Source organism: Myxocyprinus asiaticus, chromosome 1 (genome assembly GCF_019703515.2).
Source record: "Myxocyprinus asiaticus isolate MX2 ecotype Aquarium Trade chromosome 1, UBuf_Myxa_2, whole genome shotgun sequence".
Classification (NCBI taxonomy): Eukaryota; Metazoa; Chordata; class Actinopteri; order Cypriniformes; family Catostomidae; genus Myxocyprinus; species Myxocyprinus asiaticus.
In genome coordinates, this window is record NC_059344.1 from 27017563 (window position 1) to 27240172 (window position 222610).

The 222610-nt window shown below is 39.6% G+C and overlaps 15 protein-coding genes and 1 pseudogene across 36 annotated transcripts; 10 read left to right on the top strand and 6 right to left on the bottom strand.

Annotated features, from left to right (window-relative positions):
- Positions 1 to 12976: 12976 nt before the first annotated feature.
- LOC127439799 (uncharacterized) lies at positions 12977 to 17122 on the bottom strand. Its single transcript, XM_051696013.1, has 3 exons — positions 17101 to 17122; positions 16584 to 16672; positions 12977 to 14429 (listed from the first exon to the last, which is right to left on the bottom strand). The coding sequence occupies exons 1-3, from the start codon at positions 17120 to 17122 to the stop codon at positions 13872 to 13874; spliced, it is 669 nt and encodes a 222-aa protein (XP_051551973.1). The 3' UTR covers positions 12977 to 13871.
- On the top strand, positions 16493 to 22903 carry LOC127413861 (glucose-fructose oxidoreductase domain-containing protein 2-like). The gene is made up of 4 exons (XM_051651401.1): positions 16493 to 16795; positions 18437 to 18810; positions 21197 to 21375; positions 21674 to 22903. Exons 2-4 carry the CDS (start codon positions 18543 to 18545, stop codon positions 22352 to 22354), a joined length of 1128 nt encoding a protein of 375 aa, XP_051507361.1. The 5' UTR covers positions 16493 to 16795; positions 18437 to 18542; the 3' UTR covers positions 22355 to 22903.
- Positions 22904 to 23900: 997 nt separating this feature from the next.
- LOC127413683 (golgin subfamily A member 6-like protein 7) lies at positions 23901 to 32627 on the top strand. 4 transcript variants are annotated; one of them, XM_051651122.1, is made up of 3 exons: positions 23901 to 24158; positions 30084 to 30608; positions 30910 to 32627. In XM_051651122.1, exons 1-3 carry the CDS (start codon positions 23936 to 23938, stop codon positions 31287 to 31289), a joined length of 1128 nt encoding a protein of 375 aa, XP_051507082.1. In that variant the 5' UTR covers positions 23901 to 23935; the 3' UTR covers positions 31290 to 32627. The 4 variants fall into 4 exon arrangements, with proteins under 4 accessions (XP_051507082.1, XP_051507007.1, XP_051507164.1 ...); XM_051651047.1 differs by having other exon boundaries at positions 30078 to 30608; positions 30910 to 32626; XM_051651204.1 differs by lacking the exon at positions 23901 to 24158 and adding an exon at positions 25991 to 26416.
- Positions 32628 to 37168: 4541 nt separating this feature from the next.
- LOC127412597 (inactive serine/threonine-protein kinase VRK3-like) lies at positions 37169 to 46280 on the top strand. Of its 3 annotated transcripts, none has more exons than XM_051649117.1 (16): positions 37169 to 37534; positions 38056 to 38169; positions 38264 to 38365; positions 38869 to 38970; positions 39079 to 39177; positions 39280 to 39414; positions 39628 to 39683; positions 39758 to 39824; positions 42930 to 43011; positions 43791 to 43893; positions 44011 to 44103; positions 44192 to 44324; positions 44428 to 44548; positions 44963 to 45021; positions 45154 to 45290; positions 45915 to 46280. In XM_051649117.1, exons 1-16 carry the CDS (start codon positions 37369 to 37371, stop codon positions 45924 to 45926), a joined length of 1581 nt encoding a protein of 526 aa, XP_051505077.1. In that variant the 5' UTR covers positions 37169 to 37368; the 3' UTR covers positions 45927 to 46280. The 3 variants fall into 3 exon arrangements, with proteins under 3 accessions (XP_051505077.1, XP_051505154.1, XP_051505237.1); XM_051649194.1 differs by having other exon boundaries at positions 37170 to 37534; positions 38059 to 38169; XM_051649277.1 differs by lacking the exons at positions 38056 to 38169; positions 38264 to 38365 and having other exon boundaries at positions 37170 to 37534.
- A 108-nt stretch (positions 46281 to 46388) lies between these two features.
- Positions 46389 to 53419, top strand: LOC127412123 (uncharacterized). 4 transcript variants are annotated; one of them, XM_051648439.1, is made up of 13 exons: positions 46393 to 46691; positions 46765 to 46886; positions 47192 to 47282; positions 48186 to 48265; positions 48360 to 48404; positions 48521 to 48564; positions 49969 to 50114; positions 50200 to 50278; positions 50402 to 50563; positions 50643 to 50750; positions 50865 to 51190; positions 51866 to 51942; positions 52370 to 53407. In XM_051648439.1, exons 1-13 carry the CDS (start codon positions 46413 to 46415, stop codon positions 52452 to 52454), a joined length of 1644 nt encoding a protein of 547 aa, XP_051504399.1. In that variant the 5' UTR covers positions 46393 to 46412; the 3' UTR covers positions 52455 to 53407. The 4 variants fall into 4 exon arrangements, with proteins under 4 accessions (XP_051504315.1, XP_051504476.1, XP_051504235.1 ...); XM_051648355.1 differs by having other exon boundaries at positions 46389 to 46691; positions 50200 to 50563; positions 50931 to 51190; positions 52370 to 53419; XM_051648516.1 differs by having other exon boundaries at positions 46391 to 46691; positions 46750 to 46886; positions 50200 to 50563; positions 52370 to 53414.
- Positions 53420 to 54406: 987 nt separating this feature from the next.
- LOC127412911 (prolyl 3-hydroxylase OGFOD1-like) lies at positions 54407 to 62155 on the top strand. The gene is made up of 13 exons (XM_051649665.1): positions 54407 to 54664; positions 54860 to 55005; positions 55081 to 55127; positions 55201 to 55301; positions 55437 to 55553; positions 57054 to 57145; positions 57230 to 57358; positions 57472 to 57585; positions 58164 to 58243; positions 58414 to 58670; positions 61322 to 61438; positions 61623 to 61681; positions 61807 to 62155. The coding sequence occupies exons 1-13, from the start codon at positions 54508 to 54510 to the stop codon at positions 61963 to 61965; spliced, it is 1575 nt and encodes a 524-aa protein (XP_051505625.1). The 5' UTR covers positions 54407 to 54507; the 3' UTR covers positions 61966 to 62155.
- A 152-nt stretch (positions 62156 to 62307) lies between these two features.
- Positions 62308 to 64575, bottom strand: LOC127414031 (F-box/LRR-repeat protein 8-like). 3 transcript variants are annotated; one of them, XM_051651816.1, is made up of 3 exons: positions 64488 to 64549; positions 64231 to 64313; positions 62308 to 63262 (listed from the first exon to the last, which is right to left on the bottom strand). In XM_051651816.1, the coding sequence occupies exons 2-3, from the start codon at positions 64266 to 64268 to the stop codon at positions 62308 to 62310; spliced, it is 993 nt and encodes a 330-aa protein (XP_051507776.1). In that variant the 5' UTR covers positions 64269 to 64313; positions 64488 to 64549. The 3 variants fall into 3 exon arrangements, with proteins under 3 accessions (XP_051507776.1, XP_051507862.1, XP_051507690.1); XM_051651902.1 differs by having other exon boundaries at positions 64457 to 64531; XM_051651730.1 differs by having other exon boundaries at positions 64231 to 64575.
- Positions 64576 to 64682: 107 nt separating this feature from the next.
- Positions 64683 to 83571, top strand: tradd (tnfrsf1a-associated via death domain). The gene is made up of 6 exons (XM_051652691.1): positions 64683 to 64815; positions 65283 to 65329; positions 65417 to 65570; positions 76379 to 76656; positions 82854 to 82980; positions 83081 to 83571. The coding sequence occupies exons 2-6, from the start codon at positions 65309 to 65311 to the stop codon at positions 83377 to 83379; spliced, it is 879 nt and encodes a 292-aa protein (XP_051508651.1). The 5' UTR covers positions 64683 to 64815; positions 65283 to 65308; the 3' UTR covers positions 83380 to 83571.
- Positions 83572 to 88265: 4694 nt separating this feature from the next.
- Positions 88266 to 94001, top strand: gnao1b (guanine nucleotide binding protein (G protein), alpha activating activity polypeptide O, b). The gene is made up of 8 exons (XM_051652223.1): positions 88266 to 88610; positions 88725 to 88767; positions 90153 to 90294; positions 90911 to 91071; positions 91267 to 91395; positions 91938 to 92067; positions 92359 to 92512; positions 92596 to 94001. The coding sequence occupies exons 1-8, from the start codon at positions 88493 to 88495 to the stop codon at positions 92781 to 92783; spliced, it is 1065 nt and encodes a 354-aa protein (XP_051508183.1). The 5' UTR covers positions 88266 to 88492; the 3' UTR covers positions 92784 to 94001.
- An 8421-nt stretch (positions 94002 to 102422) lies between these two features.
- Positions 102423 to 110475, top strand: LOC127413508 (transmembrane protein with metallophosphoesterase domain-like). Of its 2 annotated transcripts, XM_051650825.1 has the most exons (8): positions 102423 to 103225; positions 103481 to 103542; positions 103626 to 103806; positions 106202 to 106479; positions 106564 to 106674; positions 108431 to 108596; positions 108730 to 108869; positions 109097 to 110475. In XM_051650825.1, exons 3-8 carry the CDS (start codon positions 103739 to 103741, stop codon positions 109285 to 109287), a joined length of 954 nt encoding a protein of 317 aa, XP_051506785.1. In that variant the 5' UTR covers positions 102423 to 103225; positions 103481 to 103542; positions 103626 to 103738; the 3' UTR covers positions 109288 to 110475. The 2 variants fall into 2 exon arrangements, with proteins under 2 accessions (XP_051506785.1, XP_051506708.1); XM_051650748.1 differs by lacking the exons at positions 102423 to 103225; positions 103481 to 103542; positions 103626 to 103806 and having other exon boundaries at positions 105762 to 106479.
- Positions 104422 to 106076, bottom strand: LOC127415187 (putative nuclease HARBI1). Of its 2 annotated transcripts, none has more exons than XR_007892918.1 (3): positions 106010 to 106076; positions 104891 to 104997; positions 104422 to 104547 (listed from the first exon to the last, which is right to left on the bottom strand). XR_007892918.1 is itself a non-coding variant. In XM_051653861.1 (3 exons), the coding sequence occupies exons 1-3, from the start codon at positions 105474 to 105476 to the stop codon at positions 104488 to 104490; spliced, it is 576 nt and encodes a 191-aa protein (XP_051509821.1). In that variant the 3' UTR covers positions 104422 to 104487. The 2 variants fall into 2 exon arrangements, 1 of the variants encoding a protein (XP_051509821.1); XM_051653861.1 differs by lacking the exon at positions 106010 to 106076 and adding an exon at positions 105068 to 105476.
- A 2195-nt stretch (positions 110476 to 112670) lies between the features above and the next one.
- On the bottom strand, positions 112671 to 113443 carry LOC127414756 (exosome complex component MTR3-like; annotated as a pseudogene).
- An 8811-nt stretch (positions 113444 to 122254) lies between these two features.
- On the top strand, positions 122255 to 128026 carry slc38a8b (solute carrier family 38 member 8b). The gene is made up of 10 exons (XM_051650937.1): positions 122255 to 122452; positions 123970 to 124168; positions 125243 to 125396; positions 125614 to 125718; positions 126628 to 126685; positions 126892 to 127006; positions 127145 to 127292; positions 127402 to 127601; positions 127707 to 127758; positions 127924 to 128026. Exons 1-10 carry the CDS (start codon positions 122255 to 122257, stop codon positions 128024 to 128026), a joined length of 1332 nt encoding a protein of 443 aa, XP_051506897.1.
- A 1311-nt stretch (positions 128027 to 129337) lies between these two features.
- On the top strand, positions 129338 to 132919 carry LOC127414693 (gamma-secretase subunit Aph-1b). Its single transcript, XM_051652922.1, has 6 exons — positions 129338 to 129691; positions 130869 to 131039; positions 131206 to 131279; positions 131369 to 131491; positions 131589 to 131716; positions 131940 to 132919. Exons 1-6 carry the CDS (start codon positions 129579 to 129581, stop codon positions 132105 to 132107), a joined length of 777 nt encoding a protein of 258 aa, XP_051508882.1. The 5' UTR covers positions 129338 to 129578; the 3' UTR covers positions 132108 to 132919.
- A 148-nt stretch (positions 132920 to 133067) lies between these two features.
- LOC127456337 (probable E3 ubiquitin-protein ligase HERC1) lies at positions 133068 to 200745 on the bottom strand. 9 transcript variants are annotated; one of them, XM_051725081.1, is made up of 78 exons: positions 200526 to 200745; positions 197824 to 198770; positions 197513 to 197608; positions 196305 to 196499; positions 193342 to 193653; positions 193152 to 193248; positions 191837 to 191980; positions 191512 to 191639; positions 191276 to 191420; positions 189866 to 190037; positions 189466 to 189600; positions 188866 to 189031; positions 188647 to 188772; positions 188339 to 188551; positions 187655 to 187807; positions 187417 to 187549; positions 187096 to 187287; positions 185447 to 185662; positions 185159 to 185332; positions 184177 to 184291; positions 183954 to 184074; positions 183691 to 183859; positions 182303 to 182561; positions 181115 to 181235; positions 180948 to 180999; positions 179923 to 180191; positions 179533 to 179757; positions 178912 to 179032; positions 178585 to 178822; positions 178240 to 178409; positions 177960 to 178115; positions 177784 to 177890; positions 177564 to 177677; positions 177049 to 177219; positions 176704 to 176943; positions 176488 to 176571; positions 169714 to 170243; positions 167085 to 167866; positions 165294 to 165510; positions 164743 to 164903; positions 162328 to 162444; positions 162039 to 162246; positions 161592 to 161713; positions 161273 to 161502; positions 159117 to 159385; positions 158965 to 159017; positions 158603 to 158803; positions 157890 to 158064; positions 155143 to 155410; positions 154736 to 154949; positions 154149 to 154405; positions 153180 to 153307; positions 152933 to 153069; positions 152612 to 152812; positions 151101 to 151231; positions 150734 to 150945; positions 150533 to 150653; positions 150250 to 150396; positions 150020 to 150121; positions 149744 to 149917; positions 144421 to 144738; positions 144226 to 144291; positions 143987 to 144112; positions 143758 to 143896; positions 143462 to 143643; positions 142766 to 142921; positions 142541 to 142663; positions 140735 to 140837; positions 140410 to 140579; positions 140186 to 140324; positions 139891 to 140060; positions 139611 to 139780; positions 139314 to 139479; positions 139080 to 139156; positions 136942 to 137194; positions 134566 to 134718; positions 134125 to 134430; positions 133068 to 134042 (listed from the first exon to the last, which is right to left on the bottom strand). In XM_051725081.1, exons 2-78 carry the CDS (start codon positions 198739 to 198741, stop codon positions 133857 to 133859), a joined length of 14607 nt encoding a protein of 4868 aa, XP_051581041.1. In that variant the 5' UTR covers positions 198742 to 198770; positions 200526 to 200745; the 3' UTR covers positions 133068 to 133856. The 9 variants fall into 9 exon arrangements, with proteins under 9 accessions (XP_051581041.1, XP_051581181.1, XP_051581096.1 ...); XM_051725221.1 differs by having other exon boundaries at positions 177564 to 177674; positions 177784 to 177851; positions 182303 to 182585; XM_051725136.1 differs by having other exon boundaries at positions 177784 to 177851; positions 182303 to 182585.
- A 6452-nt stretch (positions 200746 to 207197) lies between these two features.
- Positions 207198 to 214220, bottom strand: dapk2a (death-associated protein kinase 2a). Of its 2 annotated transcripts, none has more exons than XR_007892583.1 (11): positions 213985 to 214217; positions 212738 to 212805; positions 212130 to 212351; positions 211853 to 211991; positions 211559 to 211688; positions 211389 to 211437; positions 211252 to 211278; positions 210192 to 210344; positions 210071 to 210116; positions 209189 to 209936; positions 207198 to 208421 (listed from the first exon to the last, which is right to left on the bottom strand). XR_007892583.1 is itself a non-coding variant. In XM_051650475.1 (11 exons), exons 2-11 carry the CDS (start codon positions 212803 to 212805, stop codon positions 208348 to 208350), a joined length of 1509 nt encoding a protein of 502 aa, XP_051506435.1. In that variant the 5' UTR covers positions 213985 to 214220; the 3' UTR covers positions 207198 to 208347. The 2 variants fall into 2 exon arrangements, 1 of the variants encoding a protein (XP_051506435.1); XM_051650475.1 differs by having other exon boundaries at positions 209336 to 209936; positions 213985 to 214220.
- Between the last annotated feature and the right edge of the window lie 8390 nt (positions 214221 to 222610).

Genomic DNA, 222610 nt, shown 5'->3' on the forward strand with positions numbered 1-222610 from the left:
CAATTTTAAAAAAAATACTCCCAAAAATGTATATCGACAAAATACAGAAAACAAAAGGCTATGAATTATACAATATAAAATGCATATAACATTAAGATTCAAAAGGGGATATTCAAGGCTTTATAAAAGTTAATACTCTTTAGTGCTTTACTCCTTTTTTTACTCCTGTTAACATATTAAAGTTATACTTATATTTTGAAGTGTGTGAAATTTGGTTTCTGTGACGACTATTTACATTTATGAATAAACACAAATCCATAAATCAACAATAAATGTATAATATACCGTGCTTTATGTTCAATTTTACTATCAAAATTAAACAAAACATCCTCTTTCCTTAAATGCATATTAATACCCGTATTCATCTTAATAAAATATCCTAAATCACACCAGAACATTTTTTTTATAGATACAGTCAAAAAAGAGGTGTACAATGCTTTTCATTTCAATGTTACAAAAAGCACATTTTAAATCAATGCCTTTCCTAAATCTTGCAATAACTTGTTTAACAGGGTAAATCCTGTGAGTAAGCGGAGTGAAATAAGAGTTGTCACTTCTCGTAGTGGATCAGACACCTTCCAGATCAAAGGCAGATATCACATTCATGCGCTGTTGCTGACAAAGTGGTTATAATTTAAATTTTGTTGCTTTAAAATGAAAATAAATATGATGAAAAAGACACTCAATGTACATGTTATTTCATTTCTACCATAGACGTGTATTTTCATCAAATTATTATTTATTTTTTAATAAAGACATGTATTTTAGATACTTCAGAAATATGATAATCACATACAGAGTTTACACTGTCAGAGTGTTACATTCACATATAATTTATACACAAAAACATGATATGACAGTTAAAAAGATCAAACATTAAAAAAAGAGCATCATGGTTGTTTAAGCCAATCTGCATTAAGCTATGTTGTTGTTTCCCATTGTGTGCCCAGTTGGGGAAGAGCAACTGAAGCAGAGCACAGAGTCAGCCATGATACAGCACCACTGGAGCAGATAGGGTCAAGGGCCTGACAGTGTTATCTTGGTGGTGCTGAGGCTTGAACCCCTGACCTTCTAGTCAGTAACCCAGAGCCTTAACCACTGAGCCACCACAAACACAATTTCTCATTTCAGATATTATATACAGGTGCATCTCAATAAATTAGAATGTCGTGGAAAAGTTCATTTATTTCAGTAATTCAACTCAAATTGTGAAACTCGTGTATTAAATAAATTCAGTGCACACAGACTGAAGTAGTTTAAGTCTTTGGTTCTTTTAATTGTGATGATTTTGGCTCACATTTAACAAAAACCCACCAATTCACTATCTCAAAAAATTAGAATACATCATAAGACCAATAAAAAAACATTTTTAGTGAACTGTTAGCCTTCTGGAAAGTATGTTCATTTACTGTATATGTACTCAATACTTGGTAGGGGCTCCTTTTGCTTTAATTACTGCCTCAGTTCGGCGTGGGATGGAGGTGATCAGTTTGTGGCACTGCTGAGGTGGTATGGAAGCCCAGGTTTCTTTGACAGTGGCCTTCAGCTCCTCTGCATTTTTGGGTCTCTTGTTTCTCATTTTCCTCTTGACAATACCCCATAGATTCTTTATGGGGTTCAGGTCTGGTGAGTTTGCTGGCCAGTCAAGCACACCAACACCATGGTCATTTAACCAACTTTTGGTGCTTTTGGCAGTGTGGGCAGGTGCCAAATCCTGCTGGAAAATGAAATCAGCATCTTTAAAAAGCTGGTCAGCAGAAGGAAGCATGAAGTGCTCCAAAATTTCTTGGTAAATGAGTGCAGTGACTTTGGTTTTCAAAAAACACAATGGACCAACACCAGCAGATGACATTGCACCCCAAATCATCACAGACTGTGGAAACTTAACACTGGACTTCAAGCAACTTGGGCTATGAGCTTCTCCACCCTTCCTCCAGACTCTTGGACCTTGGTTTCCAAATGAAATACAAAACTTGCTCTCATCTGAAAAGAGGACTTTGGACCACTGGGCAACAGTCCAGTTCTTCTTCTCCTTAGCCCAGGTAAGACGCCTCTGACATTGTCTGTGGTTCAGGAGTGGCTTAACAAGAGGAATACGACAACTGTAGCCAAATTCCTTGACACGTCTGTGTGTGGTGGCTCTTGATGCCTTGACCCCAGCCTCAGTCCATTCCTTGTGAAGTTCACCCAAATTCTTGAATCAATTTTGCTTGACAATCCTCATTAGGCTGCGGTTCTCTCAGTTGGTTGTGCATCTTTTTCTTCCACACTTTTTCCTTCCACTCAACTTTCTGTTAACATGCTTGGATACAGCACTCTGTGAACAGCCAGCTTCTTTGGCAATGAATGTTTGTGGCTTACCCTCCTTGTGAAGGGTGTCAGTGATTGTCTTCTGGACAACTGTCAGATCAGCAGTCTTCCCCATGATTGTGTAGCCTAGTGAACCAAACTGAGAGACCATTTTGAAGGCTCAGGAAACCTTTGCAGGTATTTTGAGTTGATTAGCTGATTGGCATGTCACCATATTCTAATTTTTTGAGATAGTGAATTGGTGGGTTTTTGTTAAATGTGAGCCAAAATCATCACAATTAAAAGAACCAAAGACTTAAACTACTTCAGTCTGTGTGCACTGAATTTATTTAATACATGAGTTTCACAATTTGAGTTGAATTACGGAAATAAATGAACTTTTCCACGACATTCTAATTTATTGAGATGCACCTGTATATGGAATAATAAGGACATCTTATATATTCTATATATATTTTTTAGATATTGGTTTGATAATGGCATTATATTGGTAGATCAATTATTTAATTTAAGTGGCCTTCTTTTCACTTATGAAGAGTTTTTGGCTCACTAAACACCAGGGGATTATGCAAACGTTTTTGGTGCAATTTCTCTGGCAGTATGTATGTTGTTTAGACAGCAGTCAAGATTTATTCTTCATCATTGGTATTTGCCCAATATAGTAAATTCATATATAGTGAAAATTTGTCTTTCCTCTCCATCTAAAAATAGATCAATAAGAGCTCTGTTTCAAAGAGATGCTGTGACTAGATCATATTCAGGGTTAGGAGGGTTACTTTTGAAATGTATTCCACTACAGATTACAGAATACATGCTGTAAAATGTAATTTGTAACGTATTCCATTAGATTACTCAAGGTCAGTAACGTATTCTAAATACTTTGGATTACTTCTTCAGCACTGGTAGATTTTTTCACTTGTTTTGATTATAAAAACTCTGCCAGTACAGTAAGACAAAATACACATATTAAAAATACATTCTCTGAAAAACCTAAATATCTTATGCAGTGTTGTTTCTAAAACAAGATCAATCAAACTGATCTTGTTTTAAGGATTTTTAGATATTTTTACAGGAAAACAATACAAAAATTTTTGCCCTAATATCAAAGGTCTTACTAGAAAAAAAGAAATTATGATCTAACGTGAATTTTCTTGATAAAAGAATATGATTGTGCCTGGTAACGTGCATGTAAAATGGCTAGAAATAGTATTTTAGCTTAATGTAAAGCTGACAATTTACACAAGGTTTATTTCAGTTTCTTCTTCTCCAAACTTACTTCAAACTTACTTCTCTGTCTGCTCGTATTAATGTAACACATCATAAGAAAGTGTTTCACCGCTGTTCAAATGCACTTTGCATCATTTATATGTATAAATGTTTTCCATCTGAAAGGACTAAATATTAAATGAAACAAATGACAATAAAATGCAAAGTAATCTCTTCAGTAATCAAAATTCTTTTTGAATGTAACTGTATTCTAATTACCAATGATTTAAACTGTAACTGTAGTGGAATACAGTTACTTATATTTTGTATTTTAAATACGTAATCCAGTAACATGTATTCCATTACTCCCCAACCCTGATAATATGTGTGTTCATACTGGAATCAACTTACGGATAATATTGTTTGGAAAATAATATTGTTTATAATTTAAACTCATACATAGGATTTACCCAGCAAAATATTTTCTTGTCAAATTTAAAAATAATATTAATATAAGCTGTGCTTTTTGTGACAGCTGCACTGAAATTGTGATTCATTTATTTTGGCACTGCCCATTTGTAAAGGGTTTTTGGCAAAATGTATGTGACTTTATTGTCAAGTGTATTGATGCTCAGTTCGTTTTGTTATGGAGACATGTATTGTTTGGTCTTTTAGAGACACCAAAAGACAAAGATAGTCATGTATATATTATAAATCTTTTAATGGCAAAATTTCATATTCACAAATGTAAGTTTTCTTCTAAAAAAAATACTGTTTTATAGCTTTCAGAAAGGAAATGGAACATTATATTTATTCAATCCGTTATTCCTTGAAACAAAAGGCAATCAAAACTGTTAAAAGTTGTAACCTCCTTAACATTTTTATGTAGATTGGTATTAAGCTCCCCCTAGTGTTTAAATACTGTATTGTATTCTTTTTTTGGTAAAAATGAATATATTTGTTTAAAAAGTGGATTTAATAAAAATTCTAACCATCATGCACCTCGCGGTGATCACCGGTGATCGGTGCTGCGCAGATTTAGCTTATCCTGAACGAGCCTCATGTCTTCTTCTTCTTCTTCTTCTTCTTCTGCTTCTTCTTCTTCTTCTTAAGAGGTTTATTGGCGGTTGACAAACAACGAATTGGTGCATTACCGTCACCAACTGGTATGGAGTGTGGATCAGAACGTCTAGTATTTCAGTATCCATTTAAAAAAACGAGATTCCCCCTCTTCCTTCTTTTCCCCTCTTCCATCTTTACTTCCTTTTTTCCTTCCTCCTTTCCTTTCCCTTTTCCTCCTTTTCTTTTCCTTAATTATATCTTCTCAATCAAATTATTTATTCCGAGACACTGAAAAAGCATTCGATAACACTCATTTTCCGGGGTTTTTGTAGAATATCTATCATATCAAAGTGTACTTTTATCTTTCTAAGGTTTTGAATCAAATTCCTTCTTTCTGCTTCATATTTCTGACAATGGATCATAACATGCCCTATTGTTTCTTCTTGCCCACAGTAGTCGCATCTGCCTGTATTATGTTTACCTATTTTGAATATTGTAGTCTACTGTTTAGACCAGTGTGTCCAAATCTAAGTCTTGATATTAAAATCTCCTCTCCCCTGTTCTTTCCTGCACACCTCATCTCTCCCACTTTCCTTTGAATTATATAGAACCATCGTCCTTTCCTTTCTTCCTCCCATTGCTTTTACCACCTTTCCTTCAGTCTTTGCTTAATAATGCTCTTGATTTCTGTCCTGCTGAGACTAACTATCAAATCAATATGCTAGTTTTTTGTGGCTTCCTTTGCCACCTTATCTGCCATTTCATTTCCTTTGATACCAATATGTGCCGGTACCCATAAAATATTACTGTAAGTCCCATCATTTGAATTCTGTATAATGTTTGTTGTATTTCTATCAAAATGTCTGGTCTGCTGGCTGAATGACTGTACTGTAAACTGGCTCGTGATGAGCTTGAGTCTGAACAAATGATTGCTCTCAGTGGTCTTGCATCCTCTGTCCACTGTACTGCTAACAATATTGCAAGCATTTCTCTTGTAAAAACTGATAATCCTTCATTGATCCTTTTCCCTACTGAGATGTGAAACTCTGGAACAATAAATGCTACTCCTATTTTATTAACTATACTCTTTGATGCATCTGTGTAGATCTGGACGTAACTGTGGTAATTATCAATATGTTTTTGTGTAGTATGTGAATTAAACTCCCTATCCTTGTTCTTCTTTTATATTGTAATATCTACTGTGGCGTCAGGAAGTATCCAAGGTTGTATTGTTGGCAGTGGCACTGTTAGACTAATGTTTAATTGATTTTTCTGTTGCTTTCTGTGTCACTGTCCATCTAATGCTTTTTGCTTCCCTCCTCTCCTTTTCCCAACAAGGTTTTAAAGTATCTTGTGTTGGATGATCTTGACTATAACCCTGTAAATTAACCCAGTAATTCAGTGATAGCTGTATCCTTCTCATTTCTAGTGGCATTTCTACCTGTAATGCTGCTGTTGGGGTTGTTTTAAATGCACCTGTACATAACCTCAAAGCCTGAAATTGTATATTATCTAACTTTTTGAGAGATGTGTCTGCTGCTGATCCATACACCATACAACCTACAATAATCTAATACTGATCTAATTGATCCACTGTATATGGCCCTCAAAGTAGTCCTGTCTGCCCTCCATTCACTTCCGACTAAACACCTCATTACATTTAGTACTTTCTTACACTTGTCCAATATTTGCTGAATATGTACTACCCATGTAATTCTTTCATCATACCATAACCCTAGAAACTTAAAGTGCTTCACTCTTTCCAATTCTTGATTATATCATTTTAGTTTTACCTCACTACCAGTTCTTTTCCTTGTGAAGATCATTGTCTTGTCAACTGAAAATGTAAAACCCCAGTTATATGACCATTCCTCTGTTTTCGTGATAGCCCCCTGCAGTTTCTTTACAATGAATTCCATATTTCTTCCCCTCTTCTAAATTGCCCCGTTATCCACAAAAAGCAAAACCCCCTCCCATTCTCTATTTCCATAAATACATCATTTATCATTATGGAGAATAATAAAGGGCTTACTATGCTCCATTTTCAACAACAAATTTTCCTGAATAGCTCTCTCCCTAATAAAAGGTCCTTGATCCATCTATATATCTGACCTTTGATACCTAATTTACAAAGTCTGATTAATAATCCTTCTTTCCACATTATATCGTATGCCTTCTCTATATCAAAGAAGACAGCCACTACACTTTATCTGTTTATTGGTGCTCTTCTCATTTCATGTTCTAGACATAAAGCTGGGTACATGGTATTTCTTCCTCTCGTAAAGCCACTCTGGTATTTGGATATATATCCTTTATTTTCTATATAATATGTTAACATTTCATTTATAATTTTCTCATTTATTTTGCAGATGTTGGATATTAAAGGAATTCATCTATAATTCCGAGGGTTTAAGCAATCTCTTCCTGGTTTGCGTATTGGAATTACAACAGCCTCCTTCCAGCTTTGTGATAATTTCCCTTCCTCCCAAACTTTATTATATAGTTCTAGTAAAATGTTTTTGCATGATTCACTGAGATGGTTTATCATTATGTGACAAATCTGATCCTTGTCTGGTGCTGACATCTTAGTTTTCTTGAGAGAGCGATTCAGTTCTGCCTTTGTAAATGGCACATTTAGTAAGTCATTATTATTTTCTTCATGCTGTAATAACTCTTCGTTCTCCGCTATTGTAGATTCCCTTCCTCTTTTCCCCTCTTCACTAATATTGTCTGAAATGTGAATTTTGACAAAAGTTTTTGCCAGAATCTCTGCTTTCTCCTCATCTCTCACTGCTGTTGTTTCACCATCTTTTAGGACTGGGTACCCATACTCTCCTTATTAATTATTTTTATCATTCTCCAAATTGTAACAATTCCTGTCTCCCTTCCCACTGAGTCACAGCATTTCTCCAGAAGTCCTTCTTTGCATTCTCCTTCCATTTGCTCGCATCCTTTTATATTCAATAAGATTCTGAGAACTGTGATTCTTTTTCAACATTTTAAAAGCTTTATTTCAAGACTTAATTGCTTTATCACATTCCTTTGTCCACCATGGTACAGTCTACTTTTTGTGCTTACCTCCCTTCTTCTGCATAGACTGCTTTGCAGCCTCTAGAATAGCTTTAATAACATTTCCATTAATATAATTTTTTTGCATTTCTTGGTCACTAAATTTCTAGTTTCATTTAAATTTCTCCCAATCAGTACAGCTGAAAATCAATTTCTGTAATCCTCCTACATTTACATTTATGCATTTGGCAGATGCTTTTATCCAAAGCAATTTACAGTGCTCTGATTACAGGGACAATCCCCCTGGAGCAACCTGGAGTTAAGTGCCTTGCTCAAGGACACAATGGTGGTGGCTGTGGGGATTGAACCAACAACCTTCCACTTATCAGTTCAGTGCTGTAGTCCACTACGCCACCATCACTCCTGTATCATATTCTTCTAAACTCAGGCCTACTTCAATCACAGTCAGATTGTGGTCACTTCCTACAGTTGTTCCTCTAACTAGTTCTCATGAGCAAACACCTGCCAATGAGTCTGACACTAGTGTGAGATCAATGGCCGATTCTGTACCTGTTCTGATATTAATTCTTGAACTACTTCTGTCATTTAGGCATACTAGATTTTTAATCTCCATTAATTCTTCAATCACCATTCCATTGTCGTCATTACAGTTACCCCATAAAGTGCTATGGGCATTAAAATCCCCACAATATATCACTTTCCCTCCTAAATGTACATCGAGTTCATCCATTAGTTCTATTGAAAGCTTATTACAGGGATTGTAAAAGTTAACCATTTTGATATTTCCTCCTTTTGTTCAAACTTCTCGACTCAGTTTCTTTCCCCAGAACTCTATATTGTATTCCTTCCTTTACAAATATTATACACCCTCCTCCACTTCCCTCTCCTCTATCTCTGTGGTTACTATCACAGCCTTTAATATTAAAATCTAATGCTGGCTTAAGCCAGGTTTCTTGAACACATATGATTTCTAGTTTCTTTTTAAACTCTTTAATGAATTCTTTAAACTCTTGGCCATTTGCTAATAAACGTCTTGCATTGCATTGTAGAATATTCGGATTGTCTTATCACTTTGGTCTCCCAGCTTCCCATCTGCTAGTGTTTTATTGATATGCTCCCAGGATACATCTTTTATACCCAAAAACTTCTCAGCTCTCATCAAAATTATTTTAATTTTCTCTGTTTTGTGTTTGACTTGATCGGTACAATTGATTATGTAAGCAATGAACAGCATCAGCTTATCCACTGTCAGTGCTGTATTAGTTTTCTCTGTTAGACCTACCTCTGATCTCGAAATGTGATTAACTTTGTCTGTTTCATCTCTTCTCCTTTGTCCTTGTATGCTCTTCACTGCCTCTGCATAGCTTATGTTGTTAACTGCTTTCACTTGTTCAATTTCTTCCTGACATCATAACCACCATATGTTACCCTATGTTGCCCACCACAGTTAAAACATTTATCCTGCACGTTACCTCCACAGTCTTCAATTCTATGTTCACCTCCACATTTGAGATGCATCTGCTTTCCTTTGCACACCGCTGCTATATGAACATACCTCTGGCATTTGTGACAGTGAAGCACACAGTAACTGGGATGCTCATACATCCAATTCTAACTTTTTCTGGGAGTAAGGAATCAAAACTCCAGAAGAACAGACAAACTATCAATGCTTTTGCCATTAATTGTTTTTAGCAAACTCTTTATTCTATTCAGCTCGCCCCCAAAAATACTCTGTTTGAGTTTTTCCAAGTCTTAATTTACAGAAATACCTCTTATAACTCCTCGCATCACTCTACTCTCACCCAGAATCCTTCTTTCACTCACTATTTTCTTGCAAATATTTTCAATATGCAAAGCTTTATTTTTCTGTTCTTCCATTTTACATGTTACCAACAAGTTTCCATCTCTCAAAACCTTGGCCATTTCCACCTCTCCTAGCTTTTTTTTCAATTCCCTAGATAATGCTATCAGACTTGGAATAACATGTTCTTCTTCCTTTCTAAATGTGAGGATTATTTTAAATTCCTCTTTCACAACCTTTTTCCGAATAACTCTACTGCCTTCATCTGAACTGTTCTCTTCTAAACTAATTTTACTGCATTGATTGTGAACAAACTTCCTTCATCTCGATCTTGATACATTTTGTGACCAGAAAAAGCTAATTGTCCTTAAAATGTGCCTTTAGCCCTGTTGTACTACATATGATCCCATTACATATTACATGTGTAAAAAAGAGGAAAAAGGGAATCTATATAAATAATTTTCATATCCGTTCCGGAGCGGAACTTCAATAAATTGCCCTTGAAGGTCTCTGCGTTGTTCTGTCTTTTCTGAACGCTGAAGTAAATCAATTATTGTTAATTCACACATTTAATTCCATTATTCATTTTATCTGACTCCGATTTTATATTAATCTGACTCCAATTTTAAGTTGACCTCTAATTTATATTTAAGCTCTAATTAATTTCTGATCATTCTTTTAATTTAACATTTTTAGGTTATTGATTACTCTAAATCCTCTTCTATTCATTGTCCTTTTGATCTTTGGAGACTTACACCGGCCGTTATTAAATTACGTAAACCTCCCGAAAATGGATAGCCAGTTCCGTTCTTAGTCAGCGGTTGTAGGGTTAACTAATATCATCTGGTTTGGCTTTTCTCATAACCAGACGATATTGCTGCTTAGTCACGTACATACAACTTGCAAAGACGGGCGGTGAGCAGTGACTGAGAGTCTTTAAATGGCTTTCTCCTACCCGGTTGTCCTGAGTGATTTCTCCTATATTAAAGCTCCAGTATGGTCTACCCTGGTCTATTGAAATTCAAATCCTAGGCTGTCCTAGGTGGTTGTCCTACCTGGTTGTCCTAGGTGGTTGTCCTACCTGGTTGTCCTGAGTGGTTTAAATTCAAACTGAGAGTCTTTAAATGGCTTCCTCCTATATTAAAGCTCCAGTAATGATTTCAGAGGAATTCAGAATAAATCAAATAATTACAATTTGTTTGTCAGGTGGGATATAAAACATTGTTGCAGAAATTCAAATCAAAGCCAATTTCACATGATCAGAATAAACAAGCATTACTAAAAATAAAAGACAAGTCAAAGAAACATACCTGACAAAACTACATGCAGCGGTACAGCATGGGAGATCTGCATACAGATTCCCAGAACTTCATGCCAACTTTCCTTAAATATCTAGACAGAATAAACATTGTGTACCAAATGGTACTATCCTATGGACAATGAGGATTTGGGGGTGAATGGGTTCTTGACTTCCTGGGGTTTAACCTTGTTAACATACAGGAGATAATTTCGATTGTAGGTCAAGGAGGGGGAGACACCTCCAGAATTATGCAGTATTTGGCAAAGACCTTATAAGTTTGTTACCATTAGTTTTATCAACATGGGAAAGAGACCACTATACCAGTCGCACAGAGACCTCTTAAATGATATCAAACACATACAGTTGCATTCTTTGTTTTCATGGTATTTGTTATATTTTTACATATAAATCTTGTGTCTTTGTGTTGGTCCAGAGCTGTTGAAGGAGAGAAGGGGGGGCAGCAAGGTGATTTGCAATTTATCACACTGTGGTGATATTCAGGTGTAGATTTCAGCTTTTGTGAGAGAGTTCTATGACGTTGATTCTCGCAGAGTTCTTTGACTTTTACCGGAAATGGCACCTTTTGGTTGTAGACATTCTGGTGCCAGCCTTACACATGACATACATTATTTATAGTAAAGAAAGAGTATGCAAATTTGTTAAGATTAAATGTTGATTCACCAAACCCTGCAAACAAACAATTGACAAACACATTTGAATTTTGTTCCTAAATATTGTGTTTTAATTTTTCTGATGTAGATTAGAGACTGGCTTAATCTTAATCTCATCACAATTATGTAATCATTTATGCACTGCAAGGGGATCCTTCTCACCCTAGTGTGCAAGCCGGACCAAACCCTACTTGGAATGTACACTGTGTCCTGTTCATGTTCATTGCTATAATACTTTGGCCCCAAATAATGCCTATGTTCACGTATGAATAAACATTTTAATATTGTTGTACACATTAATAGACATTAAATAAACATTTCATTGTAAACATAGTATTGGGGTGTATGTGTCTAGACCCCTTACCTTTTGAGACTCACGTACATGTGTGTGGGGAAAAAAAAAGTGGATGAAAGGGACTAAAATTTGTTTTCTATTTATGTAATTTACAGATGTCTCAAATACACCCAAATATGCAAATGCATCACAATTTGAAACAGACATTACAGAATGAAGAGTGCCAGCCTCAGGCTAATCTGAAATGTGTAATGGTCACACTTTCTGTAACATATCATTCATATCTATAATGCATGTAATATTATTTTTCTGTTAATATATGCACACATATAAGCAAAACCATCTGTGAACCTAGTGATGAAGCCTGGTGTCTGAGACCCCCCAGAAAGAATCGGAGACCCCCTGCACAGCTATTTTGCGAATAAACTGACTGGAATCTTAGTCGATGCAGATGTGAGCAGATCCCTTCCTGTTCGTAGTAACTCCGCCTCGGCACATGCTTCAGGCACCGAATGTCGCCATGTAATTCGAACTATGGTGTTGTCTAAATTAAGAATGTTTAGTAAATGCTGAGTGACTCCAGCCAGGTCTCCAAAGCAACCAAATTGGCCCGGATGCTAGGGAGTGTAGAGTCACATGGGTTAACCTCCTTGTGGTCACTATCATGTGGTTCGCGTTCATGGGCGCATGGTGAGTTGTGCATGGATACCGCAGAGAATAGGGTGAAGCCTCCACACACGTTATGTCTCTGCGGTAACGCACTCAATAATCCATGTGATAAAATGCATGGATTGTTGGTCTCAGACACAGAGGCAACTGAGATTTGTCCTCTGCCATCCAGATTGAGGTGAGTCACTATGCCACCATGAGGACCTAGAGCACTTTGGGCATTCCAAATTGAGGAGAAAAAAAAAGTTTTAAAGAATGTTTAGTAAAAACTTTTAATCATTCAAAATAATCGAATCGGGACCAAATTTGAGATGTCACGGATGCATTGTAATCGGTAGGTAAAGAATCGTATAATTGAATCGAATATTGTCTGAGCAAATATTAATATAAATATTAATTAATACCCCTATTCTGAAAATGCTTGTATTTTAATGTTTATGGACTGACATCTTCACTTCAGTTGTAAGTGCATTACTGTAACTGCAAATTTAGCTTTTTGTTAAATAAATGAGGAATGAGTCAAAACTTGCATTAAACCTGCAACATTCCTTTAAATACATAGTTGGATAATGGCCTATAATAATGCATAAACACCTGAGGTCACAATTTTCTTTTCTTTATTTTTTGTCATGTTACCACTTCAAGGTTTATATTTTCTTCACATGTCTTTAATTTTCTCTGTTGAGTTTTGAGGCACAAGAAACAAATTTTATTTTTTACACATTTAAACAATTAATAATCTCTAATGCACAAAACAGTAATTATAATTAATAATTTTCTTTATTTATCACACATTATACATTTTGCACATATACGGTGAAATTCTTCTTTTTCACATATCCCAGCTAGGCTGGGGTCAGAGTGCAGGGTCAGCCATGATACAGCACCCCTGGAGCAGATAGGGTCAAGGGCTTGAACACCCGACCTTCTGATCAGTAACCCAGAGCCTTAACCGCTGAGCTACCACTGCCCTATGTTACACAGATGTATTAAGCCAAGTTATTTATTTATTTAGTTAGTTAGTTAGTTAGTTAGTTAGTTAGTTAGTTAGTTAGTTAGTTAGTAAGTAAGTAAGTAAGTAAGTAAGTAAGTAAGTAAGTAAGTAAGTAAGTAAGTAAGTAAGTAGCCTAATGCAGACACAGGCTGAGGTCAGAATTGCATACCTATACTACATATTTGTCTATGGCAGAAATAGTAAGAGTAGTATGGTATATTGCAATTTCGAACTCAGCCCCACTCATATATCAGACATGTAAGCTAATAATGTATACAATATCATTTAAAGGCGCATTTGAAAGGTTTTTTTAATGTCACCTTGGACTTACAATGACACCTAGGGGCGTGGATGCAGCATTAATTAAACACAATAGTTTTTAGTAACCGACATTCACAGAAGGCCATGATTAATTTAATCCATGAGTGAAAGTGTCAATAACAGGATGGTAAACCTTTTAAAGTAGTTTTAAAAGTAAAACTTTTTAACTTTTTTTTTTTTTGTAGAAAAAACTGAGTGCACCTTTAAGGCATTTAGCAGACACTCTTTTCCAGCATCTGAGGTTGTGTGATTATGACAGATAGTGTGACCATTACAACACTATAGAGCAGGTTGAATTTCCTCAGCTGGTGAAGGAAGTACAACCTCTGCTGGGCCTTTTTCACAATGGAGTCAATGTGGGTCTCCCACTTCAGGTCCTGTGAGATGGTAGTGCCCAGGAACCCGAATGACTCCACTGTTGCCACAGTGCTGTTTAGAATGGTGAGGGGGGTCAGTGTTGGGGTGTTCCTCCTAATGTCCACAATGATCTCCACCATTTTGAGTGTGTTGAGCTCCAGGTTGTTTTGACTACACCAGTGAGCCAGCCTTTCAACCTCCCTTCTCATCATCATCTTGACAGTGGTGTCGTCTGCAAACTTCAGGAGCTTGACAGAGGGGTCCTTGGTGATGTAGTCATTGGTGTAGAGGGAGAAGAGTAGTGGGGAGAGCACACATCCCTGGAGGGCACCAGTGCTGATTGTACAGGTGCTGGAAGTGAGTTTCCCCTGTCTCACAAGCTGCTGCCTGTCCGTCAGAAAGCTGGTAATCCACTGACAGATAGACATGGAAACAGAGAGTTGGTGTAATTTAGTCTGAATAAAGAGGTATTTGAATCGTTTTCAAACGTTGCTTTTTCATTTATTGTTAGCAATGTCCTAGAGAAATTAATTATATTTTTTTCTATCAATGTCTGAGAAAGGTCATTTTAAAAAGTGCATTGAAGGGCAGATGAAACGGGCATCTGAATGTTTTATGTAATCCTTTCATATAAAAATAAAAAATACAAAATTACAAAGCCAGTGGGCGAATCCAAACGGCGTTTTTGCGACCCTGAAGGGCACTGCGGGATGGGGACACCACACGAAGGAATGTTCCAAAGGAAAGTGAGCAACTCAAGCCTTCCACGAAGGGCTCTTCCACAAGGCCGTTAGCGAAGGGTACAAGTGATGATCACTTCGAGGAAGCGACTGTTTATGATCACGTGACCCTGAGTGTTGTGTCCTTGGGATATATTTTAAAGCAAGGTTGTCGATCAAAACATATTACATGTTCAAACACTCAAGCGCTATAGCCCTTTTATAACAGTTATTTCTCCTCCACAGTTTACATTCGTCCTCATACATAAGATAATAGACAGCCATAAGCAGAAAGATTCTCCAAAAATAGGGTCCATTTTATTTTATTTTTTTATTTTTTAACTGTAGGCTAGTCTAAACCTTATTATTATTTATTTATTATTAAGACCTCTCTTCCACCAAATAACTTTCGTTGGGAAATGTTCATTCATGTATTTTTATATACATTTATGTACAGATATATTATTATTATTATTATTATTATTATTATTATTATTATTATTATTATTAAAACAGCACCAGTAAGCAATTTTAAATAAGACACAAAAGGCAATGTTTAAAAAAAAAAAAAAAAAAAAAAAACTATTACAAAAAGTATATTTATTTGCAATAACAAATTAACAGCGATAAATAAGAGATTCCTGTTTTCAGAACGGCTGCGCTGCGTCGTCATGGTAACGTTTCAGGACGATAAAGTAGAAGTGACGTATGTGTTTCATCACTCCCTTCATCAAGGGTGTTCCAAACGACCACACTTGATTGGTGCAATTCCTGATTGTGTCAAACTTTTAGAAAAGACTGGCCCTAAAGGTTTTTACGCTCTTCTCCTATTTTTGACAACACTAATTTATTTGTTGATCAGTGTCTTTTCAGTAGAGTATCAAACAAAAAATTCGTTTAATTCTTAACAGATCTCAGATTTCTCTACCTGCTTGTGTAAGTTTTTGGAATAACAAGTTTAGTGATATACAATGGGAATATTTCTGGCTTCTACGACAAATTATTATTATTATTATTATTATTATTATTATTATTTAATCTAATAAAGTTGTTGAAGACCCTGTTAAAATTATACATAATTGTTACCCAGTAAATTATAAACTTGCTAAATTTAATAATAGTATTTCCCTCATGTGCTCCTTCTGTCATCAGTTTGAAGAAACAATTATTCATTTGTTTTGGGACTGAACTTATTGCAAAATATTTTGGGTTGAATTTTCAAATTTTGTTCAAAAGTATTTATCTTCAAACTTCTGTATAAGCCAAATAATTGTGTTTTTTTGGTGAATCTCTGAAATTAGACCCTTCTCATTGTAATTGTATAATTAATGTATTACTTTTTCTTGCCAAATTTTACTTTCATAAGTGTAAATTTTCAAAGTAAACTCCTTCCTTTTTTATTTTCAAGAAAGATATTCTTTAAGGACTTCTAATAATTCTGTTGCATGTAAGACTCTTTTATGGTGTAATGCACATAAGCTAGTATAACAAGCTTTGTCATAATCTTATGTAACCCTCATTGTTCGTTGTTTTGTCTTTGTAATGTAACTGTTATTTTTATCTTGCAAAAAAACACATGAGATGCGAGTGCCCTGCTCCCTCCAGAGTTCCCACTTCAAGGGCTCAGCCCTTCGGATGGAGCAGGGCATAGGGATGTCACTGTCCTCTTATGTGTTGTCTTCCTCTCTCTGATATGGGCGTGGCAGAAAAACACGACAGTACGAGTCGCGCATGCACACATTACTGCGAGTATTTGCCTGTTTGGTTTTAGTGATCAACCCACACAGCAATGAGTAGTAAGCAGCACAGCAGCAGAGTCACGGATGAATCACACATGAAACAACTTACTTTGATTTCAAGGCAGACGAAGAATGCCCAAAACGTCGTGAGGGTGGGTGGTGTGACGGGTTTGTCCTGTTTTCCCCCTGTTCCTCTTGCTGTTTAGATGGTATGAGAGCTCAGAGCATTGCCTAGGGTTGATAAGAGAAGAGAGGGAGGGAAGTGGCCATCATCTGTCTCAACAGCACCGGCGCCATCGCATCACAAGGCTGTGTGTTACAGTAAGTAACATCCATGGAGCTAATAACAGAGGCACTACATCGACACGAGCGCAAACATATAAGCAAGAAATGATTTGGTTTGTCTTTGTGTATCGCTGGACTACAGTCACGGCTTAGTTTAGCGCTGCGAACTTTAGGAATGGGGAATCGTTGTTTTCTTTTAAAGTGTCAAGCTTGATAGTGACCTCGCGTGTTCTTAGATATAAAACAAATCATAACACCTCTTTGAAGGCTGTGATGGAACTCTGAGACGTTTTTTCGAGGGAGTGATTCTATTAATAGTGTGCCGCTTAGATGGGTCACACCTTTCTTAGTTGAAAATGGCATGATTGGTCAACTGCTTTTCATATCAGTATATTTGGGATGCTCAGTGTGGCCGTTTACCTTCTCGCTCAAACCTTAGTCAAGGGCGTTTTAAAAACCTATGGGCTACATCACTTTCTTGATGTAGTCTATTTATTCAGATGTTTGCAAATCAGGGGTTTCTTTGAGCCTTTTTGAACCATCAGGAACTACCTCGCATTTAGTTAAGAGAGGAAATACTGCCATGCTTCTCATTTGCCTTTGTTGGGCAGGTGCACAGCCTTTGGGATGGAAATGAATTTGCATGCCAGCTGGTAGGCCTGCAAAGCACAGGCTTGAACCTGACAGTTGTCACTCGAGTCACTGATAACAGTGGGGTGAAACAGCTCCTTGTCTGTATTGTTTATTGATCATGATAGGATGAAGTGTCCCTGAGGTTAATTTTAACATGGTGCTTAGTGTTGGCATGATTGCTACACTGTACAGACAGTTTAGATAGCTTAGCTCCATGATATTTTTTCAATGCTAGACAGACAGACATACATTCAGGCACTCTTTGTTCAAGTGTTTGCCTATTATTTGCATCATTAACTATCAGTATTATTATTATTATTAATAATAATAATCCAATAATATTAACAATATTATTATTGGAGTGTGCATTAAGTACATATTAATTAATAATAATAAAAATAATATTTTTTGGTCCGTTATAAATGATGGCGCCAGTCAATCGCAGATCAAGTTCATCCTCTTTATTGAGCTGGCAGATCGTTTTTTTTTTTTTTTTTTTTTTTTGATCTGCGATCTGTGAGATCAAAAATTTGGTAAACAAACAAAGTGTCAGACACAATTTCTCCGTTCAAAAACTCATCTGTCTCTCTCACAGCCAAACTCAGGCTAACAATATATATATATATATATATATAAAAAAAAATTAAACTCTTCAGAATCATTTGGCATCACATGGGTTAATGGGAACAGGTCCATTTTTCCTCTCACAATAAATCTGGGAACTCAAAAGATTTTATACATAGGAAAAACGAACAAAACAGAATATCTGTGAGATCAACAAATGGGGAACAAACAACATGTCAGACACAATTTCTCCACTCCAAAGCTCATCCTAAAGTGCAAAAATCAAGTGTTTTCTATCATGCACTCTCCAACCACATCAGCGCTAGCAAAGCTAGCCTTCACCTTTCTCAAATTAACTGATAGAGAAAGCACTGATAACTTTAAATACAACAGCATTATTTTATTATTATATCATTATATCATTATTTGCATCCCAGTGCAACTTTCAATATTAATTTTTATTTTTCTCTCTTTTCACAGGTTGGGCATCTGTTCGTTTCACACAAGACTGATATTTGCAGTGTGGAATGAGCATTTTGGGTGAGGGAGACAGAAACCGGTTCACGAGTAAGTGTCTTCATTGCTCATGTGTATTAGCATAATGTTGCCGGGCGTGGGTGTATTTGGAACAGGGCAGACAGTGCGCACCCTGGTGCCATTACTCCAAAAAGAGGGCTTCCCTGTTCCGGCTGTTTGGGGTCATATGCAAGAAGAGGCAGAGTCACTGGCCAATGAGTTGGACATTCCCTTCTCCACCAGCCAGACTGATGATGTACTGCTACATCCAGAGGTCCATCTTGTTTGCATATTGACACCTCCACCACATACACGTCAGATTGCGGTAAAAGCTCTAGGTGAGACTTATCCATTCTTCAATGAATACATTAAATCTTTCCCTTCCTCTTCTGATCTTAATTGTCCATGTTGACTCAGGGGAATGGGTTGGGTTCCTTCCTGGATTCGACCAGAGTGTTTACTGGTCTGCTGTTTATTTTGGCACAAGCTAAAGTGAATGCTTTTCCTGCATGCTGATCAAATGTTTCCCAGTGCAATCTCAGATCACAGTAAAGCCCCATTAGTGTAAGATTGTGATTATAAAGCAGTTGCTTCAAGCAGAATTTTTCTAGGAATAAGGGCATTTTTATGTTCGTGTTCTAAAATGAAAAAATATGATTTTCTATGAAGGTACACACACCGGCATCACCGCTCGGTGTCTGTCGGCGGCACCACATTGCACAACTCACATAGTTTCCCATTAAATTTGACCCAAATCATTATCAATAGAATAGATTACAAATAGATTATTTACTTTGGCCATCACTACATGGTACATTGTGTATATTGGTGCATTCGAGTCCTCCTGCGAAGTACATAATTACGAGGTCAGAGATTGTGAATACGATGTGATGTGCGTTCAAGTGATTTTAGTTGGAAAGAACAGACATGTTGTGCAATTTCATTTTTTTTTTTTTCTCATACTGCTGAAGACTGGAAGCTTTTTTTTAGCGTCATTGCAACAAAATGATGTGAAAGCTGCACATTAGGTGTATAATTAATGGTTTATCTATCTAGTTTATCATTCTTGTGCGGCTACATATAATGATGGGAAATGTAGTTTTATTGCACAAGTCTGTCGCTTCATAAATCAGCTAAAATTAGTTTCTGGCAAGCTTTATTGTTATTCTTCATTAACAGTAGAGCATACAGACTGAACTGCACAGTCAAAATCTGCAAGCAAAACGGAATTATTACCAATAACAATTTGCTTCCACCATGACTCTTAAATCGACACACCCCCAACTCGGAAAGTCGGGGCTTGCAATTACGAATTTGTAGTAGCGTTCATGCACGCTCAACTCATAAATGCGATCATTCCGACTAGACTTGAACACACCAGTGCATCTTTCATATAGCACAATGTATTTTTAGTTTTGAGTACCGGTATGTCTTTTTTGTGGTTTGAAAGCTTGAATGAAACCAATTCAAGGCTACATACAGAGAAATTGCCTAATAAACGTCACTATTTCTAATCGTTCAGTTTGCACAGTTACACTAGTTTCAAACACTAACCTAACAAACTCATCAATATCATTTTGTTCATTCTTGAAGAAGTACAAAAAACTTTTTTGTGTATGGTGACTAATTCACAATTTTGGACTGCCACCTGCACCGCATCGATGCATCAATCAGTATTAAAGGTGCACTCAGTCATTTTCTTTCCCCATAAAAAAATTTGATTCCTAAAGAAATTAATTGTAATTTTGAAACATATTTATAAAATCAAGACCAGTCACATGAGATGAGGACTCTAGTCATTTGAGAAACCTTACAGTATAAATGCTGTTTTATTCTACATGGGGCAGGGTTGCCCTCATGTGGGCTGCCATGTTAGAATCACATGACCAAATGAATACTACTTGCTTAATCTCAGTAACCGTCTTGTTATTGGACACTTTCACTCTTGGATTAAATTGATCATGGCTGATTGTGAATAGTGAATTTCTACAGTGGCATCTGTAACTGAAAACTACTGATTTTGAATGATGATGCATCCACACCACTAGGTGTCACTGTAAGACCAAGATGACACAAACAAAAAGTTACTGAGTTCCAGCCAGGTCTCCTAAGCAACCAAATTGTCCCGGTTGCTAGGGAGGGTAGAGTCACATGGGGTAACCTCCTCGTGATCGCTATAATGTGGTTCGTTCTCGGGGGGGCACGTGGTGAGTTGAGCGTGGTTGCCACGGTGGATGGCGTGAAGCCTCCACATGCGCTATTTCTCCGTGGCAACGCGCTCAACAAGCCACGTGATAAGATGCACGGATTGACGATCTCAGACACGGAGGCAACTGGGATTCGTCCTCCGCCACCCGGACTGAGGCGAATCACTACGCGACCACGAGGACTTAAAAGCACATTGGGAATTGGGCATTCCAAATTGGGAGAAAAAAAAAAAGTTACTGAGTGCCCCTTTAAGTAAAGTAATTGTTATATCACCCCCATGCGGTCTCACAAAGCTATTACGCCAGACTACATGAAATGGAAGGCTAACTGACAGTGAATTATAAAGCACACAAAATAGGCATTAAATTTAAATGTCGGCTAATGGTAATATATTAATGCCTCAAAAACATATCTAGAAAATAACGCGCTGATCAATAATCGATGTTAATTAAAATTTTATGACATTCCTATTGTTTTATATTTCCACTGTATACTGATTTCTTTCTTTCTTTGTAGGTATAGGTAAAAATGTGATCAGTGATCAGGCTGCTACATTGACAGATGCCTGTAAGATGGTGACAGCGGCAAGATATTACCCACAGCTTATGAGTATCATGGGAAATTCTCTGCGTTTCTTGCCCGCCTTTGTCCATATGAAACACCTGCTGGGGGAGGGTTATTGTGGGACTTTACAGGTAATTTCATTTTGAATTTCCCCCAAAATTAATCACTGATATTATTTTGTTTCATAGTTAGCCCATTCAAAAAAATTTGAGCAACAATTATTGCATCAAAATAATAAAAAAGATTAATTCTTTCAAAAGACATTTGATTATAGAAAACTAGACTGATTCTATCTGAGAAGACTGCTTCACTGTGTAAAGAAACTACCGGTACCTGTAATTATTGATGAGAGAGAAATTTATCGTATGCCTTATTTTAGACTAGCCACAATAATAAATTCATTCACTTCTTTTTTTTTTCTTTGGCAAGGTTTGTGAAGCACGTGTATATGGAGGCTCACTTCTCAGCCAGTCATATGGTTGGGCATGGGAGGAGCTTATGGGGGGAGGTGGACTGCACAAAGTTGGCTCTTGTATAATTGACCTCCTGAGCCACCTCACTGGGCGTCGGGCTATGCAAGTGCATGGAATTCTCCGGACGTTTGTACGTCAAGGTGGCCCAGGGGGAGGAATTCGTTCTGTAACTGCAGATGACTACGCTTGCTTTCAGCTGCAGATGAGTGGAGGTGTGGTCTGCAGCGTGACGTTAAACTTTAATTTGCCTGGCACAGATCTGCATGAGGTCATGCTTGTGGGGTCATCAGGGCGACTCATTGCTCGAGGAACAGAGCTTTATGGCCAACGGATAAACATGCAAGTAGAGGAGCTTCTACTGAATGATGATGGTGGGACTAGAGGAGGAGTAGGGCCATCTGTCAGTGGGCTGAACGCCATGGTGACTCAGCTCCGACTTTCCTTTCAGGCACAAGAGGACAGGCGCTCTTGGGCACGGCATCCTGTTTCCATGGCAGCCACCTTTGAGGATGGGCTCTATGTACAGACCGTTGTGGATGCCATCAAACGATCAAATCGCACTGGGGAGTGGGAGTCAGTGGAGGTCAAGATTCAGGATATAGACCCAAACCACAACCACAGAACCCTGCTAAACTAACATCACACACTGTTACATTCAACATATACAATTCTTTATCCCTAAAAAGACCAAGACCTGCTAACATCATTCAGCTGCCTTTAAAATGACATATCAGTACTTGCATTTTAAACAGAAATGTAATGCATTAATTTCATAGGCCTTACTAACTGAAATTTTTGCAGTTATCAAGGAACTTGATAACCAAGTTCAAGTTCACCTGTACTTGCGCCAATACTTACACTGGACAAAAATTGTAGTTTGAGGGTTGTTTTTGTTGCTAATTTACTGTAACACAAAGCCTAGCTGTGAAATACTCTTTCTGTGCTTTCCTTTTTTTTATTGGATATTTTGAATTTGAGTTTGAGCCCCTGACGTTTTTATATTTTATGTCAATACTAAATATGCTCTGCTGAGTTTTTTTTATTCTGTATTCTGTATATGTGTGTGTGCAGGAGAGAGATAGAGAGGGCACGCTACATTTAAAGGGATAGTCCACCCAAAAATTTAAATTCTCATCATTTATCCACCCTCATGCCATCCCAGATGTCTGTGACTTTCTTTCTTCTGCAGAACACAAACAGAGATTTTTAGAAGAATGTCTCAGCTCTGTAGGGCCAAACAATGCAAGAGAATGGTGACCAGAACTTTAAAGCTCCAAAAACCACATAAAGGAATCATAAAAGTAATCCAGTGGTTTAATCCATGTCTTCTGAAGCAATCCAATCGGTTTAGGTGAGAACAGTGTTACTCCTTTTTCACTATAAATGATATCAGAAGTCTTCTTGGCAATCATGATTTCAAGTTTGATTACACTTCCTATAGCACCTTCTAGCGCTCTGTGCATGTGTTAAGCACTAGGAAGTGTAATCGAGCTTGCAATCACGATTGTACCTAGAGACTGCAATGGCAAGATGTACAATGGAAAAGCAGTTGCATTTTGGTGTGTTTTCACCCAAAACAGATTAGATCACTTCATTGTTTATTTTTATGCTGACTTTATGTGCTTTTTGGAGCTTCAAAGTTTTGGTCACCATTCACTTGCATTGAATGGACCAACAGAGCTGAAATATTCTTCTAAAAATCTTCATTTGTGTTCTGCAGAAGAAAGAAAGTCATACACATCTGGGATGATATGAGGGTGGGTAAATGAGAGAATTTTCATTTTTGGGCAAACTGTCCCTTTAAAGCACTGATTTATTTCCTAAGCCGGACACACTAGATATCAGTTATTGTAATATACCTATTGTGACTTAGAGCCTGACGTCCAATTTGTTGGACCCATTTTAGTTTTGATAAGCTGCACAAAGTTTCTTGAATTATATTTTTATTGCAGAATGCATCTGTGCACTGTTTAAGCGTGAGTTACAGGTTGGTGTATTTTTCATTTTGTTTAATAATAAATATTTACCTAATTTTATTTTTGTAATATGGTTTTGACACTGATACAATGTGCAAAAAAATAAAAATAAAATACCTGTGAATAAATTGCATGTTTTTTAAACCTGCTGGTCGGCAAACGGTACAGGCAGCGCCTATCCTAAAGGGGGCGGTCAAATAGTGCCATCAGTCATTCAGCATTCAAAGCCTTGTCGTTCGAAAATGGCGGCACGAAAGCGAAGTATAGTCTGGTCGTTTTTCCAAGCTGAGGATGACAGGAGAGTATTATGTCTTCTCTGTATGAAGACGGTTTTGTATTTTGGTCACACGACGAACATGCTTCGCCATTTACGAACAAAACACCCATCTGATTTTTCTTCCTTGGACAAAAGGAAACCCGCGACAGATGCAGCATCCAAGCGAAACGACAGCGGCTGTGTGGAAGGTATGAAGGGTTAAATCATGTTCTGGTGTCAAACATCGTGCACACTTCTGAAACAGACTCTTATATGCTTATTGGAAGACTGGCTTGTTGGGGAACTTAAAAGCTACATCCTTTAATGTTAAATAATTCGGAGTATATTTTCCGTATTCTGGCCTACTTTGCACGTGATTTTTTTCTTGTTAGATCTGAGTCTAGGAGCTAATGCCGTTTTTTATTTTTTAAGATCCTTCACAAAAGCGGCTGTTGTGATTGTGCGATTCAGGGTCGTCGACTCTGAAAGAAACGGTTCATTTTACAGAGTCTTTTCGGATCGTGATAACAATAACGTCAGGGCTGTAGATCGATGTCGCAAAGCCGCCATGTTGTTATGAAACGATCGTATGTTACACCGCCCACTGTTTGAACGCTTTTACGCGTATTTCAGGGGATACCCTATCACTATTTGGCTGTTTTCACCAACTCGAGTCAATTCGATTCGACTGGGCTTGTTCAGTCGAATGAACGAATCTTTTGAGTCGTCTCGCTGATTTGGATCAGGAAAACACGGTGCTCTCAGCCCCCGCCCATCGAGATAAACGAGGGGGAAATCCGCCAAATGGGAACGAAACCTTTCGTTTTAACGTAATCGTATCACGCACTGGTCATTTATATGGTAAATTAGTCGTTTTTATGAAAGCTGGAGTGAATAGTATTTGAGGCGAATATGTCACGTGATGTGCGATTGGGCACATCCCGGTATGGATGCCGTTTAACAAAAAAAAAAAAAAAAACAACTACTATTTGTACCAAGCAGACCTCCTCCGCCTTTATTTGAATTTATATATAATTAAAACTGATAATAAAGAGAGAAAAACATAAGTGCAGTTACATGAATTTAAAAAGCTTTAGAAGTTTCGCAGTTTTCACAAGTCTAAGGTTTCAATGTAAACCTTAAAGGGACAGTTCACCATTCACTCACCCTCATGCCGTCCCAGATAAGTGTGACTTACTTTCTTCTTCTGAACACAAACAATGATTTTTAGAAAAAAAATATTTCAGCACTGTAGGTTCATACAATGCAAGTAAATGGTGGCCAGAACTTTGAAGCTCCAAAAAGCAAATAAAGGCAGCCTAAAAGTAATCTATTGCTGTTATTATCAACCTTTTTGACTCCAAGGCCCCCCACTGACCAAGACAACATTCAAAGCCCCCATTTAAAAAAAAAAAAAAAATAGTTGTTTAAGGGAGTTGTTGAATTAAAATAGAGTTTACATGTTATATCTAGATTTTTAGCCCTTTTTTTTTTTTTTTTTTTTTTAGAATTTTAAATGTAGTGTAGCAAATTCCTCTTGAGGCCCTCTTGGAAGTGGGCTGAGGCCCCCTAGCGGGTCCCGGACCCCTTATCTATATCCAGTGGTTAAATCCATATTTTCAGAAGTGATATGATAAGTGTGTAGTTAAAAGTTCAATATTTAAGCAGTTTTTTTGTTTCACTATAAATTCTCCTCTCTGCCCAGGCCAGTAGATGGCGATATGCATAAATAATGCAAATTGCCAAAAACAGAAGAATGTGAAAGTGGAGATTTATAGTAAAAAAGGACTCAAGTATTGTTCAGTTTCTCACCTACACTTTTCATAACGCTCCTGAAGACTTGGAATACTCTATTGGAGTCGTCTGAACTACTTTTATGCTGCCTTTATGTGCTTTTTGGAGCATTGACATTTTGTTACCCATTCACTTGCACTGAATGGACCAATAGCACTGAGATACTGTTCTAAAAATCTTTATTTGTGTTCAGCAGAAGAAAGAAAGTCATACACATCTGGGATGGCATGAGGGTGAGTAAATGATGAGAGAATTTCCATTTTTGGGTGAACTATCCCTTTAAGATCAGTATTAAAAAATGTAATATGCTGAGGCCTTTTCTGTCTCAGCAGGTCATTAGTTGAAACCAAGTTTTTTTCTGTTATTTGGCTAGGTACCCTACGTAGTGTGATCTGGTTGTATACTGCAAGTTTTTGTGAATTTATAACACGAATAATGTCTGTTTATAGTTAATAGCAGCCCAAGTTTTAATATAAAACACAATAAATGACAATATTTGAATAATCTGAACCCCTGAAAGTTATCATGCGCTTTTCCACTGCAGGAACTTTTCCTCGATACTGGCCATTTTTAAAAGACCGGTTAGTAAGCTTCGCTAAAACTGAAATGGATAGATGGACAGATGCTGCTGTGCAGGCTCTGCTGAGTATTTATGGAGAAGAAGAAATTCAACGTGAGTTTGAAACATCGACCAGAACAGACATGAGAAGGTGTACAAAAAATAATCTGACTGTCTCGTCAAGTTAGGCTTTGATGACCTCAACATTATACAATGTAGATTTAAAAAAAAAAAAAAAAATGTTTAAACTGGACTACAAGAAAATAAGTATATAACATCATTTATATTCCATGCTTATCGTGTATATCGTTTGTACATTGTATACTGTATATTTCGCTGTATATTATAAGTCCAAGATGACACAAACAAAAAGTTACTGAGTGCACCTTTAAGGCCTTCTCTTCTTCTGTTGTTTTCCTTCTCCTCTGCATCTGAGTGCATCTTGTCAAAATTAAGTTTTGGTACAATAAAACAGGACATTGGAAGAACACGATCTATAATGGAGACTTCCATTGTTTTTGTTATGAAGTGAGTCAGCTCTGCTGTTGTTGTTGCGTGTTGTCAGGTGTCACTGAGTGCGTTTACATGGACACGAGAAAGCAGCATATTGAGAGTGCTGCGTTCCTGTTTACATGTACTGTATAAGCAGCGTACTCTTAACTAGTGTATACATGCGGCTTGGTGAGAAGGCAGCGTTCTCCATAGCAACATAATATCCCCGCAACACTTGTGTAAATAACAAACACGGCATCTGAGAAAGACTTTGCTATTTTACTCTCTGTTGCTTCTCTTTATTTACATATATTCCACAGTTGTTGCTGTGCTTGTTTCCTTAACTTTCTGTTGCGACCTGCAGTGGAATTGCGCAGCAATAGTGGGGTTTTCTCTATTACGTAAAACACCGGTATTCCCCCAATGTTCGAGCGCTTAGGTAAGGGACAGTCGATAATTTACACTGCTGTTTATAAATGAGTATAGTTTATTGAGTATGTTCTTTCCCTACTGTACACCCGGAAATGTTTAAGTCTTTCTGCTTGGTTTACTTTTTCGGCTCCATCCGATGTGTTACCCCGGTCTGTTCACGCACATGCGCACAATTCAAAAACCTGTGAGAACGTTGCTTATGTGTTTACATGGCCAGGTTAGCTTTGTTCTCCGGCAGAAATGTAGGTGTGTTAACCCGCTTTCTCTTAATCCCTTAAGTGGCGTAAGGAAACCCGTGTTCTCGTTTACATGCCGTTTCAGAACGCCGCTTTCTGCAAAAACCCTGAAATCGTTTTCTTAAGTGCTTGTAAACGGGGTCATTGTTATAACAGCGTCACATGTCAAATCTTAATTAAATACATTTTTAATGAAAAATCAACGTACAGCTTTTAACAGAATAGGTGTAGTCTAGGGATTGGCATTATCGAGTAGTTGAGTACACTAACCCATAAAAAAAAAAACATACTTAAAATGTATATTTAATTTTATTCACAAACATTACCAAGAATGGATACAGAATAAGCGAGCATTGACAAACTTTGCATTTCTTTGGGGGGGTATGAAATGAACAATATGCATACATTTTGTTCTCATTAGATGTAATTACAACTATCTTTGCATTAATGACTCAGTTGTAACTGTGAGATTTGTTGAGAGATTCAGAAGGAAAGTACAGTTTAATTCAGCATTGCTGAAATGTGCAAAGGAAAATCAATGCGTGATATTCGGGTAGTATTTTTAATAGTCGATTACTCGTGCACATCCCTAGTGTAGTCACAAAACAAACTGATTTTTTAGGTACTAGTTCCACAATTGTGTAGAAAAACAACTGTTTGTCAGGTTGACTTCCCAGTTGAAAAGAAGACGTAGATTATGTAATATTCAATAAATCTTAGAAGGAAATGTGTATTTTTTTTATTCTCCTGAGACCACACATTTTCTTCCAAATGATTGTGTATTTCTGTTTTTCTTTAACTTTGCAGAACTAGTCTAAAACATTTATTTGTTGCCAAAAACCATCTTGTAGCACTTAGTAATTCAGGGGCCGGTTGCATAAAACTAAAAGTTAGTTTTGGTCTTAACTTTTTCAGTCAGTCACATAAAAATTTGAGGCGCCTTTACACAGCAGAGGTAAGCCTGCTCTGATGCTGCTTAAATTCTGTGTAAATGAAATGCAGCATCAGAGCAGCCTTAAATTTTGTTGTTGTTATGATAGAGCTTATATTTCATAATTTTATATTTAAAATAGGGATGTTAATGATTAATCGAAAATCGATTAATAGTTGTTAATAATTAGATCGATCAAGCTTATCGGTCGTCGATTAATAAATTTCAGGACAAATGTGCAGTAATCATGACAGCAGACATTGATAAGGCTGTCTATAGTCACCCACTGCTAGAGAGCGCTTGAACATTATCCAGTTCATAGAAGAAGCCACAGCCACAAAGGTCAGTGAAATGAAGCGGGATCAATGTAAACAATGTTGGAGCATTTCTCTATAAATGAACATTAATCTTTTCTGCGCACACCATAATAGTGTGTTAAAGTACAACATGACAACAAGCACTGTTGATCTCCTTGATTCATCCCAACCTACCATTACGTCAGCGATCACCAGGAAAGCACGAAGGTACATTCAGCTGACATCTCACCATCACCAAAGAAGCGGTAGCCTATGTTATGTACTGTTTACGCAGCGTGTTATTATTTTACTTCATTTCTATTAAAAAAATAAGTCCAAAGATGTGAAATATCCCACGATCCACAAGCTTTAATGAACTCAAATATGTATACAAATTATAGCTATAGCTTAAATATTTTGAGATAGAAGTTACTACTAACAGTATCTCATTAACAGTAATTAAACATAGCCTAATGTATTTAAATACACTGAACTAAGAATATTTTAAGAGGAAAATGCCAATACTTGCATTTCTTAAGTGTATTCATTTAAATTATATTTAAACAGTGGGCTACATGCACATATCATTTGGAGTCCTCCACGTGCATTTTGCGATATTAACGATTAATCGATTTATTGATTGTTAATTTCCACATCGATCGATTATGAAATGTCTGAAAATTGACATCCCTGGCTAATTTAATATGTTAACCTCATGACATTATTCATGCAGATATTATTGCTATGTAAATTCATTTTTGCATGCTCTGAGCAGCATTAAACGATCTGTGTAAATGCACCGAAATGCCACTTTAGATGCAGCTTCTGTGCCACCTTTGCAGTGTAAAGATGGCTTTAGATGGTCTACCTTTGTTTACATTCCATGTTGTTTCTATGGCGTCTTTAGCTAGTCAGACTGATTGTTAGACAAAGTCTTAAAAGGGTTAGTTCACCCAAAAATAAAAATTCTCTCATCATTTACTCATCCTCCTGGCATCCCAGATGTGTTTGACTTTCTTTCTTCTGCAAAACACAAATCAAGATTGTTCAACTCTGTAGGTCCTCACAATGCAAGTGAATGGGTGCCAAAATTTTGAAGCTCCAAAATCCACTTAAAGGGAGCATAAAAGTAATCCATATTGCTCCAGTAGAAAAATCCATGTGTTCAGACACGATATGAAAGGTGTGGGTGAGAAACAAAACAGTATTTTAGTCGGTTTTTTCCATAAATTCTCCTCACCTTTTGTGTTCCACCAAATAAATTAATATGGGTTTTTAGTGGCATTAGGGGGAGCAAATAAAGTCAATTTAAATTTTTTGGTTGAACTATTCCTTTTCAGTGAAAAAAAACATCTCATCTATTTATTTCTCCTTTTCTCTGTGCCAAGTTACAGTGTTGATGGACGAGCAGCAGGTAGAGGTGGGGTCTGTTGGAGAAGATGGTGACATGGATGGTGCCATCAGAGGGATCCTCCGTGCTGCAGCAGGGGAAGGGGCTACTGAAGGGGAGGGCCCTGAAGATGAAGGAGAGGGGCCTGTTGATGGAGGCAACGGGAAAGACGCCCAAGAGGATGATTCCTCGCAAATTGCGACTGGTGTTCGCAAGTGGAGCTCAGTGTGGGTGCACTATCGGAAGCTTGACCAGGAGTCGAAAGCCATGTGCTTGCTGTGCACGGAGAAGATCCAGCACCAGAGCAGTACAAGTAACCTAATCAGACATCTACAGCACAGGCATCCCACTGAGTTTGCACAGCTTGAGGTTCACCCACAAAAGCGGCCAAGCAAACGGAAATCTACAGATCCAGTCCACCGCCCCCCTTCTCCCACATTATCTAGCGGTACCCCAGCCAGGTCTCTCTTTGTGTCACCAAAGCGTGATGTCCGTGCACCCAGCAGTACCATCTTAGACAAATATCCAGGTATACTTTTCTTTAACGTACATGTTTACATTTTGTGTTAAAATTATGTTTCTTTGAGCGTAGACTCAATAGCATAGTAATCAAGTGATTACTTACTTTGCTTCACTGCTTGAAATAGTTAAGGCAAAAAGATTGAACCCATTGTTAGTTTTGAGATTTGTACCTCTATACAAATTTTAAGCATTTCTGCAAGTTCTTCAGTCTGTATGGTACATCAGTTATTTTGTTTCTGTGCCTATATTACAAGGTTTAATTAAGGCTTTCAGTTCATTACACAAGTTATATAATCCTTTTCCATTAGGTACTAAGTGGTCTGAAGGGTTGCGTTTATTGGAGCGAGAACGGGAGCTGACAGAGGCGTTAAGGCGTGTCCAGCAGGAGGAGGGGCGGAGCATTCAGCTGCAGCGGGAGTTACTGCAGCAGTTCCGTGAAATGGATGCTGAGCGCCGGGTACTTCAAAATCAGAAAAGTGAACAAGAGCAGGAACATGCAAGACTACGGAAGGAAAAGGAAGAACTTCAGGAGGAGAAGAATGAACTCCAGAGGGAAAGAGAGGAAATGCAGAAGGAGAGGGAGGAGTTTCAGAGGGAGAAGGAGGAGCTGGAGAAGCAGAAACAGGAACTGGATTCCTGGAAAAATTCCCATGGACAAGGACAAACCTCTGGATTTTACAATTGTTGAGACACCACAGTATATCCATGTCTCAAGGAAACAAGATTTCCTTTTTAAGGAAACTGTTCTTTCTTTACCTTTTTTGTTTTAAGCAGATTGATGTAGATTGGGGTAATGGGATTGTGGGAGTGGAGGTCATGGCAGGGAAGTTGTATTTTGATTAGCAGAATGAAAGTGTACCTAACCCTCTTGGATTTTCAACACATGCATGCAAATTATAGATTACCTACTGGTAAATTACAGGTTTGCCATGAGAAGGCCTTTAATGTTAAATAACTAGAAAACAGTCTTAAAATCTATCCACATACTGTATTTATGAGTGTTAACCCAAACAAGGTTCATTGTTCCAAAATGGACTAGTGTGTGAATGTATTAACATGTTTTTGTACATTTCTCCACAGGGAATAAAAAGAAAAACATTCAGTAAGTCATTTTCTACAGTCATTTGGGCAATGAACCTAGTTATTCCTGACTAGAATTAAACAAACTGCACAAACACCTCGTCACTGTGTTATCACATAACTTTGAATTCACAAATATAGTAAACATCAAGGTTGCAGAGAGAATATGCGTGAAGAGAAATGTCCTTGTTTAAGAAGTTTTACCCCTAAAGGAATGAACTGTAATTTTGAAACATTTGTATAAAATCAAGACCACTCACATGAGATGATGACTCATATCAGTAACCTCATAAAAGCTGTTTTAATATGCATGGAGAGGATCCCCTCATGAGGGCTGCCATGTTAGGATCACATGACCAGCAGAATACTACTTGCAACCACCCTGTTATTGGACACTTTCACTCACGAATTAAGTTAAAGGTGCACTTCAGTAACTTTTGTCTTTGTGTCATCTTGGAGTTACACTGACACCTAGCGGCTTGGATGCAGCATCTTTTAAAATCAGCAGTTTTCAGTTTCAGATGACATTGTAGAAATTTAGGGTGCGTTCTATTCTGAAATGATCATTCCCATGCCATGTTCCCTTGGAAGACTTCATCATCCACTGTGAAAGATTTGAAATGCTAAAAGGTTTGGGTTTTAATGGAAATTCTGTTTTAAGCAATCTTACAGCATGACTATCATGATTGTTCTCCCTTCAAAGTGCCCTTCAGAGGGTGATTTATGCCGTTTGGAACGCAGTCTCTGCATTCACAGTCAGCCATGATTACTTTAATCAATGAGTGAAAGTGTCAAATAAGCCCATTGTTCAAAGGTGCCTCAGTTTGTTCCTGGCAGGCAGTAGATGCCCTAATCCTAACCATATGGAGTAGGGATGCACTGATGAGTCATGTTCGTTACTGTCAAGCTCCATTGTCATAAAATAACCATTAAAACAATTAAAGTAGTTCATATGACTCGTGCGTATTATTCAAAGACACTCGAAGACGTGTGATAGCTCTGCGAGTCACAAAAGGCTGTGTTTAATAAGTAAATATATAATTATTGAATGGAGCTGCTCTGTTTATACACACCCGCGGCTATATTTAGCCTTCTCAGCGGTGCACAATATTTGAGCACTACTCACGAACAGATGCGCAATAGTTTGGTTCACTTATCATATGCATTTTTTTTTTACTAGAATTTGAATAAGTTAATTAACCTACTTGCCTACAAACAGACACATACAGGACTTCCTGGAGAGTTCAGAATGTCAAAATAAAAGCGTGAGGGTTTAAAAGTTAAAGGTGTCACACAGAGACACACGTAGGCAGAGATATGAACTCAGTAGCAGGGTTTATTGAACAGATGACTGAAACAGTGATGTAAACATTGTAAAGTAATCCAGTTGAGCAGAGTGGCAAACAGCAGGTGAGTAATATCCAGACAGCGTATAGACAGGATGAACAGATAACTCACAACAGTCTTGCGGGCAATAACGAAGACACAAGTATGTCTGACATAGTAGAAATGTCTGGAGTCTCAGAGATACTACCGATGAGAACAAACGAAGAGTGTGTGTCAAAGCAGGGTATATATGCAGTCCTCGATTAGCCACTAATGATATGCAGGTGTGTGTATTCAGAACTCAGGGGAGAGTGAGAGCAGTGAGGAAGAAAGAGAAAGAGAGACCAGTGGATCCGTGACAAAAGGTGTACGATTGAGATATATTTCTATTATAATACATTATTATCATTTGTTTACAAATTATAATAATATTTAAGTTGAATGGGTTCCAAAAAAATAACTGTGAATGAAAAGTAAACTGATATCTTACAACTAAATTGAACAAAAAGGAGATCTGAATCCTTAAAAGTCCAGATACAAGTTGAAAAAAAATGGCTAAAAATAAATAAAATAAAAAATAAATTTTTTCTTAATAAGCTATACATCTGTATTGAAATAATGTGTAGTTAGAGGTTTGTGTTTCTTTGCATATAAAAGAGCACACCCAATTAGTTCCACACAATAATGTAAAGATATTCTAAACTGATTATGCAAAAAAAAAAAAAAAAAAAAAAAGCAACACTGGTATCGGATCGTATCGGCCGATACTGAGATTTCCAATATCGGATCGGAAGAGAAAAAGTGGTATCGCTGCATCCCTAATATGGAGCCTGTAAGGCTTTGCGCCCTGCCAGGAACAACGTATGTCACCTTTCATCCATCGCGGTCAAATACAGGATGGTTACTGAGATTAAATTAGTATACAGGTGGTCATGTGATTCTAACATGGCAGCCCCCATGTGCGGACTCTCTCCACGTACAATAAAACAGCTTTTATAAGGTTACTGATATGACGGGAGTCTTCATTTTATTGTGAGTGCTCATAATTTCCTACATATACAGTTGTGCTCAAAAGTTTGCATACCCTGGCAGAAATTGTGGAATTTTGGCATTGATTTTGAAAATATGACTGATCATGCAAAAAAAATTATTTAAGGATAGTGATCATATGAAGCCATTTATCATCACATAGTTGTTTGGCTCCTTTTAAATCATAATGGTAACAGAAATCACCCAAATGGCCCTGATCAAAAGTTTACATACCCTTGAATGTTTGGCCTTGTTACAGACACACAAGGTGACACACACAGGTTTAAATGGCAATTAAAGGTTAATTTCCCACACCTGTGGCTTTCTAAATTGCAATTAGTGTCTGTGTATAAATAGTCAGTGAGTTTGTTAGCTCTCACATGGATGCACTGAGCAGGCTAGATACTGAGCCATGGGGAGCAGAAAAGAACTGTCAAAAGACCTGCGTAACAAGGTAATGGAACTTTATAAAGATGGAAAAGGATATAAAAAGATATCCAAAGCCTTGAAACTGCCAGTCAGTACTGTTCAATCAATTATTAAGAAGTGGAAAATTCGGGGATCTCTTGATACCAAGCCAAGGTTAGGTAGACCAAGAAAGATTTCAGCCACAACTGCCAGAAGAATTGTTCGGGATACAAAGAAAAACCCACAGGTAACCTCAGGAGAAATACAGGCTGCTCTGGAAAAAGACGGTGTGGTTGTTTCAAGGAGCACAATACGACGATACTTGAAAAAATGAGCTGCTTGGTCGAGTTGCCAGAAAGAAGCCTTTACTGCACCAATGCCACAAAAAAGCCCGGTTACAATATGCCCGACAACACCTTGACATGCCTCACAGCTTCTGGCACACTGTAATTTGGAGTGACGAGACCAAAATAGAGCTTAATGGTCACAACCATAAGCGCTATGTTTGGAGAGGGGTCAACAAGGCCTATAGTGAAAAGAATACCATCTCCACTGTGAAGCATGGTGGTGGCTCACTGATGTTTTGGGGCTGTGTGAGCTCTAAAGGCACGGGGAATCTTGTGAAAATTGATGGCAAGATGAATGCAGCATGTTATCAGAAAATACTGGCAGACAATTTGCATTCTTCTGCACGAAAGTTGCGCATGGGGCGCTCTTGGACTGTCCAGCACGACAGTGACCCTAAGCACAAGGCCAAGTTGACCCTCCAGTGGTTACAGCAGAAAAAGTTGAAGGTTCTGGAGTGGCCATCACAGTCTCCTGACCTTAATATCATCAAGCCACTCTGGGGAGATTCATGCAAGACGACCAGAGACTTTGCATGACCTGGAGGCATTTTGCCAAGACGAATGGGCAGCTATACCACCTGCAAGAATTTGGGGCCTCATAGACAACTATTACAAAAGACTGCATGCTGTCATTGATGCTAAAGGGGGCAATACACAGTATTAAGAACTAAGGGTATGCAGACTTTTGAACAGGGGTAATTTAATTTTTTTCTTTGTTGCCATGTTTTGTTTTATGATTGTGCAATTCTGTTATAACCTACAGTTGAATATGAATCCCATAAGAAATAAAAGAAATGTGTTTTGCCTGCTCACTCATGTTTTCTTTAAAAATGGTTCATATATTACCAATTCTCCAAGGGTATGCAAACTTTTGAGCACAACTGTTTTGCAAAATTGCAGTTCATGTCTTTAGGAGTTACATTTTTTTAATGAGGAAAAATTACTGAGTGCACCTTTATTATTGCTGACTGAGTATTGAATTTCTACAATGGCATTGGTAACTGAAAACTATTGTGTTTGAATGTTACTGCATCCGCACCAAAAGGTGTCCAAGTTTAAGTCCAAGATGGCATAAATGCATGCACCTTGCATTTTGGCTGTAAACTAAAGTACATTGTGTAGAAACCTTTTCTAAGTCTTATCTGACATGTCTAATGGCATAGCATTTTTCACCCCAGCTCGGTACATTTGTTAATTTGAATTTACAAAAGTGTAGGGTTCGGTGTAATCTGATTACTAGGCCAAAAAGTAGTGTAACAAATTAAAAATTCTAGTAATCAGATTTGTTACTGACTTTCAATTAAGTTAATTACTTTTAAGTATATTACTTGGGTTACACATTTCAAAAATAGTATTATTTATATAAAATTTGAAACATGTTCTTATGTATGTCTTTTTGTGTTTCTGGGACAGCTGAAGGTGAGAAAGGTGTGTTGCTGAGGGTATGACTTCTGTGCGACAATGAACAAGGAGGAAATATAATCTAGACATAATTTGAATACGTTGAGCAAAAAAAAAAAAAAAAAAAAATGTAAAAAATTAACGCAACTAAAGAAATTAGCCCTGTGAAATGGAAAACAATTTGAAGGATTAGTTCACCCAAAAATTTAAATTATCTCATCATTTACTCACCCTCATGCCATCCCAGATGTGTATGACTTCCTTCTGCAGAACGCAAATTATGATTTTTTAAGATTTTTGAATTTTGAAGCTCTAAAATCCACATAAGGGCAACATAAAAGTAATCCATATGACTCCAGTGATTAAATCCATGTCTTCAGAAGAGATATGATAGGTGTGGGTGAGAAACAGATCAATATTTAAGTCCTTTTGCCTTCACTTTCTCTTGTTTGGTGATTCATATTCTTCATGCATATCGCCACCTACTAGGCAGGGAAGAGAATTTATGATAAAAAAATTAAAAAAACTTAAATATTGATCTTTTTCTCACTCACACTTATCATATCGTGTTTGAACACATGGATTTATCCACTGAAGTCTTATGGATTACTTTTATGCTGCTTTTATGTCCTTTTTGAGCTTCAAAGTTCTGGCCACCATTCACTTGCATTGAAAGAACCAACAGAGCTGAGATATTCTTCTAAAAATCTTCAATTATGTTCTGCAGAAGAAAGAAAGTCATACACATCTAGGATGGCATGAGGGTGAGTAAATGAGGAGAGAATTTTCATTTTTGGGTGAACTAACCCTTTAAATGTGTAAAAATCCTAAGTGAACAAGCTAAGCGACTGTGGCAAGGGGAACAAAAATCATTTATAACAATTACAGTTTGCACTGCCTTTTAATTATTTACATTAATTGATGTACAAGTTATTGTTTCCTGTAATGCCCTCTTTTTTTGTAGAGAAGGGAGCTGATTGCTGATTTTTGGTCCCTGCCCCGTGCCGTAATACGTAAGGCTCTAAGATCACGTGATTTGTGAGAGTCACTCAACATAACAAACAGGTTGTACCTGCAGTCAAAACACGTGGAAATATCTCCATTAGAGTCTCTGTCTGACAGGTGATCTACTGCACATCTTACTGGGAGACCCACGAGGTCTAAGTCGCCGTCAGAATGTTGAATTTCTGTCCGCAGTGTGGCACAAAGGTGCAGCCTGGTTTCAAGTTTTGTCCATCTTGTGGGGATAAACTCCCGACAAACGATCCAACAGAACCTGAAACTTCACAACCTCCCGAACCGCTTCAAAACTCTGTACTTCGGCCTGCGAGCGGTAGAGGAGGTAAATACAGGTTCCTGTTTAACCTTATTTCACTTGCATTTATCCAAAATGTGCCATATACTGTTGATTTTACATGGAAGAGCTGGTCAAAGAAATATATAACAGCCAACAAAACAAAAGTACAAAAGATTATATTAAAACACAAAAACAGTTAAATGCATATGTAAAATACCCATATGACTGTCAAACTCTTGTTGATCATGACGTATAGTAACATTATTCAAATGTTTTAGCAGATAATTTGCTTGCTGGTTTTGTAGCTACACTGATAAGATAACACTATATTGCTGAAGTGGTTCGAGGAGGGCAGTTCAGGTTAATTGAGGGCAAGGATTGCTTGCTTATTTTTATAGTTATTGTAAATACAATAACGTCTGTTTTTACTGGCCTAAGTAAGTAATTAGGGCAGAGGTGTTTAAGATGCATAAAATGTGAGAATCTAAAGTGTGACCGAGCCTCTTTTTTAACCTTAATGCTTCTTTTAGAATTCAGAAGGCTACAAAATATGTTTTATATCCAAGTAGACACTTCTGATGACTCCTCCCCCTCTGCACTGATTCGCCCACCTTTGCGTACATCTCGGCGAAAGACCTTGAGTGGCATAGGCACACCCACAGAAACTGTTGAATCTACAGGTGTGTATGAGGGCATTGTGTGGTTTCATAGTAGAGACAAAAGCTTTGTAAACCTGCTAGAACCTGTGTGAAAAAAACTCTTGTTTTCTTTCAGATAAGAAGTCTTTAACATCTTCTCAAAAGAGAAAGGCATCCCCCCAGGTTAAAGAGGAGGAAGTGTCAAAGAGAACATCTTCAGTTATAACTCAAACCCCAGGTTAGACACACTACTGTAAACTGTGAAACACAGGACATTATCTTTACATTAGGAGTGGCTTGTTTTATTATAGCCACATGCAGGGTCATTTCTAGCTATAAGCGGTATAAGCAGGCGCTTACGGCCCCCAAGCCACCAGGGGGCCCCGCAAAGTAAGGTCGTTTTTTATTTTTTATTATTTTTATTTTTTTTATATATGCTAAAAGCTGCATTTAATACTCAGACATCTGTTATGGCTCAATTAGACAGGTATATACCCCTTGTGGGGGTTTGCGGAGGGCCTCCAAGTAGGATTTCGCTTAGGGCACCCATATGCTCAGAAGCAGCCTTGGCCATATGCAGTAGAGCATATTTTCCTACTTTTTCACACAGGAAATGACAAAAATTGGCATTATTGGTGGCGTTATTATAAACAGGCTATGTATTCTTCTAAATGCAAAATCAACAGTGTTTTAAGGGTGTGCGCTGGAAGATTTGTGTGAAAGCCTTCTGTTTTATTGCAGATAAGAAGTCTTTGACATCTCCTCGAAAAGGAAAAGGATCCCCTCTGGTTAAAGAACAAGAGGCGGCAAATCAAAAGTCTTCAGTTACACTTCAAACTCCAGGTTCACATAGTAAATTGCAAAAATAACCACATTTACAAATCTGCTACATTCAAAATCAATAGTTGTAAGGATGCACATTGGTATATTTTGTGTGCTGCTTTATTTTAGATAAGAAGTCTTTGACATCGCCTCGAAAACATAAAGCTTCCCCCCAGGTTAAGGATGAGGAGGCAAAGCAAACATCTTCCGTTCTGTTGAAAAGCCCAGGTAAGATGCACTGTATAGAGAAAAACTGCCCAAAAAGTGATTAGGTCAGGTTTCTTTCTTGTGTTTCATACTAAATGTAGCATGCTATCATGTGGTTTTTAGCTAAGGGCAAATCCAAGAAGCGGGTGTGTGCTGTTGAGCCTGTCCAGGAAGGCACAGTGGTTTGTGACCAGTCAAGCAAAAAGTGGAAGCTGGTTGAACTTCTGTGGCAAACAGAAATAGACCTTACTTATGCAGGTAAGCCATTTGAATATCAAATGCCACTGCATGCAACTAATTAATGTTATGTATTAATGGAATGTGGGTGAATCCATTTCCCATCCATTTTTTTTGGGAGTGGTGGGATAAGCATTCTTCCTAAGATTTTGAAAACAAAGATAACAGTAATGCAATAATTGAACTCCCAGTGCCTTATAAATCTGCACATTTTTTGTCTCAATTCTAACCTAGTGTGCCAGGCAAATCAGCACTCAGACTCAAATGTATGCAAGCACATCTTGAGACTGGTATGTGTCATTTTCACATAACATAGTGAATTTATATAAGCATGTTTCTGATGTTTACGGCTCTTCTTCCTCAGGGTGCTAAAGAAGGACAACTGTTCAATGAGCAGAATTTCCATCTGAGAGCAGCAAAACCTGATGCAGGTTAGTCATTTTACCATTTAAATGGGGGATATACTTTAACAGACCCAGTTTGGATATGGGCCCATTTCCAAAGTTTCCTCTTTGTTATGCACTTATAATCTGCTTTTGCTCTCAGGCAGACAGAAAGGTGCAGATTGCAGTTTAAAAAAACATGTCAAGTCATTTTTATTTGTATACCGCTTTTCACAAGACACATCATTTCAAAGCAGCTTTAACAGAAAATGAAACTGGAATATCTATAAAGTCTTAGTCATCATTGTGTAGTTTGATAAAATATGATTGTAAAATGTGTATAAAAATAAGTAAATAATAATTGTACAATGCTAATTCAGAAAAAGTTGGAACAGTATGAAAGTATGAAAAATGCTAATAAAAACAAAAATTTGTAATTTGTAAATTATATTCACCCTTTGCTATATTGAAAGCACTACAACTAAACATTATATGATGTTTTACCTTGTGAATTTAATTGTTTGTACAGTAATTTCAAATCAGATGATTGCAACACACTCCAAAAAAGTTGAGAAGGGCAATGACAACAACAATTTGACGAGTTAAAATAACAAGGCGATGTGAAACAGGAGATGTTAAACAGGTGAGGCAATTGTGTCATATAAGGAGCCTCCAAAAATAGTCTAGTCCTTCAAGAGCAAGGATCATTCGAGACTTGTCAATTTGCCAACAGATGTTTCAGCAAATAATCCAGCACTTTGAGAACAATGTTCCCCAAAGACAAATTGGAAGGATTTTTGCCATTTCACCCTCTACATTGCACAATATTATTAAAAGATTCAATGAATCTGGTCAAATCTCAGTGAGTAAAGGGCAAGACAAAAAAACACTTCTGAATGCACGTGATCTCTGATTCCTCAGACATCACTGTCTTAAAAAACATAATTTATCTGTAATGGATATCATGAACATGGGCTTGGGATAACTTTAGTAAACCTTTGTTAGTCAACACCACTCGCCGCTGCATCCACAGATGCAAGTTAAGACTTAACTATGCAAAGCAGAAGCCCTTCATCTACACTGTCCAGAAGCGCTGATGACTTCTCTGGGCTCAGTCTCATCTTAGATGGAAAGTAGAACAGTGGAACGGTGTTTTTTGGTCTGAAGATTCAACATTTCAAATAGTTTTTGAAAAACACAGCTGTCGTGTTATCTGGGTCAAAGAGGAAAAGGACCATCCAAGCTGTTATCAGCGTCAGGTCCAAAAGCCAGTGTCTGTATGTGCCAGAGGTGTGTCAGTGCCCATGGCATGGGTAACTCACACATCTGTGAGAACACCATGAATGCAGAAAGATATGATACAATTTTGGTGCAGCATATACTGCCTTCCAGCACCGTCTTTTCCAGGGACATCCCTGCATTTTCCAGCCGGACAACTTCAAACCACATACTGGCCGAATAAGCAGAGAGTGTGGGAGCTAGATTGGCCGGCCTGCAGTCCTGACCATCTCCAATTGAGAATGTGTGGCGCATTATGAAGCGCACAATACAGCAACGAAGACCCCATACAATTGTGCAGCTAAAGACCTGCATAATGGATGAAAGGGGGAAAATTCCGCTTTTTAAATTTAACAAACTTGTGTCTTCAGTGCCCAAATGCTTAAGTGTTTTTAGAAGAAATGGTGATGTTTCACAGTGGTAAACACTCGACTGTCCCAACTTTTTTGGAGCGTGTTGCAATCAACTGATTTGAAATTACATTTAAAAAAAAAAAAAAAAAAAAAATGAAATTCACAGGTTAAAACATCATATAATGTTTAGTTGTAGTGTTTTCAATATAGCAAAGGGTGATTATAATTTACAAATCACTCATTTTTGTTTTAATTAGCATTTTTCATACTGTCCCAACTTTTTTAGTATTGGGGTTGTATTTAGAACCCCTGTGAGCAAGCCGAAGGCGACTGTGGCAAGGAACACAAAACTCCATAAGATGTTGGTTAATGGAGAAAAATAACCTTGGGAGAAACCAGGCTCACTGTGGGGGCCAGTTCCCCTCTAGCTAAACAACATAAATATAATGCCAATATTAGTTATCTATATGCAGTGCAGGTCATGGTTTAAAATGAGTAAACTAGTGGGGCCTGGGTAGCTCAGTGGTAAAATACGCTGGCTACCACCCCTGGAGATCGCTAGTTCGAATCCCAGGGCATGCTGAGTGACTCCAGCCAGGTCTCCTAAGCAACCAAATTGGCCCAGTTGCTAGGGAGGGTAGAGTCACATGGGGTAACCTCCTCGTGGTCGCTATAATGTGGTTTGTTCTCGGTGGGGCGCATGGTGAATTGAGCGTGGTTGCCGCGGTGGATGGCGTGAAGCCTCCACACGCGCTATGTCTCCGTGGCAACGCGTTCAACAAGCCACGTGATAAGATGCGCGGGTTGACTGCCTCAGACGCGGAGGCAACTGGGATTCGTCCTCCGCCACCCGGACTAAGGCGAATCACTACGCCACCACGAGGACTTAGAGCGCATTGGGAATTGGGCATTCCAAATTGGGAGAAAAAGGGGAAAAATCCCCCAAAAAAAAAAATGAGTAAACTAGTAAGTGTTAAGGGCCGGTGTTTAAACAGATTTTGTATGAACTGTAAGATGTAATGACTAATGTCTTCCTGGATTAACTGCAGAAAAATTAGCGTTAGATGAACGGACAGTGTTTTTAGCTGCAGTCCATCCTCATGTACTGTACATTGATTTTCATTATGAACCTGAAGCTGTGAGAAAACAGCAACTGGAACAGTGCAGAGATTTCAAGTTCATAGCAGCAACAAATGGAACTTCAAAACATACAGAAGTCCACAGGGGCCATGTGTTATTATATATATATATGTGTATAATGTATAAAACGATTAAGTGCATAAACATACTGTATAAAATGTACTTTAAAACGAGGGGGCTTACTAAAATGTGTCATATAGCCCAATAAAGAAACAAACTGTTCCTTTGTAAAGAATGACTCTGTGAACACTGCACAGGTTGGTACATGGGGTGTTTCAGCTCTGGTAACGAAGGGTCTGTCCAAAATATATGTTGCTCAGCCAGAACAAAATTTAAGGGAACATAGCTCCTTAACAAAATGCATGTTTTTCTGTGTCAATAGTGGAAAAATGGTTGAAATTACACAAAATGGACTTTCTTGGGATCCCATCCTGTGTGGGATTTGGACTTCATGAATCATACAGGTGTGTGAATTTGTATTCATCTCTTCCCAACTTTTAGATAAAAATGATATTATCCATAGTGACCTACAGTGAATTAATTGCAAGGACATTAACCCTGATGAAGTGCTCAAGAGCACAATGGTTATCAGGCTCATGTCATTCACAACTGTTTGTAGAAAATGCCCACAAAAATCAAATCCAGGGGAAAAATATTGCCCCATATTGTAAAAGTTATTTCTGACACTGCTCTTGATACAACATCTGTATTAGTGATAGACCGATATATCGGTCAGGCCGATTCATTTTCTGATATTTGTCCTTTTTAAGAGTCGGTATCGGCTGGTAACCGTGTTCACTTGGCCGATAAAAAGTGTTAACTCCCTTGTGACGGATCTAACATCTACCAATAGATTTGTTAATGAATAGAAAACAATTTCTGTTTTCAAGTTGTGTTTTCTTCAAGATAAAGCGAATTTGAGAAAATTAATTTGTGTTCGTTTCACTTTTAAAAAAAATGTGTGTACAGGTAAATCTTTGCTGTTGTTATTTGTTTTATATAGATCAGCATTTATATCGGCCATCCTGCTCACTAAGATATCAGTTTTGGCATCAGCCATTGAAAAATCCATGTCGGTCAACCACTAATAAGTATCGAAATTATTAATACTTCCAAGATCGATCCGCCCATCCCTGCTCAAGAAATAACCCTGGGTAAAAATGTGAAAATTAAGCTTTGTGTCTGAAAGAAAATCAGGTCATTATTGAACATTGTGAGTCTTACAATATACACTTCCATGTAGGTTTTTAGTTTTTCCAAGCATGGGTGAAACTCTACAGTCAGTCATGGAGGAAGGGACTGGTTCTCTGTCTGAGAAAGCTGTTCTCCAGCTGGCACTGCGACTAGTGAGTTTGTAATTTATAGACTTTACTCTTAGATGTTTTGCAATTTCCCTAGTGATACTGACAGTGAGAAGGCTGTAAATTGTGCTTCTTGTATAAGTGTGTTTGTATGTGTTGCAGCTGGATTCACTTGAATTCATCCACGAGAAGGAGTACGCACATGCAGACATACATGCAGGAAACATCTACATAAACGCTGACAGTCACTCAGAGGTCAGTAAACATGCCCCTGATGAACTGAACATAAGTCTGCTTTACTTATTCAACTATAAGTATTCAGGTTTGTGTTTGTGTCTTTTAGGTTTTCTTATCTGGCTTTGGGCACGCATTTAGGTTTTGCCCAGGTGGAAATCATGTGGAGTACCGGCAGTGTAGCCGCACTGCTGACCAGGGTAACATCAACTTCATCAGCCTGGATTCTCACAAGGGGGCTGGTAAGTTTTTCCTACAGACTTCAGTCATTACATTATTTACATGATCAATTTAAGAGAGCAAAATTAGTGTGTGTGTGTGTGTGTGTGTTTGTTTGTTTTGTAGGTCCTTCTCGTCGGAGTGACCTGCAATCCCTAGGTTACTGCATGCTGTCTTGGATGACGGGCACTCTACCCTGGAGTCACCTCACTCACACAAGCTCTACTATTGCTACAGAAAAGGAGAGGTAACTAACCAAAACCACAAACATAACAGGCTTATATTTGCTTGGAAATGATTTGGTGTACTGGTTGGAAACCGGAAAGTTTCTGGTTTGATTCCTGTGAAGAATGAGCCATAAGCAATGGCACAATGCGATTGGGCAAAGCACTTCAGGTTTTTTTTTCCCGGTGGTCTGTCCTTATAATAAGTTTACTGTAGCTCCCTTTGGATAAAAGCATCTGCTTAATGCCTACTTGACTTACAGTAATTTGCTCTACATGCCTTTATGGTCATAAAGAAATACCACTACTGAATGTTTTAATGTATGAAAACGCTGCACAGAGACCGTTAATTATGTGTCTAAGTTTTCAAAGAAATAATGTACAGGAAAACTGCATTTGTTTTATTTTTTATTTGAGTTGAATGTGTTGTTCTACAGGTATATTTCTGATATCGCTGGACTTGTGAGTTTCTGTTCTAAAAAGAAGAAAGATTCAAGTGAGCATTCATGTTTTTATGCTGCATATATTTACACTGATTTACAGCAACACTGAAGATATGCTTTATGTTTTTATTAATTATTGTGTGTAAGTGTGGTAAAGTAGACTGTGGTATTTCTGTGTAATTTAGGTGCATTACTAGATTACTTGTCTAATGTGATGACCCTGCAGTACACTGAGAAGCCAAATTACTCCCTTCTGAAAGCTGGGCTTCATAAGAGCTTGCTGAAGATGGGCGGGAGTCTGGAGGAACCATTGGATCTGCAGGTAACACTCATTCCAAATTATATACAGTACATAGAAGGGTGAATCTCACAAAACCACTCAAGAAAATGTCCTGGTCCTATTTTACTTCAACATCAAAAGAAACAAACAAGAAATTATATTTTGCATATAGAAACTAAAGCCTATTTTTTTGGGCTAGTAAATTTTATTTTTTTTACATTGTGACATTATTTTCATGAGTGTTATACACATTTTACCCCCCAATTTTCATTACCACAGTCAGGATAACAGATGGTCATTATGATACTCTCAAAAATTATTAATTAAATTGTTCACATTTATACCTCCATAGTAATACTCCCTTGCTACTGCCTTTCATTTTCACTGATTTTAGTTAAAAAAAAAAAAAAAAACAGCATATTTTTTACTGTAATAGAAAATCGTAAAACGTCCGGACGTGTTGCTGTAATTAGAATTGGGGGGTAAAATATGCTGTCCTGGAGATGATGTCATAATACAAAAAATCTTAATGGTCCTAAATGGAGGCATCATTACCTTGATGCAAAAAACATTATCTTGACAGTTTTTGTGAGAATCATCCACAAATATTCCTATTTATTGTCTGAATATTAATCTCAGTCTGTCTTGGCTTTTCTTTATTCACAGGTGAAACCATAATGGGAAGAGTAAACAAACATTTGAATGTAACTGCATTTAGCAGATGTTTAAGGGAGATTTTATGTTTTTAATAGCAACTTTTATTGCTGTTTTACAATGATATTTTAATGCAGACTTTGCCGGTTTCATTTCACTTAGTGGCGTATATGTGCCGCATACTCTCATAGGTTCATTTTAATTGCTGTGATTTGTTTTTACTTGGAAATAAAAAAAAAAAAACAATTAAAAAATTTGAGTTGCAAGTGTAACCTTGTTGCTTTTTTTTTTTTTTTTTTTATCATTCATGTACATTTTGAATGTTTTAAGTTTTTTTTGTTGCAGATTTAGGAAATAAAATGTTGATGTTATAAAGGGGATTGTGTATATTATTTCTCTGGTTTCCATAAAATGCATGGTATTTTTCTAATAAACGTGCACCCAAATCTGGTCTTGTTATATCATTGCCTACAACTACCACAAAGGGGCACCAACGTGATTGTGGTTTAGATGAAACGAGTTCACGCGGAACTCAAACCATCCGGTCCCTTTTTCTGTACGGAACGAAAACATTGCATCAAATTTCAATATGAGAGGCGCGAAGAGAATAGCAGGTTGATTAGCTGTCATTATATGCTGGAGAACAGCATCAGATACACCAGTTTATCAATGAGTCCACCAAAGATGAAACGCCGCCGAATGGCCGAGCTGGAGCCGTGGATCGAGAGACTCGTCCAAAACTACGGCCAAAGCCAAAGTGAAACAACTGTAAAAGCACAAGTCGTCGGCGTAAGTAGTTTTTAACTAGTAGTTTTTAGAGTAAAAAAGTGTCTATCCAGTTTTAAAGTGTGCTGTGTTTTAGGTGTGTGATCTATCAGACTCGCAGCGGATGGAGCACACCGATGTCTGTTTGATGTTTCTGTCCGATGGGAGTGCGTTGATTCCCGCGGCGCTGAGCGGAGCCGCATGGGAGCGTCTGCAGGAGTGAGGGACTTATTAAACCTCTGTTATGACACCACTCACTACACACCTGAGCCCTTGTTTTTATCTTACTCATCTGGATAATCAGGCCCTGCCTCGAACAATGAAACCCGTGTAGAAATAAGCATAATCTAGCTGTTAAATGCATACATTTGTGGTCTGGCCCTCTCCCTTTCAGCAGTGTAACCTTGCATCTGTTGTCCTGGGTTTAATAGTTATGGGTGAACAGCAGGCACTAGTTTTAGTTCACTCACTGATTGTAATTAAATCAAGCCCTCTAGTGTCAGCTCTGTTGTCTCTCTCTTCAGTTTGGAGGACAGGGAGTCCTTCTCAGGCCTGGTCAATGCTGTTGTGTATGTACGCAACTTCAGCCTGGATTTCCACATGAACTCTGACCTGGTATGTTTAATGTCCAGTTTTGATTCTGACTTTAAACAATTCATTATCATTGATCACTTTTCCATTTGACTGATATTACCAAGAAAAAATATGGGTTGTATGTTGTTGTATTCAGGTAGATTACTTCTAAAATATAATCTGGTACTGATTACAAACTACACAAGTAATTTATCAGTAACGTAATCATTTAGATGAGACTTTTCAGGAAATCTAATCTGATAACTTTTATGATTAATTTTACTTATTGCAAGTTTTGATGTAAATCTATTTTTAAGTGTAAGAAGTACCAATTTACTCTCCATTCATTAAACATTAAAATGTATTAAACCACAGTAAAAAAGTAACTAATCTGATTACGCACATGTAATTTAATTACAAGTTCTTGGGATATTGCCGAGAATTGTTACTATTTTTTTTTATCGTTTTTTTTAAAATTCCTCAATAAGTCTTAAGTCATGAAATATATGTACACACAACTCTTCATCTGGTGAATATAGAGGCTATTAAAATCTCAATTTGGTAATACATAAAGCATTGTAATGGAGCCTCTGTCATTTTAAAATAAGAGTCCCTTGTGTGTTTTGGGCTTGTATATACTTAAATCCTTCATTATGCACCAAATATTAAGTTTTCTGGTTGTTATTGGGATTTTGGTTGCACAAACTGCTTTTTGGGATTTTATTAATTTTGGCAAGGCTAAGAATTTGTTTTATCATTCTCTAAATCAATTTTAAAAACTTTTTAAACCAATTTAGTTATCAGTATCGGCAAAATCCATCTATCCAATCTATCAGTCGACCTCTAGTTTATTACCACACAACACTTGTCTTGTTGATTCCAAATGAAATGATCAAATATGCTTTATGCACTAATTGCATTCTTGTTTTTGTTTGTGTTTTTAAGGCCTCTTGCCAGTTTTGCTTGAAAGTCAATCAAATGAGCACCATATGTATCGCCTCCAAATGGGACCATCCGCCCAGCTGGTAAGACATATCTCCATACACATGCATAAAGATGTGTCCTAATCATGCTCAATCATTCTTAATTAACCTCTGAATTTCCCTCTTTATATTTTAGCACAACACTTCCATCAGTCAGAGAACAAATAGTAAAGACGTGGAGGTGTGTGTTTATTGACCATTTATAGTATTTTTTAACTGAACACTTACCAACAGCTCACACTGAACTTTAAGACTGTTTATATAACAGTTAGTGGTAATTCTATTCTTTTCTGTCAGTTCCCTCAGGGAGAGTTCAGTCAACTCTGTGAGTTCAGCGTCTGGTACGTGTCACTTCTATTACACATACACACACTTTCTCTTTTCCTCTGTCTTTCTTGTTCAGAATAACTTGCATATACACTGGCGGCCAAAAGTTTGGAATAATGTACAGATTTTGCTGTTTCGGAAGGAAATTTGTACTTTAATTCACCAAAGTGGCATTCAGCTGATCACAAAGTATAGTCAGCACATTACTAATGTAAAAAACAGCACCATCACTATTTGAAAAAAGTCATTTCTAGACAGGCCCCATTTCCAGCAGCCATCACTCCAACATCTTATCCTTGAGTAATCATGGTAAATTGCTAATTTAGTACTAGAAAATCACTTGCCATTATATCAAACACTGCTGAAAGATATATGGTTTCTTAAATGAAGCTTAACATTGTCTTTGTGTTTGTTTTTGAGTTGCCACAGTGTGCAATAGACCGGCATGTCTTAAGGTCAATATTAGGTCAAAAATGGCAAAAAAGAAACGGCTTTCTCTAGAAACTCGTCAGTCAATCATTGTTTTGAGGAATGAAGGCTATACAATGCTTGAAACAGAAAAGAACTGAAGATTTCATACAAAGGTGTACACTACAGTCTTCAAAGACAAAGGACAACTGGCTCTAACAAGGACAGAAAGAGATGTGGAAGGCCAGATGTACAACTAAACAAGAGGATAAGTACATCAGAGTCTCTAGTTTGAGAAATAGACGACTCACATGTCCTCAGCTGACAGCTTCATTGAATTCTACACGCTCAACACCAGTTTCATGTACAACAGTAAAGAGAAGACTCAGGGGTGCAGGCCTTATGGGAAGAATTGCAAAGAAAAAGCCACTTTTGAAACAGAAAAAAAAAAGGTTAGAGTGGGCAAAGAAACACAGACATTGGACAACAGATAATTGGAAAAGAGTGTTATGGATCTTAACCCCATTGAACTTTTGTGGGATCAGCTAGACTGTAAGGTGCGTGAGAAGTGCCCGATGAGACAACCACATCTATGGCAAGTGCTACAGGAAGTGTGGGGTAAAATGTCACCTGAGTATCTGGACAAACTGACAGCTAGAATGCCAAGGATCTGCAAAGCTGTCATTGCTGCATGTGGAGGATTTTTTGATGAGTAGTTTCATTTTTTTCCAATTGTAATGGTAATTTTTCACATTATTAATGTTCTGACTATACATTGTGATCAGTTGAATGCCACTTTGGTGAATAAAAGTACCAATTTCTTTCCATAAGAGCAAAATCTGTACATTATTCCAAACTTTTGGCCGCCAGTGTACACAAAAACATTCTTGCACAGCTCTGTAAATACCTGTTGTTGGGTTCTTAATGTTTTGAGTGATTTATACCATAAATACACAGCTGCTACACAGAAATGATAAAAACGTGCATTCATCATATACCTAATTTCCCAGGGGTCTCTCTCTCCTCTCTATTGGGGGCTTGGCACAATGACATTATAATAAATATTCTGAATGATGCAATGGAGAAAATGTCTGCAACATATTGTCCAAGTGTGGCAACACCTACACACTGGCACCGAGAGAGGCTTCACTGGAGGGTAAGGTGGCTTCCTTGACAACTTAATGGCACCAGCTGTTGGCCAGATAAATTATCATTGTCTATGAGTGTGTGTGTTTTTCCAGGGACAGGAGCAGTTCATTGTCCCCATGCCTTTCCTTCTCATCCCAGAGGAGCAGAGGAAGCTGATGACAGCTGATCCCAGTACTGTCTGCTGTCTAATTAATTGCTTTTTTCAAGACAATCCTTTGAGAATTCAGCCAGATTTTTCCATGCATGTGGCGCACTGTGTAAATGTGTTGTTGTCTCATATGTGGATGTGCGCAGGTGCAGATTGTGAGAGTGAAACTCCAAATGGCTTGGCTCCGCCCCATGAATATTCATATCCCATCAGCACATCAAGAACAAACCAAACACTGGCTGCTCAGGACGGAAATAGTGGCTCATGTCCAGATGAAGGACAGCCCACGCTGGAACACACAAGACTAGGTGATTTTCCAAAGGACAGAGTCAATGCTGCTCCAGGATGGTGATTTGTTTATTAAACTCATCCCCCCTTGTCTCCCAGAGATTTTGTGTGGAACAGGAGAGTTGTCTGGGGATGGAGAAAGCCCGTGGGATATGTTCACTCCAGCGCCAGATCTATTAGGGACACATTCCACCTCTGACTCAAGTGGTAATGTCCTTTTTTCACAAATATTTAATGCACTTAAACGGTCGCACAGTTACAGGACATAAAGACGACCATGTTTCTAATTTGCCTTTCAATCAATTGTTCATTCTGACACAGGCCAAGAGCCCTGTTCTCAGACGGAAAGCCAATCACTTTTAAAAGAAGTTCACCTGTTGTCTATAGCAACAAGCACCCAAGCCCAAGTGGTGTCGGCTGATGGCATTACACTAGGTCAGAGACCTCAGCCATCCCAGATCAGTCCGTCCCACTCGAGTGGCAAGTTTAGAGGAGACACTAGTCAAGAGGAAGATAAAGAGCTGAATAAATTGAGTCCTCCCTCATGGATTGTCCAGAATACAGCCCAACCCACTATACCGAGCTCCTCAGTGTCTCCAGCCACCAAGACAAATTCGTCAGCATCTCCACCCACCAAACCCAGCAAAGTGAGTGTGAACGGTAGATATTTTGCAGTGTTATAGCAGGACAATGTTGAAGCTCACTTGCACAATATCTTGTGTGACCTGCACCATCATTTTGAGTCACTTTGTCCCAGGAACACATTTTTTGAGTTTTGTTCACTAAAGTAAAAAGGAAAGCGTATTAAAATATTTTCACTGTTGTATTAAGTATTGGAGTATAAACATAATTATATCTTTATAAAGCTGAAACTTTTCTTTTTGCTTTAGTGCATATAACTCAATGTGTTTCTGGGTCCAAGTGACTCAAAATGATGGTGCAGGTCACATGTGTTAAACATGGAGTGTGTAATTTTACCGATGTTAAAATATTTACTTTCCCAGCTTAATATTCAGAGGCAACTATTTGAAAGTCACTGAAAAGTGTAAACTGTGTGACACGGTGGTGCCATCGAAACATTGCTCTGTTTGTTTGAGCGTCCAGACCAGCCCAACAAAGCAACATTGGCTCAACCAATGGCAGCCTGGGGGATTGTTCAGGAAACCTGTTTAAAAACAGACATTATTTTTGCAATTCCATCTGGTGATGCTAGTGATGCTGAAATTCCACACTCCATTTTCAAAAGTCAGTTTCAAAACATCATATTCTACTAGTGTATTGCTTTAAAAATTTTCTTGATTTTCCCACTTTTCCTCTTCCAGGTGCATTCAGATGGAAAGTCTTTTTCCTATTTGTATCATCCTGACCCTCAGGTTGCCGCAGCCCTCAGCAAATTCCAGTGAGTGTAATCTGTTCCCTTTTGAGACATGCAGATTATAATACATTTTTAATGTGATGGACTGATCTCTTATCCTACCTTTATAAAAAAAACTTTGTTTCATACTGAATTACCCAATCTAGAAGGAATGTATTTGTTTTTCATTACACAGTACACAGTGTGTACATGTGCAGTGTGCTCAGATACACTGCCGAAATGTAAATGCAGGCACACAATCAGTAAGAAAAGTAAAGGGTATTTTGCTCAAGTGTGCAGAATTGAAATCAAACTACATAGTCAAGTAATTGCCTTTTAAACAAGCTAACTTTTCCAAACTACTGTTATCGCCACACCCTGAAGGTCTGTTTCTACCTGTGTGTGTGTGTGTGTGTGTGTGTGTGTGTGTGTGTGTGTGTGTGTGTGTGTGTGTGTGTGTGTGTGTGTGTAGAATCCCAGGGCAGTTTATACAGTGGGCGGTGCATTATCTGGGGACCTCTGACTGTGCGGATGTCAACGCTGGAGCTGGTCCTTGAGGCATTACCTGTTACCTCAAATGACATGATGTTAGATTTTCTTTTTTATTATTATTTTGTAGTACAAATCTTTTTTGTGTGTGTGTGTGTGTTTAAAACTTTGTATATTATCCAAAAACAATTGTAAAGTTGTTATATAAAATTAATTTTTACTGGATGCTGTTGTTTAACTGTAAGTAAATTCAGTGGTGGGTCAGTTGTAATAAATGTTAATATTTAAATGCAATGACCTGTTTTATAATTTGTAATATTTAATCACAATATGACTTATGTAAGCATGTTTATCTCTTTTAAGCCATGATCTTGATGGTTTGTACCAAGCAGAAACCTGTGTTAGGACAATTTGCTTATCTATTGTTAGACATCACATAATTGGGAAAGTGTCATAATCAGAGTTCAGAATTATTTATAAAAAAGGCATTTCATACATACAGTGACTTGAATACACATCTTCTGTGATGGACATGTTTTACATTTCTGAATTAAAATCCTTTTTATCATTCTGGTTAAATGTCAAGATGGTGTAGTCGCCCTGAGCTCGTAACGAAGTGAACAGCTCATTAAAGGCTGACATTACATGTCACTTCATGAATGAAGCTGGGCACATGGGCACAATTATGGTTAAATCTGATTCTAGGCAATGCAGGATGCAAAGATTAAATTCACCCTCGCTTCCAGCTGGCATATTTTTTTTCCCACTGTAAGCTCAAAAATGTTCATAATCCGTTCATCATGTGTTTATATAAGAAATATTATGAAATACAAATTTTCAGTGAACATGAACAGCCTGCGATGCATCAGTCAATCTGTGTAACTGAATAATAGTAACTAAAAATTCTGAATATCACTTGACCTTTGTTGTTTTAATGAAATTTTCATGCCTTGAATTCTTATTTTTTACCCCAAGTATCAACTATTTGAAACAGATTTCAGTGCAGAAAAAGTTTGCAGATTTTAAGTGGGCCTATGACTTTACTGTAGTAATAATAATATTGTCATGGAGCATAAAGCAATAATTACTCAGTTGTAATACTTGGGGTGAAAAAATTATATATGCAACATTAAGAGGGTAGTAATATCTGTAGAATTTTTTAGGGTTTGTTTTCCATTTTTATTTAAATTGGCCACTGATTTTATGCATAAGAGGAAACAGAATTTGTGTTGCCAGTGGAATCACTGTTGTTTTTTTTCTCCCTGATATGTAATTCTCAATGTGCTCTAAGTCCTCATGGTGTTGTAGTGACTTGCCTCAATCTGGTTGTTAGAGGATGAATCTCAGTTGCCTCTGCATCTGAGACCGCCAATCCATGCATCTAATCATGTGACTTGTTGAGCATGTTACCATGGAGACGTAGTGCGTGTGGAGACTTCATGCTATTCTCTGTGGCATCGATACACAACTTGCCATGTGCCCCACTGAGAGTGAGGAGGTTACCCCATGTGACTCTACCCTCCCTAGCAACTGGGCCAATTTAGTAGCTTAGGAGACCTGGCTGGAGTCACTCAGCACGCCCTGGATTTGAACTTGTGTCTCCAGAGGTGGTAGTCAGTGTCTTTACCTGCTGAGCTACCCAGGCCCCCATTTTTTTTCACATTTTAATGGTTGATGTGAACATTAACTGAAGCTCCTGACCTATATCTGCATGATGTTATGCACTGCTACCACACAATTGGCTAATTAGATAATCACATGGATGATTGTTGGTGCCAGACGGGCTGGTTTGAGTATTTCTGTAACTGCTGATCTCCTGGGATTTTCACACACAACAGTCTCTAGAATCACTGTTTTAAAAGATTTGACAATCAGAAAACGGCAGAATCATGTTTAAAATTTTTTAATGTTCTTCAGCCGTCGAAATTATTTCTACATTATACTGTGAATCATTCCGGTGCGAGACAGTGCGCTTGTTCCATGGCTGACCTGCAGGGGCAGTAATGAGCCCAAAGAACCTCTTACTAAATGCAAACGAAGAGGCGAAAAATAGGAAACGCTGCTGGTCGTCGCTGAGAAAACAAAAGTCTCCCCGGGTTTTAATTGCCACATGCTCTCGACATGTCACCCAAAAAACGGCAGAATGACTCTGAAACGGGTGGAAAGAATAAGAAAGAGAAACGAGGTGAACTCGCCGTGATAAATTCGGATTTGAGGGATGAATCTCTCCAGAAAGGCATGAGAGACGCATGGCAGAGGAAAGAGAGTTATTCTAATGGTGTGTATACCCACACACGTAACGGAATGAGCTTACGTAACTTGTACTGTCTTTTTTTAATTTTTTTTTTTTACAGTAATTATGGACAAGAGAACATAGATGTGTATGGTCCAGTTGCTAGTGAGAGATAAATCAAGCTAGTTTTAAGAGGTGCATTTATTGATTTGTGTGTGACCCTCTCCTCTCTCTGTTCAGGCAGTGTGCAGCTTGACTGTGAGCCCTTTCCTCACTGTCAGATCACTCATTTCCTGCAGAGTGAGAGCTTTGTGGAGAGCCTACAAGCAGAGCTATTTCAGCTTAATTTCAACAGCAAGTCAAATGACTTGTACAAGTTTCAACAGGTATCACTGAGGCTTCTTAAACAATTATTTTTAGTGGGATTGGATGCTGTTGCCTGAATTCTGTTTCTTCTGCAGTCAGATGATCTGAGAGAGAGAAGAGAGCACCATATATCACAGATAAGGTCTGTAAAATGTCAAGTTATTTGACCTTTTTCACAAGTTGATTTGCTGACAGACGTGTTTGTTTGAGGTCAGGTCAGTGATTTTTGGGGAGTTCCGTCTGTGGTTGTCGGAAGTGTTGCAAGTGGATTTGGAGGCAATTGTCGATATATCCTGTGCCAAATATGAGCATACAGGTAAGCCATCTGGCAGCTTCTCAACCAATCAGAGGGTCACTGGAGTGTAGGTGGGGTGACGAAGTGCAGCTGGTGTACTCTCAAAAGGTTTCTAGATGTCTCTTTCCCTCCCTACGTTTATTTCTCTTTGTGCAGATGTGTTACTCTGTCATGATGATGAGCTGGAGGGGCGAAGAGTTGCATTCATTCTCTACCTGGTGCCTCCTTGGGAGCTGACGGATGGAGGAACACTGGACCTGTTCAGCACTGATGGTGTGTGATCAAACATATTTCATAGAACATTTTACTTTGCCTTTGATAAAAAAAAATTTTGTGGGTGGATTGATGTTATCCATTAAGTCAACATGAAATCAAAATTGACCCTATTTACTTAACCTTTAAGTTCTTTTGAGTGATTATTAACCGGTTAAATGTTTTACTTCTGTAAACACTTGTATAGTTCGTGGTCATTGTCCATTAAAATGAATAGGTGAGACTATAACACAGAGTCAAAATGCAGAACACACACATTCAGAAATAAATTGATGAGACCATAACACTCCCACAGTGCAGAACATCTCACCTATCCCCCTCCCACATACACACACAAAGAAAGAAAGACATACAGAAATGAATGGGTGGGACTGTGACCCAGCCATACTTGCAGAAATACTTGTTTACCCTTCCAGAAAAAAAACATGGCATTTGTTTATTTTTTTATAAACAGTTCCCATGCAAAAGAAAATAAAAACAATTAACTAACTTTGAGAAATAATAATCTTTTATCACATTAAATATATCCAAATGCATAAGTAAGGGTTAATGTACAGTCAGCCAATTGTTATCGCAAAATAAACCTTGACAGTGTGATCAGGTCTTGCATTAACCTGTTTCATGTGACGTCACTGAATGATCGCGCTGCTATGTTTGTGACCAAAATTCCATATGCCGTCATTGTGCTGCACTGTGGGACGTGACAAAAGCCGCCTTCAGAAGTTAAAAGAAGCTCTTACATTCATACAGACGGGATCATCAAAGATGTTTTTTAATACTATGACTAAATCAGACCAGAAAACAACACAAAAACTTTGTAACATCTGAATGAGTGATGTTTATGGTGATGTGCGGTGGGCATGTGTACTCGCTGGTCACACATCAGACTCGCCTGCATACTGAGATGAATCGTGGATAAGATATCTTTAAATGTCCGTGAAAGAACAATTTGGCAATATTTGTGCTGTCTTCGGACCTGTATGAACTTTTCCTGGGACTGGGCATGGACCAAAAGCAATTTTTGATGTTTTTCTTTATATTGATTCTCGGGTGTTTTTCCATTCACCACCATTGTTTTCTCCCGCTGATGGTCACAAATATGGTGGCTGCGGGGAAAAGTGACATCATTCAAATTCTTGACAGTAGTTTAGGAAGTAATTTAATACTGGTTTATGCTGAAATGGAAATGTGACTGATTTGACAAAGAACCAATTCCATGTCCTGGTCAAAATGCCTATTCAAAACTGGGTGCCAGCTGTGTTTCAGTAATGGAATTGTCCAACACAGTCATCTGCAATTTAGCTTTTAGGTTTGGCTCCATTTTGGTATGGAACGGCAACTTTGGACAATACAATAAATTCCTGATGGATACAGTCAAGTGCTGCCTAATATTTTTTCTTTCATTCAGTATCCTGTCGGAAATAAGTCTTAGTACAGATGTGAAATGGGTTGCGCATACCATTTCATGTTGACTTTTTGATAATTCTGTGTGCACCCTAGAACACTGTCAGCCGGTGAACATTGCCAAGTCTCTGCTTCCTCGCTGGAACTCTCTGGTGTTTTTTGAAGTGTCCCCGGTCTCCTTCCATCAGGTAGTGACAACAAGCATAGATTGTCCATTCATTAATGAGTTATGGCTGTTTTAATCAACTGAACTGTAAGCCCGCCTCTCTCAGGTGGCAGAGGTTCTTACTGAGGGGAAGTGCCGTTTATCTCTGAGTGGTTGGTTTCATGGCCACTCACTGCCAAGACCCCCACGCTACATGGAACCCCCTGTTCCCCGTCACACACACATCCCCAGAGATGTAAGTCAAATTCTCTTAAGAGTGTATAGGTTTAGATTGTTTCATGACCTTCTGACGACGTCCTATCTGAAGTATAATGTGTATGTATTTGTGGGTGGGTGGGTTTGTTACAGGAGAGTGTGATATTTGATTGGGTGAACGAGATGTACCTGGATCCTCGCTATCAGGCTCGGGTGCAGCAAGAATTCGAAGATAGTTCAGAGATCTGCTTGCCTAGTTTCTTACAGGTGAGTCATCAGCATTGTCAATATTATTAGTAGTAGTACACTAAGGTGTTCACTAATAAATAATCTAGTACACATACACAAATGTGTACACTAATATATGGTCTTGCCCTGTATAAGCATAACAAGTAAAGTACATGTTCAGCGTTTGTAGTATTTTAAATATATATTGTAAAAAAAAAAACAACATGAAGAGGCATTTATAAGGTCCTCTTTGTCTGTGCTGTTGTGGAGGCTTATATATTATTGATGTAAAGGAGAATTTTTAGTGACATGTCCCATGCCCACAGTAGAGGCATGTAGCCAGTACAAGTTTTAAATAATTAAATATCCAAGTGATTTATTTTTCATTTTGCACATGTAAGATTTACTCGGGAGACTCTGCATGCAAGAATGTGTGCTTATATTGGGCCATATAGACCTGAATCAGAATATGCCATAAACAACGTTGTTCTTCTGTTTAGACAACAAACAAGTATCAATGAATTTCTGCATTTATCAGAAACTATTACATATTTCCACATGCTTAAATATCTCTATAATGCTGATGTGCCGAATTCTGCCCTTTTAACCTTTATCAGGAGGAAAAATTTAGGCAGGTGCGTAGTGCTCTGCAGTCTTCTGAAATCCAGTGGGAGAGAAGGGGTCCACCCAATAAGAGGTGAGATCCAACCACCCATCTCTTGTTTAATGATGATTACAGGCACTATCTATCCATTCCTGTCAAAAGCAGACAATAATTTGCTGAAGTATGCTTATTTTATTGTAATGAGTATCAAGTGATTGTTGATGTGGCGCTCATGAATATCACTGTTTAACACGTTTGTCTAGGTGTTATAGCTGTGCAGATATGCAGAACGTCCCATCTTGTTTAAAGGAGTGCTGGGAACTCCTTTCCTCTGAGCCGTTCTTCATCCTCTTGTCCAACTTGACTGGCCTCCGTCTCCACTATCTGGCTCAATGTGATGACGAGGATGAGAGCGATGATGAAAAGAGTGACACAGAGAATGAAGACGAAGAGAGGAGCACACAAGCAGAAGGCTCCAGTTGTGCTGCTGATGCTTCATCAGCTGAGAAGAAAGCCAAAGGTGATCAGTGTGTGTTGGGATGGGAATCATAAGGAACTTAACAATTCTGTTTCCAATTCAGATTCGTCTGAACAATTCTGTTTTTTTGTTAGTTTTTTTCTCACTTTTTCTCCCCAATTTGGAATGCCCAGTTCCCAATGCGCTCAAAGTCTTTGTGGTGGCGTAGTGATTCGCCTCAATCTGGGTGGCGGAGGACGAATCTCAGTTGCCTCCACGTCTGAGACCGTCAATCCGTGCATCTTATCATGTGGCTTGTTGAGCGCGTTACCACGGAGACATAGCACATGTGGAGGCTTCATGCTATTCTCCGTGGTGTCCACGCACAACTCGCCACGCGCTCCGCCAAGAGCGAACCACATTATAGTGACCACGAGGAGGTTACCCCATGTGACTTTACCCTTCCTAGCAACCGGGCCAATTTGGTTGCTTAGGAGACATGGCTGGAGTCACTCAGCATGCCCTGGATTTGAACTCGCAACTCCAGGTGTGGTAGTCGGCGTCTTTACTTGCTGAGCTACCCAGGCCCCCCGCAGTTCTGGTTATTTAACGATCCCATTAAGAATTCTTTCAGTACTTTTAAGGAAGAAATATCTGGAAATAAGAAATGCAATTCTTGTTGCATTTAATGGCTTCATTCAATCATTTCTAGGGGTGGGTAAAAATATAGATTTTCTGATGCATCAGGATCTTCATTTGAACAATCTCGATGTTGATTCTTAAATCCCAAGATCGATCTTTTACTCTATGCTCAACTACAATCCACTACAATGAGAGGATTTGCAACCAAATTTCGCGCTATGCAACTAAAATGCATATACAGTATTTCAGCAACTGTGAGGTAAATGTTCATATTTCACTCACAAGTAATTGTGTAGTTTAGTGGTGGAGTATTCAGCAGCAAGATTTCACTGCATGTTGAATGTAAAAGTTGTTCTGTGTAATGTGTGTCCAAACGAGATCCACGTGACCCATTTGTCATTGAATGTCTCTTTTAAAACACTTTGTTCTCTACAGTCAGTTTTTGATCACAAACAATAAAAAATAAACATTTAATTTTATTCAAGCATAGCACAGATGAAATAAAGCCATTGGAGTTTCTCTTGTTGATATGCGCTCATTTACAGACGCTCTTAACAGAAATGCTGGTTTCGTTAAAGAGACTGTATTGGTTTTAGCACGTGTTCAACAAATCAATGTAAATAGTACAACTTATGCAATTAAACAATAAATATGCAACAAAAAATAATATTTGAAAATATAATATCTTATTTATTGATTGAATACATGGATTTGTTATATTTTTATTTTTACTATATGTGACCAGAAGGTTGAAAAACGAATAAAATGTAATTAGTAAAATTAATATTTTTCATAATGTACCTAGTTGGAAGGTCACATTTATAATTAACAAAAGTAGCTGGGAAAGAATTTCTTTCATATGCAGGCAAAAGGGACATCATAGCTGAAATACACCAAAGTCTTTCTAGCAAGTCAGTCCACTGCCGGCCATCTTTGGAACTCACTAGGGAGGCTTTTTCCAGTCATGACAGTGCAGTTCCTATCTACTTGAATGGGGAAAGACCGAAATCTAAAAAACGGTTGGTCAAGATTATGATCAAAGAACATATTTCAAATCAGCAATCAAATTTGACAATACTGGAATCATAAATTTTGCTGCTTTACCTCATATTTCACACACAAAAAAAAAAATTCCTGGCTTGTATAGCTAATGCGCATGCACGTTCTCAAGTTGATTGACAGGCGATGTCTGTATCTAAAAGGTGATTGGCTCTTTTACCTGTAAGGTGGGACTTCCTTTCTACATCCATTGACCGTTGGATACTAGAGCTTCTTGGTTGGGCGTTCCACTTTCTCCCATTAATTTTAATAGAAGTGGCCCATCTCTGTTAAATAGTCTCTGAATATACCCACATGAATCGATATTGAATTGAATCAAAATCGGAATCGAAAGCTTGTGAATTGGAATCGAATGTGGAAAATTGTATCAATACGCAGCAACAGTCATTTCATGATGAGATCAGTTTTAGAGTGTTTACTCATCTGCAATACGTCTGTAAGACTTTTCCTCTGAGATGTCAAAAGGACATTTAGCAGATGTCTTTGAGATGTTTATGATTTAGAATCACTATTTGAAAATCTGCTCTCTGTAAGATGTTTATCAAATGTTTTTACATCTGATAAACAAGGATTAGAATGCGATGCTTTCCAGATGAAAATCTAAGACATTTCAGAGATGTGCGTATGCTATTTGGGGATATAGCAAATCAAAAGTAAATGTATTAAAATTCTTAAAGTCTTTTTAATGCAGTACATCCCCAAGATGTCTGTTTAAGAGTGTTTCATCTGGAGAGCATGTATGTTGTTCCACATTGTAAATTCAGCTACTGAATAGCACTGCAGGAAGAACTACTCAAGTATTTTAGAACGTTCCATTCGCATCGGCTGAAGAATGCATGTTCGAGAACTGTTGATGGAACCGAAATTCATCAAATTCTTTCGGTTCTAGTATTTTTTTTAAATTGAACTGGTTCTGAATAAGAACTTGTTCTCGGTTCCCAACTCTAAACGTGTGCATGTGTAGTTTTTGGTACATTGATTTGTACAATATATTGTTGTTTGCATTTTTGCAGGACCTCCTACTTATGTAGGAAAACTGCGTCGTTGGGCACGTGGTGACTACACATTATTACATGACTCTGTGAAACGAGAGTATGGTTTAGATCTTCAGCTTCACATGGGCTGTGCAGGTATGTGTGCTCTGCGACATCCAATGTGAATGAGAAACTTTTCCATTCATTCAAAATATCTTTACTATTAGTTAATGAGGGTGTTCAGTATGACCAAATGTGATTGAGCAGATTAGAAGAATCATACAAAAAAAGAAGAGGCTAGACCATATCAGTCAAAAATCTGTTCCAATTTCTCTCGCAGGGTGGAAGGCAGAGTTTGGGGGATTTACGTCCTATATTGCACATGATGAAGACGAGGAGGTAAGTGATGTCACAAAATGTCAGTTTGGTTTTACTTAATTTTATTCTACTGTTATTACAGTATACATGCAAACACAGCAGACTACTGCACATGTTGTGTGTTAACATGTTTTTGTGTTCTGTAGCTCTTGACAGTGTATCCAGAGGATAACTCCCTCGCTCTGGTCTACAGAGACAAAGACACACTCAAGTTCATCAAACATATTAATAACAGCAGCTCTGCCCATCTTTCTGCCCCAAATACCACCGCATTCTATGACTTCTGTTTTAACTACTATGAATGATGTGAGAAACAGTGCGAATGATTGACTGTAAAATTTAAGAGGCACTTTCATCTTGGACTGAAGAATGTATAAGAGTTTTGCAAAAATTCAGTGCTAAATTTGATGCTATACATTAAATGTAATCATTGGATTGTAAATCACAATGAGAGCATTTTGTGCTCTAATGTCAGTAAATGTATTCTAATTAACACCCAGGTAATGTCATTGTTTTTTATTTGATCATCACCACAGAACTGTACCAAGCCATTAAAAATAGTGCAAATATATGAAACATATGGTTTATATTATCAAAGCATGTGCAAACACTGTTTGAGAGCCTGTATCCCAAGTATTACTTTAGTTTTATGCAGGTCTGTGATGAGGCTCTTTATGTATTTTGAGTGTGTATTTGCAGAGGTTTGGACAGTGTGTGATGAACGCTGTTATCACGTCATGCGAGACCACACAATAACAGTGAACCTCCCGAAGTTTGACACACTGCTTTGCTAAGGATATCAGAGCAGAGTTTAGTTCAGGAGAGGAGGGTGTCTGCAGCTCCAGAACCTCCAGTGTGTTTGCATAACTCTTCCCTACTAGATGAACCTCATCCAACAGCAATGTCCAAGTGAGCAAGCGTAGACATCGGACTGGGATGCTGGGCTGCAGAACCCCAGGAACATGCAATTCAGGGAGGGTGTGGTCCAGCTCAAGCTCCACCCAGAGATGTGGGTGTCTCAGTTTTAACTCTGACCATATTTGGTCACAGAGAGGCGGTGCGTATTTGAGGCTGCGTTCACAACGAAGCTCTAGTTTCTTCAGTGCTGATTGCTCTGGTAACATAAGATCTTTCAAAACATCTTGTGACAGACTGGTCTGAAAAACTCCAAGAACACTGAGTGACCGGCAGTACTTTAGCACTTGCCTCAGTGTCTCACCATTGACGCCACACACCAGAGAATGATTGTTGATGTAAAGACTTCGTAGAGCAGGACAAAGCATGGCTACACTCCTGACAAAGGAGTCGCTGAGAGTGAAGGTAACACCCCTTAAGTCGAGCACAGTAAGTGATGACCCATTCGTCAGTATGTCCACTAAGCCTTGTTGCAGGTCCTGACCAGTGTAAAAGAGGGGTGTATTCCCCACACAGCAGATCGAAAGTCCCTCCAGCCACCCATCACCCTTGGCAACTGCCTGCCGCAGCACCCACAGTCCTGTTCTACGATTGGCTGGATCAGTCAGACTCATGCTCAGCTTCAAATTTCTGACCAGTGGCAGAAGAGCAGTAAATCTTTCAGGAACACTAGTCCCTGACTCACACCTAAAACAGAGATAACATGTGAGAAACCAATTCTCCCATCATTTACTTACCCTAATGTCATCCCAGATGTGTATGACTTTCTTTCTTCTGCAGAACACAAACAAAGATGCTGGAAGAATATTTCAGCTCTGCAGGTCCGTACAATGCAAGTGAAGGGTGGCCAGCACTTTGAAAGTCCAAAAATCACAAAGGCATCTACATTTATGCATTTGGCAGACGCTTTTATCCAAAGCGACTTACAGTGCACTTATTACAGGGACAATCCCCCTGAAGCAACCTGGAGTTAAGTGCCTTGCTCAAGGACACAATGGTGATGTCTGTGGGGATTGAACCAGCAACCTTCTGATTACCAGTTATGTGCTTTAGTCCACTACGCCACCACCAGCATAAAAGTAATCCATACAACTCCAATGGCTAAATCAATTTCTTCAGAAGTGATATGATTTGTTGTGGGTGAAAAACAGATCAATACTTGAGTCCTTTTTTACTGTAAATCTTCATTTTCACTTCCACATTTTTCTTCAATAGTTTTTTGCAATTTGCATTATTCGTGCATGTCGCCACCTACTGGGCAGGAAGAAGAATTTATGGCAAAAAAAGGACTTACATATCAATCTGTTGCTCACCCACACCAATCATATCACTTCAGAAGGCATGGATTTACCCATCTGAGTCTTCTGTGGTTATATTTATGCCACCTTTATGTGCTTTTTGGAGATTCAAAGGTCTGGTCACCATTCAGTTACATTGAATAGACCAACAGTGCTGACTTTCTTTGTGAAATCTTTGTGTTCAGCAGAAGAAAATCAAACGCATTGTATTGCTTACACAACATTATTGCTTTTATCAGTGAACCATGAACAGAACATTTGATCAAGTTTGAGGCCACGGATTTTTTTTTATTTATTGTTTTTATTATTTTTTTTATTTTTTATCTAATTGATACAATAGTATTCCACAGTTCTTACCTGACTTCGGTGTCTTTCCATGAGCTTGGATGTGCCATGATATCAGACCATGCCTTACAAACAGTAAACGCATTGCATTTGTCCTGTAAAGGTAGGAAAGAAAAAATATGTGCAAGGACCTCCTCTGGCAGATCCATTTTATTATTTCAAAAACAATCCATTATCTTCAGAATATCTTATGTCAGCCGCAGCCACTTTAAATATATCAAAACGCTTTAAAACAGACCGGTTATGCATTTGATATCACAACCAAAAACCTTTTAATCCAGCACACGGGCGTTTGTGAGGACTGTCATGTCAGTGTCTTCAGAAAGGAAATGTGCGCTCTGAAACTGCAGTTCTGCACTTCCTCTTGCGTCGCGAGTTTTGTAGTTAAATGCATCAATTGAAAAAGACGCTGAGCCGTCGGCCAATCGTCGTAGAACGCGCTGTTCTTTAAGCCAATCAGATCAATCATTGAGCATTGCAGTGGTCGCGTCTTTAAAAGCAGGCACTACATCGATTTCTGAAAAGTTTTCTTCGCATGAAGTTTTAGGCCTGTTTAAGTCTTCCGTGCCATTCGGACAAAGTCCACCAAATCGCCGCGTAAGTAGTGTGTCAGTATATCAGACAAAACGCAAGTTTCATATTCGCTATTATATTGAATCGAAGGCAAAGTTTGTGTGATGTGAAACTTTTAAGACGGGAAAATCTCTCTAGTGGTCAAGTAGAATGTAACAATCTATGAAAAGCACAAACAAAAAAGTCGCGTGTGGACTTTTGTAGATGTTTGATCCATTTGACATTTTAATCTCCTCTTTTTACAACTCAAATGCATTAAATAAAAAGTTAAAAGTAAATGTTTTGTCATGTGACGCGTGTCGGGCCGCCTTGCATTACCTGTAGACATGATGTGCATTTTATATCTGTAAGACCTCATTTATATCGCCAAACTCACAACCATGGTTGCATGCTGGAAAGAATAAGACAAAATAAAGTGTGTTTGGTTATAGTCAGAGTAGATTTGTGTTCTTTGTTTCTGTGTGGAGTAATTGTGTTTTTCACACTCCCAGGACTTGAGACGGAGTTTGAGCAGAAGATGGACAGTATTGACACAAAGGTACACGATTGCCTTGTGTTTACATTCGTGTTTGTGCTGGTGCTTTTGATTTGACATTCTGTGTGTCTGATTGTATCTGTGTTGCAGAGGTTAAATGAAAGCAACTCCAGTGATCGAGTGTGGTCCGGGTGTGCTGTGCTCTTCTTGGGGTGTAGCACACCAGCACACAACTTTCTGTCGGTTTACAAAGACGAGCAAGGGAAATTCAGTTTGTTCAAGGTCATTAAGCTCACCCTTACAGGTAAGTGTTGTCACGCTTAGTGCTTATTGATTTATTGGAGTTTTACAACATGTATTTAGAGAATAGCTTATACCCACAGTGGACTATCCTGAAAAATGTCATAGACTCACATTGAAGGGATGTTCAAATGAGCCAAGACTATTCAAACTCCATCTGTCAAAATTCAAATCTGTCTGTCTGCCTGTCTGTCTGTCTATCTTTTTTCTTTTTATCACTCTTGTATCTATCTGTCTGTCTGTCACTCTTCTATGTATACATTTCTTTTGTGTCTGTCTGTCAGTCACTCTTCTATTTATCACTATTTTGTATCTATCACTCTTGATCTGTCTATCTGTCTGTTTGTCTGTCTGCCACTCTTCTATTTATCACTATTTTGTGTCTTATCTATCTATCCGTCTATCTGTCTGTCACTCTTCTATTTATCACTCTTTCTTTTGTGTCTATCTGTCTGTCTGTCTTTCATTGTCTGTCTGTCACACTTCTATTTATCACTTTCTTTTGTCTATCTGTCTATCTACAGTTGAAATCAGAAGTTTACATACACCTTAGCCAAATACATTTAAACTCAGTTTTTCACAATTCCTGACATTTAATCGCAGAAAAAAATTCCCTGTCTTTTAAGAATGTAAAATGTCAGAATAATAATAGAGAGAATGATTTATTTCAGTTTTTATACAGTGCATCTGGAAAGTATTCACAGCGCTTCACTTTTTCCACATTTTGTTATGTTACAGCCTTATTCCAAAATGGATTAAATTAATTATTTTCCCCATAATAACAACGTGAAAGAAGTTTGTTTGAAATCTTTGCAAATTTATTAAAAATAAAAAACGAAAAAAAAAAAAAAAATCACAAGTACATAAGTATTCACAGCCTTTGCTCAATACTTTGTTGAAGCACCTTTGGCACCAATTAGAGCCTCAAGTCTTTTTGAGTATGATGCTACAAGCTTGGCACACCTATTTTTGGGCAGTTTCTCCCATTCTTCTTTGCAGGACTGCTCAAGCTCCATCAGGTTGGATGGGGAGCGTCGGTCCACAGCCATTTTCAGATCTCTCCAGAGACGTTCAATCGGTTTTAAGTCTGGGCTCTGGCTGGGCCACTCAAGGACATTCATGGAGTTGTCCCGTAGCCACTCCTTTGTTATTTTGGCTGTGTGCTTAGGGTCGTTGTTCTGTTGGAAGATGAACCTTCGCCCCAGTCTGAGGTCCAGAGCGCTCTGGAGCACGTTTTTATCAAGGATGTCTCTGTACATTGCTGCATTCATCTTTCCCTCGATCCTGACTAGTCTCCCAGTTCCTGCCGCTGAAAAACATCCCCACAGCATGATGCTGCCACCACCATGCTTCACTGTAGGGATTGTATTGGCCAGGTGATGAGCGGTGCCTGGTTTCCTTCAGACATGACGCTTGCCATTCAGGCCAAAGAGTTCAATCTTTGTTTCTCATGGTCTGAGAGTCCTTCAGGTGCCTTTTGGCAAACTCCAGGCGGGCTGTCATGTGCCTTTTACTGAGGAGTGGCTTCCGTCTGGCCACTCTACCATACAGGCCTGATTGGTGGAGTGCTGCAGAGATGGTTGTTCTTCTGGAAGGTTCTCCTCTCTCCACAGAGAAACGCTGGAGCTCTGTCAGAGTGACCATCGGGTTCTTGGTCACCTCCCTGACTAAGGCCCTTCTCCCCCAATCGCTCAGTTTGGCCAGGCGGCCAGCTCTAGGAAGAGTCCTGGTGGTTCCAAACTTCTTCCATTTACGGATGATGGAGGCCACTGTGCTCATTGGGACCTTCAATGTGGCAGAAATGTTTCTATACCCTTCCCCAGATCTGTGCTTCGATACAATCCTGTCTCGGAGGTCTACATCCTTGGACTTCATGGCTTGGTTTGTGCTCTGACATGCACGGTTAACTGTGGGACCTTATACAGACAGGTGTGTGCCTTTCCAAATCATGTCCAATCAACTGAATTTACCACAGGTGGACCCCAATCAAGTTGTAGAAACATCTCAAGGATGATCAGTGGAAACAGGATGCACCTGAGCTCAGTTTTGAGTGTCATGGCAAAGGCTGTGAATACTTATGTACATGTGATTTTTTTCGTTTTTTATTTTTAATAAATTTGCAAAGATTTCAAACAAACTTCTTTCACGTTGTCATTATGGGGTATTGTTTGTAGAATTTTGAGGAAAATAATGAATTTAATCCATTTTGGAATAAGGCTGTAACATAACAAAATGCAGAAAAAGTGAAGCGCTGTGAATACTTTCCGGATGCACTGTAACTTTCATCACATTCCCAGTGGGTCAAAAGTTTACGTACACTTTGTTAGTATTTAGTAGCATTGCCTTTAAATTGTTTAACTTGGGTAAAACATTTTGGGTAGCCTTCCACAAGCTTCTCACAATAAGTTGCTGGAATTCTGGCCCATTCCTCCAGACAGGACTGGTGTAACTGAGTCACGTTTGTAGACCTTCCTCGCACATGCTTTTTCAGTTCTGCCCACAAATTTTCTATCGGATTAAGGTCAGGGCTTTGTGATGACCACTCCAATACCTTGACTTTGTTGTCCTATGTAATTAACATTTTTATTGATTCATGAGCATATGACAGTAAAAAAAACTCAACACATATATAATGAATCAACATTTTACATTTAAACCCTACTAATACAATCCCACCCTGACCCCTAACGAACACCCCTGTGGTCCCATATAACACACACACAATCCAAAAAAATATGTGTGTGTGTGTGTGTGTGTGTGTGTGTGATATATATAATATATACATACACACACATACATACATATATATACACATACATATATATACACATATATACATACACAGATACACATACATACACTTACATAAAATAAAAAAAAAATATATATATATATATATATATATATATATATATATATATACACACATACACAAATAAATAAAAGAATAAACATACATGATTAAACTACACTCTCCACATCCCCTCCCTGAGATTCCCCCCAAAAAACTAAATATTTGCCCCATTTTTTTTTAGCAAATAAGTCCCTCAACCCCAGCCTTCTACTTACCGCCTCTCCGAAAAAGAGGGTGCTCTATTTGACTTCCAACCCCTTAAAATTACTTGCCTGCCGATCATGAGACTGGTCATAACCCAGTTTTTTATATGATTGTCCCCTAAATGCATGACCGCTCCATCACCCAAAATACAGAGTCTGGGACAAAGCAAAACCTGAGTGTTCAAAACGTCGCACAAATACCTCTGAACCCTCAATCAAAACTCCTGGATCTTAACACACCCCCAAAAGACATGGGCAGTGTCTCCAACTTCTGACTGGCATCACCAGCAAGTGGGTGTGTCTTTAAGACCAAGCCTATATAATCTAGAGGGGGTCCAATAAAATCTAGGTAAAATCTTAAATTGCATAAGGTGAACCCTTGCATCTCTAGATACAGACTTGACATTTTTAAGAATCTTAGTCCACACTCCATCCTCCAATACCAAATTCAAATCTTTTTCCCATACACTCTTGAGAGAAGTCAAGGCTCCATCCTCCAGACTCTGAGTTAGTAGGGAGTAATACACTGATGCATCATGGCCTTTTCCAAAAGCAGCAATCAACTCTCCCAAAGCACCTGCCGCTTTAGGGGGGTGCGTGCCACTCCCAAAAATAGCGCAGAGAAGGTGGCGAAGCTGTAAATACTTATAAAACTGAGATCTGGGAATGCCAAAATATTGAACCAAATTTTCAAAAGGTCTCAATACTCCACCCTCATATAGGTCACCAAGTGCATTAACCCCCCTCACAATCCAATCTGACCAACAAAAAGGGGACTTATTAATACATAGTTTAGGGTTCTGCCATATGCTTGAGGCAACATTTAAATAAATATCAGAATTAAACACTCTGGACACTTTTGTCCATATCGAGTGCAAATGCAAAATAACGGGATGCGACTTAACCTCTCCGGCTCGTTTAATTGAAAGGCTATGCAGTGGCGAGATAGGGGCAAGAACTTCCTTTTCAATACAAAACCAGGGACAGGCCCTCTCAGGTGGAAGCGACCAATGAGCCAAATGTCTAAGACCGAACGCATAATAATAATACTAAATCTTGGGTAGGCCTAGCCCTCCTCTGTCAATTGGCCTATGTAACTTATTGAAATTTAACCTGGGGCGCTTACCATTCCAAATAAAGGACTTCGCTATGCTATCAAATTGCTTGAAATAAGAGAGGGGGACATCTACAGGGAGAGACTGAAGCAGGTAGTTGAATTTTGGAATACAATTCATTTTAATAACATTAACCTTCCCAATCATCGATAAATGTAATGAAGCTCATCTGTCCACATCGCTCGAAAACCTTTTTATTAAAGGGTCAAAATTAACTCGAACTAAATCAGACAAATTTGCTTGGAGTAAATTCCCCAAATACTTAATGCCCTGTTTGGGCCACTGGAAGGCGCCCGGCTGGAAAGCCGTTTCTGGGCAGTACGCTGTCAGCGCCAAAGCTTCGGATTTAGACTAATTGCCTTTGTATCCTGAGAACTTGGAAAAGGAATTAATAATTCTGTGGAGGCAAGGCATAGATCTAGTAGGTTCAGAGACGAATAATAAAATATCATCTGCGTAAAGCAGAAGCTTATGCGCCGCACCTCCCGCTGTCACCCCTGGAAAATCATCCTCCTTTCTTATCGCAGCTGCTAATGGTTCCAGGGCAAGACAGAACAATAATGGGGAAAGAGGGCAACCCTGTCGAGTGCTCCTATCCAGAGTAAAATAATCTGAAATTAATCTATTTGTTTGTACCGCTGCTACAGGGTGTTTATAAAGTAACTTAATCCAACCAATAAATGTACTCCCGAACCCATACATTTCCAAAATCTTAAAAAGATAATCTCATTCTACCATATCAAACGCCTTTTCGGTGTCAAGTGAGATGGCAGCAACCGGAGATTGTTCATTCGCCACTGACAACATGATATTGATGAGATGCCTGATGTTATCAGAAGAGCTACGACCCCGAATAAACCCCACCTGATCTGTATGTATAAGAGATGTCATAACTTAATCGGTTAGCCAAAATTTTTGACAATATTTTTACATCTAGTTGGATCAGGGAGATTGGACGGTACTTTTACACTCGCTTGGATCTTTGTCCTTTTTAAGAATCAGACTGATCTGGGCTTGTGTCATGGTTGGAGGAAGTTTTCCCTTCTTTAATGATTCAGTATAAACTTCTAATAAAAGTGGGGCCAGTTCTGTAGCATAGGATCTAAAAAATTCTGCGGCAAAACCATCTGGCCCCGGAGCCTTGCCAGTAGGTAGGGACTTAATTACCTCGTTAAGCTCCTCCAAGGTTATCTCAGAATCAAGAGTTTTTTTGCTCAGTCGTCAGTTTAGGAAGATCTAATGGTTCCACAAAGTTTCTAATCTCCACGCCTTCGCCTACTGATGAAGAACTATAAAGATTAATATAGAATTCTTTAAAAGCATTAATAATATCAATGGCTGAGGTAAATATTTCACCACCAGCAGATTTCACTGAGGGAATGGTAGAAAAAGACTCTCTCTGCTTTATATATCTAGCCAAAAGTTTTCCTGCTTTGTCCCCTGACTCAAAGTATGACTGTCTTGCCCTGAATAACCAAAACTCCACTTTCCGTGACAAAATAGTATTATATCTATATTTCAATCGGGTCAATTCTCTGAGGCCATCAGCTGACATACGGCGCTTCAGCTCTGCCTCGGCACTTTTAATATTTCCTTCCAACTCCACAAGTTCTCGTACTTTGGATTTTTTGATGAATGAGGCATACTGTATGATCCGGCCCCTAAGAACCACCTTAAGTGCCTCCCAAGCCACGCCCACAGAGGATACTGAGGACCAGTTGGTCTCCATATAAACATTGATTTCAGTCTTTAACATTTGTTGGAAATCAGGATTTTGTAAAAGGGATACATAAGGCGCCAACTATATGATTTCTTTTTCTCTATATGTGGCATCACCTCTAAACTCACCAGGGTGTGATCTGAGACTAAAATGTTTCCAATTGAGCAATCAACAACAGATGAAATGAGGGATTTGGATATCAAAAAAAAAATCTATTCTAGAATAAATCTTATGGACTGATGAAAAAAATGTATAGTCCCTACCAGATGGGTTCAAAAGTGTCCAAATATCTGTAAGACCAAGATTTTTACACATCCTGTGAAGCGTCAATGTTGCTCGAGGGGGTTTACACACTTTTGCTTCACTGTGATCAAGGACTGAATCCATCAAAAGATTAAAGTCTCCTCCCAATATTATATCATGAGGGGTGCCAGCAGTTTGCAACACCCCTTCAAGATCTATAAAAAAGCCTTGATCATCAACGTTAGGTGCGTAAATATTAGCCAAAATCAGACTTTGCCCTTGAATTTCAGCTAAAACAATAATTACTCTTCCTAATTTATCTTTAATCTGTTTGAGAAATTTGAATTGTAAATGTTTATTTATCAATTTAATGACTCCCTTGCTCTTACTTGAGCCAACACTAAAGAAAACATGTCCACCCCATATCTTCCCAAATTTTTCAGCTTCCTGCGGGGAGAGATGTGTTTCTTGAAGAAACACTATATCATATTTCTTACGTTTAAGAAAAGTAATAACCTTCCTTCTTTTTATGGGGTGCCCCAACCCATTCACATTCCATGTGGAGAGAGACAACATATTCATATTAACATTTGACATATTGATATAATAAAAATAAAAAATTGTGTGTGAAAAACAAAATTATGAAGACCACATTCCCCATTAGTGAAACAATCAACCCCCGAACATCCCCTGGATCAAAACAAACAGAAAAAAGAAAAACGTGCGCATTAACCCCGCACACAACAGCGCCAACCGGCAACAATCCCTCTAAACTCAAAAGGTCCATGAACGCACACGAGTCCCCACGACAACTTTGCCATCGGATTGCTCAATTTGTGAGGCAAAATTACATAACAGAAAATACTTTGTGAAATAAACCCAGTTAATAGGAAGAATGAACACAAAAAACATGTAGATTCATTCACAGAACTGTCTCAAAGGTGTGATCTTCCACAAAACAAATTCCAGCCGATATAAAACCGTTCAGATTCCTCGGACGGACAAACGAATGTTCCGTGAGCCGGCTGTTATGAGTTCAGCGAATGACATAATTATTCAAATGTCCCGTTAAAAAAAAAAAAAAAAAACTCAAAACAAACTCCAGCCAGCAGGAGGAATAAGCACGAAGAACAAACAGATTAATCCACAGCTGTTCCAAAGGAATGTTATTCAACAGAACAAGCTCCAGCCACTAGGCGGAACCAATACAAAAAGAAACAAAACCGGCATCCTGGTTCCCCGGATGATAGAGTCAGTTCACTCGGAGGCCGCATAAAAGTATATACCATGACTTACACAATCTGTCAGCTTTATAAAAGACATCCTTTGAGTGAGCATGTAAATATTTTGCGGTCATCCGTAGTGTCCATTCTCAAACTGTCCGGGAACTTCAATGCAAATGTAATCTTCCATCAGTGCAAAAGTTTATTTAAGGAAAAGTGTTATTCACAAAACAAGCTCCAGCCGCACGGCGGAGCCAACGCAAAAAAAACCAAAATTTCACCCAGCTTCCTCAAGAGTTAGGCACAGCGAGACAGGCCCACTCACATGAGAAACATCCAACGGTTTACTCAGCCATTGATTCTATAAAAGACATTGCCAGATTTGGACATGTGAATACTTTGCGACCGTTTTTCGTTTCTATTCTCAGTTTGGCAGGAAACATCAGAGCAAACGAGATCTTTTTCTGATGTAAGAGTTTCTTACATTCCTTGAACCGATCGCGTTTCTCTCTTGTCGAACTCGCAAAGTCTGGGAACAAGAAAATATTATGGTTCTTCCAAGAAAGCTTCCCTTTGCTCCTTGCCTGGCGCAACACAAGATCTTTATCGGATGATCTCAGAAATCTGTCCAGAATCGATCGGGGCCTATCTCCCTCAGCAGATCTGTGAGCTGGGACTCTGTGAGCTCGCTCGATTTCCAGCTTGTGGCCTGTTATGTCGAGCAGACTCGGGAAGAGCTCGTCCAGGAATTTCACCATATCTCTGCCCTCTTCATGCTCAGGAATTCCAACGATTCGAATGTTATTCCTGCGGTTTCTATTTTCAAGATCTTCAAGCTTTTCAAGGAGATGTTCCAAATCAACTTTGGTCGCGGGCGGATTAGCGGATAATTCCCTCTCCGAAGATTCCAGAAAATCGATTCGTTTTTCAACATCAGACACTCTTGTACCTAACTCAGAGAATTTTATTTCCATCGCCACGATCGATCGACGTATTACAGCGAGATCCTCCAAGTCAGCAAGAATCTTCGTCAACATCATCGACATGTTGGACAACTGACGCTGGATCTCCTCTCTCGCCGTGCCATCCAAATCGAGTCTGTAGGCCTCTCGGGGCTTTCATCCTGAACAAGTAAGTGTCTTTTAATATCTCCAGAGCCCGAGGATTTTGACTTCTTTGCCATGTTTTGCAACAAAGGACAAATGTGTAACTGGGTGTAACAAATTTCACCAGATTATAACATGAGAATAATCGAAAATTCAGCAAAGTGCGCAGAGCTCGTCGCTCACACGTCTGCTCCTTGCATGGCGTCCATTTTCCTCCGACTTTGTTGTCCTTAAGCCATTTTGCCACAACTTTGGAGGTATGCTTGGGATCATTGTCCATTTGGAAGACCCATTTGCGACCGAGCTTTAACTTGATGTCTTGAGATGCTGCTTCATTATATCCACATCATTTTCCTACCTCATGATGCCATCTATTTTGTGAAGCGCACTAGTCCCTCCTTCAGCAAAGCACCCCCACAACATGATGCTGCCACCCCCATGCTTCACAGTTGGAATGGTGTTCTTCAGCTTGCAAGCCTAACCCTTTATCCTCCAAACATAACGATAGTCATTATGGCCAAACAGTTCAATATTTTTTTCATCAGACCAGAGGATATTTCTCCAAAAAGTAAGATCTTTGTCCCCATGTGCACTTGCAAACTGTAGTCTGGCTTTTTTATGGTGGTTTTGGAGCAGTGGCTTCTTCCTTGCTGAGCAGCCTTTCAGGTTATGTCGATATAGGACTCGTTTTACTGTGGATATAGATACTTGTCTACCTGTTTCCTCCAGCATCTTCAGAAGGTCCTTTGCTGTTGTTCTTGGAGTGATTTGCACTTTTCGCATCAAACTACGTTCATCTCTAGGAGACAGAAGGCATCTCCTTCCTGAGCGGTATGATGGCTGTGTGGCCCCATGGTGTTTATACTTGCGTACTATTGTTTGTACAGATGAACATGGTATCTTCAGGCAAATGGAAATTGCTCTCAAGGATGAACCAAACTTGTGGAGGTCCACAGTTTTTTTTCTGAGGTCTTGGTTGAATTCTTTTAATTTTCCCACGATGTCAAGCAAAGAACCACTGAGTTTGAAGGTAGGCCTTAAAATACATCCACAGTAGTGATGGGCAATCCGGCTCTTTTCAGTGTGCCGGCTCGTTCGGCTCAGCTCACCAAAAAGAGTCGGCTCTTTTGGCTCCCAAACGGCTCTTTAAAAAAAGTTTGGTTTTTTTTCCAAGTCAAACAGTTTGCGATAGTTTGACTATGATTGGTGTTAAAACAATTCTAATTAAATTACTAAATGAAATCATACTCTACCTTAACCACAATGTATTTAAAAATGCATTGGTTTGCATTTGCGTTTAAAGTATAACTTTTTAATGTATATAAACAAAGTGCATATAAATGTAACAATTCAAAACGAATACAATCTGAACAACATAATAAGTTGGCTCTGCCCTCCCTTACACATCTTTGGTTCATTGGTTGACACTGCGTGTCTGATTGACAGGAACAACAGGTGAGGCTGTTAGTCTGAGCAGACAGTCAGAAGGAATGTGTGCGCTTGAGTATTTAGGCCTATATTATTTTTATTTATTTTTTGTTCTTTGAATTCGTTAATTCTATTCATTTAAATCTTTTGATTATTCATATCTTAATTTTTTTTATATTTTTATAAATAGATTCGGCTCTTCTGATATGCGAGCCGGCTCCCAAAGTTCACCTACAAGAGCCAGCTCTTGGAGCCGACTCGTTCGCGAACGACCCATCACTAATCCACAGGTACACCTCCAATTCAGTACACCTCCTATCAGAAGCTTACTGTCTAAAGGCTTGGCATCATTTTCTGGAATTTTCCAAGCTGCTTAAAGGCACAATTAACTTAGTGTATGTACACTTCTGAACCACTGGAATTGTGATATAGTCAATTAAATGTGAAACAATCTGTCTGTAATCAATTGTTGGAAAAATTACTTGTGTCATGCACAAAGTAGATGTCCTAAACGACTTGCCAAAACTATAGTTTGCTAATATTAAATGTGGAGTGGTTAAAAAAGCGTTTTAATGATTTCAACCTAAGTGTATGTAAACTTCTGACTTCAACTGTATCTGTCTGTCTCTCACTCTTCTATTTATCACTTTCTTTTGTGTCTGTATGTCTGTCAGTCTTTTTTCTTTTAATCTCTCTTTCCCATTCATCCATCCAAAGCTTTTCAACTTTTTTTTTTTTTTTTTTTAACTTTCAGACAAGGCTTTGGCAAGCCAGCATCAAAGTTTGTCTGCAAACTTTATTTATCTTGTTGCTTCATGTTGTGGTGCACGTTGAGTCAGTTCTATTTATAGATTTATAATTGGCCTCTTCAGTTTACTTTGGGGTGCGGTTGATACACCTCTAATTGCCCTTTCAATCAGATTCAGTTGGCGGACTGGAAGGGTATGAAATCCTAAAACTGCACGATGCTGATCCCTTACTTGGGGTGGAACTGAAATTCATGGCCATGCCTCCTTGTCGGCGATTCCTGGAGAGCTATGCCTGCGGTTCACTCGCACAGTTTCTGTCCCAGCATGCTTTGCGTCTTCTCGCGCTTCCCAATGAGGTTGTGGTAACACAGCTGAAAGCAGGAATACACACACTGGACCAAAGCTTACCAGACCTAGAAATGTGCTTAGAGCATATACGCCAATCACAGGTAAGTGTGTCTGTTTATGCTTGCACAATGGCTTTGTTGTTTTAGTGTCACTTGAATATTCTAATTCCAGTCCCTTTGCATTCCACTTATTTAGAGTATGTTTAACCCTAAAAAAGTTTTTGTGTCCTGGAGGATACAAACATGTAAGAGTCTGGGGAGAGGAGCAATGAGTGAGTCAGTCAAATATTTGTGAAAAATATTGAAAAGGGGGTCCCTGCAAATACATGCAACTTTGTGTGTAAAGTCTGGCATGAACTCACAATCTTTATCTAAAAGTAAAAAGGCAAAATTCTTTGAGAAGGCAGCTGACCTTGAGGCATCTTTTCAATGTTATTTTTATGAATTCTACAAGCTATAAAATTACAAATAAAAGCAATATTTTAGAAAAAACATGGATATGTATTATGTGAGTCCCAATGTGTTAAAAAAATAGCAATCTGTACAGTTTTAGAGTTACCTTTACATGCTTGCCCTTTTTAGGGTTAATATACTTTCACTGTGATATAATATGGATTTTCCTGCAGTTCTTTTATAGTTGATGAATTCTGTATATGAGCTGACAGGCAAGATGTCTGAGGTAAAGGGTTTAAATATGACTGCCATTAAAGCTATTTACAAAGTACTTAATTTTTTGAGCAACAAATTGCACTGCAAAACTTTACATAGGCAGAAATAAATCATATTTGACTGCTGCTTTTTTAACCATTTTGATTCTTAATCTTCTGAAGTTTTAGGATGGACAGATAGATGGGTATATTAATAATGTAAACAATCATAAGTACCAATCAAAATACTTGTCTGTTTATTTAATGGTAATACAAGCAATCCATTCCAAATCTGTTATATATATATATGCATGCAGAACTGCAGGTATACGCTTAGCACCACACAGGACTTGTTCAGATATCACCCTCGTAAGACGTGTATGCAGATCAGACACATTTAGGCCAAAAGGTCATTGGTGTTAAATGTGCTGTGTGTGTGCCCCTGAAATTTATTGAAAATTCAAAGCTTAAATAAGGATAAGAAATGGGAAAGGTAAAAATCACCATGTTTACAATAATCATTTAGTCCCCTTCTTAAATGCTGGATAAAATCACCAATTGTTTCTTATAAATAGGCAGTTGATTTGGTCATATGTTTATCAATTGAGTTAGCAGCTTCCATGAAAAATAAAACATGAGAATGCAGAAATGTATGTGCTGTCCTGCCTTGATCTGGTGTGGTCACTTTTGGGTGATTGAAACTTGTACAGTCATCTGTCCTACCTGGACACAGTGGGGTGCTGACATGAGATTTCTGCCTGTGCTCGGAATTAAGGCCTTAATGCAGGTGACCTGATCAGAGATTATTCTACCTGAATCTTGTTAAATGTGTACTGAACCAGCACTTTTCAGTCAGTTTGACGAGATGGTACTGATTGGTCATCCAATAGACATAATAGCTGAAGATGGTGTAGATTAGAAGGTGCAGGAAAATCCCCAAAAAAACAGGGGCTATATGTGGATATTATATATATATATATATATATATATATATATATATATATATATATATATATATATATATATATATATATATATATATATATTTAGCTTAAATAGGTATTAGAAATAAGTGAAAATCACCACATTCTTGATAGATTTTTTTTAGAGAAGAAATTGAAGGTTCATAATCCGAATTGAACAGGTGTATAAATGCTAGATCGAATTCAAAGGTCCCAACTGTGTCTTAGAAATAGCCATTTAATTTGGTCATAAGCATGTTCATTATTTTGGGAGAGGGATGTCATATTTTCTATGCAAGTTTAAGGGATAGTTCACCCAAAAATGAAAATTCTCCCATTATTTACTCACCCTCATGTCATCCCAGATGTGTATGCAGGGGCTCTACACTTATATATATTTTTTTAGGAGCACAGTCAAAAATGTAGGAGCACAGTTGTAGTCCAGTTTTTTTTTTTTTTTTTTTAAAGAGATGGTAACGCAAATGTGCCACAATATAACATGCACAAAAAGGCATGAGAAAACTGAGCTCATCAATTATGACAAAATTGACAAAGACAAAGGAGTTTAAATTCTTATAAACCAAATTTATAAAAGTTAAATTGACAGGCTGTCTGCAAAAAACAACAGCAGCTCATGTTAACCCGTTTCACCTTGTGAACAAAATATACAAAAACACAATGTTCAGTCTATGAAGTATGGTCCTCTTAAATGTATTTAAGAACTCTAAATTGACATTTGCACTGCTGAACACAATTAATGTTCCTGTCACACAATGTACAACAATCAGATGTTGCATATTTCAGTTGGCCAGGCTTTGTAAACTTTTAACTTTTTAAAGTAAAATTTGATGCTTTTCATTTCACTCAAGCTGACTAAAACGCCTCACACAAATTTTTTGCGCTTGCTCGGTTGACTGAAGGGATGAAAAGCAGTCAATGGCAGTGTGAAACATAATTGCGCAGTGTAGATGCATTTGGGAGTTGTACTCTTTATTCCGGTTGTACTATACAACACTTCATGATCTTCATTCTAGGGTCGGGAATCTTTAGGCACCTCACGATTCGATCCGATTCTAGGAGTCACGATCCGATTTCAAAACGATTCCTGATACATCTAAAAAAAAGATTTTATTGATTATTCTGCTGAACAAAGGCAAAACACAGTAACTTCACATTTTGACCAAAATTGGCCCTGTGACAGACAGGTCTCGCTCAGCTATAACCACTTTTTGAGAAAATTGCAGTAACTACAAAATCCACACTGAAATGAAGTAACAGTTGTGTTGTACAATGTATTTACAGCCTTTGTATGGCAATATTGTCATCATAAAAAGTGATAAACACTGACCTCCTTAAATATAAAACACAATGCTATTAAATAAATTCAACTGATTATGTTAAGTTTAAAGCATTGTTAATAATTTATTTAATAGTATTACATTTTTAAATGGAATAAATCTATCTGAGGCCTTTTGATTTTTTTATTTTAACTATAATTACACATTGGAGCTCCAGGTTGATTACATCTGTGAGAGTGCAGATGTTAGCTTCTCCTTTCCTCACCACTGGTGATAAAGCAGCACAAATAGGATTATTATTTCTAAAATCTATCAAGCATCTCGTATGCGCTGTTCCATCTGTTTGCTCTGCGGTATATGTCTCACCTGCTTAACATTTATCTAATGAGCCGTTAGGTGTGTGCGCACTTCCCGACAAGTGAGGGACCGGTGTTCTGTCGAAGTCTGTTCCCCCTATGTTTTCCCTTAGGTTAGTGTTCCCTGTAGCACCATTAAACACAGGGGGAACAGACTTTGACACTAAACTAAGGGGAAACGGGGGGAACAGACTTCGACTCTATGGGGAAACGGGGGGGAACAGACTTCGACTCTATGGGGAAACTGGGGGGAACAGACTTCGACACTAACCTAAGGGGGAACATAGGGGGAACAGACTTCGACACTAACTAAGGGGGAACATAGGGGGAACAGACTTCGACACTAAACTAAGGGGAAACATAGGGGGAACAGACTTCGACACTAACCTAAGGGGGAACATAGGGGGAACAGACTTCGACACTAACTAAGGGGGAACATAGGGGGAACAGACTTCGACACTAAACTAAGGGGAAACGGGGGGAACAGACTTCGACACTAACCTAAGGGGGAACATAGGGGGAACAGACTTCGACACTAAACTAAGGGGAAACATAGGGGGAACAGACTTCGACTCTATGGGGAAATGGGGGGAACAGACTTCGACACTAACCTAAGGGGGAACATGGGGGAACAGACTTCGACACAAATAAGGGGAAACATAGGGGGAACAGACTTCGACACTAAACTAAGGGGAAACATAGGGGGAACAGACTTCGACACTAAACTAAGGGGGAACATAGGGGGAACAGACTTCGACACTAACCTAAGGGGGAACATAGGGGGAACAGACTTCGACACAAATAAGGGGAAACATAGGGGGAACAGACTTCGACTCTATGGGGAAACGGGGGGAACAGACTTCGACACTAAACTAAGGGGAAACATAGGGGGAACAGACTTCGACACTAACCTAAGGGGAAACATAGGGGGAACAGACTTCGACACTAAACTAAGGGGGAACATAGGGGGAACGGACTTCAACACTAACCTAAGGGGGAACATAGGGGGAACAGACTTCGACACTAACCATAGGGGGAACAGACTCCGACACTAAACTAAGGGGAAACGGGGGGAACAGACTTCGACACTAACCTAAGGGGAAACATAGGGGGAACAGACTTCGACACTAACCTTAGGGGGAACAGACTTCGACACTAAACTAAGGGGAAACATAGGGGGAACAGACTCCGACACTAAACTAAGGGGAAACGGGGGGAACAGACTTCGACACTAACCTAAGGGGAAACATAGGGGGAACAGACTTCGACACTAACCTTAGGGGGAACAGACTTCGACACTAAACTAAGGGGAAACATAGGGGGAACAGACTCCGACACTAAACTAAGGGGAAACGGGGGGAACAGACTTCGACACTAACCTAAGGAGAAACATAGGGGGAACAGACTTCGACACTAACCTAAGGGGAAACATAGGGGGAACAGACTTCGACTCTATGGGGGAAACGGGGGGAACAGACTTCGACACTAACCTAAGGGGAAACATAGGGGGAACAGACTTCGACACTAACCTAAGGGGAAACATAGGGGGAACAGACTTAGACAGAACTCCGGCAATGTGCAACAGCAAACGAAAGAGCGCAAGAGGAGTAAAAGACATTGGGAAGCAGCAGACAAAAAAATAATTAGAAAATAAAAAAACATCACCCACATCTCCCGACCTGCTGTCTCATCATTATTTTCAGGTGTTTTTTTCCGTGTTGTGCAAATTAGTGCAATAACAGGTGCAAGCTCGTATTTCATGTTCTTTGTTGACATGTAATCACGAAATCAACTTTCCCGTTGCCATGTGAGTTTGTGAATTAATTTCGGGATCGTAGTTTCATTAGGAGACAAACGGTGTGTGGTTGAACATCCAGTCTGTGATCAGTTTTGTAGGATGTGCTTGGCTTTAAGATATGCGCATTTCTAACATCTGTCTCTGCCGTGTGTATAAGCACCGCTGCGCTGCCGCGTTCTCAGAATTGATTCTGAATGTTTGAGAATTGATAAAGAATCGCAATGCATCGGAGAATCTATTTATTTATTTATCCCCCCCCCCCCACTTCAATCAGGTCACTCGCACCAGTGCGCCTACATATTCTTTCACAGTCGCACACAGTAATTTTCATGGTCGCACTGTAGAGCCCTGGTATGACTTTTTTTTTCTTCTGCAGAACACAAATTAAGATTTTTAGAAGAATATTTCAGCTCTCTGTGTCCATACAATACAAGTGAATGGGTGCCAACATTTTTACACTCCAAAAATCACATAATGGCAGCATAAAAGTAATCCATATGACTCCAATGCTGATATAAGTGAAATGTGTGGATGAGAAACAGATCAAGTCCTTTTTTGACAGAAATTCTTCTTCCTGCCCAGTAGGAGGTGTATGCATGAAGAATGTGAATCACCAAAAACACAAGAAGAATGTTGAAGAGGAGATTAACTGAGCAGGGAGGAGAATTTAGAGTTAAAATTGAATTAATGTATCTGTTTTTCACCCACACCAATCAAATTGCTTCTGGATACATTGATTTATCCACTGGAGTCATATGGATTACTTTAATTTAATTTTTATTTATCACATATTTGCACATATATAGTGAAATTCTTTTTTTTTTTTTTTTTTTTTTTCTAAACTGGGGTCAGAGTGCAGGGTCAGCCATGAAACAGTGCCCCTGGAACAGATGGGGTCAAGGGCCTTGCTCAAGGGCCCAATAGTGGCATCTGTAAATTGAGAGAATTTCCATTTTTGGGTGAACTATTCCTTTAAGGGACTGTATTTAAGGAAGTGGAAAAGAACATTTTTAAATGAAACCACTTCAAAACAATTTAAACAGTTGGAATTTTAACATCTTTGGGAGAGAAATAAAATTGTTTAAATACAGTATGTTTTCTTTGTACTAAACCTGAAGCCTAACCTTCTATAGATGTACAAATAAGGTTAAAATATAATATTAAAATAATATGATTTTAATTTACAGCTGTTTTGAATATGGTGCAGTTTGTTGAATTGATGTATGGCTGTTTTGTAGCCTGTGCGTTTGCGAGATGATGAGGTCACACGGTTGGAGCAGCAGCTGCAGAACAGCTACGGTCCTCACAGACAGCCACCACAGGAACTGCCTAGGAACTGCTTTCTGTTTCAGAAAAGAGTGTTTGGTGAGTCTCAAGATACACACACAATTTCTAATAAAAAGGTTTCATATGTATTTGCAATATCAGCAAACTGATTTTTTTAAATATTTTTGTTTCATCCTAGATGATAGGCCATTGACATCGGCAGACCAGCAACGATTCGCTGCTCATGTGGGACGGGATTGGAAGCAAGTGGGAAGAGCTTTACAAAAGAACTGCCGTGCCCTGAAAGGCCCTGTTATCGACAATCTTGCCTATGAGTATGAGAGGGAAGGGCTTTATGAACAGGCCTATCAACTGCTTGGACGTTTCATCCAATCAGAGGGCAGGAGTGCCAAGCTGAGCCGTCTTATCAGCGCACTGGAGGAGACAAAACTGACCAGCATGGCAGAGATCATGTTGGGCATTCAGCCACGGGATTGAGACTAACAGAATGAGTGATGTGTTTGTGTTTTTTTACGTATGTGACTGTTTCCAAGATATACAGCTAAATTTGAAGTGTGACCACTCATTTTTGTGATATCTTTTTATCATGACTTTATGATTTCTGTCTGTCTTCACTTTGCAATGTTTCACAATCACCAGACAGCCCAAAATTAAATAAATTTTAAGTAATCACGTTTTTCATACATATTTTGTAGAACTCCAGATTCTTGTCACCATATGCATCTTATCACAGATTGGAAAGATACTAGGAATAGGTACAGTATGTCACTTCACTTGAACTTCCAGAACTCGTATTTGTTTTAAACATGAAAATACTATTAGCATTGATGGGAGCAGTGTTATTGTACAAAGGCATTTAGTGTAGTATACCTACTACGACTAATGTGGATTGACTTAATGGGCCCTGTACATGAATTCACTCACTGAGGACAGCTGGAAATATAGTCCTTGATAACATTAAAAAAATTAAATTGTGAAGGGCAAATTTCTATAATGCATAGCAAGGATTTTGCTTAACTATAGATTACTTTCTGGATTATAATACTGATCTGTTTAATTTAATTAATGTGAACATTCCTGGAATCGATATTGCTTCAGGAAAAACATTTTTGATCCTAAACCAGTATTCCCTATATGTTACAGTTCAGATTAAAATCCAGTTTTCCTCTTCATAAATTTTCTGATCTGAGAAAAGGGTGTAGGTGTAATAAAGTCGCCAATAGTCAAACAATCAGTTGGAGCAAAAAAATAAATGGAAAATGAAAAAAGTCAACATCTGGATCTGACTGTGTTCTAATACGGTATGAGATGCCATTATTCTAAGAAATTAATTTTAGCTAAATGGTATCTAGTGAGGGCAGTCAGATTAATGAAATGGATGAGGCCTTTCTCCATTAAAGCATTACGCAGACCTGCCATTAAAGTATTAGATGGTTAAGAGATCACATTCATTTTAGTTATGGGGATTTAGAAGCTTCTAGTTGTTTTCTAGAGTGAAATCTAATATTTTCATTTATGAAAAACCTGGTGATTAAAATACCAGAAAAAAATGTTACTCAACAGTTCCATTACAACCTGTCCAGAGAAATGTTTTAAGAAATTTTGACATTTCCTCATAGTTCATTCTATATATATATATATATATATATATATATGCTACTTGCATATTATTATGCAATGATATTTCAACATACTTGTGACGTTGCAGCTTATGGAGGAGGGTCCATGATGTTTCCCCACCCTGGTAATAAAGATAAAAGCATGTTAAGCAGGATATGTGGCTCGATGTTGCTCTTATCTTAGGAAAGTAATCCATCAGAGTGACCTGTATGTGTGTGTGCCACTGGTGTGTTTGGAAAGAGAAGTTATTTGCAGTGAGGGCCAGGCTTGGCATGAAATCAAAACTGATGTTATATATTATATTCTCCCCTTCCCATGGTCACTTTTCATAGAATCAGTCAGATATTCATCTTCATACAGAGGCCTATGCATCGTTCTGTTTGTACATGTGTTCACTTTTGTGCATGCTGTTAAAATGCACAATGGCTTACTGAAGGCTGTGCAAAGATCTGTGGATTGACAGTCTGCTTGATAAGCTCAACAAACAGAACCATTTCTAAGATTATTTTTTAAATGTGTGAAATGATGCATGTGTATGAATACATTTTAAGGCATTAGAATGAACGAGAGAATATCCTAAAACCAGCATCTTCAGAGATTTGCACTAGAAGACATTAAAATGCTCTTAAGTAGTTGATAAATCACAAACACTTAAAGCGATATTATATGTTGGTATCTAAAATCCAGCACCAGAACATCTGGTTTATATACCAGGGGTTAAGCATTAGAGAAATCCACAGGAATCTTTCAGAGCTGTAAGTGTGTGTGTGTGTGTGTGTGTGTGTGTATGTGTGTGTGCTCCCACGTTGTATGGATGTATTATTTCCTGAAAGTCCCATGTTTATGTGTCAAAATACCAGCCCTGAAACGATAGTTATTGGGGGAAAAAAGTGATCAAAAAATATTGTTTTATTACCGAAAAGCCACAAACAGATGTTCTCGCAGCGCTGCTCCGTCTGTGACGTCAGCGCGATGAGAGGGATTTGAGACAGCATGAGAGAGAAGGACCTGGCTGCAGCCTGCAGAATGAGGCGGGCTACATATGGGGAGGAGCTACACGTGTCGCCCCGCCCATAACATAGCCTCATTGGCTCGTTCATCTTTCATAGACATACATGGCGTAGATTTGGTTTGAACATGGAGGGTGGGGGGAATAAGATCAAGTAATAAGATAAATAAAGTATAATCAATGTATATTTAAGTCGTTTTTTTATGTATATGAATCTGGTATATCGAATTCCCTGTTATATTTTGGAATTCGTGCGTTTAAGCTTCAGTTTCACGTGAATTGAAAGATCATGTTCAGTTCGCGACACCTGGCCATTAAAGCACTGCGCGGCCACTGTCCGTAACCATAGCAACAGCTCCAGTACCCACACAAGCACAAGAGTTTTCCCATTTAGGCTTACAAAATCTTATGAAAAACTCTTTTAAATGATATATGATATATGATATATTTATACATTATATATTATATTTTTGCCACGTGTAAATAAAGCATTTCACAGTTTTTAACCGTGGATTGTAAATTATTATAGTAAATTAACCGTATAATTGTGTCATCCCTAATTCAATGCATACTCTTAAATATTTATACACTGTATCATATCAAACATTCAGAAAAAGCATTAGGGTGAATGTTTCATAAAAAATTAACCCTTTCAGAAAATTACAATTCTTTCCTGCTCATCTGAAATGCCTGTCTGCTTTCCTCACCATGAAAAACAACTGATCATTTCTATGGACGCCTTTAACATCTTCACTGACTCCACATATGACTCATGTGATGTATTTCATGTTTTCTAAATTCATACAAAAGTTTTGTGTGGGTAACAGACCTACAGACCGAAATTGCATGTTGTCAGCCACTGACTGTCTTATGAGTTTTATTCCTGCAGGGGGCGCTTGACGCTCTGAACACCTAATCCTCCATGCAGCCACATTTAAATCTAAGAATACTTTATATCCATTTGGAGACATTTTACACTGGATAGTTTTTTTTTTTTTTGGGGGGGGGGGGGATTTTTCCCCTTTTTCTCCCAATTTGGAATGCCCAATTCCCATTGCGCTCTAAGTCCTCATGGTCGCATAGTGATTCGCCTCAGTCCAGGTGGCAGAGGACGAATCCCAGTTGCCTCCGCGTCTGAGACCGTCAACCCGCGCATCTTATCACGTGGCTTGTTGAGCGCGTTGCCACGGAGACATAGCGCGTGTGGAGGCTTCACGCCATCCACCGCGGCAACCACGCTCAATTCACCACGCGCCCCACCGAGAACAAACCACATTATAGCGACCACGAGGAGGTTACCCCATGTGACTCTACCCTCCCTAGCAACCGGGCCAATTTGGTTGCTTAGGAGACCTGGCTGGAGTCACTCAGCATGCCCTGGGATTCGAACTAGCGAACTCCAGGGGTGGTAGCCAGCGTATTTTACCACTGAGCTACCCAGGCCCTGGATAGTTATTTTTAATAAAAACTGATAATTGCAAGGATTCATACCTGTGAATGAAAATCTGCCTCAGCATTATCTATAAAAGCATTTTTAAAAATCATCATCCAGTATTAATAAACGACTGTGAGTTCAAGCATCCTGGCCAGTGCTGAGAAAAGTAGCAGGTACCACGTGACTCCTCCATCTAGTTGGGCAAAACCAACTCGTTCAACGGAGGGGGGACTTCGCACTTTTTTAAGTAAAGTCAACATTTTACATTTTACAATGTATGCCTCATGCAATATTCCTTATTTTCCGCTGTAACGGACTATTTATTGACTGGCGTTGGTTTCTGTGTGCATGTCAATAAAAAAGTACTTTTTAGGCCGACGAGATAACGGAGCACACATTTTTGGAGCGAGGAGGAGAGATAATCGTTTACAATCCTTCAAAGAAATTAATATGAATCAATATAGAATACGAGTGAAAGCACTCAAGAATGGCATAACAATTTTCATCAGTTCATCAGCCTCTTAATTGTTTACTGTTGTTGACGGCATAAATTAAAATGACTAAATTCCTAAAATGCAGAGTAATCAGTAGATAGAGCAGATACAGATGGCGTGCATAAAGCAAACTTGGTCAATGAAAGAATCTATTATTAATCATGCACAATCACTCACGATGATGAGCTGTGATGGCAGAAACCGGGAGACTAAAACTCGTTTTTTTTTTTTTTTTTTTTTGAGAATTGCCTGTTGCATACAAGCACATGCCTTATGAACGAATGATTGAACAAACGACATGGGTTTTTGTATTCTGTCCCCCAATATTAGGATATTTGAAAATACATTTATAGTACATCTTTATAACTTTTGTGAGAACTGGAGTGTAATTTACAATTAATTTACAGTTGGTTTTTATAACCCATTTGTTGGGTTATAAATTAAAATGCTTATATTACAACAACACTGATACGCTTGTTTTATTTTCATTCTATGGTGATATTAAAAATATTAACATATTTTATAATTCATTTAATTCATTTCTCTAACCATGCGTTATAATGAAGGCTTTGTTAAACTGCACAACTTTTTGATTTACAGATTTGAATGACAGCAGACACATAAACACAATTTGTTCATTAGTCAATGCAATGATCTAGCATGTACACAGATAAAATGATGACCGAGCCAATGAGCGGGGCCCCGCGGAGTTATGGGCGAGGCGACACGTATAGCCACGCCCCAATGTGTTGCACCGCCCCGTTCTGCAAGCTGCAGCCAGGGATACTTGGGATCAGACGAGAGCTCGGGCTGGCTGTCATTGCCACCGCCCAATAGACACCCGCGATCCGAAGCGCGAGCAGGACGACCTCCTCCCAATCAAGAGGCCGGAGTGCGAGCCTGTCCCTGACCTCAATTCGGCTCGGATGCTTTAGCGACGGCTGGCAGACTGAGCGAGAAAGAGAGGAGAGTGTGGGACAGCGACGGATATTTGGGATACAGCTCTCGCGCGTCCCGACTCTCGGTCTTGCAATGGGATGCACGTTAAGTGCAGAGGAGCGCGCGGCTCTGGACCGGAGCAAGGCGATCGAGAAAAACCTCAAAGAAGACGGACTAAGCGCAGCCAGAGAAGTCAAATTACTGCTGCTAGGTAAGTCACGCCGGATAAGAGGCAGAAAATGTCTAATATCTCTAAGAGCTCAGATTGTGCAGGTGTGTGCGCGTGAGGTGTGTGTGAGAGCACTGACAGCCTGTGTCTTCGCAGGCGGAGGGGAGTCGGGGAAGAGCACCATCGTTAAACAGATGAAGTAAGTGCGTTTTTAAGACATTCAGTGATTGTGTGCTGTTACACAGGGTCTTGTCTTGTCGGTTCCGCCATGTTCCACTGGCGTTACCGGTGAAGCGAGCAGTAGGCGCCGCAGAGATGTGTCTGGCTTGCGCTGTTCAGTGTGGTAGTGCTGAAACACAAGCTATCCAGAGAGACAGCGCTTATGTTGGTCCGTCCCGCTGTGCATAAGTGTGCATGTTAGTCGCATGTGTGTATGTGTGTGTGCACCTTGTTGTTGTTCTTCCTGCTGGGCTATTTTCCAAGGTTCCTTAACGTTTCACGTTTTTGGCATGCGCATTTAATCTACTTGTGTGTTTCGCCTTGTTCTGCATGATGGCTCATCTGTGTGTGCTGGAGGCATTAGAATCTTTCTCTGTATTAATCTTAATGGGTGGCTTTTAGTGCCTGATCCCTGCAGTCTTGTTTAGCGTTATCCGCCCATTAAACGGATTTACCGGTACTATGCCAACTAACATTTTCATAACAACGGAAAAGCATTCATTGCACTATTAAACACTCGGTTAATGTTTATTAAGGATCATACTCTTTTTACTGGTCCACCATAACTGTACACACAACAGATATAAGATATATTTTGAGTTTTTAAATACACTCTTACTAGTTACAGTTGACCTTTTTATTACAGTTATACAGTTATTACATAGTTACAGTTTAACTTATTGCTTTAAATATTAAAAATGACCAACAGCTTGAGCTATAATGCAACCTGTGCAGAAGCACAAGAAAGATTATTGCATGATCCCTAATGGTAACACTTTATAATTAGGTTGTATTTGTTAACTACATTCGTTAACATGAACTAACTGTGAACAATACTTTTCCAGAACTTATTAAACTTGATTAATGTTGATTTAAGCATATACCAATACAATTTTAAAATTGAAAGTTGCATACGTAAGCAGGTACTAACAATGAACAATTGTATTTTCATAAATAAACACTAATTTTTATTAAATGCTGTAAAATATATATATATTGTTCATTGTTAGCTAATGATACCTAATGCATTTACTAATGTTAACAAATAGAACCTTATTGTAAAGTGTTACATTTACGTTAAGTCAACGACTTAAAAGCAACTTACAAATGAGGAACATAGCAAGCAATTTGTCGTACATATGTCAACAATATCTGCAGTATCGCACTGCCAAGTACAAAGTGTTATGTTACATTCCTAATCATACTACTTTGCCATTTCATATCCTGGCAGTGCACATACAGTATAAGTGCATTATTGCATCAGTTATGTTGGTCTGTATAGTGTGTGTGTGTGTGTGTGTGTGTGTGTGTGTGTGTGTGTGTGTGTGTGTACGTAATGGCAGTTCTCTGTTGTGTCTGTGTCAGGATTATCCATGAAGATGGGTTCTCTGGAGATGATGTAAAGCAGTTTAAACCTGTGGTCTATAGCAACACCCTTCAGAGCCTCGCTACCATCTTGCGAGCCATGGAGACTCTTGGTATAGAGTACGCAGACAAGGACAGAGCTGTATGTATACACGTCATGCACACACTCATGTATGCATGCAGTGAGATAAGTATGAAGAGAACTGACGAGACTGACATAAAAAAGCAATGCACTACAGAAAGTGGTGTGGTAGTTGTTTTAAGTATTATTTTAATATCATATATTTAATTATTTAATATTCTGAGGTACTAGTGTTAAAATCCTTTTTGTTGTTAAATCAATTATTAAAAGTTTTTAAAATGACTTAATAACTATTAATGTAATTCGATTAATGACTGGTTCAGTATTGTAGTGAGGCAAGAATGTTTCTCTATGGTTAATACCTGTGCACACCTGTTTTGATTTTCAGTGTTCTGTAATCATTCACGTTATATTTTTCTGATGGTTTAGCTAGCATACCTGGCATTACCTAAGCCTTGATCAAGAGACTTTTCAGAGGATGCAGAGCTACAGTGACATCTAGTGAATGAAATTATAAAACATCATTGGATTTGTCAGTGTAATACACTTTAGAGAATTCTCCTCTGCACACCTACAGTATATGCATTGAAAAAGATACAGTTATAACCTTTTATATATATATATATATATATAAAGGCTATAACCTTATATAATATATATTTGCACATGTTTATAGGCAGACGGTAAGTTGGTATTTGATGTGGTCACACGTATGGAGGACACAGAGCCATTTTCAACAGAACTGCTAGCTGCCATGATGCGTGTGTGGACTGATGCTGGAACTCAAGCTTGCTTCAGCCGCTCACGAGAGTACCAGCTTAACGACTCCGCCCAGTAGTGAGTCTCTCTGTTATACCCGCCCTAATGCAATGATTATGCAACGAGTATGTCACAGTCAGGTCTATTGTTAAAAGTTAATTTGCTTGAGAACACAGATCTCATGCTCTCTCTCTTATGCACACAGCACATGGTGTTATACTTATGAACATTTAAAAATAAGTGTGAGGTTTGTGCTTTCTGTTGTGTTTTTAGTTATCTAGACAGTTTGCAGCGCATTGGATCTCCAGATTACCTTCCCACTGAACAGGATATCCTCAGAACCCGAGTCAAAACTACTGGCATTGTTGAAACACATTTTTGCTTCAAGAACCTCAACTTTAGGTATAGAGTTTTTTTCTCCACTGTTTTAGCACATAAACAAATTGACCTGGTTATCTGAACTTTTAATACATTTCTTCATATATTCACAAAAAATGAATGGAAATCTCAGCTTTATTCTAGCTTGAATTATAAAAGCCAGAAAGGTCATTTAGTTGTATGCAAAGTTTAAGATGTTTTTGATTCCCGTGCAGCTGTTTTAAGTTTCCTCTTTACTTGTAGCATATTGCAGAGCATATTTTGTTCAATGAAATACTACATAAATGTTATTAAGTAGTAGGAATTGACAGAAAACTGTCAGAAGATCCACAATATGTTTGTGTTTAAATAACATAAGAAATTGGAAAATATTTATTTCCTTAAATTCACTCCTCAATGGGTTTGACTTAAAAACCGAAGCTTCGTTTGACCTATTTTGTCTCTTAATGTACATTGTGAGTTTGGCTTGTATGATCTGACCAAGTGTCTTGTGTGTGTGTGTGTGTGCACACATGCATGCACATGGCTTTACATGTGTCCTGAAAGTGTGTGATGTGTCCCCCCAGGCTGTTTGATGTGGGGGGACAAAGATCAGAGAGGAAAAAATGGATTCACTGCTTTGAGGATGTGACAGCCATTATCTTCTGTGTGGCACTGAGTGGATACGACCAAATGCTCCATGAAGATGAGACCACGGTGAACTAATTCTCTCAGACTAAAGATTTCACTTGATCATTTATACAGCTTGTATACTCACACTATAGTCTCATATATAAACTACACTGAGTGGTAAATTATTCACTTAAACCTTGTCTTTGTATTTTTTGTTTAACTCTTTGAAGGTATATCTGAAATTGTTATCACCAATTACAGAGGATTCCTACCTCTACTTTAGACACCCACCACAAGCTACTCATAAGTAAACTTAAAAGTGCATAAAATATAGCTTGTGTTTTACTCAGTATCTTCTCTTGTTCTCCCCTGCAGAACCGTATGCACGAGTCTCTTATGCTTTTCGACTCTATATGTAATAACAAGTTCTTTGTCGACACTTCCATCATCCTTTTCCTCAACAAGAAGGATCTTTTTGGAGAAAAGATTGCGAAATCTCCACTGTCTATCTGCTTCCCAGAATACACAGGTACAAAAACCATGCACAAATGTCTTAAAGAAATTACAGATACGAAAAGACAACGGTGTTTAACTCCTGAATCTTTCCTACAGGCCCAAATACATTTGAAGCCGCAGCTGCATATGTCCAGACTCAGTTTGAGAGTAAGAATCGCTCTCCTAATAAAGAGATCTACTGTCATCTAACCTGTGCTACCGACACAGGAAACATCCAGGTGGTCTTTGATGCTGTCACTGACATCATCATTGCCAATAACCTGCGTGGGTGTGGCCTCTACTGAGCTCAAAATCCTGTTGTTGCCCCTCGATATGGTAACAAGTGACTGAACTGACACCCCTATGACATTGGCCAAGGCACCCCCTTATTTCATTTCACTCTGTCAGTTTTGTCTTTTGTTCAGAATATTTATCCCTTGATTTCTTTTGTAGTTTGTCAGTATGTTGCTGGAGTTAATAATGTACAGGTGTGCATGTATAGTGTAAAATGTGTGTGGTCGGGCATAGATGCTTTAAGCACGAGTGCATGTATGTGAGTGTTAGTCACAATGAGTGAGAGTGTTTGTCAGGTGATAACATACAAATTTCTCTGCCGTGCAAGTTGGCCTGGCAGAGCCTTTTAAGTGCTGACACGATCCTGAACTAAAACAATCTCAAAAACCCAGAAGGATCGGTGTCTCTTGCAGGCTTTTTTCATCTAATAATATCTGTGAAATGTCGAATTACTGAGAGTCATTGTCATTGATTGACTAATCATTTGGCAGAGCTGAATGTCATTGTAGAAACTGAATGTTGTCCAGGGGCAGCCAAAGTTGTTTGGGAACTGAGCATTGCTCCTTATTGGGTCTCTGCCCACAGGCTTCAGGCTGTGACATAATATGCCTTTCAGCTAATGAAGCCTCTTACAAAGTGTGATGTTGACAACATTCTCACTCTACATGAGCACAAATAGATCAAAACCTGTTCACTTCTGTACAAATGATTCTGTAGTTTATTTATTTATATAAATATAAGCGCATGTATTTACAAATTTTGTATCGCCCACACTTTATGCACTCTAGCAATGTCGGGCTATGAATACAAACGAACTAGCTTACAGACTTTAGATGGAGAAAAGCATTACTATCAAGAAAGTAATTCAGAGTCATATATAACTGAATTACTGAACGAATGAGCTGTCGTTTCTTTTTATCTCACTCTCTATATCTGATGGTTTAATGTTTGAGAGTGTGTACAGATTGTGTACAGAGTGTGCGTGTGTGATGCATGCACACTTTCTATTCATCCATGACCTGTTACTTAACCCAGATTTCTTTTCCCATCCCTCTTTTCTTTTTCTTTGCTCTGGATGGATTTTTAGTTTTTTGTTTGGTGCACTGAATGTTCTCTTTCCTCCCTTGGGGTATACTGCACTGTACTGCTGGTTTTAATCTTATGACCGACCAATGAAATGTTTACATTAAAAAAGAAAACACTTTAGCACCAACTACTGGTTGTGTACTGGTTTGTCCCTTCATTTAAATTGGTAATAGTGTATTAAATAGTGTATAGTACAATAACAATTAGCTTGGCATGCTCAAATGTCATAAATATCAATTATAATAAAATCATATTTACTGTTTCATGGCACAGTACGATTGACAGCAACAAGACTATGAATAGTGAAAAATAAGTTTTATAAATAGATCAAATCATCAGTTAGAAAGATTAAGACAATATTATGCTTCCTCATTTGTTTTTTCCTTGGAGGACCCCAGTTCAGTGTCTTGAAAGTAACTCCTGCAGCCAAAGTCCCGTGTGATTCCCATTTGCTGTTACTAAGGTTAGGTTACCCTATCACTTAATCTATTCACTAAAATCAATAAATCTCCACTTTCAAATTCTTCTTTTGTTTTTGCTGATTTTGCTAGGTCCTTGTGGTGGTGTAGTGGCTCGCCTTAATCCAAGTGGTGGAGGACGAATCTCAGTTGCCTCCACTTCTGAGACCGTCAAGCCACGCATCTTATCACGTGGCTTATCACGTAGACCTAGCTATTCATGCTATTCTCTGTGGCATCCACGCACATCTCACCATGTGCCCCACCATGAGTGAGTACCACATTATGTCGACCACGAGGAGGTTACCCCATGTGACTCTACCCACCCTAGCAACCGGGCCAATTGGTTGCTTAGGAAGCCTGACTGGAGTCACTCAGCACACCCTGGATTTGAACTCGCGACTCCAGGTGTGGTAGTTAGCGTCAATACTTGCTGAGTTACCCAGGCCCCTGCTGATTTGCATTCTTTATGCATATTGCCAACTACTGGTCGGGGCTGGTCAAAGGTGGAGATATATCATAAACAATATTGACTTAAATATGAATCTGTTTCTCATCAACACTTATCATATCGCTTCATAAGGTACAGATTTAACCACTGGAGTCTTCTGGGTTACTTTTATGCTGCCATTATGGAGCTTCAAAGTTCTGGCCACCATTCACTTGCATTGACTGGACCAACAGAGCTGAGATATTCTTCTGGTGAACACAAAGATTTTTAGAAGAAGGAAAGTCATACACACCTGGGATGGCATGAGGGTGAGTAAATGAGAGAAGTTTTATTTTTGGGTGAACTATCCCTTTAAGGGTTTGTGTAGGCTTACTGTGGGACTCCAAGTGTATATTCCATTCAGAAGTGATCATCCCTAAGCTCAATTCCCTTCGAAGACTTTACCATCCACTGTGAGAGCTTTGGAATGCTGAAAAGAGTGGGGCTCAAAAATAACGGTAAATTGGTACTCACTTTTAGAGTATTTTACATGAGAAATTCTGTTTGGAATAACCTTAAATCTTGGCGATAATGATTGTAATCCCTAGAAAGTGCCCTCCGAAGGCATCATTGGCCGTTTGGTACGCAGGGCTAGTATGTGAACGTTGCATGCGACTCTCGCGAGACTTTGGGCAAACGGGGTACCAGCAGTTCATCCATCAAGGCGCTCCGCTCACACACAGTCATAACGTTTGCGTGTGATACGAATGTGACGCACATACGAGCGATTCCATTTATATCCACAGACCAGATTCATATATTTGTTGGAATTGAGGTGGGAAATAATGGACCAGTGTGACTGTTCTAAAAGTAAGTATAATATCTAAATTTAAAATCAGGTGTAGTCGAAGAAATTCTAGCAATAAATTGCAGTAGTTTAAGAAGAAAATGCGGTGACACAGGCGTGCCTCTCCGGGAATGTTGTGAGACCTCTCTGTATGTTGCAGCTGGATCATGTAACTGCGGGAAAAACTGCAAATGCACGAATTGCACAAGCTCGCAATGCAAGAAAAGTGAGTCAAATAAATGACATACCGGATTTTTAAATGTCACTTCACCCAAGGTTCTGTCGAATTGCATAAATTTCCCTTTTTGTTCCCGGTAGGTTGCTGCGCTGCATCTGGATGCAACAAGGACACCAAGGACTGCGAGAGCGCGTGCAAGGACAAGGAGAAATCGTGCGAAACGCGCTGCTGCAAATGAAAGCATCATTGATAAAAGCGTGTGATATGCGCAGTGAAATAGTGATCCTTCAATAAAAGCAAATCCTATCACGTACTTCGCTATTTCTATTGATTTGTAGTGCTAATTATTTGCCAACTCTATTCACATTTGATTGAAAGTGAATAATATAACGTATTTGTCATCCGGGATAAATGGGACAGAGGGAAAAGAACTTCCATTTTGTGCAGAAGGTTATGAAATCCGGGTTTACCACAAGATTCAAAATATCAGTAGGCCTAAATGACTAGAAGAAACGGTGCCTTAAAGAATCTGTAATTCTGACAAAGGTACAGGACTAAATGAGATAAGGTGTATATCAGGGAAACAATGAAAGTAGCCTAGGGCCGTAGCTAGGGGTGTAGAAACGATCTGAAAACTGGTGGGGACACACACATTCTAACACCCTGTCTACAGTGGACGTGAGTGGCGTATGGCGTCAAAAGCAATAGAACCCATTATAATCAATGATGCTGTCTACACTGGAAGCATCTGTTGCGGCACGTTGTGTCGCACCATTAGAATAAAAAATTTTGCGCTGCACGCGCTGGCGCTACTACTGCCAACAGCACAAATAAACGGTTTAGAACATTCATTTCAATGCGTCCATTGAAGACAGCCTCAAGCTGTTGCGTCGCGTCAACAGACACGCCCATTGTAGACAGGGTGTTCTCATCAGCCTCTCTCCACAAAAGACAGTTTTAAAGAGTTTTTTTTTATTTTTATGTTTTGTTTTTAAGAATGTGATATCATTTGAAAGAAATCATATCAACTGAACATTTAAGAAACATCAGCATTTTTTATGATATAACTTCAATAATTAGAACTAAAATGTAGAAATCATGTATGAATGAAAATGTTCATATTAAACAAATGAATTATGATATAATTTAATGACTGCTGTCAAACATTTCAAATACTGGTCCAGTCTGCCAGATATGCCACAAACATCACCACTAACCACTAATCTAAATTCAATATAACAGCCAAACAAAAAACATGGAAAAGTCAAAGAACAATATATTGTTTAGAAGTATACTATGACATTAGACCAATGTTGTCACACACATGACTCTGTGAAAGAAATCCCAAATGTCTGTCCCCTTTTTTTTTTTGGCTGGTGGTTGTACATGAAACATTATTGGTCATTCAGTGTTTCAGTGAAAAAGACTAACAATAAAGAGATCAGGGATTTAAAACTTGCTGAAAGTTACCAAAATGTAAAAATGTTTCATCTTTTCAAGAACATTAACTTACAATAGTCAAAGATGACCTCTCTGTTTGCTCAAGTCCTTCCTCGTGTACATTGCAGCTCTGTCTGCTGGCAGGGGTCATGTCTAGAAGGGATCCCTCTTCCGTCAACTTCTCGCGCATGCGCATTCTGTTTAGATGCTTTCGCCTGTGCTTTTTTTGTTCGAATCTCAGCGCTTAAATGATGGAAAGCATTAAAAACTTCAATAATATCAATAATATAACATTATTATTATTATTATTACCATTATCATAGAGTGACTATTTGCACTAGGTGAAAATAGCTGCCACATAGTGTGAGTATTTGCACTGAAATAGTCTGATGGAAACAAAGAAATTAAAGACAAACTGTTCCTTGCGTGTCTCTATAATGGTTTAGTGTGATAAGATGGTGTCACTGTGCTTTTTCTATGCGGATGATCTGGGTTTTAATCCTCCTTTTGACCCAGTTTTACCCATCCTGTTTCCTGTCTCCACTCTAAATATTCTTATTTAATACTACTTATAATAATGAATCAAATGAATATAAAGGTTGATTTCCTCGCAGTGATAGGTTGGTGTAGGGTGTCTGTGGGACTCTAAATAAACACAATGCAGTGATGCCCTGTTAGTATTTAATTAGGGGTGCAAATAGCCTCTGCCTTATTATTATTGTTATTAATAAGAAATTCTGTTGTCTTCTTGAAATCTCATATAGCATCCCATGTTTCTTGGATACAGTAATATTTTGACAAAAGTTCATGTTAAGGCACATATTGCTTTAAATCTTAGATTCTGTTATTGTGACTTGATTGACACTAATATCTCATGACCGAAAGCAGCAGACATAGAGCTAAAGTTATCAAATTTATTATGTGAAATATTTATTTTAGAGATTGAACTGATCATCAAAACAGACAATTTGATCTTTACGAGCACTTCTCGTTGCTGTGCGACTTCAAATGAACGCTGTGTAAGAATCTCGCGAGATTGACGAGAGAGGGATCCCTTCTAGACACGACCGCTGGCAAGCTGTTGGGCTAACAATAGGCTTGTTTGAGATGCAAAACTCCTCGCTTTGAAAGTAGACGGGAGCAGGCTGGTGGAGTCAGGGGACGAGTGAATTAAGAGCTGACAAGTGCTTTATTGTTAATAAAGTGCAATTTAAATTCTGTTGCTTTTAAATTAAAATAAATATGATTAACAAGACACTCAATGAACCTGTTATTTAATTCCCCCCCATAAGACATGTCTTTCCATACATCTTTAGTTGAATAAAGACACGTATTTTAGATATTTCAGAAATATGATAACAATCACATATACTATACAGAGATCGCACTGTCAGAGTGTTGGGAATATTCACATATAATTTATACACATAAAAACATGAAATTAGTGATAAAAAAAATTAAACATTTTAAAAGAGCACGAAACATCACAGTTGTTTAAGCCAATGAGCATTAAACTGTGTCGTCAGCAAGTCATTTCGCATCATGTTTGCAGTTCGCGCAGCTCAGAAAAAGCAACTGCACCACCTGGCAGCTACAAATGCTGTAGCATTTGAAATTTGTTGTGGGCCCCCCTGGATCTGTGGGCCCCTAGAATCGTTCCCACCTTTCACCCCATTTGCTATGGCCCCACACATGGGGTAACCTCCTCATGGTCGCGATGAGTGGTTCTCGCTCTCAATGGGGCACGTGGTAAGCTGTGTGTGGATCGCGGAGAGTAGCATGAGCCTCCACATGCGGAGAGTCTCCGCGGTGTCTTGCACATCGAGCCACGTGATGAGATGCGCGGATTGACGGTCTCATACGCGGAGGCAACTGAGACTTGTCCTCCGCCACCCAGATTGAGGTGAGTAACCTCACGCACCACCACGTGGACCTACTAAGTAGTGGGAATTGGGCATTCCAAATTGGGGAGAAAAAGGAATAAAATTGAAAAGAATAAAAAAGACATGACGATGACTAAAATTGGTAAGCTCTATTGATTTGTTATAAAGTCATGTCATTCTCATTCTCAGAGGGCAATTTTTAATTCCATCTGTGTCAATGAGCAAGGCATAGAAAATACAGAGAGTTATTACACCCACCCTTACTAAAACTGACCATGGTAACCAAAGTTTTGGGCAAAATACCAAAGTTACTAGGATTACTGTTAATAAAGTAAAACCATCATACATTAATATGGGATCTCCTGAAAACAGTGTAAAATACTTTCAGAATGTTTACGCTGTTTTGATTGTTTATCTATTTTATGGTTATAACTAGTAACAATATTTAATTGTATTTAATTGTAGGATAGTAACAATAGCTGTAACTATGGCATTTTGACGGAAATTATGAATACATTGCTAGGTTTTTTTAACTGTTATATGGTATTCAAAATGGAACATTTGATTATTTTACATAATATATATGGTTCAATGATGTGTTTTTTTCCCATATCGATCAAATTATTCATAAATACATAAAAATGCAATTTACACAATCTGATTACTTGACTGCACCTTTTCTACGATGAGCATATTTTCTATTTCTGAGTTTAAGTCATTTTGATATTTTTTCTGGGGCTTAAAGTAAAAAATGTCATGTGTTGTAATGGTCCACAGACTGGGGGGAAAAAAATGTGGACTCCTTAAAAGCTGAAATTCTTGAAAAAAGAAATGCTAGCATGAGTAGTGCAGAATCATCTATTTATATATATATATTTAAATTAGCAGTGAAACAATTGTTTATATATATATATATATATATATATATATATAATTAATATTTAAAAATACTTAAATCAAATCACTTTTATTGTTACACAAACATATACACAAGTGCAATGGTGTGTGAAATTCTTGGGTGCAGTTCTGATCAACATAGCAGTCGTGACAGTGATGAGACATATACCAATTTACAACAAACATCATATTTATACAACACAATTTAAAATCTAATATACACATAATTACACACAACACAATGTACAAATAATAACATACAATGTACATTATACAATACACACAATATAGAATACACATTATACAATAAAAAATAGTATATAATGTATATATAAAATGTACAGTAGGTTGTATTGTACTGTATTGACATTCAGGCTGTCGGTTGATAGTCAGTTGCCAGTGTGTTGTTAAGAAAGACAGTGTGACAGTCCAGTGTGAGATAATAAGATTAATAAAGTGCAGTGCTGATGTATATTGATCGTGAGAGATCAAGAGTTCAGAAGTCTGATTGCTTGGGGTAAGAAGCTGTCATGAAGTTGGCTGGTGCGGTTCCTGATGCTGCGATACCGCCTACCTGATGGTAGCAGTGAGAGCAGCCCATGGCTCGGGTGGCTGGAGTCTTTGATGATCCTCCAAGCTTTTTTCACACACCGCCTGGTATATATGTCCTGGAGGGAGGGAAGCTCACCTCCGATGATGTGTCTGGCAGTTCGCACCACCCTTTGCAGTGCTTTGCGGTTGTGGGCGGTGCTATTGCTGTACCAGGTGGAGATGCAGCCAGTCAGGATGCTCTCTACAGTGCAGGTGTAGAACCGTGTGAGGATGTGGCGGTTCATTCCAAACTTCCTCAGCCGTCTCAGGAAGAAGAGGCGCTGATGAGCCTTCTTCACAATGGCCTGTGTGGATGGACCATGTGAGCTCCTCAGTGATGTGGACACCCAGGAACTTGAAGCTGCTGACTCTCTCCACCGGTGCTCCATTGATGGTGATTGAGACTATGTTCTCTGTCTTTTCTCCTGAAGTCCACCACAAGCTCCTTTGTCTTTCTGACTTGAAGGAGAGGTTGTGCTCCTGACACCAGCGTGTCAGAGTATGCACCTTCTCTCTGTAGGCTGTTTCATCATTGTCAGTGATCAGATCTACCACCATCGTATCATCAGCAAACTTAATGATGGCATTGGAGCTATGTGTTGCCACACAGTCATGTGTGTACAAGGAATACAAGAGTGGGCTGAGAACACAGCCCTGCGGGGCTCCAGTGTTGAGGGTCAGTGATGAGGAGATGTTACTGACCATTCTAACCACCAGGCGTCTGCTTGACAGGAAGTCCAGGATCCAGCTGCACAGCGAGCTGTTTAAGCCCAGAGCCCGGAGTTTCTCATCAAGCTTGGAGGGCACTATGGTGTTGAATGCTGAGCTGTAGTCTACAAACAGCATTCTCACATAAGTGTTCTTTTTTTCCAGGTGGGAGAGAGCAGTGTGTATTGTAGATTCTGTTCACCAAATCAAAATCATGTGGTGTAACTAACATGTAGGTAGCTATTTTGTTGTGTATTAAAATAAATAAATAAATAAATAAAATAAAAAAAAAACCCCACACACACAGAGAAGACCCCTTTAGATCCTCAAGACTGTGTGAAGTCCCCCCCCTAGTATTTGTCAGTTTTTTGTGAAAAGGCACATTTTGTAAAGGACATGTGGTGTAACCCTGAGAAAAGTGCTTGATATTTACTAAAATATTTTTTTTACTAAAAATCATGATATATTACGTTGAAAAGTGTGTTTGAAAACTTTGTTAAGATTAATGATTAAGTTGTTTATACTATCATGTATTCAAGGTGCCGGGAAGGTATTTAATAGCCTACTTTTTACTTGATGGTTACACCACACATGACAGTTTTAGTCATTATTTATTTATTTGTTTGTTTATTTTGTAGAAAATACTAAAGGTTATTAAAAAAATTAAACCAAATTTGACACTACATTTCTAAGAACTTAACAAGTGTTTTAACGACCCTGGAATTTCATACAAATACTAAAACGCTGTCACAGAAGAAAAAAACCTGTCATACTGGATACGTGTTTGAAAGTTATGTCGCCTACATGCACAGCCGTGAAAACATGAACATAAACGTTATGTATGTCCATCCATACAAATGAGAAAAGCTGGTAGTATGAACACTGTTTTGAATATTTTTTTCATATTGAGTCCCTACACCATTCGGATGAATAACATCACATTAGCCACGCCTCTTTAATGTAATGAATCAATTATATTACTGCTCACACTTGCCTGGTGAACATCGTGAAAGACTCCGGTCAAGCCAGCTGCCGTTCAGAATCTCACTGTCAAGCCGCGATTAAAATCTGTGTGTACGCCTATTGCTATAATTACGGTAATCTGCGGGAGGAACAGAAAGACGCGCTTTCTGACTCCTGGGGTCCGTTCTTCGTACCTCGCTTATTACATCCGAGATCAAATAACACATCCAAGATGACATCATCGTGCTAATCATGATCTGGCTAATTAGGTTCTTCGAACACACCTGTTGTTTATGATTAGTATCGCTGGATTGAGTTGTCTGGGATAATTTCGCGTTCATGCGTTGGTTTAAAAGGGGATATGTTTGGATAGTAGAAACCTTGATCAGCAACGCTGCTATTGGCTGCTCATCATGGCCAAAGAGCACGCCCAGTTTATCTCCGTAACAAAGCAAGAGCTATTGCTCGAAGGTTATGCGGAATTTGAAGGTTTAATTAAAACGCCAGGGAACACCTCAAAGTCAGCAAAAGCCAGGAGAGAGGGCTGGCAAAAAGTAGCAGACAAATTAAATGCGTTAGTGGTGACCATGTTATGTTTTTATCACTTATTACAGTATATATTTTTGTATTTTAATAATTTCATAATTACTTTGTTTATCATCTTTAATGTCAGAGCCACCATGGGACCCACTAGAACATGGGAACTAGTAAAAGTGAAATACAAGAATATTCTACAAAATGGTAATCTTTACTACTTATACTTTTCTTAGTCTTTTAGCAACCAAGAAAAAGGCTGAAAAAACAAAACAAAACAAAAAACAGGTGGTGGTCCTGCACCCCCACGTTATACCCCGGCAGAAGAGCTGGCCCTTGGGTTGAATGTGAACCGACCCATTGTGGAGGGCATCCCTGGGGGCAGCTCTTCTTTAGACCCACAACCAGGGACCAGTAGCAGCAACACCTTCATTACTGGTAAATGAGATTTCAATTCTCTTAGTACACTGTAAAATAATTTGTTGCTGCATTAAATTAAGTATAATCCAAATGGCTGTTACAGTCATTTCAACTATGTTAAATCTTGATTAGTGATGAATTGCTTTAACTTAAAGTGAACTATTAACTCTAACTTATTTAAGAGTTAATGTAAAAATATGTTGCCATGAGTTATTGATCACATTTTTTACAGTGGTTCATTGTAATGACATTGTGTTTTCCCCTTTTGTGCAGTTTTACATAGTACACCAACACTTTTACCTGTTCCCAAGCAAGTGCTGGCTGAAGCATGTGCAGTAAGTGGACTTTTTCTAACTTTTTACATCAAAAGGGAAGAAAGCGCAACACTTTGTAATGCCCATTTGTTTCCGTTGCACAGGACAGTGAAGAAACCCTCTCAGATGACTGTCCTTTGGAGGAAGTACCTGTAAGTGCATAAATAACTTGACTTCATTTATATATACTCATGTACCTATTATTTCTGACTGCAGTATGAGTTACAGGAGTCCACATCCACAGAAAGGCCCACAGAAGAGTCTGCACAGAGAATTGATACAGAGGTGGGAGGTATTGTACTTCTCCTTTTTATTGTTGTTGCATGAGGCATGTATTGTTCATTGTTTTGTCCACAAATGGCACAGGGTGACATCCGTTCCCTATATAAACGGAGTCTTCAACACAAAATGGAGTATTTTTCCCTGAAAAAACTAAAATTAAGGGGAGAAATAGAACTTGACCATTTAAAGAAGAAACTGGCATTAGAGATAGAGCTGCTTCAAAAGGAACTTCAGAGTAAGTGCTAAGACACCATTTCACACCGTACTATTGTTGACCTTGCATAACAATATCTCTTATTGCAGGCAAAAGATTACTGATTACTTTTCTTTACAAAGAATAATTGAAATAAAGCTCTGAAGGGACTAAGCATATTTGTCTTGTCTTTTTATTAAACTTATCAAAAATGGTGTTCCACAATTCTGTCTCGTGCAGCTCTGCCACTAGGTTGGGCCAAGTGCACTGGCTGGAGGTGATCATCAGGCTGCACCTCCACCACAGGGGTCCTCTCCTTTCTGATGGTGGCAATGTTGTGTAATATGGCACATGCAACAATAATGTCGCAGGCCCTGTCAGGTGCAGCCCTCCCTTTAGTTGCCCAAAGGTCATTTCAATGCATGCCCTTGTCCTGGCTAGAGCTGCATTGTAACGGGTTTGTGGTCCAGGGTTTGGGTCAGGGAATGGCATCATAAAATACTGCCTGCAGGCATAGCCCCTGTCTCCAAGCAGGATCCCGTCATAATCACCTGTATAATGGAAAAATGCAGTTCTGTTAGGTCCAGCATAAGTGTATGTAATACAGTGACCATAACATCTATATTTTCCCTTACCACGTTCAAATAATGTGCATAAATGTGACTCTCTGATAATTCTTGAGTCATGCATAGATCCAGGCCATTTGGCTTCCACATTTGTGATATGACACATAGTCACACACCATCTAAGAGATTTTAGTCAGTCAAGTGTGTGTGTGTGTGTGTGTGTGTGTGTGTGTGTGTGCGTGTATGTATGTGTATATATAACATTACTTTTTTTAATTTGATATAATATTACTAATCTGTAATATTAAGAATCCTAATAGTAACTTACCTGCAAATTTACACCCTTTCGGTTCACAAAATCCCCTTCATTGGGGCCTGGTGGGGCCTTGATGGGGATGTGCGTGCAGTCTATGGCACCAATCACATTAGGAAAGCCTGGGGGACACAAGTCATACTTATTGGCATGGTCATGATTGCATGATCTTCATTAACAATTTTAATATACCTGCAATGGCGAAAAAATTCTGTTTTACAACCTGGGGCGTTAAGTGTCTTGGAAATACCACAAAAACCCCTAAAAACTGCTTGAGCGCCAGGCAAACTTTGCGAATGGCACCACAGACAGCACTTTTCACCAAGTTCTCCGCATCTCCAATAGTGTAAAGGAAAATGCCACTCGCAAAGAATCTCAGGGCAATGGTGAAAGCCCTACTCCGACGAGACGAACATTTAATATGTGGTTCTAGCAAATTAATGATGTAAATGACGTCTTTCTGTTCCGCCCGCAAATTACCGTAATTATCACAATAGGCGCACACACAGATTTTAATCGTTGCTTGCTTGACCGGAGACGGAGACTGGCAAACGACAGTCGATGATATATTTAGGTCTTTAAAGAATTCTTTAGAGAACATTTTTGTTCCTCGGATATGTAGCCATTTATTTTTACCATGACGGGAACTATGACGGTACTCCTTTTGTCAGCATAGGCAGATCTTTGTCTACGGAAGTACTTCTGTGTTGTATATATGCTCCCACTTGACCCAGTTAAGAGAATAACGTATATTTTCTAGTCTAAATGTACCTCGAATGGAGAGGTATGCCAAACTATTATCATTCTTACAGGGTATAGTGCGCTGCATGTCATAAGAATGAATACGTTTTTGCTATAGACTGTGCCGGGGTCAGTGACCGAGCACATGCCGGCCAGTATGTTTGGGTTCAGTCGCCTCTCCGCCGAGGGCAAAGTCGGAATCGCCTCGCTGGTCGTTTTTTTCTCCATGCTAATTTCCAGAACCATCATCTCGGAGCGGGTTGACAAAGACACGCGCGCTCTGTTGTTTCGCATCCAGTTTCTCCTGTTGCTCAACACGCTGCTGCTGCTCGGCTCTCTCTACATCTGGAAGCGTGTGGTGAGGCGCCTGTGCGGGACCAGAGGTGCACTTACATCCCCGCAGAAATGCTGGCGGCTCGTTGTTCTGCTGTTTCTCACTCTCGCTCATGGCAGTTACCTAAGCATGTTCTTCCTTGTGGACACAGAGCCACACTGGTTGTCATTGCTGAGCTTCTCTTGTTTGGGCATTTATGTAATCCTGCTGTTCTTTCTGATGGTTTTTGGCTGCTTAAACCGACTTCGCAGGCTTCTCTCCCCCAGCCGAGGTGATGAGGATGTGGTTGCAAGTGGCTCAGCCAGACAGCCGGTGTTGGCACTGATAGTAACAGCAATATTGGCAGTGTATGGTTTAGTAAATGCTGCACAGCCTCCGCAGGTAATAGAGGTGGAGATCCCACTGGAGAAGCTCCCAGAGTCTTTGAGTGGACTCAAGTTGGTGCTTCTGTCTGACATACATCTGGGACCCACAATAGGCCGCTCCAAACTGCAGCGCATTGTTACTATGGTGAATGAGCTGGACCCAGGTGACTACATCTCAGCATTTAAAAACATATACATCATAATGCTAATATCTTGACCTTCAGTGTTTCTGTGTGTTTGTGTTGTAGATGTGGTGGTGATTGTCGGTGATTTGACCGACTCTCAGGTGACTCGGTTGAGGAGTGCTGCAGAACCACTGGGACAGATGAAGGCTCGACTGGGCGCCTATTTCGCTACAGGTCCGATTTAGTGGTAGTACAACATAAGTATAAAATAGGGATTAAAAACTAGGGGTTGACGGTGGTGATAGTTGGTTTTTGGAACTATCGGTTATCTGCAAAAATCAAAGCTGATAGTTACAGATATTTTTTTTTATTATTATTGCTTTTTATAAGGTTATTTAAAAAAATGAGTGTTACATTACAGTTTTTTTCAATTTATTTTATACATTTCTCCAAACTTTAGTCAATGCTCTCAGAACGATCACACGGCCAACTCTTAATTTTGCAGAACATTTCACTGCATAATAAAGCACTGTATTCTTTTCTTATGCATTTATTAAAACTAAATACTAACATCAAAACTATAGATGTGTCCTCTATTGAATTCATAACATTTTCAGTTATAGACACACAACTCTACTATTGAAAGAACACATTTATCATAAAAATCCACAATAAAGACCCTTTCCATGTTTTTGTAACAAGTGTCTTAATTTTAACTTCTTCCTCCTATTTCCTCTTCCTTTACACACTCTACCTCTTCTTTGTCTTGTTCTTCCTCTTCTCCTTTCTCATTGCTTGTTTGCTCTGAATGTTCATGTTTGACCCTATTTATAGATAATAAATTCATCAAAGATGTGTGAAATTTAGTAAATTGCATTTTCTTTGCTGTGTGCAATGCATTACTAATGCAGCAGACATCAATATGAAGGGATATGACAACCTGATGGGCATTTGAGAATATGACTTTAATGTAGTTGTCTGTGTTAACTGTTTAAACTGTTAACTGAAAATCAAGAAAACTGCACAGTCTGTTTAGGACAACTAAAAGGTGTTCAGATGGCTGTGTTAATTGTTTTGAGAGCAGTGACCTCTGTTTGGAGAAATGTGTAAAATCGATTGAGGAAAAACTGTAATCATAAGTTCTATACTTCTCCTGCCACTTTGAGAACTTGGCAGTGCGATACTGCAGATATTGTTGACCTTTTTATTACAAAATGTTTGCTATGTGCCTCAATAGTAAGTCGCTTTGGATAAAAGGGTCTGCCAAATGACTAAATGTAAAATAATCATCCTCTTTGGATTTCAGGCTTGTTTACAGTTAAAAGTCCTGTATTATGGACCAAATATTTGTTGCTTTATGGTTATATTTAGGATTTTAATTGCAAAATAAACTGCATCTGCTTGGGATTCTATTCATGTCTGTGCCTGTCAAAGTAAAGATGAAGATTTCTTTTTAATATTAAAAAGAAATTTGGGTTAATTTCTTTCACCCAAAAATGAAAATTCTCTCATCATTTACTCACCCTCATGATCCCAGTTGTGCATGACTTTCTTTCTTCACCAGAACACATTTGAAGAAAATTAGAAAAATATCTTGGCTCTCCTCTCTTAAAATGCAAGTGTATGGTGATCCGACTTTTGAAGCTCCAAAAACAACAGATAGTCAGCATAAACTTCATCATACGACTCCAGCGGTTAAATGAATGTCTTCTAAAGCAACACGGTCGCTTTTGGTGTGGAAAAGATCAGTATTTAAGTCCTTTATTAACTATAAAACATCGCTTCAGGTCAGCAGCAGTATGCGTGTGTGACGTAATCATGTTGGCATGTTCATGTGAGAACAACCGGAAGAGCAGCGCTGTTTACAACTGAGTAGGAGGAATGTATCAGCCTTTTCCACTGGCTTGGTTATCAGTATCTGCAAAGTTTATTACCTCTATTAAAAACATGTACTAAAGCTGTATGCATAATATTTTGCTGTGTTTTTCAGGCAATCATGACTACTACACTGCTGATGTTGAAAACTGGTTTGAACTACTGCGCTCAATGGGAATTGAGCCACTTCACAACAGCCACGCGAAAGTGTTCAGCCCTGAACAGACTCAAGACTGGATTTGCCTTGCAGGCATTGATGACTTAGAGGCTCGCTTGCTACGGTTAGTCCACAGTGAGGTTATAACTCTCAGCTAAGCTTCACCTCTCCAAGAGGCTCCTTTGAATACATACAAGTCTAATCATATAGTATGCTTTGCCTTTGGGCTCACATCTGTGGTGTTGCTTTGGTTAAAGATACCCCGGCCATGGCATGGATGTTGAGAAAGCTCTTAGTGGTTGCAGTGCTCAGAGGCCCATTATTCTTCTAGCACATCAACCTCATGCTGCCAAACAGGCCCTCCAGCAAAGGCCAGACATCAACCTGGTTCTCTCAGGTATTGTGCATAGGCTTTATGTCAATTCGATTTTCGTTAATAGTGGTGTTACTGAGAAAGTACACTTTTTGTAAATTGTAGCACTGGTAGTATATATTTGGTTTTATTCAAACAAGTTTACTAGAACTACATTAAGAACATACTGCTGCAACAAAGAAAATGTTATCTATTTTGACTAATGACTTGTACATGATTGGGCTCAAAATGCATTTTTTGTGTTTGTGTAGGTCATACACATGCTGGTCAGCTGTTCCCCCTCACCATCCTGGCATTCCTGGCAAATCCATTTTTCTGTGGACTCTACCGTGTCTCTGAACACACTATGGTCTATGTTACCCCTGGAACTGGTTATTATGGCATCCCAATGAGAATTGCAAGCCGTTCAGAAATCACTAAAATTATACTGTCGCGTGCCTGAGTCAACAGTGCAGGGATCAAACACACATTTTTCCCCATATTACCTTATTACCCTGATTGGTGTGTCACACAGTGAGTTACATTGTAATTATTTTGTAATGTATGCATAATTATTTTTTCTCTTATCAAATCTCTATTAGGCATACAATCTTTTCAAAATTGAAAGTGTTTGCACTATGAATTGCTATAATACTGTATATGCACAATCTTGTCCAAGCCAGTTTTGCTATGCACAGAATGGGTCAGTGTAGTATCTTGATCAGAGACACATTCAGAAGTTCTAATTGTCTGTAAGCTAATAGTTTATTTTTAATCAGTGTGGTAACGAACTGAAATTTGCTTGGCAAAACATTTTTGCAATCCAAGCAGAATTGGGGGTAATCGTGTTCGAACTCATGTCCGAATCTCGAGTCCAGTTTTAATGGACTTGGACTTGTCATGGACTCTGATGCATTTTTACTTGGACTTGACTCGGATTTGACCCTTTAGGACACAGGATTTTTTTTTTCAAACAAACAAGCAAACAAATAACGTAACACAGGGTGACCATACATCCTCTTTTCCCCAGACACGTTCTCTTTTTCAGACCTGAAAAAAGCATCCGGTCTGGATTTCAAAATTGCCTCTAAATGTCTGGGATTGGCTTTGTCATCATAATGATGTGCTCTCTACAGTTAGTACCATCATACATTCTGTGTATTTGATATACTGTGCATCATTTTTTTACGCGTATACACTACCGTTCAAAGGTTTGGGGGTCACTTGCCTGAAATGTTTCTCATGATCTTAAAACTCTTTTGATCTGAAGGCGTATGCTTAAATGTTTGAAATGAGTTTTGTAGACAAAAATATAATTGTGCCACCATATTAATTTATTTCATTATAAAACTAAAATTGTATTTAAAAACAAAAAAAGTTTTTGAAATTGATACCCAATATAGATGGGAACTCCTTCAATACTGTTTAAAAAGCATCCCAGGGTGATACCTCAAGAAGTTGGTTGAGAAAATATCAAGAGTAAATATCTGCAAATTCTAGGCGAAGGGTGACTACTTTGAAGATGCTAAAATATAACACAGTTTTGATTTATTTTGGATTTTTTTAGTCACAACATAATTCCCATATTTCTATTATTCCATAGTTGTGATGACTTTACTATTATTCTAAAATGTGAAAAAATAAATAAAAATAAAGAATGAGTAAGTGACCCTAAACTTTTGAACGGTAGTGTATGTCCTTACGTGTGATTATTCTGGCTGAGACCAGCAGCGCGCACTCAAAGTACTTTCTCTCTCTCCCTACTTAACTTTAGGGAAGTAGGCTACATCTAGACACAGCAGGAGGACTGAAAAGCGTGAAGTGTAGTAGAATAAAAATACATTTCTAATGGTATCTGATCTTTTTTGTTTTTATTTTGTTTAATTTTATGGGCATTATTAAATGTTTTAATATTACCATTTATTAAATGTATTAAACACATTCAATGCATTTAATTAATTGCATTAAATGTATTTCACCCATAATTTTAGATAAAAAGAAACAATTTAATGGACAAATTGAAAATGAAGTAGAAATAAAAACTCAATTAAAATTCGAAATAATAACTCTGTTGTAATGATTAACGCAGTTTTCACTTTCTTTGGTGTATGTTTGAGTGGAGGAGAAAAGCAACAAATAATTGAAATGTCAACAGAACACAATAAGTAGTGTGTTGAAGGACAGTTTTGTCTTCATACACCTAAAGCATTTGCTTTCATTCTGAAACCGCTTTGAAATTTGTTCAGCAGGATACTAATCATAAAATGTGAATATGAAATGCAACAGAGGTGTTTTTGTTGCATTTCTATTGACAAATTGCTTTTCTTAGTTGTGAAGGTTAAAATAAGTGTAAAATATTGATGTTGAATTTACGGTTACAATTTTAATCCAGATTCTTGACTCGGCCTGTTATGGACTCAGTCTCGAGTCTGACTCGGCCCCTTTTGGACTCGACTCGGACTTGACTAAGGTGGACTCGAACCCAACAATAAATCCAAGCACTTTAATATGATAATATTCCAAAAGGTGCCAGTTTTTAATCATTCAATAGATGTTTGGAATGTTAAACCCAGGCCTCTTTATTTTAATTACAAATTGTGTCATGTAATCAAACTTGAATTCAGTGCACTGTGAGTCAGTCAGGGATTTCATTAATCACCTGCTGTTGCCATTACAAGTTTTGCTTATTAAAAGTTGTTTCTAGAACAGTGCATCATTAATCCAATAGGAAAAGGGCCTCAGTATTCTAAACAGCATTTTTTATAAAGGGGTGATCAGGGCTGCTTGTCACAAAGGGAAGTCATCAGAAGGGCTATACAGTATGTCAGCTATAAGATTTTGAGTCCAATTTCTATAATGCTTGCTTTCTTTAGCAGTGGTTTTGAATGATTGCTTCAAACACCCAGTCTTCAAATAGAAAAGTTTTTGTAAATTTATTCATCCAAACTAAAATTCCAGTATGATCATACAGTATTTTTAATAGCTTTTGGGCCCCGCTAATGGGTCATGTTCTCACAAAAGGTTAATGTAAGAACTGTATTTTTTCCTGGGAAAAAAACAGCAAAAATGTTTAACACCTGTTTTTTGGCCAAAACTTTACTTAGTGTGCTTACAGATATTGACTTTTTTCAGCTTTATTGGTCCATACAATGCAAGTGAATGGTGACCATAACTTAGAAGCTACAAAAGCACATAAAGGCAGCATAAAAGTACTCCATAAGACTCCAGTAGTTAAATTCATGTTTTCAGAAGCAATATAAGTCTGGGTAAAACACTGATCAATATTTAAGTCCTTTTTTTTTTTTTTTTTGTACTATAAATCTCCACTTGCACTTCCACTTTCTTCTTTGGTTTTAGTGATTCCCCTTCTTCATGCATATCGCCACCTACTTTATATGCTTTTTGGTGCTTCAAAGTTCTGGCCACCATTCACTTGCATTGTATAAACCTACAGCTGAAATATTCTTCTAAAAATCTTAATTTGTGTTGTGCAGAAGAAAGGCATACACATCTGGGATAGCATGAGGGTGAGTAAATGAAAGAACTTTCCATGTTGGGTGAACTATTCCTTTCATGGGGTATAAAGTGTGACAAGTGGCCCCAGTCTCCCCAGTCTGTAACTGCACATTTATTTGATCATTAGTGCCATATAATTAAGCTTGCTACAGACTGAAAGTGCAAATGAGCAATTCACTGCATTGCATGACGATAAAAATGTATTAACTTCTGTGTCAAAGTTTTTATATTATTATTTACATGAACAAATAAATAGTAAAAAAAAAAGTTATATTTATATATATATATATATATATATATATATATATATATATATATATATATAATTTATTATTTCTCAGGTGGTGGAGCTTTTCTCTTCACGGCTCGTATCAGAGCTTGCTGCACCACCGGGTAGAGTTTGAGACAGCCGTCTATGCATGTTCTCACAGCATCTCCCCGTCCGCATTCAGACCAGACACTTGGTTCAGATTGGGAAGAAGGGCCACAGTGACACATTCCTGATTCTCCCCGTGTTTCGCTCCTGCCAGTTCCCACACTCCTCTGTGTATGATGGGTCAATGAGGCAAGAGTCTCCATTCTGCCGCAGCACACAACACAACACCACATCCACATCGTACATTTCGATACCAGCATTCGCAAGCGCCAGAGAGGCGCATGTGCCTGCATGTGCGAGAATCGAGCCGTCATTCTCCAAAACCATGACGTTAACCTCAATATGAGAGCGTGGATATCTGTGCAGGCACACTCCTGGCTGCAGGCTCTCGAGCTGAGTGGCGGACAGGTCTCTCTCTCCTCGCTGCCCTGGATCCAGGCGCCCCGTTTCATGCAGGATAACGGCGCGAGCCTGAAGTCGCAAAGAAGGCGACCGGTTTTCATGTCGGTTTTGTCTTTGCGTTCAGTTTCTCGTGGGCCGACACAGAACATATGATATTGGTGTTGCCAGCCTCGAGGTAAGCCGAGCCCTTCGCCTAATTGATGAGCCCACAGCGCGCGCACACTGGCCGGACATCCCCATTCCCTCGGAATTTGTTTGGGGAAAAAAAGAGCAGCGGGAACTGAGATTCCTCAGGTCCACGGATACGTTTAGTGTCAACCGGCATTTTCAGTAAACCCACGTGTTTATGAGCAGATAACTTTCTCAGGAGCGATCATGTTCAAGGAAGGTACTGCGACAGGATACTGCTAGTTGTAAACTACCGCCATCTGTCGGACAGGTGTGACAAGACGCAAAGCTAGACATGATGGATTGCGAGGGAACTTTTTTTATCGATGAAGAAAGACCATTGATGAAACGTGTAACCTATAGTTATAGTATAAGGATATAAACAATGCAAAACCTGAACTTTATTCATACATTAAATACAGGTGCATCTCAATAAATTAGAATGTCGTGGAAAAGTTCATTTATTTCAGTAATTCAACTCAAATTGTGAAACTCGTGTATTAAATAAATTCAATGCACACAGACTGAAGTAGTTTAAGTCTTTGGTTCTTTTAATTGTGATGATTTTGGCTCACATTTAACAAAAACCCACCAATTCACTATCTCAAAAAATTAGAATACATCATAAGACCAATAAAAAAAACATTTTTAGTGAATTGTTAGCCTTCTGGAAAGTATGTTCATTTACTGTATATGTACTCAATACTTGGTAGGGGCTCCTTTTGCTTTAATTACTGCCTCAATTCGGCGTGGGATGGAGGTGATCAGTTTGTGGCACTGCTGAGGTGGTATGGATGCCCAGGTTTCTTTGACAGTGGCCTTCAGCTCCTCTGCATTTTTTGGTCTCTTGTTTCTCATTTTCCTCTTGACAATACCCCATAGATTCTCTATGGGGTTCAGGTCTGGTGAGTTTGCTGGCCAGTCAAGCACACCAACACCATGGTCATTTAACCAACTTTTGGTGCTTTTGGCAGTGTGGGCAGGTGCCAAATCCTGCTGGAAAATGAAATCAGCATCTTTAAAAAGCTGGTCAGCAGAAGGAAGCATGAAGTGCTCCAAAAGTTCTTGGTAAACGGGTGCAGTGACTTTGGTTTTCAAAAAACACAATGGACCAACACCAGCAGATGACATTGCACCCCAAATCATCACAGACTGTGGAAACTTAACACTGGACTTCAAGCAACTTGGGCTATGAGCTTCTCCACCCTTCCTCCAGACTCTAGGACCTTGGTTTCCAAATGAAATACAAAACTTGCTCTCATCTGAAAAGAGGACTTTGGACCACTGGGCAACAGTCCAGTTCTTCTTCTCCTTAGCCCAGGTAAGACGCCTCTGACGTTGTCTGTGGTTCAGGAGTGGCTTAACAAGAGGAATACAACAACTGTAGCCAAATTCCTTGACATGTCTGTGTGTGGTGGCTCTTGATGCCTTGACCCCAGCCGCAGTCCATTCCTTGTGAAGTTCACCCAAATTCTTGAATCGATTTTGCTTGACAATCATAAGGCTGCGGTTTTCTCAGTTGGTTGTGCATCTTTTTCTTCCACACTTTTTCCTTCCACTCAACTTTCTGTTAACATGCTTGGTTACAGCACTCTGTGAACAGCCAGCTTCTTTGGCAATGAATGTTTGTGGCTTACCCTCCTTGTGAAGGGTGTTAATGATTGTCTTCTGGACAACTGTCAGATCAGCAGTCTTCCCCATGATTGTGTAGCCTAGTGAACCAAACTGAGAGACCATTTTGAAGGCTCAGGAAACCTTTGCAGGTGTTTTGAGTTGATTAGCTGATTGGCATGTCACCATATTCTAATTTTTTGAGATAGTGAATTGGTGGGTTTTTGTTAAATGTGAGCCAAAATCATCACAATTAAAAGAACCAAAGACTTAAACTACTTCAGTCTGTGTGCATTGAATTTATTTAATACACGAATTTCACAATTTGAGTTCAATTACTGAAATAAATGAACTTTTCCACGACATTCTAATTTATTGAGATGCACCTGTAAGTGCGCATGACATAGGCCCATTTTTGCATTGGCTACACTTGAATTCAAGGAATAGTTCACCCAAAAATGAAAATTCTCTCATTTACTCACCCTCATGCCATCCCAGATATGTATGACTTTCTTTATTCTACAGAACACAAACACTGATTTTTAAAAAATATCTCAGCTCTGTAGGACCATACAATGAAAGTGAATGATGACCAGAACTTGTAATCACCAAAAATAACATAAAGCAGCATAAGAGTAATCCATATGACTCCAGAGTAGAGGTCTGCACGATTAGATTTCTTGCGGCGCTGGGATTCAATTTCCGAGTTGAAGGCGGGAGCAGATGGTACTTCCATGAGATGTGGACGGGAGTGGGCGGTCAGAGAAGAGCCAGAAAAATCCGATGTGGATCTCTTTTTTTTATTTTTAGTAATTAAAAAACGTGTAACAGTTCAAGGATGGGCAAGGAGGAGGCGGGAACCGGCTGAACAGTAAACAAAGTTTTAATGTCAAACTTAACTTAAAACAAACATAATCAAACATAGTCACACATGCAACATGAAGTGTGTCTCTCTCCCAAACTGGCGCCTCCGGCTCCCCTTTATCTCACTCTCCCGCTGATCAGCTGATTCAGTGCCAGCTGTACACCATCACGGCGCGGCCATGCCCTCCTCCTCATCACACTCCTTCCCCGGGGCCGGGGCGCCACCGGTCTCATATCCAATATTTAGAGCTGGCAGGTAGTCAACGGCTTTAGAAGAATGGCAGATCAAAGCGCACACACTGTTATCAAAGGATGTGAAACTCGGACTACAAAATGGTCAATTTAGTGTCAAGAAACCAACATCAGGCAAGTCAAATTGCCGTAATTTTCACGTCGTCTGATAAGAGCAATAACAGAAAAAAATGTTCTTTGTGTACACTTGTCGTCTATTTGTATGGATTTTGCTCTATATGTAAATCAAATGTGGGTTTGCGGGAGTGGGAGGGAAGAAAATCACTGCGGGCAGAGAGCGGGTGAACATGGAGTATTCGGGTGCGGGATAGAAACTTGCAGGCTGGAGCGGGATGGAAAAACCAGTCCCATACAGACCTCTATTCCAATGGTTAAATCCATGTCTTCAGAAGCAATATGATAAGTGTGGGTGAGAAACAGAAATAAGCCGCTTATTCACTGCACCATGCAACACTATTTGTGCCATGTGCCAGACCGGAAGTGATGTATTCATGCAAAATTATCTGCACAAAATGAGAAATATCAATGGATTTTGTCCTTAACTCTATTCTAAACGCCTGCTACTTCTGTATTTTCGACAGTTTGTAGAAGTCGGAAATGATTGTTTACATTACAAATATATCACAAAAGTTTCTGTAATTACAGTAAATGTGATTAAATGTGTGGATTTGTCATTTATTTCTGCACACACAAAACCTACATATTTAAAATCAGATCTATGAATTTATTCTATTATTCATTTCTTTTCATAAAATCCTTCATAAATGAGTTGTCAGTCATGAACCAAACCAACCAGCTTCGAGGTGAATCTCAACATAACAAACTTTCCAACATTCCAAAAAAGTGCATCATCTGGGTACTCGTAGTTCACTAGTTTTTGCTGCATTTTCAGTGTAAACATACTACTCGCACTACTTATACTTCAAAACGACGTAAAATAGTGCAGAAGTGTGCGGTTTGGGATGCACCTTTTCACTGTCAAATTCATCTTCTTTTGGCGATTCGCATTCTTTGTGCATATCAGAGAATTTATAGTAAAAAAGAACTGTCGATTAAGCTCAATCGACAGCATTTGTGTCGTAATGTTGATTACCACAAAATTTTATTTAGACTCGTACGTCCTTTTCGAGGTTGCAGTGAGACACTTACAATGGAAGTGTATGTGGCCAATTTTTGGAGGGTTTAAACAGAAATGTGAAGCTTATAATTTTATAAAAGCACTTGCATTAATTCTTCTGTTAAAACTTGTGTATTATTTGAGCTGTAAAGTTGTTTAAATGGTCATTTTTACAGTCGTTTTGGGGTTTTAGTGTTTGATGACATTACATTGTCATGGTAACAAAGTTGTAAAATTGGCAATAACTTTACACAGAAAAGGTTAGTAAGCAATTTTGTCACTCTGAAATCATGGTAACACGCATATTCTTTATGTTTTGTGGCTATATTTTTGAAACTTGAGTATTTAACGTTTGCTGATTAGCCCCCATTCACTTCCATTGTAAGTGCCACACTGGAACCAAGATTTTTGCAAGTCAAAATACATTTTTGTAGTAATCAACATTATGCCACAAATGCTGTCGATTGAGCTTAACTTTTGAATTGAACCCGGAATATTCCTTTAAAGGAATAGTTCACCCAAAAATTTGAATTCTCTCATCATTTACTCACCCTCATCCCATCCCAGATGTGTATGACTTTCTTTTTCTGCAGAACACAAACAAAGATTTTTAACAGAACATCTCAGCTCTGAAGGTCCAAAAAGCACATAAAGGCAGCATAAAAATAATCCAAAAATCTCCAGTGGTTAAATCTACAGTATATCTTCACAAGCGATATGATAGGTGTGCGTGAGAAACAGATCAATAAGTCCTTTTTTACTATAAATTCTTCTCCCTGGTGGCGATATGCACAAAGAATGCGAATTGCAAAAAAACAAAAGAATGTGAAATTGAAAGTGGAGATTTATTGTCACCAAGAAGGTCACTGGTTCGAGTCCTGGCTCAGCCTGGGCCTTTCTGTGTGTGGAGTTTCCCCGTCGGTCCAAGGATAGGTCTCGTGTATTGGAGACTCTAAATTTCCCGTAGGTATGAGAGAGAGTGTGAATGTGTTGGACTGTGTATTTAGTACTGTGATGGACTGGCCACCTGTCCAGGGTGTTTCCATGCCTTTGGCCTGAGACAGCTGGTATAGGCTCAAACACTCCCCTTACCCTACATAGGACAAGCAAGAAAATGGCTGGATGGATTTAGTCAGATTAAATAACATTATTGTCTTGAATAAATGTTACCACATTAAGCACATTTGTTTAGGTTACCCGACAAATTTTTTTTTTTTAGTGTACACTACCTAACTTTGATCTCTTCATCGTCTGTTACAGGGAACATTGATTTAATGGCAAAATGACAGATAATGCTGTACTATAAGTGGTTTGCATGGCAGGAATGTCAAAGCTCTACAATGCAGGCTTGTTAGATTTGATTTGAATAATTGGTATTGGTATATCTTCATTAAATAAATACACAGTGTAAACATTAGCAGTATATTATCTTTAATTCTCTCCAGAAAATCGAAATGTAAAATGCTGATATAGGCTGACACAAACGGCATTATAATAACTTGTCAGTGCTGGGTAGATTGCTTCTGAATTATAATCTGGTGCTGATTACAAATACATGACTGAAACTAGTCTGTAACGTAATCTCTAGGATTACATTTTTAAGGTAATATAATCAGATTGTTTTCAGATTACTTTGGATTTCTTCTGACCTAATTCTTGGTTATTTTATGTCACTTTAAGTAGAATAAACTGATACTGTTAGATTCACACCAGCTGATACGCTCATTCACCACAAGAGTTCCTCATTGTCCCAATACTAACCAAGACTCACCACACCTGTGCCCAATCTAATACTTGTTTCCCTGAGAGTATAAATGCCCTATTCCTTCAGTTACTTTCTGTGAAGTATAGTTTGTCTCTCATAGCTGCAATTCTGAGAGTTACTCGTGTACATTGCCTGTCCATTTATCTAGACTACTTACTCTCTTTGGACCTTGATATCTGCCTTGCCCATTGGATTTGTTCTGCCTAGAGTACATTTGCCTCCTGTGGTTTTGACCCTTCCCTGTCTTGACTGTGAGTTTGCTCCTTCAAATAAAATTCTCTGCACATGGATCCTACCTGATCTCCAGTGTCTTCTGAGCTGCAGATACCATTCTGACAATGTTGCTTAAATGCATCAAATAAATTTACTTAATGAATCAAAATATAACCAGTGTCATGATTGGCAGACAAATTGTTTTAAGGGGATGGAAGGCTGCTAGAGCACCCTCATTTCAAGAATGGTGCACAGGAAATGGGGAGGGTGGCAGCTTTTGGGGAAGTGGGATTCCTTTGATGGGAAATGGGGAAGCTATTTGGCATTTTTGGAGGGCTCTCGGGGAGGGGCAGTGGAGAGAGAAGTTTAGTTTTAAATCTGTGTGATTATATATATTGTTTTTTTTTTTGTGTGTGTCTATAATAATTTGTGACCACAGGGATGTTGTTGAGGGTCAGGTTGGGGATTGGGTGGGGTAATAGTGGGGTTAAAGATTGATTCTGTATATAAACTCGGCAAAAAAAGAAACATCCCTTTTTCAGGACACTGTATTTTAAAGATAATTTTGTAAAATCCAAATAACTCTACAGCTCTTTATTGTAAAGAGTTTAAACAATGTTTTCCATGCTTGTTCAATGAACCATAAACAATTAATGAATATGCACCTGTGGAACGGTGATTAAGACACTAACAGCTTACAGACGGTAGACAATTAAGGTCACAGTTACAAAAACTTAGGACACTAAAGAGACCTTTCTACTGACTCTGAAATACACCAAGAGAAAGATGCCCAGGGTCCCAGCTCAACTGCGTGAACGTGCCTTAGGCATGCTGCATGGAGGCATGAGGACTGCAGATGTGGCCAGGGCAATAAATTGCAATGTCCGTACTGTGAGATGCCTAAGACAGCGTTACAGGGAGACAGGAAGGACAGCTGATCGTCCTCGCAGTGGCAGACCACGTGTAACAAAACCTGCACAGGATCGGTACATCCGAATATCACACCTGCGGGACAGGTACAGGATGGCAACAACAACTGCCCGAGTTACACCAGGAACGCACAATCCCTCCATCAGTGCTCAGACTGTCCGCAATAGGCTGAGAGAGGCTGGACTGAGGGCTTGTAAGCCTGTTGTAAGGCAGGTCCTTACCAGACATCACCAGCAACAACGTCGCCTATGGGCACAAACCCACCTTCGCTGGACCAGACAGGACTGGCAAAAAGTGCTCTTCACTGATGAGTCATGGTTTTGTCTCACCAGGGGTGATGGTCGGACTCGCGTTTATCATCGAAGGAATGAGCATTACACCGAGGCTTGTACTCTGGAGCGGGATCGATTTGGAGGTGGAGTGTCCGTCATGGTCTGGGGCGGTGTGTCACAGCATCATCGGACTGAGCTTGTTGTCATTGCAGGAAATCTCAACGCTGTGCATTACAGGGAAGACATCCTCCTCCCTCATGTGGTACCCTTCCTGCAGGCTCATCATGATATGACCCTCCAGCATGACAATGCCACCAGCCATACTGCTCGTTCTGTGTGTGATTTCCTGCAAGACAGGAATGTCAGTGTTCTGCTCATGGCCAGTGAAGAGCCTGGATCTCAATCCCATTGAGCACGTCTGGGACCTGTTGGATCGGAGGGTGAGGGCTAGGGCCATTCCCCCCAGAAATGTCCGGGAGCTTGCAAATGCCTTGGTGGAAGAGTGGGTAACATCTCACAGCATGAACTGGCAAATCTGGTGCAGTCCATGAGGAGGAGATGCACTGCAGTACTTAATGCAGCTGGTGGCCACACCAGATACTGTCTGTTACTTTTGACTTTGTTCAGGGACACATTATTCCATTTCTGTTAGTCACATGTCTGTGAAACTTGTTCAGTTTATGTCTTAGTTTTTGAATGTTTTTATGTTCATACAAATATTTACACATGTTAAGTTTGCTTGAAAATAAAAGCATTTGAAAGTGAGAGGATGTTTCTTTTTTTGCTGAGTTTATATGTTTTGCTTTTCTTTGTTTTATATATATATGAATCAAAAAATGTTAATCAGAAAAAATTAATCAAGATATTAGAACTGATTTTTGTGTTTGTGTTTTACTCAATATTTCCCTGTATCTGAGTAAAATAAAAAATGCACTCAAAATGATCTTACGCCAGCAATTTTGGCATTACAAATGCCATCCATATGTGGTACAGATCAGACCAGTTATATTTGTGAATCAATGTAAAAAATGGGTTGTCACAAGCACAGTCATGTACATTTTTGTAGCTGAGTTCAGAAGCAATTTGCAATACTAAAAGTAACTTACCACACTAATGCAATTAGAAAACACTCAAATATGGACGTATATCAGCAATAGGCTGATTTAAAAATTAAAAAGAATTAGAGGGATCAATTAATTATGGGGTAAAAGGCCCCCAGGGAGTTTATAGTGATATTGTGTACATATAAGAGTAATAGTTATAATATAAATTTGTCAGCTAATGAAAATAATTATTAAAACAGCAAGCCCCGTTGTACCCTACTTGATTTCTGTAATCTGATTACGTAATCCAGACTACATGTAATACGTTATACTGAGCACTGACAACTAAAAATGGCCATATTCACGTCTTCATTTCCTTCAAAATGTAATCAAAGCAAAGCAATAGGAGTTCATAAACTGGCACGTGCCTCAAGTGAGAGCTTTAAATGAATGTTTACTCAAGTGGTTCAAGCAGGGTCGCAAGACGAGCACTAATTAAATGTACACAGCCTTTCACTTTTGAAAATAACACCATGAATGCTCACTGTTCAACAGATAACGAGGGTCTAATTTAAGAGGACAGTTGCAGTGCCTAAATCGTTCTTGTGTGAAATCACCAGCAGATTCCTCCTAATGTGCATCTTTAGAGAAGCAATCATTTAAGCTCGAAACCCACTATTACAAACGCTAACAAGTCTTTACAATATTTCTCACCCTGGGATGACATTTTTAAGGGGGCTTACTTGAGGCAGCTGCTTCACTCGCCAAACTAAATTGAACCACGAGTTTAGAGCAGTCAAGTGCGGATGCATTGGGAAAACGCTCCATAGCTTTTTGCTACATTGTTTTTATCTCCGAATCAAATTTTCTTGATACATCCTCGTGCCGCTTGAGGAAGTCCATGGAGGAGCTAGCCCGGGAGAGCATCCGCAGCATCAGTCTCCTATCCAAACCTGCGCGGGGTTCGGAAGTCCCACGCCTCGGCTCATTTGGAGCTATTTTCATCATGCTTAAATCCGCCCTCGGCGCGGGTCTGCTTAACTTTCCCTGGGCTTTTGAGAAGGCTGGCGGCGTGAATACCGCCATCAGTGTGGAGATGGTGTGTTACATTTCTAACAAATGTCGATAAGTCGTTTTTTTACGCTAGAGCTTTACACAGGTAATGGAGTGTTTTGCTCCCTTGCTCTCAATATTCAGCTTCATTTTGGAAAGATTACATCATAATATCCTTGAAGTACTTATAATGCTAGCGCTACATTTGTTTCTGATATTGATCTGATCTACAAGCATTTGGGAGTGTGAAAAACCCTCACTCAAAAAATAAATACTTTAATTTGAATAATAATTTAAAAATCCTCAATTTTATTACATCAAAGGGTTAGTTAACCCAAAAAATAAAATTCTCTCATCATTTACTCACCCACAAGCTATCCCAGATGTGTATGACTGTCTTTCTTCTGCAGAACACAAACAAAGATTTTTAGAAGAATATCTCAGCTCTGTAAGTCCATTCAATGCAAGTGAATGGTGGCCAGAACTTTGGAGCTCTAAAAAAGCACATAAAGGCAGTATAAAAGTAATTTAAAAATTTTTAAACACTGCAGTGGTTAAATACATGTCATCAGAAGTGATATGATAAGTGTGGATGAGTAACAGATTAATTGTTAAATCCTTTTTGACTATGAATTCTCCTCCCTGTCCAATAGGTGGCGATATGCACGAAGAATGTGAATTGCCAAAAACAAAAGAAGAAGAAAATAAAAGTGGAGATTTATAGTAAAAAAAGGACTTACATTTTTATCTGTTTCTCATCCAAACTTATATCACTTCTGAAGATATGGATTTAACCACTGGAGTCGTATGGATTATTTTTATGCTGTCTATGTGCTTTTTGGACCTTAAAAGTTCTGGGAATGATTCACTTGCACTGATTGGACCTACAGATCTAGAGATATTCTTCTAAAATATTTATGTTTCGCAGAAAAAAGAAAGTCATACACATCTGGAATGACATGAGGGTGAAGAAATGATGTGAGAATTTAAATTTTTGTATGAACTATTCCTTTAAAGATGACTCAATTGAATTTGATGGAATTTTGTATTAAATAGAAATATGTAAATCTTATTATTATTTTATTATTATTAGTTTTTTTTGAATGCTCATTAATTTTTTAAGATGTGCTTGTTTATATTATGTTTGCTGTGTTCAGCTTACTCATGCGAATGCGATGCAGTTACTCACAGTGAGTCACAAATTAAATGAAAGGTGGTAGGTGTTTCAGAGAAAGCTACTGTCTTTAAAGTGTGTGTGGGTGACTGAGGGTCCATTTCTCTTTCCAGAGTAGCAGATCTTTAGCAAAGTTACCTCAAACTGACAGTGACCATTCTCAGTATATTACTAGATAGCATCTGCACTTGTGGTTTGTGCCTGTGTGTCAGGTTCCTCATGGGGTTTTGGAGTGCTCCTGAAAACTAGAAGTTCCTTGCCAGCCAGCTCACATAAAGCCTTACACAGTGGTGCTATTGTTAATGTAGCTGAATAGAGTAGCCTACATACAGTACATACATACATAGTGGGGTTTAAAGCAAATCAGCATCTTTCCTTCTGTTTCTCAGGTTTCTCTGGTATTTCTGATCAGCGGGTTGGTCATTCTCGGCTATGCCTCATCAATCAGTCGGCAGAACACGTATCATGATGTGGTGCGAGAAGTGTGTGGACAGAGGATCGGCCATCTGTGTGAGATCTGCTTTGTTTTCAACCTCTTCATGATCTCTGTCGCCTTTTTGGTGGTTGTGCAGGATCAACTGGATAAACGTAAGTATGGTGTTTGTGCCACTTTTTAATTCCATAACAGTCATTCTGTGTGTGCATGTGCCTGTCAAGCTGAACACAAATGAAGATTTTTAGAAGAATGTTTCAGCTCTGTAGGTCCTCACAATGGAAGTGGATGGGTGCCAAAATTTTGAAGCTCCAAAATCAACACAAAGGGAGCATAAAATGAATCCATAAGACTCCAGTGGTTAAATCCATGTGTTCAGACACGATATGATAGGTGTGGGTGAGAAACAGATCAATATTTAAGTCATTTTTATCATAAATTCTCCTCTCTGCCCAGTAGGGGGTGATATGCATTAAGACTGTGAATCACCAAAAACAGAAGAAGAAGAATGTGAAAGGGAGCGGGGGAGGATAATTTAAAGTAAAGAAAGGACTTAAATATTTATCTGTTGCTCACCCACACCTATCATATCGCTTCAGAAGACATAGATTTAACCACTGGAGTCATATGGATTACTTTTATGCTGACTTTATGTGGATTTTGGAGCTTCAAAAATGTGTTACCCATTCACTTGCATTGTATGGACCTACAGAGCTGAAATATTCTTCTAAAATTCTTTGTTTGTGTCCTGCTGAAGAAAGTCAAACACATCTGTGATGGCATGAGGGTGAGTAAATAATGAGATAATTGTAATTTTTGAGTGTCCCTTTTAGTGTGAGCAACTCTAACATCTATTACTTTGTATATGTTGTACATATGAGAGAGAGAGAGAGACATAATAAAGGGGTATCAAGGCGTATAAAAAGGGGTATCTATGCACATATGTTTCAGCATTTTTTTTCTTCATAATATCTTGTAAAAAAAAATTATTTTATATTGTATAGTGTATATTGTTACTATTATTTTTTTTTCAATCTTATTCACTATTTGGCACCTTATTTTAAATGTAATTTTAAATTAAATTAAATTAAATTATTTATTTTTTTCTTGTCAGTATTTGTTTGGCAATATTGTAAGTAAACACAATCATGCTCAATAAAGACAGAGAGAGAGAAAGAGAGAGGGAGAGAGATCCTGTCCTCTTAAATGTAATTGTTTGTGTGTTGCAGTGTGTCTGTCTCTGTATGAGACTGTGACAGGCACTACAGGAGACATGCCATATCATTGGTACACAGATCACCGTTTTGCACTCTTTGTCATGTGCCTTGTTATCATCCTCCCACTCTCAGTACCCAAAGAGATCGGCATCCAGAAATACACAAGGTATGTGTTAAAAAACGGATATAGTTTTCATTTAGTGCCTAGTGAATTAGTGAAGGATTTATATAACATTTAATACTATCATCATTTTAGGGTCTGGTTAAAAGTACTGCAGTACATAGTGCTTAGTTCCTTTTCCCCCACCTCGTTTCCTACATTTACTTGCCTTATCTATTACTATCTCTGATCACTTAAAGTTTGTTTGTGTTTATGTTGCTAGTGTGCTGGGAACTCTGGCTGCTACATACCTGAGCGTGGCTGTAATTGTGAAGTATTACCTGAAAGATGAGCATACAGCAGATATTACACCAGAGCACAGTGAAGGGTGAGTTTAGAGTTGATCTGAATAGAAATGTGTTATAAGTAGGGATGTCAATCAATTTTAATCAAATTAATTACATGATATGCAGATTAGTAAACCAAATTAATCACAATTAATTGCATAAATTAATATTTGCTCAATAAGGCCCCCAAATGAAAATAATTCAATACATAATTATAATTATAATAATTATGTATTTATTATAGAATAATATAATAAATATAGGTATATATGCATAACAAAATAATAATGTAAATATAACAATTACATTATTGTGGCAGACAAGCATTGATTTAAGTCTAATCATTAGACAATAAAAAATGTGTCTTTAAAGTCAATATATTATTTGCTTTATCTCCATATCATTGAACATAAGCCTGACACAAGCCTACTGTCAACAGCAATCTATCCAAGGTTTACTTGGGCTGTTCTCATAAGACAAGTTTTTGTGTATTCCGTCTGTACATGCATCAGATGGATGCTTTTGGAGCGTCTCACTGTGATTGCATTTGCCATTATCATTTTTAGGAGTGTCAAGTTAAATGTAGTTTGCAGCTTTGCAAAACGTGTCTAGGGACACTTGCACTCTAATCCATCTAGCTGTCTTTGAACAGCTGTCCGTTTGTTCCCTGTACAGCTGAAGCTGCGCTGACTGCCCATACTGACAGCGAATCACAAAAACAAGAAAGTGGTACCTCAAGCTTGAATTGTTCTGTTAGTGGAAAAATTCCTTATTACGGAATTTACATATGGCCAGGGGCATGATTAATTATTTAAAAAAAATGTTTTTTATTTTTTTACATTAACACACTGAATTAACACATTAAATCAACAGCCTTAGTTATAATGTGTTATATTTGATTTTCCATATGAGTGTACATCATTTTTACTTATGTTTTGTGTTTGTAACAGGTTGGACTCATTGGCCTCCATGTTCAGTGTGGTTCCTACTATCTGTTTTGGTTTCCAGGTCCGATTGTACAATCACTAGTACATTTTTGCATGAGCGGTTAAAACAATTTCCTTTGAATCTTTGACTATTTTGATTTTTCAAGGCTTATATGCTGAACTGTTTACTGTACTGTTTATTTATAATTTTATATTTTTGTTCAGATCAAAATATATATATTATTATATATGTATTATATATTATATTATATATTATTTATATTACAGTGTCACGAAGCATGTATTGCAATATACAGCAGCATGGAGAACAAAAAGATTACACATTGGGTCTTCATCTCGGTTACTTCTATGGTTTTCTGCCTGCTTATTTATACTCTTACAGGTGAGTTAATTGGCCAAATCCTCTGTGATATGCCCATATTTAAAGAGATCATTATTATCTTACTATGTGGAAATTAAGATATTGTGTAGACACTTTTATCTTACACTGAAAGACTGACACATTGTTGCAATACTGCAGGTGTGTTTGGCTTTCTTACATTTGGACGGGCAGTAGCCTCAGATATTCTGATGTCATATCCTGGAAATGATGTTGTGATGATTATTGCTAGGCTGCTGTTTGGGATTTCGATTATCACCATCTATCCTATAATATTGCTGTTGGGCAGGTACTGTTAACCATAAATACAGTTATTTGTATAGCTCACTGTGCTCACTGCACACATATACATACTGTATACACACACTCATGTGCCAATGGTTGTGTCTAATTCACAGGTCTGTGATTCTAACACAAATATTGCGCTTCTGGGAAAAACGGGCCTTAATTACATCTGTGATTGAGAGTCGGTGCCGTTTGATTCTAACAATTCTCTGGATCACTGTGACTCTCCTCATCGCCATCTATGTACCAGACATGAGTGAAGTCATCAGCGTAATTGGAGGAATTAGTGCCTTCTTTATCTTCATCTTTCCTGGTAAGACACTCAGTGATACAATACAATTTCATCCCACTTAGGGGTCAGCACACAAACATTCATGCACTTTCAGTCACAGAAACTTATCAAGCTGATTTTCTGCAGGGCTGTGCCTCATTTTCGCCATGCAGACAGAACCTATTAGTCACAGGAAGAGGTCAGTAATGTCTGTGTTTCTACTTTTCTATAATTTACCACCTTTTACTCATCATTTTCTGTACTTATTGTGCTGCAACTTCCAATTTTTTTAATTTTATTATTCTCTCTCTCTCTCTCTCTCTTACACACAATTTATTTAAATCATTTTGTCTTTCTCTTTCAGAACCCTCTTTACAGGCTGGGGTGTGGTTACTGTCATTACTGGAGCTTTTATCTTTGGCCAGAGCACCACTATAGCTGCTATGGAGTTGTTTCACAAATTCTAATCTTCATAATGACCATCCTCATCATTTGCAATATCATAGCCTCAGTAGAGTGTGTTGATTAATACGATTTATAAATGTCAAAGTTGATAAATTTCAATTTCAAGATGGTATAATATGATTGAACAGAATACTTTTAAATAAAAAAGTGCCTTGTGTTTATATTACTGTTCAGTTTTAGATCTGTTTGCCTTTGCTAATGAAATAGACAGAACGTATATTTTGTCTTATATAACTGTGTTTAGACAAGTATGGGCTTAGATAAATGTGTTGCATTTAATAACGGTCACTATTTATGTGGTATATGAGAGAATATACATATGAATATAAAGAATGATTTGTTTAAACATTAAATTTTAAGATTTTGCCTAAATGTGAGTTTGAAGTCTGAATTGAAATCTCAATTAAAGGGATAGTTCACCCAAAAATGAAAATGATCTCATAATTTACTCACCCTCATGCCATCCCAGATCTGTATGACTTTCTTTCTTCTGCAAAACACAGCAAAGGTTTTTTGAAGAATATTTCAGCTCTGTAGGTCCTCACAATGCAAGTGAATGGTGACCAAAACTTTGAAGATCCAAAAAGAACATAAAAGTAATCCATAAGACTCCAATGAAATACATATCTTCATATCTGTCTATCAAATACATATATTCAGAAGAGATATTATAGGTGTGGGTGAGAAACAGATCAATATTTAAATCAGTTTTTACTATAAATTCTCCTCCCTACCCAGTAGGTGGCGATATGCATGAAGAATGTGAATCGCCAAAAACAAAAGAAGAACAATGTGAAAGTGGAGATTTATAGTAAAAAAGGACTTAAATATTGATCTGCTTCTCACCCACACCTATCATTTTTCTTCTGAAGACATGGATTTAACCACTGGAATCTACTGGATTAATTATATGCTACCTTTATGTGCTTTTTGGTGCTTCAAAGTTCTGGCCACCATCCATTTGCATTGTGAGGACCTACAGAGCTGAGATATTCTTTTAAAAATCTTCGTTTGTGTTCTGCAGAAGAAAAAATCAGACACATCTGGGATAGCATGAGTGTGAGTAAATGATGAGAGAATTTTCATTTTTGGGTGTACTGTCCTTTATAAGCTCCATGGTTCTGTATTGAAACTTCAACTAAATAAAACAAAAAAGCATATTTTTCCACATGAACTAAGTGCTACAAGAAGATACAAATAAAACCCATTTATTGTTGACTGTAAACGTAAGTAATTACTTAGATTATCTGGTAAGTGGAAAACATAAAATTTAAAATATGCTTCCTAAACATGGTCACCTGACTAGGAACCGGAAGTACCCTCAGCCATTGTGCTGTGAAGCTTCAAGCTCACCGCTGAACCCTCTCGACCTATTTTGAAGAAGAAAAAAGGCACAAACGCCTCGGTAACTCTTCATCCATGTTCCTTATACGAACCGACTGACAACCGCATGGACTCTCTCTCATGGGTGAAAGGTGCTGATTTCCTCTGTGGACTCTTGTCTGAGTGAAGTGGCCGGAATAGAGTGAATTAGCAGGTTAGCCGAGCTCAATCATGACAGTGGCGGTGTTTTTCGGCTGTACGTTCATCGCTTTCGGCCCGGCCATCGCTTTGTTCGTCTTTACAATCGCCCGGGATCCGCTCCGTGTGATCTTCCTCATTGCAGGGTATGTACCGGTGCTGACTTCCTCTCCCGTGTGGGGGTTCACTGCGGGTTTGAAGTCCCGTGATACAGCAAGTAATCTGGGCAGAACTGCCTCACATCTGGTGCTTCGGTGAAATCACTGGATTTTCAGGTCTTTAAATATAATTACAGATCATAACAGGGCAAACTTTACCACACGACTGTGAATGCAACTGTAGAGAAGTTTTAAGAATTGAAGAAACAAACAAGTCAAGGAGTGAGGAAACTCCTTTAGTAGTAAATCAAAGAGGGAGCGCGACCTGCTCTCAAGTGCCTTACACTTGTTCAGTTTTGTGGTTTGAAATATTTTCACCAAAGGGGATTGATTTTTCATTTTATTACTACTGTTAACACTGACGCTTAAGCCAGAGCTCAGTTCTCAGCTGTTCACGTTTTACATCTAGATAACTTCAGTGAGAAAAGTGCTTGATATGGAGGGAATAAAGATGTGAGTTTTGAATGAACTGATTTAGTTATAGGCTAATTAATGTGTTATGTGACTGGAAACTCTCTAAACAAGCATCTGACCAGTGTTATTTTTTCAAACTACTTATGCCAAAAAATCCCCCCATCTTTAAATCTCTGTACGGTTATACCACTTAGAGGTAGCCCCAGGAAAATTTTGAGTAAAGTTGTATTAAAGTCATTGTTTTGTGTGAATTGTATTTTTGAAAACCTTAAAGGGTTAGTTCACCCAAAACATTTAAATTCTCTCATGGTTTACTCACCCTCATATCATACCAGATGTGTATGACTTACTTTCTTCTGCAGAACACAAATGAAGATTTTTAGAAGAATATTTCAGCTCTGTTGGTCCATTCAATGCAAGTGAATGCTGGCCAGAACTTTGAAGCTCCAAAAAGCACATAAAGGCAGCATACAAGTCAAATTAAACCCATATGACTCAAGTGGCCAAATCCATTTCATTGCATGGACCTACAGTGCTGAGATATTCTTCTAAACATCTTCCTTTGTGTTCTGCACAAGACAGAAAATCATACACATCTGGGATGGCATGAGGGTGAGTAAATGATGAGAGAATTTTCATTTTTGGGTGAACTATTCCTGTAATAGATCCAGACAAATAAATAAAATAAAAAAATGAGCGTCATGTCATTGACCCATTTGCAATATTTGTAACATGGTTGTGTTTGTTCTAGGGCATTTTTCTGGCTGGTGTCTTTGCTGATGTCCTCTCTTGTGTGGTTCATCACAGTTCAGATCAGCAACAAGAACAGTGCCACTCAGCAGAGAGGACTGCTTATTTTTGGAGTGGTGCTCTCTGTGTTGCTTCAAGAGGTTTTCAGATTTGGTTACTACAAACTGCTGAAGTAAGAATTAACGTCCTATCTCTGTGTTTGCATCAACATAACATAAAACTCCCAGAATTGTGCTTTAAATAAGCCAAAAATTGCGAATCACATTGATATTTTGAAGGAAAGCTTTCTGCAGTGTCACACAGAGAGTTGTTCATTTCTTTCATGGCATCTCTCACAGGAAAGCAAATGATGGCCTATTAACACTCAGTCAAGAGGACACCATGCCCATCTCCATGCGGCAGCTAGCCTATGGTATACGTCGCGCATTTGTCCTGGTAGTAAGGTGAACAGCTAATGTTTGTTTGACTGTATATGAATTTCTGTTTGTGACTTATTTGCAGTATCTGGTCTGGGCTTTGGCTTTATGAGTGGAGCGTTCTCTGTGGTCAACATACTGTCTGACTCTTTGGGCCCAGGAACTGTTGGTATCCATGGCGACTCTCAACATTATTTCTTATCCTCAGGTAATGAGATGGCAATTTGTGTTTCAACCCAGAGAATAAAGTTCAGAATGGCTACAAAGTGTTAATCCCTGCTCTGTGTGAATGTGTGTCTCCACAGCGTTTATGACACTGGCCATTATTTTGCTGCATATGTTCTGGGGTGTTGTTTTCTTTGAGGCATGTGAGAAACAGAGATGGTGGGCTCTTGGAGCTGTGGTCTTCAGTCATCTACTAGTATCATGCCTGGTGAGTAAAAACACATTGTACATTTATGTTTTACTCATAGAAGAGAAACATTGACACTAACATCTGACTAACACTGATCACAAGTGCATCATGTGATCATGCACTCAACACACTGCATTCAGCTATACACTTGGTTGTTACATATCCACTCAGCCTTTTTTATTAATTCAATTGACTGCAAGTACCAAGTTCCTTTGATCTGATTCCTTTTTATGTGTTTTAGACATTTGTGAACCCACACTATCAGGGCAGTTTGATCCCAACCTATATCATACTGTGTGTCATGGCAGCCTGGGCATACTTATGTGCTGGAGGATCTTTGAGGAACCTTAATCTCTGTCTCACCTGTAAAGATAAAGACTTCCTGCTGGCCAATCACCGGCCTAGATAACCCATCGGCTCCAAACAGGACTTTCTCCAATGAGCGAATAGTTCAACAACATGACAAGCAGCCCTGGACTCTCTTAACTGAGGGGCTTACGTTCTGGGTAGTTTGCATATGAATAGTTGCCGAACAACATGCGTATTTATGTCTGCAGATCTGGCACTTTCTGTAATTACCTCCTCTTCTGTTTTCTGTTCTGTACCTCATGTTCTGCGTGTGAGACAGAGAAAGCGTCAATGTGTGTGTTTTATACTGAAGGATTCTGTAAACATGGCTAGAGATGCTTTCCTGTGATTCTTACCTCTGTAGCAGGTTTTGAACGAGGCCTTGTATAGGGTTGGCTTTTAAATGGTTTATTCTCCTTGTGTCTCCAGTCAGGTTTCTTTTTCTTCTTTATTTTGTTTTAACTGACAAATGAGTCTCAGAATAACCCTTTCTGTCCTTATCAGCCTTGCAATGAATCTTACAAAGCATTATTCACCTTTTAATTCTTTGGTGATCAAACCCTGGAGCATTGTATTTCCTATTTAATTAATTTTATTTCATGTGTCTGGATTTTTGTCTCTTTTTTTTTTGCACATTTGTCTTTTAAGACAGTTTTCACCTCTTCTTAGGGCAGCAGTGTTATTTTGCCTTTTATGTCCAGCTAAGGCTTGAATGATTAAAGCAGAGAAACCACATTGTACAGGAATGTCTGAATGATATTAATTACATAAGTGGGTCAGTGGCATCTTTTCAGATGTCACATTCATTGGTTAACTTTGGCTGTAAGGTGTATGAAATTTCAATTCTTAATAAAGTAGCTTGAGATTAAATCATCCCAATCTCCATAATCTTTCTTGCATGGATATATTAATTCCTGTTCTTTTTGTGAAACAAGGAAATAATTTGGCTTGTTTTAGAGAAAGCTTGATAACACTTCCTAGTGCTTGACTCAAGCGCAGAGCACTAGTTGGTACTCGGAAGTGTAATCAAGCTTGAAATCATGATCGCTAAGGAGACTGCTGATGTCGAGATTTAACGTGAGAAAGGAGTTATATTTTGGTCTGTTCTCACCCAAAACAGGTTGGATTGCTTCAGAAGACATGGATTCAACCACTAGAGTCTTATGTGCTTTTTGGAGCTTCAAAGTTCTGGCCACCATTCACTTGCATTGTATGGACCCACAGAACTGAGATATTCTTCTAAAAATCTTCATCTGTGTTCTGCAGAAGAAAGAAAGTTATACACATCTGGGATGATATGAGGGTGGGTAAATGAGAGAATTTTCATTTTTTGGTTTACTAACCCTTTAACTCCCTACCCCCCTCTCTTTTGATTTTTGCATTTGTTTGACCCTGATGATTCAGAGGGCAGTTTTAGATTGAAACATTTATTGCATCTCTGCCATAAGAAACCTGGTGTATGCAGTTCAAAAAATTCAAATAAATACAGATACTCATGTAAAACAATTTCCTAATGAAGGATTATACACAATGTGCAATATTGTTTCTTTTAAACAACATAATTTCATGCAGAATATCCTGAAAAAAAAGAGGCAAAGCCAAAAAATTGATAGTGGAAAAAGACTGAGCTTCAGAGAATAGAGAAGGAATATACATATGTGTGTGAACAGATTGTGTGGCCCATCCATTTTCAGTTTAACTGCTAAGAAACAAAAGGTGAAAATAAAAACACTGGATTATGTGTTTAATCATAAAAATCATAAAAGCCTGTAACGAATCCTAAACAGTCCAACACAGCACATACACTGTGTTAATAATCTGTGTCCGACCCCTCTGCATTGTCCACATTGCGGGACAGCATGTAGTTGTCCATATCAATAGAACGGCAGTTATTAATAGCATAACGCAGCCGCTCTGCCATTACTGATTGGCTAGAGTAAGGTGGGAGGCGGAGCTGGAAGAAGCACGTCTGAGAGGTGGGAAGACTGTCATATGGCTGTGAGAGACAAGAGAGTGACACACATTAGTACATATACACAAACACTTATGTCCATATATACAAATACACACATGCTTACCCGGTCCACCTTCATGATCTGGAACCGCTGGGAGATGTCTGCAGTGTTGGCCGGCAGACGAGAGCGTCCAGAGACGAAGCGCATGAAGAGCACTCTCTCCTCATTGGAGAACTCCTCTAGCGTTTGCCAGAACCACTGCACCAGCTGCTGCTGCTCGTCCACCTCCCTGTAGCGAACCACCTTCTTCAGAACCTCCACGCTGATCTCCGGCAGCCCGCACACCATCTGCTCCAGCTGTCGAGCTGTAAGTAAAGAGAGCAACGGAACAGGCACTATCCAGGACATGCCCTCTCGTACTGCTGCCACCTAACCCACACATACAGAGGAGACCATAATGGAAAGGATGTGTTACAATTGGATCCGATGACAAGTAGTAACAATAGCAGGAGTGGGAAAATTGAGCGCGAGGATGCACTCAAAATGACTGGCTCAAACACAAACCTGCCGATCCATTTCATGGAGGCGATACTCAATGGCACGCTCTACATACTCCTTCCTATTGGAAAAGGTCAATGGTATGCTGTTTCCTCCTGGGATGATGGGAACCATTTTTCCATCAGCACTTTGACCGACAAATGAATCAAGGGGAATCATCTGTTAAAAAAAAAAAAAAAAAAGAGAATACTTGTCAACTGAAAATGGTAAAACAAACCGACCAATTGGGAGAGGTTTCCATCCGCCGCATCTCAGTTACACTAGATAAGTAGTCCATGAATTAAGTAGACAAATTTGATTGAAAACAATGCTGATCAAGTCTGTTCCCTGTAACTGAAGTCAACATAATGTAATTCTACAAACTTTTAGTTTTTTTTTTAAAATTTTATTCATTACCTGGCACCTTATATTAATTCTATTTTTATTGTTATTTGTCTTGTCATTATAACCAAGACCAAAATTTCTAAAACTAACTTCTAAAGCTTTCAATCTACATCCATCTAACTTGGCAGAGACCTTCAGACAGTTCTGGAAAAGTGTGGTATATTTTTTCTAACTGACTGGATTTAAGGTTTTCGCACATCAGACGACCCCCCCCCCCACCCCCAAAATCGCATGGAGTTACACTGACGGAATGGAGTGGGGCCTGGGTAGCTCAGTGGTAAAATACGCTGGCTACCACCCCTGGAGTTCACTAGTTCGAATCCCAGGGCATGCTGAGTGACTCCAGCCAGGTCTCCTAAGCAACCAAATTGGCCCGGTTGCTAGGGAGGGTAGAGGTCACATGGGGTAACCTCCTCATGGTTGCTATAATGTGGTTTGTTCTCGGTGGGGCGCATGGTGAATTGAGCGCGGATGCCGCGGTGGATGGCGTGAAGCCTCCACACATGCTATGTCTCCGTGGCAACGCGCTCAACAAGCCATGTGATAAAATGCACGGGTTGACTGTCTTAGACGCGGAGGCAACTGGGATTCGTCCTCCGCCACCCAGACTGAGGCAAATCACTATGCAACCACGAGGACTTAGAGTGCATTGGGAATTGGACATTCCAAATTGGGAGAAAAAGGGGAAAAAATCCCCAAAACAAAATTTTTTTATAAAAAATGGTCAAACGGAGTGCTAGTTAATTCAAATTCCTACTGTCAAAAATGTGAATGTAAACAAACCCACAAAAGGCCTTTAATCTGCTTAAAGGTGCTGTAAGCAGTTTTAGCATTCTGAAGCTTTCAAGTGACTGAGTTGAATTAGCCACACCCCCTCATTCCATAACCCCACCCTCCAAAAATAATTTTGAGACCAAAACCAAGCAAAAGAGCAGCATTGTTTGTTCCTGTGGCTGTCAAATTCAACAGTGGAACAATAGTGCCCTCAACTGACAAACATTATGGATCATAGCCTCAATGATCCGCTTCAAATGAGAACGAGCAAAATGATTGACAGGTGAAAAGCGTCAATGTCTGCGGACACATTTTTGTTTGCTGTTTTCAAAGTCTACAGCTGTCACAGAGAACAGTGAGATATCTCAGGACACTTATTTAATTAATATCTAAGGGAGCAGGAACATTTTTGCATACTTTTCCATGAAAAAAGTGCTCACAGGACCTTTAAAATTTCTCTCTCTCTTCTCACTCTATGTATCTATCTATCTATCTATCCACCTGTCTGTCTATTTAGCTAGATGGCTGTTGTTCTTACTGTAATGTCTGTATACCCACCAAACTTAAAACTTTTAAAAATGACCAAATGACCTGTTAGCCAATTGGCTTGCTCACATGTGACATGTTAAGCCAAATGGCTTGCATGGTGTAAACTGATAGGTCCTTTGACATGTAATTGGGTAGCCAATCAACTAGCGTCTTTCTCAGTTTTGCAGATAAGGTGGTTTCACTGTAGCATTCTGCAAGAGTTTCTCTCTGAAACCCACCTCCACCTGGCTGTTCCAATGGGATTGTTTGTAATGTCTATTTGTGCAACAGCATGTCCTACATGCTCAATGCAACATGTCTTGTGTTTTGTCTAATTGTGCAGCATCAGCAAGTCCACAATTCAGTATATCTGTGTATTTTTTAGCAGTAGCAAGTCTCCATACTTGCTCTGTAGTCGCAGCAGCAGCAGCATAGCAGATCTAGTTGACCAAGACCAATATTCTATCAATATGTCATACCCACATTAACAAGCAAAATCTTTCAGAGAATCATGACTGAACTAGTTAAAAGACAAGGCTTTGACAAGCCAACACTGAAGTTTGTCTTGACAAAACTTTACCCATCCAGTTAATTATGGTGTCATATGAGAGTAAAACATCTATTTATATACTAAGCTTAGAAACGTTTGTGCAACACAGTGTGAGTGAGTATTCTGTGGGTCTCCACTCCCTCCACCTCATAAAAGTTCTGTTCGGTGATGCCGCTATCCTCCAGGTGCAGGATGCTGTTGAGGGTCTGCACATAGAGCAGGTCCACCTCCTCCAGGTCCTCAAGGTTGAGAGGAATACAGCACAGCTGCTTCCACACCATTGGAGCCAGGTGCAGATCTAGAGGCTTCTTAGTGCGGATGGCCACTCCCATCAGAATACCCAAAAACTTAAACTGCAGCAAGTGCTCTTCCAGACAGGCTGAGGGGTTCAGCAAGAACCTGAGGATACACATAAAGATAATAACTTATACATAGATAAATGCATACATGAATCCATGATGATCTGTTCATAAGACATTGGTTTGTGTGGAATAAAATATGCTAAGTACTTGTGATTACTGGATATAGTTTTTGAAAAATCATTTTGATTCAGATTGATTTGCTAATGAATCATCTAGATTTGTGAACCATTTCAACTCTCTTAAAGCTACACTATGTAAAACTTTTGGCCCTCTAGCCTTCTGGTTGAAGCATAGAACTGCAAGTTACTTGCAGAGGAACAATGTTTTGGTAATTACGTCAGTTGGGCTTTGGCTCTGCTCTTCTGCGTGGATGAATCTGATGGTTTTAAATCACTTCTTAAAATACACTTGTTTGTTTTAGCATTTGATACTTTGCAATTGTAACAGTATTACTTTTACTGTTTTGTGTATTGTTTTTATCTCCTTTTGTGAATGTTATTCAGGTATTCTTTTAATATATCCCTTTCTTTTTAACTAGTTTAATTGTACAGCACTTTGGCCAACAGTTGTTGTTTTTAAATGTGCTATAAATAAATGTGACTGACTGAATCTGATGGTTTGAATACCACCTGTGTAATCATGGTTACATGTGATCAACTTATCAGAGCGAATGAGACAAACAACAAAACTCGCCCTTACCCTTAAAACGAAAAGGAAGAAAAAGCCGGATATCCAAAAATATGTCTTAAAAGCAGGTAAGTAGCATATCTTCCGCTGATGTTTTGACTTGTTGAAAACAACTGTTTTAAAATAAATAACGTTACAAAAGTTAGGCAACAATGACATTAGACATAACGACTACTAGTCATATCAGATAAAGTAAAACGGTGGAAATTATAACTTGGCGAGCAGGCAAATAGACCAAAGGTAGTATCTGGTTTAAAGATTGGCATTGTTACCAGCATTAAGTAATTTTTCGCCCATTGTCCTTCCTCGAAAATGAAATCGAGCACTGCAGTACCACAATCCATAATAATATGCCACATTAGAATGGCTAACACTATCTAACGAACTACCGTGCTAAGAGAGCTTCCTGGCTAACTATCGGTCCAATAAAATATCTTACCTGTTGAGCAAAAAAAAGCCATCTCTGGGTCGGTTTTAAATCCTTTCTCAGAGTTGTCACCATCTATGAGAAGCCAAGCCGATATTTTTTCGTGTTTTATTATTACGGGCTCTGTTGCTTTCCCTTTTTTCTTGCAGACTCTTCATTTTTTTATTTTAAAAACAGGTGAGTCTCCAGAGGGTTGCCTTTTTGAATAATTCATGGTCAGTGTTGCTCATGTGTTGTGGCTACAAGCTGTCAGCTTTAAACTACCACCACGCCTATCACTGCACATATACAAGTGCTGTAGTAGCCCCGTACCTTTTTTCTTTATTTACAGATGTGACGTAAACACGCACGGATGAATGAAGGAAGAATGCAATTTCATGCCAAATCCATCCCGACAGCTCTAAAATATAAATAATTATTATAGGCTTACCATATTGAATTGGGGTAAGGCAAAAACATGGTTTGGAAGATGGGAGTGTTGGTGTATATGATCATTAATGGAATTTTGTTCATTTCTAACCAAAAAAAAATCTCACATAGTGTAGCTTTAAAAGAATGATTCACAGACAAACCAGACTACTGGATCACTGTGGCTTGCAAGCAAGTTTCAGCTCTACAAAATAAAACATGAATTATATTCACTTTCCATGAATTAGACCTTTCTATGACTTCTGAGATTTTATTAGTTTCCATTATTTTCCAGGCCTGGAAAACAATTTCTGGGTTTTCCATGACTGTATAAGCCTATTATATAAAAACACCAATACACAGCAATAAAAAGAGTGGACAAGGTTCAACTAGCTCTTACCTGTCTCTGTTGTAGCCCACCTCAGCAGCAGCATTGGGGGAAGGGATAAGAAGATCCACCACTCCTGTCTCTAACTCCTACAGACAGTTACATGTTTCAATCAGACACTTCAGTTCAAGAACATTTCTCCCAAATACCCTCCTCATTCTCCTCGAGTTCCATGACTTGCATGTAATTTTGCACTAATGCTTTAATATGAGCTGAGCTGTGCATCACTGTTAGGATTCATCCTACCTGGCACATCTCTGTGATTGTGTCGTCAAACACCCCTCCAGCATCATCTGCTCCCTCACCCACCAGCTTGACTTTCCAGGCTCTCGATGGCAGCCTCAAGTCAGATGCATTCAATTTTACAACCTGTCTGGCGATCTGCACAAAGATGGGTTTACACTTCCTCCCCCTGAAAGAAAAGCATCACCAGCAATTAAGATGTTCTTACAGTATATGCTACCTGTAATCTTAAAAAACAGCAACAAAAGCAGGTAAAATTACATTTGCAGTGTTCTGGCAATAATTTTGTAAATGACTGACCGTGTGGAGATTCTTTTGACTGTGATTTGTGGGCCGTAGTTCTTCCCTTGCACCATGGTTTTACCGATGGAGCGCACCATGGGCAATGTGTAAACTCTAGGGGCCAGCAGGTGCCTCAGCTGACCTTGGACAATACCCCATGTTCCAGCATTATAGTGTGACGTGCAGCTCTGAAACAGAAAATGCATCTTAATTGCATTATCACAAACAATGTTCATGGGGCTGTAGGATTTAACAGAGCAAACCTAACAATGCAAACTTCAAATGTTTGTGTGCATACCTGGTTGTTGGGGCTGAGGTTGAGCAGTCTCCATGAAGAGTACATGAGGTCAGAGAAGTGGTAGAGTAGGCGTAGTCTGGCTCTCAGAGCCTCCATACTGACCTCTCTTAGGGCACTGTACTGAGGAGGCACACACACGGGCAAGCCCAGCTGCAGAGGCACTGACGAACCTGAAGACATGAACACATCCAGTCTCAGTGACACTAATGACTGGAATCCGGCTTGCAGCTTGAGTTATCAGTGAGACCAGGGTGTAACAATTAGTATAAGCAATGAAGTGTGTATGTGTTTGTACCTGGAGCACGTGGTGGAACAGGTGGTGCAGTCCATGCGGCACTGTGGCAGCGACCTGCAGAGATCTGCTTGATGTTTTTGCCTTGTAAAGCGCTGATGAGGGTCGGCTCTCTGACATGGTTGGTGTGGCCCAAGCCCAACTACAAACACACAAACGGTTTAATTCTCCATGGTATTGCTCATTATCTATAAAAAACGAAATCCTCTTTCCCTTAACACACACACCTGACCCTCTGAGTTGCTCCCCCAGGTGTAAACATCTCCATTTGATGAGAGTGCAAGTGTATGCTCTGCCCCAACAGCCACATCCTCCATGAACATGCCCATAAGAGCAGGGACCTGCTGAGGCCGGTTATGATTTCGTGCTCGGCCCTCTGGCAGACCAATTAAACGATCTATCAAATGAGTACAGAAATCAGCAAAATGACTTTTTTCTTACAATTATTAGAAATGTTGGACTAGCGTTAACATTCTAAGAGCAAATTTGTTTCATAAGTGTAAAGTTTCTCTCTGAGAAGGGAGTCTGTGTCCACATGTGTGCATGGTTTACCCTGGCCAAACGTATAGACGTTTCCATCTTTAGTTAAAGCAACGGAGAACTGGGTCCCACACGCCACCTTCTTTATTCCAATTCCACACAAAACATCCACTTTCTGTAAAACAAGCATTTTACATTTACATTTATTCATTTGGCAGACGCTTTTATACAAAGCGACTTACAAAAGAGGAAAACATAAGCGAATCATCTTAAGGAGACAGTGGTACGAAAAGTGCCATATTACAAAGTTTCACTAGCATCAGAATAGTAGAATTCAAAACAGATTAAAGTGCAACAAGAATTTTTTGGGGGGATTTCCCCCCCCCTTTTTTTCCACCCAATTTGGAATGATCAATTACCAATGCCCTTTTAAGTCCTCGTGGTTGCGTAGTGATTCGCCTCAATCCGGGTGGCGGAGGACGAATCCACGGACAGTCAACCCATGAATCTTATCACGTGGCTTGTTGAGCACGTTGCCACGGAGACATAGCGCGGAGGCTTCACGCCGTCCACGCTCAACTCACCACGTGCCCCACCGAGAACGAACCACATTATAGTGACCACGAGGAGGTTACCCCATGTGACTCTACCCTCCCTAGCAACCGGGCCAATTTGGTAGCTTAGGAGACCTGGCTGGAGTCACTCAGCACGCCCAGGGATTTGAACTAGCGAACTCCAGGGGTGGTAGCCAGCGTCTTTTACCACTGAGCTAACCAGGCCCCCTAGAAATTATTAGTATTTTTTATTTTTTAATGACTGGTTAATTGCTCATGGAAAAGATGTGTTTTTAGCCATTTTTTGAAGACAGAAAGTGAGTCAGCTTCACGGATGGAGTTGGGAAGGTCATTCCACCAACAAGCACACAAATACTTTTTGCAAAGATCAAGAGTGGTTTTGTTGAGTGTGTTATGATGTAATTGGACTTTTGTGGCTTTCAGTCCATGTGTTAACTTTGAGGTCATTAATATGGCCAGTGTACTTCTAAAAGTTGACAAAATAAACTTGTAGCAGATACTGTGCAAAGGTTTTAGGCAGTTATGAAAAATGTTGTATAGTGAGGATATTTTCAAAAATAATGCAATTAATAATTTTTATCAATTAACTTCATACAAAGTGCAGTAAAAAAATAAAATAAATAAAAATAAATCAGTATCTGATGTGAAGATCTTGGTTGTTCTTGGTTGCTTCTTGGAGAACTTGCCACAGTTCTTCCATCTATTTTAGCCATCTCAGTTGCTTCCGTTTCTTCAAGTATTTCCAAATTGACTCAATGTTGAGATTTGTTTCTATTTGCAAAACGGTATGCTTGTGAATCTTAAATTGCTATTTCCTATTGACACACTAAAGCAGAAGATATGAAATAACCATAGTAAGACAAATGTTTATGTGAAAAATCTTTTGTGCCTAAGACCTTTGCACAGTACTGTAGATGTTAAAAAATTACAGTCTTTCTCTTCTGGGAAAACTAACCAAAAATACTGATGACTCACACTGAAGACAAAAATTTTGTGCAAACAAATGCTGTATTCAGAATGAGAATGTTCCTCTCCCTAATAAGACCTGCCTCTGACTAGCAATAGCATGTAATAAATCATGTTCATGAATATGACAAACTAAAGACTAATGGTTATTTAAAAAAAAAAAAAAAAAGAAAAAGGATAAGTCCTTTGATATTTCCCTCCCCCGCATGCTGTTTTAATAGGAAATACATCAACACAGGAAAGAAAAATGTGCTTATCAAGCCATTGCATGTGATCTTGAAGTATTATGTATCTTGCGCTACAGTGTGTCCTCACAGAGATGTCCCAGTTCTTGTACCTGTGGAGATGATTTGGCTGTAGAGTTTCCCAGTCCCAGTTTGCCATAGTCTCCATCTCCAAATGCCCAAACCGTCATTCCATCGGACGATACTGCCAGAGTGTGATTCAGCCCACATGCAACCTACAAACATACATACACAGACATGTTAAACTGAACATAAACATTGGATTCATGTATATGTGTACATGTATATTTGTGAAGTGTGACTGTATTCTGTTTTACCTGGCCAACATGGTGACCCTCAAGAGCACTGACTCTCTCTGGCAGCTTTTTGTTAGAGGTGTTTCCAAGCCCCAGTCTGCCATAGTCTCCATTACCAAAGGAGAAGAGCTTTCCATCTGCAGTCACCACCGCTGAGTGCTTAAAGCCACATGACATCTGCACACAATTATACACCATTTGACAAACATTATCACACACACACCTTAGATCAGTCACTTTGCTTCAGGATCCAGACTGTAAATTGGACAAGAAGTGGAATTTATTCCAATTACCATGAACTGCATAAGCCTAACAAGGTGAAAACTTGTTAACAGACATAAGCTGTTAAATCACACTTTTGCTGTTGTTTATGCATATTCAGCCTAATACATGGAACAAACACTGGGCTAAATACTTTATTAGTAGTATTAGTCATATGTGAACAATGAATTAGTGACAAAGGAGTTGATTATACACACAGCCTTTGACACCAAAAACAAAAGATGTTGAAAGTGTTTTCTCCTTCCTTTACAAGAAAATAGGCCTATTTGTTTTGCCACTCTAAATATGTGATTATATGGTTGTGCTTTTTATTGTTTGTATTTGGCATTGTTTTTTCCTGCAGTCCACAGCCCTACCTACAGACCCATTTTTAGGTGTATGAGAAGTGGAAGAATAAGCATTAAAGAGAATATGTTAAAGGAGTGTGCTTCTGACCTGCACCACCTCCTCCCCCTGCAATGCCTCTATCTGCCGTGGTCTGCGTTGTCGGTCACTGTTGCCGTGTCCCAGTTTTCCATAATCTCCATCTCCCCAGCTGAACACCTCTCCACTTTCAGTCAGAGCCATCGAATGGCCATCAGACCCACATGATGTTACAAGCTGGGTCACCACAAATCCTACAAAAAAACAAAAACACACACACACCACATTGTTAACACTTTCAGCATATAATGAAAATCTTTTTGAATTTTGAAGTCATTTATAGTTAAAGTGTGTGACTTGTTGCATGCCTTGCAGAGCAGATATGACAGTGAGGACATGCAGATCATCTGAATTTCCTTGTCCGAGGCGGCCATAACTGCCCTCTCCACATGCAGACACCGTTCCATTTGCCTGGATCACAAACGTGCAGTTCTGCCCACAATCAACCTGACAATAAAAAAAAGAATAATCAATTACATAAAATGCAAATGCATGGGATAATAAAGTATTGGTGTGTGTGTTTTTTTAGATGCATACGTGTTGGGCCTGAGAAAATGAGGGAGCAAGAGTTGGCACCAGAATATTGCGTCCGGCCTCAGCGAGCTGCCCGTGCCTGCCAGCACCCCATAAAAACACATCACACTTCCCTCCTAGGTGCCAGTCCTTTAACATACAAAGATAATTCAAATATGTTAAACATATCTCATGGGTATAATGCAGTTTGAATAGTGACCATGTATTTGTATGTGTTTTCTAATGTTAGTCTTTGCTCTCACCTCTGGTCTGGATGTGGCCCAAGACATGATCTGTTCATCCATCCCAGACATCCACTTGCTGTTATCCTGTGTTTACCACAAAAACAAACAGGACACTCTGTTACATGTAAGCATCAGATATACATGGTTATGGTGGTCACAGTATTTTTAAACCTGTCATTTTGTCCCTAACAAATCTCAGTTTCTCTCCCTCACCATAATCAGTGCCAGTTTGTCCTTGGCTACGGGCTCCAGGTCCGGAACGATGAAAGACTCGGGGAAGGTATGCCCTCGTGCGAGAGCCTCGGCTGTTTTGACAGTGGTGGTGAAGCAGTGGAGCCACGCCCACTCACTGCTGGCCCAGGAGCTGGGGGAGGGGGAAGAGGAGGAGCCAGGCTCAGGTGGGCAGTGGGCCAGGTGAGGTGGGACAGGAGGGTGACACAGCAGAGCATCCAGCTGCAGACCCACCGCCAAAGATGCAAGACACTGCATGTAAGGACTGTGGATGAGCTGCTCTCCGCAAACCACGTGAGGCTGAAACACAGTTAAAGAAATTGGAAAATTACCTCAGTACACATCAACATGCTCCTATATAGTCAGGGCTCTTGTTGAGGGGGGATGCGAGGGGATGCCATCCCCATGGTGCAAGAAATACCAAATACCATCCTCTTTGTAAAATCACCGTTACCATTCCCTTTAGATCAACTGTGTCATGTATTACATAGAACTAATCATGCAAGTAAAATATTTAATTCTCTACGTTTGATAAATAACAGACTTAGAATTAGACTGACATGTTTGGGGTTGCCAGATTTCAAGAGGTTAAATACCCCAATCAGATCTTTACACTTACACAGTTTGGAAATATTCTGCCAGTGTGACACTTTAGTCACACAATCTGGCAACCATGAGCACGCAAGCTCTCTATTCACAGCAAAAAGGCACCGGTTTTCTGAAAACACTGGCAAACAGGTATGTCGGAGTTTAGCAACGATGGGCTGACTTGTCTTTCTCAGTGTTCACATGAAACTTACGCCACTGAAGGTAATGCAAGTTTTCAAAAGTTTCGCGGACTTGCAGAAATGGCAAAAAGTTAGTCATTCTTTAAAAAAAGAGAACAGAAGATAAGATATTGCTATGACAAATGTACAGTTAACAAGTACATGTTTTTAATTTAAACAATTTTCAGGGTTTTGCCCACAAAACACTTGTGTGTAGAACAACTTTTTGCACCACTGTTTAAGCATCCTTCAAATAAACAGCCCAAACTTCCCTTATAGTTCGGTTATTGGAGTAGAAACAAATGTGTGTGTGTCTGTTTCTTTCATGATCATGACATGGATTTTATTCACAAAATTAATCATAAAATACAATAACAGAGGGTAACAGTATTATATTATGGTAATATAATTAGGGTAATAAATATTATGACCATGTTTAAGGGTCAATGATGTGACGCTCTTTTTTTTTTTTTCTCCTCCAGATCTATTAAACTAAAAATAAATTCACACTAAATGTTTACTTGAATACTCCTCTTGAGCATATTTAAAATTTTTGCATTTGAAGTCATGCTGATATTTTTTCTGAGGTTTAAAGTAAAATGTCATGTGGTGTCCAGAAACAGAAAAAAGGTTCATTAAAAGCTGAAATTTTTGAAATAATAAATAATCTTTTATTGTTATTTCTTTAAAAAAAAATAAGCAGTGAAACAATTGTTTTAAAATATGATTCATTTAAAAAAACGCTTTTGCCACAAAATCAAAGTCATGTAGTGTAACCAACAAATGTAGTGTTGTTTGAGTGGACACCTTGAGACCCTCAAGACAGCGTGAAGTTTTTTTATTTTTATGAAAAGGCACATTTTGTTCTGGTCATGTGGTGTAACCCTGAGAAAATGTAGTGATATTTTTGACCAAAAAAAAAAAAAAAAAAATGTATATAAAAAAAATATATTTTTCCTACAAAAATGTGTTTCAAAACTTTTTGTAAATTAAAGATTAAGTTGTTTATCCTCTCATGCATTCAAGGTGCAAAGAAAGTATTACATTACCTTTTACCCTTTGGTTAGACCACATGACATTTTTAAAATTATTATTATTATTTTTTTATAGAAAATGCTGTAAAGGTTTTTTCAAACTAAATGAGACCAGACTGAACACAAAGATTACATTTCTAAGAACTTGACACAAGTGTTTTAATTTAAACTAGATTTTTTTATAAAGATTTCTTATTTTTAACTCCTCAGACAACCTTATTTGTCAATGACCCATAAGAATAAGCGCCCCCCCTCCCCCCCAAAAAAAGTTTGACACCACCATCTCCTTTGAAATTGTTTTACATGTATGTAGTATTTGCTAAACAGAAAACTTAAAAGGAACGTTCCGGGTTCAACACAAGTTAAGCTCAGTCGACAGCATATGTAGCATAATGTTAATTACCACAGAAAATTACTTTGACTCGTTCCTCCTTTTCTTTAAAAAAAGCAAAAATCGAGGTTACAGTGAGGCACTTACAATGGAAGTTGGGGGCCAATTTTTGAACGTTAAAATACTATTTTAAAAGTACAGACACAAGACAAACAATGTGTTAACATGATTTTAGTGTGATTAAATCACTCACTAACCTTTTCTATATACAGGTGCATCTCAATAAATTAGAATGTCGTGGAAAAGTTCATTTATTTCAGTAATTCAACTCAAATTGTGAAACTCGTGTATTAAATAAATTCAATGCACACAGACTGAAGTAGTTTAAGTCTTTGGTTCTTTTAATTGTGATGATTTTGGCTCACATTTAACAAAAACTCACCAATTCACTATCTCAAAAAATTAGAATATGGTGACATGCCAATCAGCTAATCAACTCAAAACACCTGCAAAGGTTTCCTGAGCCTTCAAAATGGTCTCTCAGTTTGGTTCACTAGGCTACACAATCATGGGGAAGACTGCTGATCTGACAGTTATCCAGAAGACAATCATTGACACCCTTCACAAGGAGGGTAAGCCACAAACATTCATTGCCAAAGAAGCTGGCTGTTCACAGAGTGCTGTATCCAAGCATGTTAACAGAAAGTTGAGTGGAAGGAAAAAGTGTTGAAGAAAAAGATGCACAACCAACCGAGAGAACTGCAGCCTTATGATTGTCCAGCAAAATCGATTCAAGAATTTGGGTGAACTTCACAAGGAATGGACTGAGGCTGGGGTCAAGGCATCAAGAGCCACCACACACAGACGTGTCAAGGAATTTGGCTACAGTTGTCGTATTCCTCTTGTTAAGCCACTCCTGAACCACAGACAACGTCAGAGGCGTCTTACCTGGGCTAAGGAGAAGAAGAACTGGACTGTTGCCCAGTGGTCCAAAGTCCTCTTTTCAGATGAGAGCAAGTTTTGTATTTCATTTGGAAACCAAGGTCCTAGAGTCTGGAGGAAGGGTGGAGAAGCTCATAGCCCAAGTTGCTTGAAGTCCGGTGTTAAGTTTCCACAGTCTGTGATGATTTGGGGTGCAATGTCATCTGCTGGTGTTGGTCCATTGTGTTTTTTGAAAACCAAAGTCACTGCACCCGTTTACCAAGAAATTTTGGAGCACTTCATGCTTCCTTCTGCTGACCAGCTTTTTAAAGATGCTGATTTCATTTTCCAGCAGGATTTGGCACCTGCCCACACTGCCAAAAGCACCAAAAGTTGGTTAAATGACCATGGTGTTGGTGTGCTTGACTGGCCAGCAAACTCACCAGACCTGAACCCCATAGAGAATCTATGGGGTATTGTCAAGAGGAAAATGAGAAACAAGAGACCAAAAAATGCAGATGAGCTGAAGGCCACTGTCAAAGAAACCTGGGCTTCCATACCACCTCAGCAGTGCCACAAACTGATCACCTCCATGCCACGCCGAATTGAGGCAGTAATTAAAGCAAAAGGAGCCCCTACCAAGTATTGAGTACATATACAGTAAATGAACATACTTTCCAGAAGGCCAACAATTCACTAAAAATGTTTTTTTTATTGGTCTTATGATGTATTCTAATTTGTTGAGATAGTGAATTGGTGGGTTTTTGTTAAATGTGAGCCAAAATCATCACAGTTAAAAGAACCAAAGACTTAAACTACTTCAGTCTGTGTGCATTGAATTTATTTAATACACGAGTTTCACAATTTGAGTTGAATTACTGAAATAAATGAACTTTTCCACGACATTCTAATTTATTGAGATGCACCTGTAAAGTTATAGCCAATTTTACAACTTCGTTACCATGACGATGCAATGTCAACAAACCCTAAAACCCCAAAATGGCAGTAAAAATGACCATTTAAACAATTTTACAGCTCAAATAATACACAAGTTTTATCAGAAGAATTAATGCAAGTGCTTTTATAAAATTATAAGCTTCACATTTCTGCTTTTAAACCCTCAAAAAATTAGCCACATTTACTTCCATTGTAAGTGCCTCACTGTAATCTCGATTTTTGCTTTTTTAAAGAAAAGGAGGAATGAGTCGAAGTAATTTTTTGTGGTAATCAACATACCACAAATGGTGTCGACTGAGCTTAACTTGTATTGAACCCAGAACATTCCTTTAAAGTTTACATTGCAGAGCGCTATATGGCGCTAGGTGTAATCAATCTTGAAATCCTGATCGCCAAAGAGACTGCTGATGTCAAGATTTATTGTGAAAAAGTAGTTACATTTTGTTCTGTTCTCACCCAAAATCGATTGGATCATTTCAGAAGACACTGAATAAACCACTGTAGTCTTATAGTTTATGCTGCCTTTATATCCTTTTTGGAGCTTGATAATTTGGTAACCATTCACTTGCATTGTATGGACAAACTGACATCTTATCTCCATTAAAATATCTTCATTTGCATTTTGCAGAAGAAAGTCATATGAGTTTGAGACGACATCAGGGTGAGTAAATGAGGAGCCAATTATAATTTTTTGGGTTAACTATTCTTAACACGATTTTATCCCCGATTTGCAATCCGGCCGTATCGGCGCTTGTTGGCTCCAGTCTGAAGACATTGAGCCAGTTGAAGTTAACAGATTTTGCCAAATAATACTGCATATTATATAATGGGTACAGACTCAGATTTTTTACCCTCAAATTATAATTCCATCTAGTCGGAGTATATCAAATGCATTTGAAATTTTAGAACCGACCATAGTAGGAAAATTTTGAGCCAACTATAGAGGAAATCTAGTAGTGTATGATATTCCACAACTCAAATCTGTTATATGGTGACCAGTTAACTGAAATCAAGCAAGTGGGGCCACAAAACTCAGAACTCTGCAATGGAGAAAGTTAATTCAGCCTGAGTCAACAATAAGAGTTTAATGGGAGGTCATGTATTTCCATGCGAGTTGGTTGATAGTTGGGTAGTGTTTGATCCTCAGTCGTTTGGTGTGTGATGCCCAGTGTTTTCTGTATCCATTTACACAGTCAGTAAGTGTGAGACACCTAGTATTTTTTTAACCTGTTCAGATTTATAAGTCGAGTAGTGTAATCTAACCTTAAGAGTTGTGTGTGCATAAAAGTGTGTACCTTCTCATATACATACTGCTCCTGAAGCATGATGGGAAGTCTCTCCAGGAAAGCCCTCATGCATGGTGCCATGTTCAGTCCCATAACACCCTGTTTCTTCAGCGCTGTTCGGCAGGTTGCTAACACATGACTGGTTGCCATGAACTCCGTTGAGCAATTAACAACCAGCACATCCTACAGAAAAAATACAGACATCTCTTCTAGATATTTGCAAGAAAATCCTTATTAAAACAAAAGAAAAATGAACTGATATTGAAACATTTAGGATTAGTTTACCTTTGAGCGGTTGGAGCAGACTGCCACACCCACGTCAGGAATCCAAACAGTGTTGTGAATAGCTCCTGATCCAGCAACTACTGTTTGCAGCACTGATCCATCCTACATCCATAAACAAAACACATTTATCTTCATGAAAACACTGTTGATTCTTTACACACAGTGGGCTGGATTGTGAGTTAGCCTGTATATGTTTATAAAGTGTGTGCATGTCTGTGACAGACACTGACCCGCAAAGACCAGATGTTCAAAAGTCCGCCAACACCCCCAGACACCAGAGCCAACCCATCTGGACTAAAAGCTACTGTCCGAACAGGAGTCATATGACCCCGCAGCTGGAGCACACACATTGCTCCTTCACACCGCTGTGGGTCCACCTGGAGAGAGACCAGAGAAGACACATGATAAAAACTTAGTTGACCCAATAGTCTTGAAATGGCTGAGAAGCACAGCTAACCCAGGATAATTCAAAATGAATTCAGAGGTATTTAAATGCAGAGAAATTGGATTTACCATCAGTTTTGACTTGGATTCTGATTCCCACCATGCATCAGGGCAGGCAGTGCTGGACTGGGAGTATGATGAGGGGTCCTGTGGTACCATCCACACAGATACCAGACCATTCTGACAACATCTGCAAGACACAAAATGTCTAGACAATAAAGCAATATTGCATCGTGGCATTTTCTCATGTGTTATTGTTTGTATACATACGTGGCAAACATGTTGAGAGGTTTGGGTCCTTGACCAGGCAGGTTGCACCAGGCAACAGCATTAACAAAAGCAGGGTGGGTGATACTCTGCAGACACATCCAACTTTGGCCTAACTCTGTCCCCAGTCCTGTCCATAGTCGCACAATCTCCTCTTTGGCACAGCTTAACAGCACTTGCCCACCTGGAGCCCAGCGCAATGAAGTTATGCTTTCCTACAGGAAAAAACAAAGAATTGACACTCAGTGGATCAATGAAAGCACGTTAAAGTAGTTCTTCACATGGATTATGTGCCTTAATGTGTGAAAGTATGGTCATGCAGAAGTTTATATGTGTGTCAGTTTATATCACGAATCATGATGACTCTGACCTTGTGGGCATCAATAACCACCACAGATCCTTTTTCTAAAGGCTCTTTAGAGCCAATCAGAAGCCTTCCGTCAGCATATCCAACAGCAAAGGGGTGGTCCTCACTGTACCATGCAATTTGAATCACAGCCACTGTTGAGAGCAGCAACAGACAAAGGTGACAAAGCGAAAAAGTTTCTTAAAGCAGTCTCAGACCCAGTTTAACCACTTGTGTTCAGACTTCAAGGGGAGGGCCTCTGATTTCATGACAACATCAATCACCATATCAGTGTGTTGCTGTATGATAATAAACTGCAAAAAAAAAAAAAAAAGGCACACTGTTTCTCCTAGATGCGGCTGAATTTTAATCCAAGCACAAACGCAACATTTCGAACAGAATATTCTGTTATTTTTGTGGAGTACCAGTGTTAAAGGAATGTTAAGCTCAATTGACAGCATTTGTGACATAATATTTATTACCACAAAAATTAGACTCGTCCCTCCTCGAGGTTACAGTGAGGTACTTACAATGAAAGTGAATGGGGACAATTTTTGGAGGGTTTAAAAAGGCAGAAATATGAAGCTTGTAATTTTATAAAAGCACTTACATCAATTCTTCTGTTAAAACTCTTGTATTATTTGAACTGTAAAATTGTTTAAATTGTAATTTTTACAAGCATTTTCGGGTTTGTTGACGTTACATCGTCATGGCAAGGAAGTTATAACACTGGCTATATCATTGATTGAAAAGGTTAGCAAGCGATTTAATCACACTAAAATCATGTTTACACACATACTGTATCCTTTATGTCTTGTGGCTAAAATTTCAAAACAGTGAGTGTTTTAATGTTCAAAACTTGACCCCCATTCACTTCCATTGTAAGTGCCTCAGTGCAACCCAGACTTTAGCTTTTTTTTTTTTTTAAGAAAAGGAGGAACGAGTCGAAAATTTTTTGTGGCTATCAACATTATGCCACAAATGCTGTTGATTGAGCTTAACTTGGATTGAACCAGGAATATTCCTTTAACTGGAGCTTCAGATGCGTGCTTGTCATCTTTGTCACTTTATGTTGCTATCAGACACACATATTCTGCATGAGAACTTCATGGAACTTTTTCTGTACGTGCTTTTTCACGTTTCCAGACTGGATGGCCATTTCCTTTTAAAGCCATACTTAAACGGCAAAATATAAACTCTTGTTTTAGCGCAGCAGTTGACTGGCAGGTGAGGAGTGGCACTTCGCTGCTGTCCGGGACGCATCAGGACGGACTAGCGTTTTCACCTCAAATGCAATGTGGTCAGATGTGTTTTTTACTACCTCTGTATGTATTTTTTGTTATCCAGTTAACATAACACAATGCTTTAGACCCCCGTTTACAACTGTATTTAACGCTGACCACATGTGATTGGATCACTCGAAACCCATCTTAATATCAGGTGTAAACGAGGTCTCATTCACTAACACATCTTTCTTGAATAACATAACAGAGGCCATTAGCATGAATTTGTGTGGAGGTTTAAAATGTCAGTACCGTCTTTCCTGTAGCAGTGTTGAAGTTCAGTTCTCTGCATGTCAGAATCATCCAGAACCTCAAGAAGGCCCAGTGTTCCATCCATGCGACCCACCAATAGCAGCTCTCGAGGCTCCCCGCCCCACAGAGACCCCGTCTCCTCTTCCGGCCAAGCTAACGACGACACCCAGTGGGGTTGCAGGTCAAAAGAGGCCTTCCCACCTTGTGCACAAACACACAACATATATTTTCTAAGCATGCTTCATATTCGCCATTGCACCATAACTATGTACACTGACTTAATCATTAAATAATATTATTAGCATTATCCTGGTAACTCACCACTGACTTGCCAGATGTTCACTTTTTTCTCCATGGCAGCAGCTAAGTACTTCCCACTGACACTCCAGGCCACTGGAGCCAGGCTCGGATCACCTGGTGAGCCCAGATTACTCATACACTCCTCTGAGGTGTCATCTCTGACAACACATAAGACCAGAAATGTGACCTTACAGGCAGCAGCTTTAGTGGTTAAAGAACAGGCTTAAATGCAGAAATAAATCAAAGCAGGAGAAAGAGAAAAACTCACGCTTTGTTAAAGACACATGTCTGCTGCAGAGTGTACTGGTTTTTGCTGACGTTCCAAACACGGACTGTTCCGTCATTCCCACTGGTGGCCAGGAGGCCTTTTTTACTACACCACCCGCATGTGATCACCTGCAAGAGACCAAATGATTTAGCATCAAAGCTAGAGATTTACTTATATTGTTTTTTTGTAATGATTATTTTTAAGTTGAAGTTTCCAATAACCATAATGCTTTTTGACACAATAATCACTTTATCATTCATCACTAACCTCTGAACCTGAACGACCTGCTTTTTTTTTTTTAAGATTAATATTGCGCAAAGGTGACAAAGAATTTAATAAATTTTTTTTGGCAGCGTACACTTTTGACAAAGCTGCACTATACAACACAGAAAAGGAGTACCTACTGTCAGGTGTTCCGGCTGGGGAAACTACTACACTGTTCAGTCAGTCAGTCACACAGTTCAGGACAGCATCGCTGCACTCTGAATGGATGTTTATCTGTTAATTGTTTGGCGAAGTTCTTTACTTGCTATAATGCTTGGATATGTTGTCTGGTAGGGTTGTTGAAGCTTATATTCATGCTTGTATGAATCGAGCAATACTCGTGTTAACCGATCACAATGTACAGTATGTAGAGATTTGCAAAATGACTAATTTCACTGACATTTAAATGTCAATTTTGGAGTCAACTAGTCGAAAAAGAAACCCTCAGAAAACAGTCAAAAAACATTGTGTGTTTATGCGTCCAGTTTAAAATACTTAATCTATTCCAACAGCCAAATCCGACACTAAATTCCACTGAAAAGGGGCATTTATCCGTGATGTGCTTGCCTAGCATTATGATCATATAGTAAAAGTTACTTAACATATCAGGACATTATTGAAATTGACAAACGTAAATGTGTACAGCATGTGTGTAAAACAAACACATAGAATGACTCTTGATTCAGTAGGCTGGAGGAATCATACCCGACTCTGATGAGCCTCAAGTCTGAAAGTGGACCACTTCCGCAGGTCTCCTGCCACGTCTGCAAAGGTCTGTGGCCGGCTCTGGTTGTCTCGGTCATGAGCGGCCAGAGTGCGCACCAGCTGCTGCGCGGCCCATTGGCGGTGCTGCGACGAGAGTCGAGATGAGAGGCAGCACGCCGCCAGAGCATTTGCCAGCTCCAATGGGCCTACAGCAAGGGGGGCACAGGAGAGGTGGGCATAGAGAGGCGATATTAACCCTGTGAAGATCGAACGTAGCAAAGCCAGGCCGCGAAAGAGAAAACACATAAACATACATACACACACGTGCACACAGACGAATACACACACACATGCAAAACATGAGAAAAGAAAAAAAAACATGAGAAATTAAAATGGTAGGTAATGATAGGCAAAGACGCTGAAGTTTTGGACTGCAATAACTCTAACAACCCCTCTGCTGCCAAAACAAATGAAATATGAGATTAACCAAACAAAATTAAATGATAAAAGGCGACTGAAAAAAACACAAATAAGTAAGTGCATAATGTAGCAGGCATTCTAAAGTGGCTTGCTAGATGTTGACTGACCTCTCTTTTCCAGTTCGGCCTTGTCGTAGCCGTGTCGAAGCCTGGCACCTTTATCGGCAAGGAGGGCCACCAGTGCCTGGGTCACCACAAAATTGGGTGATGTCACCAGCTTGTTCTCTTCTGCCACACCCCTCAGGAAACTGGGCAGGAATTTCCTCTGGATAGGATCATCCACTGTGGTCAGATTCATCCCAGTGGCAGCTGATATCAGATTCTACACAGAGGGAAAGAAAGTGAGGAATGGCATGACAAGATGAGTGAGACAAAAATATGTAACACCTGCTTTACACTTATAGATGTGCAAATATCTAGATATCCACAAAAATATTAGTTACAGTGATTGTCTACAGTCATTGTCTGTTTATGGAAAATCTACACACTAGATATTTAGGAGGTCATTTGGCTACCTGAGTGCACAGTTGAACCAGCAGTTTGGCAGCACTGGGGCTATTTGATGCCAGGCAGCCCACGGCAGTGCTGAGGTATGCCAAACAAGAGATGGGTTTGGTGGGTTTGTTTGCTCCTCGTGGGCGTTCAGAGGATCCAGGGCCTAATGCAAGACCTGTAGACAGTCCAGCTCTACCTGCCGCAGCCAAACACATCAGACGTACCAGAGTCCTGATGTCTGTTAAGCCTAGAGACTCCAATCCTGCAGCCAGACTGCAACTTGAACCACTAAGGAGCAGACAAAAATGACCATCTACAGAGAAACTCTGCCTTAATATACTGTATATATTTATTACATAGCTCTATAGATTACTTGATTCTGATTGGACAATAATAACATTCTACAGTCAAATATTTTTTTATAATTGGCATCTATTTTCCTACAAAACTGTGCTAGCCTTATGTTTCACGTATCACTCCACTGTCTCTTCCCTCTCACATAATGAAATCATTTAAACTCAAATGAGTAATTCCCTTTATATAGTTTATTCACATGTATTTATTTACACTGGTGGCCAAAAGTTTGGAATAATGTACAGATTTTGCTGTTTCGGAAGGAAATTGGTACTTTAATTCACCAAAGTGTCATTCAACTGATAACTATGTATAGTCAGGACATTACTGATGTAAAAAACAGCACCATCACTATTTGAAAAAAGTAATTTTTGATCAAATCTAGACAGGCCCCATTTCCAGCAGCCATCACTCCAACATCTTATCCTTGAGTAATCATGCTAAATTGCTAATTTGGTCACTTGCCAATATATCAAACACTGCTGAAAGCTATTTGGTTCATTAAATGAAGCTTGACATTGTCTTTGTTTTTGAGTTGCCACAGTATGCAATAGACTGGCATGTCTTAAGGTCAGTATTAGGTCAAAAATGACAAAAAAGAAACAGCTTTCTCTAGAAACTCGTCAGTCAATCATTGTTTTGAGGAATGAAGGCAATACAATGCTTGAAACAGAAAAGAACTGAAGATTTCATACAAAGGTGTACACTACAGTCTTCAAAGACAAAGCACAACTGGCTCTAACAAGGACAGAAAGAGATGTGGAAGGCCAGATGTACAACTAAACAAGAGGATAAGTACATCAGAGTCTCTAGTTTGAGAAATAAATGCCTCACATGTCCTCAGCTGACAGCTTCATTGAATTCTACACGCTCAACACCAGTTTCATGTACAACAGTAAAGAGAAGACTCAGGGGGTGCAGGCCTTATGGGAAGAATTGCAAAGAAAAAGCCACTTTTGAAACAGAAAAACAAAAAGAAAAGGTTAGAGTGGGCAAAGAAACACAGACATTGGACAACAGATCATTGGAAAAGAGTGTTATGGATCTTAACCCCATTGAGCTTTTGTGGGATCAGCTAGACTGTAAGGTGCATGAGAAGTGCCAGACAAAACAGTCACATCTATGGCAAGTGCTACACAAAGCGTGGGGTGAAATATCACCCGAGTATCTGGACAATTGACAGCTAGAATGACAAGGATCTGCAAAGCTGTCATTGCTGCAAGTGGAGGATTTTTTGATGAGAACTCTTTTAGTTCAAGAAGTTCTGAACATTTTTTTCAAATTGTAATAGTAATTTTTCATGTTATTAATGTCCTGACTATACATTGTGATCAGTTGAATGCCACTTTGGTGAATAAAAGTACCAATTTCTTCCCATAAGAGCAAAATCTGTTCATTATTCCAAACTTTTGGCTGCCAGTGTTATTTGGTAAGTAGCCATGTATTGAGCAGGATAATGAACAATAATCTCTCTACTCTCTCCTCTCCACCGATAGCTGGTGTCTGGTGAGCATACTGGCACACTATGGCTGCCGTTGCATCATCCAGGTGGATGCTGCACACTGGTGGTGGTTGAGGAGAGTCCCTTGTTTACTATGTAAAGCGCTTTGAGTATAGTGTCAGAAAAGGTCTATATAAGTGTAATGTTCATTCATTCATTCAGCTAGTCCTAAACCCCTTCAGTCTAATACAACAATCCAGTTCAGGGTCCTGGTCACCCTGTTAAGGTTTATTCTAATACACTTACTGCTTGCTTAAAGGAACGGTTCACCCATGAAGAAAATTCTCTCATCATTTACTCACCCTCATGCCATCCCAGATGTGTATGGCTTTCTTACTTCTGCTGAACAGTTGTTAAAAGAATATTTCAGGTTCATACAATGCAAGTGAATGGGTACTAACATTTTCAAGCTCCAAAAGCACATAAAGGCAGTATAAAAGTAATTCATATGACTCCAGTGGTTAAATCTATATTTTCTGAAGCGATATAAGTGTGGGTGAGAAACTGATCAATATTTAAGTCCTTTTTACTATAAATTCTCCTCCCTCCCCAGTAGGTTGTGACATGCACGAAGAATGTGAATTGGCAACAACAAAGAAGAATGTGAAAGTGGAGATTTATAGTAAAAAATGACTTAAATATTGATTTGTTTCTCACCCACACTTATATCGCTTCAGAAAATATAGATTTAACCACTGGAGTCATATGGATTACTTTTATGCTGGCTTTATGTGCTTTTGGAGCTTCAAATTTTTGGTACCCATTCACTTGTAATGTATGGACCTATAGAGCTGAAATATTCTTCTAAAAATCTTTGTGTTCAGCAGAAGAAAGTCATACAAATTTTTTTATGTAAATCTAAATTTTTGGGTGAACCAATCCTTTAACACATAAAAAAAAAAACACACCAACCTTACTGAGAGCAGGGACAGTGCTCTCATGACCATCGTTCTGGCCAACAGGACTTGTGCAGCTGCAGTGACTCTCTTCAGAGCTACCAGGCGATCAGCAGATGTCTGCAGACCTGCCGCCTGCTCCCCCAGAGACAATCGACCTGATGAGCTCTTATCAACTGAACTCTGGCAACCTGTAGACAGAGCATGCATTACACTGAAATCCATAGAGACACACATACACACTTACTAGACAATGGGCCTTTTCTTAAAACCTGCTCAAAATGAATCTCTGTGTAACTTGTTCACGTATCAATATTTAGGTAAAATGCCCAACTGACTTGAATGCAACAACTTGTGTGAGAATGGTTTTACATACGATTTACATAGATTTGTTTTCTGTTCTTGTTTAGTGAATAAGGTCTGATACATACTGCACAGGCAGGGTAATTGAAAAGGCAACAGAAATCAAAATTCGCTTTTTCCCTTTTTACGGTCTTAAAAAAATGTCTCTGGTCTTATTGTGCATGATTCATCAATTCACACTGTTCTGAAGAAAACCTTTTATAGCCTTCACATTTTACAATCCAAAGATGATAAAATGAAGTCCTACTCTACATTATTTTCTGCTGAATATTCTGCTTCACTCTGAAATACATTGGTGCATTTGCAACAATGCATTGCAATTTAATGCACTCACATAATCACAGCAGTAGGGTGTTATTATCGTACCTATCTGCAAAAGAGTTTCCTCCATGCTGTTGGTGGCTGTGACCATGGCAACAGATGCTCCAAGGGGGTCGGTGTCTGGAAAATGGACGGCCTCCGGGACGGGTCTGCGTTCACTGAGACCCAGTGGAGCAGAGAGCATCTCAAACTCCTCCTCACCTGTCAGACGCTCTGCATCATCTACATCCAACATGTCCCAGTCCTCTGCAGAACAAAAGAGCATGAGTTCAGACACACTGACCCAAATGCACATATACAAACAGGGTTCTCACTCCTCTTCACCAAAAGTTATGGGAACCTGACAAGCACTTGTTCTTGCATGTTTTTTTGTGTGTATGGTGTGCATGATCTTTTATTTTAAATACCTTCATACACACTGTCTTGCTTTCCCAACAGGTCTGGAGCTTGACCTTTATACCTGAACAACAGAGATCAGTGAAAAACATTACATGTTTATCACAGATTCATGTCTTGTATTGAAAGACACGCATGTGATTGCTCTCTCTTACAAGCTCACCTCTCTGGCAGTGGTCCTTTGTTCTTGCTCTTCATGTTGAGGTATTTCTCTCTGCAACTGCCACAGAGCAGGTAATAGGGATTCCCACTTCCACACTCTCCTCCAAACCAGCCGTCCACATAGGATCCATTACTGCGGTAACCCTGGCGATTGGCACTCCGACCACAGCCCGGGTGGCTCTTCTTCATGTGCTGGTTAAAGCTGGACACACTCACCCCGCACAGCTCACACACAACCACCTCATCACGGTCCTCCGACTCACACACGTGCTAACACACACGCAGGCAGACAAGACAAGGCCAAACAACTGAGGTTAGATGGTGGACAAGGTTTTGATTTGTTTCACAATAGCACACAAGAATACACTGAGCACACAAACACAATGATTACAGGCTTTTGCGCAACACAAATTTTAATGTTAAAGTCGAACAGTAGAACATAGATCAGTGAAGAAGCATCCCAGTTAGAGGTAGACTGATATCTCGGTTTTACCGATTGACTGGTGCAGATAGTTGCTTTTTGGAACTATCGGTTATCGGCAAAAATCTGTACCCCGGTGTGTTTTGGGCTTGTTTATACTTAAAAGTCCCACGTTATACACCAAATCTTTTTCTGTGCCTGCCATAGTAAATTTTTTTTTGACATTATATAAATAGTTTTTAAAAACTAATCGGCCAATTAATCGGTTATCGGCCTTTCCCACCACCTTATTTATTGGTTTTGGCAAAATCCACTATCGGTCGACCTCTTATCCCATTATAAACGTATGCTGCTTCCTTAAAAGTGTCAGCATGCACCAGTATTAGTGTGTGTGAGTGAGCGGCTGTGCTTTCTGCAGAAGTTTGATTGTTTTCTTTGAATGCTGGTAACATGAGGACAAAAGCGATCACAAATACAGTACATGCATGTGAGAATATACAGCTCTGGAAAAAAAAGTTAACATTTTCTCTGACAACATTTCTCCCAAATTCCAAATAAAAATATTTGATTTGGCTGTGTGGCATGGAGCATTGTCCTGCTGGAAAAAACAATCCTCAGAGTTGGGGAACATTGTCAGAGCAGAAGGAAGCTTGATACATGTTTCACAAAGACTAATCTGCCCAATTCCAGCCTTGCTGAAGCACTCCCAGATCATCACTGATCCTCTACCTGGTCATCTAACGGTTAGATGGACACCTGGAGAGGCCTTCAAGCCACAGTGTCTCACACCCACTGTGAAATTTGGTGGAGGATTGGTGATGAGCCAGGTCAATCAAGGTGTGGATGGAGGACCACCGGATCAAGACCCTGTCATGGCCAGCCCAATCTCCAGACCTGAATCCCATTGAAAACCTCTGGAATGTCATCAAGAGGAAGATGGATGGCCACAAGCCATCAAACAAAGCAGAGCTGCTTTAATTTTTGTGTCAGGAGTGGCATAAAGTCACCCAACAGCAGTATGAAAGACTGTTAGAGAGCATACCAAGATGCACGAAAGCTGTGATTGCAAATCAGGGTTATTCCACCAAATATTGATTTCTGAACTCTTCCCAAGTTAAAACATTAGTACTTGTTTCCTTTGCATTATTCTAGGTCTGAAAACACTGCATCTTTTTTATTATTTTGACCAGCTGTCATTTTCTGTAAATAAATGCTCTAAATGACAATATTTTTATTTGGAATTTGGGAGAAATGTTGTCAGTACTTTATAGAATAAAACAAAAATGTTCATTTTACTCAAACACATACCTATAAATATTAAATCCAGAGAAACGGATAATTTTGCAGTGGTCTCTTAATTTTTTCCAGAGCTGTATGCGTGTGTATTTAGCTAAAGTTTGGAGATAAAAATTGTCCCCAAAAGTGAGCTAAATCTGACAAAACCTCCCTTTGGAGAAATTCAGGGACATCTTAAACAGGAAATCGATTAATAAATAAAGCAAATACTGTTTTATAATATTCTAAAAATACTACATGTGTTAGTCTACAGTAGTTATATTTAAATTAAACAATAGTAGTCTATGTTACGTCTCGATTTAGACAGCTAAGTAAGCGTGTGTGTGTTGGAGTGCGTCTCTGATTGAGTGTGTAGGGGCATGTTTGTGTGTACAGCCGTGCAGTTGGGGTTAAAGGTGAGTAGTAAAGCAGCGGCAGCCCCAGGCTGCTGTCACACACACCCATGTTGGCCAGTCCAATACCTCTGGGATCCACATTCCCAGAATGTCGGAGTCGGATGCCAGCTCCTGGGTGAACATGGCCTCCATGGCCTCCTGATCCAGCTCCAGTTCCAGCTCTTCATCCAGATTGAAGTCGTACAGCGCTCCCAGAGGCCCAGACTCCTGCTGCAGCCCAGAGCCTTCTCGACGGGCTTGAGTTCGATGTGCCTGTACTGAGCGGTACAATCCAGCTACATGAAAAATTGTTTTTTTTAGTAATGCTTGAGGACTTTTGAGAGCTTGGGGTTTTTATTGTGTTTTGATGCGTGACTGCACGTACCTGCACGAGCTAGTAAAGTGCGTGCAGCAAGGTCAAAGCGGTGCTTCCTGCTGGCTGCAGAGCGTCCCCTGTGAGTGGGATCAGCCGAGGCAGAAGCTGAACCTTGATCAAGTCCTTCAGGACTATGGAGAGAGAGATTAAAGTTGTTGCACGAGATTAATTTGATTAACACATAAAATGTACCTACCAGAAATGTACCTGACAGACATCATTGGAGGTCTGTGTATGTGGTTGAGATAGCAAAACTGTTGATGTCTAAAATCGCGTATGGCAGCTTTAAAGTAATGTAAAGGGGCCACAAAAACCTAGTTGTGCATTGTTTTTGTTTTTTCAATGTTTAAAGCATTCATTTCACAAGAGATTAGACTCAAAGTCTAAAACCAAACCAAAGAATGACCTAAGTTATTTACAAATTATGCCATACATTGTAAAGGTGTCGCATTATACCTCTCACTGAATCCCTCCTCCAACTCTGTGGCATCAGCATTGGGGATGTCTCCCGGGGAGCGCAGGTAGCTCCTCTCTGTGCTCTTGCCCCCTCCTGCAGCCCCGGAACAAGGGTCTGAAGACTCTTCAGAGTCTGCCGTCCCCGGGTGGTCAATCATCCACATCGCAAGTACAGTGATGTTCTGAGCATCTGCCTCACCACAAGCACCTACAAACCAACACAGAAAAGCTCTCAACCACTGATAGGGTAACATGATTCCCAACAGTAAAAGACTGGGTGTTTGTGTACCTGTCGCTTCCAAAGCTTTCATGATTTGTCTGAGCGAGAAGCCCATTTCCAACAGTGGAACGACGATAGCTGGAGGGGGTGGAGATGTAGAGAGTCGACTGCTGGGATCCGACAGGGCTTGGAGAAAACAAACACAGAGGCAGGTATTTGAGTATGTGTTTAGAGACATGACTGAAGTGTTCAATTTTACACAGTATGTTTTGTTTAAATCATAGCTTTCTAGTCTTTGATCAAAATGTTATTTAACACGTTATATTCATTAATTTTGGTCAATAAGTGGCACAATTTTATTCAACGAAAACAACATTTTAATTGATAATACTGTGCAAAATGACAAAAAGCGTAGAATACCAAACATCAACCAAATGTTCAAACATTTTAACTAATAAACATGTAATAAACATTTATTAATTTAAACATGTAAAAACATACAAATATAAAAATTATAAATAATATAAAACATTCTTACTTTATTATGAGTTCTTCATGCTTTAATTTTCCTAATACCACATGTCTGTTGAATGCTTGATTCTGATTGGTTGACAGATGTTCTAAGGCGCACAACAGTCTGGTTCCACAAGTAAAGCTCCCATTAAGTTTTTCCATAGAGGAATGATTTTCAGCGATAGATTCAAGACAGACCTACCTTGAGCTACGAGGTTGTTTATCGATGGTATATGCTTATGTTGAACCATACATCTGCATTATTTCTTTTTCATTGTTTAAAGGTGCACTCAGTAACTTTTTGTTTGTCATCTTGGTCTTACAGTGACACCTAGTGGTGTGGATGCAGCATCATTTAAAATCAATAGTTTTCTGTTACAGATGCCATTGTAGAAATTCACTATTCACAATCAACCATGATTAATTTAATCCAAGAGTGAAAGTGTCCAATAACAAGATGGTTACTGAGAGTAGTTTTCAGCTGGTCATGTGATTCTAAAATGGCAGCCCCCATACAACAAAAACAGTTTTTATAAGGTTACTGATATGACGAGTACTCAGTGAGTGGTCATGATTTTATATACGTTTCAAAATAAGTAAAGGTAAAGGAGTAAAACTTTTTTAATGGGGGAAAAATTACTGATTGCACCTTTAAATAGCCATGTTTGATAGCAGAATTCCTGGTAAACAACTACATTACCCATGGTAGCAGAGAATGCTTCACCAATCATAGAACCACGGCCAATAAAGACTGCAAAATTTGCCTCGTAGCAACCGCCCACTCCCATGACACACTGTAAGTGACAATCGAATCGGTCTCCATTTACCATTAAACTACTTATAATTGTACATATTGGAATATTCTGCAATAAACCAATATTTTTTTATTCAATTACATCATTTACAATGGTTCATGGGATTGTAGTTTGTACCCTCGTGAAAGACAAGTACATAATCTTGTAAATTTGTCCTACTGTCCAATTTTCAAATAGTTTTTTGCCTCAAAACAAAGTTTGTGATGTTGTGATTCACCTTGGAACTGGTTGGTTTGGTTCATGGCTTAGAACACTTATGGAGGATTTTATGAAAAGCCTTTGGAAAAAAGAATGGGAAAAATACTTCCGGAACCCAGATGCTGAATAAGTGGATGGGGCACTGTTGCGCTCTATTATTTGAAGTTCTTCCAGGTTTTGACCGCATAACGGTTCCATATCACTGTTAAATTATTTCAGTTAATTCAAAGGCATAAAGGCTACCACAGCAAAATAACCAACTAAAACAAAGACAATGGCTAAGTACATCGGATAAGAATTTTTTACTGTTTTAGACAGTGTAGAGCATTAATTATTTTTTTTGTGCCGATTTTCTCCCCTTTTTCTCCCCAATTTGGAATGCCCAATTCCCAATGCGCTCTAAGTCCTCGTGGTGGCGTAGTGACTTGCCTCAGTCCGGGTGGTGGAGGACGAATCTCAGTTGCCTCCGCGTATGAGACCGTCAATCCACGCATCTTATCACGTGGCTTGAGTGCGTTACTGCGGAGACATAGCGCATGTGGAGGCTTCATGCTATTCTCCGCAGCATCCACGCACAACTCACCATGCGCCCCACCGAGAGCGAACCACATTATAGCGACCACGAGGAGATTACCGCATGTGACTCTACCCTCCATAGCAACCGGGCCAATTTGGTTGCTTAGGAAACCTGGCTGGAGTCACTCAGCACACCCTGGATTCAAACTCACGACTCCAGGGGTGGTAGTCAGCGTCTTTACTCGCTGAGCTACCCAGGCCCCAATGTAGCGCATTGTTACGGAAACAGCATATTCACAAGATCCGCAAGTTATGTATTCTGACAAGCATGTAACTTAGTTCAAGTTCTTCTGTGTATTCTCTTCATTGTCTGTGCAGATTTAAGTTGTAACTTTACGTTTATGCTGTGTATACAGGTGATTAATCATGTGTGTGTTTGTACCTGTCCTGCTGGTGGTCCTGGCAGGCTGGGACTCGGGTGATGTGAGGCTCTGTCTACGGCCATGCTCGTCCGAAGGCGAGGTGGGCAATGATGAGACGGGAGGGGTCTGAGCTCTACGTGCCGGCAGCAAAGTGGTGGTCGGGTAGCTGGAGAACATCTGTCTGCTCAAACATATACAGTACATAAACACGGATTAATAATGAAAATTGCTTTGAAAATTTAAATTAAAAAGGAGAGTTAAGCCAAAAGTCATTCGTATGTTGTTCCAAACCTGTATGACTTTTACTTCTGCGGGACATAAAAGGAGATGTTAGGCAGAATGAGATACAATAGAAAAAGATACAATAAAAGCGAATCATGACGAACATTCTGCCTACCATCTTTTGTGCTCCACGGAGGAAAGAAAGTCACACAACAACATTGGGGTGAGTAAATAATGGCAGAATTTTCCTCTTTGGTTGAAATGTCCCTTTAAAGATTTAATGTTTCAATGTAAAAGGCCTGACAAACTGTGAGTGTGTATTAGTGTGCAGATGTGTGCATGTATGTACCTGAGCAGGCTGAGTGGCATCACTCCAGGTGACTCAGAAGCTGGTGCGGTCTCAGCGTCAGTGACTGGGGTGGTTGCTGTGGTAACGGGTGTGGTTGCTGTGGTGGTGTCCTCTAGTGAGGAGCTCATGAAGGAGGTGCTGCTAGAGGCTGAGGGGGAGGTGGTGACTGGAGTCTGAAACTGTTGCTCTCCCTCCAACTCCTCACATTCTGTATCCACTAAAAAGCACAGACACATACTTTATGAAAAGATTCACTGTTTTCTGAGAATGAGATCTGTGACAGAAGGCTTTTTGCCACAGTTTTGCTGCCTGAGACTAAATTCACAGATCATTAAAACGTATTTCATCCAAATGCAAAATCTTCAGTCTTGGATAGTTTATGGTAATATGCTAATTGATGGTCTATAAATTGCCTTTGTGATAAAGTTAATCTGCCAACAATGTTCTGGCAATGTCAGAAATGTTGGGGTCACATTCCTGCAGTGTGACTGCTTGTATGACACAGTGCGCCATGGGCTTTATCAAAGACCTCATTGGGGTCATAAAACATCTTACATTCTGAAAAGGGATATTTGTAAAGGAAAGCAAAAATTGCAGTGTACAGCTGGCTTAAAGGTATAGTTCACCCAAAAATATATATTCTGTCATCAATCACACACCCTCATGATGTTTCAAATCCTTATGACTTTCCTTCTTTGACAAAAAACACAAAGGAGATGTTAAAGAGATAGTTCACCCAAAATGGAAATTCTCTCATTATTTACTCATCCTCATGCCATCCCAGATGTGTATGACTTTCTTTCTTCACCAAACACATTTGAAGAAAAATATCTCAGCTCAGTAGGTCCTTAAAATGCAAGAGAAAATTCTCTTTTGAAGCTCCAAAAATCAGACAGTCAGCATAAACTTCATCAATACGACTCCAGAGGTTAAATTAAACGCTTTCTAAAGTGACACGATCGCTTTTGGTGCAAAAAAGATTCATATTTAAGTACTTTTTTTTTTTTACTCTAAATCATGCTTGCTGTCAGCAGCGGTATGCGCGTGACGTAATCACATTAATATTTGAAACACGCGAGAACTGAGGCAAGTGCGTCAAAGCTGGAAGAGCAGCGCTGTTTAAATTAAGACATTAATTTAACCGCTGGAGTCATATCAATGACAATATGCTGACTGTCTGTGATTTCTGGAGCTTCAAAAGAGAAATCTCCATTCACTTGCATTTTAGGACCTACTGAGCTAAGATATATTTCTATTTATTTCTTTTAATGTGTTCTGGTGAAGAAAGAAAGTCATACACACCTGGGATATCATGAGGGTTAGTAAATAATGAGAGAATTGTAATTTTTTGTTGAACCGTTCCTTTAAGATTCGGGTATATTCTGAGCGAATACGAACGCATCTGACGCATGCGCACTACGACTTCTTTGTGATACTCTTTTAGTACAGTTAAAGCGCATACGATGACAACGCGCACAGATGAGGACTGTACACATTGTGAAAAAAAACCTGGCTGCACGCGGACTGTGCTGATAACAACATTTGTCACGCATAACGTGCACGATCCTATCCAGAACGCAGAAAACCGAAATATACTTTGCCGTTTAGGCAGAATATTAGCCTCCGTTAGCTTCACTATCATTGCATCTTTTCTCCATACAATGAAATTGAATGGTGACTGAGGCTAACATACTCCATACCATCTCGTTTTGAGTTCCATGAAAGTAATGCAGCTTTCCCTTTAAGACTATGTGCATGTGGGTTTACATGTATTAGAGGTGTTTGAAGTACCTGGTTTGGCACTCTGGCTTTCCTGTTCTTCCAGTAGGCTATTGACCACCAGTTTATAGATCATGGCTTGTGCCCGCTCCAGGTCTGCCAGCCCAATTGCCCTTTTGACGGGCGACCTCATCACTGCCCGCTTCACCATGTGTCGCATGAGAAACTGTAGAGCTGATCGCAGCTCCGCCTCCTCCTGACAGACGCTCACCCCAGGACTGGCACAGTCTGCATTATGGCCATTGTCGGGCATCACTTTAGGGATCAGCAGCAGTTCAGCATATTTACTACAGCTCAGGAGGACGCTCAAAGTCTTCATTGCTCCCAGATACAGATACGACAGCTGCACTGCATGCACTTCCACCTGCGCAGCAGCCTCCTGTGAGCTTCCCCGCGACCCCACAATCTCCTGCAGCCTGCGACGTCCCTCGGCTGGAGTTTGCTGCGTGGTGTCCTGTGTGTAGGTGGCCAGCTCACTCTCGGAGCGTGAATTGGGAGGTGTGCGAGCTCGAACCTCATCTAGGCTGTGAGATACGCGCAGGTCTCCTGTTCCATCCTTTGTCTTGGTGCGCGCCTCGCTCTCACGTTCTTCCTGGGGTTCGTGCCGATGTCTGCGCTCATGCCGGCGGGTGGAGGCAGGTTTGGAACTGTCATCCTGCAGGTTGGCGAGGGCGGTGAGGTCCAGCAGCAGAGCTGCGGTGAGTCCACGGAAACGAGATACGTCAAAGGGCAGGGCCTCGATCGGCTCCAGGTTATACAGCGGCGTGTCACTGGGTGACCAAAAAGTGGGGAAGCTTCAATGAAAAAGTGAAAAACCAAACACAGAGAAAAAGAGAGAGAGAGAGAGAGAGAGAGACACACACAGAGAGAGTGAGGGAGCAGGGTGGAGGGCCAGGGACATGCAACGTCATGGAGCTAATGCACAGGACAAGGTCAATGGAATGGATTGAGAGGAAGAAATCTAGACAAAGGAGAGCAGCAGATGGAAAGATAGTGGGAGACCTCTGGGAAGTAAAAGCGATGTAAATGTATTGACAAAAAAAAAAACAACAAAAAAAAGGCCTTAAGCCCCGTTCACACCGCCAGCGACAAAGCGATCTGATCTCATTCATTTTCAATGAGAGCAGGTGACTTCTGGTAACACAAGCAACAGCAACATGATGTGGCCATGTCCAGCGGCACAACAAATTGATAAAGTTTACCTTTATGCAACCGAGCAACTTTCGGCAGCGACAACCAATGGGAGTGAAGACCGTGGAGCTCCTGTGACATACTGGAGTTAAGTGCAGGCAAGACGGAGAAGTTGAGCGTTTTTTTTTGTTCTGCATGATTTATCTGTAACCATATACACTATATAGCTAAAAGTTAAAGGACACCTGAACACCAACATTCATATGTGCTCATTAATTTAATTTCAAAACCATCTTTCACTCTTCTGGAAACTCTTTCCTCTTGATGTTGAAAACATAGCTGCATTGATTTGCTCCCAGTCAGACACAAGAGCATCAGTGAAGCCAGAAACTGATGTTGGATGATGGAACCTGGCTCGTAGTCAGCATCAAATTCATCCAAAAGGTGTTCAGTGGAGTTCAGGTCTAGGCTTTGTGCAGGCTAGTCAAGTACTTCCACACCGGACTAAATACATTATTTCTTTATCCACCTTTTTCCTGAACATGGAAGTGTTCCACAATTAACCTGTTGTCAGTTTCCCGTCTCCAGTGTTTTCACTCACATCGGTATATATTCTTAGCGGGTAATGTGATGTTTGAAGTATTACATTTGTAAAAATGTCAAAAAACATGTTGCTGTATTGTGCCGTTACTTCAGAGTCGAAATGACAGTTTTTTATTGACAGTGCCTCAACTGATTGTGTAGAATTCATGAAGCGATGGTCCAAGGTTAGAGTTGATATCATGAACTACTTTGAGTTCAATTTAACCTGAAATTAATTTGAACTCCAAATAATAATTAAATGATTGTTGTCCATCTGGATCGCTCGTTTCTGTAGTTTTTACATTGCTTCTCGAGACCAGAAACAGGAAATCAGAATCATCATTGCGCTGCCCAGTAGTTGCTCAGGAAAACTATGGATAGAACTTGCTTTGTGCACAGGAGCACTATTATGCTGGAACAGAAAAGGTCCCTTCCCAAACTGTTGCCACAAAGTTGGAAGCACACAATTCTTTAGAATTCCACTGTATGTTGTAGCATTAAGATTTGTTTTTACTGAAATTAATGGAATAGCCAAACATTTTTAATTAAAAGGGGTGTTCACAAACTTTTAGCCACATAGTGTACATGGATATCATTTTAAATGATAAGTGGACAATTGTGACAAAAATGGTCTGTATTCTAAGCGAGTTTGATTCATACATTGACAGATCATTCATCTTGTTAATGATTTGATGCATGGAGAACTTTTTCCTCTAGAATGTTAAATTTTAGGATTAGGGTTAGGTAAGAAAACTGACTGCTTGTCAAATTAGAATATCTTACTTTTATCAGCCAACTAGCAATCTACCGTACAGGGACTAGAGACCTCAAGCGTTAAAATCCCTGGCAGTTTGAACGGGACTTTAGTTTGACAGACAGATCTCCATTTGAGAGTAAAAAACCACCCAGACAAATACCCATCTCTCACCTGATTGTGATCTCCGCCTCATCCCATTGCACCTTGGCTGATGTGCTCCCCTCCTTCACCACACCCAGCAGAGTGGCATGTCTCCCAGTCTGCTTGTGCACACACCGTCCCCCCATCCTCAACCCACCATCTACTCCCCCTATAACAGCTAACACCGGCCACACCTGGTGGCACAGCATTCGCAAGTGCACCTCCGACAGCTCTACTGAAGCATGCCGTCCGCTTCTTCCTCTTTCCTCCTCTCTCTCTTCCTCTTTCTCATCTTGCTCCTCTCGGCTCTGTGCCGAGCAGCTCTTATGCAGTCTGGTGGCCCCTGCTGGAGGTGCTCCTTCCCGAAGACAACCTCTGATCTGCTGGAGGCGCTGAAGAATGCTGCGGTTGATGGTTTGTGTCCAGCGCTCTGAGCGGTGCAAGATCCGCACCAGCTGGGTGGTAGCTTCAGCGAGGACAGTGGCAATAGGGCTGCAGATCGGGTCGCCGGGCAACAGGTCACGGGGTGTGCCCCTCATCTGCATGTCACAGATTTTTACCTGCAAGGTGGAGAGTTTAGAATTCCCTTCAAACAATAATCATAATGCAGTATAAACAGAAATGGTGTGCATGCATCAGAATTACAGAGCTGATCAATGATGTTGCCAATTAGCTGAAAGGGTTCCCTCCTGGAATTTTGAAAGTGTTTTTAGAATAGTAGAGTAAAATGAAGTCTAACATTCAATTAAGAGACTTCCACATTTTGCTCTACAACTTAAATTACACAGTCACACTCAAATTTTTAAATGTGAATTTTTAAACTGTTTTAAAGATGGAGTTTCAAAGAAGTTGCTACATAAGGACTACAACCACCACAAGGCTGTGAGTTTACATGCTTGACGAATCGGATGACCGAGGTAATACTTATAGCAACTTCTTAGCAATTTACTTTTTTTTTTTTTTTCCAATTCAATTTTTTTTATTGATTTGTAGATATATAACAAAAACACAACATATATACATTGAATCAACATTTAACCCCCACTATTACCCCTCCCCAATCACCAACCCCACCCTGACCCCCAACAGACACTGCTGTGGTCACATAAGAATACACACACAAAAAAAGAAAACAAAAAATATAATAATCATACATAATTCAAACTAAACTTCTCTCTCCACAGTCCCTCCCCGAGAGTCCCTCAAAAATGCTAAATAATTGCCCCATTTCCTATCAAACAAATCCCAAAACCCCAGCCTTCTACTTGACACCTCCTCGAAAGTTGACACCCTCCCCATCTCCGCACACCACTCCGGGAATGAGGGCGATCCATCTGACTTCCATCCCCTTAAAATAACCTGCCTACCAATCATAACGCTGGTCAGAACCCAATTTTTTACATGTTTATCCCCCATACTGATGGCCGCCCCATCACCCAAAATACAGAGTCTGGGGCAAAACGAAATTTGAGTGCCCAATATGTCACATATAAAACTCTGAACCTTCAACCAAAATTCTTGGATCTTAATACACCCCCAAAAGACATGGGTTGAGTCTCCATCTTCTGATTGGCATTGCCAGCAGGTGGGTGTGTCTTTAAGACCAAGCCTACACAATCTAGAGGGGGTCCAATAGAATCTATGTAAAATCTTGAACTGCATAAGGTGCACCCTTGCATCTCTAGATGCAGACTTGATGTTTTTTAGAATCCTAGCCCACACTTCCTCTAATACCAAGTTTAAATCTTTCTCTCATAATCTCTTGATAGAAGTTGAAGCTCCGTCCCCCAGACTCTGAATTACCAGGGAGTAATACACTGATGCCTCACTACCTTTTCCAAAAGCAGTAATCACCTCTCCCAGAGTATCTGCTGCTTGGGGGGGGGGGGGGGGAGTGTGTAACTCCCAAAAACAGCACAGAGCAGGTGGCGCAGCTGTAAATACCTAAAGAACTGATCTGGGAATCCCAAAATGTTGAACCATATTTTCAAAGGATCTCAACACTCCACTCTCATATGTGTCACAGAGTGTAGTAACCCCCCTCACAATCCACTCTGTCAAGCAGAAGGGGGACTTATTAATACATAATTTAGGGTTCAGCCATATGCTCGAGGCAACATTTAAATAAATGTCCAAATTAAACACTCTGGACACTTTTGTCCATACCAAGTGCAAATGCGAGATAACGGGGTGTAACTTAACTTCTCCAATTAGTCTGATAGAAAGACTTTGCAATGGTGAAATAGGGGCAAGAACTTCCTGTTCAATACACAACCAGGGAGGGGCTCTCTCAGGTGGAAGTGACCAATGAGCCAAATGTCCGAGACCGAATGCATAATAATAAAACAAAATCTTGGGTAGGCCTAGCCCACCTTTGTCAATCGGCCTATGTAACTTATTGAAATGTAATCTAGGACGTTTACCATTCCAAATGAAGGACTTCGTTATGCTATCAAATTACTTGAAATAAGAGAGGGGGACATCTACAGGGAAAAATTGTAGCAGGTAATTAAATTTTGGAATACAATTCATTTTAATAACATTAACCTTCCCAATCATAGATAAATGTAATGAGGCCCACCTGCCCACATCGCTCAAAAACCTCTTTATTAAGGGGTCAATAGTAACTAACTAAAACAAATTTGCTGGGAATAAAATACCCAAATACTTAATGCCCTGTTTGGGCCACTGAAGGCACCCGGCTGAAAAGCTGTTACTGGGCAGTATGCTGTCAGAGCCAAAGCTTCGGATTTAGACCAATTGACTCCTGAGAACTCAGAAAAGGAATTAATAATTCTGTGGAGGAAAGGCATAAATCTAGTGGGGTCGGAGACGAATAATAAAATATAATCAGCGTAAAGCAAAATCTTATGCGCCACACCTCCCACCACCACCCCTGGAAAAAAATCTAACCTTCTTATCACAGCTGCTAATGGTTCCAGGGAAAGACAGAACAATAATGGGGAAAGAGGGCAACCCTGCCGGGTGCCCCTATCCAGAGTAAAATAATCTGAAATTAGTCCATTTGTTTGTACCGTCGCTACCGTGTGTCTATAAAGTAACTTAATCCATCCAATAAAAGAATTCCCGAACCTGTATATTTCCAAAATCTTAAAAAGATAATCCCATTCTACCATATCAAATGCCTTTTTGGCGTCAAGTGAGATGGCAGTGACCCGAGTCTGATCATTCGCCACTGCCCACATGACATTAATGAAATGCCTAATGTTATCAGAAGAGCTGTGGCCCCGAATAATCCCCACCTGATCTATATGTATAAGAGATGTCATAACTTTACTTAATCGGTTAGCCAGAATTTTTGTCAATATTTTTACGTCTAGCTGGATCAGGGAAATTGGACGGTAACTCTTACACTCGCTTGGATATTTGTCCTTTTTAAGAATCAGATCTGATCCGGGCTTGTGTCATGGTTGGCGGAAGCTTTCCATTCTTTAATGATTCCGTATAAACTTCTAACGAAAGTGGAGCCAGTTCTGTAGCATAAGATCTAAAAAATTCAGCAGCAAAGCCGTCCGGCCCCGGAGCCTTGCCTGTAAGCAAGGCCTTAATTACCTCGCCAAGCTCCTCCAAGTATATCTCAGAATGAATATAATTTTTTTGCTCAGTTGTCAGTTTAGGGAGTTCTAATGGTTCCACAAAGCTTCTAATATCTTCATCAGTAGACAAAGACGTGGAGCTAGAGAGATCAAGATAGACTTCTTTAAAAGCATTATTAATATCAATGGCAGGGGTAAAAATTTCACCACCAGCAGATTTCACAGAGGGAATGGTAGAAAAAGACTCTCTCTGCTTTATATATCTAGCCAAAAGCTTCCCTGCTTTGTCCCCAGACTCAAAGTATGACTGTCTTGCCCTGAATAACCAAAACTCCACTTTCTGCGACAAAATAGTATTATATCTATATTTCAATCGGGTCAATTCTCCGAGGCCATCAGGTGACATTCGGCGCTTCAGCTCTGCCTCGAAACTTTTAATATTCCCTTCCAACTCCACGAGTTCTCGTGCTTTGGATATTTTGATGAATGAGGCATACTGTATGATCTGTCCCCCAAGAACCGCCTTAAGTGCCTCCCAAGCAATGCCCACAGAGGATACTGAGGACCAGTTTGTCTCCATATAAACACTGATTTCAGCCTTTAACATTTGTTGGAATTCAGGATTTTGCAAAAGGGATACATTAAAGCAGCAACTATATGATTTATTTTTCTCTGTATGTGGCAACACCTCTAAACTCACCAGGGCGTGATCTGAGACTAAAATGTGTCCAATTGAGCAAATCAACAACAGATGAAATGAGGGACTTAGATTATATATATATATAAAAAATCTATTCTAGAATAAGTCTTATGGACTGATGAAAAAAAATGTATAGTCCCTACCGGATGAGTTCAAAATTCTCCAAATATCTGTAAGACCAAGATTTTTACACATCCTGTGAAGCGTCAATGTTGCTCTTGGGGGCTTACACACTTTTGCTTCACTGTGATCAAGGACTGAGTCCATCAATAGATTAAAGTCTCCTCCCAATATTATATCATGAGGTGCCAGAGGTTTGCAACATCCCTTTAAGATTTATAAAAAAGCCCCGATCATCAGCGTTAGGTGTGTAAATATTAGCCAAAATCAAACTTTGCCCCTGCATTTCTGCTTAAACAATAATGACTCTTCCTAACTTATCATTAATCTGTTTGAGACATTTGAATTATATTGACTTAAATGAGTTCAAATATAAGTTAAAGTCTTACCATTTAATGTAATTATTTCTTATTTACTTTTTTGTAAAAAATTTGACTATGTAATAATTTTTTTTTCTATTTATTTTTTATTCTATTTGTTTTATTCTGAAACCCGGTTCTGTACAGTACAGTGGTCAACTTTTGTTGTGCTTAATAAATAAAAGAAAGAAAGAAAGAAAGAATTGTAGATGCTTATTTATCAGTGTAATGACTCCCCTGCTCTTATTTGAGCCAGCACTAAAGAAAACATGTCCACCCCATATCTTCCCAAATTTTTCAGCTTCCAGCGGGGAAACGCTCTATCATATTTCTTGCGTTTAAGAAATAACTTTCCTTCTTTTTATGGGGTGCCCCAACCCATTCACATTCCACATGGAAAGAGACAATCCACTCATACTAACATTTGACACTGACATATTAGGAAAAAAAATAGATTGTGTGTCAAAAATAAAATGATAAAGACCACATTCCACATCAGTGCCACAATCAAACCCCAAACTTCCCCCCGAACCAAAAAAACAGAAAAATACAAAAACGTGCGAATTAACCCTGTGCACGACAGCGCCAACCGACTTCCATCTCTCTAAACTCAAACAGTCCATGTACGCCTACGAGAGCCCCCGTGACAACTTTGCCATCGGATTGCTCAAGTCCGGTGATTCTATAAATTTTTTTTAAAACAGAATTACACAACAGAAGATAATCTATAAAACAAACTCCAGCCAATAGGCGGGATAAACACAAAGAACATGTAGATTAATCCACATAACTGTCCCGAAGGTGTGTTCCTCCACAAAACAAGCTCCAGCCTCTAGTGGAACCAGCACAAAAAAAAAAAAGGCCATTCAGTTTCCTCGGAGAGTCACACGAATGTACAGTGAGCCAGCCCATTCAACTGCTACATGAGTGCAACAAATGACCCAATCACTCCAATGTCCTGCAAGAAATACTCCACAAAACAAACTCCAACCAACAGGAGGCATAAGCAAAAAGAACGTGCAGATTCATCCACAAAACTGTCCCAAAGGAGTGCTGCTACACAAAACAAACTCCAGCCGCCAGGCGGAACCATCACAAAAAGAGACAAAAAAGGCGCTCAGATTCCTCAGACAGTCAAGTGAATGTTCAGTGAGTCAGGCTCACTTGGCTGCAACGTGAGTACCACAAAATGACTAAGTCAGTCCACTGACTTTATGAAGGACATGTAAATACTTTACAGCCATCCTTAGTATCTATTCTCAATTTGTCCGGGAACATCAGTGCAAAAGCGACCTTCCGCTGATGTAAAAGTTTCTTGCATTCCTTGAATCAACCACGTTTCTCTCCTCGAATTCGCAAAGTCTGGGAACAAGAAAATGCTGTGGTTCTTCCAAGAAAGCCTTCCTTTACTCCTCGAGATCTTTATCAGATGATCTCAGAAATTTGGCCTGAATTGATCAACGTATTGCAGCAAGTTCCTCCAAGTCATCAACGACCTTCGTCAGCATTGCCGATGCGTTAAGCAATTCTCGCCGAATTTCTTTCACCTCTCCGGCCAAATCGACTCCCTGACTTGAGGCCTCCGTAGGGGTGTCAGCTTGAGCACGTAAGTGTCTTTTAATGTCTCCAGAGTCTGAAGATTTTGAATTCTTTGACATATTGCCTTTCTAGAACAGTTATGGATCAGGGTGTATAGAGTCTCACCGGTTTATATCATTAAAAGTATCAAAAATAGCAAAGTGCGCAGAGCTTGCCGTTCACATGTCCGAACCTCGCATGGCGTCATGTGACTCACGCAATTTCCATTTTTAAAGAACACAACGGTTTCAAAATTCACATTTAAGGTATGACTGTGTATAAATTGTGTTGTAGAGCAAACCATGAAAGTTTCTTCAAGTAAACCACAGACCTTACTGGAAACCCACTGGAAATGCCCAATGAAAAGGTTAATTCCCTTTCATCTCTTTTTTTTTAGATAATAAAAAATAAATGGCCAGTACCACAGATGTTACATCAACATCATCTGCTCCCCTTATTCTCCTTGCTTTCCTCCATCTCTTTGTCTCACCTTTTCTCCTGGGTTGCTGCTGTAGAACATGACACAAGGGTAGAGCTCCGAAGCATCAACATCCTCAAAGGCCAGTTTGGGTTCCTGCAACATAAAGGCATCATGGTTTAGAACATAAAAATAATAGGAGGTCTATGATACGAATTGAGTTAATTAGAGAAAGTTGCAGGTTGTCAAAATGGTTGACAATGTGTTTTTGACTAGGCAGCACAGCACCTCTCCATTCTTGCCAAAGGACACAGTCCTAGCCTCCATGTCCAGCACACAGGTGATGTAGTCTCCCTGTGTGTAGCTGGACAGCGTGAGGGTCTGCTCTCCATTATGGTAGAGGTTGCCACTGTATGCGCGGTAGAGCCACATGTCTGCCGTTGTGCGGTGGTTGAAGTCATGCACGGGCCAGCGCGACACACCCACACATGTGCCCTCATTGCCACGATTTTCCTTCACAATATAGAACTGAAAACACATAATACGCTCTTACACTCACATAGACAGAGAAAGACATGTATTTAGATACTGGATTGTGTGGAATGTGTGTGCATAGAAGAAAGTGAGTAGAACCTTCCACTGGTAACAGCCAGATGAAATGCCAGTGGAAGCTAGACCGTAACCTTTGCCCCCACTTCCATGAGTCAGTCCCTGTCCACTTTCCACTACACAGCACTGAGCCTTCTCAGGGTCAAAGGTCACCTCCTGGATAGGCAAGTTTTCCTCTTCCTCCTCTGTCTCACCCTAAGACAGGTCCACAACCAGCAAAGTGACCACAGAATGGTGAATGTTGGATTTTTAAGGGCGAGTTTGCTAAATTATAAATTCTGTTATCATTTACTCACCCTAATGTTGCTCCAAACCCATATAACTTTCATTCATTGAACAGAAAAGGAGAAAAGAATGCTGACACTGCTCTTTTTCCACAGAAAGAAAGTGAATGGGGACTGAGACTGTCAGTCCAAAACATTCCACCTATACATGTCCTTTTGTTTTCCACTAAAGAAAGTCATCCGAGTCTGGAACAAGATGAGGGTGAGGTTAATCCTACACTAGACAAACACAAAGACCGGCTGTATCTCCCTCACCTGTAGCTTGAGCTCCTGCTCTCTCTCTTTCACCTGCATGGTGTGTTTGGCTTGAGCAACAGGAGCCTCCCACATACAGTCAGACAACAAGGAAAACAATCTCTCCACCACCTGCCACACATAGACAAATCAATTAAGAACTAAAACACACTGTCCATTAGAGAGAAAGAGAGAAAAAATAAAAATAAAAAAACCACAACATGGGTGTGTGGAGTCAGACCTGGGTCATCTGATGGTCCTCCACACTGCTCTCACAGGCAGGAAGTACAGCTTCCAGAACATGCAGGGCTAACAGACGAGTCCTCAAATTACCAACCAATGGAATGCCTGAAAAATACATTTCTAAGTATAACAACACTTAGACAGTTACAAGTTAATGGGTTGGTGAGCTGTTACCTGAGCAGCATTTCTGAGCAGCAATGTTGAGAAGAACTTCAGTCCATTTAGGAGATGCCATCTTGGACTGGATGGCTTTGGAAGAGACGACTCGACGCAGAAACACCAGGAAGTCTCCAAGGTGCAGTTCTGCAGTGTGTCTCTTTCGTAACAATGCTGCACCACAAAAAAAAAAACAAAAAAAAAAACAATATATAAAACCACACAACAGAACAACTTTGTGACTTGGGTGTGTGCAGGTGTGTTACTGCGCATGCATGGTTGCTGTTGAGTGTCCTACATCGGAAATCTTTTTTCTGGACATCTGCGCAGTCGTCAGTCTTCTCCTGAAGATCTGGACTTGCACTGAGTGTGCTTCCAGCAGCCTGAGACAGCAGAGTCTTCAGCTGACTACACAGAAGGTCCAAAAGAGACTGGACCACCTTTGGACTCAACCTGTCTGCATATGTTCTGATAGGGACAGAGCAATAGTCAGTGAGCTCTAAAGGCCAAGAACCAATGTGTTTGTGAAGTCTTAACAGACGGATGTCACCATAATCTCAGAGTGAGTCTAGAAGACATTTGATCGGTTTAGATCTTAACCAACTATAGAAAGTCAGAGCATCTGTGAAGTAATGTGGCATACCCGGTGCTGATGGCTAGTATCTGCAGCAATCTGGTGCTGGCTACTTTAAGAGCTGTGCTGAGTTGAGAGCCCGCAGGCTTGTGCAATAGTTGCAGAGTCTGTCCAAGGAGAGTTTCGGTGCCACAAAGCTGAGAGAGAACATCCAAGAGGCCACTGGAGATAGCCAATGACACGTCCACAGGCTGGTAACGCACACTTAAAGCGAAGACTGTCACCAAGAGCAGCCTCTGCTGGGCCTCTGGAGACACACAACATTTTAAATATACATGATGTCATACAGGTATGGAGTCTAATCTCTGTATGTATATGTTTGTTCAGACACAATACCTATATGGTGCTTGTTAGCTTGAAGGGCTCTCTCTAATGTGACTGACAGCTGCTGGTATATCTTATGCACAGCTGTCTGAATGTCCATCTGTATACATTTCTTGGCTGCTCTGACTTCATCCTATAAGGAAAGACAACGCACATCACTTGCAAAACCAGTAACAAATTATAACATTTAGCAAGTCTTTTTTCATGCCCAGTCAATAGGACATAATTTACCTGGCAATTTTAAATAATTGACATGATTTATTTTGAGGGAGATTCTTAGTGTATAGTATATAGAGTGAATACTGTAATGTATAGATGGAGAGAATTTGTTTGATACATTTTATAAGCCTCAATGTTCTCCCAAATATCTAAAAACAATTGCTCATCCTTTGTCAGTAACCAAAATAACTTCTAAATGCACTCATATGGAGTCAGTATAATCTACAAAAAAGTCCATTTGAAGCTCAACTCAGCTTGACACTGGGCCAATGAGCAATACTATTTGTATATTATAATATATTGACATTGTTGTGGCATAATAGTCAGATTATAATCAATATTATGCCACACACTCTGCGGTGCCTCTTATCTGAATCAGTTCAATTCAAATAGAAATGTTTGCTAAATAATTACCTGGTAATGGTGTAGTTGGACGCTCTCCCCCTTGAGACCCCCATTGCTGACGGCACCCAGGCCAAAACACCCAGACAGGAACTGCAGTCTGACTGATGTTAGCAAAGAGGCAGAGTGAAAACTAAGGCATGTCTGTCCAGCTCCACTTGCAGTGCCTGCCTGACTGCTCTTCTCCTCCATCCCAGAAATTAACACCACAATCTGATGAAGGGCCTCCAGACGCAACTACAGAAACAAAAGAAAAAACAAACATAAAGGATAAAATAAGCAGATTCTTCTTATATAATGTGAGGGAGGTAAAGACAGATAATGGGATCTTTAGTAAATGTTTTGTAAAAAATTGTCAGTGCATGGAAATACAGTATACTGTATGCGAGTGAGGCCACATACCTCTGCTCGGCTCTGCTGCTTCTCCATGGCTATAATAATGGCTTGTGGGCTGGTAGACACACTCTCTTCTGGTTCTTTAAAAGCAGGGGCATTCCCAACATCTCCACTGATGAAGTTCACTATGTTCTCGATGAGTGCATGGAGCCTGAGAGAGTGGTTCAGATCGAGGTCTGACTCCTCATAGAACTGTGGAGAGCTGTATAAACACTCATGGGCCAATCGTCCCCCAAACCAGTCAGCAGAAGAGTCTGGAGAACTGTAAAGAAAGCCTAGAAGACAAAAGACACAAAGTGATTCATCATTTAGTCAAAGCTAATTGTAAGCAGAGTAAATTCCTATGCTAACGGTGCCCAATCCTGCTCCTGGCACTACGCTAATGGTGCCCTCCCGCTTCCTGCAGCGTTTCATTTCACACTTTCCTGTAATGTTCAAGTGCACCCCAAGACCTTATTCAGCTATTTCAGGTGTGTTTTATTAGAGTTTATAAAACTTTGCCAGAAAGTGGCTTTCCAGAAGCAGGATTTGGTGGGTCCTGTCCAATAGAAAAATGACAGGGGCAAATATGAATTTTTTTATAGCAAACAATAACAATGTCTGAAAATACTGGGAGTTTAAAACTCGTTTGAATTCTGTGGATATCTGCAGAATTCTGTGGCCACACATTCTGTGCAGGCCTGCACACGAATAATGAATACTGTGTTAGAGTGGTGCGGATCAGAATTATTGTTTAGCAGATTGTTTCAAGCTTATCCACAAAGTAGCATGGGGCTGAATTTTGGCAGACCATGAAGAGAATACAGAGGAAAGACAGATGGCAAAAGGAAATCACTGTTCCCTCTCATTTTATACCCACATTTGGCCAAGAAGAAAATAGACTGACACCCAAAGCTGTCTGCGTTACATTACATGTGTACTTCTACAAACAGTCACACATTCTTGCACAAATATAAAGATTAACAGAGCAGTACACTGTGTTCCAGCAGAAGTGTTAGAGGGTCTAAGGGTGTTTGGGGAGGGGCTGTTACCTCTTTTTTTAGGAGTGAAAGCTAAATCCAGATCCACATTCCTCCTTGCATTCTGAAATAAGCCACACCAACAGGTTGCATGACTACAATTCAAACTGTCATACAAAGAGTAAAGCAAATAAGATGGGGGGACATATGTGTGTGTGTGTCTGTGTGGTGGAGCTCACCAGTGAGTATCCCTCTTCATCAGACTCTGGCTGAGACAGATCAGACTCACTTCTGGATTTTGTGAGCCTGTTACTGGGACTGTTCTGAATGGATCGACTCTCAGCTGTCAGGCTCTCGCTCCTACAAAACACACACACAAAATTAAAAAAAAATATAAAAAAAATTATAGTTCCTAGGAGTTCACATAACGCATAATCAAGCCATTAAAAGAATATTCTGGGTTCAATACAAGTTAAGCTCAATCGAAAGCATTTGTGGCATAATACTGATTACCACATACATTTATTTTGACGTGCCCCTCCTTTTCTTTAAAAAAAGCAAAAAATATGGGTTACACTGAGGCACTTACAATGAAAGAGAATGGGGGCCAATTTTTTAACGTTAAAATACTCACCTTTTTAAAAGTATAGCCACAACATATAAACAATATGCGTGTAAACATGATTTTAGCATGATAAAATCACCTATTAACCTTTTGTGTGCAAAGTTAGAGCTAAAGTTAGTTACAATTTAGTTGCCATGACGACTTTACAGCTCAAATAATAGATTAACAGATTTAATGTAAGTGCTTTTATAGAATTATAAGCTTCACATTTCTGTTTAAACTCTCAAAAAATTGTCCCCATTCACTTTTATTGTAAGTGCCTCACTGTAACCTCAATTCTTGCTTTTTTTTTTTTTAAAGAAGAGGAGGAACGAGTCTAAATTAATTTTTTGTGATAATCAACATTATGCTGTCGATTGAGCTTAACTTGTATTGAACCCGGAATATTCCTTTAAAAAAAACATGGCCCAAATACACAGTAAATCAATGTCACTAATGAATGACTTTTTTTTATTTCTTGAAAAGTATCACAACAACCACTGCTTTTAAACTGATTGTAACTGGGTCAGCCTCAAAAAGGTGCTTCAGAATTAGGTCAGCACACAAGGTCTTTGGCAACTGGGTAATGTGAAATCTGAAAAGTAGGTCAGGCATTCCTGATCAGGATGTAGCAGAGCATGCACTGGAAAAGAGGTAAGAGAGTTCAGCGAGAACTTCATGCTTCACAGATAAGGGTTACGATTATAATAGGTTCGGTTCAAAATATTAATTAGCGTTAACAGGGCTCAATGTGCATCAGGATAAAAGGTATGCTTGCACTTGTTTTATCAGCTTACTGATAAAACTTGCTGATGCCACTCACCTAGTCATAAACCCGCCTCCATCCTGGTTGACCCCGCCCATCAGCGGCTGCTGGTTGATGTGCTGTGTGAGTGGTGTGCTGACAGCCAGCAGGAGCATGGCGCAGCGGTGGATGACAGCATTGCATGCGGTGGTGTAAAGATCCTGTCCTTCCTGAGGGACAGTGCTGCTCCTGCGCTCAGGCATGGGCTGAGCAAGCTCCTCCTGTATGCTCATGCTGCCGATTTGATCCCTGTCTCTCCCTCGCGCAGCCTCCCGTGCTGATAGAAAACATTGAAAGATTTCTGTGTCCGCCAAGACATAAGACACAGAGCAGTCGAGTTAGGAAAGCAGCCAAGAAGCATGCTGTTTTAAAGTTTCTAAGGCTGGTTATTACACAACGCCATTGTGCCATTCTTCTTTTTTCTATAAAGACATAGTGAGGTTACTGTTAATCTATTTGTTTGGTTGTATTTAAGGGAAAGTTCACCCAAATGCCATTCCAAACCCATTTGTGGTTATTTCTTCTCTGGAACACAAAAAGCAGATTTTTCATAGAATCTTTACACAGATCTTTTCCACACAACGACCGTTCACTGTGACAAAAAGAACCATAAAAGTAGCTCATATGACTCATGCACTATATTCCAAGTCTTCCAAGACAGATATTTATGTTGTTATTCACTGATAAGCTTCCCCTTTGTCGACTGCGTTCAGATAAAAAAAAAAAATGGGTCCTTGTGAATAATGGTCTGTTACTGTACGAAATTACTATATGGATTCAGAAGACTTGGAATATTGTGCAAGAGTCATAAGGACTACATTTATAGTTCTTTACTGTGTATTTTTTTTTTTTTTCTTTTGTCCTTTTTGGAGCTTGACAACTGTGGTCACTATAAACTGTCCTTCTATGTCAGGGATGTCAAACTCAGTTCCTGGAGGGCCGCAACCCTGCAGAGTTTAGTTCCAGCCCTGCTCCAAAATGCCTCCAAGTACTCCTGAAGACCTTGATTAGCTGCTTCAGGTGAATTTAATTATGGTTGGAGCTAAACTCTGCTGGACTGTGGCCCTCCAGCAACCGAGTTTGACTACCCTGTTCTATGTAAAAGAGCAGCATGAAGATTCTTCTAAAATTCTCTTTTGGTGTTCCACAGAAAAAAATAAAGAGCATACAGGTTTGGAACAACATGAACTCTTCCTTTGTTGTATATTGTAGCACAATGTATTTACTGTGTGTAATGTTGAATCAATAACATTTATGCAAATTAATACATCTTTACAATGTCTGATCTGGGACAGTAAAGGTATTAAGTGTGTATAAACATGCGAGACAACTTCAATAAATGCCACCCAAAGCATCAGCCAATCTCAGCACACGCACATGCCCTTCACCTAAGTGTATGAACTCACTTCCTGCGGTCATGACCTCATGCTCTCTCTCCTCCTCATCGTCTTCCTGCTCCTGGTGTCCTTCCTCTCTTTCTCGGTCTCTCTCTTCCATTTCAGCCTCCTCATCTATAGTTCGAGTGAAGGAGTGCTCCTGAGGGTCCAACTCCACTGAGTCCACATTATCAGGAATCTGAACGTTGCAGACACCAATAAGAAATTACATTAAATACATGTGAAGACGAATGAGAAATAGAGCATCTGTGTGCACGTAAGTGAAGTCGTACCCAGCGTTCTCTGGATGACGAGCGGGTCTGGATGAGCTCCATGTTCTTGCAAGCCAAGAGGCGATTGCGCACCTTATAAACACTACGATACACCTCTGCCAACAGCTTACATGGCTGATATCTGCATGGAGAGAGAAAATGAGAGACAAATGTTTCAGCAGTGTCCACAGCTGTGTAATTCTATGTACCACTCTCTATAGTGATGTTGGCTTCAAGGTCATACCTCCCCTCTCCACACGCCTGTCCCAGCAGCCCTGTGTGTTTCAGCAGTACACCAAGTACGAAGCGTGACACTGTGTCTAACAGAGCCTCATTAGGCATCAACGCACTGTCCCAATCTATCCCAATGCCACACACACACACAAACACAAGATTAAAAATTAAAGCTGCTGGCTTGCACAATTCCTAACAAATGCAAGTTGATATAAATCATTCCAAAACCATACAAAACCAGGCTTTGTGACAAGTTTACAACAAAGATGTGGTTTATGTCTAGCTGTCACAAAGAGAGTCAACTACCATTAACTGTACTGTAAAAAAGCAGTAAATGTAGAAAAATGGTGTGCCCTACTGCAGGGATCTTAGTTCAAATATGACTCAAGATCCATGCTATAGTCGGATCAGGACAAATATCTTAAGGAACCCAACTGTTTTTATCTAAAGTAGTGTGATCTTCTTAAACAGCAATAGCAACTGGGTGGCCTGGGTAGCTCAGCGAGTATTGACGCTGACTACCACCCCTGGAGTCGTGAGTTCGAATCCACAGTGTGCTGAGTGACTCCAGCCAGGTCTCCTAAGCAACCAAATTGGCCCAGTTGCTAGGGAGGGTAGGGTCACCTGGGGTAACCTCCTTGTGGTCGTGATTAGTGGTTCTCACTCTCAATATGGTGCGTGGTAATTTGTGCATGGATCACGGAGAGTAGCATGAGCCTCCACGTGCTGTGAGTCTCCACGGTGTCATGCACAACGAGCCACGTGATAAGATGCGCGGATTGACCGTTTCAGAAGCAACTGAGACTTGTCCTCCGCCACCCAGATTGAGGTGAGTAACCGCGCCACCACGAGAACCTACTAAGTAGTGGGAACTGGGCATTCCAAACTGGGAGAAAAGGGGATAAAAAAAAAAAACAACAACAAAAAACCACTGCAATAGCAACTAAAAGTGATTCTTCAGGAGATATCAGGTGAGTATGAGTGTGTCGTACCCTTGCTGATGGCATAGTCCTGCATGTTTGTCCACAGGCTGTGCGTGGGCTCTTTAGTTGATCCAAGGGCCAAATCCACCAGCACACTCATGTCAGCACGCAACTGACAGTCAAAGGGTCTTTGCTCCTCATTCCCACATAGAGCCACTTCCAGCAAAGAACTGATACAAGCATCTGAAACATCAACATACTACTTTGAGCTTTAATATTTGATCAGAGACCTGCTTACCCTGTGATCTATGAGTTTTGCAGGCATACAATAGTATGTGCGTATTTGTATGTGCATACCAAGTTGGGGTATGTCAGTCTCTAAGCCATTACTGAAGAGTGGTGTTTTGAGCCAGTGAGCAGTGTGCTGTTCCTCTGGTGAGGGTGGGGCTCCCTGCAGCATTCCCCCAAGACAGCGTCCCACCAGCAGGGCTACGGTGCGCTCAAGATCCACCAACCACACCCAGCACTGTGCCGGTCCTGACACACACACTGGATCAACCAGATCTGGGGTGCCTACAGGAAGATAGGAAAGAAAAAAACTCTCTCAGTATATTATGTGCGAGCAGGGCTGTTCTTAGGGCGGTGCAACCGGTGCGGTCGCACTTTGTCCAGCGCTTCGGCGGGGGGTTGGGTGCAACCGGTGTGGTCCCCCCGGAGATCGCTACAGACGGGGAGATCACTATTGTGGGGGGCCCCGGCCGTGAACACTACCGACAGGGACAGGAACGCTCTCCACCAATACGATTTTTCTAACCATGCGTACTCTGAACATGCAGTATGCGAATGCACCTGGAATTATTTGTACTAATAAGTGGGTCCACAAGGTAGCAACACTCACAGTTGAGCCATTGCTTTCATGAAGAAGCACTAGAAAAAGATGTAAACACTGCAAACAACAGGAGACAAAGGTGGAAACAAAAATATTAGATGTGCATGTCAGAATGTGTGTGCATCACACAGAAGTCATAGTGTGCAACATATGCATGCACGCACAGTCAAATGAAGAATACCTTGAAAGGCTGAGCATTCGTGTCAAAATGGAGCATTCTTTAGGCTTTACAGTACAAATGACTTTCTAAAGGACACAATGATGATATTTGGTGGTAGGGTTTGAACCAACAATCTTTGGGTTTTTCACCCAAGATCTTCAACCGCTATAACATGCATCATATTTGATCATATCAGAATGACACTGCAACCAGGACAGGATTAGGGTCTTATGAGGCTCTAGGGACCCCCTCCCCCCCAACCCTGGAAACAAGCCTTTTGATAGAATAACATGGGACAACTAAAAATAGTAGCCAACACAAGTCTTAAGCATTCACATTTTTTTTGCTGTAATATTTAAACAATTCAAATAGTATTCAAATAACGAAGTATTCGTCGAGGGCCCAGTGGCCCTAGTGGTCAAATCGTACTGTATTGCCTGGTGCAGTTTTGGGATATGCGGAAGTCCAAGGCCCCAGTTCATGATCCAACTGTGACTGCAGCACTGATTCTTGTACATTTCAAAACAAAAGGTACAACTTGACTCCAGCCAGGTCTCCTAAGCAAACAAACTAGCCCGGTTGCAAAGGAGGGCAGAGTCACATGGGGTAACCCATTCGTGGTCACGATTAGGTGTTCTCGCTCTCAATGGGGCACGTGGTTAGTTGTGCATGGATCGTGAAGGGTAGCATGAGCCTCCAGTGCTATGAGTCTCTGGTGTCATGCACAACGAGCCACGTGATAAGATGCGCAGATTGACTGTCTCAGAAGCAGAGGCAACTGAGACTTGTCCTCCACCACCCTTATTGAAGTGAGTAACCACAGCACCACGAGGACCTACTAAGTAGTGAGAATTGGGCATTCTAAATTGGGAGAAATGGGATAAATTAAATAAAATAAAAACAGAGGTACAACTGATATAAACCAGATCAAAAATGTGAACATGAATAAAGTCTGACCATGTAGAGGCCACTGTAACTCCTGTTCTTCTAGAGATGCAGCAGCAGGTAGGAGTCTGTTGAGACGGTCCAGAGGGGGCAGCAGGTCTAAGAGGTAACTGAGCAGTGGCCTTGCCACCCATACAGGCAACAACAGCAGGGACGTCACAATCTGACACAACATACTGCCTGCTGCAGACATGTAGATCACATCTACCACATCCACAAACAGAGTCATAGAGAGAATGTCAGAGATATATTTTGCCTATATGTTTAGCCCATTAGCATATAATAGGAGTTTAAGTTTAAATGTGTATATTATTTATTTATTTTTTCACATACCTCGTAGCTTCTCACGCACACTGCCATTTCCAGAGCTTTCTCTCAGAAGAGTTGCAGAACGATTATAAATATCTGTGGCATGAGGCAGCAATAACTGCAAGTGCTTATGTAGAAGCGCCACACTACTGCAGCCCTGACAAACACAGACACACACATACAGAAGGAAATCATTCTGGCAGAACATTCAAAGACAGTGCTTCTGATTTGCATTCAGATATGTATGTGCTTGTGTATGTACCTCTGTAACGCAGTTGATATGGCAATAAGCCAGTAGTTGCTTCTGTAAAGAGCAGAGCAGCTCATGAAGGTGAGCTGGCTGGCAGCTATCAGATGATGATGTTTCCTGCAAGATCTTATCACTGTTCTTTTCCAGCTCTCCAAATGCCTGGTCCTGTGAGGTTAACACACACACACACACACACACACACACACACACACACAGAAAACAGGCTGTTGTTAAAGACTCTATGAAGGAGCAGTTGGACCCCTGTGGAGTCAACCAGTAGTATATAGCAGAGGCTGCATTTTCAAACATGTATTGATATGTATTGTAAACATCGGAGTGTTTAGATATAGGTAAGATAACCAGATATCAAAGGTAGTATTTACACTTTGTCACTTAATGCATTTTTACTGACCAGATAGCTATCTGATTATATAAAGACCAAGTGTAAATGGAATGTGCCTTATTATATCGGATAGCAATCCGATCAGTAAAAACGCATGAAGAGAGTGAAGTGACTAAGTGTAAATACCCCCCAAAAGCCTACCAATCAGATTCAGAACCACATTTGAAAATGGCCCAAATCAAATGCAAACTTTTACATGCACTTTTAATGCAAACATGCACTTTTAAACCCATGAAACAATCTAGTGGACATTGTAAATACAGCCTCGAGATCTTGATCTGCAGAAGACTGACCGTGTAAAAGCCCAGGTTCCTTAGTAGAGTTTTCATTAAGATCTCTGCCAAATGTGTGTCAGGATGTGTATCAGGCTGTGTGCCAGGCACTTGCGTAGAGTCAGAAGGTTGACTGGGCAGTTCAGAGGCATCTGGAGGAGAGCTGTAGCCTAAAAGAGATGCCACATGGGTGTGATCCTGCAGACTAGTGAGAATTATGTCCAACTGCATCCTCTGTAACAGAAAACACACACACACGAGCATGACTGACAGATGCTTTTGCAAGTTAACTTTGACCGTCTGTTCCTTACAAACAGGCACACACATACCTGTCCTTTGGAGAGGCTCTCCCAGCGGTCTGGTCCTTGAGGAAGGAGCGAATGCAGAAGTTCCATTCTCTCTCTCAGAGGGGGCAGCAGCATTGTTGCTCCCACTGACAGAGTCTCAATGACAGCCTACAAAACACACAATTTCATTAATCAGAGAAAACTATGAGTCATCAAAAACATCACAGAAATACATGCAAGCATGCTACCACAAACACAGACCTCTTGGATTTCATCAGGCACTGAGGCATCCATCAGTCTAAAGAGCAGATTGCGAAGCGGCCGTGCTTGACGTCCCAAGATACTGGTGGCCACGCCCCCAGCCAGTGCTAGAGCCAGGTGATTGGACAAGAGCCTCAGGCACAGTTTCAAGAAGTTATGATGCTCCCTGTTGGCCCAAAACCAAATTTACACTCTGAACTCCAGGGTGCAAGAAATTTCAGTTAATATATAATAATCCTAAGGATGTTTTGTTTAAGATGTAGATTAAAGACCCCATGAAATAAAATTTGGAGTTTTGTGGTTTATAAAATGAGAATGTCCCTGCCCCCTAAACCACCTGCTCTGACATGTTTATGGCTGTGATGTAAACTAAAGGCTATTGGCTATTTAAAAAAAAAAAAAGCCCTTCGATATGTCCTGTCCTGACTTCCACGAGAAACTGTGCTCATCAAGCCATTTTATGGGGTCATTATAACCAGTGTTTAAGACTCAACTTAATCTCAATAGCAGCAGTGATTCTTCACTGATATTCTTCAAAAATAAGGGTCTAAACATTAGTGACCAAACTCCACTAGTCTATGGTGGTGGAAGAACACACACTTAGAGGATGGAAAAGGCAGTGGTGGGATCTCGTTGTTGATGCCGTCACAGTATCGTTCCAGGAATGAGCGAAGGTGAGAGAAAGTGCTTTCTTCCAGGTCCACACAGTACGGCCTGTGCCACGCCACCACCTGCCTGTGTACAAACACATAACACACATAATTAATGACTTAGATCTGGAAATTTTAAAAATAGTAACTAAAGGAAAATAAATAAGAAACCCAAAAGAACAAACTTCTTGTCACAAGAATGCACATAATAAAATGTTACTAAGAGGAAAAACCATGCACAAGAAATCAATACATTTTAAATAAGGGTAATGAATTTCTAAATTCTCTTTTTTAAAAGGAAGATTTTGGCAGCAGTTTCACTCATACTGAGGTTCAAAGTTTTTGCTAACCTGTCTCTAGGGAGAGCGGTCCACGCCAGGCTGTGGGAGGTGCCAGCAGAGATCTGCTGAATGGCCACTCCATCTAAACCAATCACCTTCTTGGGTTTGGTGATGGGTCCAGTGGAATTCCCTTGACCGCACTGGCCCATGGAGTTATTGCCCCAGGCATACACTTCATTGTCTTCAAAAAAAAAAAAAAAAGAAAAAGACATCCACATGAAAAAAAAAAAAAGCCCTTAGATCAAATCCACAGCACAGCAAGTAGGTAAAACTTTGTTGTTACTACAAAAAAAGTTGTTTAATAATAAGGCAAATTATTTCAGGCTTATCCATTTTACAGTGCAGATGTGTGAAGCAGTCTGGCCTGAGCTGACAAGGCAATCTGCCCCCTCCATTTTTGTAACATGTGAACTGTCCATGTTCGGTTTAAGCACACAGTATCAAATTGTCTGTGACATCATATGTAAGGGCCCCTCGCTTCACCTTATCTGAGTCTCTATGAGTCAGCACATATCCTGCTGCTACTAGTCTGACCCCTCTCTCAAACTACAGTTCAAACAACCCTTACAGTACTGCTCCAAGTAAATTCAATAACCCAACAGCACCCTATCACCAGCCATTGATTATTTAGTTTAGTTCTTTATCCAATAGAGTGAAACTGAAAATATGATAACGATCTGAGGGATATTTGAGGAGGAACATAAACCTAGCAATATACTACTATTGTAGTGTATTGATTATTTGGTCAATTATGCAGTACAATAAAGAACGTGCAGGAATGTCTTGCTGTGCTCAATATTGTTTTTGCAAACATTCAAAGGGATAGTTCATACAAAAATGTACTCACCCTAATATTGTTCCTAACTCATTTGGGTTTACTTTTCTTCCATGGAACACAAAAGGAGATGTTAGGCAGAGGACTTGGTCACAGTTTACTTTCACTGCATCTTTTTTCCCCATACAATGAAAGTGAATGAGGCTGAAATTTCCTAACCTCTCAGTTTGTGTTCCATGGAAAAACAAGTTTGGAATGGCATGAGGGTGAGTAAATTATAACAGAATTTTAGATATACTAGTCTCTTTGGGCACTCTACATTGGTTTCAATTGAAGTGATTTACAGTCAGGGTCAGAAATTAAGGGGGATCGAGGCAAAAATGCCACAGAAATCTGAAATGTGGGGCAAAAACTGCCCACTTAAGGAGTTCCTCTGTATTTATTTGTAACTTCTGATATAATTCTTAATATTTTATTATAAGCCTAGTTATACACATTATCACATAAATTATGAGTTCTAATCTGAATCTAATTATTCAGATTGAGAACTTAAGCTAAAGAATTAATTAAAAGTACTTAAATACATTAATGCAACTTTTGCCCTTCAGTGTTAATTTCTGACACAGTTTATGGTACCATCTTACCATGTGATAAAGCAAGGCAGTGGCTGTCTCCTATTGATATGTCAACAACTCTGGTTGTAGCAAGCTCCTCGATCAGTTTTGGCCTTAAAGCTGTGGCCTCTGACGAACCACATCCAAGACATGCACCACAGCCCCAAGCGTATACCTACACAATAAATTCAAAAACCATGAATTTATCAAAACATCAAACTGCGAAGTGAGCTAGGTAGATTTCAACAATCAGTTTCATGACATACCTGACCAGTAGAGGTGAGGGCCAGAGATGACTGGCTGCCAGCACATACTTTGCGAATGAACATTCCCTGGAGCGCCTCCACCACCTTAGGTTTATACACACGATTGGTGTCTCCATGACCCAGTTTACCTGCAGAGAAGCATAACAAAAGATGATGATCCAGGAGTGGTTTGCCTAACAATAGGATTTCCATCATCATATACACAAGCAACTCTACATACAATATTTTCTATAAGTGGATTAAACAGTAAGTAACATTTACTGACACAACAACAGCACAGCTGCCCCATACATATATCTCTTCTGAAATACTAATGTCAACTAACCATTGTCTCCACCTCCAAAAGACCAGACAGTACGTCCATCTTTAGACAGGGCAATGGTGTGGGAGCTTCCACAGGACACCTCACCCACGTTACTGATGTCTTTAACAAGTGTGGGAATATTCCTACTGTTACTGTCACCATGACCTACATAAAGTGTAGACAAACATACATATCTGTAAACACAATATTAAGTAATATATATAATAACATAGCTGGCAGACACAGGGTTCCCACACCTTGAGACCAATCCATTTCCATGACTTATCCAGTTGCTCTTGATAAGTGTTTTTTAAAATCATTTTATAGAGCAATTTCTAGGCGCTGAAATATTTTACAGCTGAGTATAACTGAAAAGATTTTATATGACAGAGTAATTTTTAACTTTTCCAAGCCTGGTAATCACAATTTTAAAATTCCCTTATTTTTTCAGCTTTTCCATGTAGAACTTCAGAAAAAGTTGGGACAGTATGGAAAATGCTTATAAAAACAAAAAGGAGTGATTTGTAAATTCGATTCACACTGAGCTATTTTGAAAACACTACAACACCACATTACTTGATGTTTTACATCAAATAATCCCATGCCATGATATCCATTACAGACGCATAACAGGAACGGAAATTTGTCCTAAATTTTTTGGAGTGTGTTGCAATCATCTGATTTGAAATTAGTGTATATTTTCAAGAAAAAAAAAACCCCAATTAAATTCACAAGGTAAAACATCAAATAATGTGTTGTTGTAGTGCTTTCAACATAGCACAGGGTGAACCAAATTTACAAATCACTCTTTTTTTTTTTTTTTTTTTAATTCTCCCCAATTTGGAATGCCCAATTCCCAATGCACTCTAAGTCCTCATGGTGGTGTAGTGACTCACCTCAATCCGGGTGGCGGAGGACGAATCTCAGCTGCCTCCACGTCTGAGACTGTAAATCCACGCATTTTATCACGTGGCTTGTTGAGCGCGTTATCGCGGAGACATAACACATGTGGAGGCTTCACGCTATTCTCCGCGGCATCCACGCACAACTCACCAACCACCCCAACGAGAGCGAACCACATTATAGCGACCACAAAGAGGTTACCCCATGTGACTCTACCCTCCCTAGCAAACCGGGCCAATTTAGTTGCTTAGGAGACCTGGCTGGAGTCACTAAGCACACCCTGGATTCGACCTCGTTTTTCTTTACTCGCTGTGCTTCCTTTTTTCAAACTGTCCAAATTTTTATCAGAATTGGGTTTGTATGTGGGAACCCTACAGACATGTAGTGTGTATATGTAATAAATACAGCAGAAATACAGAGAGTTAGAATATACCTAATCTTCCAAAGTCCCCCTCTCCCCATGTGTAGAGCTCTCCATCTTCACTGACTGCAGCACTGTGTCTATAGCCCGCTGACACACAAACCACCACCTACACACACACACGCAATCCAAGATATTAATCATTTAAACTCACAGATTTGTTTTGAGTATTAAGTAATGCATAACTATATGAGCTAAGTACCTTTCCTTGCAGAGGGCCCTGTATTAGTTTGGGGTATTTCTGGGTTGAGCTGTTGCCGTGACCCAGTTTGCCGTAGTCTCCGTCACCCCAGCTGAACACCTCCCCCTCACTGGTGAAGGCCAACGTGTGGCCATCTGAGCCTTTGGATGATGAAACTTTCTTAATGGCACGATGAGGTTCAAAGGTCAGCTTCTTAAGATTGGACTGATTATTTGAGTCACCCAGTCCCAGGCGGCCATAGCTACCCTTCCCACACGCTCGGACTGAACCATCAGAGGAGATAACGAATGTGCAGTACTGGCCAGCTTCAATCTGAAAGATAGGAAATTTGGTCAGTAAGACATTTACATTTATGCATTTTGCAGACGCTTTTATCCAAAGCAACTTACAGTGTACTTATTAAGGACGCAATGGTGGTGGCTGTGGGGATCGAACCGGCAACCGGCAACCTGATTACCAGTTATGCGCTTTAGCCCACTATGCCGCCGCCACCACCACTCAGACATACAGTGCATCCGGAACGTATTCACATCACTTCACTTTTTCCACATTTTGTTATGTTACAGCCTTATTCCAAAACGGATTAAATTCATTATTTTCCTCTAAATTCTACAAACAATACCCCATAATGACAACGTGAAAGAAGTTTGTTTGAAATCTTTGCAAATTTATTAAAAATAAAAATCACGTGTACATAAGTATTCACAGCCTTTGCTCAATACTTTGTTGAAGCACCTTTGGCACCAATTACAGCCTCAAGTCTTTTTGAGTATGATGCTACCAGCTTGGCACACCTATTTTTGGGCAGTTTCTCCCATTCTTCTTTGCAGGACTGCTCAAGCTCCATCAGGTTGGATGGGGAGTGTCGTTGCACAGCCATTTTCAGATCTCTCCAGAGGTGTTCAATTGAGTTCAAGTCTGGGCTCTGGCTGGGCCACTCAAGGACATTCACAGAGTTGTCCCGGAGCCACTCCTTTGTTATTTTGGCTGTGTGATTAGGGTCGTTGTCCTGTTGGAAGATGAACCTTCGCCCCAGTCTGAGGTCCAGAGCGCTCTGGAGCAGGTTTTCATCAAGGATGTCTCTGTACATTGCTGCATTCATCTTTCCCTTGATCCTGACTAGTCTCCCAGTTCCTGCTGCTGAAAAACATCCCCACAGCATGATGCTGCCACCACCATGCTTCACTGTAGGGATGGTATTGGCCAGTTGATGAGCGGTGCCTGGTTTCCTCCAGACATGACACTTGCCATTCAGGCCAAAGAGTTCAATCTTTGTTTCTCATGGTCTGAGAGTCCTTCAGGTGCCTTTTGGCAAACTCCAGGTGGGCTGTCATGCGCCTTTTACTGAGGAGTGGCTTCTGTCTGGCCACTCTACCATACAGGCCTGATTGGTGGAGTGCTGCAAAGATGGTGGTTCTTCTGGAAGGTTCTCCTCTCTCCACAGAGAAATGCTGGAGCTCTGTCAGAGTGACCATCGGGTTCTTGGTCACCTCCCTGACTAAGACCCTTCTCCCCCCGATCGCTCAGTTTGGCCGGGCGGCCAGTTCTAGGCAGAGTCCTGGTGGTTCCAAACTTCTTCCATTTACGGATGATGGAGGCCACTGTGCTCATTGGGACCTTCAATGCTGCAGAAAGTTTTCTGTACCCTTCCCCAGATCTGTGCCTCGATACAATCCTGTCTCGGAGGTCTACAGACAATTTCTTGGACTTCATGGCTTGGTTTGGATGTTGGACCTTATATAGAGAGGTGTGTGCCTTTCCAAATCATGTCCAATCAACTGAATTTACAACAGGTGGGCTCCAATCAAGTTGTAGAAACATCTCTAGGATGATCAGTGGAAACAGGATGCACCTGAGCTCAATTTTGAGTGTCATGGCAAAGGCTGTGAATACTGATGTACATGTGATTTTTTTAGTTGTTTTTTTTTTAATAAATTTGCAAAGATTTCAAACAAACTTCTTTCACATTGTCATTATGGGGTATTGTTTGTAGAATTTTGAGGAAAATAATGAATTTAATCCATTTTGGAATAAGGCTGTAACATAACAAAATGTGGAAAAAGTGAAGCACTGTGAATACTTTCCAGATGCACTGTACCTGCTAGAAAAGAAAAATTTCCATTGTGGGCACAGAGGAGAATACTAACAACACTGTAAGAATAGTTAATATGAAGATAAAACTGTCAGAAATCTAGGGGTAACCACAGACCACATCTCAAAGACCGCAAGATCATGTAGATTTACACTCTACAATATCAGGAAGATAAGACCCATCCTCTCTGAACTGCTTGTCCAGTCACTTGTCATAACTAGACTGGACTACTGTAACGCTCTCATTGCAGGCCTCCCTGCATGTGCAATTAGACCCCTACAAATGATCCAGAATGCAGCAGCATGTCTGGTCTTTAATGAACCAAAGAGAGCACATGTTACAACACTCCTTGTCGCTCTCCATTGGCTGCCGATTGATGCACGTATCAAATTCAAGGCTCTGATGCTGGCATACAGAATAGTCACTGGGTCTGCTCCAGCATACCTAAAATAATTTATGCAGAGCTACGCACCCACTAGAAGCCTGCGGTCGGCTAAGGAACGTCGCCTTGTTGTACCAACACAAAGAAGCACCAAAACACTTTCCCGGACTTTCAGCTTCATCATATCACGTTGGTGGAACGACATTCCCAACTCCATCCGTGAAGCTGACTCACTCTCTGTCTTCAAAAAACGATTAAAAACACATCTTTTCCATGAGCACTTAACCAGTCATTAAAAAAAAAAAAAAAATTCCTGTTGCACGTTATTCTGTTTTGAATACTATTCTGATGCTAATGAAACTTTGTAATACGGCACTTTTCATACCACTGTCTCCTTAAGATGATTCACTTATGTTTTCCTCTTTTGTAAGTCGCTTTGGATAAAAGCATCTGCCAAATGTATAAATGTAAATTTAAGATGCTTCATACCGTTTGTGCATCGCTGAAGCTGGGAGCTAGTTTGGGCTGTAGGATTTTCTCTTGAGTGCCCTCTACAAGCTGGTGGCTGCTGTTACTGCCCCACACGTACACCTCACAGGTCTCAGATACCATTGCCGCCTCACCCGCCTGGATGCTGTCTGGACTTGCACAGGTTCTTGAGTAGTCTGAAGCCATGCGGCACACCTACAGCATTAGGAAATTGAAAAAAAAAATTGAAAAGAAAATGCTTTGGTATATGAGAAAGGGCTGCATTTCCTGCAAATCTTTGGCACTTCAACCCGATCCAATCATTCCAAAATTATAGACTATTAAGGATAAGCAGACACAGTAGATTTCCATGCAATGTGATGGTAACACATTTGGCACATAAAAGCAGTGGTCGCTACCTTCAAAAAGATTAAAATTGTTTGTATGTGGGGGGCAAAGTATCTTTATCTTGATGAATTACATCACCAAACATAGCAACCATAAAGATTTCACACTGTTCAAGGAGATGAACAATTGGACTCTTGAGAACTAGAATTAAGCTTAAAGGTGCTGTAAGCGATTTTAGCATTCTGAAGCTTTCATGTGACTGAGCCATTGAATTAGCCACACCCCCTCATTCCAAAACCCCACCCTCCAAAGTTAATTTTGAGACCAAACGAAGCAAAAAAGCTGCATTGTTCGTTCCTGTGGCTGTCAAATTCAACAGTGGCAAAATAATGCCCTCAACTGACAAACATAATGGATCATAGCCTCAATGATCCGCTTCAAATGAGAATGAGCAAAATGATTGACGGTGAAAAGCGTCAATGTCCACGGTCCGCAGACACATTTTTGCTTGCTGTTAACAAAGTCTAAAGCTGTCACAGAGACCAGTGAGATATCTCAGGACATTTATTTCATTAATATCTAAGGGAGTAGGAAAAATTTTTGCATACTTTTCCATGAAAAACAAATTGCTTACAGCACCTTTGACAGCTAAATGTGTAAAGTCCTTATCAAAGACGTCCTACATCTCCAAATTAATTCAAGGGTGATAAAAGTTTTTGTTTTAGTTTCGTTTCCTTAAAAGACCTCATCACACTTCAATACAATGTTATCATAAACTATATTTCATTGAGTGATTAATATGAAAGCCATATTTTAACGGATCTGGTCTCCTTGTTTAAATTAAACATATATTTACAAATAGACAATAGTTTGCATGCTACCTCCTCGAACAGACAAAGTGCAGCCTCATAAAGGGAACAGAGTCCATCGGGTGTGCGGGTCGGTTCTCTCCACTGGCTCCGATCAGCAGATGAACCCTACAACACCAGACATTTAAAACACAAGTCAACACACATCTTGTTATAGCCTAATCAACAGCATCTCTTCACTCAAATATACTGTAATTGCAAATCCAGAAAAAATTGTTGATGTAGCATGTAACTAGGGCACGAATGGAATGTACTGCAAGTAGGATTCAATTAGCATTATCATTGGTGTCATGACAGAGTGTGGTGTTTTTGTGAGTAGGTACCAGTGAACTTCTCATCTGCATTAGAATGTTCATGAAGCAGTCGTATCCCATCAGTCCCTCCTGGCTCTGTATGTCTTGGCTGGTGACACCGGCCGATGCAGCCAGTGCCATTTCCACCCATTCCAGCAGGTAGCGCAGTGATCCCCTTTGTGCCGCCAAGCCCAGTAGCAACTCGCATGCCAGCCTCCTCCCCACCACGTCCGCCCCCGAGTTCCGCATGGTCACTCCTTTCAAAAACGTGGTCACCTGGGCCAAGCAGTCCAAGCCCATCTGTGGAATCTTGCTCTCATTCGCCAATGATAACGGTGGAAGGGAGCCCACCACTTCGATGGCTGTAGTGATGACATCGTTGCAGAGGTTGATTCCTGGCCCGGCCGGAGGAAGAGTCCAGCTCTGTCTGAGTAGAGCGAACAGCAAGCTAAGACCTGTCCGCACACCCATCTCAATAAGAGCGTCTGTACTAGAGCGAGGTCGCTCACTAACTGCTTGCATGTCAGCAGAACCCAAAGTGTTCTCAGTAGAGTGCAGCTGCTGCTTGACCTTGCCCTTGTCATGGTATTTGTTGGAAAGTGCATAAAAAACCCGCTGCAGTACCAGCAGGCGTTTGCGCAAGGCAGTGGCGAAAGGCGAGTCCGAGCAGACCGTCTTGGCCAGAGCCAGCTGACTGGCCAGCAGCGCGTCCAGATAATGCTCCTGCTCATCGCTGGACAGACAGTCCCGCTCAAAATCCGGCAGCTGAGGGCCCTTCAGACAGAGCACCTGCTGAGGGAGAAGAACCACCTCCTTGTTGGCCAGAAGCTTGCCGTACAACACAGCAACTCCTTCGCGTGTGGAGATGGAATCGCTGTCCTCAGCAATCCAGGAGCTGTTGAGGTGCTCCAGCCATTTTAGTTTAACTGGCGGTATCATTGCAGCCATGGTTCCACCTTACACCCACAACGTCACATCTGAGAGATAAACAGGTACAGTGGACTTGAGCCGTGAACTGTCTCACACACATTACCAGAGAAACCTGTTCCCTTACTCAGCAAATGAGGCAAAAACCAATGCATCCATTTAAAGTAGACATTAAAAGATTCAAGAATACTACCTCAAGACATTCTGGTACAATCATAAACAATGATTAACAACTCAAAGTGGTGATTAAACATGCATTAAAGGAAATGGAAACGGAAGCTGTCACTTCAGCACTGAACTAGCCAGAAAGTTCCCCAGGTCTAGAAGAGCCACAGTGAACATAATTGTCAACTTGCCAAAGTAACGATCGAAAAGACAGGCTTTGGGAATTCAGCACGAGTGTATAAATCTAGGTTTCGAGTCATCCCATTGATTATTTACTTATTTATCGAGTCAGCAAACTTTCATAAGTAGGTCGACTTTAGACTTTTGTAGGTCTGATTTTCCTCATCTTATACCACTGTTTGATCTTATAAGAGACTTGGCCAAAGTGTGTATGACACTAGTGCAACAGGCAAATGTCTAATGCTCACGTTATATCCCTGTTAAGTTTCTACAGTATGAATTAAAACAATCCAGCCTATAGCTCCTTAATCTTTTTAAAAACATTTCACATCAGCCTATGATAACATGCACTAAATCCTTTAATACAAAATTACATGGCTGCCTGTTCCTACACCAGAAATCTGTTTCAAAGAGTACACGAGCAGCAGTTTTATACCATATACAGCAGTGATTATTCTCATAAGAAAGCTAGGTGTACACTGCTGGCTGTCTAACTCATTCACCTCTCAAATGGTCAAAAGAATATAACACCAGTCCTATAAATTCATACTGCCAGATATCTTAAATTTTCCAACTTGTCTCAAATTACAGGTTGTCCGTTATTTACAACATAAGTATACAGCAGAAAATCTGGTTATTTAGCCTCTCTAGAAATTACATTTATACCAACCAACAAGCCTGTACTAAGTATGGCTGATAAAATACTGTGACGTTCCCAGCTAACGGTTTGCCTGTCACTGGTTTCCAGGGATTAACAGTGCAAGTTTTGCCAATCTTGCGGTTTGCTTAATCATCTAGCTAAAGCATCCGTTCACATAGCTGACTGTCGGCTAACGTTACGTAAACTGCTCTCTCTTGAACCCCGTCTTTGCTTAAAAATTCGTAAAAGGCCAGGATAATACGTGTTATTTGTGTTCAAAAGGGCGATATTCTGTGCATATGGAGTAAACAGTTTTGTGTTCACGTCTGTAAATTATTGGCGTTAGCATGTTAGCATGAGTGAAGCTAACAGACCAGTAGACGCCAGTAAGCTAAGCTAATACTACAGCGTGTTCATTCACTAACAACACATTGCATGCTCTGTGGCTACATTAAATTATCGCGTTGATAGTGTCTTGGGTAAAATAGTAAACTAAACCGACTGTCTATTGAATATAGGACTGTGTAACATGAGTAGCTTGTCGCATTAGCCCGGCTGTACAGCTGCTTGTCTGTGGTTGATGTGATCAATCCCCTCCGCCTACAACTGTCCATGAGTCAGCTGCTGATATTTCACAGTAATATCATGCAATATCGTCCTTGTTTCACAGTAAAATAAAGCTAAGCGTGCAACTAACACATAGGCCATTAAAATCACTGAAATGCAAGCTCAGAATATTAAACACAACGTCACATTTGAAATGGTTTGAGCATGTCGCTGTTGTGTTGGTAAAGAACTGAAAGGTGAGGCAGAAGCTTACCATAAACTGCCAAAGGCCTATTCGGTGCATGAGCGAAAGTGGCTATCATGGTGAGGAATGGTCCCTCTGCACCTGCATATAACAGTGCATAGAAAAGGCTGATTTTCGCCGGATTGAGGATCTGGTAAAGCAGAATAATTGTTAGTGAGGAGAGCTGTGTTGGCTGCTATGTAAAGCAGCAGACTTCGTGTTGTGCAGTCCCTCCCTACCATTTATTACACGCGCTGCACAGAGCAACAGCGCTCACGAGCCAGAGCGCCAACTACATATAAAACCACATCTGTCTGTATAAATTACTGACAGTGTGTTCAATACTCGAAATCCTTTGAGGTGCATCAGTTTCTTCACACATACACAAAGTAAGTATCACCGCTGAGTTTTTCCAGTGAATTAAAGAGAAATGTAGTTTATTTGTTTTTAACAAAAACATTAAATTGTTTATGCCAACCACTGGATTTTTGATTTTTTTTTAGTTTTTTTATGCACAAGTACAATTGGTTCCTTTATATCCATAAACAGACAAAAAACATCCACAACACCAGTAAAAAAAAAAAAAAAATGGCCTTTCTTTTTTCATATATATAATATATATATATAATTAATAATTATAATTTTCTTTATTTATCACACATCATACATTTGCACATATACGGTGAAATTCTTCTTTTTTTTCACATATCCCAGCTAGGCTGGGGTCAGAGTGCAGGGTCAGCCATGATATGGCACCCCTGGAGCAGATAGGGTTAAGGGCCTTGCTCAAGGGCCCAACAGTGGCATCTTGGCGGTGCTGGGGCCTGAACCCCCGACCTTCTGATCAGTAACCCAGAGCCTTAACCGCTGAGCTACCACTGCCCCTATATATATATATATACACACACACACACACACACACACACACACACACACACACACACACACACACACACTACACACTACATACATACATACATACATACATACATACATACATACATACATACATACATACATACATACATACATACATACATACATATACACACACACACACACACACACACACATACATACATACACACACACACACACACACACACACACACACACACACACACACACACACACACACACACACACACTCTGGTGGCCAAAGGTTTGGAATAATGTAGAGATTTTGCTCTTTTGGAAAGAAATTGGTACTTTTATTCACCAAAGTGGCATTCAACTGATCACAATGTATAGTCAGGATATTAATAACGTGAAAAATTAACTACTTAAACTACTTCAAAGAGTTCTCCTCAAAAAAAAAAAAAAAAAAAATCCTCCACTTGCAGCAATGACAGCTTTGCAGATCCTTGGCATTCTAGCTGTCAGTTTGTTCAGATACTCGGGTGACATTTCACCCCATGCTTCCTGTAGCACTTGCCATAGATGTGGCTGTCTTGTCGGGCACTTCTTATGCACCTTACAGTCTAGCTGATCCCACAAAAGCTCAATGGGGTTAAGATCCATAACACTCTTTTCCAATTATCTGTTGTCCAATGTCTGTGTTTCTTTGCCCACTCTAACCTTTTCTTTTTGTTTTTCTGTTTCAAAAGTGGCTTTTTCTTTGCAATTCTTCCCATAAGGCCTGCACCCCTGAGTCTTCTCTTTACTGTTGTACATGAAACTGGTGTTGAGTGGGTAGAATTCAATGAAGCTGTCAGCTGAGGACATGTCATCTATTTCTCAAACTAGATACTCTGATGTACTTATTCTCTTGTTTAGTTGTACATCTGGCCTTCCACATCTCTTTCTGTCCTTGTTAGAGTCAGTTGTCCTTTGTCTTTGAAGACTGTAGTGTACACCTTTGTATGAAATCTTCAGTTTTTTGGCAAATTCAAGCATTGTATAGCCTTCATTCCTCAGAACAATGATTGACTGATGAGTTTCTAGAGAAAGCTGTTTCTTTTTTGCCATTTTTGACCTAATATTGACCTTAAGACATGCCGGTCTATTGCAAACTGTGGCAACTCAAAAACAAACACAAAGACAATGTTAAGTTTCATTTAATGAACCAAATAGCTTTCAACTGTGTTTGATATAATGGCAAGTGATTTTCTAGTACCAAATTAGCAATTTAGCATGATTACTCAAGGATAAGGTGTTGGAGTGATGGCTGCTGGAAATGGGGCCTGTCTAGATTTGATAAAAAATGACGTTTTTCAAATAGTTATGGTGCTGTTTTTTACATCAGTAATGTCCTGACTATACTTTGTGATCAGTTGAATGCCACTTTGGTGAATTAAAGTACCAATTTTTTGGGTGGATGAAAACTGTCACAGTCTGTTGGTCTGTCTTTGTTGGATTGTTTTGCTGTGTTGTTACTCTTTTAGCATGTTCTGGTCTGTTTCCTGTTTTTCGGTCGGTCTAGTTTCTGTTTTGTTTTCAGTTGTTTATTCCTCTCCCTTGTGAGAGTTTTGATTTGTACTTGATTTGTTTATTTAATAAAAGCCCTATTCTGCCTTCCTGCATTTGGGTCCTTCCTTACTAGCCCGTGATATAACAATCCAACCAGTTTGGACCTAGCAGAGGTAGTACGGGCATTCGTTTGAGCCTCGCAGGTGGTGCTTTGATGAGACCCAGTTAAAACATCTCTTCCTTTCGGGCTTGGACAATCCGCTCTGGAGGTGGCGGAGGAGCCCGCTCCCGACTGCCAGGAGGTGGCGGCCGTACCGGAGGAGGAGGAGAAGGGCCCCTGTTCCCCAGTTGCTGCCGGCGCTCACGGCCACGGAGGCCGTTCCTCAGTTGCTGTCCGCATCCTCAGCCACGGAGACCGTTCCCCAGTCTCTGCCAGTGTCCTTGGCCATGGAGGCTGTTCCCCTGCCGCTGTTGCTGTCCTCAGCCACGGAGACCATTCCCCAGTCCCTGCCGGCGTCCTTGGCCACGGAGGCATTTCCGCTGCCGGCGCTCCCAGGGGCCGTTCCCTTGCCACTGCCGGTGCTCCCGGTGACAGCCTGTCCAATTCTCCTTGGTCATCGAGCCTGAACTGTTCCCTGGGGCCGTCAATGAGCCTGATCTCCTACAGTTCCCAGCATCCAGCTACCAGTCTGTCCAGCCCACCGCAGTGGCCATCCACCAGTTCGACCCTAGTCCAGCGGCCGTCCACAGCCAGCCAGACCCCTGTCAAGTGGCCGTCCATGGTAAGCCAAACCCCTGTATAGCAGTAGTCCAGGATCAGCCTGACCTTCGCCTGCGGCCGTCGCCCAGTCTGATCCCAGTCCTGCGGCTGTCTCGGACCTCACCCTCTGTCCTGACCTTGTCTGACCTTACCCTCTGCCCAGCAGCAGTCTCTGATATCTCCCACTACCCTGTTACCACCCAGGCTCACCCTGCCTTTATCACCTTCATCATCTCCCAAGTTCCCACTTGCCCTGCAACTTTCCCTGGCCTAAGCCCCATTCTAGTTCTGTCCTGCACCAAACTCCTTTCTCATACCTGGGTCTGCTCCCTTGTCTTCCTATTCCCTCACCTAGTCTGTCCTGTTTCCCTAGGGGTCTGCCAAAACTATCCTGGCTCCTCAATTGTCTGCCCTGGTCACCTTCCTAGTGCCCCCACCCTCCCGCCCTTGGTTGTTCCATCCTGTCCTGCCCAGCATGGATGCCATGAGTCTGGGCTAGACAGTCCCTCCTGTCTGTCTTGTAGTGTGTGTGTTTGTGTTTCCCTCTCTCTCCCTCTTGTGTTTTGTAGGTGCCACGTGGAGAACGTCAGATCTGTTGCCAGGACGACAGATTGTTTCTCCACCCAGCTCATCATCAGGGGCTCCTGCCTCCAATTACCAGCTTTTCTCTCTCTCTCTCTTTCTCTCTCTCTCTCTCTATCTATCTATCTATCTATCTATCTATCTATCTATCTATCTATCTATCTATCTATCTATCTCTCTCTCTCTCTCTCTCTCTCTCTCTCTCTCTCTCTCTATACATATCCTTTTGTTCTGTCTTTGTTGGATTGATTTTCTTTGTTTCTCTGTGTTCTGGTCTGTTTCCTGTCTCCAGTTATTTGTTCGGTCTAGTTTTTGTTTTTCTAATTGTTTATTCCTCTCCCTCGTGAGTTTTGATTTTTATTTAATAAAAGCCCTATTCTGCCTTTCTGCATTTGGGTCCTTCCTTTCTAGCCCATGACAGAACTGCTTTAAGTCATGGTTGTGAATTATTTTCAATGCAAGAGAGACTTTGTACAGCAAAAATACTATAGATGGACACTTTCCAAAGTTATCTTAGTCCACACAGCAGTGTACACTTTGACAGTGCACACCAGGGACTAAAAACTTTTTTTTTGCAGAACGTAACCAAAAACGGGAACAAAATAATTTCAGTTGTTCAAATTTGTTCTGGCGTGAACATTATTTTTAGATGCTGGTGACTGGTTATAAACGGTTAATTTCATTCAGATAAAAATTTTATTTTATTTGTTTTATTTTATTTATTTATGTTTTTATGAAATCAAAGGCCAAACGGTGTATCATAGCATTTTCTAATTGCCCGAAAAAATGAAATGTGCTTTGATCCTGAAGGAAACTGCAGCATTACTAGTTGTGGATGTCGCATTCTGTGAATGAAGACCTTTTTAAACAACTATAATTTACTACATATACATTCAAGGTTAATACAGATACAAGGAATACGTTATTGGAGGTAAAAAGTAAATTACTCAGTTGTTTCAAAGTTTTCACTGAATTATTGTTATATGATTTATTAATACAGATTTGATATTGCCGGGTTTTGACTGAAGCAAATCTATAATTAAAATTATACTTAAATTAACTGTATGCTTGTTATGATTTCTTTGCTGATAAATCCACCACACAGGAAATTTATTTCTGCTAATTTTGGTGAGGCAAGTGCCTTATTTTGGGCTTGTTTTTCCAGACCAGGATGTTTGTTTCTCTTGCGAAATCTGGCAACACTGCAAATGGTATTTCACCCACCCTTAGCACAGAGTACAGTAATGTAAATACGTCATTAACTGTTCTTTTATTTCGTTCCAACTGCTTACAATTTGGAGGCTGCGGAACGCTGGAACCGGAACAAAAAATACAGTTTCTGCCTAGAATTAACGTTTTTAGTCCCTGGTGTGCACACACTTAAAAATAAATAATAATATAGCTGCAAACAGCAATTAATGGGATTCAAGCCTTTAAGGTCTAACTACATATGTAAGTATTAATTGGACAGTCTATTAGCAACTAAAACAATGATAAAGTGCCTTAATTTTCAGAACAATTAGGTTAGGTATCACAGAGATATTTATTTCTCACTGTTACAGCGCCACCAAAAGGCAGAGGTGCGCATTTTTTTGTATGTGTGTGTCCTCAGATTGACCTCCTACGTAAGTGTTAAATTTGGTGGTAATATCTTATTCCATTGGAGAGTTTTAACCATTTAAGAAAAGGTGGCCGCACCTACTTCGTAAATTTTGACTTACTGTTGCAAAGTTGCATGGAAAATTCCTACTTTTTTTGATAATTATTGATATTGGGACTCTGGTTTAGTTCTGATCGGGCGAACGGGCTAGGACTAGTTAGAAAAAGTCGTTTTTTAAATTAATCTCAAATATTTTATGAACGATTTGATTCACACCAATAGTTCTTGAGGCAAAGTTATTCAGAATGAGGAGATCTATCATAAGATATGAATAACATGTTTCTTTGTGAAACACAGCAGTATATAACAACGATTTACACGCATGTAAAACGCGATAGCTTTTCAAATTTTGCACAGACCTCTTGGGCTGACAGACTAATAGGCATACCACGTTTCGTTTCGATACGTCTTTTTTAACCTTGTCAAATAGCTGCTAAAATCTGATTGGTCGATGGTGGCCATGTTTTTCAAAATATGTGACTGTCTTATTAGACCTTGTTGGCACCTTTGACAAAGACACTGCATGCTACATTTCAAGTGGATCGGACCAACGGTTCCATTGTTAGAGCCATTTTACGTTTTTAATTAGTATAGCGCCACCAAGAGGCAGATGTATTTGTGTGTCCTTAGAATGACCCCATACATATGACTTAAAAATTTGGTGACAATATCTCATTCCGTTCAACAGTTATAACCATTTTCGTAAAAGTGGTTACTCGCGCTACTTACGTTTTGGCATAGCTATGCGACGATGAATCAAAAGTTCAAACATTTTTTTGATAACTTTTCATATTGGGACTCCGCTGAATCTTTCGCACTGGTTTGGTTTGGTTCGGATCGGGCGAACGGCCTAGGACTAGTTGATTTTGAAATTTATTCAAACAATCCAAAATAGCAGGAAAACTAAAAAGTGGAGCAAAAAAATTTGACATGGGGCAAAACTATTCGTCATGACGCAAGGAATCATAGGAAAAAAGGAATTTTGTTTCTAGGCCTTATGGTTCACGAGTTATTAAGTTATTTTTGTTTTGTTCACTGCAGCGCCCCCCTTTGGCCGATCAGGGCGCCTGAGTAGCGACCAATAGTACTATCATCCCTAAAAGTTTCAAGTCTCTAGGCCTTATGGTTTGGTCTCCACGATCAGTTTTAGTGGAGAAAAATTATATTATAATAAAAGCGAAACCCTACAATTACAATAGGGTTTCAGCTCTTCGGGCTTGAACCCCAAAAAACACACAAACAAGCAGATTTGGGGTTTGTGAGTTCAAGGAAACATAAAAAACAAGATAAAAAATCTTATAATTTAATAAGAATAAGCTATGCATATCTTACTTTCAGGGGTTGGTCTCAGTGTGTCTAACACTAAAGAAATAGAAAAGTTAGCAAATTATCACATGTTAACAAACTGTTTGAGGGCTGAAACACAGCACTAATTGCCCTTTGATTTAATTAAAACATTCAATCATCCTTCACCTGTCTATAACCTTTTGAAGGGATAGTGGTCAAACACCAATAGGTCACTGCTCTTACTGTTACCTAACAACAGAGGACCCTGAGGCCTTGTTGCAACACTCTGGCTTGTGTTGATGTATGTGGGCACTGTAATTATTCTACTATTTTGTAAACACATTTTCCTGGAGCTGAAAACTGATTTAACTTGTCTCCAAGGGCTCTGCATACTCTGCTGAAACAAATCAAATCATTACAGCAGCAGCAGCATATGAATGAAAAGCTCTAAAAATCAGTATGACAGTCACTTAAAAATCCCAGGCAGTGGTGGTTTATCATTTGAACTTACACAATCAGGTTATTTGTCATTTCTCTATGACATGTGACAATGCAGATACATGGGGGGGTATCAAACATACAGTAATGTTTTAATAACATTTTTGGAAGCACCATACGCCAGGAAACCTCTTTTTTTAAAAGGAGAAATAAGAAATATACTGTTTATCAATGTGTAATAGTGTATAAACACTACAACATATAGAAAGGAAGCTTTGAAGTACATCATCAAAGTATGGATGAATGAATACAATTTAACATACTGAAAATGACAACTTTAAAATATTTTCTGAAATGAAAATATTGAAATGAAAAAAAGTTAGTATCCAATATTCTGTCTAAACACTGCATCACAAAACAAATTCAGTCACAGCTAATCACATATTTATAAAGAAACACAACAATTTTAAATATATCTAGACTATTTCAAATCAAAACCACATCTTGCTTTATCTCAACAGCTCTTCAGATGAGAACTATTTTACACTGATATTAGAGGAAAACAATAGTCACCAAAATAACCTTTGCAGCACCATTAAAAAACATCAGAATTTAATAAATGAAGTGTAGGATTTTGCAGGAGTGTCTGAATTCTGAGTGAGCCACTCGTTCCCTACTTTTGTTCACTCATTATTACCCACACATCTGACGTACACTCAACGATGGTTAACTGCCCACAATCCACCACGGGGAAGACGTATGAGCTGGGAGTTTTCTGCTTCCTTCACTCCTGCAATGTTATATTTCAAGCTGAATGTAGTAAATTACTTTTTGACAAATCATTACTTGATTAAAATAACATAAAAACATATAGAGGCAAAACATACAGATATCGACACTCGTGTATACGTCAGCATCCGAATCACTCATTTAATTCACTTACTGCTGAGATATAGAGCACTAACTGCCATTCACGATGTAGGAAATAGTGAATGAGTGAACGATTACAGCCACAGCCAATAATGCTTTATCTCAACAGCTCTTCAGATGAAAACTATTTTACACTGATATTAGAGGAAAACAATAGTCACCAAAATAACCTTTGCGGCACCATTAAAAAACATCAGAATTTAATGTGATTTTTTTTTTTTTTTTTTTTTGTAGTTCAGATTCAGATGTTCCTTGTTTGAATTTAAAACATAAGCATAAATGGTTACACTTTACAATAAGGTTCACTTTGTTAACATTAGTTAACAACATTAGTTAACATGAACTAACAATGAACAATTGTATTTTTTATTAACTAACATTAACAAAGATTAATAAATGCTGTAAAAAAATATATTGTTAATTGTTTGTTCATGATACCTAATGCATTAACTAATGTTAACGAATGGAACCTTATTGTAAAGTGTTACTGAATAAATAATCATGTAAGCATGTTGACTTGGACTGCACTGAGGAAGTAATTGGAAAATTTGGACGATGAGTGTTTACATGTAAAGTATTTCATGCATATTTCATGTATATACTGTAGCTCCCTCTAACTGAGCATACCTCAACTTCAGTTTTAAGCCTCAGCACTGTTGAGCCTTTAATGCAAAGTGCCTTTAGCATGTTTAACTCTCATGTGTTTGTATAACGATGTGTTGTCAGTGGGTGGGAGGTTATTAATGCATCATCTCTGCTGGTCCTGATTGCTACCTGTCAGCAAGTCTCCTCCACAGGTTCTGTTCAGCAGTTCTTTCAGTGCTTCATTGACATCGGTATTGAACACACTGCTAAAGCTACAGTTTGGGAAGGTGACCTGGAATGAACCCACCACTTCCTGAACCCACTGCAGTTCAGCACACAGCTCTTTCTGCAGGGCCTCAAAGTGTGTTTGCCTCTCCTTATATCGCTCACTAACTCTGCTCACACTGGCATCCACACTCCTCATGTCTTCCTGAACGGCCCGCCTCTGCGCCTCAACTTTACGAAACTCATAACGAAGCTGGGATAACTCGTGTCGGATGCTCTCGCTCTCTTCTTTGTACCACATCTCCTTCTCATTGTATATAGAAACTAGAGCATCAATGTCTTCCTGCAGGGAGTCATGGGCCGAGGCCAGCTGGCAGAAAGTGCCTTCCATAGCCGAGATTTCCTCCTCCAGCTGAGCGAATCGTTCAAAGTTGATGTAGGTGTTATTAGGGGGCATGCTGGAGTGGGACTTAATGGTGTACTCCTTAAGACGCTTGGTCTTCAGCTGCCTACGCTCTCTCTTCCTCTCTGGAGCTTTAATGCGCTCGTCCTTATGCTCATTAGACTAACAACAGACAAAGGTGTGGAGATGGGGAGAGAGAGACATAGAAAGACTGAGTGAAAGCGTACTATAAAGAGATGAAAGATTTATCAGAGAATGCACCAAATGCATGGCACTATAAATGCCTCATACCATACCTTTATCCAGGGGTGGTTCAATGTGTCTTGAATTGTGAGTCTTTTTCTGTAATACATAATTTAAAAGATAATGTCAATTACGAAGCAAACACACACACACACACTCAGACTCTGCACATACTTGGTGTCTTTTTCCAGCAGTTGTCGTATAAAATTCTTGGCAAGCTCACTGGTGTGGCCAAAGAACTCATCATCAAACTCATAGTTCATTGCTGAGATGTTTCCCAAAGTGTCTTGTTTTGTCTCTCCCAAGAAGGGAGACGCCCCGCTCAACCTATATTTAGAAGGCATATTAGCAAAACTGGTTCTTCACTAAAATTATTCAGAATATTATTAATTTTATAGTTAGAAATATGATATATTTTATACAGTATATATACAATATATTTTCACTAAGTGTAAATAGCAACAATAATCATCTTAATTGCACTAATTGGCAGATACTATTTGCACCTTTAATTCAATACTAACATATAGTATAGGTGCATCACTGCAGTGTGTTTATTGTGTTTATTTAGAGTCGTACAGACACCCTACACCAACCCCTTTCCCCTAAACCTAAACCTAACCTTAACCTTCCCTTACAAAAATGAACCATGGTTTTACTACAGTAACCATAGTATCACCATAGTATTTTGTAGTAAACTCATAGTAACCACAAAATTAAACATGGTTACTATATTAACACCATTTATATTACTGTAGTAACGCCAAGGTTAATTGCATTAAATCTATGGCTTCCATCAATATACATGGTTACTACAATATTACTATAGTAAAACCATGGTAATTTTACCTGGCTCAAACCTTTCTCTCAACTCCCTGACTGTCACCGTGACCAAATCACTGCAAGGAAATTACGTTTTATATAAATTTTTATTTTTATTATAAGTAGTATTAAAGGAAATATTAAGAGTGGAGACAGGAAACAAGATAAGGAAAAGTGGGACAAAACGGGGAATCGAACCCAGGTTGTCTGCATATAAAATGCACAGCAAAACTGTCTTTAACCACTACGCCATTGCTGCAAAATTTAGGTGTGCAGTTTGTCTTTAATTTAAGTGTTTCCACCAGACTATTGGATTGCAAATAGCTGGGCTGTGTGGCAGGTGCTATTTACACCTAGTGCAAACAGTAAGTCCGTTAAAATAAATAATGTATGTTGCATTGTGTGTACTTACAGAATATATGTAATAACACCAACACTCCTAGAAAAAGTAAAGCAGTATTAAATTGAAGTATTTACAATAAAAAAAATAAAAAAAACAAGCAAAATATTTTTAGTGTTTTATTTTTTTACTTAAAAAAATGACCTTACCACATATCTGCTTCCAGTCCCAATGGTTCATAATTCACAATTTCAGGAGCTGAAAACAAAGCAAAAAGACACAAACAATACGTAAACTGAAACTTAAATCTCAGAGGAGGAATATAAAGTGTGTTAGTGTGCACGCTGACTTTAGGCTTTGGATAGAGCATGTTTTATACCAACAAATTCTGGCGTTCCAAAGATGTTTTTGAATTCAACCCCCTCAGCAATTTTGTGGGCCAACCCGAAATCAATGAGTTTGATCCGGGGTAGAGGGGCATTCTTATCCAGGAGCATGATGTTTTCAGGCTGCAAACCAGAAAATAAACATTACACACACAGATGTACAACCACACTCATAAGCAAACAGAGACACGTTGTTCCACTGTGTGTTCTTGGGAACTGACAGTTGTTCTGTGCAGACCCTTCCATAGTGTAGTGACTGCGCAGTGTTGTAAGACCAATGAGTGTACCTTCAGGTCAAAATGAGCGATATTCCTTGAGTGCAGATAATGCACACCCTCTAGTATCTGTTTAATGAACTGTGTGGCCTCCTCCTCACTCAAAGACTCTTTCTGTGCCAGAAAGTCAAAAAGCTCCCCTCCAGACACCCTAGAAGGAACAGATCTCTTCTCAATATGGATAGGTTGGTGAAAAAGTGAAGACTTTAACAATGCATGCATACTACCAGAGTAAAAACAACAATACATTTACACAACAAAATTGTAAGATGATAAAAGATCTACTCACAGCTCCAAAATCAGCACCACATCTGTCTTGTTTTCGTACACGTCATGCAGCATGACAATATTGGGATGGTGAATCTGCTGCAGAATGTTGACCTCTCGCTCAATCTCTTCTCGAAGCACACCTCGCCGACTGGCATTATTCTGACGCTTTTTTATGAACTTGGCTGCAAAATCCCGGCCTGAACTCTTTTCACGACACTGCTTAACGATTGCAAACTGTCCACTGGAGAACATGTAGAAATAAACTTATCTCGAGACAAGAAGCCAATTCGCCAGAGAGAAATATTATATATTTTAAACTGTGCTGTAGATTTACAGCAAACCTAAATAGGGACTCAAGCAAGCAAACCACCATAACACATCCTTTGATATTTTGAGGCAGCATAACAAGCCCTCCTACTTGCAATGTGTGGGTTGCTCTGCTTGTTGGTTGAAGATAACTACTTTCACATGACATGCACACCTGAATAGTCAAAAGCACGTTGAGTCTGCTATAACTTTGATAAGTTAAAAAGAAAATCAGATCACAGACATATACTCTATGTTATACAATGCAACTGTCTATCAGCAAGTATTGAAACCTGTCATTAAGTAAACAGCTATGTTTACCTTCCAAGTTCCTCTCCAATCTCATAGAAATTCTCGACTTGCTGTTGCTTGAACACAGCCATTTTCATCTTATTAAGGAAAGAAAGAGAGGAGCCTATCAGATTTATTGAACTCACAACATAAATGCACACATTTACAATTTAGAATAATCAAAAGTTTTAGGATAATCATCTCAATGCATAAATTAACAGTGCATATAATAAACATAAATGAACATAAATTACATAAATTAATGTGCAATGAGTCTTATCATACTATGTGACCTAAATATTCCATTCATGATGGCCCGACAAATTTAGGTCTTACTCAAGTGTGCAAGATAAAGAGTCCTCACCTATATTTAGCTTAAATTTATGCAAGGACAACTTATTTCTAAAGGAACATTGTGGGAAAGGAAAAATCTCTCAAAACCTCTAATTTGTTTAAGAAAATGTCTAGACAAGACTATTGCTAGACTACTCGTGTTTTTAACACTCTTATAAAAGTTGTAGTACATTATTATAGCTTTCTTCTGCCTAACAGTATTTCCTACTCATCATGTAATGTTAAAGGTAGCTTAAAGAAACACATTTTAGACAAGCATGACACATGAAACTGTAGCTGACAACAACATTTCAAGCAGTTTCAACAGTGTGGCATGCTACAATGTATCTAAAACTATTTTAAACATGTTACCAATTCTTAATTGGCATACATACAGTTTAATGATCTCATATTAATAGAGACAACATGGAATACTTGTACTTTAAAAAATTAATTTGTCACATGGCAGGACACTCCTATACTGTATAAAGGTGATTAAAATAGTGAAAACTTAAAAGAGGCCCTTAAGATATACGCACGTCCTTATGTTGAATAAAAATTTTTTTTTTTTTTTTTTTTAAATATATATGTGTAAAAGTACATAGATACGTAATATGTCAGCTGCCAGCTGGTAGGTCATCCTGAGCGTCAAGGTCTGATTTTCACAACAAAGTAAAATATGTTGTAGGCTAGGTCCTACATTTGTTTTCAGGCGAAAATGCAATACATATTTGAAACGCATAAATATTTAAATTCACATGAGCACACTATCTATTACAAAAATCTATTTTTTTTTTTTTTTTTTTTTAGATGTTTTTTAAAATAAATCAGCAGATCTCCCTATTGCGGTAAGCTTTAAATGCACGACAGAGATCTAGTATTTGTAAGAAATTCGCATGTTTTAATTAAGTTTTCATTAAACTCTGAGAGGAGAAGTAATCTACCTGTCATTGGCGACAAATATGTTATGTTGCTGAATCTTTTCATGCGCTCACGCTTTCTCCATAGCCTAGATCTTCTTCAGGAAAGTCCACAAGTCGCGCCGGCAGCGTATGTTTCTAAAAGAGGACACGCCACCTGTTGAACTCTTGGCTGACAGACAGAACTGGAGCTTGAGTAAAGATGGCAACGCATGTGGCATTGACAGGCCGAAGCCAGAACTAAAAAAATTAAAGGATTGGTTTGTATTATATGTCGAATTTGTTCCCTGCTCTTCAGTCGTAATACAAAGGCGTTGACTTTGGGTCACAGTAGACCGTTTCAGTCTGAGAGATTACTGCGTGAAAAATCAATGTTTCCCATTATTTCACTCCTCTCCTCTATATGTTTAGTGCTGACATGGACTAAAGTTTTATCATCGCTCATGTAGAACATGTGACAAACAGATTTCAGTTGTTGCAAATAACAAATTGGATTATGTCCTGTCCATAAATAATAATAAAAAAATAAAATAAACAAGAGTTGGACAGCGCATTGCTACATTTATAAAAATTCAAGACTAATTCCCATCATAAAGAATAAAAATGTTGGCTACAGAATTTTTGTTGTTATTTTATACTGCTTAGTTATTCCAGATCTACATACTGTAAAAAGTTTAAATTTAATCTAAAACTTTCTGTTATTCTGTAAATCGAGAGTCAGATGTTTGGCTAATATATAAATTGTGAGGCATATGTTTAAATACTTAGATTTAAACAGATCACAATCTTTCATTCATAATTGCATTACAATGTGTTCATGTTTTAGTTTTTTATGAGAACCGAAATATTAACTAAATTAACCTGACAGAATTGTCACGGTTGACTATTTCAATATCTCTCTCTATCTCTTAACCACAAATAATGCTCAGACACATCAATAAATAAATAGAATTTTAGAATTTAATTTTAATCGTTTTAATATTTATACAGAACTGTAGATAAACACAAGTGGAAGAACTGTCCTAAGATAGTGCAATGCAATCAAATTGAACCAGTGATACATTATTGACTATGGGCAGATTAACTCAAACAATAGTACCATTTACATTTGCTAGGTCACACAGTTACGTATGAGGAAAATAGGCAAATGAAGCATAGCAATCTTCCTGTCACAGTGCAGGAGTATTGTTATGAATGTTTGAAAGTGCAGAGAGACAGTTTGCTGGATATGCGCAGTGCAGTTGTGTTTCGGATTGCAAGAAGACAAAGGGAGATGCCCACAATAGAGCAAATAGAGGCAGCCATGTACCAGCAAATGAAGATATCTGGGAGTCTAAATGAGAAGCTGATTGAGATCTCTCTATGGACAGAGGGAAAACATCCTCAGGTGGTTTGTGGATACTCAGGCTGTGCCAGTGCTGTGTGATGGATGTTTTCCTCCCTGGTTCTAAGGCTTCTTCTCCAGGCAGTAAGAACTAATGAGAGATTATAGGATTGGGTATGCGCAGAGACACTACTTTAGCGCTGGCATTGTTTCAGCATGAGCTGTAAAACATGCTAACACATACTAGATCCAAGTATGCATGTAGGTTCTGGAGCAGAGCACCAAGATGCAAAAGTTTAAGATTGTGAATTGGCTGGTGCACTGTGGTAACTGTTGCTGTTTGCAGGGAGACAGAAGATCGGCTCAAGAGACAAGACTGTCCTTATTAGACAGTGAAAAAGCCATTGGATATATTCTTTCATACAAGTAAGATTACAGAAGCTTATAATTAATTGACATTTTAGAAAATGTATTTATTAAAATACACAGTGTAGAGGGAGAATAACTGTACCAGTTCTGAACTTTGAACCTGAATTAACAACATTTGAAACTGCTGTGTTTTGAGATGTTTAATTTCTCCAATGCTTTACTGTGTTCTCACAGAGGACATGATCGTTGTCACCATTTTGTCATCAATCAAACTAAAACTGGCCAGTTTCTTGTTTCTGGTGATTCCACCCCTCAAAGCAGCCTCACAGAGCTGATAGATCACTTTAAAACCACACCCATCCAGCCTTTCAGAGAGTACCTCACTTCATACAACACAGACTCTGTGGAAGAGGTAGAGTCATTCAAACTTGTGCATTCTTTTTAAATACATGAAAATAAATAGTGTGCAAGCATATTAGGTCCATTTTTACTTTGTGTGTTCTTTTGTTGCTATTCTTCTAGGACCCCAAAAATTAGCTTTATGGTTTGAAGTAAGCCCAGTGTTAAGTTAGGAGTAAAAGTCAGGGCTCTTAGAAGTTTATGGGAACAAACTAGTGATGTTCACGAGATGCCTCCTGTTCTGTCCACTAAAAGTGGCCGCAAGATCACTACTTCCACCTCCATTGACAGGAATATAATTTAATGTTTAGTTGTAGTGCTTTCAATATAGCAAAGGGTGAATATAATTTACAAATCACTCCTTTTTGTTTTTATTAGCATTTTTCATACTGTCCCAACATTTTTTGTAATTGGGGTTGTATTATTATATTATTATTGCATTTCCTGCTGTTTTTCTTTTCCTCAGGACCTTCTTTCTCATTTTAGACTGTACAGTTCCTGTGTAATTTAGTATTGTGTGTATGAATTATTATCCTGTCAGCTTTAAATGTACAGTTTCTGATACATTTGGCTTTTTCTATACATGTGATCCCATAACACTGGACTCAGAATCTCAATAAAGCACAGGGAAAATATACAGTAAGTGCTCTGTATGAGATTAGTATTGAGTAGTGTTTTGCTGTAGGCATGTTTTTTTGTGTTGTCTTCTGTTTACTGAGACCAAAGTATACAGTATAAAGTCAATCACAGAAGATTTGAGTCTGATATATGATCATCCATGTGAGCACTGCAAAGAGCATTGCACACAACCCACTGGCACAGTTATTGAAGTAATCTGCTCCTCCCTCTTATGTGTGTATATGGAATAAGCTGTAGAAAAAAACAGTGAAGAATATACAGTGCAACCATCTTTTGGCCTTCTGCCATATCTAGCAAATAGTGCACCCAACTAGACTATTACATGATCCACCACAATTCAGTTAAAGCGTGATTCAAAAGCTGACGTATAGGTTGGTAATATACTTATTTGCAGTGATCCATTTCCACATGGTTTGTACTCCATACAGCCTCATTATGGATAGACAGGTCAACTGTAGAAAATTTCTTAACAGCCTTATGTTGGAGGACAATAAACTGTGAAGGGTTTTTCATGTGGCGGATGTAACTACCCCTTGTTTAAATTAATGTTCCTTGTTTAAAGAGTGTTGATGATCATGTATTTTTTCATGACATTGGGTACCCTGGAGATCATGTTCTCAAAGTCAAGAAGTAAGAGCTTCCCATCTCCATTCAAGTCTAACTCTTCCATTACTCTGTGTGCAATCGTATTCCTCTCCTCCAAAATAAGCTCCTTACCTATTAGTCTGTGCACAGTTTTCTCAACATCAATCTCACATAAAACAGTCCTTGTTAAAATCTGGGAGGACATAAATGAATTCTTACCATAAATCTTTCCTATTAACACTTTTTATTGATTCTCACAAATTAAACGGAACAAAGCAAAACAGAGGGTTACGCAGGTAACTCAGGTTCTACGAATAAGGTCAACATGCCACAGTATGGGTCAGCCTCGTTGAGGTTAAGCTGTCAAGAGACATAAAGCAAATTAATCACGGCCCTGTGTGCAATCAACCTCTACAAATACAGGTGCGAGCCGGCACTTTCTCTTTTGCTGAATGGCACCATGCATTTCCCCAACTGACAACACTGTGTGGCGTGTTGACCCAATTCATAGAATCTGGGTTACCTGCTGTGATGAGGAGGAGGGCGTGGTCAGGCCGTGATGGTGCACGTTCGGCGCTGAATCAGCAGATCAGCAGGAGAGCGAGATAAAGGGGAGCCTGAGGCACCAGTTTGAGAGAGAGAAGCACGCGGCCGTGCTGCATGTGTGTCTGTGTCCTTATGTTTTATGTTGTTTTAAGTTCATTTATATCATTAAAGTTTATGTTGACTGTTCAGCCGGTTCCTGCCTCCTCATCACACCTGCGTAACCCTCTGTTCTATTTCACCTCAGTCAACACGCCACAGTATGGGCCAATCGTGAACCAGATAAGGTCAGGAGGGGAAAAATAGTGGGACAATAAGACCAGAATCACAATTCTCTGGGAAACATAGAATTTTATTAGTTTCCATTTTAATCGCACAAATAAACCACCAGGTGTCTGACACCTTGAAGCAAATTAACAAAACATGGCAAGGACTGTTCATGTGTGCTCCACTGCCTGCAAGACAAAAGATGCCACTGTTGATGCGACGTCCAGGCGATAGAACCTGGTGAACATCAAAGAGGAAGACCAACCAGCTACTGTAAACACTTCCTCTAGTGAAGCACCCCTGAATAGTGCCCAAGAGGCAGCCCTCCCTCTAGTAGAGTGGGCCACCACTCCCGCACTACAGTAGGCTAACTCTATCACCCTGACCACCCTGTTGGCCAGTCGCTGTTTGTACACAGCCTGGCCTCGCACTGATTCCCCATAGCAGACAAAAAGTTTATCCGTTTTCCTTATAGGTTGCGTGCAAGCAATGTACCTCCTCAGTGCTCTGACTGGGCAGATTAGATGCAATCTAGCTGCTTCCACAGAGTCATGAGAAGGTGGATGAAAAGGATCTAGGACCAAGGGCCTATGAACGGGGTAGTATTTTTGAAAGGAATGCCAGGATTGGAAGAAGAGAAATAGCTGAGCCCTCTTCTCCTAATCTTAAGCATGTCGGGCACACAGACAGGACATTTAACGCACTCACCCTTCTTGCTGTAGTAATAGCAAGAAGAAAAGCTGTCTTAAATGAGAGAAGATCTATCTCTAAATTGCCCAAGGGTTCAAAGAGGGGCTCTGTCAGAACATCCAAGACAATGCGCAAATCCCATGAGGGGATAATTCGAGCTCGTGATGGGCACAATCTATGGGCCCCTTTTAGAAAGTGTCTGATGAGAGGCTGGGAACCAACTGAACAGCCATCAAAACATGCATGGCAATCAGATATGGCTGCTACATACCCCCTCAAGGTTGACCCTGCCAGACCACTCTCCAACAGGGACTGGAGAAAAGACAAGATCGACTCAACATCACAAGAGACTGGGTCCGTCCCCCTGGACTGACACCACAGAGAAAACCTTCCCCAGTGGTTAGCATAGAGTATTCTCATAGACAGAGCTTTAGCCGCCTGTAAGGTTTTTAGAACTCTTTGTCCAAGACCTCTGAATGGCTCCTGTCCAGGTCCAAACATGCAGCCTGTACTGCCCTGGATTGCCAGAGTTGGCCCCGGGCCTGTGACAGCATGTCTTGGCTGACTGGGAGACACCATGGTGACCCACCAGCAAAGTGACCAGATCTGGTATCCATGGCTGCTGGGGCCAGTCCGGTGCAACCAACAGAACCCTCACCTGCAAACTCCTCACTCTGGCCAGGACCACTGGCAGAAGTGGAAAAGGAGGAAATGCATACAGAAGAACTTGAGGCCACTCGTTGGCCAGAGCACCCACCCCTAAGGTTCCTCTGGGCCCCACCATTGAATACCACAGGGGAAAATGTGTGGTTTCCTGTGAGGCAAAAAGGGCCACCTGTGGCCTGAACAATGGCTGGGTGAAGTCGTCATTCCCCTGGCCTGGGACCTCCCCTGGACAAGAGATCCGCTGTTACATTGTCCTCTCCTGGAAGATGTGTGGCCCTCAGTGACAACCCCCGAGCATATGCCCTTAGGAGAAGTTCTCGAGCCTTCCTGTGTAAAGTTGGCGAGCGATCCCACCTTGGTGATTGATGTATGAGACCACCGTGATACTGTCTGTACGAATAATCACTTGTCTCTCCTGAAACTGTGGCAGGAAATGGATCAATGCCCGAAATGCTTCCTCTAGTTCCTCCTAGGAGGTTTATGTGTGCTTTCTTCCAAGAGGCTTCCCACTGACCTCGTACTGGATTGCCTCACCAGACAGCTCCCCAGCCCGTCTCTGAGGCATCCGTTGTTATGGTTACCCTCAAGCACACTGGGCCCAACGTGATCCTCTTCTTTAGACCTGGGGCCACCACTCTACCTTTGGGAGACAATCTGGGTCCCTCGGAATCAGCCACTGGCCATCCTCGTATGGACCCACTCTGTGCCTTGTAAACCACAGCTGCAGCAGATGTATATGAAGCAGCCCCAAAAGCACAATCTGACTGCGGCCACACTTCACTGTCACCTGCTTCTCTGCAAGGAACTGGGACAAGTGGTCTCTCAACACTGATTTCCTCTGTGGAGTCAGAGAGCCTCTCATTGTAACTGAATTCAAAATCAAGCCGAGATATGTCACCACCATGCTGGGAGTGAGGCAACTCTTCTCCCTGTTCAGTGTCAGCCCCAGTTTCTGTAGGTGGGCCAACACGACAATTGTGTTGCTCCTGGCCTGCTGTTCTGTGGGGGAACAAACTAACCTGTAATGCATTTTTGAATGTGTAGCATCTCGATCAGCCCTGACTGTTGCCCCTGCCATCATGCCAAATGTGTGCCCTGCCTGGGGAGCAATAGCAAGCCCATAGTCTGCAGCCCCAGCCAAGTTGCCTAGCTGTGTCATGGGGAGGGCACTAGAGCTAGGGGCCTTTCAAGAGGACTGTAACTCTGTCATAAAATCTGGGAATACCGGTAGCCCCCCTGCTCTGCGGCATTGAGGGCCTCTGTTGAACATGGAGGTGGCAGCTGTGCATGTTCTGCTGCTCTAGCAATCACCGCTTTGTCTGAAGGGTCCAGTGGAATAGAATCAGATGTCTGAGAGGCACTGTCACCCTGTTCCGAATCAGAAAGATCCTCTGGGTCATCTGGGTGGTGGCATTGATGTTTCACTGATGGCTCTTCAGAGTCTGGGAGCCCTGGAGGCCAACGCTGCACCTGCAAAAAAAAACATGCAAACCATGCTTGCATTTCTCACATCTGCCTCTAGAGGTGTTCCATATCCCCCTCTGTTACGCTTGGCCTGGCAGAACCTCAGAGGAAAAGCCACTGCTGTCTTCTTCCTGCAGCATTGCTCAACAATATACAGCAAGTGGATATAATCCAGGTAGCTTTCACCCTCTCAGACAAAGAGGCTCCTTTGGCTGTTTATTTATTTATACCTTCCTTACTAAATTAATTTTACTATTCATGACAATGATAACAATAGCCAAATCAAAATATGTTTTTTTGCTAAATCAATGTGTAAATATAATTACTTAACCAACATATAATATATATATATCTGTCTATCTATAATTAACATATATGTATATATCCAGCTAAGAAAAGCAACAAGCCAACAATGAGGCAACTGCTAAATTAAATAATGTTGGTTGAATACTCACTCACAAATTGCAATGCCAATTCCAACAGGCGAAGCCAACATGGTAGCATTCACCCTCGCGGGCGAAGAGGCTCTGCTCAGTATGCGAAGAATGAACTTCCACGCACACGGGGGTTCTCTTCACTTCTAAATTTCGCTCTTTGTTCACTTCTATAGTTGCTTTCATCAGATGTGTTTTAATCCCTAATAACAACGACTTGCAGTTCCAAACAGCTCATTCCTCAGGAGGCAAAAAGTGAAAGTGCCTGCCAGCTCGCACCTGTATTTGTAAAGGTTGATTGCGTGCAGGGGCGTGATTAATTTGCTATACATCTCTTGACAGCTTAACCTCAGCGAAGCTGACTCATACTGTGGCGTGTTGACCTAGGTGAAATAGAACATATACAGTATACACAGAATTAACTTTTAACTCCCATTATTCCCTTTCCCCCAACCCCACCCTGATCCTCAACAAATATCCATGTGGTCAAAGCCTGAGTTACACACATATAAACAAACAAACAAAAAATAAATAAAATAAAAATCAACAAATAAAGAGGAGAAAAGAAAGAATTCCACAAAGGATACAATTTACAAATTCAACCATAATCATGTTTCTCTCCACATGGTTCTCACTAAGAGCCTTCCAGAATGGTCAAGTATTTGACCCATTTCTTCTACAGACGTCTAATCTACCAAGCTGTTTATATGACATCTTTTCAAATGCCACCACCCTGCCCAATTCGGTGAACCATTCTTGAAATGAGGGAGTGCCTTTTAACTTCCATCCTCTAAGAATTATCTGTCTGCCAATCATTACACTAGTTTGGACCCAGATTTTTGTATATTTGTCACCTACTTTAATAACTGCCCCATCACTCAATATACTTGGTCTGGGGCAGAATGAAATTTGAGTGTCTAGAGCCATACAGATAAAATTCTGGACTCTTACCCAGAATTCTTGAATCTTAGCGCAGAACCACAGAGCGTGGGCTATGTCTCCATCCTCCAACTGACATCGCCAGCAGGTAGGTTAATCTTTAAAACCAAGCCTAAACAACCTAGAGGGATTCCAGTAGAAACTATGCAAAATCTTAAACTGAATAAGGCGTATCCTTGCATCCCTAGACATAGTTTAACACATTTTTACAATTCTTTCCCACTCATCCTCCAATACCAAGTTAAAATCTCTTTCCTATAACCTCTTAAGAGCTGATAAGGCTCCATCAACGAGGAGTAAGTATACTGATGCTTCATGACCCTTTCCAAAG

What these genes read in the sequence shown, in the direction of transcription:
- LOC127456337 (XM_051724820.1), bottom strand. Translation starts at nt 198,741, where the DNA reads ATGGCTGCAATGATACCGCCAGTTAAACTAAAATGGCTGGAGCACCTC. An exon ending in CTGCCTTGCTTTATCACATG is followed by an intron (nt 190,038 to 191,275) that starts GTAAGATGGTAC and finishes TTTTTTTTGAAG; the next exon opens with ACAATGAAGTGTATGCCTGG. An exon ending in AGCAGCAGAGCCGAGCAGAG is followed by an intron (nt 179,758 to 179,922) that starts GTATGTGGCCTC and finishes TTGTTTCTGTAG; the next exon opens with TTGCGTCTGGAGGCCCTTCA.
- LOC127413861 (XM_051651401.1), top strand. Translation starts at nt 18,543, where the DNA reads ATGTGTATTAGCATAATGTTGCCGGGCGTGGGTGTATTTGGAACAGGG. An exon ending in GATTGCGGTAAAAGCTCTAG is followed by an intron (nt 18,811 to 21,196) that starts GTGAGACTTATC and finishes CTTTCTTTGTAG; the next exon opens with GTATAGGTAAAAATGTGATC. An exon ending in GTTATTGTGGGACTTTACAG is followed by an intron (nt 21,376 to 21,673) that starts GTAATTTCATTT and finishes TTCTTTGGCAAG; the next exon opens with GTTTGTGAAGCACGTGTATA.
- LOC127413508 (XM_051650748.1), top strand. Translation starts at nt 105,762, where the DNA reads ATGCCGGCCAGTATGTTTGGGTTCAGTCGCCTCTCCGCCGAGGGCAAA. An exon ending in TTAGAGGCTCGCTTGCTACG is followed by an intron (nt 108,597 to 108,729) that starts GTTAGTCCACAG and finishes CTTTGGTTAAAG; the next exon opens with ATACCCCGGCCATGGCATGG. An exon ending in CATCAACCTGGTTCTCTCAG is followed by an intron (nt 108,870 to 109,096) that starts GTATTGTGCATA and finishes GTGTTTGTGTAG; the next exon opens with GTCATACACATGCTGGTCAG.
- LOC127414031 (XM_051651730.1), bottom strand. Translation starts at nt 64,367, where the DNA reads ATGGATCTGCCAGAGGAGGTCCTTGCACATATTTTTTCTTTCCTACCT. An exon ending in TGGAAAGACACCGAAGTCAG is followed by an intron (nt 63,263 to 64,230) that starts GTAAGAACTGTG and finishes TCTCTGTTTTAG; the next exon opens with GTGTGAGTCAGGGACTAGTG.
- LOC127412123 (XM_051648275.1), top strand. Translation starts at nt 46,413, where the DNA reads ATGAAACGAGTTCACGCGGAACTCAAACCATCCGGTCCCTTTTTCTGT. An exon ending in CAAATAGTAAAGACGTGGAG is followed by an intron (nt 48,405 to 48,520) that starts GTGTGTGTTTAT and finishes CTTTTCTGTCAG; the next exon opens with TTCCCTCAGGGAGAGTTCAG. An exon ending in CACCCACCAAACCCAGCAAA is followed by an intron (nt 51,191 to 51,865) that starts GTGAGTGTGAAC and finishes TTCCTCTTCCAG; the next exon opens with GTGCATTCAGATGGAAAGTC.
- LOC127439799 (XM_051696013.1), bottom strand. Translation starts at nt 17,122, where the DNA reads ATGCCATTTTCAACTAAGAAAG. An exon ending in GCCATTTTCAACTAAGAAAG is followed by an intron (nt 16,673 to 17,100) that starts GTGTGACCCATC and finishes CCATCTAAACAG; the next exon opens with CAAGAGGAACAGGGGGAAAA. An exon ending in TCGTCTGCCTTGAAATCAAA is followed by an intron (nt 14,430 to 16,583) that starts GTAAGTTGTTTC and finishes TCTATCTGTCAG; the next exon opens with TGGATTACCAGCTTTCTGAC.
- LOC127412597 (XM_051649117.1), top strand. Translation starts at nt 37,369, where the DNA reads ATGTTGAATTTCTGTCCGCAGTGTGGCACAAAGGTGCAGCCTGGTTTC. An exon ending in GCCTGCGAGCGGTAGAGGAG is followed by an intron (nt 37,535 to 38,055) that starts GTAAATACAGGT and finishes TTTATATCCAAG; the next exon opens with TAGACACTTCTGATGACTCC. An exon ending in ACGCTGACAGTCACTCAGAG is followed by an intron (nt 44,104 to 44,191) that starts GTCAGTAAACAT and finishes TGTGTCTTTTAG; the next exon opens with GTTTTCTTATCTGGCTTTGG.
- LOC127414693 (XM_051652922.1), top strand. Translation starts at nt 129,579, where the DNA reads ATGACAGTGGCGGTGTTTTTCGGCTGTACGTTCATCGCTTTCGGCCCG. An exon ending in GGTTACTACAAACTGCTGAA is followed by an intron (nt 131,040 to 131,205) that starts GTAAGAATTAAC and finishes CATCTCTCACAG; the next exon opens with GAAAGCAAATGATGGCCTAT. An exon ending in ATCTACTAGTATCATGCCTG is followed by an intron (nt 131,717 to 131,939) that starts GTGAGTAAAAAC and finishes TATGTGTTTTAG; the next exon opens with ACATTTGTGAACCCACACTA.
- LOC127415187 (XM_051653861.1), bottom strand. Translation starts at nt 105,476, where the DNA reads ATGTTCTCTAAAGAATTCTTTAAAGACCTAAATATATCATCGACTGTC. An exon ending in GAATTTTTTCGCCATTGCAG is followed by an intron (nt 104,998 to 105,067) that starts GTATATTAAAAT and finishes TGTGTCCCCCAG; the next exon opens with GCTTTCCTAATGTGATTGGT. An exon ending in GAAAGGGTGTAAATTTGCAG is followed by an intron (nt 104,548 to 104,890) that starts GTAAGTTACTAT and finishes TCCATTATACAG; the next exon opens with GTGATTATGACGGGATCCTG.
- dapk2a (XM_051650475.1), bottom strand. Translation starts at nt 212,805, where the DNA reads ATGAAAATGGCTGTGTTCAAGCAACAGCAAGTCGAGAATTTCTATGAG. An exon ending in GTGGTGCTGATTTTGGAGCT is followed by an intron (nt 211,992 to 212,129) that starts GTGAGTAGATCT and finishes TGTTCCTTCTAG; the next exon opens with GGTGTCTGGAGGGGAGCTTT. An exon ending in TGGAACGCCAGAATTTGTTG is followed by an intron (nt 211,438 to 211,558) that starts GTATAAAACATG and finishes CTTTGTTTTCAG; the next exon opens with CTCCTGAAATTGTGAATTAT.
- tradd (XM_051652691.1), top strand. Translation starts at nt 65,309, where the DNA reads ATGGACAGTATTGACACAAAG. An exon ending in AGCATATACGCCAATCACAG is followed by an intron (nt 76,657 to 82,853) that starts GTAAGTGTGTCT and finishes GCTGTTTTGTAG; the next exon opens with CCTGTGCGTTTGCGAGATGA. An exon ending in GTTTCAGAAAAGAGTGTTTG is followed by an intron (nt 82,981 to 83,080) that starts GTGAGTCTCAAG and finishes GTTTCATCCTAG; the next exon opens with ATGATAGGCCATTGACATCG.
- LOC127412911 (XM_051649665.1), top strand. Translation starts at nt 54,508, where the DNA reads ATGTCACCCAAAAAACGGCAGAATGACTCTGAAACGGGTGGAAAGAAT. An exon ending in CCCCGGTCTCCTTCCATCAG is followed by an intron (nt 57,146 to 57,229) that starts GTAGTGACAACA and finishes CGCCTCTCTCAG; the next exon opens with GTGGCAGAGGTTCTTACTGA. An exon ending in AGCTGAGAAGAAAGCCAAAG is followed by an intron (nt 58,671 to 61,321) that starts GTGATCAGTGTG and finishes GCATTTTTGCAG; the next exon opens with GACCTCCTACTTATGTAGGA.
- gnao1b (XM_051652223.1), top strand. Translation starts at nt 88,493, where the DNA reads ATGGGATGCACGTTAAGTGCAGAGGAGCGCGCGGCTCTGGACCGGAGC. An exon ending in AGTCAAATTACTGCTGCTAG is followed by an intron (nt 88,611 to 88,724) that starts GTAAGTCACGCC and finishes GTGTCTTCGCAG; the next exon opens with GCGGAGGGGAGTCGGGGAAG. An exon ending in CTTAACGACTCCGCCCAGTA is followed by an intron (nt 91,072 to 91,266) that starts GTGAGTCTCTCT and finishes TTGTGTTTTTAG; the next exon opens with TTATCTAGACAGTTTGCAGC.
- slc38a8b (XM_051650937.1), top strand. Translation starts at nt 122,255, where the DNA reads ATGGAGGAGCTAGCCCGGGAGAGCATCCGCAGCATCAGTCTCCTATCC. An exon ending in GCAGGATCAACTGGATAAAC is followed by an intron (nt 124,169 to 125,242) that starts GTAAGTATGGTG and finishes TGTGTGTTGCAG; the next exon opens with TGTGTCTGTCTCTGTATGAG. An exon ending in GGCATCCAGAAATACACAAG is followed by an intron (nt 125,397 to 125,613) that starts GTATGTGTTAAA and finishes TTATGTTGCTAG; the next exon opens with TGTGCTGGGAACTCTGGCTG.
- LOC127413683 (XM_051651047.1), top strand. Translation starts at nt 23,936, where the DNA reads ATGGCGGCACGAAAGCGAAGTATAGTCTGGTCGTTTTTCCAAGCTGAG. An exon ending in CGACAGCGGCTGTGTGGAAG is followed by an intron (nt 24,159 to 30,077) that starts GTATGAAGGGTT and finishes CTCTGTGCCAAG; the next exon opens with TTACAGTGTTGATGGACGAG. An exon ending in CATCTTAGACAAATATCCAG is followed by an intron (nt 30,609 to 30,909) that starts GTATACTTTTCT and finishes CTTTTCCATTAG; the next exon opens with GTACTAAGTGGTCTGAAGGG.